At 42.6% G+C, this 270,743-nt stretch overlaps 2 protein-coding genes and 1 long non-coding RNA gene across 5 annotated transcripts; 2 read left to right on the top strand and 1 right to left on the bottom strand.

The window, feature by feature from the left end:
* Positions 1-88,281: 88,281 nt before the first annotated feature.
* B3GLCT (beta 3-glucosyltransferase) lies at positions 88,282-209,871 on the bottom strand. The gene is made up of 15 exons (XM_030308872.2): positions 209,778-209,871; positions 194,434-194,483; positions 184,266-184,305; positions 178,112-178,221; positions 162,347-162,423; positions 161,785-161,896; positions 154,959-155,095; positions 147,433-147,496; positions 142,037-142,156; positions 140,274-140,343; positions 133,569-133,682; positions 131,563-131,662; positions 111,393-111,512; positions 103,204-103,348; positions 88,282-90,409 (listed from the first exon to the last, which is right to left on the bottom strand). The coding sequence occupies exons 1-15, from the start codon at positions 209,851-209,853 to the stop codon at positions 90,242-90,244; spliced, it is 1,503 nt and encodes a 500-aa protein (XP_030164732.1). The 5' UTR covers positions 209,854-209,871; the 3' UTR covers positions 88,282-90,241.
* Positions 209,872-210,089: 218 nt separating this feature from the next.
* LOC115509425 lies at positions 210,090-216,329 on the top strand. Of its 2 annotated transcripts, XR_003967333.1 has the most exons (4): positions 210,090-210,271; positions 210,877-211,096; positions 211,465-211,680; positions 216,044-216,329. It is a non-coding gene; the product is annotated as an uncharacterized LOC115509425 (long non-coding RNA). The 2 variants fall into 2 exon arrangements; XR_003967332.1 differs by lacking the exon at positions 210,090-210,271 and having other exon boundaries at positions 210,278-211,096.
* A 22,756-nt stretch (positions 216,330-239,085) lies between these two features.
* Positions 239,086-263,404, top strand: HSPH1 (heat shock protein family H (Hsp110) member 1). Of its 2 annotated transcripts, XM_030308851.1 has the most exons (18): positions 239,086-239,608; positions 242,112-242,169; positions 244,011-244,151; positions 244,856-244,978; positions 246,708-246,807; positions 247,926-248,059; positions 248,494-248,738; positions 249,541-249,769; positions 251,218-251,324; positions 251,573-251,706; positions 253,517-253,725; positions 255,349-255,480; positions 258,016-258,153; positions 259,030-259,155; positions 260,858-260,965; positions 261,045-261,164; positions 261,383-261,544; positions 262,503-263,404. In XM_030308851.1, the coding sequence occupies exons 1-18, from the start codon at positions 239,502-239,504 to the stop codon at positions 262,707-262,709; spliced, it is 2,580 nt and encodes an 859-aa protein (XP_030164711.1). In that variant the 5' UTR covers positions 239,086-239,501; the 3' UTR covers positions 262,710-263,404. The 2 variants fall into 2 exon arrangements, with proteins under 2 accessions (XP_030164711.1, XP_030164721.1); XM_030308861.1 differs by lacking the exon at positions 255,349-255,480.
* Positions 263,405-270,743: the final 7,339 nt, after the last annotated feature.

Raw genomic sequence — 270,743 nt, 5'->3', positions numbered from 1 at the left:
ATTCCCGTCCCTGTGTCCCACCTCCTTGCTCAGTACTACGTGTCCAGCCATCAGAGTACAATAATGGTGAGGGACTCAAACACCACTGTTAGAGGATCCTCAAATGGTAAGAAAGACATCTTCACTTTATTAAATTGAAGTCCAGTAAAGATAGAGCCAGCAGCATTGATTTCTGCTGGTCACTCTTCAGAGTCTGCTGGGATTCTACTCCTTCTATTTCCTCAGCTTCAAGTGGCTGGCCTCTCAAATAAGTGATGCAAGAATCCAGGATCATTAGAGATCCCTTTAAGCTCAAAGTGGAAACTGGAGATGATGCAAGTCAAATCAAGGGTGGAAACGGAACCTGAGAACCTAGTGCTTTGGCAATGGAACATAAGGATCCTGGTCTTCTGTGAGCATTGCTTTATCTATCTATGAAATGTCACCTGTTTCTCAAGGATGAATCATTGGAAATAATATATTTACAGGATAAAGATAGGGAATATCTGAAAATCATTAGAGTTCATTTCCTAATATTAACTGAGACAAAATCAAGTACTCCATTTAATGAAGTACATGACAACACTAATAATAATAATTATTATTATTAATAAATATTAATATATTATTATTATAAAATTATATTATATAATATATTAATATAAAATTATATTATAAAATATTATTATTATTATTTGAAATGCTCTATGAAGGAGGAAGTTACTCAATTTTCTTCCATCAAGTGGCCCGCTTCCTAGGACTCTAAGGAGAAGGTCTCTGTATGAAGAGAAGAAAAAATAGAAGATAGCTCAGTGGAAGACTGAAGAAAGAAAGATTGGGCCAGCCCTGGCCATATACAGAAGAGCCTCTCGACCAGAAGGTCGGTGATTACCTCAGAATACGGCACTGTCCTCAGAGCATGTTAACTCTTGGTCCTATTAGTTTCCTACTGTAGAGAGGCACAGGGCATCGTGTTCATTCTTTCTACCTCAGCGACCTCTGACAGCCTGGAATACTCCACTGGTGCTTGCTTGGATTTCTTTTCCCACCACCGTGGCACTTCTCTTCAGAGCAAAGATTTCAGGCACATCTATCTGGTGGACCAGCCTGAGACACCCATGGACACCTATGGCAGAAAAAGAAATTACAAAGCTGTGTAAAAATATTTCTGCCATTTTTAACTTTAGAACATTAGAAGTAGACTTTTAAAATTGAAAGTAACCCAGGGGCTTTAAATATCTAGCTCTTAGGTTTTGTTTTGTTTTTTTTTTTAATAAACTGCCTAATGAAACTGAGCCCTTTATTCCTCAAAAAAAAAAAAAAAAAAAGAGTGGATAGAACTGTGTCATTTCACAAGGTGACTTTTTTTCAAAGCCTTTTTGACTCTCAACTTTATAAAGGATAACATTCAATGATAACTAAAAGCCTCACATTATTCGTTCCTCTTTGAGCTTCTCTTGAATGTGGTCTCTGATCCTGGTGTTTTTGGATAGACTCCCTTTATAACAGCTGCCCAATGATCCATTGAAATGACAAGCGAAGGGCCACATGGTGGGCTGAGTGCACTTAGTGCAACTGTGACCAGAGAGATGACAAAAAGGTTTCTTCTAGTCAGTTGCAGAAATGCCTCTACACCCGTGGATGACAGAGAACTCCAGGTAACCTCCCTGGGGGTTATTTTTAGCCAACAACCATTAATACTCATGAGCTTACTACTGCAGAGATCAAATTCCATAGCACCAGCTTTGAGAAACACAAATGTGGAACGCTTTGCTTTTTTGACACAGGTTTTTTTAAGGGACTCCATTTCTAGTTAACGTGAGCAACAATGAGTTGGATTAAGAGATGAGTGCTACATGATTTCTATCTGTTTGACATAAATGAGTAAATAAAAAAAAATAAATGTCATTCATAAGAGGCCCATGTATTTTCTTTTTAACTTTCTATTTTAAAATAATTTTAGATTTACAAAAAGTTGCAAAAGAGAATGGAATAGAATCCCATGCTCATTTACCCATCTTTCCCCAAGGGTGGCACCTTTTATAGCTGTAGGTCAATATCAAAATCGGTAAATTGACATTGGCAGATTACTATCAACTAGATTACGGACATTATTCAATTTCATCAGTTTTTACACAAACTCATTGTGTGTATGTGTGTGTGTGTAACTTACATGGTTTTATGGGCAAGTTCTGCCAAACTTTCAAGAAACAGATTATTCCCAATGTATATTAGAGGAGTACCCCATGAAATGTCAACATTCGGTCAGTTGAAAATCAACTCTGAGTTGTAAATTTGATACATAAATATGATTCCATTTGTGCTATTGAAAGTTTGCAACAATACTATGCTCTTCAATTGTGTTTTCTTACTGAGTTTATTTTTATTATTTTGATTTTTTCCCTAAGCATCGACTTCACCTCAGGTCATGATCTCACACCTCATGAGTTTGAGCCCCACGTAGGGCTCTGTGCTGACAGCTCAGAGCCTGGAGCCTATTTCAGATTCTGTGTCTCCCTCTCTCTCTGCCACTCCCCTGCTCACAGTCTGTCTCTCTTTCTCTCAAAAATAAATAAACCTTAAAAAAATTTTTTTTCAAGAAATGTACGTAGTTTTTTCTGTCCATTTAAACAAACATTTTATAGCTGAGGCAAAGATTGTTTTGGGTTTTCTATGTAGACAATCTGATGTGAATAATGACAATTTTATTTCCTTCCTAATCCTTGCATTCTTTATTTCTTTTTCTTGATTTATGACTCTATCGAGGACCACCAGAATAATGTAGAAAGGGCATGGTAGTAGTGAGTTCTTGATTTTCTAATGAGATGATTCTAATGTCTGTTGTAGGTTTTGGGTGGTTAACTGTAGTCATATTAAGGAAGTTCTCTTCTGTTTCTTACCATGTCTTTACCAAGAGCTTTTTTTTTTTTAAATAATGAAAGAGTATAGAATTTTACCAAATTCTCTCTGTGCCCCTATTGAAGTATTTGTAGGTTTTTCTTCCATATTTATATGATCAACTACATTTAGAGATCCTCTAATGGTAACCACTTTTCCATATCTAGGATAAGCCCAACTTGGTCAGAATGTAGTTTCTGTTCTTTATATTGCTGAATTTAGTATGCTTTTTATCATACCTAGCATTTTTTATGCAGATAAATGAGTGATGTTGTCTTATAATTTTTTTTTTGTTACACAGTCCTTGTCTGATTTCGGTGTCACCGTTGTGCTGGCCTCAAAGATGGGTTGGGAAATACGCACTTCTCTATTCTCTAGAAAAGTTTGTGCTATGTGACATTTCTGTTCTTACAGATCATGGAATTCTGGAGTTTGGAGGAAAACAAGTTTTAATCAACACGCGTGTACCATTACCACTAATAGTTTTTTTATACGGGCATATTAAATATCATGGTCAAGTCTCTAAAACGTGGTGGTTTTAGATAGCATAAATTGTTCCAGTCTTCCCATTTACTAATTCTTGACTGGGGAAGGTTTTGTTTTTCAGAGCTCCAATAGGCGAATATAGTGGTGCGATCCACTGGAGAAAGTTTTGCTGAGTGTGGCAAATACCATACGACTCTACCAGTAGTTGTTTCACTGAGGTTGAACAAATCACAACACAGTCACCAGGTTTACAAGCTTATCTTGCTAGTACTTGGTGGAACATGGATCCGAATCCTGACAACCTGCCCTCAGAAAACTTAAAATCCTGAATTCCACACTGAAAAAGACGTAAATCTACACAATGCCTGACTCCCTCTATACTGAAAAATAAATAAATAAAATACACACACACACACACACACACACACACACACGTTAAGCCACAAGGAGCACTATCATAACTACTCTCTTGCATATATTCTCAACCCCTCAACTACTGCCTGGACTCACCATATTCCTTTGGCAGAATCACAACCCTAGTTAATACCAGCTGTTTGCCTATTTCATACCTGTCTTTGTACAGCTAATATGGCTGGAGGAAAACACACAATCACGCTGATTGATCCTACTTCAAATTTCTAATTTTAAGTCAAATGAACCCTTGTTTTATGACGCCCAACTTCCCTATTTCATTCACTCTCCTATTCTTTGAGACAAATGCGGTCAATTCTCTTTTTAAATTTTTTTAAAGTGTATTTATTTTTGAGAGAGAGAGAGACAGAGCATGAGTAGGGGAGGGGCAGAGAGAGAGGGAGACACAGAATCCAAAGCGGGCTCCAGGCTCTGAGCTGTCAGCACAGAGCCCGACATGGGGCTCGAGCACACAGACTGCGAGATCGTGACCTGAGCCGAAGTTGGACACTTAACCAACTGAGCCACCCAGGTGCTCCAATACGGTCAATTCTTGTTATTTGCTACAGTGACGTTCTTTGATGTCACCAGCAACAGTGAACTAATGCATACTGAACCAGTGCTCCTAGGAAAAATACAGAGTTAGGTTGCTACGAGCTTCTGGCCACATTTTCATCAACTGATCACATATGATCTTGTTCTTTGTGTGTTTTCATTTAAAGACATCTTACTGAATCTATATTATTGATTCATTAACATTTAACTCAGAGACAATAGCATTATAACTCATGCCTGAATTGTCCAATAGTCATATTTTCTCCATAAGGCACACCACAGCCTCCTTGCTCTTAGGAACACTAGACAGCATTTCAGCACTATGCTTGGAGGTGGGCATTTTAGACAGCAAAAGCACCATTTTGTGCTAAAAGTATGGCTCTACATAGGCAACGAAAAGGTCACTTTCTTATAGCACGAGGGCTAAAACAATAAAGCACAGTGTAACTTGGTCAGTCTCAGCTGGGAGCATACATGTTGGGTGACCACAATTTTTCATAGCTCTGAGTGTGCACATATCTGCAAATGAAAACGCTAAGACTGCATGTTTGAGGGTGACAAGTTAATTTTAACAAATGGGTGAATTTGTAAATGTTAAATCCACAAATAATGAGAATCAACTCTATTTTACCATCTTCTTCTCTCAAACCTTCATCATCTCCTCTCCCCTCACTCTAACTCATGACCTTGTTTTTCACTTCTCGAAGCAATCGGAACTTCTCTTTCCTACCCCCACTGTCAACCTTCCAGCATCTTCTCCCACATATTCTATCTTCCTGATCTCTACCAGAGGTAAGTTCTCCTTGCTTCTATTTAAAATCGCCTCCCCCCCAACACCCATCTGGGCACTAAGATCCCATATGCTCTCACCTCCTTAACGACACTACTCTCGCTATTCTGCCCTCTCTGCCAAGTATCAGTTTTTCTTTTTCCTAAGTCATTACCATCAGTGCAACAATATTGCTCTCTCTTCCTCGTTGATAACTTCTGGAAGTTATTGTGAAAAACGTTTTAAAATACGCAAACAGTTTGGAAAATTCCAGATTCCTGTCTTTAATACTAATGAAATAATCAGAAGTGAGACTAGTAATTGCAGCAGTATTCATAAAAGCAAACAATTAACTATGGGACAGAATGGGTGGATCTGGGAGGTATTATGCTAACCGAAATAAGTCACACAGATACAAACAAATACCATATGATTTCACTTATATGTAGAATCTAGAAAACAAAATAAACAAACAAACCAAAAAAGCAGACAGACCCATACATACAGAGAACAAACTGGTGGTTTCCTGAAGGGAGGCTGGGGGGGGTGGGCGGGGATGAATGAAGGGGACTGGGAGATACGAGCTTGCAGTTATGGAATGAATAACTCACAGAAATGAAAGGTACAGTGTAAGGATGATAGTCGGTGGTATTATAACAGTGTTGTATGGTCACAGATGGTAGTTACACTTGTGGTGAGCGTAGCATAATATAAACTTGTGGAATCACTATGTTGTACACCTGAAATATAACATTGTGTGTCAACTATACTCCAATTAAAGAAAAAAAAAAAGAATTGAAAGCAACCTAAATAAACAGTAGGAGGCTGGTTAAATATACACAGTAAAATACGATGTAGACATTATAAGCTACAGATTGCTATTAAGTGATATATTCATTTCTATTAATTAAGTTAAAAATATAAATTACTACACAAATTATATTGTCCTACTTTTATAAAAAGAAAAAATAAAGTCATTTTGCCTCTGTGGGTTTGCACCCTGAAAAGTAATTGGAAGGATATTTGCCAACATTGGGTTTCCCTGACACCCAAGCCCAGGGTCTTAGGCACTGCACTCAAATCTTACCAAAGTGGTGAGCAGGCATCATCCTTCCTTACTTGAAGGCAGAGACCATGAAATCCAATACCCCTGTGGAATAAGAACAAACAGCTCTTCAGTAGCAAAACCAATGAACAACTATCTCGAGACTGTGTTTAAAAAACAAACAAACAAAAACTGCAATGCCAAAGAGTAAGCAGAGCATTTTCTAGGGCAGGTGGAAGGTGTGTTTGTAGTGGGTTGACTAGTTCAAAGCCAGACTCCTCTCTTGCCAGCTGTTCTGATTCTCACAAATTGTCACCACAGTTACTCCTCCACGAATCCTCATCAGATATTTTGAGAGATCAAGAGTATTTCCCAAAACCCAACCCAATTCCCCGAAACAGGTAAGACCTATCATCAGATTCTAAAACTCACCTCATACACTATTAAACAGTGCATTACATAAGGAAAAGATAAGAATCAGCAGTAGAATTTCAATCGAATACTATTTTAGTTGTCAAAGGACTTAAGTACTCACCTCAAACTCTCACCACTATGCTTTTACCTGTCCCTTTCCCGTTTGCCCCGTACCCTCTCCCATCAGTCAACTTCAAGCACTAGATTCTGCCTTTATAGAAGACACATATCAAGAGGTGTTTGCTTGATGATTATTATTTAAATGATAGTTTTATGTATCCTTCTGCTTTATATCTCAAACAAAGTAAAAATAAATAGGTCTACGATGAAGAAAATGGTTCACTTTTAGGGGTTTTAAAAATTACGTCCTTTTCAGGGTCCCTGAGTGGCTCAACTGGTTAAGTGCCTGACTATTGACTTCAGCTCAGGTCATGATCTCACAATTGGTGGGATTGAGTCCTGCATCGGGCTCCTCATTGACAGCACAGAGCCTGCTTAGGATCCTCTCTCTCCCTCTTTCTGTGCCCCTCCCCTGCTTGTGCATTCTCTCTCTCTCTCTCTCTCTCTCTCTCTCTCTCTCTCAAAATAAATAAGGTTAAAAAAATTATGTCCTTTTCTTCCCCATATCTGTTAGCAGGTCAGGACAGAACTTTGACCCTTTCATGACCCCAGTTTTTGCCTAGGTTGCGTCAGCTTCCCAATCTGTTCCCATCCAGCCCAATGTCAATACTCTACCCCTGCAGAATTCAGCCTCCTTAGGGCAAGAGTGCTGCCCAATGGGCTCCTAAACTCCGGGAACCTCGTCTTCAGGTCTATCCAATCAATGTATGGACATAGAGAAATACCTAGAATTCTTTAAGTCAGGATTTTTTGTGAAAAGAGCAAAACGGTGTACTGAATATGACTGAACACATATTTCAAAATGAAAACCGTACAGTTTTTTATAGGCAGGTAAAAGGGCATTTTTATCCAGGAAACACCTGAGGAACCTCAGAGCTCATGACCTCTGACCCAGAAGTCAGCTGTTGATGCTCCAGGCAGACTGCTTCTTAACTGTCAGAGAACATTGGGAAAGTTCTTAACTGTCGCTGACGGCAATATCCAGACATATCTCTTGTTGCACCTGACAGAGCAGGAACCCTGTAGGGACCTTTGAAACCAACGGATATTTAGATACTTCTGCTGGACCGAGTGTCCCCAAAGGAAAGCAGACAGAAAGGAAGAAGTAGGGTCCTGGGACAAGATACCTGTGAATAAAGAAGTTTAGCCAATTGGCTCTGACAGGTCAGGGTGAAGCATATCACCCAGACACCAGGGACGTCCTGTGTATCCCTGAGCCAGCTTCCCTGCCCAGCTACCCACCGCCTCCTCCCCTTCCCCAGGGGAGAAGTGTGCTCCAGAAATGGGGGAGTGGGGGGCACCCTCTGGTCCAAAGGAACAAACCATGTCACCTGTGCTCTAATACCATTGGAGTGGTGATCCAGAGGAGAGGGGCAGCTGTTGAGGAAGCAGCCTATGTGGGAGGAGACCAGAGTATGGAGAGGAGGCCAGAGAGATTGCAAAGCCATGTGTGCTTTGTTTTTAGGAATATCAGTCATCATGCCTCCTAGGTGCTTCAGGAAAGAAAGTGAACTTACCTTCCTAGAAGGAGGGCCATTCAGATAACCAATGAAGACACACTTAGAAATCCTGAGGAATGTTTTGAAGAGGGATCGTGAAGGGGGGGGAAATGGGAATTTTTCTGAGAAGAGAAGTGGGAGTCCAGAGCAGGGAGAGTGGCAGGGGAACCACAAATGGGGAATGTTAATGTCCCCGGGGGCAGATAAAACTGGCTGCAAACTCAAGGCATATGCGGGGTGGGGGGTGGGGCCGATGATATGGATCTGGAATTCTTCCGCACTCAGGGGATCAATGATAACCCTTCAACCAGAGTGGATTAGGGAACCATTCTGGTCCAGTCTGGGTCCTCTTCCTCATGTCCCCATCCATGCTCATAGAACATATCTTCACTGGGTATCCCCTTCTTGGTTTGGTGCCCTTATTTCTGAGACCTGGACTTTTTGCTTCGGAAGTTGCTCCTAGAACAGCCTCCAGTTACATGGTCCTTCCCATTTATTTCATGGCAGGCTCCACTGCCCCACACTATGCTCTGTAAGACTTGCTGTGGCCACAGGGGCTGCCCTCCCTAGCCCAAGCCTGCTGTGCCTGTTTCTGTGTTCTCTTTGGCAACTGCATTCTTCTCTCTTTGGGACCCAGCTTCTTTTTACATGCTATGGTAATCAGTGAGGTGTTTTAAACCCAGCTCCACAGCTGAATATTACCTCAAAAGGATCCCCATTAGAAAAACAAGAATTGGGATGGGCTATAATTTTAACATAAAAGGCCAGCTTGAAATTAGAGGTGAAAAGTATTCCCCACGAGTCTAAACCATGACACCGATCCATCGCTTACGCAGGAGGCAATAAACTTCTTTCTCTAGCCTCCCACCCCCATCCTCTTGCCATAGTAGCTGATGGCAAAGTCTATTTTGCTAGTTTTGTGCCTGTAATGTAAGCCTCCATTGAGCAGGTCCTCAGACTTTGCTGCCCACCTCTGGTCATTTTGCTTCTTTGTTTCTTAACTTGCCGCCCGGTACCCTGATACCTAACCTCTAGGTAACCAGGTTACCTAGCTGGTGTAGACTCTTTCTGCCCCTCCCTGTTATCTCCTTCAGGGGGCCAGTAGGATCCAGGTAGCAGGGGTCTGGCTGCCTTCACAGGAAGAAGGGTCTGGAAGGTACAGTCAAGATGTTGAACTCCAGAAGTCAGTTGAAGTTAAGGGAAAATTAGATGCCCTGCATCCATATTGACATGTCCAGAGTTTGGAAATCGAGGTTTCCGAAGCACTAAGTCCCCTGGGGTGGAAGTTGACACCTTTGGCAAAAGGTCCCGTGATGTTAAGAGAAGCACATAGCTTCGGGTTCTTATTCTGCCAGGTTGGTTGGGTGAATTAGGGCAAGTTACTGAAATCTTTATCCAGACTTCAGGGAGGATGGGGAAAAGCTGGGGAGGGTAGTTAACCGGGAACATGGTGGATCTGGAGATCCAGACTGAGACCAGCAGGTGCTGAGATCAGGCCGAGGGCATTAGCTCTGTGTTGTTCTGTAAGACCTGCCCCAGCTATGTGGCCTGGGAACCCTCTTGATGCACATGTTTTCCTGTGTCTCCTGACTTCGGTAGCTCATTAAACAGCTTGCTTCTAAGACTCTCAGGACCCCTAAAACAATCCTGAGATACCTACTATACCCATATGTTTCTTCTATATCCTTTATATCTCCTAGCTTGTTGAACAGCCTCAAGTAGAGAACTCCCCAGCTGTAAAAAAGGCAGTAAGGTCTGACATGACAGCAGCCTCATTTTGTTCTCTTTCTCTCCCTTTTGAACATTTTTATGTTCAGTTTAAAAATTGATTTTAAATTTACAAATGTACCTTTTGTGAGGCGAATGGCACTGTCCTACTTGAAACCTTACATGATGCCTCATTGTCAACAAGTCCAGTCAAACTCCTTGGAATGAAATCCACAATTCTCTACAGTCTTGCCCAACCTTTCCTTTCCAATGTAATCTCCTGTCACTTTCTCCCACCCTAATTGCTCTGGTTCCTTCAGAAAGCCTAGACGATGCTAAATAGTGCCAGGCCTCTGCATTTTCCCTCATGTTGCCATTCTCTCTCTCCCCTGCCTCTAAACCATGCCTCTACCATATTCTCTTCAACATTACCTTGCTACCCCCACTTCTTTCCTCCTTGAAAGCCCCCTGTCTTCCCTGCACCACACCCCCAGAGTCTACTTAATTTGTTCTCATGTGTTCCTACAGTCTTAAATTATTTAACTCATATATGCATGCCATCTTCCCCACTGTTAGAAGTTTTAGGGCAACAGAGATGGTTCCTGCCTTTCTTTTAGACTCCTGATGTGGCCTGACCTAGAACACACATGCAGCTGTTCAATGTTGAACTAAAATACAGGAAAAGAAAGCATACCAACCACGCCCTTTGAAGACGTGCCAACCTTAAGTTTTCTTTCTAAACCTGCCACTTCTGTGTCTCGGTCAAGCAGTTTTCTATTCTTGCGTGTCCTTACTGCCTTTCGTGTTCAAGTCAGTTGATCGACATTGATAATACTGTTGTGTGTCCAGCTCATAGAGGGAAGCCAGGTTTCCAGGCATAAGCCAAGGAGAGCAGAAATCTTCCCACCATTGCTCTCGGGATGCCTGAACCTGTCATATTGAGGTTAGACTAAAATGTCAGGAAAGGAAAAAACAATGAGTGCCCGGAGGCTATGCCTACAGAGGATGAGGTCAAGAGTTAGAATCTATCTACTTACTTGTATTTTAAACAGGTAGAGCTTAAAATGGAGTTTTTGAGAAAATTGACAAAAGTATAGAACTATTTCAATAAAGTCCCCCCCCTCCCGGATGTCTTTTAAGCTACAAATTATGTCTTAGGAGTCTTGGTTTATCTACCTCCTCAAAAGAAATCCAACTGAGTTCACTCTCCAGTAATTTCCCTCAGGAAAAGGAGATGAGAAAGATTTATTACGGTAATTGAAGAACTGAAAGCAGAATGACTTTTAAAGTATTAAGGAGGCTAGGGGCGCCTGGGTGGCGCAGTCGGTTAAGCGTCCGACTTCAGCCAGGTCACGATCTTGCGGTCTGTGAGTTCGAGCCCCGCGTCAGGCTCTGGGCTGATGGCTCGGAGCCTGGAGCCTGTTTCCAATTCTGTGTCCCCCTCTCTCTCTCTGCCCCTCCCCCGTTCATGCTCTGTCTCTCTCTGTCCCAAAAATAAATGAACGTTGAAAAAAAAATTAAAAAAAAAATAATAAAGTATTAAGGAGGCTATTCATAGCATTTTAGATCTTCCTACCAACTATTTCCAGAATATTCTAGATATTTACTAGATATTTCTAGTAGTGTACACCAGAACATAAACACACAGTGTATTCCCTTAAATTGGAAAAAAATAGACTTGAAATGAATGCTGCACTTTCTTGACTGAAGAAAACCTTTAATCCCAAACTACAAAATTCTGCAGAATCATTAACACTGGGATGACCTTTGCTCCTATTCTCTCTTGGCATTCTTCAATCTTTCAAGATAGGACAAAAAGAAAAAAAAAAACTGTCCTAGATACGATAAGTTCATCCTGCTGAGAAGTGCAAATTTTTCCAAACCAAAAACAAGACATGGATTCAACCATCAATATTGGGAGATTGTGAAGATTCTTGGCTCTTGGGCTATTATTTCCCAGAAAAAAAAAAAAAAAGACATCAGTTTTCATTATCCTTAGCATGATTAAAACCATTCTGATTCAAAAACACTTTGAGAGGTAGTCACGCACATGATACTCAAGTCCTAAATCTCCTCTGTTCTGGGCAGACACTGGACAGCATTGCAGATATAGCCCGATAGAGGGTTTTTAATCGTGCGGTCAAGTTCCACTGGGTGAAATTTAGATCATCAAGAGGACTTCCAAATCTATTATTTCTATCTGATTTTTCATCTTCTGAGCATGTTTTGAAGGGGATAGCATGCATTGTATGTTGACCTGTAAAACTGGACTCACAGCCCTCTCAAATAACTCCATGCCTTTAGACTTCTAACCTGTTTTCCACTCACAAGCCAAAGTATCTCTAAAATGCAAACATGATCATGTCACTTTCCTATGTTAAATCCCTCAAAGGTCCTCCATTGCTCTTAGGATGAAGTCCAAATTCCTTATCTTGGCTTACAAGACCCTGTTGAGTCGGACCTGGTTTATCCCAACTCCCTCTCTTTCCATCCATATCCCCCACCATCAGCACACATCTCTGATTCCCAGCGATACTGAAAAGCCCCTTAATTCTGTGTGGTCTTTTGGTCTCCATGAATTCTGCATTTTTTTCCTGCTTACGTCTGCTCCTGCCCTCCACACTTCTTTACTTTAGACTTGACTCCTCAACGCACACGTTTGCACAAATACATGTAAGAATGAACGCAATGATATTGTGAAGAGTAAGATTTAATCGTTAACTGTTCCACACTACAAATTCTGTAGTGATTTTACAGAATTAACATGTAACTTACAATTTTCAATGCTGTCACATTTTTGTCTTGATTACCCCCCCCCCACCAAGTCGGTTTCAATGTTTGACATATTATGAAGTAAGTTCTGTTTCAAATTAAAAGCAACTCCAATATGTAGAGTGCTCTGGCCATCTCTCTTGAGGTCTGCAATTGTGCCCTGATGAGATTAGATGTAATCACTCTGGCTGTCTGTGTTTGATTTGGCCTGGTCTTGACTTTGTAAAGGAGTATCCAGTAACATTAATAAGACATTTAATTCACATAAGAGGTATTTAATTTTCCCATTTGCTAAATTAACAGTACAATAGATAATCTAGGAGAATGATGAAATACAGTTTACCTGCCCATTTTTTACTAAATTTTACAGTTCCTAGAGAGCCTTAGAAAAAGTATCATAGTACTTTCTGTAGTTGCACAGGAAAATAATGCATTTGGAAACATTCTTCCTCTCAACTTTTACTCTCGACTATTGAAATTCAGGATCATACATGGTAAGAATTCACAATTTTTGCTGGTTGTTGGTTACTGCCCAAATATCTGGCTAATGGTCTGAAGTCCTCAATTGTTTTAATGCCAAGAAACCCTAAACTTTCTATAACTTTAATCCAGGAAGCTTTTACTAAGCATTTACTGTATTTCAAGGCTTTCCTTCTTGAAAGAGCCCTTATTTAAATCGGCCTGCATGAGTGATTGTGTCCAGGATGTGAAGGAGTAAATGTCTAAACACTGACATTGACTCTAGGACTCTGAGTGATGAGGCTCTCTCAGGGGTGGGCTTTCCCAAATGAAACCTCCTGATGCTTTGTATGATGCTGGCACCCTTTCCTGCTGCTTGCCCCTCAGAAGCTGCATGGTTGTGCCCAGATAGGTGGGGTCCTGTGTCATACAGTGGTGTTATAGAATACCACCAGGATAGGTCTGGAAAATGAGGGACTTGTGATAGTAAGTTCTTAAAGAGTTCCCTAAATCAAGGTTTTTATAGCCAAGGTTCGTCTCTCCAGTCATGGTTTACCCATGATTCCCATTTCCAGCAACCCAAGCGTTCTTGTGGTGAGTTCTGCAAGACTTCTTAGGAGTCGTTGCTGGAGCTGTGCACGGGATCAGGGCTGAGGTTGGGGTGGGGTGGTCTTGAGAGGTCACCCACGGCCCTGTACCCTGGAAAATCTTACATCCAAAGGGCAGGGACTGGGCCTGTGCCTCCTACCCTGCCTTTGTAGCAGCACTCGACGCTGAATCCGAGAATGAAGCAGGAAGTTTTTCAAAACGGACGAGTTTATCCTCACCAAACTGGTCCTTTTTATTGCTTGAGAGCAAAGTCGAAAATGAGATGAGACCAAACTCAACAATTTATACATTTAAGGGACCAGAGCAAATGAGAGCGCGAAGATTTGGTAGAAAATAAGATCCCTCCCAGACATAGTATCAAAAACGTGGGCAATCCGCCCCAAAACAAGTCAGCAGCGCAGGTATGGTGCTGGGGCCCTGCAAAAAGAGTCTGGGGACATTGGGAGAAAAAGAATGGGCAGCACTTGGCTTCTGATGAGGAAAGATGGGTGGACGACGCGAAAATAAAAAACAGTTGGAGCGTGACTTCTTAGGTGTGCTCATTACCATCAGTGAGGCCAGCCGTCCCTCTGTACTAGAAAGGAGCAGTTGCTTGTAACTCACCTGTCTTCCATATGGGGGGTGGGGATGGGAGTGGAGAGGCTGTGCGTTGGATCCCTCAGACCCCTCCAAGCCCAAGCCCGGTATGCTGTGGTGCAGGGAGAGCTGTGAGCTACCGGAGGGGGTATCCCGCTCATCGAGCCACACCAGCTCTACATGGGAGCCATGTGACAGAGAGGCTGACCTCTGGGAGGAAGGGGAGGGCCGGGAAGGAAGGATGAAGGATGTACCCTACGGGATACTGGGGCATCCCTAACAGCCTTCCCTCGACCTCAGCAGTGCTTCTACGAGTATCGGTTTTATAAATACTCGTTAAACTGCATGTTATTTAGGCACTTTTCTGCAGGTTTTATTTTACAACATTAAAAATGTTCAAGAACGGGGTACAAGGACACAAAAGCAAGCCTCTTCCTGGCATCTTAGTAACTGTAGGACTTTGGGCAGTAAAAATAAGAATAAAAACTATTGAATGCTCGTTGTATCCTTGTACTAAACGTGCATTATGCAGCAGTCCCATAGGTTAGATACTATTGTGCCCATTCTACAGATGAAGCTACCTTAGCAAGGAAGGAGTCTGCCCAAAATTATACCCGCCTTGAGAGGCAGGGCCGGGTTTAGACACAAGGTCCTCTTACCGGTCTACCTAGAGCTCGCTGTCCTGCCGGGTCACAGGACTATATCCAGCTTGGTGCTGGCACGGCTACCCGAACGACACCGTGCGGTCATGCTATTCCTGGAGATAAATGTCGAGTCAGGTTATTTTATGAGATCGTAATTTGAAGACGCGGTATTTGACAGCCTACTTTAAAGAATGTGCTGGCGAGATACGCGTAATGTGATTATTTTCGTTGCTTTTAAGAGTGCGTTTCGATTCAACATGTTTCTGCTGGGGTGTACACGGAAAATGGCTGGAAGGGCTTAAATACTTCCAAGGAGTTTTACTTTTGTTAAATGGCAGATCACAATACGAGTACATGTTTGACTTTCTCTGTAGCTCCTGGTTTGATCTCTGGCTGTGCGTGATAGACCAGTCAACCCCTCAGGACCCTGTACAGTAGTCCTTCTGCCCCTAAGGAGCAGTAATTTGGACAGTCACTGGGTTCTGGTGACGCCGGAGAACCACACAGCTGGTGGAACACAGACCCATGCTCCCTGGAAAAATGACTGAGCACACGGGGACCAAGGAGTGTTGAACCATTTCTTCAACTGCTGGCTCCCACTCCACAGACCGGGGCAGTATACCTGGGCGTGGGGTTGAGGTCCAGGACTTTGGGGACATGGGTGAGTGTCACTGACTCTGTGTTTGAGCCAAGGCCATGGGTCCCGGTCTCTGTGGGTCCTGGAAATTGTTACTCCACAGTGTCCCATCTGGTTCCCCCAAACCCCTATGCTCATAACCCTGGTACTATAATGCCATCACCACGCTTCCCAAAAAAAGAGGGGTGCATAGGTCTGGGTATAAATGGCAGAAAGTTGAGGGATACACAAGCCGCTCAATAAAATGCGTGTTACGTGCCTGAAGTATTCAATTAAATATGATTAAAGTTGCAGGATCGTCCCCATAGCCTGATTCTAAGAGACCCCTGTGTATCTGAGCCTTGTTCAAGTTCACAGCTCTAAGATCAGGAAAGGTTCAGGCTGTGTTGGCCTGAAGAGGCTGAGGGTGATATGTCAGGAGAGTGTTCATGCCCAAATGTGCTGCGCTGGCCCCTCATATTGTCCCTGGTGTGGCAGGAGAGCAGTGGTGTGCACCTTGCGGAAGGACAGGCTCGCAGTCTACAAGGCCCGGCCTGAGGGGAACAGTGTTCAAAGGGCTGTGTATCTGCTTCCGCGGGCCAACCTGGGACCTGGACGCTCAGACCTCCCATCTGTCACTGGGGGGTGTAGCTCTTCTCTCTGCTGTCTACCCTGTTTGCCCAGACTAATTTATCCTTTAGAGAAGCAGATCTTGTTTGGTAGGCCTACGCCCGGTCTATCCACCTGGACCTATTATTGCCATTTGTCAATATGGCGGGGGGTGGGGGCGGGGAATACAGATATAAACATGAGTATAGCGAGTAGCAAGGACAAAATTGCCTGAACTTTCCGACGAAACTGCAACATTTCAGAAACCGACGGAATCAATGCCTTGGGGCGGCTTTGGGCTGGCCTAGCGTAAGATCTGGGCAGGTGTGATCGCTACCAGGGGAGGTGGGATAATATAAATTCATTCTCCTCTGCCCTTAGCAACGTTTGTTGGCTTGCAGAGCCGATTCCCAGAGGCTGGCTCCCAGGAGTGAATGACCGGGACAAGCTCTCTGTGGGCTCCAGGGCGGCACACGACTGAGAGTTGTGGGTATAGTGTTGTCACGGAGCTCAGGCTAGGAACCGTGCCCTCTCTGGCAAATCACATCTCAGCGCCTCCTTTTCCTCCTCGGAGGAAACGACGACGGCAGGGAGAGGACCTACCTCTCAGAGTTGTTGTGAAGATTCAACGGGTTAACTTGCGCGAGGCTCTTAGGAAGTGGCAGGGAGCGAGCACTCAGTAAACGTAAGCTGACAGCAGTGGCAGGAGGCCCGGGAGCAGCAGAAGGAGGAGGAGGACTGTCGGGGAAAAGCAGCCATCCTTCCCAGAGATCTCAGCCTGGTGCTCAAGGAAGCCAGCTACTTTGGCGAGAGGTTCCCCTCCGACGTCGATCCTCCATTGGCCCATCGGTGGTTTGTAGCCTTATCGGCCACGCTCTTAAATCCTTGAACAGTTGCAGGCACTTGTTGAGAAGAACCCCCGTCGGCTCCCGTGGGCCACATGATATTCTCTTCCTACCTCTCCTTTCGCCTCTTCGGGGAAGCACGTGATTTCCATACTCAAGATTTCCAGGGGGACAGACAGCCAAGTTCACACCGCAAGGGGAAAAACCTGGCCTCTGGATGCCACGTGATCTCATTTTCCGTTATGTCCCCTTTCATCCGGATCCGTACCTCGCGGGCTTTTTCAGTGCTAACCCGGAGAGAGAGAGGGGGAAGGAGGGGGAGAGAGAAGAAACTCAGCTTTTCGATTGGCTCCTGAACTGTTTTCCTTAGATGCTGGACAGAGGCGACCTTGTTCTGGTTCAACAGTGTAACTAAGCAGTGATGGGTAAAGGAAAATACATTCCTCCCCAGATGTGATTGCACATATGCTTTGCAAGCACACTCCTCATTCAAGATGTTAGTGTAAACCATCAGCAGCAGGAAAGGACTGGGGTGCAGGACAACACTGGCCCACTCAGGCTTCTGGTTTTCAGCGCTGGGACCCTCCCTCACCTCAGGAGTCAGGCCATCGCCTCAGCAGTGAGACTGGGTGTGACCCAAAGCACTTCACAAAGACAAGTGACCTCAGAGAGCTGAGGGGAAAAGATTGTCTTCCTGCCTTTTGAGTTTCAAAAGCCTAGACCTTTATGGGAATAAAAAGGCCTTTGGCTTTAAAAGATTTGGGAGGCCGTTGGGTGGGTGACAGCAAGACTCCTCCTCCTCCTCCACAGCCCACTGATGGAAGACTCCTCCCACTGGGGTGGAAGAGAGAGGGACGATGCAAAGGCTGATATTTGCGGGTCTCTGGAAGAGATCCTGCTCTCCAGGTGGAGTCCTGGGAGGTCTGTGCCATAGTTTCCAGGAAAATCCCTAGAAAAAAATAGCCAGACTCCTAAAAATGGATGAATAAGGGAGGGGTATCTAGGAAGATGAGGCCTTAGATGGCCTCTAGAAACTTCAGTGCAGTTAGCCTAGCTGAAAACCTGAAGCTGGTCCCTTTGTGTTGGAGACATGGTATATCACTCAGAAGATGGGAACATTCCTGCAGTGTCCTGTGTGGTCCAACAACTGTGGGCCTAGTGCAACAATGGACATCACAGTGGGCAATGTGTAGACAAGTGACCCTTTTGTAAAGCCCTGGAATTAGGACCCCGAGCCCAAAGTGTGAGGACCCCTAATTGGGCCACGATTATTTTTCCCACTTCCCCACCAGTTTGACAGCTTCAGAGATATGTTTCTGAGGACATTTAGATAGTGATGCATCCTAAAAGAATACAAAATCGTGTGTACATCATTGAGTCTGTGTTATCACCGCTGATGGCGTCTCTTCAGATGAAGTATCTGTAAACCTATAGAATATAAGTACAATCGGTTGAGGGTCGATTATCCTGAGGGCTTATCCCACGTTCGGGGTGGCACTGCCCATACGGTGGTGAGACAGTGAGTAGACACAACCACCGCCAAGCTGAGGAACCTCTTAGGCCCTCTGCTTCCCCGTGGGGTGAGGAGAAAGTCAACTAACGTTCCCAGATGTTCAAGGAGATGTTGAAATTCCGAGAGAGGAGAGTGACCAAAAGGGGCCCGGGTCTAGAGAGGAAATTACAGAGGACAATGGTAAGGTTGTCAGCAGGTGTCAAGAGAGCCATAACCTGACGGGTCCCAGGATAGGACGTCTGACACCCAGGTCACTGGCATGTCCAACAGAAACTGCAGGGGCAGCCAGCCATGCTCGCTGGGGATAAGATACCCCTTTCCTAATGCCAGAGAGTACATTATTCCCCTTCCCCTCAGTCACTTAATGTCGCCTCCAAAAAGAAAGGCGGGGGGAAGTGGAGAGAAAAGAAACCCTGGGAAACAGAACATTTACCTCACCACGGAAAGCTCTGAACTTGACGGTGGTTGAGAAAGCAGCATTTGAGTATATATGAAAAAAAAAAAATGCCTGGATTCGACCGAATGCCAAAATGGGAAAGAATGAGTTAGCTGTTCTCAAGACCAAAGTTGAATTCCGCTTTTGAAAGAATTGTCACATTTGCTCGCATTCCAGTTCACAGTGGCCCGGTGTAGACTTGCATTACGTGTCCCAGGAGAGTACAAGAAAAGTAGTATTACAAGAGTATCCTAGAAGAACAAAGTGGGAAAGCAGCAAGAAGTTCTAGTCATGGCCCGGCATGGCCCGGCATGTACTGCGAGAGGGGTTATGGCAGAGAAACATTGCTCTTAAGCTAGAAAGCCACCTTTTGAGATTCATTTCACTTTAGAAAATTCACAAAGGCAGCGATGCAGGAAGAGCAGAAGTGTGACGTTAGGGGTAGGAAGCCAGAAGGGTAGCTTGACATTTACCAGTCCAGGAGATAGAAGGGCAAAGTTGAGAAGAAGGGATGGATTTCAAGGAGATTTTGGAGGTAAAAAGTAAGAGAACTTGGTGTTTGATGCTTGGCTGAGGGAGGAGAGGGTGAAGGAGGGTGCAGGATCCAGGGTCGCTTGTAGCCAGCTCCTTTGGACAATTAATGTGCCTGAGAGTAGCATTTGCTAGTTTTACCAGGGAAGGCAGGGGCTGAGAGGATAGCAGTTTTGGTGGTGAGGAGAAATAAGGAAGGTATTGAACTTGAAGCACCTGTGAAACATTCACTGGGCTAGGTCTGCTAGTCGGGAAGTGTCCACAGAGATCTAGAAAGGAGTAAGTATTTGGGAGTCTCCAACATACAGATGGTAGCTGAAGTCACGCTATGTGTGAGATTGCCCAGAGGCCAGGCAGAGAGTGAAAAGAGAAAAAGGGCCCAGAGGCAGAGGATAGGGAGGATGGGTGTTGGTCACAGTAAGAGGAGCCCCTGGTGAGCTCTGGCCATGAGCAGCCAGAGGGCTGGGAAGTGAGCCGAGAGAGAATAGGTTCAGGGAAATGAACGGAGGAGTGGCCAGTTGGGTCAGATTCCCAGAGGAGTCTGGTAAACTGGCAGCTTTAGAGTCAAAAGTCTCTGAGTTCCAAGGTTTCTGCATTTCCTCTCTCTTCTAACGTTGCATGATTCTAGATGAGCTCAGGGTTGTTGTAGACTGCCTTACTGAACCGCCAGCCAAGTTGGGATTTTGTTTTTGTTTTTCTCCTACCGTTTCCCTGATTTTGATACGAACAGATAAATAAACCTGACAGTGACTGTAGAATGGCAAGAACTATGTGGGGGGCAACTCCAGCCTTCTGGGCAGACCCCAGCCCTGCTGTTCCTGTGAGACTTTCACTTTTTCAGCATCTCCTTTGAACTCTAGGTGCTGTAATCTCCCAAGAGTCACTTAAACATTTTACAGGACTATGGCCAACGTACAAAATTGTCTAAGTAGCCTGAGAATTATTCCAGGGCTACAGTGTACCCTTTTCTTATAGTGGACCCCAGACAGGATAGATCCACACTTTGGATTGTTTCCAAACCTTCTCCATGGCCATTCCTCTCCATAGGAGTTGGATAGCACTCAGTGATAATCTTACTCTGGTTTCTAGACTTGTATAAATCCCTGTCCCCTTTTTATCCTACTGCATGGGTCACTTGAAGTATGCCCAATCACTTTGGGTTTTTTTGCTCACAAATGGAAATAAAATGGATTAATGAAACTCCCCCCCCCCCCCATGCATTTCTCCTCTGAGATAGGTATTTGGAAAGGTCTCCAAGGTTTCCATCCTCCCTGCTGGTCTCCTCCAGTCCTACTCAGATGTAGACAGGAGACCCCCAAGCTGTGAGTTCAGCTCCATACCACTCCTGATCACTTCAGCTCCCTAAACATGATATTTGATGTGTGTCCAGTGCATTCTGGGATACCCAATTGGTCCACTAAGTCTTACTTTAATCCCAGCACGGTGACCTGTCTACATCTTATTTTCCTGCTGTGCTATAATTAGCTATACACTAGGATGGGAATTTGTGCCAACCAAATTTGCACTCCCCTTGTCCCATGGCCTCACCTATTCATAGCCACCTCCTTTTTATTCTCAAGGGACTCTCAAGAGGTATCGAGCCCAGCACGCCTCTCCTATATATCATCTAATGGTTTATCCATTCAACAAACGTTTTTGTGCCAGATCCTGGACTATAATGAATTAAAACTCAGTCTTTGCCCTCATGGGACTTGCAGCCTCCCCAGGTGTACAGACAAGAGAATTGATATGACAATGCCATGATAAATGCTAGGTTGTGGTGGAAAAGGTGCATAACCTGGCAGTCAAAGTCGAGAAGTTTTCTCTTGAAGGTATCTATGTTGAATAGCGAAGAATTGTAAGGTCAACGGGGAAGAGAAAGCAGGGAATGGCGTTCCAAGAGGAATAGACACCAGGTTGAGGAAGTCCGCATGATCCAAGAGAAGAACCCAGGTTTTAGGCTGTGTGATAACCTGGGGTTAGAGCAGAGGTCAGGGGCACATGGTGAAAGCCTGGGCCTGTCAGAAGAATCTTGGACTTTATCCAGTAGGCAATGAGGAACGGTGAAAGAGATTTATCAGTGGAATAACAGGATGAGGCTATCTTCTAGAAGATCTTTGGAAGGCCCTGACGTACTTTAATCAACGGGCATGGGCAGGGAAGTGCATGCTGTGGAGAGGACCGTCAAATCATCTCTCTGGAATGTCGCGACATGGACATCATTTTTTTCCAAAAAGAAATGTACCTGCACGTGTGGAAGAGATTAGATTTTGGATGCTTAGACTTGAAAATGAAGTAGCTGGTTTTCATTCTCCTAGTTGGAAATGGCGTGTGTTCTGGTTTGTTTTTGCTAGTCACTGGTGCTCACTGTCCTTCATCTCGAAATTTTTTTTTTAATTTTTTTTTCAACGTTTATTTATTTTTGGGACAGAGAGAGACAGAGCATGAACGGGGGAGGGGCAGAGAGAGAGGGAGACACAGAATCGGAAGCAGGCTCCAGGCTCTAAGCCAGCAGCCCAGAGCCCGACGCGGGGCTCGAACTCACGGACCGCGAGATCGTGACCTGGCTGAAGTTGGACGCTTAACCGACTGCGCCACCCAGGCGCCCCTCGAAATATTTATATGCATCCCTTGATAAGCCTTCTGCAAATCCTCATTACGGAAATCTAATGGTCACTGATTTCTTACTTTGAAATTTTCCAGTTTTTGACGCTGACTCGGGCCTCGGATGGATTGGAACAAATCCGTCTTACACTGCCGTAGGGGCAGTACCCAGGAAAAGAATACCAGAAATCTCAATCCACCTTGAACCCCAGCTTTGTGCATTTGGTAGAGGGTTGTGAGGATGTTTACGGTGGCTTGAGCGAACCCTTATTTAGTAATGGGACTGCTTTCCTCAGCTGCCCATGCCATATCCTTCATCAGGAAACACTTCTCCCCACAACATGGTAGAGATCAGTGCTGAACCTATGATGCACAGGGTCTTGTAGGACATGCTAGGTACAGGTACCAGCATGTAAGGAGCTACTGTCAAAGAAGCAGCCCTTGTCAGAGCATCAGAGGGGGGAATGTCCCTGAATGTTAAAACACACATTTGGTTGGTCTCCCAAATAAACCTGTTCTGTGAGGTGGAAGAACCACTTCAACTGGAGGAGATGATACAGAAAGCCCCAAGCTCAAGCTCAAGTGGTTTGTGAAAAAGAAATACGTCCATATTCGCACCTCCTGGCAGAAGATGTTAAAGACCGTTTCTTTAAAAGTGATACTTCAAACGTCTATCGTTTTTAAGCACTGAAGCCTTAACCCTTGAAGGTGGTGTGGAACAAGAAAGTATCCAATAAGATGAAAATAAATGAAGCACAACAAAGCATTTCAGCCTTCAGTGATAACCTTGGGCAAATCCAGACCACTCAGTTCTGACATTCCTCTCCCGCTAAACCATGTGGAATCGACAGTAAAGAGTTCTCTCGCGAAAGTCCAGGAATGCCATTGGGCAAACCAATTGCAAAAGAAGTTTTTATCTAAATCTGAAAGAGGTGAAACAAATGGAAGAAACCAATGATTCTCTTTTGTTTGATGAAAATGAACACCCTTTACGGATATTCATGAAACTATTAGATGTGACAGTACGGTCCTTTGGACTACAGCGAAGGCGTGGAAAGACTTTAGCAGCCCGAGGTTAGCCAACTAGGACAACAATTCCGCTTGTGTGCTCCCGGGGACGATCACTAGAACCTGTGATGGCACTAGCCAGAAGATTTCACATGCCATTAACAAAGAGTTAAGAAGCACGCCTGACAGGGGAGGAAGGCACTGAGTGGCACTGACTCGCCACCTGAGGAAATGCCCGCATGCTGGATAGTGGTGGTACCGCTGGGGGACATGGTGAGAAGGAAAGGAGGTGGTTCAGGAGCGGGGGAGAGGTGGAGGAGAGTGAAGGGAAAGGATGGGATTTGCAAAGACGAGGGAAGGGTGTGGCAGAAGGAGAGCTTCTGAGGGTAGCGGAGTGGAGGCCATGGTGGAAGTGAGGACTATTGAGGTGCATATGGAGAAGGTGGAGGTGATGGCGAATATATAATCGTTTGAAAAAGAACTTCACAAACTAGATGCTTATTCTTGAGAGACACTTCAGGCATAATATCCTAAATAACAGGCATGAATGTCATCTTTGAAGTAACCACTTCTTATTCTTGAGTCTGATTAATAGGTAAGGGTGCTGTTTTGTACTAAAAATTGTTCTTTTAGGAGAAGCGATGTTTTCTCCCTCCTACTTCACGTATCCTGAGCATGACAGGTCTTTTTAACCCAAAAAAAAAAAAAAAAAACCCAAAAAACAAAAAACAAAACAAAACCCACTAATATTTTAAACAAAAACAACTTTTAAATAAAACATATATCACCAGCAAACATAAGAAATGGAAAGTATGGTGTCACAATTGAATGTAGACTATAATCTATATTCAGTTTGAATACGTAACTCTGAATCAATTACTCCACTTACAATGCAAAGAAATATCAACTAGCAGCCTCATTCAAAATCGGTAGCCTGATCAGTGCAATATTTTTTGAAAGTGGTTAAGTAGATTAAAAATTCTTAATCCTCTCAACCTGTACGCAGGTTGATTAAGGTTTCCTCGGGAACTGAGGTCAGGTTACAGGGGGCAGATGTTCCCCTGTAGCTAACAGCTTCTAAATAAAGCCTCCCTGGGCAGCAAGAGAAAGGAAATATTTCTTAGATGCTGCTGGCTTAGCCCCGGGGAAAGTTAGGATGTCAAAAGAGGCAACAGCTGGTCTCTCTCCCTGTTTTCCACCACGTAGGGACCTCCAGCCCCCAGAACACTGCCTAGCCTGTAGCCTTACTCAAATCTGATACGAGTGCGTGCAAGGAAGGAAGGAATGAAGTGAATGGCGAAGTTGGTGAGCATTACCAAGCTCCCAGAGCCCATGGGCCAGCAGCGGAGACAGAATAGCATAGAAAACAATGGATAATAGAACAGATGATTAGAATAGAAAATAAAACACCGAAGGAAAGTGTTTGGCAGGAAGGACAGCATGCTGGAGGCACCTCAGGGCTCTTGCCCACATTTCCCCTTTTCTGTGTTTTCCTTTTTTTCCCATCCTACCTGTATCTGTATTTCATTCATTCAACAAGAATTCTTTGGACACCTGTAACACACACACCAGTAGTGAATGAAATATGCCAGCTTCGACCCTCAGAGAGCTTACATTCCAGTAGAGAGACTGGAAATACATGGCTGTCAAAGATAATAAATGCTATTAAGGCCATAACCTAAGATAACATGGCAGTGATGGGAATTGGAGGACCAATTCATATAGGATGGTCAAGGAAAGCGTCTCCGAGGAAGTGACACTGGCCTTCTGCCCACTACCAGAATGGAAATTGACCTTTCCCCAGGCAGTACTATCACAGAGAGTGACTTTCAAACTGAAAATATCCCCAAGAAAGCAGAAAAAAGACGTCTCACTATAGAAGTAGTAAGACAACTCCTAGCAGCTAATTATTTTAAATCCCTGCTCAGAAGGGCTAAAAACATGAGGAAAATTGTACACATAATCCTGGAAACTGAGTAATCTTTGAGGAATTATGGAGAGTAAGAGGGGAGCCAAAAAAGTGCTGATTATTCACAGAAGGAAAGAAAATGAGGCTTTGGGCCCAGATCGTTCAGCTTAATGTGAATTCTCAGCAAAATGCAAGAGTGGCTTTGAAAAAACTGGTGCACACATCCTCAAGGGCTCCCTCTGTTCACTCAGCATGGCCATGGCTTTGACGTCGCGCTGCATTTCCCAAATATACCCTGCTGGATGCTATTCGCCTGGATGTTCGGAGCAAGTCATGCCCGCATCGAAACCTGAGTTCATCGTACCCACACCCATATGTCCCTCTTTCTCTCCTTTTAACTTCATTTACTCACATTCATTCATTGGCCCATTCGTTTCACAAACACTTCGTGAGCACTAGAATGGCAGTCAAGTTGCTACATGCTCTTGATGCAAAGAAGAGTGCACAGTACGGTGTGGCCCCCACCAACTTCAGAGTTAGGCAGTGGGAACACCAGCCAACCTAGGGACTTCCAGTGAACTGACCGTGCGCATGTGGACAAACCGCTTGCCCGTGCTGTGCCTCCATTTCCTCATCTGTAAAAATAGGGGTGATGGCATAGGCTTGGCAGTAGAACACGTGCGGAAGGAGGGAAGGGCAAAGGGAGGAAAGGAAGAAGGGAGGTGGGGGAGAGGGGAGAGTGGGAAGACGGAGGAAGGGAGGGAGGGAGGGAGGAAGAATTGGCACTGACCTCATTTGTGAGGATTAAATGGAACGCAAGCACTTCACACAGTGTCTGACACGTGGCAATATCTATAAATACCAGCCCTCATTTCGAGGATCTCACCATCTAGGGAGAAAATAGGAACACGGTTCAGACAGTATCAATAGTAAACACTTATTGAGTGCTTATAATGTGCCTGGCACTGTTCTAAACACTTGCGGCATCCTCAGCACTGTGAGTTGGGGGTCCTGTTAGTAGTACTTAGTATCCTGACTCCATATTTGAGAACCACAAGCGTGAAACGATTAAGCAACTGGCCCAACGTGGCACAAGGAGTGAGTGGGGAGCAGAGCTGGTATTCAAACTCAGGCACTTTGGCTCCAGTCTCTACAATCTGTCGCCTCACGCGAGTATGAGCTAATGCAGTAACCGCGATGTGCACATGGTATTTATGGGGGACTTGCAGCGCAGTAACGGGGCAGGGTGGCTGAGGAGCTGGTCTGGGGCAGAAGGACTCCTGCATTTGGGGATTCCAGGATGCCCTTGAGGAGTCAGCCCCGGGACGAGGAGGCAGAGAGCACCACATAGAAGACAACACGAGTAGGGTTCCGTGTCGCTGGGGCAAGAATGGCAGTGCAGGTGGTGCCACATTGCACACCATGCTAGGGGCTTGGACTTTATCCTCTAAGCAATGGGGAGTCACAGAGAAGAAGGGCGATGGGACTCGCGCTGCAGAAAGATCGCTCTGGAGGCTGAACGGATGCAAGGAATATGACTGTGGAGGAGGGAGGTCAGTGAGAGGCTGCTGCCGGGGTCTCTGAGATAGTGGACAGAGGTAGGGGCAGATTCATGACCTATGTAGAAGATACCATTGGAAAAACGTGCTTGTTGAATGAAAAGGCTGAAGGAGGAAGAGGGGACGAGGAGGGCTTTAAGACTTTTGACTTGGGAGCTGGACGGACGGCGTATCATCTGTTGGGCAGGAAATGTAGAGAGGAACATCAGCGTAAAGATCTCAGGAGCACGAAGTTTCCTGTGTCCCAAAGTCAGGGAGTTCCCCTTCCCCTTTTATAAAACTTCCTTTTATAATAATAATAAACTTAAAATATATGGAAAAGAAGTACAATAAAGACCCATCACCTAGATACAATAATTCTTCACAAATTGAGTTTGCCACATCTGCTTCATATGCACGTTATATATATTTGTATAGTTCTACACCAATCTATTTTGAATTTTATTACTGCCAAATCATTTTAAATAAACTACAGACATTACATTTACTCTTAAACACTTTTGCCTATATCACCAAAAAATATTTAGCTGAATGATGACAGTACCATTGTCACACCTCAAAAAATTAATTACCTAATATCACCATCTCATAATGAATCTACATGAAAATTTCCCTAATAATTTCTGGAATTATTTTATAGATTATTTTTTTCAAAACAGGATTAAAGTAATGACCCCATATGGCTTTTGCTATGTCTTTTAAGTCTCTTCAAATCTGGAACCATCCTCCTCACATTTTTCATGACATTGACTTGTTAATAGGACAAAAGCCAGGTGTTTGATAGGATGCCTCACACTCTGGACTTGTCTGCTGGTTTCATCACTCTGTCTTTTAATTTGTTCCTCTACTCCCTACATTTCCAGTGAACCGAGTTTAACGTTTTGATGAGCACGCCATTGCTGGTGCCATATCCCTTCACATGCCATTTCACATCCCATCAGTGTCAAGATTTGGTTTCAAAATACCATCCTTAACATGCTACTAAACAAAACTTGACTGATTCCAAGTCTGGGATGGGGAACAAAGAAGGTGAGCCTTGTTCTGGAAGGCACAGAAGCACCCAGATACTAATGGGTCATGTCCGAAAAAATAAATAAATAACCAATCTAATGGGTCCCACTTGTCAGAGGGGCCTTATTTGATACTTTGAGCATCAGAAAGAATGACTGGGATTGATTAAAATCCATTGAATGTATAAATCTGTGTAGTCCTCAATAATCAATGATAATACTCTAAAAAATAACAAATCCTGGGTCACTTGAAGATTCAGTTTCTCTGGCTGGTATCACAATTGGATCCACACGTCTGTGTCTTGAGTCTACACTATGCCAGCCTTCACCTAAATTTGGACCGTGACCTCACCTGTCCCTTACGTGTGCCTGGAACAATTGGTAAAGGTCATGGGCACTGAAACTAGATCCCCCCCGCCAGCCCCAGGAATTACTTAAGTCTCATCAAAAAAGATAACCTACCAAGCATCACATTCTCATTTTAAAGTAAAACTGACATCGTATCCCCAAACTCACCTAGTGCTGCACAATTCTTGTCACTATTAAAACCCAAAAACAACAACAAAGAATTAATAAATGTGCCTTGCTAGTAAATATTCTTCTTCTGGCTCTGGCCCCCCACTCTAGGTATTTTTCTAAAGTTGACTTCTGTACAATAACAATAAGTAGCAGTTTTTCTTTAATATTTATGAGAACTGGATTAATTTCCTTCATGTGAATAGCCGCCAAAAACACCAAACCAAATTCTACTAAAGAACTTAAATAAAGTATACATTTGTTCATTAAAGGTCACCTACTTCAGACAATTTTTTTCTTTTTACACATTAACATAGTAAACTAACATCTAATCTGTGGTACCAAACGAAACAGAAATAGTAAAACATCACAAGGATGAAGGAAACAATCTTTGTAAAAATATATGCAAGAAGATAGAGTTCAAAAAGGAACATTCAATATCTTTTTTGTTTTTAATGCAGAAAATATGTCAGATAAGGACTTCTCCAACAAGTTCTGTTTGGATCTTAGTAGAGTCTTAATTCTCCCCTCTGTTTACCAACAATTGGAAGGCCTTATTTTGGGCCCTTCTTGCCTCCTTTTCATCATACAGACATTTGTTCAAAGGCCTGCCCAGTCATTCCTGTAGATTCTATAGGAATGGTATCTTACATCATATTCTAGAACACAATTTTAGTCATGTTTTAGAAAGCCACCCTCATACCTTCTCCCCTAACTCTTGTGCTCGCTCTCTCTCTCTCTTTCTCTCTCTCTCTTTGTCTTATACTAGAATAGATTTTTAGCTGGGAAACAATTTTTAAAGTTGATCCCATTAGCCATGATGTTGAGGCAGGGGTTTTTCAAACACGCTTCAGAAAAGCACAGTTTGTATTCATCTCCAGGGCTGAGATTAAGAAACCATTCGCTGGCGTATACCTCATTTCAGCATTGGCTTAAAGTTAGAATAGTTTTACTGTGCAGACATCAAGTATTATATTCAAATATTAAGCACTAGAAGTTTTCCTGGCTGCAGATAGAAACAGAGAGCAGGGGCATTGGGCAAGCCACAAAACCAGCCAAACAGGCTTGTACCTCACCTACATCATCTGCCACAGGGAAAGTGATTTCAGCTTGGGTTTCAAAAAGGCCTAGGAGATGCTTTCTAAAAATTCGTCTCTACTTGGCATAAACCTTTTTTTTTTTTTCTGCACAAATATTCGACTCTCATGAAGGGGAAGACATAGAACCAAAAAAATGGGGATGGTCTTCTGTTGTGTGCACTCTCAGAGTTGTAATGGGATCCTGTAACAGCAAAGGAATTGTCATTTCACTTCGGCTACAGTTCCTTCCACACGGAAGAGCTCTTCCTGAGAAGTGAAAAACTTCACCCCTGTGTATCCCCAAAAGACACCTTAGAGTCTGGTGTAGAAGTCCATGATGAGTCCCTGCTGGCAGGAAACTACTTTCCACTAACGTTTAGAATTACTGCACAATATTTTAAGCACCAGGCAAATGGACTGTCGGTCTCAATCTTGGTCTCCGTGCCACTTGCCAATGCATTCCCAGTTAAGAATCATTCATCATTTTTTAAATGAACCCTCAATAAAAAGTCAACTTGCTAATAGGGGTGTAACTTGTTAACTCTGTAAGTTGTTAATGCTGCATTTGGCTGAGTTGGCGCTTCCTCGAGAATTAACTGGGCTGCTCTCCCATAGTTAATCTGTACCTGATGTGCCTCCCGGTCTTGGTACTGACCACTCAACATTAACTTGAATAGCTGGGCTTGTCAATTAGTCAAGGAAAACCAAGGGACGACACCAACATACAGTAAACATTGCGGTGGAAGGAGAGGAGACTTTGTCTTTGTACCACATTTTCAGAGGCAGAGAGGTGAGCCATGATTCTACCGGCTATTTAATCAACAGAGCTGTATTAATTGACAATTGATATAAAAGCTCCGGGGCCTCCATTGTATTTCTTATCAGGAGAATTAAGCTCTTGATTTCTTCTCACCTCCTCACCAACTGTATTGATAGGCACGGCTGTAAACAGAGCCCCTGACTATGAACTAAGCTGTGATTCAGCCACCAGGAGACCCTTAGGACAAGCCTTCTTTCTCAAGGCGTCTCTTTCATCACAATGAGAACATTCTGAATGAATCGTAGTGGCTTAGACAGTGTGACAAGTAGTTGACAAGTAATTGAAGTTGTCCTTACATACAGCTTCTACAGTTGCTACTGCAAAGTAAGGCCCCTAAAAAATGGATTTGCTTCTGAGACAAACTTTCTTGGCAAGAAATTGAATTCAGTAAATTGGCTACCCAAAATGAGATTCCCACCCAAATCACAGGCAAAGGTAGTATTATCCCCATTTAATAAACGAGTTCCTCTATCGAGCTAGTAGGTTCATGGCCACAGAAACCTTCTAAAATCTGACACCATTACTTTGGAAACTAGTCTCTTGAGTTCCATCTCTTCTGTGCAAGCAGTTCTCTCCAAACCACTGTGAAGGCATCCTTCCTTGCTGAGGTTCCAGCAGCCGTGGGTTCGCTGTAGTCTCTCCTGTGGAATTTTTTCTTATCACTAGGTGATGGCTTTGGCTTACCAGAAGTTTGGGGAAAAGTTGCCAGAATACAAGCGACCTTGGAAGAACAGCTCACAGACTCAATTACTTTCTTTGTAGAGACTTGGTCATATTCCCTCTTCAAATCTGCTTTAGGATAAGACTGGGGGTATTAATATTTCTGCCGGCTTCAACTTTTTCATCTTCATCAGTTACTGTGTCTTCAGTATCCAGCAACCTCCCATGGCAACTCTCCAGTTGCCTGACCTATTGCTTCACAAAGTTCTCTCATGCCAGACGAGAAAGGCCCTCACGTTCTCCTGACCATCAAGATCACTGTCACTGGGAGCCAGCAAAGAGTATTGCCCCAGTCAGGCTTTGCTTTCTTACTGGACAATCTCCATCATCATTACGCTTTTGCCTGTGTTTCTTTCCTCAGTGAACTGAAACTCCTCAAGCCTCTAGAATCTAGCCAGGGAAGCTCAGGGCAGCCTGACCCACAGCTGGAAGGACACCTCAACCCGTGTGCCTCAGGGGGCGCTCAGACAAATGTGGAGTGCACCCATCTCAGACCTGCTCATCCTCCAGTCCGTGAGCTGCAGCCGCTCTGACTGTCCAGTCCCGATCCCAAAACATGTGTTTTTATTTGACTATAATCACCCTGTTCGTGTTCTCTCGCAGATGGGGTTTCTACCAATTGCATAAGAATGGTAAATAAGAAAATTTCTTAACTTTTATAATAGAATGTCAACCCTATCTCTGCCTCTTCTAGCTTAAAAACACAAATGCATGTTTAGCCATATGGAGTAGCCTACACACCAGATCCTTATATAGGAGGATTATTACTATTTGCTACCCACCACCATCAAATGCTCCACTCGGAAAACTGACATTCAATGTAAAGAAGCTAGCATAAGACAACAACTCTTGATTTGGCTATACATAAGAACCACTTGAGAGAATTTTAATTAAAAATACAAATTCCCTGTACCCCGCCCTAGAAGTTTCTGATTTGGTAGGCAGAGAGTTTGGGAACAGCTGGCTTTTAGAACCAGAAGTATATCTCTATCTACATCTTTAGCTATGCCCTCCTATGGTGGGATCATTATTAAAGTGCTATGTTTGTTTTCCGTTAGTTTTTCTCCCATGCTAAGCTCTCCAACTCCAAAAAGGTAAAGTGTTGTACTGGTTTGCCCCGCTAAGTTTTTTACTGGGGTTGAAAGCAGAAATGGCCTGAAGTCAAACCCTATCTTTTGTGAAAGCCTAAATCCACTGAAGAAATGTCATTAGCTACTCCAGAGGAAGATGATGAAGCAAAGTCATACAGACTAAAAATGATCCTACCGTGGTAGAGAACTATGCTGAACCGCACAGGACATCTCTGGGAGGGAGAGTGACAGGGTCTCAGTAAGGAGAGGCTGTAGGCATATATGTAGGCAGCACCTAACCTAGACCATGGGATTCCAGCATTGACAAAGGTTTGCATCCTCAGTGAGCAGCGTGGAAGTGTACTAGTCAGTGTTCACACAGAGAAGCAGAAACAGTAGGAGATTAAAATATATGGACTTATTAAAGGGAATTGGCTTAAGCACTCATGGGAGTTTACTAAGCAGTCCCGGCAAAGTTGTCTCCACATCTAATGCTGGAACCCAGAACCCACAGGCTGGCAGTTAGGAAGAAAGGTCGCGAACAGGCCGGAACCCTAGAAGCATGAGCTGGAATGCCAAGAGGCTAGGCTAATGCTCATCAGTTCTTGTTGCCTCTGACCTTCGTAACAAGAGTATCTTGTAGAGGCCAAGATCCTTTGTTGAGGACCTAGCCACACATACACCTGAGTAGGAGTCAGAAAAACTGAAAGAAGATCCAGTCGGGGAAGAGACAATGGCTGGCCAAGTTGCTGCTTCATGCCAGTAAAATGAATCAAAAGATCAACAATGGCGTGTACCGCAAAATGGCCGCTGCCTTCCTTACATCCTCCAACTGTCAAGAGAATCTCTCCGGTAGCCCATGCTAACAGGAAACACAGAGGAAAGGGAATTCTGGGAAATGCAGTTCAGCTTAGCCAAGTGGGCACATGGCAAAACCATCACAGAAAGCAACAGAGGCTCTGGCTATGGCAAGGGATCAGTGTGGATAAAAAGACACAATGGCTACCCTGAACATTCTGTTTTGTGTAAGGGGGTAAGAGAACCCTTGCACGATCCTGCAGGGAACCCCAATAATTATGAGCATTAAGTTTTCTGCCTTATAGGAGAGGGCTAAGTTAGAATTATTTTAGTTTAAAGGAGATAAAGTAATGTGATGAAAGTGATGAAATGTAATCCAGTGAGGCCTTCAGAAATTTATGTGTTTGGACCATCTTAGATTAGCTCCCTCCCGAAACTGTCTTCATTATGAATTCATTTAATATAACATTTTATTATCAGTCATTAGAAGAAACACAGTATGAATACCACTGCTATATTTGTTATTGAATGTATACATCACTAATATCAAGGGCATTATTTAGTTTGCTGTCTCCTATATAAGATCTATGTAGAAAATCAAAATTGCAGTGTCCCAAAGTTGCCATAAACTGACATAGGCAAGCAGTGCGCGGGCCATTTTTGTTCAGAAACCTATTCCAGAGGATTTCTGAGCTGTCTCCTGATATTTAAGTTGAAACAGTGTGGTGTTCTAACATCATTAGGACATCTTGGAGACCCTGATTTCCTTTCCCACAATAATAGCTACTCATAACAATCTTTGTAATGCCTTAAATGTGGCAAAGTTTCTTCCCTAGCCAAGACCTGCATAATTGTCTTATCAATGGCTGGGACCCTTGGCCCATCCTGCCCCAGAGTCTGTAACTGCGTTCTTGACCTCACCCAGAGAGCTTCCGCATAAACCACTCAAAACGTTAAAAGTCAACTGACTTTTTTCAAGAATATCATGGGCCCAGGTTCTCTTGAAAATGCTTTCATTTTGTCAAATTCTATAAAAATCCCTACCTCTAATCCCAAAAGAACTAGCAAGTATATATTTTCTGCCTCTAATAGCAACTGCTTTATCGCATCACTGTCAACTGATCCTTCCTATCATCTGACGATGTAGTTTCCCCCGTAATTGTCCGGGGATAAAGCAGAGACTCAGCCCATAAAACCTCTGGGTTTTGTAAAGACTCAGCCTAAACTGTGCTTGGTAAAGACCATCTTCTGTCTCAGAGCCTTTGATCTCTTCGGGGTTGAGAACATAAGAGTTGGAAGTGTAAGAACTTGGGACCTGACAGACCAGAGGCTGGATTTGCACTCTGTCCTTAACTAATACAATAGTGTGACCTTGAGCAAGTCACTAAGTTTGCCGAAGAAGCTTCTTCACCTGTAAAAGGGAAATTTTGTTATGTGTTTCATAGGCAGAGTATCCCAATTACATAAAATACCTACCTACCTCGTGGGCACTCATTTCATCACAGCTGTGTTGATGATGACTGGATTTGACACAGGACCACCTGTGCATGTGCACAAGGTGACAGGTAGATTTCTTTAAGAGCATTACGTAGACACACTGTGTTATATGAAGTCAGTTATACATAAATAATGTTTATTACATAGTACATATATATCCTTTCATTGCAGTGATGTCTAAAGTAGTCATCAAATATGATACTTTAAGGAAAGCAATGAATAAATAATCTCCCAAGAAATTCTACCAAGAACGTAAAAAAGAGAAACAGAACCTATTTTCTCAGGAAAGGAAGGAAGGAAGGAAGGAAGGAAGGAAGGAAGGAAGGAAGGAAGGAAGGAAGGAAGGAAAAGAAAGAAAAAGAAAACAAAACAAAAAGAAACTATGAAACTTTTTAGTGCCTGAAAGTAGAGATACCATGTGAGTGGTTAATATTTTATATAGCCTATTCAGTAGCCTCTTTACTTCTTCAGTATTTGATGAGTACTGATGAATTTTTTTTTTTTTTTGTATTTGGTCATTGTTGATTGCGATTTTGGGGGTAGGGATGGCAAGGAGGGGGCTGACAGAAAATAGAGATTATACTAAATTTCCTTGCTTAAAGATTCTTCCCACTTTAGTAACTGGCACTCCAATGTAGAAATGGCCACTACCCCCCGAAAAGAATTACTGCCCTGACAGTCAGAAATGGGTGAAGCTTGGGCTGTGCGGATGACTAGGGCCCAGAAACCGCTGGAAGATGACTCCTCATTTGAACCCCAAGTGCGGTGGCCAAAGCTATCGTAGGGCCCTAAATTGTGCTCATCACTGGATTCTGCAGAGCCAGGCTTTCGGAAGCACCCTGGGCTAGCTTCAGGTTCTAGTAGCAAAGCCATAAAACTCTTCCTGCAGGAAGAGAAAGGTGGGGCATGAAGCTTCTACATTGGGAGGAGAGAGATAAATTTGAATGTTACCCAACTTCTGTGATTGAGTTTATTTCTGTCCAAGCACCATGTCCTCACATGTGGGGTAGGTAGGGCAGAAGGAGAGGGTAAGACTAAAAGATCGCTTTCGCTAAAAACCTTACAGGCTTTGAGGACTCAGGGGTGTCTCTTATGCAGCTTATGAACAGAGAGAATGAAATAGACAAGGGTGGAAGACCCCTCCTTTTCTCATTCGGACCAAGAAAGACATAGTAACCCGAGGAATGTCATTTTTTCTGCATGAACCCAGGCTTCAGAGAGAACAGTAGGAAAAAGCATATATGAATTGGCAACCCAGCTAAATCTTGACCGCATTCAATTTTTTTTTTTTTAATGTAGGAAGTACAGCTGTGATACTTACATTTTACTGGGTCCTGTTAGAAACCCTTTACAAATATTCCTTTAACTGTTCTAATGACTCTGTGAAGTACATATTAATCTCCTCTTCAAATGGGGCTTTTCGGCCATTTCATAATACTCATAATACTCGTTTCATTGCGTATTAGTAGCCGCTATAGCACTGGGCCCTATCAGTCAGAACAAAAATGAGGGGAACAGTGAATGCAGTAAGTCATACAAACGTGAGACACATCCCCAACGGTATCCCAAATATATCTGGGGAGAACTTGAAGGAGTGAGATTAGCCTATTCATTTGTGTTATGGGTCCTTGGGATTTAAGAAACCCAGATTTCATCATGTTGCCCGAAAACACGATTAAACTTAATATCTTACCGTCAATTCCAACAATGCTTTAGAGCAAAGGTCACCAAGTCAGATCTCTTCAAGGACCAGACAGGTGACGTAGGTGAATGAGTCTACTGTGGTGTAGAAATGCAGCGTCTGCTCCATAGAAGTGAGGAATCAGCTTCTCAGATCCAACCAGTTTACTCAAATTTTCACTTTTTTCAAGAGACGCTAGAAATCCATATTTTATGCTCAGTCTCCCCATGTTGAAATGCTTGCAACTAATTCATTTTTTCCTAACATTGTGTAGCTTAACAAAGCACGTCTGCTGGTCTCTCCCACATCTTGGGCGTCCACAGCCACAGAGGGAGTGTCCTTTTAAGAAACTGAGATTCCTCTCACGGGCTCCGATGTACAAGTCCTGCTCCCTCTGCTGAGCTGCAGTGGGCACAGAGATCTCTTTTTTCCTCTCTGGAATTTCTTTCAAAACATTTTGAAAGGACTTCTTTACAAGTGCCAGCCTTATTTTTTCCTGTGGAGTCTGAGTGAGAGGAAATAAACAGTACATTGCATAACTGTTTCCCAGTCACTCCCTTGAACCAATTGAATCAAAAGGCAAGATTGCTCTGAAGTCTACCCAATGTGCCTGGTTCTTTGGTCGTCACCTATTTCTCCGACATCCTTTTTCTGCTTTGGAAACTATCATTAAAGGCCCAGAACAACCTAATTTCATGCTAGCTTCTGTTCCATGATGCTGCATTTCTGGAGCTCTGAGGACTACTCAACTCAGTTCAGTGGCTCACCTCAATCTTAGCTGCCGCACCAGTCGTCATCATCACAAGAGCTGGAACACGTCTGTCTTGTTCCCTGCTACTAACCTAACCTTGGTCAGGCATCCAACACAAACCCCTAGGTAGGCGCTAGTGATCCAAAAATTTATTTTAGAATGACTCAATGTAGGAGTGAACAAATTCTTTGACATTTTGTTATTTTATGTAGTTGACCACACCATCTTTTTTTAATCTCTCTGACGCCTTGACTTCTGGAACACAGTGCATATCTCCTTGCTTCTCACAGTGCTGGCTCTTCCCTCTCTGGCCTATTTGCCCTCAGTTACCCTTTAGAAAGTAGCCATTAGGCAATTGGGGCTCTTAGAACTTTCTGTGTCCCTGCTGAGCCCACTTGCACAGCTGAAGGACCCCCACAAACTAGACTGAACCCAAAGAGCAATGTCAGTAGGGCTCTGGGTAAATAAACGTCCAAGATGCTAGCCTGACTTAAGTTTCGTCTTTCTTTAGAGCAGGGCTTCCTATGATTTTTAATATACTAACATGCTCTGAGAATTTCTAACAGGGTTTTTAAAAATTACTTAACTCTGAAAGTCTCCTTCTGAATATGTTAAAGGTCAAATTTTCTGTGGATCACATCCTGGAAGACCACCTTAAAGAAAAATAAACCAACTGAATAATCCTAGATTGGGCTGTATTTAGGACAGAAGACTAAGGGACGCGGGGGTAGTTCAGTTGGTTGAGCATCTGACTCTTGATTTCAGCTCAGGTCACGATCTCATGGTTCATGGGATCTTGCCTTGTGTCGGGCTCCATGCTGAACATGAAGCCTGCTTGGGATTCTCTCTCTCTCCCTCTCTCTCTGCCCCTCCCCCCATCCACACGCACACTCTCTCTCTCTTGCTCTCTCTCTAACAGTAAAAAACTTTAAGACACTAGAAGGACCATGAGTGAAGGATCTTACTTCTTGAACTTTAAAGGCCTTTATAAGACCTCAGGAGTGAGTGTGATCCCTTCAAGAAATCTCTGAGTCACTGAGATGTGCCGTGGCTTAGTCACTTGGTTCTAGTAAGCACAACACCTGACGTAATTCACGTCCTTGAGGAATGCTTCCTTTTTGATGCTGTGTGACTGGGTCTACCACAAAACCCCACAGGAAAGAGCTCAGTCGGTCTAGCCTTACGTATATATGATTGCTTTGATGATATGGGAGGGAAGAGGTATAGAGGGTGCAAAGCCTGATAGAATGTTCCGAACTTGACAGGTTTGCCAAGTCACGGAGGAAGAATGAGATGTGAACAGTCCCCAGACAATAACCTTTGGAAAAACCAACAATGAGCAGCAGAGAAAGAAGAGCCAAAAATATACTATAGAGAAGCCAGAGGAGAAAGAAGAAAATCAAGACACTGAATTAGCAATAGCAGTAACAGTGGCTAACATTCAGTGAGCTTCTGTATGTATGCACGGCAATCATTCAGTGACCTTGACATAATGTTACCGACTCCTCACAAGAGCCCCTGAGTGAGCTCACCGAAGTTAAGGAATTGCCCGAAGTCACACAGCTAGTAAGTGGTGGTAGAGTAGAATAAGAAACAGTTTATCCCTAGAGCCCACATGTAGAGATGGGGAAGTTACCCCCCCCCCACCCCTGCCCGCAAGGTGGAGGAAGAAAGAGTTTTAGGAAGAAGAGTATGGTTAACAGGACGAAGTGGATTTCTTGCTGTCGTCACGGTCCAGTGAAGTTTGCGCGGGAAGAGCACCGTGCTCTACGTAGTCATTCAGGGACCTAGGCTCCTAGCGTGGGGGCGGTCCATCTTTTAAGACCTCAGAGTCCTCTACCCAATCCCTGACTCTTTAGACCAGGAAAGGGCTTCTGAGTGAAAGATGGGGAAGGAAGACATAAGTAATGAATAGGCTAGGAGTGATATACATCACATACAGCCACGTGTGTTCAGCTATCACATGTTCACACGACCCCGTTCTGACGAGAGGGGCATTATGGGAAATGGGGTAGAGATGTGGTCCCAGCAAGAAAAGCAAGAGCACACCTTTAGCCTCTCTCTCTGAGCTCCTCTGCTACCATTCTGTTCTTCCTCTGCTTACTAGCTACATGGTAGAATAAAGAGGTTTGGATGCTTAGAGACCCTTGTTTCTTTTCCACTTTTACTTAAAAAATGACCTTGACGTCCAATTCTGGTATAGGTTGCCATCCTCTCCTGCCTCATGTCGCCTGACTGGCCCAGAGTTGGCCTCTACCTACAGTGCTGGACTGCCTACTTCCAAGGAGACCGGTGGCCCTACGCTGTCCCTGAAATAAGAGAAGTGATTATAGGATCAAAGCAAATACAGAGCAACAGAAAATCCCTTGCACTATGCTGACAGTTCCGGGGAAGGCTATCACATAGTAAATGTCAATGAGTAGGGCAGGCAGGGAACGGTGGGTCCCCTGGAGAATACTTGCCCCTCCTAAACTCCTAGCTGAGTGTCAGTGTTTCGGAATAGGGACCCCTTGTTGCCCGATCTTTACATTTTTCAAGAAAAGTCAGAAATCTGGATTTTTACTTGAAAAGTCAGAATTGAAAATAAAATGGTCAAACAAAATATCCGTGGGCCAGATTCAGCCAACAAGCTAACCATTTTCTGTCTCGGGATTCCGCAGGGCAACTCTAGGGACTCATAACCTCCTCACCCTTATACCGCTCATCGAGATCTGAGGAGCTCAGTCTCTGGCACTCTTGAATCACCAGCATTCTAAGGAAGAAGGGAATGGGGGCAGGGGGGAAGTGCATTCAGAAGAAGCAGTTTTGACAAACCTGCCTTTGAAACAAAGGCAGGTGCTGGTACGCTGACGATGTCCAAAATGCCAGAAAGAGGATGCCCCTTCTAGGTGCATGCAGGCTAGAACATTCCAAGGTTAAGCGAGAGATTGGGCATAAAGAATCTCTTCCTCGGGGGTACCTCTGCCTCTCATTATACTTTGGATCCTGGCATGCTGTTGCCAATCTCTGTCTTATGTCAACATTCTAGCATACCCCGCTTTATTCTGCACAACAGTGCGACTCTTGAGTCACTATGATCTCACCCAAGTACTAAGAGACGGTGATCCGGACATAAATAAGTTACAGAAAGCCAATAACGATTTATTGCCATGTGGTATTTACTGCAGCTATGATATCCAGGTTTGCAATCTGGACTTTTCTTCCTCCAGCTTAAATCCCAGTTGAGAAAAACCTTCTGATTAGGTCTGAGGAGGAATTCGCCAGCACGGCAAAGGGAAAGGCTCGAAATAATTCTAGTACTGAATTAGAATTAGATGCATTGGGGGCCCCTGGGTGGCTCAGTCGGTTAAGCGTCCGCCTTCGGCTCAGGTCATGATCTCGCGGCCCATGGGTTCGAGCCCCGCGTCAGGCTCTGTGCTGACAGCTCAGAGCCTGGAGCCTGTTTCAGATTCTGTGTCTCCCTCTTTCTCTGACCCTCCCCCGTTCATGCTCTGTCTCTCTCTGTCTCAAAAATAAATAAATGTTAAAAAAGAAAAAAAAGAATTAGATGCATTGGTACTAATGTGGGAATTTTTAATACATACGCACACAGACATGGGAATAACAATAGAGGTTGTATATGTGTGTATATTAATATATATGTACGTATACGTGTATACATGCATACAGGTTCAGCTTCGTGTGCTGAAGAGGCCAGGGGGCAATGACAGCCCAGTAGAAATGAGCAAATTGAGTGCTCAAATCAAACTTAGTTGCTAAATGTCACTTTTCACTACAAGGAACCAGAGCTCCTTAGTGAAACAGCTGATTCCCTATCTGGTTTAGAAAGAACGCACCCCCTTTGTTATTTCTTTCCAGAATATACAAACCTATTCGAAAGATCTTCCAGAACAAGAGGAAGAGCCAGCTTGAAGGGGCCCCCACGGACCAAATCCAGAAAAATTTTAGCCTTTAAATACGTGATGGACTGTCCATAGCAACTGTGGAGGCCCCGCATGGTTCTGCCAGTGCCTGATAGAGAATTTGAGGCCAACATTCAATTTGAAATATGTGACGTAGGTGCCCAAACACTTTGGCAACATAGATAGTTGTATTGTCAGTGAAAGAGGTTTTGGTAAGTACAGGTCACCTGACAGCCTATCCAACAAGCAGATTCCCAGCCAAATATATAGCAGCCATGGCTGACAGTTGTGCAGGCAGTTAGGGTGGAGAGAGAGAGCCATACGCTCTCGACCTTTTTGATACTCTGGTGCAAGACGATGATGACAAAGTATGATCTGTCACCAGTCCGCAACAGATGCATCCCTAGCCTGTTGTTCAGTGCTCTCTCTGTCCTCATTTGAAACTATGGAAGAGGGGCACCCGGGTGGCTCAGTCAGTTAAGTGTCTGACTTTGGCTCAGGGCGTGATCTCCCGCTTTGGGAGTTCGAGCCCCGCATCAGGCTCAGAGCCTGGAGCCTGCTTCCGATTCTGCGTCTCCCTCTCTCTCGGTCCCTCCCCTGCTCGCACTCTGTCTCTCCCTCTCTCTCCAAAATAAACAAACATTTAAAACATTCTTTAAAACAGAAGAAAATATGAAAGAAAAGTGGGTACTTGAGACACCACTGTCCAATGTCTCCTTTCTTTCTCGTCGTCGGGACCGGCATTAACTTCAAATGGTCCGTCTACTGAGACACTTGCCGGGAACAAACCAAAGCCGATGACCCTGGAGGCTGCTGAAAAGCAGGCCGAAGGCCTGAAGGCTCCAAGTGTGTGGAGCGTTTTGCCCTCAGATGGAAAGGCCAAAAGAGTGCATTTGACAAAACGCTATTTATTAGTTGCCCTACAGCTTCCGGGAGAGAAAAACCGTAGGTGTGAGCGGCAGCAAGCCTCCCTCTGGAGCCCTTTCTGCACCAGTGGCGTCCACATGCTACCAAAAGCAATGTGTAAATTGCACTAAATATTAAAAATTAAAATATGCTTTTTCAATAATGAGAAATATCCTACATCCGCCCATACGTACTCTTGCGAGACAAGGCCCGTAGGTATGGTCTGACTCAATTTAAATACTAGGTAACGTAAAATGCTATGCGTTGTAAGAAGACTGACCAGTACCATTTTTTGGCCTTTGTTTATTTCAAACAATTGTGTCCGTTGAAAAGGAAGGCATGCTTGTAATAACTCTGTGATAAATTCTTGGCTCAGACTATTGAAACTGCTTCCTGGTTACATTCTGGAGAGGAATTTGGTACATCTTAGTGAACTCTTTTGTTTTTCGTTTTTTTCTTTTTCCTTTGAGGGGATGTATGGAGCAGGTGTTCTTTGGTCTCGTTTTTCATTAACCGGCGGACAGCCCTTGAGCAGAGGAGTATGGATGCATTGCTTATTCCACTTCCCAGACCTCATTTGGAAACCATGATCCCCATGTGGTGCCATTAGGAAATAATGGAGTAAATGTGTCACTTAATAACACCTATTCCTTTTTTTGAAAATTGCCTTTTCTCTCCGTGAGGGGGCCCAGTATTTTACGAAACTTATTGTGACGTACGAAAACGGATGGAACTTCGAGGCACCGTCGATGGGACTGTGGCTGTCAAGGAACTTTGTCTGCCCTGTGCTGTTCTTGAAGTTGTTTTCTGGCCTCTTTCACTGATAAATGGAGAAAAGGATTGTGCCAGTTGAAGTAATTCAAATGGATTTCATAACCGGGGAGTCCATGTTAATCTCAACAAGTTAATAAATGCAAAGGGGAGAAGAGAAAGCTCTTCCTTGAAACAGAATGCCACCCGACATGCGCAGAAGGAATGGCGAAAATGAAAGAATCCCCACTTGATATTCAAATCATCACAGCAGCAACCGATGTCACCAGGAGTTGTCAATGGTTGGGAGGGTTGGTGGACGGAGGTTTGAGGAATAGGGTAATTTCAGAACATCTCTTCACAAAAGATTGGGGGTCAAATACAAAGGAGGAGATGGCAGCTTAACCTGAGGAAGCCTGGCAGACACCAGCTTGCTCGGGTGATGGCTACCAACATCTTAGTGGCACCAGAAGATACCGTGTGGCCACTGACACGATACACTGTGAGGAGTCGAGCATCATTTCTGTGCTATTTCTGCCAAGAATATGTGGCTCACATCTGGTCAGTAGGAAACATAAGACCAACTCCCAAGTGGTGGCCATTCTACAGGCCACCTGTATTCTTGAAGCTTTGCGAAGACTTGAGGGCAAGAAGAGACTGAGGAACCGTTCCAGACTGAAGGGAGTTAATGTGACTAAATACAACACACGCTCCTAGGTAGGATGCTGGGAAATAAGACATTTGGTGGGACAGTTGCTAAAATTTGAATGGGGTTTATGGATGAGATGGTAATGTGCCTGTGTTGATTTCCTGATTTTCAGAGGTTTGCAGAGTGGCAACGTAGGGGAATATTCTTGTTTGGGAGAAGTGTGTCCCAGAATATTTAGTGGTAAGGGGAAATCTGGGCTTAAGGGAGGAGGAAGTTCTTTGTTTTGTTCTTGCAAGTTTTTGGTACATGTGAAACCTTATTAAAAACAAAAGGCTGGAAGAAAAGCAAAATGGTAAGAGTAGTTGCCCTCTGAATACCAAGATTATTCCTGGTTTTTTTTAAGGTTTTGTCAAATTTTTGCTATACTTTCCAGGTATTCTATAATAAACGTGAATATTTTAGTTGAGGGACATCGTAATAAGGTACGTAAAGTCTACCACTTGATTTCTTGTGTGTATACACTGGACAACACAGTGAACATTTCTAGCACCATCGAAGTTGTCCCTAGGTGACTTCCCAGTTTCTACGCCACCACTGAAAGTTTCCACTATTCCAACTTCTTTCAGCGATTTTTACCGGTTCTTGAATTTCACGTAAATGGAACCACACAGTTATGTTCTCTTTTGTGTCTGGTGTCTTTTGCTCAAGATACCTGTGAGAATCATTCATGTTATATCTACCAATAATTTACTCCTTTGAAGTGCTGTGAAGTATTCCACTGTATGCATATATTACAATGTCTCCATTCTCTTCTTGGTGAGAATTGTTTTTAACAGTTTGGAGCTACTATAATAAAACATATATGAACTCTCTCAAACATTTCATTCTGTGGAACTTAGGAAAGCAATTGCTTATAGTGCAGACCAGTTGTCAGCAAACTTTTTCTGTAAAGAACCAGCTAATAAATATTTTAGGTTTTGCAAGCCAAACATTCTGTCATAGCTAGTCAACCCTGCCATAGACAATACCCATCTTCCAAGCCTTCTCAGAAACTCATAGTTGCCCCTGGACACAGTTCTGATTCTCTGTGTGTGGCAGTCCGTCTTGATCATGGGGACAGGCATGAGAACAAAGGCAACATACTACGGATGAGAGGCCAAAAAAAATATGTAAAGAAAATAAGTCTCTGATGGCATTTTTGAGCAGCTAAACCAAAGCCAGAAACTACCTACTTCAAAAGTGACTTATATGTGAGAAAAACAAACCCCTATTAAGATTCTGCGAGGTTTTTTTTGTTGTTGTTACTTGTAACTCGATGCATGGCTGACAGATATTTTCGTTCCACTTCAGTTATTCAATAAACTAACATAGATTTGTTGAATACTTGTTGTATATGCTATGGTTCTGTTATGCTTTTGTTTCATAAAGTATTACAAGGAGTTCACAACATGACTCCTACTTGAAGAATTATACTGTCTTTCAAAGTAAATACAGAACTAGATCAGTAAATATTTAAAAATGAACACATGATACATAACCATCCCATTTCAAATAAATGAGATGATGATGACCAACTGATATTTGTAAATATAATGATTTTCTCTATTCCAGTGGGAAAATAAATATTCCTTGCCTGGATATTGAAAGGTAGAGGACTGCTTCAGTCTAAGGTTTGAAGTTGATAGCATTCACAAGTGAAAGGCAGCCGCTCTCATGGAGAGATTTAAGGGTTCCTAAACATCTGCGTAAGCAAAGTTCGATTCCTTAGCCTGCATGTTTTTAAAAAAAAGCCCATTGTTAAAATTATTCTTTGGAGTTAGAGAATTATCCCAGAGTGGTCCTGGGATACACGTTAGCCAGAAGGTGTAACATTAATAATCGTCATTGTAGGTTTGTGTGTCAGGGTGCTGCTAGCTGAAAGTAAGCCTCTGAAGGATTGAGGTGACAAAAGAGGTAGCATTTGAAAGAGGTTTGCGAAGAGAAGTGTGGAAGGTAGTTTGGTAAGGGCTTCCCTGGGGAGCCAAGTGTACTTGCCTACACTGGCTGCCATAACAAAATACCACACACTGGGTGGCTTAAATGACAGAGATTTATTTGCTTCCAGTTGCGGAGGTTGGAAGTCCATGATCAAGGTACCAGAAAATTCAGTTTCTAGTGAGACCTCTCTTCCTGGCTTGTAGATGGCCACCCTGTCACTGTGTCCTCACATGGTCTTTCCTTGGTGTCTGTGCTTTGGGGGAGACAGAGAGCAGGCTCTCTGGTGTCTCTTCTTATAAGGACACTAATCCTCTTGGATCAGGGCCCCACCTTTATGACCTCATTTAACCTTAACTGCTTCGTTAGAGGCCCCATCTCCAAAAACAGCCATGCTGGGTGTTAGAGCTTCAACGTATGAATATTGGGGCGGGCACAAACATTCAGTCCATGATATCAAGGAGCAGAATGAAATATCTAATGTTGAAGGGAAGGAGCAAGAAAAAAACATGCAGAAGCCACGTGGCATGAAGGCATGGTCAGTGGCTTGGGGCCAAGGGTTCTGGTCCAGGCCTCACCCCCAACTTGCTTGCCACGAGCTGTGGTTCAACCATTTTGCGTATCTTCAGTTAAAATGAAAAGAGCAAATGGGAGATCTCTACAGTCAAATATATAATGAGGTAAACGTGGAAAGAGGCAGTATGGCTCTTAGATTAGGGAAGCAGAGCCATACCACTGGTCCCATGCCTCAGGACACAGTGCTCTGGAGTGACTTCCTTGAAGAAGATCCCCCCTCTGAAGCCTGACGCTTGGGGCTAGCCATGCCACCTGCACTCGGTGTGCAGATTATGACTTTATATTGGTCCCAGCCCTCATTTTCTTTTCCCAGGAGCACTTCCCGGCCCTCTACCTCACATGTTGGGTAAACCAGAAGCCCTATGGAGCTCTGGAACTCCTGCTTAGAGCCAGCCTGGGGCCTCATAGAGGCACCAAGTCCCAGAAGGGCAGTGTGAAGAGCAACAGGTTACTACCACTGGCCACCAAGTGATTCTTTTACAGGATCACATGGGATTGGGCCACCAGAATAGTGCTGAGACACTGAATTTGTGGTGACTCTCCTTCACATAGGACAAAAGACGAAGACTCTTCGCATGCACTGATTGGAAGATAAACAAGTACCTCTTCTCTACCTATAATTTTAAGTCTCCGTCAATAAATATGACTCACATGGGTCCATGAATGTTGTAATTTCTAATTTGAATTAAACTGCTTATATCGACAGGCAACTTATGAAAAATTTTTCCATACCTCATGCACCCTGGGGTAACCCTAGAAAGAGGCATATCTAGGTTACGTTTTGTCTGAAACTATATCTGGCTAAGATATAGTTGGAGGAGTCAAAGTAGATAAGAATTCATAGTGAGGAGGTCTCCAGAAGGGGGAATCCTGGCAGCTAAAATATTAATCTTAGGAAAAGGGAAGAGCAATTCAGAACCTTCCCATATCTTTGTTTCTTGTAGGTAACACTAAGGGCAGTACATGAAATTGAATCTGAAGCCTTAAAGTTAATTACTCTTCAGCACTGATCACCTGTCAGGTGTTTTTTGTTACTTACTCATTCATTGCTCTATAAATAGCCCCCTAACCTTGATCTGGATGGTTCAACGGTAGAGTAGGCTGCTAAGGCCTGCTTTTCAGTTTCTCATCTTGTAAGACAGATGCAACTGAAAAAGCAGCCAGACAGTTCTTAGTGAGTCATTTGTAGGCCTTAACTGGACTGGTGCAATCAGTGTTTCTGGTGTCCAAAAGTTTTTGGATACAGTGCCAGTTATCAGTTGATTACCTTTAAGCTCCTGTCTATCCTCTGTTACCTGCTCTGCCATATTGGAGCGGAACCATCGGAATATTTCTCCTTTGTAGCAAGCATGATGTTAAGCTTTGTCAGTCAATTACTGTGGAGGGACATTGCAGAAGGAAGGGGCTTCTCTTCCCGGTGCCAGTGTGTTCATCTCATGAGACAATTGCATGCTTATGATCTTTTCTGCTGTACTCAATGGGCCAGCAACATGTGGCACCTTTCAGTGGGCATCTCCCCCGCCCCCGACCTACCTCAGAAAGCTATGCATCAGAATGCCTCTGGTGGGACACTTTCCTACTACAGGCTTCCCCTAGCTCATTCTCCTTTGTCAGAGTTCACTTTCCCAAAAAAATGCCAGGAAATGCTCATTTTCTAATGCCAATCTTAACCGCACTCATTGTGAACATTTTCATTCTGCAAACAGTTTAAGAAGTGAACATCAGAAATGAGCCTTAGGGGCGCCTGGGTGGCGCAGTCGGTTAAGCGTCCGACTTCAGCCAGGTCACGATCTCGCGGTCCGTGAGTTCGAGCCCCGCGTCGGGCTCTGGGCTGATGGCTCAGAGCCTGGAGCCTGTTTCCCATTCTGTGTCTCCCTCTCTCTCTGCCCCTCCCCCGTTCATGCTCTGTCTCTCTCTGTCCCAAAAATAAAAAATAAAAAACGTTGAAAAAAAAATTTAAAAAAAAAAAAAAAGAAATGAGCCTTAGGGCTCATAGGGCTTATGTTTCTAAACATGTTTCTAAATATTTTTATTCCCCAGAGGAAGAAAGACTGGGAGAAATGAAGGTAGGGTGGCACATGTTGCCAAGGCAGAGCTTGGCAAATGGGATATGAATCTGGCTCGTCAGATACCTGAAGATTCGGGCCTATATCTAGATGCCAAGGTCAGTTAGGGACACTTTCTGTGTACAAGATACTGTTTTAAAGATGGCTAGAGTAGCCATTCAGTTATCACCACAACCAGGTGAGAAAAGTCCCAACTATTAGCCTTGTTCTAAATGAGGTTAAAAAACTTGCTTGGGGTCTAGAAGAGGCAGAGCTTAGATTTCAACCAGGACATTCTGTCTCCAGAACTCTTAACTCTTAACCACTCTGCTAACTAAAGTAACGTACTTGGTGGTCAAGCTTAGAGTGTCTTTGGAGGGAATCCCTCAAGACAGCCCTTAAAAAATATATAAAAAAACATAAGAGCATAACTACTCTGTTTTTCATTACACTATCCCCCAAACCTGTTTGAACCCACTTTCTTCACTTGCCATCCAAACAGTAGAGGTTGCTAGAGAGGTCACAAAGCCAGACTGTCTTACAGAATTTAAACTCATGATCATTAGTCTCAAAGGGACACTGAACCATCTGCTGATTCTGTTTCCCTCATCATAACCTCATGTTCCCAACATTCTGAGGCGCTCCAACTTTATCCCTGAAAATCTCCCACATTCTTCTCAACAGGCCTCTTCCTCCCTACCTTGCCTCATATTTAACTGGAAAGTAGAAGTCATCAGATAAAAGCCTCATCTTCCCACAATGGAATCCACAAGCCCTCCTGCATTTGCAGACACCTTTTCTTCCTATTGCAGGGGGAGAAAGGCCTTCTAACAATGGCAGATACTTTCACTGTACTCGGGTCGTTTTCTCTCTCTGCTATGCCAGTTCATTCCTTCCACCTTCCTTCTCTTTTCCTGTGCTCCTGTTACAATGCTCCCTTTCTACTTAGTTGGTCCCATAGTATATTCATGTGCTCTTGCATTTCCTGTCTTTATAAGGAGACTATTTTTTGACAGCCCATTCCCTCTGTCCTCTCATTGCTCTGTTCCTTTTTTTTTTTTTTTTAAGTTTATTTATTTTGAGAGAGAGTGCACAAGGCAGGGAGGGGCAGAGAGAGAATCCTAAGCAGGCTCCACACTGTCAGCTCAGAGCCCAACACAGGGCTCGAACTCACGAACCGTGAGATCACAACCAGAGCCAAAATCAAGAGTCAGACACTTCACCCACTGAGCCACTCAGGCGTCCCCTCGTTGCTCTGTTCTCATCCACAGCAAACCTTCTGGAACAGGTTGTGTTCATTTTGTCACTTGACATGCTCACCCACGCTGGTTCGCTTTTGTCCCCGACTCTCCAAATGAAACTGAACTAGTCAAGTCCCCAGGAACTTCTACATTTTCAAATCCAGTGGCTTATTATCAGAAACTTACCTTGTTCACTTAATTTGGTAGCTTTAATTTGGCTACTTTTTCAAACACTTTTCCTGTCTTAGTTTCCCTTATAGTATATTTTCTTGGTTTTCCTTCATATCAGCCAAACTGGCTACATACACCATGGATTGGGAAATATTTTCTAGTTTCCAAATAGTAAAAATTTTAGGCTTTGAAGGCCACATAGGATTCTGCCCCATGTTCTTTTCTGCTTATTTGGGACTTTTTTTTAAACAACACTTAAGAATGTTAAAAATCATTCTTAGTTCATGGGTAAACATAGGCAAGGTTTGGCCTATGGGCTATAGTTCGCCAATCCCTGACTTAAACAACAAAGGTTTAATTCTTGCTTATGTTCCTCTTAATCATGGATCTGCTGAGGGTTCTGCTCATTTTAGTGACTCCAGACTCAGTCTGGTTGAACAACCAACATCTCTCTCAAACAAGACAGCCACTATGCCAGAGTGAGTGAAACAAGGGTTCTGGAATGTTCTACATCAGCAGTGGTGGCTCACAACTCATTGGCTGGAAGTAGTCACATGGCCCACCCAACCATAAGAGAGCTCTGAAATTTAGCCCCACTGATGAACATCACTAATCAGAATCCCATTTTTAGAAGGCATTTCTCCACAGGTCTCTCCTGTTTTTGCTTATCCTACAAGTAGAGGTATTGAAAGCTTTTGTTCCAGACCACCTTTACAAGGGTATCTGTATAGCAAAAAGCCATAAAGGATAAAAGTTGTGCCTCATTGTGAATCATGTTTTGTTTACTGTTCCATATGATAATGTGTTTCTGAGGCTATAGATAAGCACGTTTGCTTGGAACCTATTAAAAAGATGAGGTTCCCAAAGCTCAGAGTCCTTCATCTGCAATCTGTATATCATCCCCATTGGATTTGGGGGCAGGAGGAACTGAGTGAACATTCCTGTGGCTTTCTGTGTCATGAGAAATAAAGTGCTTTGTCCCTGACCCGGCATCTTGTGTCTTCTGTCAGTACCCATGAAACCATAGCAGGCTAAGTCAAGAAGACAAAGAAGTTTCCCATTCTCACGGGAAGAGTGGGGCCACTTTTATTCTTGTCACTTCACCATAAAGGTCTTTCCTGAACTTCCCTATAAGTTATTCTCTACCACATCATCTTATTTCCTTCACAGGTAATATAAATATCTGAAACATAAATTTTGTCTTCATTTTCTTTTTCCCTTCTCTTAGGTGTATACTCTTTAAAAGTTGACAACACCATCTTCAGTGCCAAGAACAGTGGTCTGGCATATATTGGAGACTCAGAACAGCTATATTGAAGGAAGAGGGGATAGAATAGAGGAATAAAATTAGTGTGAGTGCCCCCAATTCACAACAGGTCTGAGTATTCCTCTCCAGCTCCAGAGTTGAAATGTATTCAGCAAGGTGAGCCAAAGAGACAGCTAAGCCTTCAGGAAAGGTTTGCCAGTGGGAGTAAGTTCAGATTTAGAGACCTTTTTCCATCAGAACAAGAATACAGGACCTATTTCCATGCCAATCTGTATCCCTGAATGGAGCTAAAAGTTTCTCCCTTGAATGAACAGGTATGGGTATAGATCGTGGCTAGCCCTGAGTAGTAGGAATGTTGGAGCCCCTCAACTTCCACTGCAAAGCCAACACTGGAAGTACAAGAAAAAGGCCTGGGTATCAGCTTTATGATGGTGATGCAGTCAGGAGGATGTTTTTAATTTGCATCTCTCCCTTAACATGAATTTATAAGCTTCCCTCAATCTACACTTCCTGTGGATTTGATTCTCAATGTAGTGACTCTTAACAATTTTTAGATTCAAAACCATGTACCTACCTTTCCTTGCCCTGACAAATTTGGAGGGGAGACCAAAAAGGCCATTCTTATAAAAAAAAAATGTTTTTTTCTAATTATCATTATCTCTGTCCAAAACTCAGTGTCTCTTGTTTATTTTTGTTCTCTTCTGCTCTCTTAGTATTCTTCCCATCCTTTTCTCCTTTTGCTTTTCACTTTGCAGGCTTTCTTTGGGATTTTGCCTGAAGTCCACAGCATTATCCTGACTATTGACATTTGCAATAATTCTTTTCTTAGCTGAATTTTAGATACTGCAAACCAGCCTGAAGAGAACGACAGCAATTTTTACTTATTTACTTTAAATTGCAGCAATAGTTTAAAGGCCTTGAATTTCTAGAGTAAGGTGAAGTATTGTTTTATTAATTCACCATTTAATACAGACAGAAGGATTTGCTGGCTTTTGAATCAACATGACAAATCGAGGACTCAGTTCCTTTTTTTTCTAAATGAGCTAAGCAAATATTTACTTCCGTAATGAAGGGAAAATGTGCGTTACACTCTTCTGATGCCTTGGAATTGCTTTCTGTTTGGCTAAAACAGTGAATCTCAAAAAGGTACTCCTACAGAATACTTTCCCAATGAGATGGGCTAATGTATTCTAGTGCTCAAATTTTAACAATAGTATTTTCCCAATTACCTGGGGGGGGGGGGAGAAATACATGAACTAAACTATTCTTGATCTTAAGATTTCTCTGCCATAGTGTTCATGCATGTGAAGCTATTGTTGCTTATCTGTTAACAAAGAGCAGCAGATGACCAAATTTAGTGGGTCAATATCAAACAGGTGTTTACAGAAAATTCAGAATCTGGTTATCTTGCTAAATCTTTCACAGGTTTTTTTCCCCCAAATACATCATTTCACATATCTGAAATGGTTCCTAGCTTCATGAGGCAATAAACTCAATATTTGTGGATCTCTAAAATGAATTCTTTGATTTTGAGTGGTTCTACTATCTAAACAAAGTTGTCACTTTCTGTTCCAGAAAATGACACAGATCAGTTGTCCTCATACTTGCAGTTATGAAGTGTTTAAAATTCAGTCTTAGAGAACCCTCCTACTGTCTAGTTTACATTCTTCAGAATTCATTGGCTAACCTGTTCAGCCCAAGGGAGACTCCTAAATGAGCTCTAAAGAAGGTCAAGTTCTATAACAAGATTGTACCTCCCACTGTCTCTTCCATGGACTTCCACATCTGGTTTTGCCACTTAAAACTGCAGAGTCGGGATATTTCTTTCTTTCTGTATATGTTGATTTGGAAAGAAATAGTTCATTCTCGGAAAATTTGGCTTAGTTAAATGCCGATGAACATCTACTAGTGTACTTTCTTTGTTGATGGTCATGCTGGCTATGGATTCTCATATCGCCATTCTTCTTACAAGTTTCTCTCCCTCCCTCCCTCCCTCCCTCCCTCCCTTCCTCTCTCCCCCCTTGTGTGTGTGTGTGTGTGCATATGTATGTGTGTTGACTGAATGACCTATCATTCAACCTCAGGTCAACAAAATGATTTAAATTACTATCTCTGTGGACCCATTTAAGACGAAAACATATAAGTCAAATGCTATGAAATAATAAAAGAAACATCATTCATCACACTGTTAGTCTGTAGTAATGAGGCTGGATGCTGAGTCTGGGTTAAGAGAAATAGAGCCATCTTATAACATATGCGACATATGGAAGCCGTGTGCCCAAGTGTTTGTGGTATAGATCATCTTGCAGGAGACGTCATGCCTCCACTGAGAGAACACACTTGATATTTATGACCCATCTGTCAACTCAAGAGTTTACTTTGGTTTTTATGTTCCCAGTTCTCCCAATCTTGGTGGCCATGAGAAAGGAAAGCATAATTGGTTTCCATGGAGATATTATACTCTTGGCATGTTGTAGTACAGCTGTATACATTAATTCTACTTGTTTTCATGTTTAAATATCAATAAATTGTTCAGATTATCTTTTCCCAGGTGGATTTCATGCCAGACTGATATTACTTTTTCCAAATACCTAGTTGCTGTTTTTTAATGTTGATTTTTGAGGGAGAGAGACAAAGACTGAGTGCAAGTGGGGGAGGAGCAGAGAGAGAGGGAGACACAGAATCAAATCAGGCTCCAGGCTCCGAGCCGTCAGCACCGGGCCCAACATGGGGCTTGAACCCACAAATCGTAAGATCACAACCTGGGCCAAAGTCTGACGCTTAACTGACTGAGCCACCCAGGCACCAGCTACCGCCCCCACACCCCGCGGTTGCTTTCAATGTTAGAAAAGGAAAGGAGGTAACTTGCCTGTACTGAAATAGACAACCAAGAGAGTATAGCCCAACACTACATGAAAAATAAGTACCAGTAAATGTGCTGACTGAAAGCCAACTGCTCTTATGCAACTAAAATTGTATGCTACATAACAAGTGAAAAGATGAAAAGTTCATTCGGCTTTCTGGTTATTTTCTACAGCCTGGATATTATGTTTGTCACTAAATGACTGCCGGGTTTTTGCCATGTAACAAGACAATTGTGATAGAGAATGTGAAAATCAAGTGCGTTTCAAGCAGTGACTACCCCCAGGAGTTCTGAAATAAAGAGTAAATCTGAACCTTGACAGTGGTGCTTAGGCTGAGATGTGTCCTAATCAGGATGGGCCAGATGTCCTCTGAGGCACCCCGTCCCCGGGACGCTCCTGTTCCTCTGCCTACCGCGTTAACTTTCATGTTTTTTGCAATGCTTTCCTGGCCCGTGGCTCCTCCTTCTGTAATCTGGGAGTGCTTTAGCCCACAATCATGGCTTCTATGGATAGTAGGTAGGTTTGTGTTTTTGCCCCAAACATCCGTGGAGAGCTGCCCACCCATGTTCCTAACTGGTTCAGTGGCCTTCCAGAGACCACTTTAGGTACTTCCAATGCAATATGACCAAATCTAAACTCTTACCTTCCTCCTCCCTAAATCAGCGTGGCTTCCTCTCTCCTTCACCTCTGGGAATGGCTCCACCACATACCCATTCCCAAGCCAACCTTCTTCCTCACCTCCTATTCCCACCCCTCTGGCTCAGGCCCTCATCACCTCTTACTTGATCTAGTGCAATGGTACCCTTACTATTACCTGTCTCTCTTCTTATATACCACATAATCAACCCCACAAAATCTTTCTCTAGTAGGCAAATTGTTGTAAACTTTTCCCCTGATAAAAATTCTTCAAGGGCACATGGGTGGCTCGGTTGGTTAAGCATCTGACCTCGGCTAAGGTCATGATCTCACAGTTCCTGAGTTCAAGTCCCGCGTCGGGCTCTGTGCAGACAGCTCAGTCTGGAGCCTGCTTCGGATTCTGTGTCTCCCTCTTTCTCTGTTCCTCCCCTGCTCATGCTCTGTCTCTGTCTCTCAAAAATAACATTTAAGAAAGCTTAAAAAAAAAATTCTTCAAGATCTTACCATCACCTAGAACAAAATCTAACTTCTATTTACAATCCATCAAATTCTTCATAAAAATGAACCCAAGTTCTCAAATCAGCACCATCTTCTTAATTGCACTGCTTTTGAGTTGTTTGTTCCTTCACATTCGATCAAAATAACACATACAGTTTTAAAAAGTAGTACCGAAGGTCTATAACTAAAAGCAAATGTTCCTTCCCCGATCCTGTCCTCCCCCAGTCCAGATCCCCAGGGAAAGCACTTTTCAGCACTTGTTTCTAATTCTTCTGGTGTTCATCAGTGTATGTTTGGAAAATAGACTTTATGGGGCACCTGGGTAACTCAGTCAGTTAAGCATCTGACTTTGGCTTAGGTCATGATCTCACAGTCCCTGAGTTCAAGCCCCGCGTCGGGCTCTGTGCTGACGGCTGAGAGCCTGTAGCCTGCTTTAGATTCTGTGTCTCTGTCTCTCTCTGCCCCTCCCCCACTCACTCTCTGTCTCTCTCTATCAAAAAGAAATAAACATTTAAAAACTTTTTTAAAAAGAAAGAAAATACACTTTTACTATCATTTTTTCCTTAGCAGCTTTAGGGATCCCGTTACCCACATTCCCTACCTCCTAATACATTTATATCACCTATGTATCTCTCTACCTTTTTAAACTTCCAATAATATAGTTAAACTTCTATTTCTTATAGCATCAATTCTATATATTGCCTTTCCGCCCTTCAGATTGTAATATAAGGATAATAGCTTTCCTACCCTTTCCTTCACCTCTTCTTCCCACTCCACACCCCTTCCTAAATTTTGTCAACTGTGCTTTTACTTTCACAGTTTGTACATGCTGTTCTGTAACAATTTTCTGTTCTTTTTCTGTAGGTGGATTTTTCAAGTTTTAAATATCGATGACATACTGACATTATCATGCCCGTTAAATAGTGTTCACTGCAGAACTTGTGTGTTTTGATGATGTTTCTTGCCTTTACAGCTTTTACTTTCTGGAACACTAATTGCCTTCCCAGAATTTCCTCCCATTATATTCTTAAGTTCATCCAGCATCTCTATGGTACTGTGGTCTATGTATTGTCTTTTTCTCTACAAGATCTCCCTCCTGGGCTGTCCACCTTCCCGCTGCCATCTGGACTGATTGTTCTCTAGGCCTGCTGCATTCTGTCACTCTGGGACGTTTACTGTTCAACAGAGTAGGAGCCATTGTTTTCTGGACCCCTTCCTTTGTTTACTCATTTGGCTGGAACATGAATAATTTCCTAAAAGGTAGTGCATAGTGCATGAGAAATAAAATTTCTGCATCTTGGCATATTTAATAATGTATTTACTGGCTCATCACACTTGACTGATAGTGTGGCTTATATACCACCCCAAGTTCTAAATCACTTTCTCTCAGCACATTGAAGACGTTGATCTATCTGATTCAGACATTTAGAATTGCTTGATGCTCTGTCTCTTATTCTCCCTTTCATGTAAGAGTCCTATGGTTTCCTTCATGGATCTTTTAGATTGTCCTTTTATCCTTAGTTCTCTTAAATCTCACTTTGTTGTGTGTAAGTGTGGGAGGTTTTTATGTTTTGCTTTGTTGCTGATTTGAGAACTAAGGTTCAGATTTATGAAGAATTTGGTGGATTGTAAATAGAAGTTAGATTTTGTCCTAGGTGATGGTAAGGTCTTGAAGAATTTTTTTTAACTTTTTATGTTTATTTATTTTTGAGAGACAGAGATTGTGCTAGACATAGAATAGAATCTTTTAATTAGAAGATTGGAGAAAAATATTTCTTGGACAATTTCTGCTCTCCAATTTCTCTATTATCTATGGAAACCCCATTCATTGGATGCTGTACGTAATGATTTCATTTATATGAAATTCTAGAAAAAGCAAAACTATGATGACAAAAAAGGAGATCACTGACCACCCGGGGCCTCTGACCGGTGGATGGGATTGACAACAGGGGAATATGAGGGAACGGTTTAAGAGATGAAAATGTTTTATAAAATGGTGATTGTAGGTTCACAAATGCATATATTTGTCAAAGTTCTTCCAGTTTTACACTCATTATTGGAAGATTTTGTGCCTCAAGGTGACTTGAGGCACATTAAACCTCAAGGAAAATAACTTTTAAGAAAGGAACTGAGTCAAAACAGAGTGAGAAGCATAATATCTACAGCATGATACGGGTGTGTAAATTAAAAGTTACTACAGCACATTCATAAATTGACTACCATTCATCCATAAACAGAAAAGCAGTACTGACCGATGCTACAACATGGATGAGCCTTGTTTTCAATTATGCAAAGTGAAATAAGCCAGACACAAAAAGCCACATATCATATAATTCAATTCATATGAAATGTTCAGAACAGGCAAATTCATAGACACAGAAAGATTTGCCATTTCCAAGGCCTAGAGGAGAGGGAATCAGAGTGACTGATTAATGGATATCGGGTTTCTGTTATATATTCTGGTATATATTCTGGATATACGGTGATGAAAATGTTCTAGAATTAGGTAGCAACGATGGTTGCACAACCACCTGAATGCACTGACTGCTGCTACTGGATTGCATATAACATAACATGGTTAAAATGGTAAATCTTGTGTTGTCTGTATCTTCCCATAATAAAAAAAAAGTACCTGCATATTGTTTTTCCACTTGTAGCATTGATGGGATAACTTACATTAGACCAAACTTTCCTTTTTTGAAAATTTTATTTAAATCTAAGTTAGTAAATATAGTGTAATAACGGCTTCAGAAGTAGAATTTAGTGAGTCATCTTACATACATATAACATCCAGTGCTCATCTCAACAAGTGCTCTCCTTAATCCCCATCACCCATTTAGCCCATCTCCCCACCCAAAACCCCTCCAGCAACCCTCAGTTTGTTCTCTGTATTTAAGTCTCTTATTATTCGCCTCCCTCTCTGTTTTCATCTTATTTTTCCTTCCCTCCCACTATGTTCATCTGTTTTGTTTCTTAAATTCCACATATGAGTGAAATCATATGATATTTATCTTTCTCTGACTCATTTCATTTAGCATAATACCTTCCAGTTCCATCCACATTGTTGCAAATGGCAAGATGCCATTCTTTTTCATCGCCAAATGGTGTTCCATTGCATATATATACCACTTCTTCTTTATCCATTTGTCAGTCAATGGACATTTGAGCTCTTTCCATAATTTGGCTCTTGTTGATAGTGCTGCTATCATTGGCATGCATGTGCCCCTTCGAATCAGTATTTTTGTATCCTTTGGATAAATACCTAGTAGTGCAATTGCTGGGTTGTAGGGTAGCTCTATTTTTAATTTTTTGAGGAACCTCCATACTGTTTTCCAGAGTGGCTGCACCAGTTTGCATTCCCACCAGCAGTACAACAGTGTCCCCCTTACTCCTCATTCTCGCCAATACCTGTTGTTTCCTGTGTTGTTAATTTTAGCTATTCTGACAGGTGTGAGGTGGTATCTCATTGTGGTTTTGATTTGTTTTTTTTTTTTTAATTTTTTTTTTCAACGTTTTCAACGTTTTTATTTATTTTTGGGACAGAGAGAGACAGAGCATGAACGGGGGAGGGGCAGAGAGAGAGGGAGACACAGAATCGGAAACAGGCTCCAGGCTCCGAGCCATCAGCCCAGAGCCTGATGCGGGGCTCGAACTCACGGACCGCGAGATCGTGACCTGGCTGAAGTTGGACGCTTAACCGACTGCGCCACCCAGGCGCCCCTGTATTTTCTTGATGATGAGTGGTGTTGAGCATCCTTTCATGTGTCAGTCATCTAGACGTCTTCTTTGGAAAAGTGTCTATTCATGTCTTTTGCCCATTTCTTCACTGGATTATTTGTTTTTTGGGTGTTGAGTTTGATAAGTTCTTTTTTTATTATTCTCAAGTTAGCTAACATGCAATATAGTGTTTGCTTCAGGAGTAGAACCCAGTGATTCATTGTTTATGTATAATACCCAGTGCTCCTCCCAAGTGCCCTCCTTAATGCCCATCACCCATTTAACCCTCTCCCCAACCTCCCACCTCCACCAACCCTCAGTTTGTCCTGTTTTACCAACGCCATGTGCTGGATACTATCTTTTTTCCATTGGATATTCTTTCCTGATTTGTCGAAGATTAGTTCGCCATACATTTTTGTGTCCATTTCTGGGTTCTCTATTCTGTTCCATTGATCTATGTGTCTGTTTTTGCACCCAGTACTATACTGTCTTGATGATTCCATCTTTGTATTACAGCTTAAAGTCCAGAATTATGATGCCTCCAGCTTTGGTTTTCTTTTTCAGGGTTGCTTTGGCTACTCGGGGTCTTTTCTGTTTCCATACAAATTTCAGAATTGTTTGTTCTAGGTCTATGAAGAATGCTGGTGTTATTTTGATAGGGGTTGCATTGAATGTGTAAGTTGCTTTGGGTAGTATCAACATTTTAACAATATTTGTTCTCCTGATCCATGAGCATGGAATGTTTTTCTGTTTCTTTGTGTCTTCTTCAATTTCTTTCATAAGCTTTCTATAGCTTTCAGTGTACAGATCTTTTGCCTCTTTGGTTAGTTTACTCCTAGGTATTTTATGGTTTTTAGTGCAATTGTAAATGGGATTGATTCCTTGGTATCTCCTTCTGCTGCTTCATTATTGGTGTATAGAAATGCATCTGATTTCTGTACCTGTGACTTTGCTGAATTCATGTATCAGTTCTAGCAGTTTTTTGGTGGAACAGGTAAATTTCTATTCTAATAAATATATTTAAAGGCTGCTGTGAACACCAACCCTAATTAATTATTAAATTAATTCCTAATGTGGGTAAATTTTCTTTTAAATTAGCACTGGGAAATGAACATGTGAAATGATACTGGGGATGAAAGTACAATAAACAAAATGTTGCTGAGGAGGGGGGAAAAAGACCAAACTTTCCACTGAGAAAAACTATAAAAACAGTATAAAATTTAGGGGGTGTGGGGAGAAAGCTTTTGAATCTAGTTGTCAAAAACTGGCCAAGGCAGACAGAACATGAGGGAGGTTATGATACTCAGACTTTCAGATGGACCCCAATGATCCTTGTCTCATGGTATTCATGAGTCTGAGTAATCCTCTTCTCCTGGGTGTAGGTGTGACTTGTGATTTGCCTCTAACAAGTATATTGCAAAGGCAATGGGCTGTCACTTCTGGATTCCAACACATAGAACTGTAACCTCCTGTCGTAGACTCTGGATCTAAAGTTGTCTCTTGTCTAGCCAGACAGCAGGATGTAGGATGAAAAGCGAGAGATGGCTAATGTCTGGGAGAAGACAAGAGTCCCGAATAAGGGTCCTTGCCCCATATTTATTAAGATCAGAAGGCTTACAAACATGATGGGCATGCACAAAGAGACAAAGAAACTGTGAACATTAACTTGCGGACATGAGGGAAAAGGGGGATATTGAAGATATACAGTGTTTGGGGTCTGGGTCAATATAAAACAAAATCCGGTCACCAGGCAGATGGGTAGATGGTTGTTAACAGCAGACAGGAGGCGCTGTGCCTGTTTATCTTTGCCAGCCTAGGGGGATGAGACAGATAGGGGGAGTAACCTCAGGATTGACATGGCACCTTTTCTTTTGTTAACCATCTCCACTTTGGGCTGCTTTGCCTGCGGTGCAGCGGTCCATAGTCCCATTCACACATTTACTTAACCTGGCCCTATCCTCTGTGAAAGCTGCTATAATACTAAATTGGGGGTGCTTCTACCCTGAACATCTAATCTTGTTTATTTCATATACCTATGTATTGGGTACCTTTGTGCCATTCCTACATTAGGACTTTGCCTCTCCCTCACTATTCTGGGGTCTCTGCACCCCCTCTCTCTTTTGGGATGCCTTTGCACCTCCCTATTTCTGGCACCTTTGTGCCTCCCTATTCTCGGGGTGCCTTTGCACCCCCCTATTCTTGGAGTGCCAATCTGGTTTACCCAAACTCGGATGTGAGCATTTTATGGCTTTGTATTTCTTTATGCCTTGTTAACCATTGGTGTAAACCCGGGGGATTCCTGAGCTTATCCCCCACAACCTCCATCTTGCTAACTGACTCTACTGAGCTCTCAGCTAGTATACTTTGATGAAGAAAGCATGCATGTTGGAATAGCCTGTATGGTAAGGAACTGAGGACAGCCTATGGCCAAAAGCTAGTCAGGAAATGAAACCCTCAGTCTAACAGCCTGGAACTGAAGGAACTGAAACCTGCTAACAACCACTGAGTGAGCTTGGAAGTAGATTGTTTCCTGGTCTAACCTTAAAATGAAATCTTAGTTCTAGCTGACACCTTAGTGGCAGCCTCATAAGAGAACTGGAAGAAGAAGACTCAGCTAAGCTGTGTCTGGAATCCTGACCCTAATAACTGTGAAATAATAATTTGTGTTGTTTTGAGTCTCTAAGTTTATGATAGTTTGTTAAAATCAATAAATAATATAAAGAGGTAAGAGCACAGAATAAAGGACATTATATTAGATGAGCTGGACCATCTTTGTCCCCTTTCCTCTGAAGGAATTGCTTGCTTTTAGTGCAAAAGATTGAGGCTAAGCAGAATATAGCTGCCTAGAGATTTTTCTACTTGGGATTTTTCTACTGAATGTAGGGTGCCAGACTTGAAGTACTAAAGAAAACCACAGAAAAGTGAGTCCAACATTCTGCATCATTCTATACTGCATTTATCCTCAAAGAGTTTGCTGTATCATAAACTATTCTGGGTCAAGAGGCCAAGAAGTCAAGCAGAAAATAGTTACTAAATGGCTACATGATGAAACAGAGTTTACACACTCTACCAGACCTGGGGGAAGTAAAATTGCAGATCAGGATAAGAGAAGGAGGAAGGACCTTTGTAAATATTTCAGATTTTCAGCTGAGATCCCTAAAGTGCCAAGGCCTAGATGAAAGGACAAAGTGGAACAACAAGATCTTAGAAAGCCTGAAGTCCGACTTGAATCATGTCAAACCCTGATTTGATCAAATTTTTTGCCACTAGTTTAACTATTTCCTAAAGGGAAATTAAATAGTCTCTCAGAGAGATAAAATCACCCACAGCTGATATATTTCATACAAAGTGTCCAGCATTCAATAAAAAATACCAGGGGTGCCTGGGTGGCTCAGTCGGTAAAGCATCTGAGTTGGGCTCAAGTCATGATCTCGCAGTTTGTGAGTTTGAGCCCTGCGTCGGGCTCTGTGCTGACAACTCAGAGCCTGGAACCTGCTTCTGATTCTGTGTCTCCCTCTCTCTCTGCCCCTCCCATGCTCATGCTCTGTCTCTCTCTGTCAATAATAAATAAAAATGTTAAAAAATGTTTTAAATAAAAAAATACCAGGCATGGCATGAGACAAGAAAAATAACTTATTATCAAAAGATAAAACAAGCAACAGAAATAGATAATCTGGAAGATAGATGAAATGATAGAGAATTTTGCCATAATACTGGAATCTACTTAAAGTCAAATGGAAATTCTAGATGTTAAAATTCCTATTACTGACTTTAAGAACAAAATAAATTTAAGAGAAAATTCACAGCAGAAAAAATAGTGAATGGGGACATCAAGTCATTTGAAACAATTCAGACAAACCACAAAAAGAAGAAAGAGGATGGAAAATACAAAAATAGGGGCACCTGGGTAGCTCAGTCAGTTAAGCATTGGACTCTTGGTTTCAGCTCAGAGCACGATCTCACAGTTCGTGAGTTCAAGCCCCACATCAGGCTTCACACTGACAGTTCAGAGCCTACTTGGGATACTCTCTCTCCCCCTCTCTCTGCCCCTACCCTGCTTATTCTCTCTTTTCTCTCTCAAACCTACAAAAATAAAAAAATAGAAACTAAGTGGTGGAGTGAATGCTATATGTGTCTCAGAAGGAGAGAAAAGAGAGAACAGAATAGAAATATATCTGAAGGGACGAATAACTGATAATTTTCTAAAACTGATGAAAGATATTAGCCACAGATTCAAGACTCTCTATGAACACAAGACCTTATAAAAATTAGTAAAACCACAACTAGACACACTATAATAACATTGCTGAAAACCAAGGATAAAGGTAAATTTTAAAAACAAAAAAATATGTATTAATTTCCAGGAAGAAAAAAAAAGAAATATTCACTTACCGACAGAAATTATGAAGCCAGAAGACAATGAAATGCATCTTAAGGAGTGATGAAATAAAAATAGCTGGAAATTATATAAGAAAAAAATCAAAGTCTTTCAAAAGGAGAGGTGAAATATAGACCATTTCTAATTTTAAATGTAAAGAAACATTCATTTATGGTAAAAACTCTGAGCAAAGTGGGTATAGTGTAGAATGTACCTCGACATAATAAATGATAAGCTCACACCTAACATTATACCCAATGGTGAAAAGCTAAAAGCTTTTCCTCCACGCTCAGGAATAAGACAAGAATGTCCATCTGTGCCACTTTTATTCGACATAGTACTGGAAGTCCTAGCAAGACCGATGAGGCAAGAAAAAGAAAAGTCATCCAAACTGGAAAGGAAGAAATAAAACTGTCACTATTTGCAGATGACATGATACTATATATAGAAAACCCTAAAAATTATTTTAATGAAAGAATTCAATAAAATAGCAAGATACAAAATAAGTACACAAAAATCTGTTGTTTATATACACTAACAATAAACTATCAGAGAAATTAAGAAAAACAATCCTGTTTACAATGGGCTCAAAAAGAAAAAAAATATCTAGGAATAAACTAAATTAAGGAGGTAAAAGAACTATACTCTGCAAGCTACATTAATGAAAGAAATTGAAGATGACACAAAAAAACTGGGAAAATGTCCCATGTTCACAGATTAGAAGAATTAATATTGTTAAAATGTCCATACTCCCCAAAGGAATCTACAGATCAGTGTAATCCTTATCAAAATTCCAATGGCATTTTTCACAGAAATAGAACAAACAATCCTAAAATTTGTATGGAACCACAAAAGACCCTGAAAAGCCAAAGAAATCTTAAGAAATAAGAACAAAGCTGAAGGCATCATGATCCTTGATTTCAAACAATATTATAAATCTACAATAGTCAAAACAGTATGATATTGACATAAAAACAGACACATAGATCAATTGAATAGAATAAAGAACCCAGAAATAAACTCACATATATATGGTTAATTAAACCACAACAAAAAAGCCAAGAATATACAACGGGGAAAGGACAGTCTCTTCAGTAAATGGTGTTTGGGAAACTGGACAAGTACATACAAAAGAATGAAACTGGACCACTGTCTTTCACCATACACAAAAATTTATTCAAAATGGATTAAAGACTCAAATGTAAAACCTGAAACCTTAAAACTAGAAGAAAACACAGGTGGCAAAGCACCAAAACTTGACCTGGGTCTTGGTGATGATTTTTTCAATCTGACAGTAAAAGCAACAAGAATAAAAATAAATGGAGGGAGAGTGCATCAAACTAAAAAGATTCATAGCAAGGAAAACCATCAAAATGACAAAGCAACCTACTGATTGGGAGAAGATATTTGCAAACCATATATCTGGTAAAGGATTAGTATCCAAAATATATAAAGAACTCACACAACTCAATAACAACAAATCCATTTAAAAAATGGGCCTAAGACCCAAATCAGCATTTTCCCAAATAAAAAATATAGATAGACGACAGGTACATGGAAAAGTGCTCTAACTTCAGTAAGCATCAGGGAAATGCAAATCAAAACTACAGTGATGTATCACCTCACATCTGCTGGAATGACTGTTATCAAAAAGACAAGAGAGGGCACTTGGGTGGCTCAGTTGGTTGAGCATCTGACTTCTGCTCAGGTCATTGATCTCAAGGTCCGTGAGTTTGAGCCCTGTGTCTGGCTCTGTGATGACAGCTCAGAGCCTGGAGCCTGCTTCGGATTGTGTCTCCCTCTCTCTCTGCCCCTCCCCCACTTACACTCTGTCTCTCTCAAAAATAAATAAACATTAACAATTTTTTTTAAAACAGACAAGAGATAATAAGTGTCGGTGAGGACATGGAGAAAAGGGAACCCTTGTGCACTGGTAGTGAAGATGTAAATTGGTGTAGCCACTATGTAAAATAGTATGAAGGTTCCTCAAAATTTTAAATAGAACCACTATATTATCCAGCAATTCAACCTTTTGGTAATTATTTAAGGGAAATGAAAACAGTAATTTGCAAACATTTCTGCATCCTCACATTCCTTACAGCATTATTTACAACAGCCAAAACATGGAAACAACCTAAGTATTCATTAATGGATGAGTGGATAAAGAAATTGTGGCATATATACAATGGAGCATTGTTCAACCACAACAAAGATGGACCTTGAGGGCATTACGCTAAGTGAAATAAGTCAGAAAAAAAAATCAATACAGTATGGTCTCACTGATATGTAGAAATTAAAAAAAACCAAACTCATAGATACAGAGGACAGGCTGGTGGTTGCCAGAGGTGGGGGATGGGGTGGGTGAAATGAGTGAAAGGATACAGAAAGTAAAAACTTCTAGTTATAAAATAAATAAGTCATGGGGATGTAATGTACAGCATGGTGATTATAGTTAATAATACCATATTATATATACCTTTGGTAGTCACTAATAGAGTAGATCTTAAAATTTGTCATCCTAAGAAAAAATTCGTAATTCTGTATGTTGATGGATGTTAACTAGACATATTGTGGTAATAATTTCACAATATATACATATATTGAACCATTATATTGTGTACCTGAAACTAATATAATGTCATATGTCAATTATATCTCAAAAAAAGTGAAGGAGGAGAATTTGTCGCCAGATAACCCATGCTAAAAAAAAATCAAAATTGTATAGATGGTAAATGGAAAAGTAAAAGGAAATTATCCCAGTGGAATCACAATCATGTAGAAAGGAGTAAAAAACTTTGAAACCTTGAAATTTTAACAGATTTCTAAATAATCCATAGATAAAAGGATAAATTGCAATGGAAGCTTTGAAATAGTTTGAACTAAATAATAATAAATTCCATATACGAAGGCTTGTGGGACGCGATTAAAATTGTGCCCTATAGGGAATTTAAAATGCATATGTATATATTAGAAAGTATATATTAGAAAAATAAGAAAGGCTAAAAATTAAGATCTGATCTAAGCATTCACTTTTGAGGAAAAAAACAAAATAGCAAAATAAATCCCAAGAAAATAAGAGAAGGGAATCATTAAGAACAGGGAAGGAAATAATTAAATAGGAAATAAAGGTACAATAGAGAAAAACCATGAAATCAAAGCTGGTTCTTTGAAAAGCCGAGGCAAGACTTATAATGAAAAAAGAGAAAAGACCTGACTATTATCAGGATTGAGAAAGTGGTGTTAACGACAGATTTTATAGACTTTGAAAGGATAAGACATTGAAAAGATGATAAGCACAATGCTATGTCAATAAATTTAAATTTGGGGATAAAATGAGGAAATCTCTTGAACAAGTACAGTTTACCAAAACTGACCCAGGAATAGAAATATCCGAATATATCAAAGAAATTGAATCCATAATTTAAAACCGCCTCATAAAGAGAATGCCAGGCCAGATTGCTTCACCAGTGACTTCTTCCAAACATTTAAGGAAGGAATAATGCCAATTTTAAACGAATTGCTGTCTTAAAATAGAAAAGTTGGAAACACACCTCAAGTTGTTTTATAAAACCAGTATAACCTTAACACCAGAACCTGACAAGAACATTCCATAAAAAGAAAGATTATAAATTAGAAAAAGAAAAGAATATTATAAATTAATCTCTCATGAACATGATTTGAAAAATGCTAAACAAAATACTGATACACTGAATCCAGTGATGGAAAGAAATGATAGTACATCTCAACCATTTGGGTTTATTTTAAAAATTCAAGGCTGTTTAACATTCAAGAAGAATCAATGTAATTTATCACTATACAAAAGGAGAAAAAAGCAGTGATCTCAAAAGATGCAGAAAATTCATTTGATAAAATTCAGTGTCAGTTTATACTAATAAAAATAACTCCCAGCAAACTAAGAATGGAAGGGGAATCTCTTAATCTAATAGAGGGCTCATGTGCACACACACATACCCCCACCCCCACACACACACACTATAGCAAACATCATCTGTATAATTATAAAACTGTGAGGGGCGCCTGGGTGGCTCAGTTAGGCATCCGACTTCAGCTCAGGTCATGATCTCACGGTCTGTGAGTTCGAACCCCACACCAGGCTCTGTGCTGACAGCTTGGAGCCTGCTTCAGATTTTGTGTCTCCCTCTCTCTGACCCTCCCCTGTTCATGCTCTCTCTCTGTCTCAAAAATAAATAAATGTTTTAAAAAAAATTTTTTAATTATAAAACTGTGAAAGCTTTTTTTGCCCCTGAAATCAGGAAAGAGGCAAGCCTATGTACTGTTATTCCTTCTGTTCAATATTGGGTTGGAGGTCTTAGCCCATACAGTAAGGCAACAAAAGGAAAAGTATTTGAAGAAATAATACTCAAGTGAAAATGACATGATTATCGATGTGGCAGATTTAAAAAAAAATCTTTGGTAATAATTTTAGAATTAATACGTGGATTTAACAAGGTGAATAGACACAAGGTTAATGATGAGTCGACAAGGACTCATATGCAGAACACATTACAAACTCCTACAAACCAATAAGAAGAAAATAGATCAATCAATTTTTTTAAAATGGGTGAAAGATTTAACCAGGCACTTCACCAAAGAGCCAATAAATGTTTTCAACCTCGTTAATATGCATGGAAACGCAAGTTTAAACCACATTGAGATAGTCCCACACCCCCATCAGAATTACTGCAATACAGGAGACTGAAAATTGCAGAGGGATGTGGAGGGGGCGTGGCCGAGAGAACAGAGGATGGTTGAAAGCTAAGAGATACCTACCTGACTATGTAAATGAACTGATAAAAGTGGGAGGAGGATAATGTAAGGAAATAGGTGAGTACTTTTATGTTCTAGGGTAAGTATGGGCTCTTCAAAAATAAAGCAAAGTTGGAGCTACAGGGAAAAAAATATTCGTAGGTCCAACTATAAACAAAATTTCTTCATGGCAAAATAAAGCCAAATGGATCCCGTAAAGTTAAACATTGAGCTAATAAAAAAAAATGCTTGTAACATATATACAGACCAAATGAATTTATACCCAGAATATACAAAGGGTATTATTAATCACAAATTAATAAGGATATATGCTCCAATAGGAAATGGCAAAGGACATGAAAAGATAATTCACAAACAAGAAATGTAAGTAATCAGTAAATAAGCCATCACTGATTTCATTGATCAGAATATGTACCCCATATAAAAAAGTGTTACAATACTCAAATCATGAGATCTCTGGGTAAATGGGTACACCCATAAAATGCTACTGGGAGTCCAAATTGGTATTCTCTCTGGAGAGCAATTTAGCCGTATGTATCACAAGCCATCCTAACAACTATGAATTTACTCTGAGAAAATAATCAGACAGCTGTGCAAAACTATGTGCAATCATTAGAAATAATCAAAATATGGGGTGCCTGGGTGGCTCAGTCGGTTAAGCAAACAACTTTGGCTCAGGTCATGATCTCACAGTTCGTGGGTTCGAGCCCCGCGTTGGGCTCTGGGCTGACAGCTCGGAGCCTGGAGCCTGCTTCGGATTCTGTGTCTCCCTCTCTCTCTGCCCCTCCCTCATTCATGCTCTGTCTCTCTCTGTCTCTCAAAAATAAGTAAAAGTTAAAAAAAATTAAGAAATAATCAAAATATCCAACAGGATATAGGTTGAATAAATTGTAGTATATCCCCACTATGGAATATTACATTGTCACTAAACATACACACATACACACTTGTGAGTATATGTGCATTTGTTGACCTTCAGCATATTCCTGATATCTTGTTGAAATACATAAAAGAATATTGAAATAGGTTAAAGAATCAAATAATAAGCCAGTTTGTACCATATAATCCCAATATTGTGATCAGACAGAAAATAATACCTTGCTTGCATTATGTACGTGAACTGTAGTTTCTCCAGGTACAGATATTACATGTGATTTTTACCTTCTTTATATTTTTTCTTCTTTATATAGTCTTCATTCCTTGAATTTTTAACAATGAACATGCACTTTTATAGTCAGAAGAAATAAATACAAGATGCTTCTAATTTATAAAAACAAAAGCAAAATATTTCCTAAGTTATGACCTTAGAAGCAATAATTACTATTCCTGGCATAACAGGGAGCTACTCCAGAAGAGGAGGAGAAAGGTTTTCTTACTATTAAGTTTAACAGAATCCCACCAAAATAAATCATACAGCCCATATGATGTCAGGGCACCAACCCACTTTCCCAGGAGTGGACCAGAGGTATTTGCACCTGTCATCCAAGCCATATCTGGGAGAGTACGAAAGGGACTTGGCATTTCTATCTGCCTTGCTATGCTAGGGGCAATCTTTTTTGTAATAGTGCCCCCAACCCCATCTCATTACTATTGTCTTAGAGCTCCAGGGACAGAGCTTGGGCATCTGTATAATTTCAAAGCCATCCAGGAAATCCTTATGATCATTGAGAGCTGGGGAGTCAAAGCTCTCATTTGAAGAAGCATGAAAAGAATCTTTTAACTAAACCGAGGAGGGTATTCTTCAAGTTGAAGTTGTATCCTCGGCCAACTGCTTCTGTTCTTTTCATATAACCTCTTCTACGATCCTTCTGAGTCATCAGATTCAGAATGCTAGATGAAACGAACAAAACAAGTATTTGGGGGGAGAAAAGAAACCTTCTCTTTCCTCACTTGAGCCCTTCTCTTAAACACTGAATTTCCAAAGCATTTGGGAAAATGTTTTGGGGGCAAATTGTTTGGTTGTGATTTTCTTTTTTTAGCCTCCATTCTCTTCCCCAGGCTAAGCCATTTGCTTCCTTAGAAGAATAAAAGCTTGTATATAATGAACGATTTCCCTTACTAGTCTCTTCTGAAAGTGGTAAAAGACAAGAGTTACAAGAACAAGCTGTCTTCTTCTTCCCCTGAACCCGTTTCTACAGACTTGAGAAGTTAAACCTAGGCTCCCTACTTGCTTGCTCCCTGGGTCAGAGGTAAGGATGAGTGGAGTGTTTCAACATGGACTCCCAGCCATGGTGATAGTTCTGCCTCACCCCTGCCAAGAGCACCAGAAGCCATCATTAGGCCCCCTGCACCTTCACTGCTCATCAGTCCCCAGCAAAGAGGCCACAGGGGGGTCATTGCCTCATTTCTGTCTCCACTGGGCTGAAGTACCACCCAGGGAATCATAAAATAAGAGAAGGAAGTGAGAGTATATTGACCATTAACCCCTCATAGATGAAGACTGCTGTATGTGATTGGCAGTAAACCCTGTTCCAGGCTGGGGGAACCTCATAATCATCTTGCATTAAAATAAACCTGATAAAGTCAATGGGCAAGTAAATCTTATAATCTGAAATACTGCAATATATATATATTACCTCATTAGCAAGGACTAGTCTACAAGTTAACATAGCACGCTTTAGAATGAATTTAGAGAGCTTTATATGTTTTTTGTATATATTTGCATTTTTTTCCCCAATTAATTAGCCCTGACTTCTAAGTGAGGATACAGAATGAAATGATTTGGAAATGATTTGGGAAAGCCTGTGTTTTTACATTTTTGAAGAAGGGGTTACAAACTGATCACTTGCTGAAATTTAAGTATAAATTCCTTGAAGGCTTATTGGGATAAGGGGAAAATATGTTTTTCCCCTTGTGTGTTGTTTGAACTGATTTGTCAGCAAATAACGATATCTCTGATTAGACTACTTAAACTTTCTGTGGTTGATCTGCCTTTCTTCATATCACTGGGGGCATAAAAGAATATTTCTCCATCTCAATTCCAGGCAAGTGAGTCAGTGCAACTTTCTGTGTTAATATGGCAGAATAAAATATCACTGTTGGCTTCTGATGACAGGGGGTATTGTTCATCTTTCTTAAATTGATTTTCCCTGGAAAAAAATGTGTCAAATTCTGATACAAATAATTTCTAGGTTGTATTTTCTTCAGTTTGTGAATTTCTCTTTGCAATTATATTGGCAGGTATGATTGGGTTAATTACACAACCAATATGGTGGGTTCAGTGCCCCTGTACGGGGAAGTCATTTAAACCCAATGAAAGGTTGGTGTTGGTGCCTGAGGGAGTCCTACTTTGTGGCATCACAGAGAGTCATGAGCCAAATTATCTAGAGTAGCAGCCTTCAAACTATATCAAGTTGTTATGATGTTTAACAGAATCATTTTCCGGATCTGCACTTGCATATGAACTCTGAACGTGGTACAGCAGATTCAGCTTCTCCTTGCCCATCTTCCCTTCCACTCTATAAGAGGAAGGCCTATCACTGTCCCATCCCTAATTTCACTATCATATGTTGCTCTGGGTAAGCAAATCTCCAAGTGCAAAACGAAGGATCCACCCAAAATCTTGGTGTCAGCAATGGGAAATGACTAAGTAAAAGTCCTTATGCAAGTGAGGTGATTTCTAGTACTTTGCTCTCAACAAAATTTTAAGATCACATAATGGAATTATTGGGTGGTAAATCCCTAAACATTATTTTGGAAGAATCAATTACTATGTAATTTTTGGCATGTAACTCAGAATTTCAAAGAATTAAATGATAATGCCATAATAATATTCCCTCCATTTCCAAATACTTATTGATCAATGAAAATTAAAATGGCAATGAGTAATATTAATTCATGAATATATAAAAGTCATATAAACCTCCACCAATCTCACTAAAAGCTTCATTTCCAATCAAATAGTTTCTTATACCTAATACTTACTTAAAAATCTATGTAACCGTTGTTTTGATCACTTGTGTCTTTATAGTGATTATAATACCAAACCAACTCAGATTGTTTTTAATTTAAAGCCTCAGAGTCAGAGGAAACATTTTTTAAACAATAATTTATACACACACACACACACACACACACACACACACACACACACACCTTTTTTGCCAAGGAATGTGATTATTAATAAATGACTTTCAAGAATTCTGGACAGGAGTTTGAGGAGGAAAAGCAGTGATTTAAAGCTTCTGATTGTTGAAGAAGAGCTCATTCCTGTGTTTTTTAAATGACTGATGGTAGATATTCAATTTCCATGGTATTTGGATTCATCTGCTAGATCCAAAGAGGAATGTATCGGTTTTACTTTAATTTTTTTACAATATACTATAATTACATATTTTCCAACTACTTGAACCATCAAAGTATAACTCACAAAATGTTAAAAATATAATTGTACAATTAGAAGTTGAAAATCATACAAATACGCGAGTCAAAGTTTTAGGTAACCCATTACAGAAGGAACCAGCAAGAGACAAGTCTGTTTTAAACAGGAAATAAGATTTTATGTGGTCAGTGAAAGAAGGAACACTTAAACAGTGTAGGTAAATTAGAAATAAAATTGGCTAACGTGCTGTGGGGCAATAAGCTTGCCCTCGAGTTTATCTGCTCTAGCAGACAGACTAGAAAAATCAGCACACCTTATCATTTTTCTACCAGCTAACCTGTAACTTGACAGAATTACAAAATGACTGGGCCCTAATCAAACACAAACCTAAGTCAAACTTCTATTCCCTGAGTCAGATTAGCCTGCTACTGGACTGTTAGAAAATGCTCTTAGCAGGACATTAAAAGCCCCCATAATCATCTTTTCATCTTATTTATCAGCTTTGGATAATGCTTCTCAGTAAAACTTATGATGAAGCATTTTAAATGTCAGCTTTAAAAGGTAAGAAAAAACACATAACTTTTCCCAAAAAATGAGGAGCTACATAAATGTTGATGTTATGATTGAAGCAGGAGAATGAAATTCACCATTGGCTGTGGGCTATTTTGGCCCAGATTTGAATGTGTTTGCTAACAAGAACACAAATAATTGTAGCACAAAGGTCCAATTCAGAAAATTTAACATAGAATTCTGAGAGCTAATCCACAATTCACACTCACATGTGATCAACTCTCCCAGCATAATCCTTTATAAACCTATTTTTTTTGTCTTACCTGGAGTCCAAAATGTGAGGAGGTGTGATACTTAGCAAAAGGACTGTGTGATCTTTCTAATTTACATAGGTAGAAAGTGGGAGTATGGGAGGGAATGGAGCTTAAGGGTGTGGGATGAAGTTGGAAGGAATATAAAGTTGGATGAGGCTAAAATTATTACATGGGATCACTAAGCAGAATTCTGAATTCAGTGCTTGAGCTTGAGGGGTTAGGAGGAGCTCTTTGGTTGATGGACCGAACTGTGGACCAAAGTAGCCAAATACCAGATCTGCCTTGATATGTTGTAGAGGAAGGTACTCAAAGATTTAGGGACATTAACATGTTAATGTGGGCTTATCAGATAAATCCTGCTCGCCCACCTTGGAAGGGACCAGAGAACACTTTTTTTTACCATGATTGTGAGAAATAGATTTGGGAGGGGAGCCCCAGCAACCTTGAAGAGTTCTATGGTTGACCTTCTCTGTAGCTCAGAAATTACGGGGGGAACTGCTACCTCCAAGCCGAGGTCTCTAAATGCAATGTAAATTATGGTATCCCTGGTTGGCAGGGGCTAAGAAGTGGCACTTAACTACCAAAACTAATGTGGGCATGGTTACTGTAATAGGCACTGGGACCAAAACAGTAAACGAGATTGTCTAACTGGCCAAGAGCTATGGCATTGGCTAGTTCATCTCAGTGTCTCTAGAAAAGAAATAGATGGAAAACCTACTAAATTCTTACCTGATCTGAGTAAGTGAAATCATTCTGGGCCTGGCAAATAGAAGTCTGATTGGAATCACCAAAATAGTCACTCACTTAATTCCAGTCTTCAGACCCAGACCTTGGATGAAGGGGGGGGGGCGGGGGGGTGACTCCCTTTAAGAAAGCAACCCAACTTTTGAAAGCAACTGCCTAAAATTTGTACTTTCTCTTAGTCTTCCCCGAAGGGACCTATGGTAACTGTGAACTGGAGAAAGGGAAATTATTAAATTTCTCAGGGATTACTTGACACTGGCTTTGAACTGATGCTAATTCCTAGGGAGCCGAGATGCCATTGTGGTCCACCAATCAAAACAGGGGCTTTTGGAGGTCCTCAAACCCACCCAGTTCCACAACACATAATTGGAGTAGACCTACTTAGGAACTGGCAAAATCAACCTCCTGGCTAACCTGGCCCACAGAGTAAGCATTGTTAAGATAGGAAAGGCCAACAGAAGTCCCTAGAACTGCTTCCGTTTACGAAAAGAGTAAATCCAAAACAGTACCGCATTTCTGAAGGGACTGCAGATATTAATGCCATATATGCAAAGATGCAGGGGTGGTGATTTCCGCCACATCCATATTCAACTTGCCTGTTTGGCCTGCGTTGTAGACACATGGATCTTGAAGAAGGACAGTGGTTTCTCAGGTGGTCACTCCAACTATAACTGCGGTTCCACATGTGAATTTATTGCTTGAGCAACTTAACACATACCCTGGTACCTAGTGTGCAACTATTGCTCCGGCAGGTGTCTTATCTCTGTTCCTGTCATTAAAGACCACCAGAAGCAGTTTGCTTTTAGCCGTCAAGGCCAATTCAATTGCACTGTCCTATCCCAGGGATTTATCCCAGGGAAAGGGATCCACCTTTCCCTTCCACAAGATATCGTGCTGGCCCATTACATTGATGACATTATGCTGATTGTGCCTGGCAATCAGGAAGTAGCAACTATCCTAGATATATTGGTAAGACACTTGCATGTCAGACGGAAGGTGGAAAATAAATCTTACAAATTTTTGGAGACCTTCCACCTCCACGATATTTCTAGGGGGTCCAGTGATGGGTACCATGTCAGGATATCCCTTGAAGGTAAGGAATACATTGTTGGAATCTGGCTCCTCCTATGACCCAAACTAGACGCACTTGGTGTGCAACACCAGCCTATTTAGTGATCAAAAATTATTTTTTCTGTGAGGCGGTTCTCGAATCTTACATTCCTAAACATGTAGGCGTTAAGAGGCAATTTGCTTGAAGCAATCTTCGCAAGAATATTTGTATAAACAAAGATCCTTGGAAAGAGACAGTGACTCCTTCTAGAGCAGATTTATTTATATTCCTTACATACCTTACTATTACAGTATAGTAAAGATAGAGATGTCTCCCTCTCCCTCTTCTCCAGAAAGCGATTTGCTTACAATCCAGGGTAACAAGAAAATGTCTGTCTGTGGAGGAGAGGATGAGCAAGTTTTCCAGTAGCCCCTCTGTAAGACCACAAGAAGTTTCCTAACCTCTGTGTTCTACTCCCGGAATGCCTCTATGTGCAGGAAACACCTGACTTTGGGCACATGGGCTTGTGAGAGTTGAGGCTTGTGGAACAGAGACAAAATGTTACTCTGGCTACAACTATTGCTAAAAGTAATAAATCTTTTTTTTTCTGACCCAGATGCCTCATGTTTTTCTGCCAGTATCCATGGAACTGTGACAGGCTCAGCTTGCACAGAGAATAAAATCAGAGCTTTCACAGTCCCTGACTTGAGAGTTTAACACTGATTACTAATTACATTGAGCATCTTTTTATGTGCTTATTGGCTATTTATATATATTCTTTGGGAAATGTCTGTTCATACGTCTGTTCATGTCTTTTGTCCATTTACAAATTGTCTTCTTCTTATTGATTTATAGGAGTTTTCACATATTGTAGATAGAGGTCATTTGTCAGATACATGTATTGTGAATATTTTCTCCCCATCTGGCTTGGAAAAATAATGACAAAATATGAAGAGGGCCAGTACTCGATAGGATATACAGAAATCATTTCCTCTAACTACATATCAAAAAGAGTGGCTGAAATCTGAGTGCAGACTATGGAATTTTATCTACCCAAACCAAGAGATAAAAAAGTTGAAAGAGGTTACAGTAAAACTGAATGAGGTTGAAACTCGCAAAAGCAGGATACACGAGGGGCAAAACTTATCCAAGAAGAAAGACATTTATTTGCCTGTTTGGGGTTCATCATTGACACAGGAGGCATGACTAACTCGGAATGTTCACCTGACGCTCATATAATTCTTGTGTCCCAATCTTGAACCCGGGAGAGTTAAGTAATCAGCTATCAGTCCTTAACCTCCGATAGAGTAAGTTCAGTGAGCCCATGATGGCAATCTGCTTCCCTCGGTTCTATAAATGTCATTGTCCCACCAAGAAGCTATGCTAATAATTGTAAAACTACGAAGTAAATTAAAGCCACAATATACCTTCTTTTTACATTTTAGAACCATTCTGCAAATCATTTTGTGTTTATTACTGAAGGTCTTTGAAATATTTCAGAAAATCAGGTTTTCTGTTTTCAGAAGTGTGGTGGACTGGTTGATATCAACCCTATTGCTGAAAACAACTAAAAAAGACTGGATCAAATATTTTAAAATAGCCTTAAACAGAAAGCTGAACTGGAAATAAGAACGCATAAGGGGAAAACAAAATTGAGATGGGAACCAAAGAAGTAGATGGAATGGTGAAGTCTTGTTTCACGTTGAAGGTGTTGGCCAAATTGGTCTAAGTTGAAGCTAGCTGTCATGGCGTCCTTGGTGAAGGGCCCAGGAGACAAATGCCAGGGCCCAGACTGGGAGATCTAATAAGAGCCCTTCCCAAATAAAGCGGGGGCCACAGGGCACCTGAGTGGCTCAGTTGGTGAAGCACCTGACTTGGGATCGGGTCATGATCTCACAGTTCGTGGGTTCCAGCCCCACATTGGGCTCTGTGCTCACAGCTTGGAGCCTGGAACCTGCTTCGGATTCTGTGTCTCCCTCTTTCTCTGCCCCTCCCCTGCTCGCACTCTGTCCCTCTGTCCCTCTGTCTCTCTCTTAAAAAAAAAAAAAAAGCTGGGATCACAAAGAGCTATACCCTCCGTGTAAGTGTAAAGCAAAAGTCCCACCACCCTACCCCAGAGACCATAAGGAAGCCTGCCTATCTCATACTTTGGCATAGAGTAGAAGTGGAAGACATTTAACACGATCTCGGTAAAAAGACAGAAAAATGTTTTTAGTTCCCCAGCAGTCAGTACTTAGATATACCAGGCCTTGGTCCTTCTTAGTGTTTGCCACTTGAGACTCCCTCTTTCAGGGGTGATTGTGTTTGTGTTCCACTATAATTAGCCGTCCTGATCCCCTCCCTTCTTTCCGCCTAGTTATCGTGAGATCACAGGTCCCCAATTTTATACAGAACTGGTACCTCCAAGGAATGGTTCTTTGTTGTTTTCAGTGTTTTCTGACCTGTACCTCCCCCCCGCCCCCAACTGTCCATTGTTCTGGACCACACCTTCCTTGCTGTCTGCAGTCTTGTTTGATGTGATGCGGAGTGCCACATTGCCCACGTAAGCTTGTCAGTTTCTTTACAATGTCTTCGGTTCTCTGCTCTCTCACGGTGCAAACGATACAACTTAACACAGGATCATTTGAGATCTTCCTCTTCAGAGGCCGCAGGGTTTCCTTCCAGGGAAATGTACTAATTGGTCCTGGACGCAGGGCGTGTGTCCTGAATGACACGAGCTGTAAAAGCAGAACTGGATCCGTTTGCTCTTTGCGGAACACTCCTGTTCAACTCATAATCCACCTTTCGCGCTCTGAGGCAAATAAATGGAGTTGGATTCATTTCTTGGAATACGACTGCTCTCGAAAGCAGCGACGAACTCAAGTTTCCACAGGCCTCGAAAACCGTTGGTCGACACTTCACTTAAATTGGCTGCACCTTCACCCATGAGGTTATTTTCCCTTGCCTTTGCTTTCTCAAGAACCCCTGTGGACATCCTCTAAATTGGCAGATGCTGAGTATTTTCAGGGTCAACGCAGCGATCTTATCATTTGAAAGTAGGAAAAAGCACTAGCACGATGAAAAGGGCTGGCTTCCAGCTCCATCACCAAGAACTACCTACTTCAGATGGTTGCGCGACGTTTCCCTGAGTTGCTCATTTCCCCAGGTTGTGCTCTGCTTCCCGTGATGGGGTGTGAGAACACCACGGACTGATAATCTCATCCGTATGTCAATGGGCCTCTAGTCTGTAGATTTTAAATCTTCTATGTGATGACAGGGAGGAATGCGTACAGCTGTCAGTTTCAGGACGATGCCAGTTACATTCAAGGTGTACATAAATGCGTGTGGAATTGATTTGGCAGAGAAAGTCCCGATCACACATTTAGTGTACTCACACATGTAGCCCAAAGTAGTACTCAGTGGAAGCACACCCAGGCGAATTTGACTTCCAGCCAGGTAAAATAGAGCCGAGGGTGGTATGGTAGGCAGAGTAATGGTCCCCAGAGATGTCTGTGTCCTACTCCTCAGAACCTGTGACTACGTTTACCTTGCATGGCAAAAGGCACGCAGATACGATTAAAGATTTTGAGATGGGGAGATTATCCTGGATTATTCCGGTTGGTCCAATGTAATCACAAGGGTCCTTATAAGAGGGAGGCAGGAGGGCAGAGTCAGAGTGAGATTTGAAGATCACTTGCTGCTGTCTCTGAAGCTGACAACAGGACCCAGGACCAAAGAAAGCAGCAAGCCTCCAGAAGCTGCCAGGGAATAGATTTTTCTAGAGACTCCGCCACTACTGACTCCTTAGCTATTAACCTGGTGAGGTCCACTGCAGATCTCTAACCTCCAGAACTATGAGAGAATAAATCTGTGTTGTGTAAAGCCACTAGATTGTGGTAATTTGTTTACAACGACCAAAGGAAACTATTCCAGAAGGCATATGGAAATCCCTGCCCAGGTGGAAAGCTTCCATATTCTGTCTCATGTTCCTCCCTATCAGAAATTGGGCGCATACCAGGTGCCCAAAAGGTCTAAGCATTAATCTTTAAATGTTATGCTTTCAGAGAGTTTCATGATTCTGTTGCCTAATATGAAAAGAAATCTAAACTGTTGTTAATTTATCCTTTGGGTCCTTGGGAAACTCATCAGTTAAACAATGCCCAAGGCACCTCATCCATACCTAAGGAACGTGCACTTGTGGAAGGGAATAATTTATGCCTTTGTAAAGAATCAGCAGCCCAAGCTGAATCTTGCCCAGAATATCTCCTACTGCCTTTTTTTTTTTTTCAGGATTTCTTATTATTTTGGGATTTCTTAGTGGCAATATTACTAAGTCCCCTTTGCTTAGGAATTTTAAAATGGCCTATGTCCTTTATTTCTGCTTAAAAGTTTTTCAATAATAAGAGCTATTTACTCATAGCACACAAAGGTTATGAGCCAGATACATGGCTCTATCAGTAATTTTTTGTTTGGCCATGAAATTTTATCAAAATTAGGAAGCTTAGGATCAAAATGCCATGAATAATTTTAAAACACAAGACACGGCTTGAATGTAGGCTCATATGTACAGTGCTAGATATTTTGATGCATTATGTTATCTAACTCATTTATTCCTCACAACAACCATAAAAGGTAGGAAATAATATCACACTCACTTTACAGGAGAGAAAAATGAAGTATAGAGTGGCTAATTGTCTAACATCACACGGTAAATTGTAGAGCCAGGATTAAAATTCAGGTATCGTGACTCCAGCACTCTCCTGTTTTAACTGCAAAGCCCTGTTCATTGAATTTGAAGAACATAAAACCCCTTTTCCAGGTAACATTGCTCTCGGAATCTGGCCATCAGCTTCATAATGTTGTCTAAGCGTGTACAAACATAAAACTGATGGTACGTTTCTGTGTTAGTCTGTGCCGGCTACCGCGACAAAATGCCACCGTCTGGGTGGCTAAGAGGACGGAATTTGTTTTTTCGTCACAGTTCTGGAAGCTGGGTGTCCATGATCAAGGTGCCAGCAAATTCAGTTTCTGGTGGTGGCCTCTCTCCCTGGCTTGTAAACAGCCACCTTCTCACTGCCTCTCCACGTAGCCTTTCCTCCACGAATGTGGAGAGTGAAAGAGATCTTTTGTGTCCCTTCTCTTGTAAGGATACCTGTCCTATCAGATTAAGGGCTAACCCTAATGACCTCATTTAAGCTTACTTACCTCCCTGGAGGCCCTGTCCCCAAATACAGTCACATGGAGGGTTAGGGCTTTACATATGAATTTGGTGGGGACACTATTCAGTCCATAACAATTTCTTCTTATAGCTCTTATACAAACATAAAAGCAAAGTAAATACAATGTTCCCAAGCCAGGAAAACTCATTAATTTAGTGTGATGTCTTTTTGTTCCCTAAAAACTAAATCGCTGGTATTAGGTTCAATACTAGACAAATGGAACCTGAGGTCTGGTTCTATTTTGACTCTACCTGTATTCTGACTTCAGTAACCCTATTGCCTAAGATTCTTGCTCACAGAGACACCAATGACTGTCCCAACGTGCTGGCTGGAAATCACAGGCAGGGTTGTAGGCCCATACGTCCTTCTCTACTCTCCTGGCGCACGTGGGACATGCGCTTGGGCAGGACACAAGTGGATGCTTTACCACTGTGAGCCTGTGCTCCAGTTGGCCAACCCAGACTGGAAGCCAGAGGGCCAGTGAACCTCCCGCATCCCGCAGAAGGGTGGAGAGCAGATCTGAGAGACAAAGGGAAAACATCCAGTGTACTTGTCCACAACCTGGACAGAGCCTCTGAGGTCGTGCTGACGATCCCATCTGTCTATCCACAAACACTTGGCTGGTTCATGATAATGAAATCAATTAGGTGACCAAAGCAATGCTAATAGTATAATATGGCAACACTTATATCAGTGTGGTCTTTTGGGTGTTTTTTTTTTTAATGTTTTTATTTTTGAGAGAGAGAGAGAGAGAGAGAGAGAGACCGAGTGCTAGTGAGGGAGGAACAGAGAGCGAGGGAGACACAGAATCCGAAGCAGGCTCCAGGCCCTGAGCTGCCAGCATAGAACCCAATGCGGGGCTTGAACTCGTGAACCATGCGATCATGACCTGAGCTGAAGTCGGACGCTCAACAGACGGAACCACCCAGACGCCCCTCGGTGTGGTCTTTTGAAGGCAAGTTTAATATTATGGCATTATTGAAATCTACTTTAAATGGACATCTAATCCAATTATGGCTGGAATTAGAACCTGAAACTATCTGAAAGTCATTTGCAAGCCGGCACATAAAGACGTTCAGACTCTGAAAGGGAAAACAGTCATAAGGGAAACAGCTTATTCACTCCATTTTGACGAATAAATCAAGGTTATTGTCACTGCTTCCACTCTGCCTTCAATGCGGGTTACATAAACACATACAAAGTTTATTTTCCTAGTGTGCCATGACGTTGTTTGGCCTTTGCTAGGCACGAAGGCGCCACCTGTGAACCAGCTGTCTCCAGTCTTTCCTGACTCAGTGATAAAGTAGCACGTCATCTGCCCCAAACTGTTGTCTTCACATCAGATCAAAGCTTTAATTTATTAAGTTGTTGTGAAAGTGGCTTTCACTGGTTGATCTTCTCCGAAAAAGGAAAGTTTGACTTTGATGGCTGGTCTGAGAATATGATGATGGTTGTCACTTTGACATGGGTGACTCCTTGGTGCCAACACGATCGTAGACACAAAGGTGACAGCTGGTCGCCAAAATGCTGAGATTACTTTCTGTCATATTATCTAAAAGAACACTCAAAAACTTACCACAGAGAACTCCCAAGCTGCCAAAACGATGACCGGGGATCTGTACGCTAGGATGTGGCGTGTTATGGAAGGTTCCTGACTGCCACGGGCATTAAAGATACTCGGAAGCGTGGGAGGACATGGAAACCAATCAAGTTGCTCCTCCGTGTGGTTTGTTCTGTGCGGGGAAGGATGTGCCCCCTCCTCGGTGAAGCCCACAGACGGCGGGAGGGTTTCTTTGCTCCTTCTACCTGGGTCTGTGCTGCAACCACACTGCCTTGGTCTGCGGCGACGCCAAAAGTGTGTTTGATGGTACAGGACTCGAGGCTCTCTTTGTCTCTCTTTTTGCTAAGGTGAAATGTGAAGTAGGAGCCCCAGAGACTCAGTCCCTCATTTTATACCCTCCTTAAAAGTATTCACTGAGCCCGAATTGCAGGCCAGGCTGTGTCGTCTGAGCTGGAACACCCCAACAAATGGTAGCAATGAAATGTGCAAGTTTTATCTAACCCGAGGCAGATAATGTTGCCGGGAGATTAGAGGCAGAATTCTTTCTTGATTAAGACAGGCAACTCTGTCTCCTGATGATCCAGGCATCCAGAGTGGGTAAGGACCAAAGGGGAAAGCTGTATGTAAACTACCCAGCATGCCTGGAGAGTCACAGAAAGAGGGAGCACAGCGCCCACAGGCGAAGAGAGACCAAAGCTGTCACAGTGGGCAACAGCCTTGAAGGTGATCAGTGGACAGCAGGCTATCTCCTCTGCCCTGTTTATCTCACCACACCTCAGGTTATAAAAACCTGAAAGGAGCCCAACAGTTGACGAAAGACAGAGAGCAGCTGGTCTGTCCAGAATAGGTAATGACAGCAGAGCGGAAGAGAACAGGATCCTCCCGTGCCCACCTTCCCGCTGTCACATTGGCCGTGGCCAATGAATCAGACCCACCGTGTGCCGGCACAAGGACCTTTCGTTACAAAGAACAATAAAAAACAAAATTCTTCTCTGCTTACTCTTAGAAAGTACTTGTATAAATTACCTTTTGAAATTCATAATGCCTTTAGGATCTGGAAATCAGAGAGTCTTCAGATCATACACTGCAGAAATACGTGATAAAAGACTAAAAGGTTAAAGCGCAGGGTGAGGAGAGCAGCCTCTTGAGCAGAAGAATCAGGATGGGCAATCCTGTGTCAACCTTTCTTGACTCAACCACAGGTTAATGCGATTCAACAAATATTTGTTGAGCATGAGCTCCGGCCGGGCTCTGTAAAGGGCACAAAGATGGAATGGGGGCTACAGATGTATATAGAATTAGAGAAACAGGAGAAAGAAGGGAGAAAAGAGGGAAGGAGGGATGGAGAGAGAGTTGGGAATTGCTTTAGAGATGGTTGTTAGTATTGTCCTTTCATTTCCATCAAAGTAACACTTTTAATTTAAAAAGTTAAAGTCCCGCAACCCACCCACCCGAGATGACCAATATAATAACTGATCTAACACAGAATCATTGTCTTAATGTCTAATCTGAGCCAATTCATCCTACTTCTCTTGCTTCATTTAATCTCCTCTAAAAACTAAGTGAAAGGGTGAAAACGGCAAGTAACCAAAATAACCAATACTAGAGAACTTTTTGGATAAGTTCAAGTGTAATTATGCAGTGAAATACTACGTGGGGATTTTGTTACCGAATATGAACAGTAGGCAAGATGTCTATGATATAGTACGTGAGGAAGGCAGGTTACAAAGGGTTGCCCTTTATGATGCTAGAGCATTCCAGCTTTTTCCAGTTTCTTAAAGAAGTCATAATGCCTCCACCACAGGGCCCTTGCATACACAGTTTCTTCTTCCTAAAATGCTCTCCTTTTGACCCCTTCATCTGGTTTTTCATTTTTATGTCTCAAATCAAAGACCACTCCCTCTCAGCATTTGTTAAAGCTTATGCATGTTGTTTCAGTAGTAATCTGTGCCCTAGATGATAAAATCTATAAAGATAGAATTTGTCAGCTTTTGCTCGCCATTGCATCTCCAGAATCTGAAACATAACAGAAATGTAATAAATATTTTTTGAATGAGCCAAAGTTAATTTTCACATCCAGAAAAAAAATATATTACCGTAAAACTGTCTTTTTGCAGAGTTTTCCTATGTTTCTGAATCCATGAATGAAAGCCAAGTATATTTCAAGTTGATTAAATTCAGTATGACAAAATTTTCCAGACTGATAGAGCAGATAATTCATTTTAATTAGAAAACCTTGAAGTCTTGAAATTAAGTTCTTTTCATAATGGAGCATAAATGTGGAAGTAGGACCTACTGGGAATATTTAGTAATGGAATGTTTAGTAATACAGGCCCTATATTTAGACAGTAGAATCGTAACATTTTCAAGTTCAAACTCCTTCATTTCATTGCAAAGCTGAAGCCCAGAGGCACCCAGTGAATCACCCAAGGTTGCATAGTGAAGGGTATTCCACCTAACCATAAAGGAGAATAACTCCCAGTTCCAGTTGTGAAATCAGAAGAAACTCAGAGGAACAAAACAGGAAGGTAAAATAACGAAAAGAAATTCTAGATACAGGGGAATGTCTGAAAATGTCCAGTAGACTAGTATACAGGTCTCCAGCTTAATTTCTTCTCCGTATAAAGAATGCCTTTTTGAAAAAGAAAAATCCGTGTGTGTGTGTGTGTGTGTGTGTGTGTGTGTGTTCATGTTTCCGGATGTGGGATGATCTAAGTGGCACCATCGAGAGCCCAGTGCCTTCTGGTATCTAGCAACAATGGCTGGCACAATATAGTTGCTCAAAATATTTTTCAAAGGAGTAATGAGAGAATGAATGAATGAGTGGGCATCTCGTCCTTAGACTCCCCCAGTTCCCCCACTTGCTTGCTCATGTCTGAAGATCGCGTATCGGTGAATGGTAGCACCCTGCAGTAGCCTGAATGATGCTCTCCCTCCAAAAGATATCCATGTCCTAATTCCTGGAACCTGTGAATGTTACCTGATATGGCAAGAATGGGATTTCGCAGATGTGACAAATCATGGGGAGATTATCCTGGATTATGTAGGTGGGCTCTCGATGCAATCACACGTACCCTTATGAGAGGGAGGCAGAGATATGGATATTTGAACTACAGGCAGAAGAGAAGTCAGTGTGACCAAAGAGGCGGAAATTGGAGTGGTGTGGTCACAAACCAAGGAATACAGCAGCCAGCAAAAGCTGGAAGAGGCAAAAAAATGGATTGCTCCCCTCTGGAGGAAGCATTGTCCTGCCAGCACCTTGATTTTCACCCAACGATATAGAGTTCAGCTTTCTGGCCTCCAGGACCGTGAGTGCATAAATTTCAGTTGCTTTATGCCACCGAGTTTGTGGTCATTTATTACAGCAACCACAAGTACACATTTTGGTCCTGGGAAGTGAGATGCTGCTGGAATACATAGCCAAAAATGTGGAAATGGCTTTGGACTGGGTAATGGATAGAAGCTGGAAGAATTTTGACACGCATCATAGAAAAAGCTTACATTATCTTAAAACGGTCTGTTGGTAGAAATGGATGTTAAAGGTGCTGCTGGTGAGGACTCAGGAGAAAGTAAGGAGCGTGAGAGAAAGACTATGTCATGTTAGAGAATACATACGTTATTGTAAACATAATGTTGGCAGAAACTTGAGCTTTAAAGGCCCCGCTGGTGAGGAGTCCGAAGGAAATGAAGAAAATATTTTTGGAAACGGAAGGAAAGAAGATCCTTGATCTGTAATGGCAGAAAGTCTGGCTGAATTATGTCCTGTAGTTTAGTTACATGGAAAGCAGAACTTAGTAAGCAATGAACTTGGATATTGGGCTGAAATTTCCAAGCAAAGTATTGAATACGCAACCTGGTTTCTTCTTGTAACTTGTAATAACATTTGAGAGGGAAGAGAAATTGAGAGGAAAACTGCTAAGCAAAACCAAAACTGGACTTGATGCATTTGGGAGATTTTTATCCAATCCAAACCGTAAAGGATGCCCAAATTAGGAGACTGAGGAAAGAAAGCCATGAAGAGAAAACCAAGGGTATAGCCAGAATAGTCTTTGGCTAGTGCCATGGAAGGATGGAAAGGTCAGAGTATTCTCTCGCACAAAGGGTCCCTTGAAGATATTAAGTGTATGACTCGTGGATCCCCTCAACCCTGGAGCAGAAACCAGGGGTAGAGATGAGATCATCAGGAAGGATCTATGGAGGAGCATCTTGTCCAACGGCGTGAGTCCCCTTGATATACAGCGGAGACTCAGAATTTTTAGATTACACAAGCAGAAATGATGCCTGTTTGACCCCAAGGGACAGAAGCAGGACACAATGGAAGAAGGCTGCTGGACTCCCCAAATTCCACAGGCAGGGTAATACAGTTTTCTTTTGTTAAGGCACCCCGTTTGTGATAAATTGTTGCAGCAGCCATAGGAAAGTAATACACATTAGGTGCTCAACGAGACATTTTTGGGTTTTTTTAATTAAGTTTAGCATTAATTACATCAAAATGAAATGTCAGATGGGGAGTATTTATAATATATGTATTTTATTATGATGTATCAGGCATAAAGACTACTTATGAAAGAAACACCCATGTACCCACCAACCAGTTTAGGAAGCAGAAATTGACATTACCTTTGAGTCCCCCGTGCATCTGAGAGCATCACCCCCTTACTTTCCCGCGGAGGTAATTACTCTGTTGAATTCAGTGTCAGTCATTCTCTTCTTCTTTATTTTTTTAGATGTGGGTGTAGCTCTGTGTTTGCTTTTTATTTTGTATGGTTTTAAATTGTACAAAGAAAATCCTCCTATAAGTTTTGTTCCGTGACTTTTTTTATTTGCTTAACATCAAGATGCTTCGTGCAGCTGTAGTCCATTCATACTGACTGCTGCATAATGTGATATTATAAAGATATACTAGCACTTGTTAATTCTTTAAGCGACAGGTATGTAGACTGCTTCCAGCTCCAGGCTCTCCTGAACTGTGTGTGCTGCTATGAACATTGTTGTACATGCTTCTTGGTACACGGGTGTAAGAGGTTGACTAGGGTATACGCCTCAGAGTAGATCTGAGTCATGGTGCACGAGTACCTCGCCCTTACCAGACGGATTGCTGTCCAAAGTGCTGGTACAAGAACTTGAAATTCATTCTCACGTAGCCGGCTTCTTCATCTTTTACCCTCCCAACATAGATTGCTTCTATAATTCTTCTGATACATAAGCATATTTGCCTTTAATCTCTCTGGTATAGGGGATACTTATGACTAACTCTTGGGTTCTTGGTCATCTTTATCTGTGCTGGTCTTCCATGCTCTTCTTGGTAGAGGTGAAAGAGCTCAGGTATTCAATGACTAGACTCTGGAACCAAAACGTCTGGGCTCAACGCCCAGCTGCGCCACTTACTAGCCGTGTGACTTTGAGAGGGTCACTTAATCTCTCTGTGCCTCAGTCACCCAAGTGTAAGCTGGGGAAAACAGCAGCACTCACTTCAAAGAGATGTTGTAAGGATGAAATAAGTCGATGTGTGAAACACTTAGAAGAGCGCCAAGCAGACTAAGCTCTACGTAGGTGGTTGGCAGGTTGCTGTTCACACCGCCGTTCTCCCAGAGAACAAACATACGCAAAAAGTCAAACACTCTCAGCAGGTTACTGCCTCCCACCGAACGGAAGTGGTCAGATTCAAGCACTCACGTTTTCATGTCAGCAAATCGAAAACTCTTTCCCTGTGCCTACCCTTCGCTCCCGTGTGACAGCAGATCCTCCTGTCAAATCAGACCCTTCCACGGAGCTCTGGATTCCATCCTGTTTCCCCAGAACTGCCAATGCAGTCATCTTACTAATCTCACTGTCCATGTGACCGTTCTCATCACACGTGGACATTCCCTGGAATCTTCTTCTCTTAAAATGCAAACTCCCTAGTCTCCACGTCCCCCCAACCTTAAGCTACTTCCCCTTGTCTTTAACTCATAAAAAGAATTAACTGTAGGCCAAAAAAAAAAATTGTTCATAATTGCTCTCTGCAATCTCTGTATCTTCCCCCATGCTGCAGCATTCACTGGGAGTGGTCTCATCAAGGTCACGTCTATGCTGTTGAATCCCACAGACATCTCCATCCTCTCCTAATGGCCCTCTTGGATGTGACACCTGCTTCTTGAAATGCTCTTTACTTGGCCTCCATTACACGTCATTGGCGTCCCTCCCACCTTATTGACTGTCCTGCTCAGGGTGACCCTGCTCTCTTCTCTTCCTACATTCTCTCCCTAGATGATTCTGTGTAGTCTTGTGTTTTTCAAAACTTTTCACATGCTGATGAGCCCCGGAATCTCCAGTCCTGACTCCTCTGTTGAGTTCCAGACTCGCTAACATCAACTATTTATCGGACGTCATCTGGATGTCTAATAACAATGACAGCCAAGCGACAGTCACGCAGGCTTGCTTTCTTTTTTTTAGACATGACAAACTTGCTCCCACCTTAGAGCCTTCACATTTTCTGTTCCCTTTGCCTAGAATACCTTATGAACACCCCTTGAATTCCTGACCTCTCCTAGTCTTTTGGATCTTTGCTCAAACATCGCCTTCTCATCAGGCCCTCTCTGATCACTCCCATCGATAGATCCCTCGATCTATCACAGTATCCTGTTCTTAGCGCCTTTAAACATGTCATTATTAGAAATCATCTCGTTTCTTCATTTGATTACTGCTTTAGGTTGATTCTCCTTGCACCCACCTCTACTCCCACTAGGAAAGTGCCTTTTAGGGGAAAGCATGTGCTGTGAGACAGCATGAGATACAAAGCCTTCACTTTCCACAGATGGGAGGAAGATACATTTTACAGGTGACAAGTTTATAATGCTTGGGAACATAAAACAATGTGCCAGGCATTCAAAGATCCCGGGGACAGAGTGGTGAGTAGGACAGATAAGGGGCATCCTGGAACATCTGGCACATAGTAGGTGTTTAATAAACAGCTGCTGAATGAATCGATTCATTTTTGTCCATAGAAATTACAGCTGATGAACGAAAGACAACAGAAACATTCTAAAGATTCTTCTAGCGTTCTTGTATTACCAATTTCTGAGAGAAAGTACACAATTAGTGGATATGGATGTGGACACACTAAAGGTATTCGGTAACCAGGAAACTGAGAGAGTACTGACACGTATATACCTGTGCATGTTGTCACTTTGTGCTATGGTTCTATGTTCCCAAACATTCCATAAAGGGTGTGTTTGCACCTGAATTTCTGATTTAGCTGTAAGATATAAAAATTCTACAGAGACAACTTGCTTTAGTTCTATCAGAAGTGACTTAATAGCAACAATAGCATTCCAGTTATCCCTTGATGTTGGCATCCCTAGGATGAAAAGAACTATCTGGAAGTGAATTCCTATGAAAAAGGCAGAAGAGATGTGAATAGGACAGTATCTGTCCTGGGAGGTTCAGATTCAAAATGTGTTTCTTAAGGTAGGAACTGTATGGGAATCCATCCCAAAATAACATCTCCATTTGTTATAGAAGATAGAAAATGGTTTCATAGACTTTGTATAAATAGATCTTCAATATCTGATGGCTTTCTCTTACAAGGATAGCTTTTTATTAACTTTGCTCCCTGAGAACTGTGTTTTCTGAGCCACCAACTTTTTCCCCGGGCTTCATTAATTCTTTCTCCCCTTACCCCTCCCACTTTAGGTCGGACTAATGGATACACTGGAGAAATGAGTAACTGAGGCAAACATCTTTTATTTGTGGTTAGGCTGACATAGTTCCAAAAAGTAAACACAATCAGTGAAACACCAACAAGTACCAGAGGAGGTACTCTGGCATCAGTAGAAGGCACTGAAAGCTTGACGTGGATCTTCATGTACAGACGCCTGTTCAATCCTGTCAAATGAATGTGCCATATTGGGAGTATGACAATTGGGAGGACAGAGCAGGAAGAACCAAAGCCTCTTTTCCACTGGGTCAGGCAGCCAGGCTCCCCGGGGGGGTACTGATCACAGATAACAGGAAGGTGACTGTGATGATAGCAAGGACAGCCATCCCAGCTCTGACAACGATGCTGATGTCACCACCAGTCTGACAGGATCTATAGACCCTTGGGGTGCTTCTCAAACATCTGCTCGTCCCCAATCCAGTCCTTGGACAGGCCACCACATCCACTTTCACAAAAATGAATCTAATGCATTCAGTCACCACCGAAAACACACCAGTTCTGGTTTTTGCTAATTTGGAAACCAGTAAAAAATACTATTGCATCATTTTGGAAATGAGTCCAAGCTAAGCTACAAAAAAATGTATTGTTAAAAAACACACATGGGTACTTTTAGTGGTATGGCTTTAAAACTCTGTGCTTGGCCATAAAAAGCTTTACAAGCAAAGTTAATGAATAGCAATTTTTTTTTTTTAAAAAGAGGAAAGTATTTTACTAGACCGAAATTAGTTTAAGACATATCAAAATCAAATTTTATGCAAACGCCCTCAGAAAAACTGAATTACATAATTAAAATGTTAACATACAGGGTACTTTTTACAAATTAATAATGAATGTGTTAAATTACTAGATACTAAAGATATGATTTGAAAACTAGAGCTGTTTCAAAATACTATATTCAAATCTCATTTTGTAAGAACCCAGGGAAATTACTAAATCACCATGCTGCCTTTCCACTAGGGTTTCACGGTACACTGGGGGGTCTATTATGAGCCAGGAGAGAGTCGTTAAGTAACATTCAAAGAAAAATAAGAGTAAAACATCAGGTACAAATTAATTTAATTCACTTCCTGAGACTTCCACAGAACTCACAGACTTGAATAAAGCCCGACAACATTGTTTTTAAATATTGAGAACACTATTTTCTGGCAGAATCCAGCACACTTTTGTGTTACAAGTAGGTCATAAAGATAGGGCTTCGGGGAGAAATAGAACAGAGATGAACCTCTAAAGAAAGAAATAGAAAGCTCTAGCAGAAGACTTCTTATTCTCTTTTTATGAGGCACCAACAGAAAAACAGATAAAACATAACAACCCTGATTATAGACTACGGGGGACTTCGTATCTCGACTTTTATGATGTTTGATGAATGTTTAATACAGCATTATTCCTACTGAATAACCAGAAAATAATTTTCATCATTAATAATATGGTTAAAAAGTTCACATCATGGTAATACCCATGTCAACGGATGTTGCCTCTTCTATATATATATATATATACACACTAGAATATATATATTCTATATATATATATATACACACACTGTAGAGTGGGTGTGTATATATATATATATACACACACAGTCATGTCTTGCCAGTCTCATGCCCATCTGACACTTTATAATGAAGAGAGAAAACAGGAAGGAGACTTCTGGTACCATTTATTTTTCTGTGACAGTAATAAAGCTGCTGTATCACAGCTTGAAAAATACACAGTAATCACTGTATATTACAATAACCGCATAATGCAAAAAGCAAGTGATTTTTCCCAGAAAAAAAAAATCTGTTTCCCCTACAACTCTGTTTCTTCCCCCCCCTTCAAAAAATACCATATACATAATTTCCACCTAAAGTCAGAGTCTCCCAATGCCATGTGGCACATGGAAGCAATGTGGTCACAGCTCGCAGGACGATGCCAGCCTCCACTCCGGTCTCGTAACCAAACTGTGCTCATAGGCCAGCACGCTTTACAACTCTTCCTTAAAGCCTTTCTGTGTCTCCTGCCTGGCTTTGTCTTCCTCACCGGGTGCCAACCACGTGAAATATACCTTTACCGGATCGATGTTCCAGTGTTTATGAAAAGATATGGGAATTTGGTGAGAAAGGTAGTCCCTAGGATAATCCACGGGCCGGGCCTGCGAGAAGAGGAACAGAGGTTTATGCTCCCTTAGCACCGAAAACAATTTTGCTTCAGAATAGCATTTGAATTCATGAAGTGACTGCTTTTCTTCAATATTTGATATTGGCTATGAGAATCTAAAAGCAAGCAAGAAAATCTTTTCCACCACCCTCCCTCTGACTCCAGGCTCCCTGCTTTTGTATCTCCGATTACTTAAATATTCCAAATGCACCACTTTTTGCTTCTGTGTTCCACAGACCTCTAGGAGATCCCTCAACCATGATAAATATAAAAAGCTTTCCTTGGTAAGTCATTTAAGTCACTATTATAACGTGCAAAAAAAAGGCAGAAAAACTGCTATTTCCCAGGCCTCTCGAAAGAAATTCTGGCCATATGTGGTGTGTGTGTGTGTGTGTGTGTGTGTGTGGTAGGACAGGGTGAAGAGTTCTCAGGGTTCCCCTGGCCTGTCCACTGACCTGATGTGTAATTAGGCGTAAGTCTCTTAGAGCAGGAAAATGTGGAGCTCATCAGGGAATCAGGGAGAAGGATAAAGTATCTCAATGCTCTCTTCCTATCTAGATGTCTCGTCTGACTGCAGAAATGTGAAGAGACACATTGAATAACTGGAAACAGTTTGCAAGAGAGCCAAAAAAACTTTTTGCATTGTCATCGTTACAATATCCTCTAGAACTTAACAAAATGATGTTTAAGCAGAATCAGACATAGCCTAGAATGACTGAGATTGAAGTAACCTAGCAGCTATGGAAGGAAACTGAAACCAGATACTAGTTCGTTTACTCTGAACAAAGTATCCACCTGCTCTCAAGGCTTGTTTACAGATTTATATCGCCCATCTGTGTTATACAGTCACTCACTGGGTTATCAATACTGAAACAGTCTTGGCTTTATTAAACCCACATAGGATACACTTTTAAAATGTTTCACTTTTGGGGCGCCTGGGTGGCGCAGTCGGTTAAGCGTCCGACTTCAGCCAGGTCACGATCTCGCGGTCCGTGGGTTCGAGCCCCGCGTCGGGCTCTGGGCTGATGGCTCGGAGCCTGGAGCCTGCTTCCGATTCTGTGTCTCCCTCTCTCTCTGCCCCTCCCCCGTTCATGCTCTGTCTCTCTCTGTCCCAAAAATAAATAAACGTTGAAAAAAAAAATTTAAAATGTTTCACTTTTTTATTTTAGAGAGAGCACAGCAAGAGGGGTGGGGTAGAGGCTGCGGGGGGTGCGGGGGGGGGGGGCGGGGGTGGGGGGCGGGGGTGGGGGGCGGGGGTGGGGGGCGGGCAGAGGATCTGAAGCAGGCTCTGCACTGACAGCAGAGAGTCTCATGCTGGGCTCCAGCTCAGGGACTGTGAGATCACGACCTGAGCCAAAGTCAGATACTCAACCAACTAAGCCACCTAGAGGTGCTCCTAAGATACATTTTAAAAACAAGCCTTCTCTAGGCTAAAATTTTATTATATTCTGCTTAAAATGCCTGATATGAATACTTAAACTCTCTTAAATGGTTTACAGAATACCCTCATTAAATTTTATCTCATTCATTCAACCCTTGAGACAATCTTGCGAGATGATCAGGGATTTGTCACCAATTTATAGATGAGAAAACAGAGCTCACAGAGATTGTAACTTTCTTAGGGTAACTTGACAAGCCAGGAATGGAACGGGGGTGAGAGCAGGTCCCCGGCTCAGATCCTAGTCCAGCGGCCTCCCAGGGCAGTGTGGCTGGTCCTCATTCCGTTGTGCCACAGGCTGGGCACAACAGTGCCTTTACTGCCCTGGCCTCCTTGGGAGGCTTTATCCAGGAATGGCACAAATATTCCACTCACATGAGGGTTCAAACAATAGTATCTGCAAAGAAGCCTTCAAAATAATGTGAAGGGGGAGGGGCGCCTGGGTGGCTAAGTCGGTTGAGCGTCTGACTTCAGCTCAGGTCACGATCTCGCGGTCCGTGAGTTCGAGCCCCGTGTCGGGCTCTGGGCTGATGACTCAGAGCCTGGAGCCTGTTTCCGATTCTGTGTCTCCCTCTCTCTCTGCCCCTCCCCCGTTCATGCTCTGTCTCTCTCTGTCTCAAAAATAAATAAACGTTAAAAAAAAAAAACAAAATAATGTAGGGGGAGAACTTCCATACCAGCCATTTATTGTGCTTTAAAAATTCTAAGTGCTCATGGGGTTAAAAATCTAAGAAGGAAATTTTAAAGGAAGAGGGAAAACAAAGACAAATATACATACTGGAATAAAGTCTAACAGAGGTGAGAAAGTTTTGAATATTAGCTGAGGGGATTCATATATGATGTTTACTTGCAAGGCCTTCTGAGAGTTTACTGGCATGGAAGAAAACTCAGGAAAAACATACTCTCAGTTCAATTCTCAGATAACTCCGCAGTTGTTGATGGTCCCAGAAGAAAGAAAGAAAAACAGTGGAAACAACTCTTGGCTCGTTTTTCACATTTAAAAATGAACTGTTAGAGACACAAATGCATCTCATAGGAAAAAAATTAATCCATAATATCTTTCCCTGTATTCATGCAGATTTCAGAAGTGATTGCATTTGTATCTTAGGGGCCATGGATACGAGTGAAGGGCTGGCTTACAAAGTTATTAGAATGGGCTAATCATTTCTGGAAAACGCAGTTATGAAAAACAACAAAACAAAACTAGAAAAGTGAAAAGAGGCATCTGTAACACCAAGAAGTCTAGATGGACTCTGAGAATCACATCTCGTTGCTCAAAATGCCAAAAGGAAGTACCAAACAGTCAGGGCCAGGAGTGTGGGAGGAGGCCTTAAGAACAGACGTGGAGCATGATGGGAAGCTGCGCACAGGGAGAGAGATGGCTTAAACTGCATGAGAAGGACAAACTTGGGGTGAAATCAAAATTTAATCTGTAAATATTAGAGCACACTGAACAGCAATAAATGGAGATTAAAATTGTATTTCTTCAGACAAACACATTTTTATGGCTACATTGACATATGATTTACATATCATACAATTCACGCACAGTAACAGTAGCTTGAAAATTTTTAGTAAACGTCCATATTTAGGCAACCACAAATCCAGTTTTAGAAGGCTACATTCTCCCAAATTCCCTGGCATTCATTTTAAGTCAATCCTCACCCCTACTGGCAGCCGCAAGAAACCACTGAGTTGCTTTTTCTTTATAGTACTGCCTTTTCTAGAAATTTCTTATCAGTGGAATCATATACCACGAATGTTTTGTGCCTGGCTTCCTTCACTTAGCACTGCTGCATGTATCATAGTTCATTACTTTTATTGTGAGCAACATTACATTGAGTGGATATACCACACAAACAACACACAGTGATTATCACACAGGTTTCATGGGTCAGGAGTCTGGGCACAGCTTAGCTGGGACCTCTGCTTCATGGTCTGTCACAAGATTGTAATCAGGATGTCAGCCCAGGCTCTATGATCTCATCAGAAGCCTCGACTGGAAGATCCACTTCCAAGCTCACTCTGGGGTTGCTAGTAACGTTCAGTTCCTTCTGGACTAGTGACCTGAGGGCCTCACTGCCACGCCCAGCCCCCTGCAGCTTGCTTCAACAAAACTTGCAAGCCAAGAAGGAAGTAGGGAGAGTCTACAAGAAAGTTGGAGGTCACAATCCCTTGTAACCGAATTACAGAAGAGACCCCCCATCACCTTTTCCATACCCAATGGGCCCACACGCCAGAGAGGGGAATACACGGCGTATGAATGCCAGCAGGAGGGGACCAGTGAGACTGTATGTCATAAATTGCCTACCACATATATGTTTGACTTTTTTTTTTTTTTTTTAATTTTTTTTTTCAACGTTTATTTATTTTTGGGACAGAGAGAGACAGAGCATGAATGGGCGAGGGGCAGAGAGAGAGGGAGACACAGAATCGGAAACAGGCTCCAGGCTCTGAGCCATCAGCCCAGAGCCCGACGCGGGGCTCGAACTCACGGACCGCGAGATCGTGACCTGGCTGAAGTCGGATGCTTAACCGACTGCGCCACCCAGGCGCCCCATATGTTTAACTTTTTAAAGACCACCAAAACGTTTCCAAAATGAGTGTATTTTATATTCCCAGTAGAGGTCCAGCTTTTCCACAGCCCCACCAACACCGGGAAGAGTCTGTCGTTCGGCTTAGGGCCATTCTAGGCGATGTGATTTTAGTCTGCATTTCCCTCATGACTAACAAGGTTGAGCATCTTTCCACGTGCTTATTAGCCATTCATGTATCTTCGTTAGTGAAATGTCTGTTCAATCACTGGCCCATCTTAAACTCAGCAGTTTATTTTCTTGTTGACTTGCAAAAGATGATTATATAATTCTGGATTCAAGTCCTTTACCAGATACGTAATTTAGAAACATTTCTCTCTGTTATGATTTTTTTTCTTTCTCTTCATGATATCTTTTAAAGAGGAAAGGTTGTTTTTTAAGTTTCATAAAGTCCAATTTATGAATTTTTCCTTCTGTGGAGTATGCTTTCGATGCCATATATCCTTGCCTAAATTAGGGTCACAAAGAATTACCCCTACGTTTTTTCCCAGCAGTTTACAGTTTTAGCGCTTATATTTTGTACTATGATACATTTTGAGTTAATTTTTGCGTGAGGTATGAGGGAAAGTTCCAAGTTCATTTTTCGTGGGTGGAAATATATAATTGGTCCAGCACGACTGGTTCCACGTCCCCACTGAAGTGCCTTGGCATCTTTGTGAAAAATTAGTTTACCATAAATGAGAGGGTTTATTTCTAGAATCTCTATCCTGTTCTTTGATATATTTTATATATATATACATATATATATTTCATTGATATTTATATATATATTTCATTGATATTTATATATATATTATATATAATTATATATAAAATATTTATACTACTTGCACCTTGTGTGGATTATCATAGCTTTATAGTGAGTTATGAAATCGTTGAAGGGTAAATTCTCCAATTTTGATCTCCTTAAGAATTGTTCTGTATTTCCATACACATTTTAGGATCAGCTTGTCAATTTTTTACAAAAGAAGACTGCTATGATTTTGATATGGATCACACTGAATTTATAGGTGAATTTGGGAAATGTGGGGCAATAAAATTTCCCTGAATTTCTGTGCTCCTGTAAAAAAACCCTTATTAACCCCCAAGAAACATCTCACAGTCCATTTGTCTAGTCAATTGCTCTGATCCCAAAGGAAAGTAAAACTTCCCTTATCTCTTTTTTTTTAATTTTTTTTACTGTTTATTTTTTATTTTTGAGACAGAGAGCATGAACAAGGGAGGGGCAGAGAGAGGAGACACAGAATCCGAAACGGGCTCCAGGCTCCGAGCTGTCAGCACAGAGCCCGACACGGGGCTCAAACCCACGAACTGTGAGATCATGACCTGAGTGGAAGTCGGAAGCTCAACCGACTGAGCCACCCAGGCGCCCCAAAACTTCCCTTATCTCTTGAGAAGGCCAACTGTTATATCCCTGAACTAGGTCTAGAGGGTAAGCCCCGAAGTGCCAGGAAAACCTGTACACTTTCACTCTGGGATACATTTACATTTCAACGACGAATGAGGTATTTGCACACCAAAATGCTGACGTAAAGGAAGCGTTCCTCTTTAGAAGCAGAGAAAACAATTTTTCTTTGTCACTTGCCCGTGGGGTATCGGGCCACTCCTGTGGGACAACTGAGCTGGCCCTTAGCGCAGTGCCCTGGAGGTAAAACTAGGTCGAAGAGGCAGTGGAGGTGGGGTGGGGGTGGACACAAGATAGGCTCTTATTTACTGTGACTTGTTTATTTTTTTTTAATTTTTTTTAACGTTTATTTATTTTTGAGACAGAGACAGAGCATGAACGGGGGAGGGGCAGAGAGAGAGGGAGACACAGAATGGGAAGCAGGCTCCAGGCTCTGAGCTGTCAGCCCAGAGCCCCATGCGGGGCTCGAACTCACGGACCGCGAGATGGTGACCTGAGTCGGAGTCGGACACTTAACCGACTGAGCCACCCAGGCGCCCCATACTGTGACTTGTTTAATCTAAAAATCTCTCTCTGATCCAGAACGCTTCATTTAGGCATTCAGAATAAGTTAATTTTAAGTAAGGTGAAATAATAAAATCTATTTTAAGTATTAAAACATCAGCAAATTGCCATCATGGTGGTATTGAGTCTTCCAATCCATAAATATGGTCTCTGTCTCTTCGCTTAACTAGATCTTAATTTTTCTCAGAATTTTGTTGTACAGTATGCAATGTAACTTCCTCGAAGGTTTATGCCTGAGTATTTTTATTCATTTGGATGTTATTGTGAATGGCATTGTTTTCTTCATTTTTGGACTTTTTGTTGCCAAAACGGTACAATTGCTTTTGTACATTGGCCTCGTAGCCTGCAACGTTGCTAAACTCATCTATTGGTTCTAGAAGTTTGGCCCCGCCTCCGCCCTCCACCGCCACCTTTGGTGGACAGGTGGATAGGGAGGATTTTCCACATACAAGATCATATGGTCTATGGATACAGACAGTTTTACTTCCTCCCTTCCAATTTGTATCCTTACATGTATATTTTGCACCTTATTGCACTGGTTAGAACCTCTGAGTATAGTGCTGAATAAAAGCGGTGAGACAGACATCCCTGCCTTGTTCCCAGTTTTGGTACGTTATAGATTCACTTTATCAGATTGAGGTTTTCTCTTCTAGTTTGTTGAGAGAGGCTTTCTCTTCTATTTGTTTTTCACTTTTCTATTTTTTTAATATGAAATTTATTATCAAATTGGTTTTCATACAACACCCAGTGCTCATCCCAACAGGTGCCCTCCTCAATGCCCTACACCCACTCTCCCCTCCCTCCCACCCCCCATCAACCCTCAGTCTATTCTCAGTTTTTAAGAGTCTCTTCTGGTTTGCCTCCCTCCCTCTCTAACTTTTTTTTCCCTTTCCCCTCTGCCATGGTCTTCTGTTAAGTTTCTCAGGATCCACATAAGAGTGAAAACATACGGTATCTTTCTCTGTATGACTTATTTCACTTAGCATAACACTCTCCAGTTCCATCCACGTTACTGCAAATGGCCAGATTTCATTCTTCTCATTGACAAGTAGTATTCCATTGTGTATATAAACCACAATTTCTTTATCCATTCGTCAGTTGATGGACATTTAGGCTCTTTCCATAATTTGCTATTGTTGAGAGTGCTGCTATAAACATTGGGGTACAAGTGCCCCTATGCATCAGCACTCCTGTATCCCTTGGGTCAATTCCTAACAGTGTTATTATTGGGTCATAGGGTAGATCTATTTTTAATTTTTTGAGGAACCCTCACACTGTTTTCCAGAGTGGCTGCACCAATTTGCATTCCCACCAACAGTGCAAGAGGGTTCCCGTTTCTCCACATCCTCTCCAGCATCTATAGTCTCCTGATTTGTTCATTTTGGCCACTCTGACTGGCGTGAGGTGATATCTGTGTGGTTTTGATTTGTATTTCCCTGATGAGGAGTGACATTGAGCATCTTTTCATGTGCCTGTTGGCCATCTGGATGTCTTTTTTGGAAAAGTGTCTATTCACGTCTTCTGCCCATTTCTTCACTGGATTATTTGTTTTTGGGGTGTGGATTTTGGTGAGTTCTTTATAGATTTTGGATACTAGCCCTTTGTCCGATATGTCATCTGCAAATATCTTTTCCCATTCCGTTGGCTGCCTTTTAGTTTTGTTGATTGTTTCCTTTGCAGTGGGGAGGCTTTTTATCTTCACGAGGTCCCAATAGTTCATTTTTGCTTTTAATTCCCTTGCCTTTGGAGATGTGTCAAGTAAGAAATTGCTGCGGCTGAGGTCAGAGAGGTTTTTTCCTGCTTTCTCCTCTAGGGTTTTGATGGTTTCCTGTCTCACATTCAGGTCCTTCATCCATTGAGTTTATTTTTGTGAATGGTGTAAGAAAGTGGTCTAGTTTTATTCTTCTGCATGTTGCTGTCCAGTTCTCTCAGCACCATTTGTTAAGGAGACTGTCTTTTTTCCATTGGGGATATTCTTTACTGCTTTGTCAAAGATTAGTTGGCCATACTTTTGTGGGTCCAGTTCTGGAGTCTCTATTCTATTCCATTGGTCTATGTGTCTGTTTTTGTGCCAATACCATGCTGTCTTGATGATTACAGCTTTGTAGTAGAGGCTACAGTCTGGGATTGTGATGCCTCCTGCTTTGGTCTTCTTCTTCAATATTACTTTGGCTATTTGGGGTCTTTTGTGGTTCCATACAAATTTTAGGATTGCTTGTTCTAGCTTCGAGAAGAATGCTGCTGCAATTTTGATTGGGATTGCATTTGAATGTGTAGATTGCTTTGGATATTATTGAGATTTTAACAATATTTATTCTTCCAATCCATGAGCATGGAATGTTTTTCCATTTCTTTGTATCTTCTTCAGTTTCCTTCATAAGCTTCCTATAGTTCTCAGCATACAGATCTTGTACATCTTTGGTTAGGTTTATTCCTAGGTATTTCATGATTCTTGGTGCATTTGTGAATGGGATCAGTTTCTTTATTTGTCTTTCTGTTGCTTCATTCTTAGTGTATAAGAATGCAGCTGATTTGTGTACATTAATTTTGTATCCTGTGACTTTGCTGAATTCATGTATCAGTTCTAGCAGACTTTTGGTGGAGTCTATCGGGTTTTCCATGTATCATATCATGTCATCTGCAAAAAGTGAAAGCTTGACTTCATCTTTGCCAATTTGGATGCCTTTGATTGCCTTTTGTTGTCTGATTGCTGATGCTGGCACTTCCAACACTATGGTAAACAACAGCAGTGAGAGTGGACACCCCTGTAGTGTTCCTGACCTCAGGGGGAAAGCTCTCAGTTTTTCCCCATTGAGGATGATATTAGCTGTGGGCTTTTCATAAATGGCTTTTATGATGTTTAAGTACATTCCTTCTATCCCGACTTTCTCGAGGGTTTTTCTTAAGAAAGGATGCTGAATTTTGTCAAATGCTTTTTCTGCATCGATTGACAGGATCATATGGTCGTTATCTTGTATTAATGTGATGTATCACATTGATCGCTTTACGAATATTGAACCAGCCCTACAGCCCAGGAATGAATCCCACTTGATCATGGTGAATAATTCTTTTTACATGCTGTTGAATTCGATTTGCTAGTATCTTGTTGAGAATTTTTGCATCCATATTCATCAGGGATATTGGCCTTAGTTCTCTTTCTTTGCTAGGTCTCTGTCTGGTTTGGGAATCAAAGTAATGCTGGCTTCATAGAATGAGTCTGGAAGTTTTCCTTCCCTTTCTATTTTTTGGAACAGCTTGAGAAGGATAGGTATTATCTCTGCTTTAAATGTCTGGTAGAATTCCCCAGGGAAGCCATCTGGTCCTGGACTCTTATTTGTTGGGAGATTTTTGATAACCGATTCAATTTCTTCGCTGGGTATGGGTCTGTTCAAATTTTCTATTTCTTCCTGTTTGAGGTTTGGAAGTGTGTGGGTGCTTAGGAATTTGTCCATTTCTTCCAGGTTGTCCAGTTTGTTGACATATAGTTTTTCATAGTATTCCCTAATAATTGCTTGTATTTATGAGGGATTCGTTGTAATAATTCCATTTTTATTCATGATTTTATCTATTTGAGTCATCTCCTTTTTCTTTTTGAGAAGCCTGGCTAGAGGTTTATCAATTTTGTTTATTTTTTCAAAAAACCAACTCTTGGTTTCATTGATCTGCTCTACAGTTTTTTTTAAATTTTTTTTTCAACGTTTATTTATTTTTGGGACAGAGAGAGACAGAGCATGAACGGGGGAGGGGCAGAGAGAGAGGGAGACACAGAATGGGAAACAGGCTCCAGGCTCTGAGCCATCAGCCCAGAGCCTGACGCGGGGCTCGAACCCACGGACCGCGAGATCGTGACCTGGCTGAAGTTGGACGCTTAACCGACTGCGCCACCCAGGCGCCCCTCTACAGTTTTTTTTTAGATTCTATATTGTTTATTTCTGCTCTGATCTTTATTATTTATCTTCTTCTGCTGGGTTTGGGATGTCTTTGTTGTTCTACTTCTATTTCCTTTAGGTGTCCTGTTAGATTTTGTATTCGGGATTTTTCTTGTTTTTTGAGATAGGCTTGGATTGCAATGTAGTTAATCATGAAGGGGTGTTAGATTTTGTCAAATATTTTTGAGTGTCTAATCAGAGGATCATGTGGCTTTTATTCATTATTCTATTCATATGGTATGTAAAAATAATTGATTTTGGATGGTAAACCAAGCTTGCATTCCTGTGGTAAATCCCACTGGGGCATGGCATATAATCCCATTTATATATTGCCGGATTCAGTTTGCTAATATTTTGTTAAGGATTTTTCTATCTATGCTCCGGAGTAATATTGGCTTGCCGTTTCTTTTTGTGATATACCATTTTAATCCCTTTATTTTTGGAGTGATCTTCTAAGTGCTTGCTCGAAGGATAACAATATGCATCTTTGACATACTAGGTTAATATTGGCCTCATAAAATGAATCAGAAAGTATTCTCACTCCTTTAATTCCATCAATGTATGTAGGTTCAAATACTTTCTCTGTTTCTTTTTAAGCCAGTTTGGCTAATGAGTGTGATTCTAGAAATTTCTCCCCTTTCACTCAAATTGTCTAACTTGTTGGCACAATTTTGGTAGGGCTTGTAATGATGTCCCCTCTTTAATTCCTTTTGGTAATCTCTGTCTTCTTTTTCTCTTGGGCAACCTAGCTAAAGGTTTACCAAATCAGCTGATCTTTCCAATATAACTAATTTTTTCTGCTGTTTTTCTGTTGATTTTGCTCTAACCTTTAATATCTCTCCCTCCCCAAACCAAGTCCACCCCCTCTGACAGCAAAGCTGCTGTTTTTTTCCAGCTAGTCCCATACTGGTCAAACTGTTCTTGCTCTCTCCAACCAAGGTGGGGTGCATGCGGAAGTGGAGGCTGAGGGGTCTTCAGGCAGAAAGGCCTCAGAAGGCCTCATATTCCGTTGGTCTTACTGAAACCATCGCAATTTTTCAGGAATGAGTGCTTCCCGCTGCTTTTGTTTGTTTGATTTCCAGAGTCCTGAAATGAGTATTTTGACAATTTTGCGCAGAGGTTTCACTGGCTGGCCACTGCATGCTGCCATCCCCATTGTTGGCATATAATTTTAGAAGAACAGAAAACCATATGCTCTAGACCCTTTGTTTTTAATAAAAGGATATACTACATATTCCTTGAAGCCCCCTTCTAAGCCTATGATTTCACAATAAACTGACTAAAAAGAGAAGGAGAGTGGCCCAGGCTACTTTGTCTCTGAGACTATTTTCCTAAAGCCCACTCTATCTCTAACTCATCAGGAATCTTAGATTTTTATCTCTATGCCTCATATGTGTTTCTCAGTATGAACCAATGCACTGTTTGGATCAGTATTCGAGCATTATAAACGTGAAATAATCTCCAAATCATAGCAAACTCTCTAAAAGAGGCTTAAGAATTAGAAGATACAGTGGTATCTGTTGGGGAGGATAGGCTTTAAGCATATTTTACAATTTTGGAAAGATTTACCATTTATTATGTGGATTAGAGAAATCAAGAGTCCTAAAGTCTGGGAAATGACAATTTTTTTTATTTTTAATTATCTTCAAAGGATTTTTTGCTTAAGGATTATTTTCCTTCTTTCTTTTCTCTTTATCATTTTCTTTACTAGCATATTCTTCCCTTGGTGCTATAAAACCCAAGACTGTCCTATTAACGGTGACAAATTATTCCCCTTAAACCAACAGTTTTAATTACCCTTCCTTTTCTAGAAGTGAAACACTATGACACGGGGTGAGAGAAAGAGCAAGAGAAAATAATTTGCTTCTCTAAGTCACCCCATAACACAATACATAGGCTTAAAATGGGTAAGGGCTCTCAAGGTTTTAAAAGATGGAGAAGTACTGACTGGTACCAAGAAAGAGATTTCTCATACATTTCTTATTACGAAAGGTCTATTTCTATTCTCCATTGCGGTCCTCAAGGATGCCAAAATGGATTCTGCCTTTCTTGATAATGCAAACATTTTCTTTGCCTTGTTCAAGTTATTTCCTATAGTGCTATTTCTGTCATGTTCAATTTTCTAAATTGGTATGATAGCATTTGCTACTGGTTACTAAACATGACAACATTTGTATTATTACACCATCAGAACATTCACTGAGCTGATTCCTGAAAAAAACAAAAAACAAAAAAAACTACCAAACATAATGCAGATTCCCTTCTCCCAACCCAAATTGCAGTATGGTGAAGCCACCAAAGCACCAACTATCCTTGGCAAACATCGTCGCAGACAACAAAAATATATACCCCCAGTATATATGCTTATTGAGATACTATGCTGAAGTGTAACAGAGTTTAGCCACTCAGCTTAATAGCAATGAAAGGAGAAAGCCCAATAAAAAAGCAGCCGGTGGACAGCGTAAAACCTGAGGACAGGACAGATTTACATTCACTTGGTGGCATACACACAGCAGAAATATTAGGTCGTTCGTGCGTATTTCTAGATAGCATTTAATAATTTTAAATGCCACCAATGTTTTAACTCAAAAACAGAGGGGGAAAAAAGAGTAGCTTTTCCCTCGTTCTATATTCAAGGACACTGGTCAAACACCATTCTGTTTTCCAGAGCTTTCTGTTTTCCATTTTCCTGCCGTAGATGGAACAGCATCAACCCTCTGGACAAAGAGATCCGGAGCCCATCCACAGTTCTTAAGACTGTCTCCAAAAGAATATAGGAAGGGAATGAAGTAGGATCCTTAAGTGAGAAGAAAATCCCCCTCTCTCCCTCTGAGGTAGAAATAAAAATGTTGTTCTCACCTGATGGAAGAGAGGGCTGTGTGTCACAGGGATTCCCAACCCACTAAAGCACATTCCCAGGACCATATCATCGGGGGCATCATTGCTGTAGCAGCGACACTTACTGGCGAGAAGTCTCCTGATTGCTTCTCTGCTGAAGACCATTCTAGTGGGAAGCCAGAGCAGACAAAGAAAGGGGTTAGAGCAGCTCCTGGAGACCGTTAATCTAAATAAAGAAATATAGTTGAGAGGCCACACTCTTAAAAAGACACAGACCTCAGCAGTGTTTTATATCTAATAGTTGTTCTGGGGGAAATGTTTGGTGCTTTCTACGAAAGGAAATTTTACTTTGAAGAGGTGTTTACCTATCTAATAGGCAACTGTATGTCTTCATAGATTTCTTGAAAACGAACTCTGTACAATGGTTTTTTCTTAATATGCCATTGGAAATTAGAGTAGTTCTTTAGTTGGAACACTCTCAGTGAGATCAGTAACAAAATCCACCAACATTCCCAGCAAGTAGATGGGCCCAAGCACCTTACTCGTACAGGTGCTGACTGACAATAGTATCAAATCTACCTGGAACAACCATGCATTGTCCAAGTGATTCCAAGTCTGCAGAAGTGTCCTTAAGGTGATTTTGAGAAAGAGAAAGAACAAAGAGAGAGAGAGAGAGAGAGAGAGAGAGAGAGAGAGATTTGCCTCAAATAGTGCTAGGATGCTACTTGACCTGGTACGTTGGGTGCTTTCCAGTGGAACTCATGCCCAGTCCTGCCTTTCTGTGCCCTCCTCAGATGTTGCGTAAGGCTAGAAACTGTAAAACAACATTTTCCAGTTTCCCTTGCCATCTAAGACCCGGCTCCAACCTGACAATGAGGGGCACAATCCTAAGGGGTGTGGGGGAGCCGGGGGCATCTGCTTCTGGCTCCGGCCAGCCCTGTGACAGACGCAGGTGTTGGTGGGCAGCTACATACAGGCTCCAGCAGAGCAGGCCCAGGGCAGCAGAGTGGTGATTGTGGTCCCACAGCAACAGCGGGGGGCCAGGCCCGGGACTGGCTCAGATGTAGTGTTGTGACCCAACAGCAGGACCAGCCACAGCACCCCTCAAGAACAGGTTCCAGAATACGGCCTTTGCTTTGTTCCTCTAGCCTTTGGGGCAGTAGCAGCTTTCTGTAGTTACCAAGCTCTAGGTAAGGCCACCTGCTCTGTTTTCTCCCTCCAGCCCTTTCCAGCACATCTGTAACAAGTTCCTGCAATAAATCCTCCTCTTTTTAAAATATAGATTGGTCCCCAAATATAGGACCACGTGGTCCTACAGTAGTAATGAATCTTCTCATATTATGAATAATCCAATAGCTGATAGGGCTGAAGGGTTCACAATATGGTTCACAAATTCATTCCCAATAGGCAATGACTTCCTTGAAGGCAAAACTATCTCAAACTTATCCATATATTCCCAGAGCCCAAATACAGGGCGTCGCACACAGTTAAGCATTCAGCAAAATTGGACGCGTCAAACAAGTGGGAATGAAGCTGCCTTTACAAAGACCTTTTTCCCAGGGAGGAGGGAGCTCTGTGGACCAGTCTAGTAGGAAGGAAAACAGGACAAAGACCTTGAATACAATCCCTGATGCGAAACTTAGCTGGGCTCAGTCCAATGTAGCTTAACACCAGTGACCATGTGCTGGCAATGCAGCGGCACACAGGACATTCTCTCTGCCCCGGCGAAGAGGCCAGAAGGCACAATGAGACACGACCAGACAAGAGGAAAAAGCAGCGCTTTAATGAAGACGATACAAGGAAATCGGACTACACAACTAGAAGAAACAGTTCTGGGGGCGCCTGCGGGGCTCAGTCGGTTAAATGTCCAACTAGGGCTCAGGTCACGATCTCATGGTTTGTGAGTTTGAGCCCCGCATCAGGCTCTGTGCTGACAGCTCAGAGCCTGGAACCTGCTTCGGATTCTGTGTCTGTCTGTCTGTCTGTCTCTCTCTCTCTCTCTCTCTCTCTCTCTCTCTGCCCCTCCCCTGCTCATGCTCTGTCTCTCCCTCTCAAAAATGATTAAACATTTAAAAAGAAGAAGAAACGCAGTTCTGGGGCTCAGTCAGGTAAGCGTCAGACTCTTGATTTCAGTTCGGGTCACGATCTCACAAGTTTGTGAGTCGGAGCCCCACATGGGGCTCTGTGCTGACAGTGCAGAGCCTGCTTGGGATTCTCTCTAGTTCCCTCCCTTTCTGCCCCTCCCCTGCTCTCTTTCTCTCAAAATAAATAAACTTAAGAAACAAAAAGAAGAAGAAACACAGTTCTTGTGAACTGTACCAAAAGGAAAACTGTACATATAAAAACTCACCAGAAGTCCTCTTTCTCTCAGAGTCCAGTGCCCCCCAGTGACTGGGGTAGCATCTACATGCTGAGTCAATCTCCCGCTCACCTACCTGACCCCAGGAAAAGGGTCTATGTGAGGGAACATGCATCAGCTATAAACAAACACTTCCCTTAAAACATCTATCTGATGCTATGTCAAAGGGAATTTCCTAAGTAAACTGCACTTGACTTTGAACAATGCAGTGTTTGGGGGCCAGTCCCACGTCCAGGTTAAACTCTGATGATAACTTTTGACTCCCCCCAAAAGTTACCTACTAATAGCCTAGTGTTGACCAGAAGCCTTACTGATAACATGAACAATAAACACAGTGTATGTTATATGTATTATACATTGTTTTCTTACAACAAAGTAAGCTATGAAAAAGAAAATGTCATTAAGAAAATCATAATGGGGTGCCTGGGTGGCTCAGTCGGTTGAGCCTCTGACTTCAACTCAGGTCACGATCTCACGGTTCGTGAGTTCAAGCCCCACGTCGGGCTCTGTGCTGACAGCTCAGAGGTGTCTCCCTCTCTCTCTGTGCCCCTCCCCTGCTCGTGCTCGGTCTCTCTCTGTCTCAAAAATAAATAAAACATTAAGAAAAAAAAATCATAAGGAAGAGAAAATACATTTATAGCACTGTACTGTATTGGGAAAAAAAATCACATACAAGTGAACATGCCCAATTCAAATCCATGTTGTTTAACAGCCAACTGTACTTGTATCCCAATCCTAGCTATAATCGTGTTTATCTTAAACCCAATTTAAGTCAAAACACTTTATTTTTTTCTTTTGCCAGCATCTAGTAGAACGAGAAAGAAAAGGGAAGCCCACTCTTTTCTCCTGGCCTACTCTCTGAAAAATCTGTATTAGTATTTTTTTTTCTATTTTTCCCTACTCACACAGAACAGTCTTACATTAATTAGTCACATAAACTAAGTACACAGGAGTCCTTAATTACACTTGTTTATTAGCATGCTGATGGGTTATTTCAAAAAGAAGTTGCCCCCCAAAATGGAAAACTACCAAACATATCATGGTATATCTGCTCTATCCTCCAACTTTTAAATATTAAAAAGATGTGATTTCTTTTCATATAGAGCATACTAATTTTAAGCATAAGGAAAACTGAAATGGGAGACAAGGGCTTGCAGAAGGCCATGCGCGCAAATCAAGAGCACATACAGAAGATAAAAGTGCATCAGAAACGTGCCCGCCCCTCCTGCTCTTCTAGCAGACGGACGGGTCTGGGCTATCTCTGGGTAACACTGGCCCTCAGCCCCTTTCCAGTATGGCTGCCAAAGAGAATGGTGACATCCTGATCACAGCTTCCTACCCAAACAGAGGTAAGTATTTCAGAAAAGAAAATGGTTGGTTATTGAATAAACTGTCTCCAGATACCTGAACGTTCAAGGAGTAAGCAACAAAGTGAAAACCAGACACTTGGATTCAAAGAGGGCAAAGGTCTCATTTTGCAAATACACAATACCTCCACACCAATCACTGGAGTCCACACTCCTGATTCAGCTCTGCTTTGTGGGGCTTAACAGAGACAGTTGAAGGCAAGGGTTTTCACAGACTGACTGACTGTAAACCAGTGAGAAAACAAGAAACGCTTTTCATACTACAACCATTTATATGTGTTGTGTGTGCACAAAACGAAAAACAAAATTTCACAAGACAATACCTGCCCTTACCACGTGTGATAGACTATGATATTTCAATTTTATTCTATTCCATTTTATATTACACTGTTTTTAAATGACGACTATGATCCATTCATTGGTGTTTTAAGCCCTTAACTGATCCTGACTTGCTATTTAAGAAAAATCATGTTGGTTCTTAAGCTCGATCATCAGAAAGTCTACTGAGAAATCATTTAACATTCTGTCTGCAGCTTTTTTTAAAGGTTGATACGAGACAGTCTTGTGATGAATGCTTCTGTATCTTTGTAAAAGTACCATTAGAAACAGAGTATTATACCAGTCGTTAGTTATATAAAGATCAAGGCTCAGTGTTCATGCATTTGTTTACTCATTTATTCACTGTACCTTGTAAAAAATGAGTCCCTCTGCTAGGAAGTAAAGATATAATGAGAAATGAGACACAGGTGCTGCCTTCAAATAATTCATCATTTAGGTGGAAAACAGAAAGGTAAATAGGCAATTAAATGATAATGGGTTGCATAATATGCTATGAAAGTACATTTGAAAGGCATCAAACCCAGATTTGAGAGGCCAGACTAGGCCAAAGGCTTCCAGGAATAAATTATAGCTATATCATGTCCAAAGAAATGAGAAGGATGAGCCGGGTGACAAAGACAGAAAGCTGGGGAGGGGAAACAGTGCTGTGTGGAGACCAGCAGACGCCAGTCTGGGGGAAGAGGAAAGAAAAAAGGCCTCTGAGGACTTGAAATAAGTCCAGGAATTCTTTAAGATGACAGTTCAGGTGAAGAAGCCTAGAACAGTAAAACAGCATCTGCCAAGATCATGAGAGGCCAGGTAAGTCTTGACCAGGAATTTCGACTTTATCCTAAACGTCACAGGAGGTTATAAAGGAGCGCAAAGACTTTCATTCTCATGGTAATGAAAAAAAAATCCAAATAAAATTAAAATCACAATAACCTATGGCATTGTTGCAGAGATGGGGGGTATGAAGCGCAGATGAACTCATTTCTAGAGAGAGGAATCCTTCCCAGACAGGTGGCAAGCTGGGGGGCAGGAGGCGGGGAGAAAAGACCAGCTAGAGACATTAGCCCCAAGTCAGTGGCCTCAGCAGCACCCACGGAGGCTGTGGACCCGGATAACTGAAGGTGATTAAAACGAGGCCTAATCCCAGACCAGCCTGACTCCTGTTGAAATCTGAACGACTGTCTCCTAGTCTTAGATGCCAAAGGTAGGGAAGGGCTTGCGCTCTTGGGGAAGAATAAAAGCCAGAGAAGCGCGTGAAGGCCTCTGAGCAGGAGGGCACCAGGATCAGCTGTGGTTGTAGAAAGGTCTCTGTGGCTACAGGGTGGTCGACAGCAAGGAGTGGAGGAGATGGGGAGCCATGGCAGCAGCACGCACATGAGAGATGGTGTGACCTAGATCAGAACTGGGGAGGTGGAGACAGAAGTGATATTTAGGAGACAGAACTGACACGACTTGGTGACCGGGTCGGCTGCAAAGTCCTAGGGAACGAGGAAGAGAAAGGGCAAAGCAGACTCAGAGGTCTCTGGGGCAGGAACTCATACATGCCATGTCTTCCCTGAGGGAACACCACTGGGAAAACACTAAAGCAGGGGCCAAGGTCAGAGGCAAGGTCAGGATGGCAGTGCTGGGTCTCATGTCCTGGGAATCACGCCAGTGGACAGGGCCTTCAGTGGGTGGATGTAGGAATCGGGAGGTCTGGGGAGAGTTGCAGGCTGGGGATAGAGCTTCGGGTGTTTTCAGCACAGCCACGGGGGTGGATAAGATCACCAAGGAGAATACAGAGTGAGAAGAGGACACAGAAAAGATGCCCGGAGAACACAGCCACTGAAGGAACAGGAAGAAGGAACTGAGAAGGAATGATCAGAAAGGCAGGAACACACAACGACAGGACACTGTTCTGGAAAGCAAGAGAAAGGAGCATTTCAAGGAGTAAGCAGTCACCTTTGTCAAAGTCGGCTAAGAGGTCAAACAAGAGGAAGATCGAGAGTCCGCCCCTGGATTTGGCTATGTGGATGCTGCCAGAAACCTCGGCAAGACAGCTGAGGTGGGAAGCCAAGCGTGGCGGTCACATGGAAGTGGGAGCTGGAGAACAGAGATCGTGAGTCCTGGGTTCTTACGATGACTTGAAGGGGAGAAGAGGGAGGGTGCGGTGGCAGGAAGGAGTTTTAAGATGGCAAAACTGGAGGTGGTAGGAAGTCCACAGTAAGAAGGTAGAAGCTGAACACGTAAGAGTTAACAGTGCCGTCTTGGTGGTGACAGTGCCCGCCATGGGCCTGGGAAGGGGAGCAGTGACACCCATGCAGTGTAGATGCCAGTCTGGCACTGCCCTGTCAGCTCCTGTAGGGAAGGAACTGTGGCTTCCGTTTGCATCCCCAGTGCCTATCCACCAGGCTTGTGGAGTGAATGAGCAACCAGCTGGAGCAACGAAAGGCCACACTGGCTAGGTGAGGTCAAGTGCCATTTCAGGCTTCAAGGGCCAGTCTCAGAGATAGCAGTGAAATCCAACAGGCAAAGAAGGAAACCAAATAGTGTTCTTGGCCATCACTTCTGTGTTAAAAGCATGTTAGCCCATAGGTGCCACAAAATATAGAAACCCATATGCAAATAATAAGACCCCGTTCAAAGGCAGAAAGTTCCGACTCAAGGGATACCATACCCTGATTCTTCATTGGCTTCACCACCTCACCCAGAAAACTAAATGCATTACTCTAAAGCTGCAAATAGCTTGAGCCTTTTTTTCTTTTTTAATTAAGAAGTCAATAGTCGTTGGCCTTTACCCTTTGGCGTCTTTTCCAAGGCCTACCTGGACCCCCATCTCCTGTTGCTAATGACCTCAGGTGGAAGCATGCCACTGCCCAACAAAGGTCAGTACTCCTGCCCAGGCCCAGTAGATGGTCTTTATCACAAGGCAGGTTGAGCAGTGGCTGGGGCCATTTTTTCCATCTTGAATCCATTCAACATAATACCATCTCCTCCAGTATTGCACAGTCCTAACACCCAAGCTGCCGCCCCTTATGCTCGTGACTCTCAGAGCTTTATAAACCAGTGCCAAGAATGTTGCCAAGCACATAGTGGACATTCAACAAATACCTGTTGAATGAATTTAAGTCACTGTATTTCATAACGAGTTCAGATTCTCCCGAAATCAATCGATAGCAAAAACTGTGGAAATAATAGACTAACTGCTCAAGTGACGTAGCCATATAAATCAAATCAGAATCGTCCCCTATAAGAGATCCGGCATAGGCAGATGCTTCATTTAAAAACACTGACTTTGGGGGCACCTGGGTGGCTCAGTCAGTTGAGCATCCGACTCTTGGTTTCGGCTCAGGTCATGACGTCACAGTTTGTGAATTCGAGCCCCACGTCAGTGCCTTGGGATTTCTCTCTCCCTGTCCCTGTCCCTCCCCGGCTTGCTCTCTCTCATTCTCTCTCTCAAAAAATAAATAAACATGAAAAATGTTAACTTTTCACTGTCATTTAAAATCTATAAATCTGGGGGCGCCTGGGTGGCGCAGTCGGTTAAACGTCCGACTTCAGCCAGGTCACGATCTCACGGTCCGTGGGTTCGAGCCCCGCGTCAGGCTCTGAGCTGATGGCTCAGAGCCTGGAGCCTGTTTCCGATTCTGTGTCTCCCTCTCTCTCTGCCCCTCCCCCGTTCATGCTCTGTCTCTCTGTCCCAAAAAAATAAATAAATAAACGTTGAAAAAAAAAATTAAAATCTATAAATCTGACACAAATATCACTTAACTGCTTAAGTGATATTCTATACTACTCTTTTCCTAAATGTGATTTATTAGCAATAGATCATTTAAAAGTCTGGTGACTTGTTTTCTGGAATAAAATCTATATCCAAATTGCTTTCTCATTAAAACAAGCAAAGCTAATTGTCTACCTAGAGGCAATCATTCCTCTAGGGAAATTTCTACCAAGTCCCTCGACATCCATTTATATTTCTCCAAGGGGTAAAATATTCTTTGTGGTGAACCGTTTTCGTATTTAGAAAATTTCATGTTTACTTTCCTATTACAGTCACAGCTACCATTTACAGAGCACTTATGTATCAGGATTGGTCCCGCTGCCACACGCCCAGCCCTGGATCACAGAAACAGAAGTGAGTGCTGAGAGTATTTGCAGAAAGCTCTGTTCATAGTTACCCTCCTCCTCCCGTGACGTAGCTGTAGCCTCCAGTGCCCAGGCCGTAGCCGTAACGCTCTCCCAGAAACAGCGGTTCGCTGGAGTCGTAACAGCTAAGCAAGTGCTGAAGCCTGGAGATGCTGATTCCAAAGAGAACATAAGCAATAATTACTTAACTCAAATGGGTTTCCACAGTAAAAAGTTGACGATTCTCACATCCCACCGGTCACGTTATATACTACTGTACGGAAATCGCTTAGATATGAAATTCAAGTGATTTACGGAAGAAATTCACTTAAAAAGAAGAAGAAAAAAATGGACACTGTAGATCCCTGGAAACAGAAGAGAAACTAAAAAACAAGGGGCTTACTCCCCGGTTTTAATAAGCCCCTGCCAGAACATGGCTGCCTCCACTGGGTGGGTAGGGTGGCAGGTTAACGAAGTTGAGGTGGCCAGTGTACTGTTTAGCTCATGTCTACCAGTCCTGTTTCCCGGTGAGCGTGAACTGTCACATCTCTTCAGATGTACTTGGCGTAGGAGCGCTGACAACACTGACTCCATCTTGGCCCTCCATCTTGTCCTCGCCTCTGGCGCACTGAATGAGCCACTTTAGATAATAGCAGAGAGCCTCTGCCCAGGTGGTGCCACTTTAGATGGCTACCCTGTGAGGGCACCCCCATGCCCCTAGCTCCATAAAACCTGGAGAGTGGCAGAGAATAGCTGCATATTACCGTCCTGGCTGATAGACTGACCATCAGTAAGTTTCCCTGAATAAAACCGTAAACAGCTTGGAGTGGCTTGCTTCCTTTTTCAGCATTAAAGTGCCTTCTCAGTCTGGAGGATACATTACTGACCCTCCTCCAGCTTCTAACACTTGGTGTAGCGGACAGGAGACTGAAAATGAAACAAGCCAGGGAGGGGTAAAGGGGGCGATGCCAGGAGAAGCCCACAGTCCACTCGGGGGAAGCCTGTGGTCCCTTGGGGGAAATTCCAAGCTTGCTAGCCAGGAGATTCGGCCAGGTCTTGTGAGCGTTTCAGACCAGCGTGTGAGTACAGAAATGCCCTAACCAACACGAGTCTGAAATGGTGGTGAAGCAAAAGGGCCAAGAAGGGGTGGCAGCTTGGGTCTTAGGACTGTGGAGGAGATGGTATTATGCTGAATGGATTCGAGATGAAAACGTGGCCTCAGCCACTGCTGAACCTGCCTGGTGCTGAAAGATTATATACGGCAGGCGTGGTCGAGAACTGCAGGCACTTGGCTAATCTGACTGATTGGATAAATGCTAGCATTAAGAAAACCTGGCCTAACAAGGAGGCTGTTCCCTCCCTTCTGTTGCAGCAGACCTCTGTGGAAGAACTAGGGATGAAGTGTGCTATTTACACGCAGCATTTTGGTGGCCCAAATGAAGCATGACTTTCCTCTTGTATGAATGACCGTATCTCAGCCCCAGGAGCATGGTATGGGACTTTAGAGGTTGTTCTTGCCCCTGTGGCTAAATGACCCATTGCTACGGTAGCTACTATGATGGCAGACTTAAGTGAAATTCAGAGAATCCCTTATGAGGGAAATAGATTGAAAAAGAGGGAAAAACGATCCCACTGACGAGAAAATGGCAGAAAGGGGGCCTATCAAGATTTGTAAACAACGGTAGCAATACCGAATATTATCTGGGACCCCAAGAGAAAATATAGACAAACAACCCAAGTTGGCCTTGCTGAACCTCCAGAAGGCATCGCCTGATGGAAAGCAGTTTACTTCCTTGAAGGCAGGCTAAAAAAGCTGGGTGTGTTGCCCAGTGCCCCTCTGCTAATGGAAAAATTTCGGGGTGGACACAGACTATTCCTAGAAACTAAGGGTTAGGCCAGCGTTTCCCTCTAGTGCATGCAAGAGTGGACAACTGGAGGCCCCATTATTAACTATTTGTCTTTCACTAACCATCAGACTGTGCTAGCTCTAATATTCACTGGCTAAACGCACATTTATCTATAGAAATGCCTCAAAATTTGGGGGGGGGGGGGGGAAATAAAGGCAAAAATGGTAGTAAAATAACTAGGCCTCGGGGGTATTAATGCCAGGTGTTAGTGGTGAATTGGATGTAACTTCACATCCAGAAGGGTTTGGCTGGGGCTTGTGGTAACAATAAAATGGGAAATCAATTACAGTTATTTGCATAAGTTCAATAACAATATGTTCTTACAACAGGACACCATTGGAAACCTTGATTACCAAGGCTTTGACTGGAATGTCACATTGGAAAGAGACACGTATAGACTCAAATATGGCCAAACAGCTCTAAGGAACTAAGGTTGACGTTATAGAGCCAAGGAAATTCCTTGGAAAAAAATGGCCTGCTACCTTGCTTACAGGTTCCTGAGAGCCCTACCGTGCAAGTCAGGAAGGTCACTTGGGGACCTCAAGAAGAGAGGAATTAATTCAAATTAAAGGTATTGCAGGTGGGTCTGATGGCAAGTATTTGACTTGGCTTCTGGCCTCCAAAGGCTGTAAAAGGCTCAAACTGAAATTCCCTATGAGAAGTTCCAGAAAAGCAGACTTAAAAGAACCCAAATGGCCCATCACCATTCTTGTTGCACGCATGTAAATATTTAGGCCAAGTTTGTTAAAATTGGGCTTGTTTTACAAACAACTTAGTCTTAATTTGACTACCTTTGATAGAAATGAGGGTGATTTTAGAAAAAAATCTTTCAGTAACACACTTTTATGGGTGTTAAGATTCTATTTCTGGTTGAATGTTTATTGTTTACCTATAAAACCAGGGGCTAGATCCCGAATTCTTCTGGCTTCCGTGCATATATGGCTCACTTACTACCTGACTGCTTGCGCTCTACAAACCTGACTTTGAAATCACATTGGCAGGACCACCTCCTGAAAAGAGACCACTGTTTAACTGAATGGACCTAACTGACCTTGTTATAAAATGTAGAATGAGATGCTAAGACTATATACAAGACTTCCAAAACAGTGGTTACAAAGGATGGGAGCTCAGCTGAGCTCTAGGGAATATCTGCAGTGGGATGCAATGGCAACTTAATTCGTGAAATCCTGCTCTACACCCTTTTCCAGCAGGAAGCAGCTAGAGGGGTCGTTACCCCTACCCCTCAAGAATGGGGAATGGTTCAGGGCGCCTGGGTGCCCCAGTGGGTTAAGCATCTGACTCTTGACTTTGGCTCAGGCCATGATCTCATGGTTCACGGGATGGAGCCCTGAGTCAGGCTCTGCGCTGACAGCATAGAGCCTGCTTAGGAGTCTTTCTGTCTCTCTCTGCCCCCTCTCCCCCCCCTTGCATGTGCACTCTCTCTCTCTCTTAAATACACATTAAAAAAAACAAAAAAAAAAGAATGAGGAATGGTGAAAAACCAGGGGTGGTACTGGTTCAACTCACGTTGCTATTTATACTGCTGCTGTGACAGGGGGTACAAGTCCCTTCCTGACATCTGGCTCTAAGGCCATTGTCAAAGAATGGCGGGCAAAGATGGCACGGGCTAAAAAGATGCCAGAGGTGGAATGTGGGGGTGCTAACAACATTGACTCCATCTGTGGGACGCCATCTTGCACAGGTGGCACCACTTTGGATAACTGGCGGCTATCGGGTGCACAGATGGTGCCACTTGAGATAACTACCCATGACCTCCCCACCACGCCCCTCACTCCATAAGAGCTGGGGGAAGGTCCAGAGAAAGGCTGGGAGTAGGGGCGGAGATTAGGAGCATATTACCGCCTGGATCTTCTGTCCGTTGGCCCACCCGACTGCCTGTCGGTAAGTTACCCTGAAGAAAACAGTACGAACGGTATAGAACAGCTTTGCTTCATGTTTCGGTATTAATGTACCTTCCTGGTTTGGAGGATACATTATAAACCTCCGCCCCTTTCTAACACTTAGTACTTTTTAAATTTCAATGGCCCCCAAACAGAATTTTCGAGATACAAATGAGGTCCATGTCAGGCGCGTGGCTGGCAGGTGGGCAAATGGATTTTGTTAGACGTTCCAGGAAACCTTTCAATTACGGTGCACAACCACGCATCTGTTTCCCCCGAGTAAGGCCACATAAGTTGTCTTTTTACGTCTACTTATGTATATACCTTCTGGCACCTCTATTTCTTTGTCCTGTGTCAACAAGATAGCTTTAAAAGGGCAGTGAGAATATCCAGGAGCTGGTCAGAGAAATGCCTGTAGCTAGAGCTGCCATGAGGGTGAAGAAAAAGATTTCATAGGAAAATAAAACCTAGAAGTAACCTTTCAAAGGTGAGACAAAGGCTAATATTAAGAAGGGCTAGGGGTGCCTGGGTGGCGCAGTCAGTTAAGCGTCCGACTTCAGCCAGGTCACGATCTCGCGGTCCGTGAGTTCGAGCCCCGCGTCAGGCTCTGGGCTGATGGCTCAGAGCCTGGAGCCTGTTTCCGATTCTGTGTCTCCCTCTCTCTCTGCCCCTCCCCCGTTCATGCTCTGTCTCTCTCTGTCCCAAAAATAAATAAACGTTGAAAAAAAAAATTTAAAAAAAAAAAAAAAAGAAGGGCTAGTTTTCCCATGTTTTAAGAACTTATACCGTTTACAAACGCCTTGTAAAGTCCTTCCACTATTTGTTCTAAACTAGAGCTTTCTGGGTCACACACCACCAAATCCTAGGTTCTCTAGCGATATTCATCAGTGTTCCCCCAAAAAAAGATGTTCCGTGATCAGTTTTGGATTAAAATTTTTTAATTAGCTAAGTAAATTCCAATGTTTCTCAAGCCTGATGAGCATCGCGTATCTCCAAGAGGGAGATAGGATATCAAGTACTTCTCTACGTTATTAATCATAAATTCTTACAAAGAAGTATTAACATCTAGAACACTAGTGTTCTAGGATTTCACTTTTCTTCTTTTGGGGGACAGGTGGGGTCTTAAGAAACCCAAATGGAGATGCACAAAGTGGAAAGAAGGACATCGCTTCAATCCACACTCGTGCATCTTACACAAATACCCCAGCCAATAAACCTAAAGCTGAAAGCGAAAAAAAACAATTCAATGTATGAAAAAATTGCCTTAAAATGTGGTGCTAAGAGTTGACCAGTTTGCTGATCATGTTTATATGTGTCTGCAGGTCAAGGTCTCTGACAATACTGACGGCTTCTGAGTGGCCAGAAAATGTTATCCTTAAAACTATCCTGTTTGGGGCACACAAGGTAAACATTCTGGGCACCCAGTTTAGAATCCATCCTTAGGAAATCAGCGAATAACTCTGCGGAGAAAGGTAAGTAAATATGCAGATACCTAGTAAGACGCCATTTGGTTATAGAGAATTTCTTCTTATAGCTCTCTAAGGAAACTGTGGCCTTTGGCTGGTAAAAGTTTGTGTTTAAAAAAAACAAAACACCAACAAAAAAAAACACAAAACTTCAAAGACCTCTAGGGCAAATTTATATCTACTTCTTGACCTAAGAAGAAATGTATTTCTCTTTCTCCTGCATATCATAAAAATACCAACTCAGTCCACAACTTGTAATTTCTTTGGTTAAAATAACTGGGATTTAACATCTCATCTGGGTTTCTTATTACCTCAACCCTTTCCCTACTCACAATATCATTCTAAAGCTGAAGAATCATAAACGGAGTCTGACAACCCTCATATACTTTATTTTGCTAAAAACTGTAAATGTGGATCAAACAGACAGATATCTAATTCTATCCAAATGGATTGGCTATTAATCCAGGAAAGGAACTTTATTCACAATCTGTTACCATTTCAGGCAATTCTGAGGCACAGAAATGAAGAAAAATAGTACAGCAACACTTTAGATTACGTGCTATCAAATTTATATGAACACAGTGCTGCATATAGACTTTAACAGCATAATACTGATTCTGCATATACTGGACACACAATACTACCAAAGTTTCAGGTGTACAACTTAGTGATTTGACAAGTTTATACATCACGTTATGCTCACCCCAAGTATAGCTACCATCTGTCCCATTACATTGCTGTTAACATTTACTGTATTCCTCATGCTCTGTTTTTCATTCCCATGACTGACTCATTCCATAACTGGAGGTCTGTATCTCCCCTACCCTTCACACATTTTGCCCAGCGCCCCACTCCCCTCCTCTCTGGAAACCATCAGTTCTCTGTATTTATAGTTCTGATTCTACTTTTTATTTTTTTGCATTATGCTTATTAGTGGAATCATAAGTCAGCCTGAGAAAGACGAATACCTTATTTCACTTAATACCCTCTAGGTCCACCCATGTTGTCCAAATTGCAAGATAGATCTTTGAGTAATATTCCACTATAGATATATACACCATATATTTATCCATTTACCTATCGATGGACACTTGGGTTGCTTCCATGTCGGGGCTTTTGTAAATAATACTGTAATAAACATAGGGGTGCATATATCTTTTCAAATTAGCGTTTTCCTTTTCCCCGCATAAATACCCAATAATAGAATTATCAGATCATATGGTATTACTATTTTTAACTTTGTGAGGAACCTCCATACTGTTTTCCACAGTGGCTGTACCAGTTTGCATTTGCACCAGCAGGGCAAAAGGGTTCCTTTTTCTCTACATCTTTGTCAACACTTGTTTCTTGTTTGATTTTAGCCATTCTGACAGTTGTGCAATGATATCTCATTGTGGTTTTTATTTGAAGTGCCTTCAAAATTATTGATATTGAGCATCTTTTCATGTGTCTGTTGGCCACCTGTAGGTCGTCTTTGGAGAAATATCTATTCAGGTCCTCTGCCCATTTTTTTTTTAATTTTTTAATGTTTTTATTTATATTTGAGAGAGAGAGAGAGAGAGCAAGTAAGGGAGGGACAGAGAGAGCTGGAGACAGAATCCGAAGCAGGCTCCAGGCTCCGAGCTGTCAGCACAGAGCCCAACACAGGGCTAGGACACACAAGCTGTGAGATCATGACCTGAGCTGAAGTCGGATGCTTAACCGACTGAGCCACCCAGGCACTCCTCCTCTGCCCATTTTTTAACTGGATTTTTTTTTTTTTTTTTTTTTTTTTTTGGTGTTGAGCTGTAGGAGTTCTTTATATATTTTGGATATTAACCCCTTATTCGATATCATTTCCAAATATCTTCTCCTCCCATTAAATAGGTTGTTTTTTTTCACCTCTTTAGTTAAGTTTATTCGTGGGTGTTTTATTTTTTTTGGTACAATTGTAAACGCTATGTTCTTAATTTCTGTGACTTTGTTGTTAGTGTATAGAAACACTACCGATTTCTGGGCATAAATTTTGAATCTTGCAACTTTAGTGAATTAATTTATTACCTCTAGTAGTTTTTTGGTGGAATCTTTAAGATTTTCAAGTATAGTATCATGTCATCTACAAATAGTGACAGTTAAACTTCTTCTTTACCAGTATGAATGCCTCTTATTTCTTGTTAGACTACCACGGCTAGGACTTCTAGTACTATGTTGAATATAGTGGTGAGAGAAGACCTCATTTTTTTTTAGTAGACTCCACGCCCAGTGTGGAACCCAATGCAGAGTTTGAACTCATGACTTGAGATCAAGAGTCAAATGCTTAGCTGACTGAGCCACCCAGACACCCCATCTTTTTTCCAATCATAGGGGAAAAGCTCCGTTCTTCATCGAGGATGATCTTGGCTATCAGTTTTTCACATACGGACTTTATTATGTTTGATTTAGTGGGAACACAACACTTTTGTTGAGAGTTTTTATCCTAAATGGACGTTGAATCTTGTCAAGTGCTTTTTACACATCTATTGAGATGATCATATGATTTTTTTATGCTTCATTTTGTTAGCTGCTATCCGATTTTTTGGAAGCCAGATAATATTCCACTCAAACCTATTATGGCTTTTATTTTTTAACATTTTATTTGGAAAAACTTCAAGATTACAGAAGAATTCCAAGGGTAGTACAGTGGAAAGAACTCTTTTATATATCCTTTACCTAAATTAGCCAGTTGTTAGCTCTACCCCATTTGCTTTATCGTTCTCTCTCAATCTTTGTAGACAGATATTCATCTGTGTATATATACATGTATGCATGTGTGTATACATGTGCATTATGTGTGTACGTGTGTGTGTATAGATAGATTTTCTCTTTTCTATGAGGGGAGTAAACCTCATACATTATGTCCCTTTCCGCCTCAGAACATGAAATACATCATTGTGTATTTCCTTAAAATGGAAAAAAATAAGAGTTCAAAAACTTTAACATTCATTCAGTAAATTTCTTAAAAAGTTAAAACATATAGCTACTATATGTCCCAGGCATTCCACTCATCGGTATTTAGCCAAGATAAATAAACAGGTATCTATACAAAGATATGTACACAAAGGTTCACAGCTGCCTTAATTAGAATTCCAAACCTGAAAACAAATGCTTTCATCTAAGCTACCACCCATATTCCAAGGTTATCACTCGACCCGATGTTCATTGTGGCTCATTTTCCCTCCAGTACAGGATGAACCCCAGGATCCCTTATTGCATTTATCATATCCCTTTATTCCCCCTTCATCTATAAGTTATTCAGCTTCTCTTTGTCTTTCATGACACTGGTATTTTTAATAATAAATGCACCTCCCCTGTTTTTAACAGAATGATCCTCATATTGGGTTTGTCTGGTGTTCCCTCATGACAAAGTCTAGCATATATGTTCCCAGTCACGGTATTATGTATGTGTGACACTGTGTCTGGCCCTTCTGTTCTTCACTGGTGATATTCCAGTCAAGTTGTTATCTCACTTCTCCACTGGACAGTTCCTTTTCCATTGCTATTTTTTTAACCCCAGTATAATTAATGTACAGTGTCCTATTAGTTTTAGGCATATGATATAGTGATGCAACAATCCTATACATTACTCGGTGCTTATCATCTGTTTCATCCATTCCCCCTCCCAATCCCACCAGTTTAGTTCTACCCAAACCACCAGTTTATATTCTAGATTTAAGAGTCTGGGGGTTTTGTCTATTTTTCTTTGTTCATTCTGTCTCTTAAATTCCACACAGGAGTGAAAGTATATGGTATCTGTCATTCTCTGATTTATTTCACTTCGCATTTTACCCTTTAGATCCATGCATGTTATTGCACATGGCAAGATTTCATTCTTTTTTATGGTTAATATTCCTGTGTGTGTGTGTGTGTGTGTGTGTGTGTGTGTGTACATACTACCTCTTTATCCATTCATTTATCAGTGGACACAATGGATACTGAGGTTGCTTTCATATTTGGGCTCTTGTAAATACTTTAAAGAAACACAGGAGTGCACATATGTATTTGAAACAATGTTTTCATATTCTTTGGGTAAAAAACCCAGTAGTGGAATTACTCGATCATATAGCAATTCTATTTTTAATTTTTTAAGGAACCTCCACTGTGTTATCCACAAAAGCTGCACCAGTTTGCACTCCCACCAACAGTGTATGATTGTTCCTTTTTTTCTAAATCATCACCAATACTTGTTGCTTCTTGTATGTTGGATTCTAGCCATTCTGACACATATAAGGTAATAACTCACTGTGGTTTTGATTTGCATGTCTCTGATTAGTGACATTGAACACCTTTTCAACGTGTCTGCTGGCCATCTGTCTTCTTTGGAGAAATGCCTGTTCATGTCTTCTGCCCAGTTATTAACTGGATTATTTGTGGTTTTGGTTTTAAGTTGTAAAACTTCTCTATATATTTTGGATACTACGCCTTTTTAGATACGTCATTTGCACATACCTTCCCCCATTCAGTAGGTTGTCTTTTCATTTTGTTGATTGTTCCTTTGCTAGGCAGAAGCTTTTAATTTTGATACAAAGTCGCCAAGAGTTTATTTTTGCTTTCCTCTCCCTTGCCTCAGGAGACCTATCTAGAAAAATGTTGCAATAGCCAATGTCATAAAAGTTACTACCTATGCTCTCTTCTAGGATTTTTATGGTTTCAGGTCTTACACTTAGGCCTTTAATTTAGAGTTTATTTTTGTGTATGGTGTAAGACAGTGGTTCAGCTTATTTTTGCATTACTTCATTATTAGCATTATTTTAGCTGTCCAGTTTTCCTAGCATCGTTTTTTGAAGAGACTTTTTCCCATTGCATATTCTTGCCTTTGTTGTAGATTAATGGACCGTATAATTGTGGGTTTCTTTCTGGGCTCTCTTGTCTATTGATCTTTGTGTCTATTTTTGTGCCAGTACCTTACAGGTTTTAATTGTTATGGCTTTGCAGTATATCTTAATCTGGGATTGTGATATCTCTAGTCTCCTCTTAGGATTGCTTTGGCTATTAGGGGTATTTTGTGGTTCCATACAAATTTTAGGATTATTTGTTCTAGTTCTGTGAAAACTGCTGTTGGTAGTTTGATAGGGATTGCACTGAATCGATAAATTGCTTTGAGTAGTATGGACCTTTAAATAATATTTCTTCCCCCAATCCCTGAGCATGTAATATCTTTCTATGTGTTTGTGTCCTCAATTTCTTTCATCAGTGGTTTATGGTTTTCAGAGTTCAGGTCTTTCACCTCTTTGGTTAAGTTCATTCCAAGGTGTTTGTTTTTTTTCTTTTTTTTTTTTTGGTGCAATTATAAACAGCATTAATTTCTACTTCATCATTAATGTATAGAAATGCAACTGATTTCTGTACATTGATTTTTGCAACCTGTGACCTCACTGAATTCATTTATCAGTTCTAGTAGTTTTTTCTTGGGAATCTTAGGGTTTTCTATATAGGGTATTATGTCCTCTACATATAGTGGAAGTTCTACTTCTTCCTCACTGATATGAATGACTTTTATTTCTTGTCTGATTTCTGTGGTTAGAACTTCCAGTACTATGTTAAATAAAAGTGGCAAGAGTGGACATCCTTGTCTTATTTCTGATCCTATAGGAAAAGCTGTTTTGCATCATTGAGTATGATGTTGTGGATTTTTCGTATATGGCCTTTATTATGCTGAGGTATGGTCCCTCTAAACCTATGTTGTTGAGGGTTTTTATTGTGAGTGGATGTTGTACTTTGTCAAATGGTTTTTCTGCATCCATTGAAATGATCATATGGTTTTTATCCTTTCCCTTAATGTGATCTATCCTACTGATTTGCAAATACAAACCACTCTTGCATCCTGGGAATAAATCCCACTTGATCGTGGTGAATGATTTTAATGTATTGTTGGATTCAGTCTGCTAATATTTTATTGACGATTTTGGCATCTATGTTCATCAGGATATTGGCTTGTAGTTCTCCTTTTTTCTAGCATGTTTATCTGTTTTTGTATCAGGGTAATGCTTGCCTCATAGAATGAATTTGGAAGCTTTTCTTCCTCTTCTATTTTTTTGGAATAGTTTGAGAAGAATAGGTGTTAACTTTTCTTTAAATGTTTGGTAGAATTCAACATTTGGGTCTGGACTTTTGTTTGTTGGGATTCAATTTCCTTGCCGGTAATCACTTTGTTCAAATTTTCGATTTCTTTCCAATTCAGTTCTGGGAGGTTGTATGTTTCTAGGAATTTATTTCTTCTAGGTTGTTCAGCATGGCATATGGTTTTTCATAATACTCTCTTATAATACTTTGTATTTCTATAGTCTGTTATTTCTCCTCTTTCATTTTTGAGTCTGATTTTTTGTTTGTTCCCATGTGTCTGGCTAAAGGTTTATCAATTTTATTCTTTTCAAAGAACCATCTCCTGGGTTCCATTGATAATCTGCTCTATGTTTTTAGTTTCTATTTTGTTAATTTCTGATCTAATTTTTATTATTTCCTTCTACCAATTTGGGGTTTAATTTTGCTTTTTCTTGCCCCTTTAGCTATAAGGTTAGATTGTTTGAGATTCTTCTTCTTGAGTTAGGCCAATTTAGCTATAAATTTCCCTCTTAGAACAGCTTTTGTATGCATCCCAAAGATTTTGGACCACGATTTTCTTTTCTTTTTTTTTTTTTTTAAATGTTTGTTTATTTTTGAGAGAGACAGAGAGAGAGACAGAGCACGAGCAGGGGAGGCACACAGAAAAAGAGAGAGACAGAATCCGAAGCAGGCTCCAGGCTCTGAGCTGTCAGCACAGAGCCTGACACAGGGCTTGAACTCATGGACTGTGAGATCATGACCTGAGCCAAAGTCGGGTGCTTAACCAACCAAGCCACCCAGGTACCCCAACCATTTTCATTTTCAATGGTCTCCATGTATATTTTTACTTTTTTTTTTTGTTAACCTGTTTATTGTTTAGTAGCATGTTATTTGACCTCCATGTATTTGTGTTCTTTCCAGATTTTGTTTTCTTGTGGTTGATTTCTAGTTTCATAGTGTTATGATTGGAAAAGATGAATATGATTAGAATCTTTGTGAACTTGCTGAGGCTTATTTTCTGGCCTAACATGTGAGCTATCCTGGAGAATGTTCCATCTGCACTTGGAGAATGCATATTCCACTGGTTTAGGATAGTATGTTGTAAATATATCAGTTAGATCCATCTGGTCCATGTGTCATTCAAAGCCACTGATTACTTACTGACTTTCTGTTGGGATGGTCTACCCACCGATGTAAGTGGGGTGTCTAAGTCCTTATTATCATTGTATTGCTATCAATTACTTCCTTTGTAACTAGGTGTTTTATATATTTGAGTGCTCCCATGTTAGATGCATAACTATTGACAACTGTTACATCTTCTTGTTGGATTGTTCCCTTTATGATCATGTAGTATCCTTCTTGGTCTCTTGTTACAGTCCTTGTTTCAAAGTCTTTTTTTCTGACATAAATATTGCTACCATGGCTTTCTTTTCACTTCCATTTTCATGATAAATGCTTTTCCAGCCCTTCCCTATGAATCTGCATGTATCTTTAGGTCTGAAATGAGTCTCCTGTAGGCAGCAGATCGATGGGTGTTGTTTTTTTATCCATTCTGTCACCCTGTGTCTTTTGATCGGAGCATTTAGTCCATTTACATTCAAAGTAATTATTGATATATACTTCCTGCCATTTTGTTTTATAGTTGTTTTTGTAGTTCTTCTCTGTTCCTTTCTTTTCTTGTACTCTTCTATCATTTTGCTAGCTTTCTTTAGTGATACACCTGGATTTCTTTTATTTTTTGCATATCTATTACTAATTTATTTGATTAGGTTTATGTATAACATTTTATGCATATAACAGTCTATATTGAGGGTCACTTAAGTTTGAACACATTCTAGAAGCACTAAATCTTTACTCCCCCCCCCCATTTCAGTTTTTGTTGTTGTTGTTAATCTCTTGACTTTTTCTTTTTAATATACACACTTGATTTTACTACTTTTGTGTTTCCTACTTTTCTTACTCCTGCTTATGGTCTTTGCTTCCTACTCAGAATGCCCTTTAACATTTCTTATAGGGCTGGTTTAATGGTGATGAATTCATTTAACTTTTATCTGGGAAACTCTTTATCTGTCCTTCTATTCTGAAAGATAGCCATGCTGGATAGAGTATTCTTGGCTGAAGGTTTGTTGTTGTTGTTTTCTTGTAACACTTTGCAGACCAGAAGGGAGTGGCATGATATAGTCACTCTTTTCTCTTGCTCTTAAAATTCTCTTTTTTGCCATTTTAGTTTCTATGTATCTTGGTGTGGACCTCTTTGGGCTGACTTTGGGGGGGCTCTCTGTACCTCTGGATTTGTTTCCTAGATTACGGAAGTTTTCAGCTATTCTCTCTTCAAATAAATTTTCTGCCCTCTTTACTCTCTTCTCCCTCTGGGATCCCTATAATGTGAATATTACACTTGATGGTGTCACTGAGCTACCTTCATTTATTTTATTATTTTTTCCTCTCTCCTGTTCAACTTGTTGGTTTCCGTTACTCTGTCCTCCAGGTTGCTGATCCGTTCTTCTGCTTCCTCTAGTCTACTATTCCATTTAGTGTATTGTCACTTTGTTATTGAATTCTTCATCTCTGGTTCTTTGTTTTCTTTCTGTGGAGGGTCTTGGTGGGCTCCTCCATTCTTTCCTCTAGTCCGGTGGATATATTTATGGCCATTACTTTAAATTCTCTAGGCATATTACTTATCTCCATTTTATTTAGCTCTCTTGCTAGGATTTTGTTCTTTGATTTGGGAGATATTCCTGTGTCATTTTGTCTAACTCCCTGTGTCGATCTCTGTGTACTAGGAAATACAGTTATATCTCCTGATCTTGAAAGTAGTTGCCTTATGAAGACTAGGTCCTGTGGCACCCTGTAGTGCAGTGCCCCTATTCAGCAGAACCTTGAACTTCAGGGCTGTCTCTTCTGTGTGTTGTATGCCCCGTACTGTTGTGGCTGAGCTGCTTTTGCCTTCAGCCCAGGTGTCTGTCTGTTGTGGGCAGGGTTTGGTCCCTCAGTTGTTAATGGGCTAGTCTGGGGCTGCCTTAGGCATGAGTTGGGTCAGACCAGGGATTTGCCAGAGATGCAGTAGCACTGAGCTACAGGGCTCTCTCCCTGTATCGTCCCCTGGGAAGCTGTTGGTGGGTGGGGCCCACAGTCAGACCATTTGTCTGTCCCCAGGCCACTGCTGGGACCACAGTAGAACTGGTGTGTTTTTATCTGACCCTCTCCCAGGGGCAGGAGTCACCTTGGAGTGGTGCCGGCCCCCACTGGGGCTGCTCGCACACTTCCAGGCTTGTGGCACCACTCTGGATGGGCTTGCCGTGGGCTGGGTGGAGGGGGTGCGTCTACACTGCTAGCAAGGTCTACTCCAGTTTGCTATGGGAGGAGACCTGGTGCTGTTTTGGAGAACTCCTGCCAAGGCCTGGTTGGAGGGACAGTCTGCAGAAAAGCACAGGGCTGGCAGATGGTTAGCAAACTACACAGTGTTAGCACTGTGCTGGTTTCTGCACACGTCCATGGGTCTAGGCTGGTGGGGTGGGGGGCGGGGAGGGATAGGGTGGCTGCCAACTCTTTTGTTCTTAGAGAAGTCTCCTAAAGATCCCTGCCCCTCCAGCACACATCCTGAGATTAATAAATCTCTCTCTCCCAGGTGTTTTTCACACTGCTGCTTCTATGCTGTATCTCAGTGGGGCTGCTATGCTGTCTCTTAAGGGTGGGGACTCGGTGTCCTATGAATAGCCCTCCAGCCCTCCCAGGGCTGAGCCTCTGAAATTTAAAGGTCCAGGTGTTAAGCCCCATTGACTGTAAAGACAGGCGATGTTGATCCCTTCTAGTCTTCAAAGCTAAGTGTTCTGGGGATTCATCTTCCCAGTGCAGCTAGTTTCATACTGGGGTGCCCAGGGTGGGGTCTGTTCCTCTCCCTTCTCCATGCTTGCAGTGGCCCTCCCATGGACAGCCCCATTGGTCAGCTTGGGTCCTGACTGCATCTCTGCCCTTCCTACCATTTTTGTTGTGGCCTCTCTATGTTTAGCTGTGAAGATTCTGTTCTGTCAGCCGTTGGGTCCTTTTCTGGGTTATTTACATTGACGTGGGTGGTATCTAGGTGTATCCATGCGACAAGGTGAGCTGAGGGTCCTATGTCATCCGCACATCTTACGCTTTTTCATTGCTATTTCCAAGAGTCTCCGGGCAGACGCTTTAACACCAGCAAATATCCTGGTCCTCATTAAAATGTACCCATAGTTCAGCGTCAATTAATGATTATTACTTTAATCTTTACTATGATGGTTACAAAGTGATGGCTTTTCCCACCCCATCACGACCTCCACATTTACCAGTCACAACTCTTCATTATCCTGCAAGCAACAGCCCACCTGCTAGGGATGGAATTGTGCCCACACCAAATTTGTATGTTGAAGCCAGAGCCCCCAGTGTGGTTATATTTGGAAATGGGGCCTCTAAGGAGGTAAAGTGAAATAAAGTCCTAAGGGTAGGGCTCTGATCCAATAGAATTAATGTCCTTGTAAGAAGAGACGCTGGAGAGCTCTCTCTCCGTGGAGCACAAAGAAGAGGTCATGTGAGGACACAGAGACCCAAGAGAAGAGGCCTCAGACACCTACCTTGCCAGTATCTCGATCTTGAACCCTCCCCGCATCCACAACTGTGAGAAATAGATTTCTATTGTTTTAAGCTACCCAGCCTATGGTATTCTGTTATGGTGCCCACTCTAAGATACCACCTTTCTCCCCCATTTATTTTTACCTATTTACCTATTTTCTATTTCTTATAGGCATGAACTCATGGATTCCTAATTTTAATGGTTCATAATTTTTTATTGTCCTTAATTATATGATGCTTATCCAAAATTTGGCCAATGGGAAACCACTCTAGCCTGCTTCTTTGTCCTCCTAAAACGCACTTTTCTTTTTATACCAGAAAGTAAGGGCGGGGGGTGAAGAATGTTCCAAATGTTCTTGCCCCAGCATTAGAATCCACACTTTCTCTGGGAAGGCCTGGTTCCTTTCAGTGGGGCAGCCGGCACCACAGTGCTCCCTAGTTGGTCAGTGCTACTGGGATATCTGCTTCTAGTCTTCTTTTCTAGAAAGAACTAGGAAGCTCACATGTACACATACACATACTTTAGAAATCATGGGTCTGACAAAACTTATGAGTTGTGAGAAATGTCTCCACTTCCAATCTCCTCTCATAGACCTCCTGACCTGCCTGATTCCATATCCATATTTTCTTTCTTGCACAATTTCCTTCTTGCACAACCCTAGGTTCCAACACCATTTGCTCAATCCTCCAGTGTACCTAAAATAACTGCAGAATTGCTTTACCACACCACCACAAAAATCAGACTAACTGCAAATTCAGGATTTGTCTGCCATTCCTCACCTCTTCCCACACGTGAGTAAGGTACACTTATAAATATGGTCTTCCACTGTTACTTGCATCAGTTATAGTTTTCCTTCAGTGGGATTATGTTTTCATTCGAAACACAGTCGGGTCCATTTGTTTCAGCTTGCTCTCCGTCCTTACTGACTTTAATCCTGTCCTTACTGATTTATTTTCAAATTAGTAAAATATGAGCATGCTTTCCCAGTCAACTAAATTAAAAGATAAATTCAGTAGGGTCATACCCTCCCCCACTCCATCTATCCTCTTCTTCCACCCAGTCCTTTTAGAAACCAACCTCATGGTTCAACCGTCCCTCATTTTGTTTATGGAAAGATAAGGGGACACAGGCATGTTTATTTCCCCTTTGTTCCTAAATATATTCTTGTGCACTTTGATTTCCAGGTGATAGATACCATTAAATGAGAAAAGCATTCAATACAATTTTTTCAAAGAAACAAAATTCTCATTCATTAATTTGGTCTTTTTCTCTACCTCATCATTTCCACATGTATCTTTCTTATTTCCCTCCATATGCTTTTTTGGGTTGGCTTTTTTATTTTCTAGTTTTTTTTTGAGTTGGGAATTGAATTTTTTTAATTCTCATTGGCTTGGCAATTCTTTATCCATCCCTTTTAGACTTTTGAAGGACTGTTTTATGTATGTCTTTTCTATAAAAGTATAGAGTTGGGGTTTGTTTTATGAACCAATCTGAAAGTTCTTAGGCGAGTTAAACCCATTCACATTTAGTGACACAACTCATAATATTTGGTCTCTACACTGAAATTACTTTGGGTTTGAATTATACATATACTATTTACTGTGTTTTACTTTTTGCTTTAAAAAATATTCTTGGTGTTGGAAGTTTTCCCCCCATTATCTTGTGTTTAACTTTTTATGCCTATTGTGTTTTTCCTATTTAATAGTATTAAGATCTGTCAGTTTTACACGGTATCCTTTGAATCCCATCTACTAGCTATACAATAAGCCATGATCTTATCCTACCTTCCTTTTTCTTTCCATTTTTTTAAAGTTACATACTTTCTACTTTGTCAAAACATACTATATTTATATACCATTCCCCTACCTATATACCTATTCCCCAACCCTGTTTTAACTTTACAGTTATATATATGAAATATTCACCATCAGTCCTCTTGCCCAAATTTCATCTCTCTTGTCTGCATGAAGTTCTTTCTCTAATACATTCCCCACGAAGGATGCATGTGCACACTACTCATTTAGTTGGTGGACATTAAGAAATTTCCTACTGATACTGAAGAGCATCTTAGCTGCATATAAAACTTATGATTCACCATTTTTTTGAGTTTAACATGTTCCTCTACTGTTTCTGATGCCAGTCTTACTTTCTTGCTCTTTCATCATTTTGTCACAAGACTCAGAGGACGTTATCAAAATCTACTGGATTTGTCCAGCTATGGGAAGAGGTTGATGATCCCAGGTCAATTTTCCGTGGCACCTACCAGGTAGGCCCTTTTAATATATACATTAAGGTCCGCTTTTATTTCTGGTAATTTAAGTGTTATTTCTAGGTTTTATTTTCTTCAATCAGGAACTCCAATTATACAGGTGTTGGACTTCAGTACGTGTTCATTTTAACCACTTTTTTTCTCACCCTTTTAACTAACAGACCCCATTTTCATTTTCTAGAATGCTTTCCTAGTTTTTATCCATGTCTCTTGTTAAATTCTCATTTGAATTTGTTTACTTCTGGAAGTTTTGGTCATAACTTCAGAGATGAATTTGCCTTTTTCTTTCTTTCCTGAGTCTAAAATTCTAGTTTTGCTTTTTCCCTTTCTTGTCCTCTTCTTTTTTTTTTTTTTTTTTTTTTTTTTTAGTTTTTGAATTTTTGACCTCTCAGTCTTATAATTATTCAGCTTCATGACTTAGGAGAAGCCAGAAGAGTTCATGCAACTGAGGATGATTTGAGAGTCTCGCAAGGAAAAGGTGACAAGCTCAAACTAAAACACGTTTAAGACCTCACTAGGCAATTAGATATTATTGCTGGTAAAGATGAACAAAAAAAGAAACTCTAAATGAACATGTGGCAAAACGTGACTGTACTGAGGACCGATGACACAAGTGAAGTAGAGATTTAACAAATGCTACACACGACGTTACTGAAAGAGTCCATTCTTGGAGGTGATTGTGCTCCATTTGGACACTCACAGTAGTGTCTGGGGTTCACTGATCTGGAATCAGTGTCTGGATCAGTTGGTTTATAGTTTTCATCAAATTTGAAAATCTTTCTTTAAATATTTGTCAGATGCCCCTACTGGGGACTCCAAATTGCATACATACAAAGCCACCTGAAATTGTCCCACACTGCAGTGATGTTCTGTTCACTGGTTTTAAATTACTTCTCTTTGTGTTTCCTTTGGACAGTTACTATCACAATATTCACAAGTTCACCGATACGTTCTTCTCCAAGTTCTAATTTGCTGTTAATCTTATCCAATGGATTTTTCACCTCAGACAAAGTAGTTTTCACCTCTAGAAGTTCAGTTTGGTTATACCTTCCATGTCCCTTTTTGAATAAATGTAAGAGTTACTAAGCTGCAACTAACAGAACTTGTAGTTATAAATAACTAGTTAATGCTGTCATTTCTGGGGTAATTTCAATCAACTGATTTTTCTCATCATGGGTACGTTTTCCTGCTGCTTTCCGTGTCTGGAAACTTTTGATTGAATGCCAAGCATTGTGATTCCTTGTTGGGTGATGGATATTTTGGTACTTCTCTAAATCTTGAGCTTTGTTCTTGGATGCAGACTAGTCACCTGGAAACAGTTTGGTCTTTTAAGATCTCTTAGGCAGGACTGAAGCAGTACTTAGCTATTTCCCACTATTAAAGCAAGATACTTCTATATCTAGCTACTCTACCCAACACCCTATGAGTCCAGGTTCTCCCAGTCTGGCTGGTAGAAATAGGTACCCTACTCAGCCCTGTGTGAGTGTTGGGCACCATCCCCTCTCATCATCTTGGCTGGTTCTCTCCCCAGCGTCCAGTAGTTTCCTCACATGTATGCACTGATCAATACTCAACTGAATATCTGAGGGGAGCCCCCACAGATCTCCAGTGTTCTTTCTGTGCAGCTCTCCCTCTCCAGTACCCTGTCCTGCAAGCTAATGGGTCTCGGTCACCCCAGGCTCTCAGCATCATCTCTTTAACTCAAGGAGTTGGCTACGTTCCAACGGGGTTCCCTTCCCTCAGCAGCTATTTACATTCTCTTAAGGCAGTTAGCTGGGGCTGTCATAGAACTTACTTCATACATTTCATATGGCTCATGGGTTACTGTCCTTTGTTGCCTAATGTCCAGGGTCTTAAAAACCCTCGTTTCATATATTTTGTCCTTTTTGGGGCATTGTTTCAAACGTGAGGGTAAATCTAGTCCCTGTTACTCCATCTTGGCCAGAAGCAGAAGTACCCATCCTAGCTTCTGAATATGAATATATGTAGAATATAAAGCCACCCTAGGCTGATGAGGGCTCCTTACCTTATTAACGTGTCATCATCCACAATGACTAACCATGCTATTTTGTCATGGCTGTGATTCAAAAATCTTTCCAAAATGGCAAATGTCTTTCCACAATGACCTAGGAAAGGCAAAGAGAGAACTTACAATGTAATATTTTCTTTAAAATACACATAGAACTCATTTTAAACATGGTTATAGTTTCAAGGTTTTAAAAGTAAAAGCTTAACTGCTGACATACACAGGAATAATCAGAAACTTAAAAAACTAGCTTTCTGTAATTTGCATAGGCCTCGTGAACCAATGTGGGAGCTTTAGAGATCATGAAGTCTAAGCCATGTACTTCACACACGGGAAATCAGGGGACCCAGAGACGGGAATAACACAAGGTCACTGAGCTGGTTGGAGGCGGGGCCAGTTATCTCCACTCCAGACAAAGTTGTAAGCCTCATGGAAAGTATAAAGCTTGGCACCTTTCCTTAGATGTCCTTATTCTGAAGGAACTTTGAGAACTCCAAGCGTTGCAACTAAAGGGAAACAATGATACAAAAGCAGGCTATTACACCTTCAATCGTTGGCTTTATAAATATTTGCCATATGCTAGATACTGTGGCAGGTTCTGCCCTAAAAGTACAGTGTGGACTAAGTTACAGTTCTTCAGATGCCAACAGACAAACGTCACTGCTTTAATGGAAAATGCTGGGGCCCAAGCTAAGAATAAAATGCTTGGGAAGAGAACTCAAATCAGTAAACAGCCATCTACCCCGGATCGCAACAAAATATTTGGTGACACAAGAGAGAACAAGCTAATGTTAACTAACAGTACACCACTCAATGTGACCTTTGTTTTCATTTTTCTTAGTCGCTTAAGGTATTTTTAACCATTATTTGAAGGCCATCTCTAATTCCTTTTGGAGCAAGGCAAAATAGGAATAGCAATAATAATGTCAGACTAAACACAAAAGAAGAAATCGAATAAGAAATACACGAGTAAGTGAATATTAAAGGCAACCTAAATTGCAATCTAAAAAGCAAGCTTAACCAAAAAAACCTCAGTCTAAAATCATTTTTCCGAAACAAAGCAACAGACAGACTCAGTAATATATGTAACCTTGTCAGAAGAATTGATAACTACAGGAATGGCTTATCTGATTCTACTTTGTGCATTATCAATCAAGGCATTATGAGAGACATGACCATGAAATAATCCAGATAAATTACTCTTTAGAACAAGAAAATCAACTTACTACTTCTTTTTCTACTCCTAAAAGGGTATGGGGGAACCAGAAACTGAAGAAAAGAGTGTGACAGGAACACTAGATAAAAAGTGAGATGAACAAAGAGCATCTGCAGGTAAGGTGGTCAGCTTTCTACTTGCATTTTTTTGAAATAAACAATGTTTTTAATTTGAAGCCAGAATCTGAAGAGAAAAACCGGTGCACTACCAATCATCACTAATTAACATATTAACAAAATACATGAATATCACAGAGCTTACGCCACACATAACCAGTGCAAAACGTGGGTGAACACTACGTGACAATTACACACAAAATGTGAGCTAGACCATAAGCTTCATGAGGACAGAAACCATCGGCTTCGTTCCTATTTTCCCAGCTTCTGGGGCTGGCAAATAGCAGGCATAGAACAATCCTGGCGGGTTAAGCTGCTAAAATCCAACGGGAGAAGCTTTGTGTGGAAAGATGATAAATTAACTGGGGACACTCCATTATGGTCACAATGAATTATGAAGGTATAAAAAAAAATCTGTTAAATAATCCTAATTGTCATGTGCTCCGTCCTATTGATATGGCCCAACAACTTCCAACCTTTCTTAGTGCTTATAAAGCAGCTCTTAATCTGAGAGAACTGGTCCATATCCCTGGGCAAAGACGTTGGGAGGGAAGGAAGTGAAACTTACGTAAGGCAAAAATCATAGTAATTCTAAGATATTTCATTTTCATCCTAATTTACTCTCTTTCCAGAATGGACATTCTGAATAAGAGTAGTGAGAATTAAGGACTCACCTCTATCTGTATTAGGAATCCCCAGATCTACCGTAGGAATAGAACTTTCTGCGTGATCACTGTAGTATTCAATGAGACTTGCCTGTCCTGCCCAGGTCTGCTTTACAATGGGGACTGAAATGAGAGGAGTGACAGTCACTGGCACAGTTACATAAGGAAGCTTAGAATCTCAGAAGGGAAGCATTACCACCTATAAAGGAAGAGAACCATTATTTGTTGTTCTTCAGGTATTCTAACGTGCTTGCTTTTCCCACCCTGAGAAATATCAGGTTGTTTGTCAAGGGCAGCAGGTGGATAGAACCCTCTTCTTGAGACATTTTTAGTGTACCTTAGAGCCCAATACTTCTCACTCCTGGTGACTCCACATTTCTCATGTCCATGTAATGATACATTTTCTAGTCTGATAATACTGTTGTGTTTAATTTTCCTCTTTTCCCCATAGGCTATTTCATTTACTATTCACAACTGGATTTTTAAAATGCTTCTCAGAGGGGTGAGGAATAAAATTACCTCTACGGGACGGGAATATTCTTTGTTTCTGGCTGAGATGCAAAGCTCTCTCCCTTACAATGAGGGTAGGGGGCTTCTCAAACTACACCCTAAGAGAACCACGCAATCCTATGGAGGGCACGGCCCTACCACTGAGAGTCACTGCACTGAATAGCCAACAGGCTTGTGTTGCACTTTTGAAAAGTGCGGAAGAAGTAATATTGAGAACCACTACTGTATTTTTGACCTCTATCATTAACAGATGAATTTCTAATAAAATTTGAAAAAGAACACAGAAAACTTTCCAGGTTGTCTGTAATTCAGAGCTAACTTTAATCATCTCCTGTCTCCACCCTTGATGGAATTCTGCCTAATTATGTGACATTAATTCACTTGGCCCAATATGTAAGTATTTTCTTAGATACTTGTTTTTTAGTTACTGGCTGTGCATCTTTAAATTTTGAGAAGAGGTTTCTGTTTTTTAATAGAAAAAAAATCATCATATCTAGATTTTAAACCCTGGTAATTTATTAAGACTCTCCACCGCAAAGAATTTAAATCTTCAGGTCAGCATTTTGAGACTTTTATCAGATCATTTCTCTTTTTCCTTTTTCCCAGCCCAAATAAAAATGTACGCAAAAACTCCCAACGCACTGCCAAATCTAAGTGTCTGGCTGTGCGTGTCAACAAACTCAAAGTCAGACAGCCGTTGTATATAAAATACCAAAGCACGCCATTTTATTCATTATTCGCCAGCTTTTAAGAAAGACCTATGAATTCTGGACATTTGTTATAATCTCTAAATTACCTATTGCAACCCACTAAATAACTTTTAGATCTTAAAATGTAATTCTTCTGCAATCAGAAAGGCAGAGATTTGCTCCTGTCAAAACAGACAACGATGCATAAATAATAGATAACATAATAATAGAGAAGATGCATCATAATAGATGCGGCTGCTTGGGTGGAGGGGGGCGGGTAGAAAACAATCCTCTTCCGTTCTACTTTCAAGTTCCAGCACAATAAGAATCTTCACCTTGGCACTGCAGTGGCAGTTTGCTTTGCATGTCACAAGCAGAGGACTTACCCCGGAAAAGGGCTCCCTGCAGCTTGCAGCCGCTAAATGTTCACGCTTGGGTAAAATGTCCTCCCTTGCATGACTCTGGAAGAAGCTGTGAGGAGAGGTCAAGAATGTTCCTCAGTCCCCAGCACTCAGTGCTGCAAGCTGTGCAAAGTCTGCGTTCACGGTCCTCAGCCTTTAGCCCTCAGCTCCTGTCTGCTCGAGTAGCTTTATTAAACAGCACAGGTCTTTCTTCTTGGCTGATTTAAATGCTACTCAAATCAAGAGCGAGTCCTTTGCTGCACCTAACTACCTGCTTTCAGGTTTTGTTAGAAACTGCTGAAACAGAAATTTCACTGAAGGTAAGAATTACCTCACTCTCCAACACCTAGCACGGTGGCCGGGATGTAGCAGGTGCTCGATAAATAGTTGAATGAGGACTGAATTTTGTAGAAGTTCCAACAAAAGGCTTGGGGCCACTTGCGGAACTAGTGTTAAAGGAAGGCTGCACTCAAAAAGGCAAGCCATCATTTGGCTCGAGACTGTTGCCACCATTTTAACATAGTAAGGTGTTACGGTTCTGTTATCCCTAAAGCATTCAACAATTGTTATCGCCTGTCCCCTGATCATTATAACTCCTGAGGCATTTGTCGTATCTGGCAGCTGTAAAGAATTTAAAACTAAGGCTAAGTCTCCTGCAACCGCAGGTAAAGCCTTTATTTTCAACTGGGGGTGATTCCAAATTACCTAAAACTTCTAAAATACTGCTCTATTCTAAAATATTGGGCATTGTTTGAATTCTAAGTTGAATTTGTTCTATTTATAAGATATTCTATTTTGAGGTGCTATATCCCTAAAGATACTGAACTTAGAGAAAATAGTTGAATATAGTCACGTGATCCATCATCTCGTTTTCGATACAGAGAAGCCTGCTTTCTACCACCTAATAAAACGCTAGTGAATGCCTCTTTCAAGAAGGTTTGCCACAAGATAACTTAAAATTGGAGCAAAGTAAAACTTTACTATTAAAAAAAAACCCCACTGCACAGATGGCATAAATCTTCCACATGGCTTTACAGACTCGAAGCAGGAGGAGATGTGTCTCGCTACGAGGCACAGAACACACATTTTTACCCCCGGTGAATTTACTTGCAAAACTCCGATTCCAAGTGAAAAATGAACGAGACCCTGAAACCCCGTGCGAAAACTACCACACAATCAAACGTGAAGGACTCCTGATTTTAGGAAATCTGCTAGTTTCAACGGACAAATGGACCTTTCTTCTCTGTATGCACGTCCATGACAAGACCCTGACTGCTCCTCTCTCCTCAGGGGAGGGCTAGAGACACACACCCCAAGGGTGTGTTATCATTCTTGCTTTGAAAGATGAGGTATACGCAGAACTGAGAAGCAAGCCTCGCGGCTGCTCTCAAACAACAACATCTAAAACAGCCCGGAACCTCGCTATCTGTTCAACAGCCAGGGGGAGAGCCGGGGGAGGGCAGCACCTGACTCCCGTCCTCTCTTTAATAATTAATCGAATCACACCATTCGGCTTGGCGTAGCCTTCTGTCTGGCTGCATTTTAATTCAAGCCTCGTGTTTTAAACGAGCAGAGCCTACCGCAGTACCCGGAAGCCTCTCTACTCGAAACGGCCAGCTACCATACGCTCCTTTCGATAAGTTTGTTCAGACTCGCCTCTTCTAGACAAGATGACTGCAGTAAAGATAATAGGGTGGGTGGCTGTTTTGTGTTTCCCGGTCTGAAAGGAAAAAAGTTTATTTTGAGGTGCTCACGAAGCTGTGAAAAGGAACTAAAGGCTGAGCAAACAGCAATTTTACCTCTTTAATCAGAGGAGGCTGCAGGAGGAGAGCATCTCACGACCCGCCACCTGATGAACAAACCAGTGGCTGCCACGAGACACTCAAGACACGCAGAGGAACGGCAGGGCCAAATGGTGCAAAGAAAGTTCTTTGCGTTTTCTGACAGCTCACGTCACCCAGTGGAAACACACATAACCCAAGAGGAAGTGAACAAGCAGAATATTAAAACTCCAGAGACCTTTTCCTTGCTTAAACATAATTTTACAGGCTATGCCTAATTTGCTTTATATAATACTTTTAAAGTTTCTTTCAAACCCCACTAACTGCGTGCGTCTCAAGAGTGTGTTGCTATTTCGATGGTGTCAATATGTATTTCTTTCTTAAGCCAAAAGATAGGATATATTTTTTGCTGTGTCCTAAGAATGCTTTATTTCATTTAAATCAAAATCCAGGCACAAAGCAGTTACATAAACGTTGGTTTCACTGTTAGGCCAAAAAGGTACAAGATGTAAAATAATTTCTTTTTAATTTTGGGACTTGCCTTTATTATCCATTCTCCATTGAGAATATAAAAAATGAGTTCAGTGTATATTTCCCTTGCCTTGACTGCAGCCTTGAAGAGAAAGTTCCATCCCTCATCCTGGATGTGGCCAACATTATAAGGAGCTGGGGTGGGGGGCATCGCTAGGGTCTGCTGCATCCAGGGGCAGGGCACCCACGTCACTAACAGTATAGCCGACTCTCGGTTTTCCAAAGATAAATATACAGTCTTATCTTTGTTTTTCTTCCCCTTGTCGTTTGGCCTTTGTAACTTCACTGTTCCTACCACAAAGTGCACAGGGAAAGAAAAAAGAAAAAACCCACCCCAGTCTCTATATTCTGCTTTACTGTAGACTCTCATTCCTGTCCAAGCAGCTTGGTTTATCTTTTAGATCATCTGTGGATTTCAGTTCCTGGCTATCCCCATTGCTCCTGAAAATAAAAAGCCTACTTTCCCACCTTCTGGCCAAGTCAAAAATGACCTTGAGCCTAGCAGAATGTCAAAATGAATATCAAATACTATTTATCAAGTGTTAAGACTGTAATACATCCAAGGAGATTACACTATAGCTGTGCTGTGGCAGAAAGAATTTGGGATTTGGAGCCAGAAAACCCGAGTCCCAGCTCTCCTACTCAATAGTCTACGAGAACGTGGGCCAGTTGCGTCTTGTCCCACACTCTGATTTCTCTACGGTATCAAAGGAATAACAACATTAATTACCACATCATGTGGAATTGTCAGTATGAACGCAGACGATAGAATGTACGTAAAAAACGTCAGAAAATGCAGAAGAGGTCAGCAGAAGCAGTTACTATGGTGTTCTCAATGTAACTAATACGATTACTGCATAATTCTCTGGACCCACTGGTGGCTAGACTAGCCGCCCAAAAGGAGGAAAGGAGCCCCGTGGCCTAGCAGGCTCGCTTCCATCAAGCAATATGGACATCAAAGTCCCTAGCATCTTGCTGCCTTAGACCACCTTTTCAAACAAACATCCAAGTTTAAAGATGGCTTGCCACGGAAAGCCAACTGTGAAAGCCTCGTGCTACCTTTTAAGTCTCAGGCTGCAGTGTCCTCGGATCCAAATTCATAGCAGCCAATCAACGCATCCAGCTTTAGGAGGTTTGGTTTCAACGCTCCTAACAGGCTTTGAAGACTTGTCATTTTTAAAGACCTTTGACTTAAATTCAAACATAAAAGCGTTTGACGGAGATCTGAAAAGATGACCTCAAGCTTATGCCAACAAGAAGGCAATAAACTAGATCATTCAAAACTATTAAGTTAGCAAACTTTTTTTTTTTTCATTTCTGTAGAATATGAAAACTACAACAGGGATGGTCCCTAATTTTACTGCTTTACTGTCCGTTGAAAAATGTCTCAAAAGAGACTATGCCACCGTCCTTAACATCAATATTATGAAAGCAGTCACTACTCCCAAGTGCAGCTTCAAGATCAAATAATATCAATTTGAACATTTCTGCTGGCTTAAAAAAAATAAACAAAGCAGTCGCCTCATTCATTTCCTTTGATAATTTTTTGTAAGATATGTCAAAAATTGTCCCCAAAAGCCCTTCCTGATTTTCAAAAAGGAAAAAGGGTATTAAATCTAGGTTAAATTTGTGAATCATGAAAATGTTGACACTATGTTGATTTTTAATAGCCTTTAGGACTCCTTGCATAATGAGTGCATATATTAGGCTGATTTAATAGGACCTGGCACTTTATGTGGCTATTTTAGGTAAAGATGAATGTTTATAGTTGTGTACTTTTAAGAAACTGTTCATCATAACCAGATTTTAATTAATGTCAATATCTTAAACAATACTTGAATTCCAAATAATAATATTCTTCTATTTGGGAAATGTTCCCCTTTAAAACATAATTTGTAAGAATCATATTATCAAATAAATTATATAAATGAACTTCCCCCATAGCTCTAATCCCATGAAAACGACAGCTGGTTTAGAAATCTCTTCTACATAAATATCACACTCTTCATGAAATCGACAGTCTTTTCATGGAAAAAAAATTAAAATATATGCTAAAATTAGAAAATGCAAAAGACTGTCTAATTTTCAATTTCAGAAAAGTGCAGCTTGAAATAAGGCGAAAAAAGAAAAAAATTATGTCTACTTATATTTAGGGTGGGCTTTTTCTTTTACATTATCACCATAACTTAGTAGAATTCTGTAATGACACCAAAAACTTGAATAAAAACAACATTCGTCTGCATGCCAAGATTTCCTTAAGAAGGGACCACTGTGTATAAGCCACCTGCTGTCTTTTCCGTAACATAATCTTCTCGTGAGCACATACGTATCTTACTTTGAAAGTTCCAATGTGTGCATCCAACAGAAATGTAAAAAGAAGGATTAGTCTCCAAGAAAACATCCTTCACTGGCATTCTCTCACCTTGAAGTCCCCTCTAACATTCTTCGTACAGTTCAGAGACGGAGCATGGACAAAATAGGACGTTATTCTGCAAAATGGATTGTTATTCACACATTGTGTCCGAGATTACCACAGCTGAGATTTCCCATTTCCAATTTAAAACACTGCTCTGAGCAGTATTCAGAAGGGCTAGGGACACTCATGTTTCAATACAAAACTATCCTTTCTAATTGATCTTGGTGACTGAAATGGTATGATGAGGAGTACTAATTAAATAACTGCTTTTCACTTCAATATATGTGTTCATTCTCCCTTTCTTGAGTTTGTATCTGGTCTGTACTTTTTTTTAAAGGCAGCTTGGATTTTAAAAGTTCAATAAAAATGAATGACACAAAACCTACTTCTATCACCATGAAATTTCTTGCATGTTTTTACTGCGAAAAATATATCCTCTTTCTTCACTGGATGTCCCTAAAAGACAAGAAAACATATATGCACATATGAGTCTATGTTATATGAACATCCACATTCACACCCATGTCAGATATCACATGCTATGGAGGTGAAATTCACCGACGTCAAGGGTATCAAACCTGTTTCCAGGGTTCAGTTTTAGGGAAAAACAGGAACTGTAGTTGAGCTGACAAGGCCTCTGACGTCAGCCAGACCTGGGCCCAAATCCCAGACTGCCCTATACACACTGTGTCACCCAGACAACAGTCTTCAGCTCTCAACTCAGTCGGCTCATTTAGAAAATGGTCAGAATAGCTACCAGTCAAGCTGCTTTTATTACTCCATTTATTAAGCACATTATAGCTGCCCAATAAATGTTAGTCACCTTCCCTTTCCTCTTCCCAGCTGGTGAAGATTTTGACAAAGGGAGAGAAGCAGGAGGATGTGTTAGTGTAAAATAGGAGCTGACTCCCTTCTGTGGGCTGGTCTTACTTTGATGTTGGAAGTATTTTTATGGGCCCTGTATTATCCACCCAAGTCTAGGCTACAGCAACATCCTGTCCTCTGCCAAAGGCAGGACTACTTCAAACACTTGCGGGGGGGGGGGGGGGCGGGGAGGGCAATAACAGAGCCCTGAGCTGGCCCAGCCCAAGCTGACCACTCAAATGAAAGGGAGCACACAGGCAGACTGTGGCCAGCCTACACTCAAGGCCAGGGACGGCTTCGTGGGGGTCTTCTGAGCCCTTTATTAGCTCTCTTAGGCCTTTAATAATATTCAGTCATGACTCAAACATCATTTGAGGGTTTAGAGTGACATCTAAGCACAGCTTTGGCATGTCACTCAAGGCACTAGGAGGCTGACCCCACCAAATTACCTAAAAGAGCATTAAAGAACAAGCAAACATCATGTCTACAAAGATAGGCTTTCCCCCTCAGGGACTGAACAAACATTACAGATTCTTCCCCATTACTGCGGAGTGTGTGTGTGTGTGTGTATGTGTGTGTGTATACCTATAAGTCATCTTTGAAAATGTAACACACAGACTTCCATATGACTGACTTGGGAAGAACAGACAACAATGGAGGATGATGCATATATTTTCCTTTATGAGGAAGAATTCAACAACCTAGTGAATTTCAGGGGTCTTCAGGCTCATCCTGGGGACTGAACCAAGGGTATGTCCATAACAAGTCAGTTCATTCTGAAAGTTCTCAACAGTCTCAGGTGAGATCAAATCAAGGTCTCCAGCCGAGAGGAGATGGGCTTGAGGAAAAGGCTTAGGTATTAACAGGAAATGTTTGAAATCACCCTTCTAGGAATATTCTAGTAGATATTCCAGTAGACACATGCTGTATCATCAAGAGAAATGACTCCAGGCGCACTAACTCTAAAGAGCTGTGGCAGGCAGTTCTGCACAAAGGCTCCGGAATGAGTCTGTGCAGTCACAGTTCCCACTCCCGCTCCCCAAGACGCCCTGTGTGACCTTGAACAAGTACTTCTCAGTACGTTTCTCTTCTCGTGCGTAAAACAGGGTAACAACAGTGCTTACCTTATAGGGCTGTTATTAGTAGAAACATGATATGTAGTTTTTACCTGGCACATGACAAATGTTGGGGTTTTTTCAATATACAGGTAAAGTGCTAGACAACATCACGCACAGCATGTAGATTTTCCTTTGATATGCAAGAAAGTCTTTCTTCTATTACTTACGCAAAGTGGTAGGAAAGAATGGAACGTGGTAGCACAGTAGGCATTCACAGCATCTGTACAAAACTCGGGCACCGAAGTAAGGGGACGCCCATCCCCTTTGTCCCAGATGTAGAGGGCAATCTGTCAGGACAGGAGACAGCAATGAATGAAGGAACTCAGCCAACACCACGACTGTTAGCACGAAATCTCTCAAGGGAAAGCAGACCACCTCTTCTACAGAGCATTCAGACTGAACCATATCAATCTGTCAATATTCAACAGATTTATTTTTTTTACTTATAAAAATAGTAATCTCAGGTGGGCCAATCTAATCTTTTTTTTTTTTTTAACATTTATTTATTTTTGAGACAGAGACAGAGCTTGAACGGGGGAGGGGCAGAGAGAGAGGGAGACACAGAATCGGAAGCAGGCTCCAGGCTCTGAGCCATCAGCCCAGAGCCCGACGCGGGGCTCGAACTCACGGACCATGAGATCGTGACCTGGGCTGAAGTCGGACGCTTAACCAACTGAGCCACCCAGGTGCCCCCAATCTAATCTTTTATTGACAGGAATCCATACTCTGACCACCAAACAATTCCAAAGTCGTCATAAGCAACTGCAGGGAAGTTATTTTAGGGTCTGTCAAATACTGCCGTGAAAGATGAAAGAAAATATAACTGGGAGTCTGTTTTTCTACAGTGTGGTAATTATATACCTTGACTAACCAACTTGTTGAAAACATCTAAAACTGTTGGATAAGATATCTTCAAAATGATTTTAAATGGATTGCTAAATTGCCACCAAAGTATGGAACTTGTGAGGACAAACATGCAAAAGGAAGAGCCTGGGGATAAGGACAAGAAGGGTAATTTTCCTCAGTAGGTAGAGGACTCTGGTGATGCTGTTTCTGGTAGGAGTTAAAAAAATAAAGACTATGATGCAGCTAAGGTGGGAGGTATCTGAGAGCAAACCCCACTAGAAAGCTAGATGGAGGGGAAAAACCATTTCCAGATCTCCTTTGAGATCCTGTCAGTGTGGGCCAAAACACTTCAAACAGTAATTTACAGCGGTCAGTAGAACCCTCTAGCAGCAGGAAAAGCAAATGCAAATCATTCCCGGGGAACCCACACCCTTAATGTAGGACTCCAAGGATTACCACAGATACGGTTCCAAGCAAGACTGCTCAGAGGAAAATCATAAAAAGCACAAAGACATGAGCTGATGACCCAGAGCCAGGAGACAAACCTTAATCAGACCAAAAAGACTGCAGGTCTTGGAATTATCAAACATAGATTACAAAATTACTGTGTTGAATATATTTTCATAAAGAAGTAAAAACTTTCACACGTCAGCAAAAAGTGTATTTAACGATCATATAAAATAAGCAAATTTGAAAAAGAAAGGACTAAAACTTTTAAAAATAAAAAAACAATTGAAATGAAAAATGTAATGGTTAGGATAAGTAGTATATTAAACACAGGTGAATAAAAAAATTAGGGAATTAGGGGCACCTGGGTGGCTCAGTAAGTTAAGCATAGGCCTTTGGCTCAGGTCATGACCTCGCGGCTCGTGGGTTCGAACTTGGCATCTGGCTCTGTGCTGACGGTGCAGAGCCTGCTTGGGATTCTCTGTTTCTCTCCTCTCTGCCCCTACCCTGCTTGTGCTCTCTCTCTCTCAAAATAAATTTAAACAAATTAAGGAACTAAAAGATGAAGGTCCCCAAATTATCTGAAATAGCACAGCAGAAACAGGGCGGGGGGGGGGGGGGGAACATAAGACAAAAGTTCAGAGAGCTAGCCCAGATCCAGGAGGCGATAGCAGACAGAATGGGGATAAGAACATACTTGAAAAGACAATGGCTATGAATCTCCAAAATTACGTAAGGGTCAAAGAATCCCAAGCGAGATTTTTTTTTTTTTAAGTCTACATCTAGACATCTCATAGTGAAACTGCAGAACGTCAAAGACAAAGAAACAATCTTAAAAGCAGGCAGAGACAAAGGCAGATTACCTACAAAGAAGCCACATGAGACTGATGTTTATTTCCCACATCAATTGCCAAGGCAATAACAGAAAAGCCAGAACACAGTGCAGTGACCCCACTGTGATGAGAGAAAACGACAGACAACCTACGAGGGTAAACACAAGGTAACTATGTTTCAAGAACAAAGCTGACATAAATGTTTCGTTCATTTGTTGTTAAGTAGGCTTCAAACCCAGCGTGGAGCCCAACGCAGGGCTTGAACACACAACCCTGGGATCAAGACCTGAGCTGAGATCAAGAGTCAGATGCCAACTGAACCGCCCAGGTGCCCCAATGGAAGTGTTTTTAAGGGAAAAAAATGAGAATTTATGACCTCACTATTAGAAATTCTGAAGGACATGCCTCAGCAAGAATAAAAATGATCCCAGCAAATACATAATTAAGCTCATACAAATGTTAACTATGCAAAGATAATATTTGAGGGGTTAAAAAGATGCTAAGCAACAAAAAGTATATAAATCGTGAGGGGGATAATCAGAGTTCAATTATTCTAAGTCCCCTGAATTTTTTTTTAGGTGATCAACTAGCCATTATTAAGAATGCATGTTAAAATATTTAAATGAAGGTACAGTAAGGCAAGGTAAGTACCAGTAAGGTACAGATACAGAGACTGAACTTCCAAAATAGCAGAGAAGGACAAAATGGGAAAAGAAACAACAAAAAAAAGACATTTTAATTTTTTTAATGTTTATTTTTGAGAGAGAGAGCGAGCGAGAGCACAAGCAAGTGAAGGGCAGGGAGCGGGGGGGGCACAGAGGATCTGAAGCAGGCTCTGTGCTGACAGCATTGAGCCTGATGCGGGGTTCGAACTCATGAACTGTGAGAACGTGACCTGAAGTCGGAAACAACTGACTGAGCCAGCCAGGTGCCCCAGAAAGTAAGGAAGTTTTTAAAATGAGCCAGATAAAATGAGGGGCAAGGGATAAAACGAAGTGTTGGGAATCAATTCAAATATAATGGTAATCATGTTCACTGTAAAGGTAAATTTGCTACCTGATTTAAAGACAAAGACTGGCAAACTGGAAGAGAGAAAAAAAAAAGATATGTCCTTTTTAAGAAAAAGACCTCTATGCTGAGCATAGAGCCTGCTTGACATTCTCTCTCTCTCCCTCTGCCCCTTTTCAGCTCACATGTGCACATGCTCTGTCTCTGTCAATCAATCAATAAGGACATAAAGGGGCTGTAAGAAAAAGATGAGAGAATTATGAACCACACACCAAAAGAAAGCTGGTAAGGAAATATTCATAACATTAAATACACATTTAATTCACATTAGGGCAAAGAGCATCACAAGAGATAAAGGTAAATTCGTAAGAAGACATAATGATTGTAAGCCTGTATGCATTCAGTTAACAGACTCTCAGAGTATAAAAGGCAAAAGCTGGCAGTTACAAGAGGAGACACTGGCGAATCCACCATTATTATGGAAGATTTTCTCATTCCGCCCTTAATAAATGACAGATCAAGCAGAGAAAAGTAGAAAGAAGGAAAGGAGGAAGGAAGATTAAACCTACTTCTCCTTTAATCTAATAAAGAGAATATTACACCCCCCCAAATTATAGCATATACACCATTTACTTCACTTATGAAAAGGAAACATGAACTAGGCCATAAAGCAAACCTAAAAATATTTCTATAGACCACAACAATACCACGTTAGAGATCAGTAACAAGACGCAATAACAACACACACTGATATGTTGGGTCACAATGAACAATGTATTTTTTAAAGTGGGTCACAGTCAAAAAAAAAAATAGTTAAAGGGCTTCTGCCCTAGAGAAACACCTGCAGAGGACTGTCCTAACACACATCCAAAATGCTCATAGAAGTAATGATTATAGTAGCAGAAAAGTCATGGCAATCCAGAAGCCCACCACCAGGAGAATGGATAAGTAAACTGATACAGTCACAGGAGAGACTACTGCAGGCAGTGAAAATAAGTTCAGTAGGGCTGCACGCAGCAACACGGATGAGTTTCAAGTCAGAACAATACTCACGGTGCAATTCTGTTTACATGAAGTCCAGAAGGATACAAAACTGCATGATATGGGGGCACCTGGGTGGCTCAGTCAGTTAAGCGCCCGACTTCGGCTCAGGTCATGACCTCCCAGTTCTTGAGTTCAAGCCCCGCATCGGGTTCTGTGCTGACGGCTCAGAGCCTGGAGCCTGCTTTGGATTCTGGGTCTCCCTCTCTCTCTGCCCCTCCCTCTCTCACACTCCATGCCCCTCTCTCTCTCTCTCTTTCAAAAATAAACAAACATTAAAAAAACTGCGTAATATGTTATTCAGAGATACAGTCATATGATGAAAACTATGAAGAAAAGGAAGAGAGAATTCAAGAAAGTGTCTAGTGAGAAGGAAGGGGACACAGGAAAGCAGCACTCAGGTAGTCTCACAGCGACTGATGACGGACTAGCTCTTAAGCCAGGAGGTGGGCTTTTAGATATTGTGACTGATCTTCACACCTTTCACATGGGTTAGAAATATTTTCTGTGTGTGCTTAATTTTTAATAGATTCCTGAACCTGGGTATCTATACCAAAGTTGACTTTTCATTAAAAATATCTAGGCAGGCCTGCACTTTCAATTAATCGTTCTTTCCTTTCTATGGGAGAGAAGAATGATTTTTTTTTACATGTATGTTTCTCCTCAAATAGGCTATTTCATCACATTCCAACACCTGAGAAGGTAAGGTGCTGCGAGTGCCCTTATTTGCTCCTGGCAGCTTGCCAGGAGCACATGTCAAGGTTGACCCCACCGCCCCAAGTACAGATTCCTGCAGAGGGAAAGGTGGGGCCGTTTTAGGCAGTGAGATGCGCCTGTGAATGAAACCCACAAAGAAACCTTAACAATGATTCAGGAATGATTCATGATGGGACCCCTGCATCTAGGACGACGGGTCACAGATGTCCACTAGATGCCAGGGGTGCTGGGGTCCATCCAGGCTGGCATGCCGCAGCTGCCTGCTTAGGGCCAACTGCCTCAGTTCTGCCCCAGAGGGCCAAGGACAGGGACACGACCGAGGCATATGTACGACCAAAGCACCGAATAAGACCAAAGGTACTTTTGCGACATTTGTGCATGTTTTTAGAAATCCGCCTCTGCACTCATCCACCTAGCTTTAAAAAAAAAAAAAAAAAAAAAAAATCAAGAATCACAGATGCAACCTTTTCCACTGTTCCTTCTCCACCTACGTGATGAAAGTGAGTTTAAAGAGAAAGACCTAATTTGCTGGAGAAGAATTACCTTGGTGGGGAGAAAATGTATAAATGCATTGGGAAGGGATGCGCTGGTAGGGAATCAAAAACACCTTTTATAGCAAAACACGTGAATTCTCAGTTGCTACAACTTTTAAAAAAGAAAACAAGACGTACCTCATGTTTTAAATCTATTGTGAAGTCGGATTTCAGGGATTCACTCCTTAACCTCTTGGTAAGCCTAGAAAACAGATACAATTTGAGGCCGTTTTCTTTTTTGTAATCAGAAGAAGCATCGAACAAGAATAACACATTCTCCAGACCTTCTAATATTTGAAAACAGATACAAGTACGCACTGTAACATAAAATTAAGAGTTTCACATTCCCTTGAGGCAAAGCACTTGTGGAAATGGAATTATTTGTTGACCAGGAACCGAACACAAGCCTTTGTGCAAATGGAACATTCATTGTTTCAACATCTGGCAAATAACGTAAAATACACTATAATAAACTAAATGCCTTAAAAACAAAGCCACAAAGTTTGGTGACTCCTGATAATCTTCACACCAAATACTGACAGAGAAAGAGAACAAAAAAGACAAAAAAAAAAACAAAAAACTTGCATGACAGAGAAACAAAAGTTGCTACTTTTCAGTCTCCTTCTTTTAATAACCCAAAGGAACTACAGTTTGTGGAGTTTTTAGGGGGGAGAGAGAATGTGGTTTCAGGAAAGGAGAAAAAAAAAAAAAAAAACATTTCCAGTCCCTTTCTTGGTTAAAAAAATCTTCAGCAGTCCTTTCGGTGCCAGTGAGAGCACCGCCGGTGCCCAGCTTCCCAGTACCGACCCAGCACTGTACCCACCCCCCCGCCCCAAGTGCACACCTGCCCACGCCTCTCCTGCTGAACATCTGCCTAGCACACCCACACCCAAACCTTACCTGGCAAACCCTTCTTCCAGATCAAACTCAAGGGCACTTTCTCTGCAGAACTTTGCCAGACTTGCCCACCAGCATAAGTGGAAACTTCCTTTGCTCCCAGAATAGGAAGGAAGCTCCATTACTTTGATCACATGTGCGACATCCTGTTGTGTATAAGTCCCCTTCTGTGCCACAGCTTCTTTGTATGGCCAGCACCGCCCGCCCACCATGCCTGGCCAAAAGGAGCACTCGGGGAGCTGCCTGAATGAATGAGGGCAAGATATGCTTTGATTCCAAGCTGGTGGGACGGAATTCCGTACGTAACCAGGCCGCTGAAATACATACGGTTCTGTATTTGTGACGGGGCTAGAGACTAGACCATCGGTCTCAATTACAACCCCCCTAACACATATTTTAACTGGAGAGAAATCACAGTGATTTTTAAAGGAAAAGTAGTAATAAGTGTCAAAACTCTTTACTGAGTTTTCAGCCTCATTGAGCCACAAAGATTTCTTTAAAAATTTACTTCTAACTCGAGGAAAGATAAAGAAGGACACGGGTTATAATTTATGTTTAGTATTAAAGCATTTGTCTCAGGGTGGATACTAATGCAGCTCGGCAGCAGATAGCTCCAAAAGCAGCCCGCGGAATCTCGGCCACATTCCTGTGCAATTCCTGCCCACAGACTTGTCAATAGGAGTGGGTGAGGACACGTACAGAGACAACGTTCTCAGATACACTCCCGATAGACAGTGAGAGAGAAAATTCTGCCCTGGCAAGGGATCTTGTCCAGTCTGATTTCTGCTCAGTTCGAGCCAGTTTTTAACTTTGGAATCTGGACTCCTGCTAAGTGCCTCCAAACTCTGAGCAGATCACCTTCATACCTGGGCTTACTGCCACAGGCAAGGGACACAGAATTGTGATAGGAACCAAATGGCATGTGACATCCATTGTTAGATGGCCATGCATGACAAGCCCCTTCTTACTAGACAATAAGTACCTCCGACTTGTTACCCTCAACATGCTCTCTACTTTTTTGACTTTTCAAGTTTCTTTCTCATTCCATTCTTGAAAATCTGTATTTGGGGGAAATCTCAGAGAGGCAAAACTTGAAGACCACTGATAGAATTTCTTTAAGATGAACACTGACTAATCTGAGGGTAAACAGATATATACACATTTTTTTTAAGTTTGTTTGTTTGCTTGTTTGTTTATTTATTTAGAGAGAAAGAGCACGAGCAGGGGAGGCACAGAGAGAGAGGGCGAAGAGAGAATCCCCAGCAGGCTCCACAATGACAAGATTGTGACCTGAGCCAAAACCAAGAGCCGGACGCTCAACCTACTAAGCCACCCAGGCCCCCTGTATACTGACATTCTGTGGCTACGTCTAGCAGCCCGTGGAGTCTACCATAACCTTAAGTGATGGTTACCTCAACATCACCAACTTCATGTCAATGAGTCGGTCTCGTGAGCCTAAGTCGGTCACCTTGAAAATATGGTCAAGTCCTAAAAGTGTGCAAGGCATTCACCTAACTTAAAAGGCAAGTCCTAAAATGGGAACTAGGTTTCACTTTTCTATACAAGACAGCACAAGGGTTTTCCAAACGCTAAGTGCAGTGACCAACAATACCAGGGAAAAAAAACAATTAAGGGCAGAAATTCCAATTACTTTGATAAAATATTTCCTCATTAAATATTCAGTTCCTGGAAAATAGGACATTTGATATTCAGCTTGCCTATTTTTAGAAGGCATTAAGTCATGTCCCAATAATACAGCTCTAAAGACACAACCACCTAGACTGGAAATTTGCAACAGACAGAGGGCCTCTTCAACTTCAAGTTCCTAGCTGACTTTTACAGTCCCATTCGTGAGCTAGTCAAAAGAGCAAACTATTGAAGGAAATCTAGGTAAGTTTTACTGGTGGAAAAACAACAGAAAAAAACAGTAACAGTGTTCTGTAAAAACACCTATTTGAAAAGATCGTCTTATTGTAAATGTCTCCAAAACTGCAAGTACTTTTTTAAAATTTTTTTTTTCAACATTTATTTATTTTTTGGGACAGAGAGAGACAGAGCATGAATGGGGGAGGGGCAGAGAGAGAGAGAGAGACACAGAATCGGAAACAGGCTCCAGGCTCTGAGCCATCAGCCCAGAGCCTGACGCGGGGCTCGAACTCACGGACCGCAAGATCGTGACCTGGCTGAAGTCGGACGCTTAACCGACTGCGCCACCCAGGCGCCCCTGCAAGTACTTTTTTATCGATGCTATTGTTAGAAGATCACACAGACGGATTACCAGGAAATGTTAGGCAGTGTTAATCCAAAACTCACTAATGTGGGATTACTAGGGCAAATGTTTTTGGTGGGAAATAGTCTATAAAAGTGTGTGTTGTAAAATGTTTTTAAGTAACCAGTTTTTCTGATGACTGGAGCAGGAGAAATACTTAAGCAACGGTTAACAGTTGCCCTACCTGAGTGGGCCATAAAGTCAAGAAAAGGAGACAAAAGGTGGGGGGAAGGGTGACTTCAGTTAAGCGTCTGACTTCAGCTCAGACCATGATCTCATGGTTTGTGGGTTTGAGCCCCGTGTCAGGGTCTGTGCTGACAGCTCAGAGCCTAGAGCCTACTTCAGATTGTGCATCTCCTTCTCCCTCTGCCTCTCTCCTGCTCTCTCTCTCTTTCTCTCTCAAAAATAAACAAACCTTAAAAATTAAAATTTTTAAAAAAGGAGACTCCTGTAGCGGGCACTGTTGATTGCCTACACAATATAGGAGCTTCCTCTTCCTTCTTCCTAAGAGACTTCTCATTTTGATTAAATTATTGAGCCCTATAAATGGGCTCCAGGGTCAGAATTCGTTTGATCCCAACCAAAGCACTGAAATTCCCTGCAGCCATTAATGGTCCAGGAGTTGGTACATGCCTAAAGTTGACCCCACCAACTGCGAGCAGACAAGATCCAACTAGAGACTGAAGATAAGCACTTACATTCCATGATTAGAGAGCTTCTTCACTGCTGAACATAAGATATATATACAGAAAGCCCTTTTTGCCTTGAAAATCAACAAAGGGAACCAGATTCAGGATGAATTGATGATGTATGTGGTTGCAGGATGCTGTGTACTAAGCATGAGAGAGACAGAACCAGCGTCCTCAATAACAGGGCAGAACCCCTACATCGGCCAACATAGACCTCACCTTCCAGTTACAGTAACGATATCTTCTTAATCCAGCATGCTAACTAATACAGTTTCTAATAACAGGGAGAAACAGCACATTAGCTTTGGAACTGGGAGAAAACAACTGGGAAGATCCAATTCTGCAGCCAGTGGGGCTCGTGGATACTTTATGCCTCTTTTAGTTCTAAGAATAATACCAGGTTCTTAAAGAATGTATAGAATCTCCTATGAGAAAACCATTTCTAAATAGATCTTGGCCACAGGACAGTTGCTATGCTAGATGGGTTACATTATATTTTCTTTGATTACTTGCCTGCATCCCAAGAGAAAGGAAGTATGGTAGAAGACACCACTATGGTAGAGCCCACATTTTTGTTTTGTTTTTGTTGGCAGGGGAAAGGGAGGGGAGGCACACCAAAGACCATGGATGTTAATTAACTACAAACATTGTGCAGCTTGTTGGCAACCGTTCAGCGTTGTAAAAGCAGACGACACGGAATGCAGAAGGCTGACTGGTGCCTTACTCCTCTATCATGCCAGAGTTACGGGGGAAGGGCTGGACATTTCCTGAACTTGAACAAAAGACCAGCCTTTTGGCCCCAATTCCCTTAGCCGCAGTTCCTTACATACCCCGCTGCAGTGGGGCCCTCGGTACTCAGAGTAAGCTGCCGCTTGCCCATAGATGTTTTCAGCACCTCGTAAAGAGGACGAGAGAAGCACGTGCCCGTGGGACCACCTCCACAGAACACCAGGTCATCCATAACATAGTCTCCCCTTAATAAGACCAGTATCTTGGCTAGTGCAGAACCTGGAGCACCGGTTCGCAAAGGCCCTGGCAGTGAGTCAGTGGTGAGCATGAGGTAGTTATGAGCGTAAGCCAGAGCCAGCAGAACCCGCCAGGGCTTTGGCTGCCTCTACATCTTATAAGCAGTGAAGCCGGACGGCAGAATTCATAGACCCAAGAGGTTTTGAAGAACAGGTTATGCTTTATTGCCTGCAAGGCAAGCAAGGAGTTGGGCTAAACGGTCCTTTAAGAGGATTCTAGGAGTCAAAGATGGTGCAAAACACAGACTACTTTCACTCACGTGGTTTAAAAGTAAGTCAAAAGGAAAGCGATACTTGGGGCGCCTGGGTGGCTCAGTCGGTTAAGCGTCCGACTTTGGCTCGGCTCATGATCTCGCAGGTTGCGGGTTCAGGCCCCGCGTCGGGCTCTGTGCTGACAGCTCAGAGCCTGGAGCCTGCTTCAGATTCCATGTCTGCCCCTTCCACGCTCATGCTCTCTCTCTCTCAGTAATAAATAAACGTTAAAAGAAATTTAAAAATTTAAGAAAAAAAAAAGGAAAGCAGTACTTAACAGTTATTGATTACATCTAACTCAGGAAAAGGTGAAGTGCATTCCGTATCAAGGCACCACCAAGGTCCTTGCTAGATGGGGGAGGGAAAGAAAGTGAAACTATAAACTACCGGATTTGTTTCCCAGATGAGTGGCTTCCTGGATCGGAAGGGAGATATGAGGAGAGGGTTATACGGGCTTCAGAGAGATGGTTACAGCCCAGGCTTGCTGCCCAGGGTCACGGGTCTCTGGGTTTCTCTCCAGCCCTGGGAGAAGAGTGTGGCGTCTGCGCTCGGAACAGTGCACCGCACAGGACAGGGTCAGCTGTACTTGTCCCTCTCTCGGGGGACTTGGTCCTCCGGGAAACAGAAGATGACAGACTGACGAAGGGCTTCTGAGTCACAAGTCAGAGAAACCACAGCCACCAGAACTTCTGGAGAGAAGGCAGCCCCCGTAGTTCCAGGCTCTGAAGCCACAGGGTGAGGACAGACCCAGAGGAAGGCGACCGCCGGGGCGAAGAGTCCCGAAGGCCCAAGGAATGGCCGAGGGGCTGCGGTGTGCCACTCGTGGCTCCGGAGAGTCCAGACAGAACACAGGGAGCTGAACTGGGCCCAAACACAGGGCTGCAGGACATACTGGGAGAAGAGTGTCCTGGGGGCTCCCACTCTTCGAGCGGCAGCAAACCCAAGCTAAATGAATTTGAGAATCAAGATGACCCTGGGCCGCTGAAACGCAGTATTTTCCCCTCACCCCTGCAGAGAGCAGAGAGCAGAGCCAGGCCAACCAGTGCAGGGTGAGAAGGAAATGACAACTCTCTCTTCTCGTTGCCCCTCCCCTCCTGCCCAGCCCCTCCAAGAATGGGGCCGGGAAAATGTATGAGCCCTCCTAGGCATGCCTGGCACAGGCTGGGGGCAGGGCATCCTTGCCCGGGAGTCTCAGGATGGGTCTATGGGTCACACGTTTTAGTCGGAGATAACAGAATCCACTCTGGCCAGTTTGGGCACAAAGTGCACTTATTAATGCATATAGTTGGCTGACAGAATTACTGGACAGTCTGAATAGACAGGCTCTAGGCTGAGATCCCCAGAACAACCTCCAGATTTATACTCCAGAGATGGGTCGTCAAGGAGCTGGGGCCTCTGCCACCGTCAGGAAGTACCGTCTCGGCTGCCAGCCCCCAAAGGACTCCTCCTCTGTCATGACCTCTCAAGCCAAATGGACCACCAGGCACCGTCTCCTTCCCCATATGACTGAGAGCATCTGCCTAATGGAGGCCGTCTCACTTGGCTGCTCTCTAGCAGCAAGAAAGGCTACACAACATGGAAGTTTCGTTGTTACTGTCCCTTTGCGGATTCTACATTGGGAAGGAGGGTCTTACATCGTTAAAAAAAAAAACAAAAAAACAAAAAAAACCACTTTCCAATGTCAAGGGAGTAGTCACCAAGTGTTGGCCAGCCACAAATGAGAAGGTAGGACTACCGTGCCTACCCAGCCCACATCCACCACGGGCTCAAAGGGTTTCTGAGACTCTGAACCCTAGAAACAACACGCCCAATGTAAGAAATAACAGAAACCCTCCATCTTTGAAGATACAAAGGCCACAACCGCTTTACCAACTTTCTCTTCCCTAAAGAACAAAAAACACATAATAATCTGAAGCATTCAAATTAAAAGCCTGTCAACAGTCATGGTTCTCCTGAATTACAACTTAATTATCTTTCCTTTTCACCTTGAAAAAAAGCATTATTGTGATTATACACACAAATATCTGGGCCCGAATAGCTATGGAGCCTCTGATTAAGTGTCCCTCTTGCCTGGCCCATGTTTAAACGTGTGTACCCACGCACATAATCTGTCATCAGCTCCCACCCCCGGGCAATGTCACTGATTCATCTTCTTCCTGACAATCAAAATCACATCTGTAGCTAACCAGATCCATTAATAATAGTAATAACCCCTCTGGGTGTAGAGTTCTCAGAGTACTTATGTGCCCTCCCTTGGTCCCACAATTTATTATTCACCTTATTTTGCAGGTGAGGAAGAGGAAATAAGGAAGGGGTGAGTCATCAGTCTGAGGGCACTAGTAAGTGACAGAGCAGAAGCAAGAACCTCAAGGTTCCTCAGGCCCCTGTTCCAGGTCCTCCGGCCCCACCACACACTGCCTCGGGCTGCAAAACTCACTTGGGATCCATCAGTTACAGGACTCAGTGAAACAGAAGTTGAATCGCACATACACACACACACACACACACACACAAAGTCTAGTAAATCCTTACTTGTTTACAAGTGGAATACTTAGAGCCCAGCCAGCAGCGAAGTCTGGATATTTAAAAACAGTAGGATTTTCAGAAAAGGCATAATGGTGAATTATTGTAGATTCTTCATCATGTAATGCTTTTCCTAAAAACCATTCCTGTCAAATAAAGATATAAAATGTCATTTTCTTAAAAAGCCATTTCGTATAGGACCAAAAACAAAGTCACGTCATTAATTTTAGTTAATTAAATCCTCTGGGCGATAGAGAATTAGCACAGATTATTACTTTCTAAAGCATTTTAACAAAAATGCAATACTCTATGATAAGCAAGACGGTATAATCTTTACAAAGAGAGTAGCTTAGTATATTAACAGGATCAACGAAATGGCATCTTTATACCATAAACATGTAGAAGTGGCATTTTATAGAAAATTCCACATCAAAATACTATTAAGGCAAAGAAAACAGTGTTCCTTTATGCCATACTGAGGTCTGCAAAGGAGAATCTGAAAAATCCCTTCCAGAATCAGTGCCTATTTTATTCATTTATTCATTCAGTTAACATTTTTTTTATATATGAAATTTATTGACAAATTGGTTTCTATACAACACCCAGTGCTCATCCCAAAAGGTGCCCTCCTCAATACCCATCACCCACCCTCCCCTCCCTCCCACCCCCCATCAACCCTCAGTTTGTTCTCAGTTTTTAACAGTCTCTTATGTTTTGGCTCTCTCCCACTCTAACCTCTTTTTTTTTTTTTCCTTCCCCTCCCCCATGGGTTCCTGTTAAGTTTCTCAGGATCCACATAAGAGTGAAACCATATGGTATCTGTCTTTCTCTGTGGAGAAACGGGAACCCTCTTGCACTGTTGGTGGGAATGCAAATTGGTGCAGCCGCTCTGGAAAGCAGTGTGGAGGTTCCTCAGAAAATTAAAAATAGACCTACCCTATGACCCAGCAATAGCACTGCTAGGAATTTATCCAAGGGATACAGGAGTACTGATGCATAGGGGCACTTGTACCCCAATGTTCATAGCAGCACTCTCAACAATAGCCAAATTATGGAAAGAGCCTAAATGTCCATCAACTGATGAATGGATAAAGAAATTGTGGTATATATACACAATGGAATACTATGTGGCAATGAGAAAACATTCAGTTAACATTTAACATTTATTCCACATCACGTGAGAACGCAGCTTATGCAATAGTGGGAGACACAGAAAATAAGTAAATAAAGCAGGTTCATTTGGTGACTGCGATGTGCTGTGATGAAAACACATTACCCAGGGACTTCCCAGCAAAGAAAGGGAAACCTCTCATGAGCTAACATCTGAACTGAGAGTAAATAATATCAAAGGGCTAGCTATGCACAAATCCAGGGAAGAGCCATCAAGGCAGTTAATACACAGTCCCAAGGTGAGAAAAGCTTGATACCTTAGATAAAAAAGGAAGTCCAATGTGGCTGGAATACAGTGGGTATGGGGAAATATGGTATGAAAGACACAGTCAGGGGACAGCCGAGGGTGCGTTTTAGACGCCCGTGAAAAGCAACACAGACTTTACTCAAAGTGCGGTAGAAGACTTACACTTCTGGCCACAACAGAATAACCTGGATCGGACCCGCTCTCCCACTGAGAGCAAGTATTAAAGCTGGAGAAAATACTTAAACCAAATAATCACGGGCATCGGAAAACAAAGACAGAGAGTAGATGAAGAAAAATATCCGAGAAAGAAGGGAAGCCCATGCATGGGAACCCCATAGTCACTCCCCCCATGGAATTTGCTGGTTCCCATAGCAGCCAATGGCACACAACAGAAGGCAGCAGCTGGGACCGTGCAGCCTGCTGGACTGAGACAGCGGTTGGGGCTGGAGGCTGCCAACAAGGTAGAGATTTAAGTGGATCCGGAGAAAGGAGTCCCAAATTCTGCATATGATTTCCCTTCAACTCCTAGGCTAAAAAAAAAAAAAAAAAAAAAAAAAAAAAAAAAAAAGAAAAACAAAAAAATAAACAAATAAACAAACAAAAACCAAGAGAAGAACCAAGTGGAAAGCAACAGTAGAGGGCCTAATTGCTGACCAAAAGCTCATGTGCAGGATCTGCTGGAAGAAAGGGATCTAGGAGTAAGGGCAATCTGTATAATAGACCTACCTAAACACAGTCTACAACCCGGAAAAATATTGCTCGTATGGAAAGGAATATCATCCACAGCCTCTTCAATTTTTCACATACGGTATCTAGCATTTAGGGAAAAACTACCACATGTGCCAAAAAAACAGCACCAGAACAAAAACAGAGAGAAATGAGATGCACAGATAAATCAAATTCTTCCGTTATCAAAAAATAAGTAGTATTCACATATTTAAGGAAATAGATGAAAAGATAAAGAATTTTACCAAAGAGCTAGAATAAGAAACAAAAGTCAAATGGAAATTCTAAAACTGAACACTGCAACTGAAATTAGGAATTCAGAGGATATTGGACATAAGAGAAGGTAGGATTAGTGACCTGGAAGATAAGTCAGTAAAAAATATCCAGATTGGTGTATAAAAAAGAAAAAGAAAGGAGGACAATACAGAAAAGAGCATAAAAGCAATATGGGACAGAGTAAGAAAGTCTAAAACCCATGAAAAATTGGAAGACCAGAATAGGAGGAGAAATAGAATGAAACTGAGTCAACATTTGAAGGAATACAGCCTTAGAATCTTCTAAAACTAACAAGAGTCATCAAGCTGTAGATTCAAGAAGCTCCCTAAACACCAATAAAGATAAGAACAGAGGAGGCCACAGAAGCAGGTGGTCAAAAAAACCAAAGATAGAGAAAAATCTTAAAAGTAGCTTGAGGGGAAAAGGGTGGACACATTTCTTTTAAAGGAACTAAAACAAGGCATATGGTTGAATTTGTAAGAGAAACAACAGAATGTGAAGGACAATAGAACAACATCTTTACAGTGACAGAGGAAAATCACTGCCACCCTAAAATGCTGTATCAAGTGAAACTATCTTAGCTGGAGGTGGAGGAGGCTTTTGAACAGGTGCGTGGTATGATCTGAATGAGAGGCGAGATTATCAGGATTATTAGGCTAGATTATGGAGATGCTAGCTTATTAGGATGGCAAGAGTAGAAACCAAGAGGCCAGTGAGGAGACCCTAATAATTGTCGAGGCAAGAGAGGATGGTAGCCTGGACCAGAGCAGTAGTATTAAATATGGAGAGAGGAGGAAAGAAAGTGTATTTTGGAGGTAGACCCAATGGAATATGCCAACATGGGGTTGAGGGAAAAAGAGGAATCGATCACGAGTCCTAGGTTTTTTTTTTACAGGAGCCACCTGGATGGACCATGATGTCATTTCTGAGGTGAGGGAGACTGAAGGTGGGAGAGGTTTAAAAAGGGCATTAGAGTTCAGTTTTGCACATGTTGGATTTGAGATTCCGATGAGACAAGCGGAGGTATGAAGCAGGCAGTCTGACCCAGGAGCAGGCCACGCATGGCTCACTCCCTTGGTTCCTTCGTATGCTGTTCAAAAGTGACCCGATCAGCAAGGTATTCCCTGAACATCCCATACGGAATAGTCAGCCCAACCCCATTCTATCCCACATCGCTCTCATTCTGCTTTCTTCTTCTCCGCAGTTCTTATTACCACCTGACACGCTGTTTGCGCTTTCGCTCCTTGCCTATCTCCCCTGTCACAAGATCATTCCCCTCCTTGTGGACACGGAAGCTGTCCATTTTGCTCACTGCTGTATCCCCACCAGCATACCTAACGCGTAATAAGTGCTCACCGGTTTTTGTTAAATGAATGGAGCAAGCCCAAGAAAGCTTCAAAAGGCAACTACCCTATTAAAGAAGCGAAAGTAATTAAACCAAACACCCTAAGTCCTAAATGCTTTGCATATTTTCTCTATTTCAACCATCACCACCTCACTCTCGGCTCCTTATCAGAAAAACGAGAGCAGGAGGGACACGGTGTTGTTTCTTCTGCTTATGGGTGTGTCCCCAGTACCTCCCAGGCTCTTGGTTTCAGTCAATTCAGCAACAGGTCCTAACTGAACACATGTAAGCCATCAACAAAACTGTGTGTGAAGGTTACAGAACTACATCATGAGCTTCTTCCCGATGCTTTATGGAGATTTTAAGTCATCACTGGGCAAGAGGGATAATTATAAGGCAAGTGGCTTTGGCTTAAGATAGAAAATTCGTGATCCTTTTTAAAAAAAATCAATACTATAGCACTTTATCAAACTGGTAAATGTTACCCAATGTGAAAATCATCACATTTAACCTACCCTGTCGATATAGCTTGTTTAAAGAAAATAAAACACTCCAGGAGATTTTCAGCACCTTTCTCACAAACCCTTCACTGTTACAATCTCCTGTTGCAAATACAATTCTATGCAGAACATGTTTCTATGTTTTAACTCCTAATGGCAGTGTCCAGCTATTATCTAGTATATAAGATTGTTTTCCAATATTTGGAAAGGGAGGAGATACTGTAAACTAATTTAAGGGAGAAATTAATATGGAATCTGTTGGAAAGGGCACTTCCCCTATCCTTCTTAATGATTTTCTTAATAGCTTCATAATAAAGACAATTATAATCAAGATAAACTGTAAAGGAATAACTCAGAGAATGTTCTATAAGTATCAGAGAAATACTCTTTACCAACACCCTGGTTTCACCTCTATTAAAAAAAATGTCAAGACATTTCAGCAAATGCATGCTCACATTAAAAGCATATGGCAGGGAAAAAAAGAAAGAATCCAGCAAGACACAGAAATTTATAGAAATCACCTGGAAAGGCAGTTTAACAAAGATTAATTACTTTAATAAAGATCAAAATTTCTCATTTAAAATATTGTATAACAGCATAAATTTGCATAAGAATGACAAAGATATGAAAGGGGAAAAGACATCAGAATCCAAAAAAAAAAAAAAAAAGGCTGATGCTCTAACATACGACATAATTATTATTTTAATAGAGTTTATTTGTGTCACTAGCAAAGCCGGGTTGGCTTTATAGCTTTGTTTCTAAAATTTCAAATGGTAGGGGGAAAAAGCACACTGGTTTGAGCTAACTTAAACATTATGTAATCTTTATTTCCTAATGCTAGTTTCAAAAGAAATAAAGCATCCTAGATTTCTTTTTTAAAGGCTGAGTTCAGAAGAGAGGAGGAAAGCATCTCATTTTACCTCTGTTCTGTACTTGCTTTTCATGAACTTGCTTTGAACTTTTAAATTTATCCTTCCAATTTTCATTAAAAAGCACAGTGAGTCACCATCTTCTGCACAGAATTAGAGCTATGGATAATGGAAAAATAATCTCCAGGTGAAACGAACACTAGGAGGAGATTAAAACTCCTATATCCTAAAAAACATTTGGGAGTTTTTCTCGAGTCAGAAGGAAACACAGCAGCCTAACAAATGTTTTACACGCAACATGGCCAAAGTACATGGATGCTGGTTAGCATCATCTGAAAAGATGGGATGAGACGCATTCGTAATTCTCTTCTCCTTCGAAGGATTTTTCTTTTTAACCCGACAACCTGCTCATTCAATTATGTCTGTATCTTCCCAGAAAGCAAAAGCACAAAAAGGAACCATAATGGACCCTTGCGGCTTTTAAAGAACAGCGAAACCAGTGGTTCTGTTAAGGTAACAAACTTTCCGGTGTTTGAGAATGGTCACTGGTGCCCAACATCATTCGTCTACATCAACAAACCAAGCAGACACCCAAGAAGCCACTTTTCCTTCCCCACACTCTCATTAAGCCTGATTTAGTTCGGGAGTGGGCACCAGAAGAGGGGTGGGGCAGGCATCCAGTGGTACCCCAAGGGCCCACTTCTGTTTATTCCAAGTTTAAAGATTCCACGTGGTGATCAGGGTATAACCCGGGCTTCTCCAAGAGAACTGCAGACCTGATGACTCTCACCATGTCTCCAAGACATCCTCCTGAGACGCAACGTGGGCCATCAGGAAGGCGGCCATCACGGGGTTATTCAGCCATTCGCAAATACTCACTGACCACCCATTACCTGTCAAATGCTCTGCTCAGTGCTAGCGACTTAGAAATAAACAAGATCCAATTGCTACGTCGTATCTGCCCAGAATAAAACAAAACCTGACAATATGAAAGATACGGATATGGAAAGTCGCACTGAACTACTAACACAAGATGCCCCCGTTACCTCCAGACCTTCGCAACTTTTGTTCCCTCTGCTTAAAACACTCTCTTTCTCTCCTGTTAACTCTTACTGGTCCTACAGGACTCAGATTAAAGTTCACCTCCTGTCGTGACCCTTCCAGATTAGGCTGGATGCCCTGCTATATGCCTCTAACAGCACCCTAGGCTTCCCTGACTATAAGCCATCTCCCTTTTTATTGCTTCTTTAATGGCTTGTTTTCTCCCTGTCATTCTGTACCAGCCATGTCATCAGGATGTGCATCTGTCCTAGCCCCTGCTGTCATGGTGCTTGACACACAGTTGGCAACCAAGAAATACTCCCATCTAAAATAATACGTGGTCATCATTGACAAAGAGAAATAAGCAATTTAAACTTATTTCTTAACTCTGGGTTATAGCTTTTTAACTCTCTGAAATTGCCACCACCTATAAATAGATTGGTTTCATTTAAAAACGGTTCCTTATAAGTTCTATCCCTCTGAAAGCGACAGAAACCTCAAAGAGAAATGATTCAACACTGCTTCGAGACAGTCAACTGTTATTTCATTCTTTCTCATTTTAAACTAGGTGGTTTTATTAGATTGGCAAACCTCTTAAAATTAAATCTTCTCTTAAGCATTTCTTCCAATAGATAAATACTGGTATTGAAACTGTATTCACCTTGGATGGGTCATATCTTCTGAGTGTTTCTAAGAGTTCTGGAATTTGTATTCTTGTCTCTTCTTCACAGAAGAAAATCCATGATGAATTTCTGCTATACGTTACAGAAAAGCTGACAAAGAGAAATAGGTTATGGTAATCACTTCTATAAAATGAGTTTATAATAAAGTTTAAAACTGACAAGCAGGATGAAAGACATAAAATGGCAAGAAATCTAGATTTTTCCCCTGTATTTTCCTTCAATGTACAGTTTCAAAAGCCAGATACTAATAGTTTACCAAACAGCTAGAATTCTTAAATTCTCTCTGTAACACCACCAGTCCAGAAGGGAGACAATTTTCAAATGTAACTATCAAATACATCAACATTTTATCTTTTAAGAAAGCAATATATTTAAAAATAGAAGCCATTCATGGTTAAAAGAATCAAGAAATCTGGGTAACGTAGTAGTCATAAAAAACAGAGTTCAAATTTTCTTGACTCTGAGGAAAAACACACTCAATAAGAGGAGTCAGTGTTCAGGTGGAAACGTCAAACTTCACACATTTCAAATTAAACATACTGTGGTAACAACGGAAGTATGGTCCATGCACCCTCCTGCTTAGACATCTGATGAAGAAGGAGGACTCTTGGGAGTTCCTGAAGAAACATTATCAAAGAGAAGAAATAAATAAAAGTACGATATGATCACTCTGATTAAAAAAAGAAAACACTCAATTTCTAAATGCAGGTATTTTTAGAGACCTGACATTTTACTCTCCCAACTACTTTCTTTTTTCTTCTCTTCACGAGCTACTAGAAATGAAGGACGTTGGCTGGATCCACACAATCTCTTGGTCATCCAGGCATAAAACAGTGCAGAGGGCCTCGAAGAAGGGTCTCCACTGGTACCGGAGCTGACCTGAAATTTGCAGACTCGCAAAGGCGACCGGGAGGGAAGAGCCCAGAAGCAACCAGGCATAACTCAGAGGCACAGAAACAGATTTCACTGTGTAGACATCACAGGTAGCAGATGGAAAATAAAACCCTTCAGCTGAACAAAAGAGTATATATAATATCCCATTTATCTCATGTAAAAAAAAAAAAAATTTAAGTGCACTAAAAAAAGCTAAAACACCATGGTAAGGAAGAGTATTTCTAAATACTAGAAATATAATCCTTAAGTACTCAGTCAATGATAGTAACAATAGAATTTTAAAACTTACAAACATAGGAGGAACTAAGATTCAGAAATAAGACACAACTATGGTTAAATAAATATGATAAACACCAAGAGAGATTAATACGATTCAGGCTATGAATGTCAGTTTTGAAGTAAAGCACTATTCGATATATTTCACGTTATCACAAGCCCAAAGTCAGCTATATGATACGCTTGAACACCACCCTCCCAACAAACTTTAGTATATTCTGTGTTTTATTCTATTTCCTGGTAACTGTTGCAGACAAAAGACTTATGTAGAAAAGAATTATTAAGAATAAATGCCTAAATATTGGCACTATTACAACGCTAATGTAGATTCCACACCAGCCTTTAAGTTCATATAAGGAATGGTTTTCAATATAAATACTTGGAATTATCAAATAAAGCTTCATTTATTTTATGTAGTATTTATTTTAACTTTCATGTACAAATATGAAATGCAAGAACAGTAATGAAAGGTTAAGTCAGACTAACAATATGGCATGTCAGAGAGAAAAAAACACCCGAAAGGCTGAATTAGCAGTTAATTACTCAGTAAAATTCAGGGCTTTCCTGCTGTTGATTATGAATTATGCAGTAGTTTCCAGTGACTTTTAAGAAATGGCTATATATGTATTATATATATTTATACCACATGTATATTCATGAGGGATTATATAAGAACAGAAATCATGTGTGAAGAGAACTAATATTATTAATAGTTGCATAAAACTTTCAAATAACTATGGCAGCATGTTAATACGAACCAGCCAGAAAAGAAACATAGCAAATACTTTAAAAGGCTTTATAAGAAAATAAGTAGCGAATGAGCTATTGTGTAACAACTGAAAGTGTAATAATAAAGACTTCGAAACAATGGAAACGTCTTTATGTTAAATGGAAAAACAGACATGATTCTAAATACATAAAATAAATTCACAAATGAACAGAGACTAGGAAGGAACCAGAAAAATGAAAACATTTGTGTCAAGATGACCGAAGTATTACATCGATGCTTTTAAAATCCTTTAATGTAGTTAAAACACAGTTTAGTTTTAAAAATTTCTTGAGGAAAAATGAATACACCTCCAAATTCTTCCATACAAGTCCTATCCTTCCCGGTTATGGGAAATACGTAGGTGATGTCACCGGGTATCACAAAAAGGCTGTAAAAGGGCACCTTCCCGGCAAGGATGCAAAGACAGACTTATGAATAACCTCTGTCACAACAATAAAAGTGAAAAGGCAAAGTCTTAGCACAAAGGAGCTAAATTCTACTCTAAAATGAACTCTATGGATTACTAGTGGATTACACTAGCGAATTAATAATCATCCCTGTCTCCATTCTTTTTTGTTTACTGAATCGTATGCCTGGGTTTCAGCTCTGTTTCAGTCAGTGAACACAAAAACGGCAATCCAGCTTTCTGTACCCATCCCACCTCCAAATAGAAACATTCCAAAACCTAGTGGGCTATGTCGATACCTGTCTCCAAAGGTGTGTGAATGCCCTTGTCTCAAAAATATGTCTACCATGACATTCAGAAACCTGGTCTCAGCCACATGCAGAAGGATGAAACTAGACCACTTTCTCACACCACTCACAAAAATAAACTCAAAATGGATGAAGGACCTGAATGTGAGACAGGAAACCATCAAAACCCGAGAGGAGAAAGCCCGCAACAACTTCTTTGACCTCAGCCGCAGCAATTTCTTACTTGACACATCTCCAAAGGCAAGGGAATTAAAAGCAAAAATGAACTATTGGGACCTCATGAAGATAAAAAGCTTCTGCACTGCAAAGGAAACAATCAACAAAACTAAAAGACCACCAATGGAATGGGAAAAGATGTTTGCAGATGACATATCGGACAAAGGGCTAGTATCCAAAATCTATAAAGAACTCACCAAACTCCACACCCAAAAAAAACAAATAATCCAGTGAAGAAATGAGCAGAAGACGTGAACAGACACTTTTCCAAAAAAGACATCCAGATGGCCAACAGGCACATGAAAAGATGCTCAATGTCACTCCTCATCAGGGAAATACAAATCAAAACCACACTCAGATATCACCTCACGCCAGTCAGAGTGGCCAAAATGAACAAATCAGGAGACTATAGATGCTGGAGAGGATGTGGAGAAACGGGAACCCTCTTGCACTGTTGGTGGAAATGCAAACCGGTGCAGCTGCTCTGGAAAACAGTGTGGAGGCTCCTCGAAAAATTAAAAATAGACCTACCCTATGACCCAGAAGTAGCACTGCTAGGAATTTACCCAAGGGATACAGGAGTGCTGATGCATAGGGGCACATGTATCCCAATGTTTATAGCAGCACTTTCAACAATAGCCAAATTATGGAAAGAGCCTAAATGTCCATCAACTGACGAATGGATAAAGAGATTGTGGTTTATATACACAATGGAATACTACTTGGCAATGAGAAAGAATGAAATCTGGCCATTTGCAGCAACGTGGATGGAACTGGAGGGTATTATGCTAAATGAAATAAGTCATACAGAGAAAGACAGATACCATATATTTTCACTCATAGGTGGATCTTGAGAAACTTAACAGAAGACCATGGGGGAAGGGAAGGGGGAAAAAAGTTACAGAGAGGAAGGGAGGCAAACCATAAGAGACTCTTGGATACTGAGAACAAACTGAGGGTTGATGGGGGGTGGGGAAGGGGAAAGTAGGTGATGGGCAATGAGAAGGGCACTTGTTGGAATGAGCACTAGGTGTTGTATGGAAACCAATTTGTCAATAAATTATATTAAAAAAAAGAAACCTGGTCTTACCTCTCAATTAACCCAAGGCCATTTCAATTATAAATAAATCTTCATCCACTAACCCCCCAAAAGGCCCAAGAGCTTTTATTCTTGTTTATACACACACAAATGTGTATACGTGTGTATTTATATACAATGTACATGCATATGTGTGTGTGTATATATATATATATATATATATACATATATCCTGTGTGTGAATACAGATGCACACATGTTCACATGTGTTAGCACTAAGAAAAAATAATTTTTTTAAGAAAAAATAATTTAAAAGGTCACAATAAAATTTTCCACCAAATGATCTTCTCTCAGTTTTGACTACTTGGAATTGTAATAATTTATGCTCTATTTGTCTGTTACAAATAACACCACCACCAGATTTAGACCTCCTTACAGGTGCCGTATCACCAGCTTACAGCACTTTTATACGCAATGCAAGTTTTTTAATATGTAACTGGGTGGATGACTAAGAGAGTTTTCAAGTGAAATATCAAGGGGAAAGAAAATAAGAAAATGCTGCATCAGCAGAGCCATTTGGAATAAAAGCTACAGAAAAGGCGCCCATGCGTGCAGCACTGCCTGCCGTCAACCTAAATGATGCCTATTCACCAAACAATGCTACTATTTCAAACCTAAAAGGTAAGGCAAAATTGTGTCAATAATGAGATAATGAGGGGTGCCTGGCTGGCTCAGTCAGTGGAGCGTGCGACTCTTGATCTCAGGGCTGTAGGTTCAAGCCCCACATTGGGTGTAGAGATTACTTAAAAATAACCTCTTTCATTAAAAAAAAAAAAAAAAATGAGATAATGCCCTAAGAGAGGCAGGCATAAATGGGCTACAAACAGGGCCTACTGTGGGCAAATGACAGGAAAGGGAAAGAAAATGAAAAAACTGACCACAGTTCGCCTAAATTGCTTATATCAACTCTACTCGTGTCATCGAACCCGTCTGCCATTGCTTCCAGCATCTACCGGTCCCCTAACAAGTGCTTTGAGGTCAGAAAGCCCACTGGACATGCCGTCAGTGCTTCCTTTGAACGCATTTTGGATCAAGGCATATGTCCGCACTTAAGGCCCCTAACATTTAAGAAGAGCAAACAAACACCTTCAAAACCAATGCTCCCGTTCGTTCCCTGGCTCTGACACAAACCCATTGCCTTCGTTTGGCAAAGGGGTTTGATTCCACAGCTGAGCATCCTGACAGTGCTCTGCGAATGGAGACAGCCCTTCGTTCTTTTTTTTTTTTTTTAATTTTTTTTTCAACGTTTTTATTTATTTTTGGGACAGAGAGAGACAGAGCATGAATTGGGGAGGGGCACAGAGAGAGGGAGACACAGAATCGGAAACAGGCTCCAGGCTCCGAGCCGTCAGCCCAGAGCCCGACGCGGGGCTCGAACTCACGGACCGCGAGATCGTGACCTGGCTGAAGTCGGACGCTTAACCGACTGCGCCACCCAGGCGCCCCTTTTTTTTTTTTTCCTTCATTCTTGATATAGAAGCAAAATCACGAAAATTTATGTCTAGAAACACGAATAGTATGAAAGAACCAACATTTAAACATGGACGAAAACAGCTCAGTACTTTATCATAAATAACTTCACTAGGCGAAGTTGGTTTTGAATCACTTTACTCTTCGAGCCTGTGTCTGGAAAGAACTCAACAAATTTAAGTTCATGCCACCAGCCTTTTCCCTTCTCTACGGACTGTTTCCCGATATTTGTAACTTGCCCCTACCTTAATTCAGAGTATAAACCTAGCAGAACAGGAGTTCATGGTCCAATTCGGTCTCAACATTCAGACCAAGTACTAAATTTGAAAGCAAAAGCCAAGGCTTTTGTTCAGTATTAGGCAATCGTTCTGAAAGACTGAATCCTGTTTTAAGACTGATTCCAGTTCAACCGCACTTCCAAATTCCAACTATTATATAGCCCTTAGGCACTGAACTGAGCTTTTAGACAAACACATGAATTATGATGAAAATTAACATCTGTTTATTGTTATGAGAAGGAGGTATATCTTATAGGATGCTGATAAAGGTGTATGATATGCTGGTTGGAACACATATCAGACAGATTTACTAGTCTTTAAAAATCCGGTATTCATTTATGAACCAGTAGATTATATGTGATGCTGTAATAACGTGTCTTCCAGGAACCTGAGCCTATATTTAAAAAAACATATATATTTTTTTCCAGGTACCTGTCTTAATCGCTATCTTTTCCTCACAAGAGAAAAATATTACCTCGTTATTTATAAAATTTATTTTTATTAACTCTTTACTTTGAAATACATTACTAAATGCATTTTTATAGCTCAAATAAATCTGTGTTAACTAATCATTCATTCACGAAAGGCAGTACAGCTGAGTATTTAAGGACCTGATTTCTAGAGCCAAGGTACTTGCATCAGAGTTCTTGCTCTGGCTCCTCTGAGACGTGCAACCTTGAGCAACTTGCTTGCCCTGTCTGTGACTCTGTTATCTCATCGTTCGTGTGGGGACAGCCACGGTCCTGGGCACCAAGGAAGTTAATACATGCCACACATTTGGCACGTGCTGTGCACGTGATGGTGATGAATATAAGCATTGACTTTACAATATTTGTTGCACAACTACTATGTGCCAAGCACTGTTCTTTTTCTTTAAGTTTATTTATTTATTTTGAGAGAGAGAGAGTGCGCTCAGGGAAAGTTGGCTGTGCTCACTGCTGCGCTGCCCAACTCTTGTCTCCATCTGGTACCCAGACCCCGGCCCCACGCATCGGAGATCTCACCAGTCCCTGCAACCCCACCTCTCTAACTCACGTGTTAGCTCCCAGAGGGGCTCCCTTTTCCTTTTATTCCCTCTTTCCCGGATACCCGGTGAGACCCACGATTACCGGCCACCCTCAACGGGGGTCCCCCCCGTTGCTGCAGGCAGGAGTCTAGCAAACTCTTCACTGTTTGTTCGAGGCTCAGTTCAAATGCCTCGACAACAAAGCCTTCACTGACATTTCCAGGCAGGGCCGGGGGGCCTCCTTGCCGGTGTTCTGGGAGTGTGGTACCGTTGCTGCTTCACAGGGCCACATGCAGCGTCTCCCCTACTAGAATGAGCCTCCAGGAAGTGGGGGGGGGGGGGGCACAGGCCTGCAGTCTACACTGACTCACCCACAAGAGGCCACCCTGCTCGGCATCGCCCCCCTCTAGCACCCCGTCCCCAAGCAGCACTTACCTTCTCTGCACACTTGCAGGTGCTGGCCCTTAACTTGGTCCCCACCGTACAGCTCTAGCCACTGTATACCAACGTCACTACCAAGTCAGTGAGCTCTAAAGCTCACCGACTGTGGGCCCCTGGCTCCAGACTCAGTCCCGCGTGGCCACATCTGACTGGCCACACTCCATCACGGGCTGCCCTCCCCTGAGCTGGGGAGACCCAGCATCTGGCCTCTGATGTTCTTGCTGGGCCAAGCCCCCAGCTCCCACCGGATACACACGGGACAGTGTTCTCCAAGACAGGGAAGGGGTTCAGATGCTACGCAGCCAAAAGGAGACAGATGCTCCCAACATGGCCTCCTCCACAGTGCGATGAATTCATGGCTGCTCAGGAACTGCCCCTGAGGCAATGTGAGTCTCACTGTCCTATTTTCTCCTGGGGCGTCTTGCCCAGGTCCCGGCTTAAAGTAAGTTTTCAATGAGGATTCAGTAAATGAACGGATGAATAAATTCTTACTCGACGGCAACGTCATGAAGTCTCCAGTTTAATAATTAATGTGATGTCTTACCACCTATCAGTTAGTACAAGAAATGAACCTTTAGTAGGTAATTAAGCATCCAACCGCTCTCTCCTCAAAAGAGAACTTTAGTGGTAGCCAGTGACACTCCCAAAGCCAGCCTTTCAATGAAGGGCCTCATGCTGTCTCCTGGGCAATAAAAACATTTCTAAAAGCAGGAAACACAAAACCATTGTACTCAAACTTCCTCACACTGATCTATGAGAGGTTTTGCTCTGGCTTTCCTGCCTTACCTCACGGAAATGAGGTTTTTCTAAACTAATGAACCAAAGAGACTAACTCTCCTCAAGAAAATAGTGACCTACGGGGCACCTAGGTGGCTCAGTCGGTTGAGCATCCAACTTCAGCTCAGGTCATGATCTCACGGTTTGTGGGTTCGAGCCCCGCGTCAGGCTCTGTGCTGACAGCGCAGAGCCTGGAGCCTGCTTCAGATTCTGTCTGTCTGTCTGTCTCTCTCTCTGTGCCCCTCCTCCACTCACGCTCTGTCTCTCTCTCCTTCGGAAATAAACATTAAAAAAATTATTAAAAAAAAAAAAAGAAAATAGTGACTTACAAAACTTTCCACGAACAAGGAAAAGATATCATGTATTCATTCAGGTTGAGATTCATCCAGGTTTTAAATAAAGTTTGTACGGTAAAAGAAGGCAATAAAATTAGAAGGGTCTGTTCTTTTCGAAAGCTATTTAGTTAGGGGTGGGGAGAGCAGAGAGGTTTCTAAGCAGCTGCTTCGGCTCCATTTGTCCCAAAGAAGAAAATATAACCCAGCATCTGCCAAATGTAACGTATACAGCTTCAACATTCCCCCACCCCACCCCCAGAAAAAACTCATAAGCGTGTCCCACCTCTGAACTTTCTTTTCTGTATTTGCAGGTTGCCTTAAAAACAGAAAAATAATGTATCTGTACTTCTGCCCATATTTGTCTCAGCGAGAACTCGGGACTCCCCTGTCTCCTGCACTCACCCCTACAGGGGCTGACTTCCCCACTCCCCACTCAAAGTGGTTCCCCAACCAAGCACGACCCTTGCCCTGTGCTATGTGTGGCTGAGCTCACACTTGACAGTCTTCAAAGCAGTGTCTGCATCTTCGTTTTACTAGAACCTACTAAAAACGCCATGATGATGCTTTGTATTCTGTCCTTTATTGTTTCCAATCTAATCTTATTTTGAAAATTCCTTTGGAGAACAATACTGGTTTCTGTAACTTTAGGCAAGTGTTAACACATAAGGCCTCTGAAGCTACTGTAAAAATGATCATGGTCCAGGATCCCCTGGGTTTCCTGGGTCCCAGTTCCCAGAAGGGAAAAGACGACTTTCAGAGGACCGCCTCTCCACCAAAACATAAACACAAGATACTCCCAGAGTGTCTTCATCAGAAGCTAGGATATGTTCCCACGTGTGTGTGCGCGCGCGCGCGTATTTTCACACAAATGTCCATTCAAAAAGGAAGTTTCTTAGGTTTAAAAAACAGAAGTCAAATCATAACACACACAACACAGATGCTATGCACATAGTAGGCATTTAACAGGAAATACTGGTTTCATTTCCTGATTAAGAGATTTCCTGATTAATTAACTTCCTGATTAACAGACTGTTGCACAGACTCTCCGTATGGGTTTCTGTCAGCCTCCCCTCCACGTGGCTTTTTGACTGTGCACCTCTTTAAAGAGCCAATCTTTGGGTAACTTCACATTATCCTTCCGTCTGTAATGCAGGGAGGAAAAAAAAAATCTAAGGAAAGAAAATAGCACTTCTTCAAAGTCTGTACCCTCATATCTACAGATCTGCATTTAGGAACCCTCTATTCAACCACATCCCCCCTCTCACGGACTTTTATTTCCAATCTCGCTACACATCTCCCTGTGAAGACATCTTTACACATCACCCAAACTGCTCCAAAAATCCCAGCTGCCACCTGGCATCTTAAAAGTAAGCCTTCCTGGGGCGCCAGCGAGGCTCAGTGGGTAAAGCGTCCGACGTTGGCTCAGGTCATGATCTCGTGGTGCGGGGGGAGGGAGCCTCACATCGGGCTCTGCGCTGACAGTGAGAAGCCTGCTTCAGAGTCTCTCTTTCTCCCTCTCTCTCTGCCCCTCCCCCACTCACGCTTTTTTTTCCTCTCTCTCTCTCTCTCAAAATAAATACACTTTAAAAATAATAATACTAAAAGTAAGCCTTCCTGACAAGTTGTCTTTGTCTTCCAGTTCCAGCTTCCATGCTCTGAACTGACATCCCTCCGGCTCACTTTCCCCTTCACTCTCACATGAGTTGACACACCTTCCATCTTTGTCCTCTCAGGCTTCACGTGTACAAGGAAAACTATATTAACGTGTGCTTTTTACATACTGCTCTACAGCTTTGATGGCCTCAAACAGGCACCATGGTTCTAAAGGGCCCTGCGTATTGTCTAGAGATGTCCTGTTACATTCGTAAGTACCCGATACAACCACAGATGTCCAATTAATAGTTGTCAGATATTTTTAAACGCTTATCTTGGACTTCTCTTACCTACTTAATGATACAGTCGTTTCTACCACGAAACAGGTACCATCGACCTCGTAAGTGCCGCAAAGAGCTGGCGTACCTTTTCGAACCCTTCACTCCACGGCAATCAAGAACGGCACTCTGCTCAGAGACGAGCACTTGGTGAAGTCTGCAGTCTCAGCGATTAGGAGAAACACATAACTATAAACCACAGAGCCATGATAAGCTGCATCGTAAGCGTCAACACTGGAGACGGGAATGATAACCCACGACGACTCGAATTATTTTAGCCACAACCCCCGGTACAGCACTAAGTTTCAGACGGAAAGTCAGTTTAGGCTCCTGGTTTTATATTCACATTTAGATGAATGAAAAATGTTTGTGTTTTTAATAAGACCTCATTTTAGCCCCTTGAGGCAAAACAGGCGCAGGTAATGACTTGCCAAAGCAAAGAGAACAGCTAGAAGCAGATGCATAATCACAGAAACCATTAAATTTTTGCACCTTAATTTTTGGCAGATTTTGTAGTCAAGTGCAACCTGACAAGAGTAATGAATAAACAGCAGTTCTAGACATCTGGTAGTGTGGGAGGAATAGATATTTTGGGCTATCAGATAAATATTCAAATGATAAAACTTACTGTTGATCCCTCCCTCGGCAAGCAACTTTTGTGAATGCTCATGGTGGGCAAATCTCTGGGGAACCTGAACACTGCACGGTCCAGATCCCAAGTGACACGAGGGCCCCAGACATGCTGTTCAGTTAGAGGCACGGCGCACGCCTGCCAAACCGTGGGACTGACCCCTCCACGAAGGAGCGAGCAAGCTCCCCATCACAGTGCTGGGGAGGTCCTGACAACCTCTGCCTTAGACTCTCCTTTTCTCCCCTTCCATGGCTGATGAATTAGCTGTCAATTCTTTCTCAAGAATATGTCAATTTCGGAGAACAAGTCCCAGCTCAATTTTAAGCAGGGAACCATACCTACCTCTTAAAGGGGCTTTGCCCCACCACCCATGTTTTGTGCATCTCAACATTTAATTCTCTGAATTTAACCTTATTGCTCGGTGTTTGTGTAGTTCTAGATCAGGCAAGCTCGCCATTGCCCCAAGTATTGTCTGTAGACCCTATGTTAGCTGTCAACAAGTCTTTGGATCTTTAAAATTCAGCTTTTAATCACATACGTGGCATAAAAAAAAAAAAACCCTATAAGGAGAAAAAATGAACCAGTATCAGGTCCAGTTGCAGACTCTAAAATCTTTCTGGCCATTTCAACTACGAAAAGGCTGGATCTTAGGAGCAAACTAAATCCAAGTGTTAAAAGTTTTGTCAAAACTACCTCAGTATTCGTGGCTGACTTCCATCCCAGGAAAGAGTTTCAGAATAAGAAAAATAGACTACCTTACAATTAAAGGGAAGCTTCTTTATTGCTTTAGTCTAGACTCCATTTATTATCACAGAAATTAAATGCTGGAAAAGAAGGGTTTGCTTAATGATGTTGCTTAATTACGGGTCTTTAAACGTAAAACCAACATTGCCACCTAGTGGCAATCGAAGGCACCTACTAAACATGTCTAAACTGCAAATTGTAAACGTAAAGGACAATAAAAATCAAGTATAAGCAAACTGAAAACACAAGCATAAATTAAAGTGCTAGAAGAGGTATATACTTCCGTGAAATGGAACTGCTTTCTAAGCCTTAAAAGCTGAGAAAAAAGTATCCGTGAAAATAACAGTTCCTAACACTGTCGGTGTGTGGAATTATGCTAGGTGCCACAGGGGGAGACAAGAAGAGGTACAGAGGTCTTGCCTCCCTCCAGATTCTGAGGGCAGGACAGATGCCCGAGAGGAGAAAGGGCACTGCGGGGGAGCCCATGCGGAATACCAAAAGAGCACCCCAGAAAGTAGTGCCTGTGGATGAAAACAGCCGTCATGGTAGACCAAGGTTACCAGAGAAGACACGGAGGAGAGGCTGTCAAAGTAACAATAATAATATTCCGCCTTAAAAAGGAGGCAGGGGCACCGGGGGGGGGGGGGGGGGGGGGCTCAGTCGGTCGAGCACCTGACTCCTGATTTTGGCTCAGTTCGTGATCTCACAGTCGTGAGGTCAAGGCCCAAGTCGGGCTCCGCACGGAGCATGGAGCCTGCAATTTAAAAGGGAGGAGGCCCTGTCACAGGCTACATACAACATGGATGAACCTCTTGACAACATTACCACACTAAGTACAATAAGCCGGTAAAAAAAAAAAAAAAAAAAAAAAAAAAAAAAAAAATACTGTAAGATGCCACTTATATGAGGTACATAGAGCAGTCAGATTCACAGAGACAAAGCGGAAGTAGGTGGTTGCCAAGAGGTGAGGGAAAAGGAAATGTACAATTGTTGTTTAACGGGTATGAAGTTTCCGTTGGACAGACAAAAGTTCTGGAAGTTGGTTACACAACGTGAATGTACTTTACAGTACTTAAAAGCGTTCGCGGGCAAATTTTATGTTTTTTTTTTTTCTTACCACAATGAAGAATAACAATAACAACAGCGTCTGCGACAGCAAAGCACTCTGGCTGTGGATGCCTCCCGAGGTAAGTGCGCAGGCAGGACAGGCGCACAAGACGAACCCAGTGAAATGGACATTTTGAGACCCTCTCTTACAAGCTCTGTCTTGGGAACAGGGTAGTATTGATCGCTGTTTGAAAGGCTATTCCTTCGGGTTCCCTGACATCAGACAACGCACCTTCTCTGTGTTTCACGCACTCCTTCTGTCTCCCCAGAAACTGCTCCCACTCTGCCAGGCCCCCAGATCCTGGTTTTTCCCAGGCTCCCACTGCTCCCCTGAAAGCAGCACCTTCAGGCTTTCAGCTACTACCTGGGTACGTTCCCGATTCCAAATCCACCACCTTCGGGTCAAAGGTTTCTCCTGAGTTTAAAGCGAACAAAATCCAGGCTCGGGCAGCTGACACCTCCACCTGAGACTTCATCTATAGCGACCGGAAGTCATCTGCACCCTGCAAACCTGCCAATCCCATCCTCCACCTCAGATGGTAGCCCCATCCCTCCGCACCAGACCTAGCGGGGCACTGGTCCTGAGGCCTCCTGAGGCCTTCGCCCAAACTCCCCGGGTGTGGCTTCAAATCACCCCCTACTGCCCCCACTCCCACCAGCTCCACTCCTCACCCCCGGCCTGGCACTTCCCAAACTGCCTGTGACAAAGCACCAGCAGCGGTCTACACCCCCATTTCGGGCCACGTTAGCTTGGATGGGTCCAAGGACCTTAGATTAGGCTCCTTGCCCCGGTCTTGGGTCTGTTCAGCTGCCTTCCTCACAACCACCAGAGTGACAGCTTTAAACGCAGACCCAACGGGTTGAGCCTAATGGCTCTCCCTACCAGTCATGTTTGCCCCGGGGGGGGGGGTGCTTTCAGTAACAGTGACTGCGGGCTCCTCCTGCATGTACTGCCATGTCTTGGATCTCTAAGAAACACTTCTCAAATGCCCAGAGGGCATCCTGAGAGGTCCTGAGAAAGGTCTGGGTCCTTAACAGGACACACAGCTCCTCTGTGGTCAGGTCCCTACCTGACCTTCCAGGTTGGCACCCACACTGCCCACCTCCTGCACAACACGCTGCTGCCTTGAGCTGGCTGTCGACAGAGAAAGCCTCCCGGCTCCCTCTCCCCCTCCTTAACCACACTAGTACCTAATTTTTCATTTACTTGTTTTTATCATGCTGTGTGGAAAGAACACTTAACACGGGCTCTGGGCTCTTACAACTTTTAAGCGTAGGACAGAGTACTGCCAGCTGTAGGCACGATGCTGGAACACGAGTCCTTGATGTGTAAGCAAAATCCTGACTTTAGCGGAGATGTCACTTTGTCTCTTCTTCCTTTTAGTGATTAGAGCTCCTTGAGTTTTGAGTGGATCCAAAGGCCACCAACTAGATATTACCCCTTCCAGCCTCAGTGTGCCATGTGATTATGTCCTGGACAATGGTATGTAGGGGAAATGATGTGTACAACTTCAAGGTCACATCCCTAAAAGGAAACTGGTTGTCCTCCACACCCTGGAATGTGAATGTAGTGGGGGTAAATCAGTTCCAACCATGCCAGGGAGGACAAGACACCCCAGCCCCATGGGAAAATAAGAAAACAGAAGGAATCTGGAGCTGAGCTTCCCACCCCCAGCCCACCCACTAACTCAACCATTCGTGAGGGGAAGTGCATCTCCACCTTCCTTAAGTCATGGCCATGTTGTCTGTGTTAAAGCAGTCCAGGGAATTTTCTTCTTCTTTTCCACATGGTCCCTCAAAGACTCACTCACCCATGAGATCACATTTCCCTAGCCCCAACTCAGACTCCATTTCTTTACTCACTTCCCTACACTCTAGTTTCACTGGGAGAGGTCAAATAGCTATTCTAGTTAATAGGAGAGGGGGTTTGACCACTATCAATTTAAGAATTAACAAAAAAATGTTCAAATGGGTAACATCATCTACTTAAAGTAAGTTTTAATCTTAATTTGTTCAATTTCCTCTGGATTCGATTCAACTGCCCTATGTTGACCTGCCCTCTAGGTTTAAGGTGCGACGGAGGACGCAAAAGCCAAATCACCTGGAGTAAATGGGGGAGACACAGAATCTAAACCACATGACTCTGCCTCTGTAAGAGGGAAGGTATTTCTGAGAGCAAGGACACCTACGGGCACGTAGGGATACAGATGCTCTTAATTCATATATGAGTAAGCCACACATAACTCTGTCCTGATGTCATCACTGCTTCCACGATTTGGGGTAACTGCCAAGGCCCGACTGAGCAAAATTCCATTAACGCCTGCCTGGACCCAAGTGAGGGATTATTCAGGCTACCGATTCCCCATCCTCCCCGCCACGGCCTTGGCTTAGCAGCTCCACTCTGCCTTTACCAGAGCGAACGGAAGACCAGTCGAGGTTGCCGCACGTCTGCCTCTCTGATGAAATCAGACAAGGTTTAGTAGAAGAAAATCTCCAAAAGTTGGGTTTCCAGACAAGGAAGAATTTTAAACGCATCAAGCTGCTCCTAGAGCCAGCTACCAAAAAAAAAAAAACAATCTGCTTTTGGCACGTAAGTCTTTGTCTCCCTCGAGAAGGTACAATGCTCCAAGTAGGGAAACAAAGGACCCGTCCCCACGAGGATGCTGGGAGGTTGAATTGTATATGTAAAGCATTTAAAGATTAAGCACAACTAAACCTTATTCTCAGCAGCGTCTCTGCCTTGAATCCCATTAAGGCTGCTAATTTTTCCATTGATATTTCCAATCCTTTATTTATCCCAGCACCCACCAACAGAAAGCAAGCATATTTCCCGTCAAAGCGATGCTGAGAGAGCTGAGGGATGGCATTTATTTACAGACAAGCACTTCTGTCTTGAAGGCCATGGTAATGCAGTGTGGCGAGTAGGCTTGGAGGAATTTTTTTTTCTTTTTTTTTCTTTTTTTTTTTGCTCGGCTAAAGAAGAAAGCACCTCTGTGGGAAGAGAAGGTAGGTCTTCCTTTACTCAACCTGCCAACATTACTCGTAACAGCTTTAGATTCAGTCCATGCCTATTTTAAATATTATTAAAATGTACCTGCATGGGTCGATCTTTCTCTTCTTAATCCTTCTTGGATATTACACTACAAATCAACTCAAAGGCTCAATTAATGATATCCAATTAAAAAAAGAGATTAAGAGACTCACGGAGGAAACATCACACTAAGGTTAATGAAAATGTTACTTCAACATGAAAATTGCCTTAGAACCTGGTACGAAAATTTTGAACATTAATTATCTCTGCTATTTTAAGCCCTGCTTTTAAAATGTTACTCCTTCCACTTCTTTTTCTCATACTTTATGGCAAAACCACAACAGTCCTACACAATTACATAAGTCTCTTAAATTTAACAAAACCAGAAAAATTTAGAAGATGATGCTAGGAGCATTAGGAATTAACTAGGGCATTTTAAACACCAGTCAATATTAAATAGGCAAAACAAGTCAGACGAGTTATTTTCATCTGAATGAAACTAATTCTCTATAGATGGAGTACTTTGGAAAACACAAATGTATCAACAAAGAAGTAAGGAGCAGACATCCCAGCCATCACTACCTACCTGTGTAAGATTTGCCGCTTGCTTTAAGATGCTTTGTTTTAACTGTTCTGCTCTCTTTGCATGAAAAGAATTACTTTGACTCTGGATGACAAATACAATTCCTTTTAAATCTAGAACCAAAGGGAAAAAAAAATTTTTTTCAGGTATTTATTTTTCAGCAACTGAAATAAACTTAAAAACAAGGCAAGCCTTCAGGCTATAAACTCTTAGGGGGGGAAAAATCGATTTAAATGTAATCACAGTGACAAAATCTCTTTTTACACTGATCTCTGAAACATCCTCCCTTAGAAGTGAGCAGGTTAAAAAAAAAAAAAAAAAAGTGAGCAGGTAAATGAGTTCGCTGTCCTAGATCAAACCCGTGGTAACAAACCGTGAGTCCGCGCCTGCATCTGTCCAAAGAATGACTATGAACGTGAGAAAGTATGAGAATGTCTAGAACACTAGCCTCCCCAGCAGCTGAGAATCTTGTCTGCCACGAGCCTTCCAAAAATTTCCACATTATCCTCCATTGTACTGTTGTTGCTGTTATGGGTTGAAGCATGTCTCCCAAACTGCATATGCTGGAGTCCTGATACCCAGGACCTCAGAATGTGACCTTATTTGGACCCAGGTCTTCACAAAGGTAATCGAGGTAAAGTGAGGTCGTTAGTGGAGGTGCTCACCTGATCATATTTGGTGAAAAGAGAAAATGTGGACACAGACGCACGGAAGGAAGATGATACAAAGCCACAGGGAGAAGACAGCCATCTACAAGCCGAGGAGAAAGTTCTTCAGAACAAAGCAACCCCTGCCCGCCCCTTGATCGGAGACTTCTATGCCTCGGAACTGTGAGGCAGATTTCTGCTGTTTAAGCCACACAACTGGTGGTACCTCGATTCAGCAGCCCTCGCAGACGTACGCACTACCTCAAGAATATTCTGGATGACTCTTCAAGGTGACATTCACCAGTGGCTGCTTCTGTCCCATGAGCTCACAAGAGCTTGCAAATAAATACCTCAATAATCTCTACCCTGCTTCACGAGGCACCTAGCCCGAATGAAGTGTCATCTCCAGGAAAACAGCCACGATTCCACAGCAGCAGGGCGTTAGGAAGAAGCGTGGCATAAAAGTCCATCTCCAACAACACTGGAAATATTTGCCAGCCGTCTAGAGACTCACCTCAGGGCGGCCAACTTTCTTGCAACGGCTAGCAAAGTAGGAAACCTCGCACGCTAGGCCCACCTGACCGGGGACGACTATCGGAGGTCTTGCCAGTGAAGAGGGTTGCTCAGTCCCCACGGCGGAGAAGCACATGAGGTTCTGAGCTTGCAATAAAGCAACACATAGAAACGGCCATCGTGTGTTGGCAGAAGGCAGACTTCACGTAAACTGCTGCCTCCAGCCAGGTTTACAGCAACGAACGTGGTGACCTGACCCCCGCCATGTGCCTTTCCCTTTAACAGCTCGACTCAGGGACATAATCTGGTTTTAATTTAATTCCATTATATTTTATTGCTCTTCTGTTCAGTTCTATAGTTCCACTCATTTATTCACTCACTCCGATATTCATACAACAAATAGCTCCACAATGAGCCATCTAGATCCTAAAAATAAGCCAAAATGCTCTTTGGTTAAGACTCAATAAAAAATTTAAAAGGAAATGCTCAACAACCTACTGAATATGACCTAATTCTTTTCCTTTAGGAATTTATATACATATGAACATTCCACATACCTACCTCTATTTCAAATCAGCTTCTTGGCTCTATAAATAGGACACACAGATAAGCCTTAAACGGGTGTCTTATATTTCAACTGAAATGTAATTTTCAATCTACTACATCTGAAACATTAATGTAAGTGACATATCAAAAAAGGGGTGATAAAGACTTGCTTTTGTTACAAATGGAATAAACTTCAGAGAATGATTTTTGCAAAATTTAATAGGGCTGAAGATGCACATTCCCAATGACCCAGAAACTCCACTCCTACTAATCATCCTTGAGAAACTTGCATATGTGTAAAAACAAGGATATAGGACAGGAGAGCTCACAGCAGGACGGTGTAAAAGGAAAAAATTTGAGGCAACTCAACCCGCTAACAAGACACACAAATTAGAATACTATACAGCAATAAAAACTGCATCGATCCAGATGGATATTATAGATGAGTCGTATAGACTGAAAAAAAAAAAAAAGCCACAAAGGCACAACCATATAAATCAATGGTTTGTGAAAAGATACACACAAATATATAGAAGATGGATATATACTATATGGATGCATATATATCATGTATGATGTAAAAATATAAAATATTACATGAGAATGCTATAAACACCATATCGAGATAATAGTAAAAAAGCTTCAGCTGTGTTAGGAGTATTTTATTCCTTAAACTAGGCGGTAACTACCTGGATATCATTGTATTACTCTTTGTAGCTTCCTGTATGTTCACAATAATTCATAACAGAGGTTTTAAAAGAGCAAATCCATCTGCCAAAACGTTAATCCTGCAGTAATCAACTCCTGCCATTTCTTCTACCAGATCAGCAAAACTCCCACTGTTCCCACAAAGACAACAGTTCCTCCATGTGGAGAAGAGGCTTTGCAAGAAGAAGAAAAGTGAGTTATTCCCCTCTGCTTATGCCCGAGTCGTGTGCTATGAGCTGTATTTGTTTTTTCTGCATCTAAGAAATCATCACCTTCCTTTTGCTCATGCCTTGATCACGCACGCTAGGTACACTCACCCAGCAAACATCTCGAAGCCTGTACTGAGTGCGAGGCTCTGGCACACAGAGGTGAGCAAGCACAGCCCCATCACATCAGGGCCTGAGTCTAGTGCAGAAGGCAGAAGGCAGCCATTCCAATACGGAGCCAAGTGCAAAACTGAGGGAGCACAGAGGGGGGACATGTGCAAGCAGAGCTCCTGGAAAGGGGCCTTTCCTGAGTTCCCTTTAAAATGCAGCAGTTTTCAGAGCACCTGGGTGGCTCAGTCGGTTAACCATCCAACTTCAGCTCAAGTCATGATCTGACGGTTTCACGGGTTCAAGCCCCGTGTCAGGCTCTGTGCACTGACCGTGTGGAAACTGCTTGGGATTCTCTCTCTCTTTCTCTCTCTCTCTCTCTCTCTCTCTCTCTCTCTCTCTCTCCCCACCCCCCTCCCGCCCCCACTTGCACTCTTTCTCAAAATAAGAAAATAATTTTAAAAACTGTTTTTAAATTTAAAATAAATGAATAAAACGCAGCAATTTTCTGCAGACTCGGGCACAGAGGGTAGCAGACCAGTGGCAGAGAAGAAGTGGGGTTATCACAGAGCCCACGGCCCGCCTTATCTCTGCAGCATCAGGAGTAGGTGGATCTGTCAAGCATTTCTGAGAAAAAGATGCGGGGAACAGTCCACGATAAAGTTACAGAGGGAAGCTGGGTCTAGAGAGGGAGGCTGACTCAGCCAGCTCTCAAGCGCCACACTAAGAGGGTGGAGCTAGAGATGAACAGCTTTCAAACTGGGGAAGGGCCACAGAGCCATCCGGGACCCCAGAGAGTGGGGCCTGCCCAGAAGAAGGCACAGGGACACTGTGTCCTGGGGATGCCCCAAGAAGGGATGGGAGGACCTTCCCGACAGAGGGAACAGTGAAGGTTGGGGACAGCAAGGGGAATTATGGCCCCGAACACAGTAACAGGTATGGCTAGGAAGTCGGATGCACATGGGGCAGTTACTAGTGAGGAGACAGAAAAGTAAGGGTCTACCCAACCAGTTCCTAAAGCCCTATTAATAATGAATGACAGAAAATCAATGACATGCCATTCAGCCCCACCTCCATTCCAGGAAAAACAAACAAACAAACAGGCTAGCACAGTTAGGTGCTGAAAATCACTTGTACACTTAATTGACTGATGTTCTTTACAGCAGCTGCAAGAAATGTTTTGTTGACAGAGATCCTAAGCCCCCCAAACTGGGTCACATTCTGGCTGAGTCCAGACCCCAGGGCCCACCTTGGCCGCGGTCTTCTCTGCCTGTGCTGCCCCCACTCTCTGACTCCTGAGCTCCCACTGCCCAGTCAGTGGAGCTAAATAAGACAATCCTACTAGTTCCTTATCACTTCCCTTGAACCTCTCTGAAGTCACTGCCATCAGCAAACACCGTCACAACTCAAGACGATTGCCTTGCTCTCCTCCAGGAAGGTAGAAGAAATGGGTTGTCCACTAAGTGCCTGACAATAATGAGGGGCATAGTGGTCTAGAAAGGAAGAAAAGGAAGTCAGTCAAGGCTAGGAAAGGACCATTGCGGTTCTGAGACCAAGGGTGAGCTGCAGAGCATTAAGGAAAGGTGACAGAACCAAGGAGGTGATCAGAGAAGATCCCTGAGGGAGAAACATTCTTCAAAGAAAAAGCAAACAAAGGTTCTCTTTCTTCAGCTGCTGAGCACCTATCATGTGCCAACCGCTCTACTAAGCGCCAGTCTTTCCTGGTCAGATGTCATCTAGAAACACGGATTTCATGGTGACAGAAATAGCGTGGGATTCTTCTGATAAAAGCGAAAGCGCTAGAGACCTTAAATACGCACGCACGCACACACACACACACACACACACACATGTGCAGAGCCACTCCAATTGTGTTTTACTTGGTGAGAATGACGTTCGCCCATGAATCTACTGACGAGGCAGTGAGCCCAAACAGAAAGCAGGCCTCCTTGCCCTGGGAGGAGGCCCTGGGAGTCTGCCGCGACTCTGATCCTTCTGGGAGGGCTGCTTTTGTAGGCCCCCCACCGGGGCCTGCAGACCCATGTTAACCCTGTGGGCAAATAAGCCTCCTGGGTCTTGTTCGGACATGCTGATACCAAGGTACGTATCACTAGATTTGACCACTTGTCATAGCAAGGATGTTGACTTACTTATCCAGGCAACTTCCCCTTGGCACTTTCAAGCCCATGTTCCAGACTAGCATCATTAGTTCATTTAATAACCATTTTCTATAAGGAGCCCTATCAGCTCCCATAGCTCCCACAAGGGTTGACAGCTGACAGAACATCTCCACGTGGGGAGGAGTGGCTGAGCCATACAGGGTGTCGTAATACAAAGAAGAAAAGGCAATGACCCAATGTCGCTCCTTAAATACGCAGTCTCAGAGCTGAAGTCTCCGACCCATGCCCCCGTGGTCCCCTGCATGCCCGGGCCCCAGTACAGGCCATCCTGCCCCTTCCACCCGGGGAGCCTCTCCTGCCACCTAGACCCTGCAGAGCCCAGCCCCACACAAGGCAGGCCTAGAGAGGAAAGTGTACCCTTCCCCTCCTGTCCAAGGCCCACCTTGTAGGTCTCCATGGCCTACCCTGGGATGACTGACGTTGACAAAGTTCACACCCTTTGGGAAGAGACCCAACATGCAGACATCAGTCTTATGCTCTCATCAACACACTGAGGCATATTTCTCACAGCCGAAGAAGAAGAAGAAGAAGAAGAAGAAGAAGAAGAAGAAGAAGAAGAAGAAGGAGGAGGAGGAGGAGGAGGAGGAGGAGGAGAAGGAGGAGGAGGAGGAGGAGGAGGAGGAGGAGGAGGACGAGGAGGACGAGGAGGAGGAGGAGGAGGAGGAGGAGGAGGAGGAACAACTGATGTCGTGGTTACATTTTTGAAGATGCTTACAATATCCTGAAAGGGAGGACAAAATAGGGTGAGCACAGGCCGGGATGGAAGTGCAGGGGTGTCCACAAAGTCACAAGTCGCTGCTTCTGCGCCAGGGTTCTCGGGATGGGTTTGACAGAAGTGATTGGCAAGCTAACCTGTAGGGGAAACAGTGCCTGCACGTCAACAAGTGACTGGCTCCAGGCCGAGGTCAGCGGGCCTCTCACATCAGACACGGCGCCCTGCTCACCTCTGCGGCCCCCACAGCCGCCACCACGCATAGCCGTCTGCCCTCATTGGAAACTCACCAAATGGTGGCCAAGGACATCAAATCTAACATACGAGCTGTCGTTTCCAATACAAATCACGAGCCACTATGTCAATCTGAAAAGTGTTCTCCCCGTGTCTTCGGGAGAGACCAGAACATTTGCACAGCAATCTTCACCTCATAAATAAAATCAGAAGGAGAAATTCACTTCACTGAAATAGAATTTATAAGAAATGTACCTGGGCACATACTCATAAGTTAAAAAAAAAAAAAAAATCATTACTTACCTACGTCACTCTTCCTTGAGATACCACCTTTCTCCAAATTCTGTATTTTAGACAAAAGAGAAGAAGGTAAGTCAGGTAAGTCTCATCGTATACCATAGCTAGCAAAACACCAAATACATATGAATGGCACGCAGCAACATTTGGGGACGACGCGGACGAGGAGAGCTTGACAATGCTCCCTAACGAAACAGACGAAAACTTAGGAGGGAGGGAACAGCAACGACGTACTTCTGCATCCTGGTGGGAGCCTCCTACGGGGCTACCCCTTTCCTACGTGATTTTGGGCAAGTTACTGGGCCTCTTGCCTCCTGTGTAAAATGGAGCTAACACTTAACTGGTTCCCACTGGTCTTGGGAGAGTTCATTTAAAACCCCGTAAATTCAAAAGCATGGCAAACCAAACAGAGACCGTATCGATGCCGCCAGTGTGTGTTTCCCATGAAGAGGACCTCCACTAATTATGGTATTTATCATCTCGTGGGCTCAGACGTACTGTCATCCAGAACATCACCGCCATGTTCTCTCCCACCTGAGGAGCAGCACTGGGGGCCTAAGCAAGGCCCCAGGGGGCACTCAGCCTTTGGTTCATGAGACTTCAGGAGCATGGAAGGGGCTTCTTAGAGCAGAGCTCTGGACATAGAAATCTGGACGTGAACAAAGAAATACCTGTTCCTGATCCCGGGTAGATCAGGGGAGGGGTTCCTGAAAGATTTCTCTGATGGGGCTCCTGGGTGGCTCAGTCGGTTAAGTGTCGGACTCTTGATTTCAACTCAGGTCATGATCTCATGGCTCATGAAATGGAGCCCCACATCAGGCTCCGCGCTGACAGCGGGGAACGTGCTTGGGATTCTTTCTCCCACTCTCTCTGCCCCTCCCCTGCTCCCCCAACACACACACACACACACACACACACACACACTCTCTCTCTCTCTCTCTCTCAAATAAACATTAAAAAAAATATTTCTCTGACAAAGTGCAAAGCGTAAGCAGCTAAATCTGCCATTTTCCTTGTCTTCTCCAGCAGACAGGAAGGAATTTTCTCTCTAATTGCCCTTTTCTGCTTTCGACTGCCATTTGCTATAATTATAACAATTGGACAGCGGCAGACATCCTTCAATTTTCTTCACAGACTGCAACGAGAAACGTACTTGTAAGCCTTTGCCAACAAAACTGGGAACAGTTTAAAAGCCAAGATACAGCCACACAGAGATGTATCCTCTCAAAACGCCAACGGGACCATGACAAGACACAGGGAGGAGAGAGAGCAAAACACAGGAGAGTGTCTACCTTTGGCAGCATTTCCTGAAATGATCTTTGTCTCAAGAATAGAAATACCACTGAGTGGAGAAGAACCCCATAGTTATTATGGACTCATTTGTTGTGCCTCGGGATCCAGTGACACATCACTTAATCTTGATAAAATACAGACGTTTTGGGGGGAAAAAACCCTAAAAAGCGCTGGAACACTTAAGCCATTTCTCTACCTGTGCTGAACCAAAGCCGGGTTATCATAAGCCAGCAGGTATAGACTCACTGCATCTTCCACACACTCTCAATGCCACCGTTGGCCAGGACAACAGCCCGCCCTTGGAGAAGCAGCACCCGCCTGAGAACCAGACATGCTACCCGGCTTTCACCCTTAACCTGCTGCCCACCCCTCGGCCACACTGCCCGCTCCACAGCTTTGGCTGGCAGCTGAGGATCACCGAAAATTCGAAAGTTTCGATCTGAAAGTAGCACTGGAGTGGGTAAAGAAAATATGGCGTAGACGCACCACGGAATATGATCCAGCTTCAGAAAGGAAGGGAGTTCCGTCACATGCTACAACACCAATGTGCCTTGAGGACATCATGCTACGTGACATAAGCCAGACACAAAAAAGCCAAGTACTGTACGATTCCACTTACGGCGTAGTCCGATTCACAGAAACGGACAGTAGAAGGGTGGTTGCCAGGGGCCGGGGGAGGAGAACAGAGAGCTGTTTAATGGGGACGGTTTCAGTTTCGTGAGGTGAAAAGAGACCTGAAGGGCGTTTGCACGAACACTATGAATACACTTCACGATACTCAGCTGTACACTTAGAAATGGTTAAGATCGTAAATTTTACGTTAGATGTATTTTGCCATAATTTTTAATGTTTATTTACTTTTGAGAGAGAAAGCAAGGGAGGGACAGAGAAAGGAGGAGAGAGAGAGAATTCCAAGCAGGCCCCACACTGTCAGTGCCGGGCCCAACTTGGGGCTCAATCGCACGAACCGTGAGAACAGGACCTGAACTGAAACCAAGAGTCAGACGCTTAACCGACTGAGCCACCCATGCCCCTACCATAATTTTTTAAAAAAGAGAGCATTAGAGATGATCCAATCCAATGCTCCCCTTTTAGAAATGAGACAGCAGAGCCACAGAACCAGGATGAAAACCCAGGTCGGTCTTCTGAGTTCTTTCCAACGTTCATTTCTTACACCCACGTGATGATGCACACCCTGTCTTCCTCCAGAGGTGTTTCTTCAAGAAACATGCACCAGGAAGCCACTCTGGAAAACAGTGTGGAGGTTCCTCAAAAAATTAAAAATAGACCTACCCTATGACCCAGCAATAGCACTGCTAGGAATTGACCCAAGGGATACAGGAGTGCTGATGCATAGGGGCACTTGTACCCCAATGTTTATAGCAGCACTCTCAACAATAGCCAAATTGTGGAAAGAGCCTAAATGTCCATCAACTGATGAATGGATAAAGAAACTGTGGTTTATATACACAATGGAGTACTACGTGGCAATGAGAAAGAATGAAATCTGGCCCTTTGTAGCAACGTGGATGGAACTGGAGAGTGTTACGCTAAGTGAAATAAGCCATACAGAGAAAGACAGATACCATATGTTTTCACTCATATGTGGATCCTGAGAAACTCAACAGAAGACTAGGGAGGAGGGAAAGGGGGGGGGGGAAGTTATAGAGAGGGAAGGAGGCAAACCATAAGAGACTCTTAAACACTGAGAACAAACTGAGGGTTGATGGGGGGTGGGGAGAGGGGAAAGTGGGTGATGGGCATTGAGGAGGGCACCTTTTGGGATGAGCATTGGCTGTTGTATGGACACCAATTTGACAATAAACTTCATATATTGAAAAAAAAAAACACGCACCAGGTGAAAGCACCACGACACTCATGACAAGAGTCACCTTTAACAATAAACCGAAAGATTAAAAAACAAAACAAAAAAACCCTGAACTCCGTATTTCCCGAACGAATAACTTAACGCTGGAAACCAACTGGACATCCCACCACATCTCTTTATGAAACCAAAGAAAATCGACCAAAATGACACATCTTTCCATTTGCTATTAAACACCGCAGCTCCAACTGGCTGAAAACAACAGATCGGACACGATTAACCATTTCGAATGGCTCAATTTGTAAACTGTAAGAAGAAAACATCCAAGAACGGTCGAATTAAGTGAACTGAATGGATCCAAAACGGTCTTGAGCAATTTCCCCTCTGAGAAAGAAAATTAGACTAAATGAACGAACTGACAGGACATTTAGAATTCTGTCTCCAGTTTCCCCTCCTGAAAAGCCTCAGCTCTTCCTAGGAAGAAACACATGGTTCGTTTTAGTATCTCTGCTGCCACACATTTCTTACACGATCAATATCAGTCAAAATGGGTTCACTGTCAAAGTTTTAGAAGTCAACTGAATTGCTATTCAGATAGGAAAGAGATTTGTTACTAATGCATCTACCCCACAGACAGCTCCTACCCTAGCCGGGAAAAGACAAGTCCAAGTCACCCTCTGACACAGGTTTTATTTGTTAAGTCACAATACGTTAGAACACTTGCAATCCACGCCCGTAATGCCTAGTTTATAAATCCTTCATGAAAAGACGATAAAACCTCCTCAAAATCCTTCACATCTATCGAATCTTTTCGGAAGAAAGGGAAGTAAAATGGCATCCTGTACCTGGTCACCACCAACCACCACCCCCCTGGTCTTTTGAATAAATGAACTGATCAGGATGTGCCCGTCAGTGGACTCGGCCAGAAGCCGGTCCTGTGTTTGAATTCTGCCCCCACCACTTACTAGCTCAGGCCTCAGTTTCTCATCTGTAAAACAGGAATGGTAATTACAAGACCTGCAGCACAGGGTTGTTGTGGGAGTTTCATTAGGTAATATACTGCTGAGCATGGCATCTGCCTGAAGAAAATGCTCAATAGTTGTCACCTACTACTCTCTTCATCATCACCTTCATCTATTTCACGCGAAGTCAACTTACACCATAAAAGAAATCTCACTGATAAAAGCAGTAAGCCCTATGGTTCCTCTTCTTACTTTGATTTGTTTAGGTTCAGCTCAAAAGGCTGCCTAAAATATTTCTTGCTGTCACATCAGGTAGGGTCTGGCACTGTTTTAAGTGGTGGACACACACACACACACCATCCTCCTCCTCCTCCTCCTCCAAACAGCTTTTTGATACAGGTCTTAACTACCCCATCTTATGGATGAGGAAGCTGAGACACAGAGAGGGTCTCCACTGGGTATTAGTGTTGGAGAAGGGATGTGAACCACAGTGCTCAACTCTAGCCCTACATCATACAGGACACAACATCACAACCACCACAGGGTATAAGTGGGAGAAACTGTGGGTTGAAGCCGGAACAAGGCCGTGGTTGAGGCGGTACCGTGGCCTGGAGCACAAGTCTGGGTGGGCAGGCTCCCCTGAAAGCTGAGGGAGGTCAGAATCTGGGTCAATGCCAGGGACCAGGAATCCAAAAGAGGAGCCTGGGCCCAGAGGTCAGCTCCCGGGAGGTGCAGCAGGGCACCGGCAGTACCCAGAATTTGGATGACAAGCCACCTGACGCCAACCAGTGAGTCTGAACATTGTGTGGGTCAGGCCCCCGGCCCTGAGTGGGGCTGCCTGCATTCTAGAGAGCCCCGTCTGGGGCCCTGACGAAAGCAAGCCGTGCGGTGAGGGGGGATGGAAGGCGGCCGCCTCTGAGCAGCATGGCAGGGCAGGTCCCTGTCAATTCTGCAGATGGTGATAGACTCATGATCCCAAATGAATGTGGCTGTTGTGAAGAGCCTTCACTCCTATCTCCAGGTTCATCTACAGACTTTGGGTGACCTTGGACAAATTAATTCTTCTCTCCCAGTCTCGGGTATGGTCTACAGTAGACATTTTATCACTGCCTCTCCTCAGGGGATTAATGGCTTTTTTGGCTTCACAGCCTAAGCACAGATGGGGTTAATGACATTTTTCAAGGGCTTTAATACCTTTGGATGAAAAATGACACTACGATGTAAGAGTCACCTTATTTTCTACCTATATTTATATACGTATTTAAGAAGAGGGATACATACATTTCCTCATTTGCAAAGAGGAGTTAAAAACCTATATTTGAAAGTATATGCTAGAATTCTAAATTCATTACACAAAATTTTAATTCCCTAGTAATATTCCTTAGGTAGCACTTTAAGTTCATTACAAATGAGCTTGATTATTGCCACATACACACACACACGTTCTAATGCACACAGCTGTGTGCAGTGTGCAAGGATTCAAGGATTCAGGAAAATTAGATTCTGACTTCACCTTTGAATTACCACGTGACCTCAGTTAAATCACGTAATTTCTTTGAGGGTAAGTTTTCTCTGCTATACAGCATTCTGCGGTTTATTAGGCTTTCCTCTATCATGCTTTGCAGACACTGTGTTGTTTTTTTTTTTTTTTTTACAAATTGAAGGTCTGTAGCAACCCTGCGTTGAGCATGTCTATTGGTACCATTTCTCCAAGAGTATTTGCTCACTTTGTGTCTCTGTGTCACATCTTGGTGATCCTCACGATATTTCCATTTTTTTTTCATTATTATTACACTTCTTAGGATGATCTGTGATCAGTCATCTTTGGAGTTCCTATTGTAATGGTTTTGGGATGCCAGGAACACCATGTAAGATGGTGAACTTCAAGGATGAAAGTTGTGCGTGTTCTGTTTCCCATCTCTCTCCCTCTTCTCTGGGCTCCCTGTTCCCTGAGACGCAACAATATTGAAATTAGGCCAGCTGAGTCACCCTACAGCGGCCTCTAAGTGCTCGAGTGAAAGGAAGAGCTTCATGCCTCTCACTTTTAAGTCAAAAGCTAGGAATGATGAAGCTTCGTGAGAAATGCATGTTGAAAGCCGAGACAGGCTGAAAGCGAGGTCTCTTGTGCCGACCATTCGCCGTGCTGTGAGTGTGAAGGAAAAGTTCTTGAAGGGCATTAAAAGTGTAACTCCAGTGAACACACAGATGGTAAGAAAGAGAAACAGCCTCGCTGATGTGGAGAAAGTCTAAGTGATCTGGTTAGAAGATCACACCCGCCACAGCATTCCCTTAAACCAAAGCCTAAACCAGAGCAAGGCCCTAACTCTCTTCAATTCTGTGAGGGCTGAGAGAGGTGAGGAAGCCGCAGAGGAAAAGTGTGAGGCTAACAGAAGTGGGTTCATGAGGTTTGTGGAAAGAAGCCGTCTCCATAACATAAAAGTTCAAGGTGAAGCAGCAAGTGTTGGTGTAGAGGCTGCAGCAAGTTACCCAGAAGGTCTGGCTAAGATAATTCAGGAAGGTGGCTACACTGCCAACAGGTTTTCAGTGTAGACAAAAGAGCCTTCTATTGGCAGAAGATGCCATCGAGGACTTTCAGAGCTAGAGAGGGGCAGTCAATGCCTGGCTACAAAGCTTCAAAGGACAGGCTGACTCTCTTGTTAGGAGCCAGTGCATCTGATACTTAAAGTTGAAGTCAGTGCACATCGACCATTGCAAAAATCCTAGGGCCCTTAAGAATTATGCTAACCCTACTCTGTCTGTGCTCTATAAACGGAACAACAAAGCCCAGAGGACAGCACATCATTTACAGTAAGGTTTATTAAATATTCGAAGACCACTTTTGAGACCTACTGCTCAGAAAAAAAAAAATTACTTTGGAAATATTACTGTTCGATGATAAGGCACCTGGTCACCCAAGAGCTCTGAGGTGACATACAATGAGATGAATGTTGCTTTCATGCCTGCTGACACAGCATTCATTCATTTGGCAGCCTATGAATCAGGGAGTCACTTTGACTCTCAAGTCTTCTTATTTAAGAAACACACATCATGGCTAAAATATTCAAGAAACAACAGGTGTTGGTGAGGATGTGGCGAAAGGGGAACCCTCGTGTACTGTTGGTGGGAATGCAAACTGGTACAGCCACTGTGTAAAACAGTGTGGAGGTTCTTAAAAAAAAATTGCCTTGTGATCCAACAATCACACTACGGGGTATTTATCCAAAGAATACAAAAACACTAATTCAAAAGGATATGTGCACCCCTAAGTTTCTTGCAATATTGTTTACAAGAGCCAAATTATGGAAGCTGCCCAAGTGTCTAACATTAGATGAATGGATAAAGAAGATACACACACACACACACACACACACACACACACACACACACTGGAATATTATTCAGTCATAAAAATAATGATATCTTGTCATTTGCAACAACATGGATGGAGCTAGAAAGTATAATGCTAAGCAAAATAAGCTAGTCAGAGAAAGACAAATACTGTATGATTACACTCATATGTGGAATTTAAGAAATAAATGAACAAAGGAAAAAAGAGACAAAGCAAGACTCTTAACTATAGAGAATAGAGGGTTGCCATAGGGGGCGGGGGAGGTGGGTAAAACAGGCTAAGGGAATTAAGAGCACACTTATCCTGATGAACTCTAATACATGGAATTGTTGAATTGCCACACTATACACTTGAAACTAATACAACACTGTATATTAACTACACTAGAATTAAAATGTTTTCATTAAAAACAAAAAAAGAAAAAGAAAAAGAAACACATTCATAAGCCTACGGTTCTCACAGTGATTCTCTGATGGATCTGAGAAAAGCAAATTGAAAACCTTCTGGAAAGGATTCAGCATTCTAGAGGCCATTCAGGACATTCATGATTCATGGGAAGAGGCCAAAATATCAACATGCACAGGCATTTGGAAGAAGTTGATTCCCACCCTCGGGATGACTTTGGGGGGTTCAGGACGTCAGTGGAGGCAGTCGCTGCGGATGTGGTGGAAACAGCGAGAGAACCAGAACTAGAAGCGGGGCCTGAACGTGGACGGCGTTGCCGCGATCTCGTGATGGGACGTGATCGGGCGAGGACTGCTTCTCGAGGCTGAGCAAGAATCGTGGTTTCTCGAGATGGACTCTGCCTCTGCTGAAGATGCTGTGAAGCTTGTTGAAGCGACAAGGGATTTAGAATATTACACAAACTTAGTAGATAAAGCAGCAGCAGGATTTGAGAGGACTAACTCCAGTTTTGAAAGAAGATCTACTGTAGGTGAAATGCTATCAAACAGCATCACAGGCTACAGAGCAGTCGTTCGTGAAAGGAAGAGTCCATCAAGGAGGCAAAATTCACTGTCGTCTTAAGAAACTGCCACGGCCACCCCAGCCTCCAGGAAGCCCACCCTGATCGGTCAGCAGCTATCAACATTGAGGCAAGACCCTCCACCAGCTCAAAGATCGCAAGTCACTGAAAGCACGGATGATGGTTAGCATTTTGTAGCAATAAAGTACTTTGCAACTGAGGTATGTATATTTTTTAGACATAATGCTATCGCACACTTAACAGACAACAATATAGTTTAAATACGTCTTTTATTATGCACTGAAAACCAAAAAAATGCATTTAACTCTCTTTACTGCGGTGGAACCAAACCCACATCCTCCCTGAGGTGTGCCTGGACATGGGAATATCTCTTTTGCTTGGCAATAACAAGATCATTGAGAAGATCAAGTTTTAAGTGAAATGTCTGAAAATGTTTTATTAACCATAAAGGATCTTAAAACCAAAGGAAAGTATTATTATTGTTCCTGTGTAGGAAACCCACAGTATAGTTAGAAAAGACAACGCTGTGTTGACAAAAGAAACATTCCATTTAAAAAAAAAAATGTTTTGGGGCGCCTGGGTGGCTCAGTCGGTTAAGCATCCGACTTTGGCTCAGGTCATGATCTCACAATTCATGGGTTTGAGCCCCGTGTCGGGCTCCGTGCTGACAGCTCAGACCCTGGAGCCTGCTTCAGATTCTGTGTCTCCCTCTCTCTCTGCCCCTCCCCTGCTCATGCTCTGTCTCAAGAATAAACAAACATTACAAAAAATAAAAATCAAAAACACTGTTACGCTAATAGTGAGATTAAAAAAAAATGAAGTGGACCGAACCTTAGCGAATATGATAAAGACAACTCACATTCTTCAAATATGGTTTCTCTTTCTCATCTGCTAAACTCATCTAGCGCAAAGCCGAAATGGTAAGCTTTAGATGAGTTTCTTGAACACAAACAATTGTGGGAAAGCAGCCGCTCTGAGATTTTTGGCTGAGTTTTATCCCGTCTCCATCAAGTCCCGGGGTCTCGGTTCCTGGTCCCAACCGTGCAAAAAGCCTGGCAGTCATCTTCAGTACTGCCACACGGTGCCACCTACAAAGTGAGGGAGACTCAGGCTCTTGTGACCCCAGGGACACAGCATACTACTTCTCTCTCTCAGACTGGGAAAATGCAGCCCAAGTTTAGATGTGGTCAGACTAGAGAAAACTAAGGCATCCCAGCAAGACTTCTATGATGTCTAAATCCATATCAAAATACTTTTTTTGAAACCTACTTGGTCTGCTGTAACTACTAAGGGATTTTTTTTTTAAAGCAAGCTTATCTAAAAAATAAGATAAAAAAAACAGAGAGGGAACAAACCATAAGAGACTCTTAACTGCAGAGAACAAACCGAGGGCTGCTGGAGGGATGTGGGGTGGGCGGATGGGCTAAATGGATGATGGGCATTAAGGAAGGCACTTGTTGGGATGAGCTCTGGGTGTTACATGTAAGTGATGAATCACTAAATTCTATTCCTGAAATTATTGTTACACTGTATGTTAACTAACTTGGATTTAAATTCAAAAAAATAAAATAAAAAATAAATAAAGCAAGTTTATCTGCAGGTTGCCACGAGAGATTAAAAATCTGCATGGACCAACATTTCATTAATTCGTGAAAAGAAACCTGAGAACTATTGTAAGATGAAATCATTACAGCTGCCATTAAAGAAAATATAAGTGAATCTCAGACAGGAAGAATAGATTTGATCATTAGAATTAGTACCTTAGATTGCTTGACCTCTTTCTTTGTATCTTCAGAAACCAAAGCAAAAGCTGGAAAAAAGAAAACATTTTTACATTAAGATCACCAGTTAAGATTCATTCTCATATTTAACAGTCTGGCTTAAAACGGGGGGGGGGGGGGGGGAAAGGGGGCTTGAAGAAGACATATTTTTTTTGCTCATTTTTAAAACCAGCTGCATTTGCTGCAAACTAGTACCACTGGCCGCGTTCATCTCCGGACCTGAAATTATTCATCGGTGCACAGCCAACGTGCTTAGGCTACCAAGCTGAAGGAATAAACCTCAAAGGAATTGGAACCTGTGCACATACCACGTGTGTCTGCGGATATAAACTATGAAATTGATGTGTACAAAATACAACTTCTTAGCAACTCGACGGTGCCTTCCAAAGCAAAGGGGGGATCCCTGAGAATCCAGCGGGAAGCAGTTCAACTCCCTCCTCGCACGATCACTGCCAGAGCCTGGCAGGCAACAGAGCTGAATCTGGGGCAAGCTTTCCGTCTCAGAGGCTCCCGGGCTGGAAGTGTGGTGCAGATAATGCTGCCTCACGCAGGGCCGTTCACAGAACCCACTAATGCAGTGGGGCCAAGACAGCGAGAGGAGCGAAGATCATTCCCTATTTAGAACGATTTAAGGTTTCAAGTTGGAGCCCACAGATAAAGGCATCCCTGTACCCTAGAGACACATCTAGGCTCCACATTTAGAACAACAACAACAACAACATGACAGTAACACTTTGAAAATATAAAGCAAAATAATAAACCCAACAGGCAGGCAGGTTAACTAGACAAAAATAATATGCTTTAATGTTATCGTGTACTTCCCCTGAGGAGCTAAGAGGAAAGCGTCTCATAGCGTTTGCTGTCTCCAATTAGCATCCCCCGGAGAAAATGGGCAATGCCATAGAGCAGTAATGGACTCAAAGGGCCGGACGGCCGATTCCACGGAGCTGTAATGTGGTACAAGAAGCTTCAGTGGTAGGTCTCCTGGGGTAACAGAGGAGGCCCTCCTGAGAGGCGGGAGAACACCTTCCCCATTCGGATGCCTCTGACCCCTCCCTACCCCCCACCCGCAGACATGCACTGCCTCAAGTCCTCTCCCATCAACATTTGCTCCAAGGAAATAACCTAAAACGTATTCACACTAAGACGTAAAAATGAACGTGGTTTAATCACTTCCATTTCCAAGATGGCATCTCAAAAGGCAGGGTGAGCCTGAACCGTAAGGCAAATGAACCTCTACGTGTGAAATTTAGGTAACAGCAGATGTTACGGGAGGCCCCACTGAGACCACCTCATATAAATAATAAATCCCCAACACCACCCCTCCTTACGTTCCTCATTCTGCTTTATTCTTCTGCACAGCACTTACCACCACTGACGTAATACGTATTTATTTATTGCTCGCCTTACATATTAGTTTATTGTAAGCTCTGTGAAGGCAGGAAGGTGGTGCCCCACACCCAAAACACAGCCAGCACATAGGAGAAGGTCAACAAATACTGATCAAATGAATGAATGAGTGAATGCAAGTCTTTGTGATGGCCCTGGGACCACATCACTTACAGGCTGTCTACTCCTTATGCTAGGGAATATCCACTAGCAAAATGAAGGAATTTACTGTGTCCCCCCCCACAACCAATTTATTTTCACCAGGATCTGATCTACTTTTTCATTTTATACACACACACACACACACACACACACACACACACACACACACGCGGCAACCAAAAAGCCCCAATCATTCATGAACTTCTAAAAAGAAAAGATTTAAGCCCAAACACCATTTTAAATTCTGCTTCTGGGTATTTAATTCTTTGGTTTGGTCTTATTTTATTAACCTCCAAACTAGCATGCACAGTGAAAGCCCTCGAGAAGATATCAGAAATAGAATTATTAACGAACATCATATAAGGAAGTCACAACATGTTAATACCACTTAGCACCACAGAATTGCAGGAAATAGAACATTCCAACAACTTGCAGGATATAACAACCATGGTCAATCTAAGACTCGACTCTGAGTCCAAAATCCGACTCCATCAATTCTTAATTCCAAACACAGACAGTCAAAGCTCCCCGGGCTAGAATTCCCTCTTTTGTCAAGATTAAAAAAAAAAAAAAAAAAAAAACCTTCTCAGCTTAACACGTTCAGTGACTCATCATCTAATAAACAGGATTTAGTCTTACCTCACTTTTTTTGCAGGCCAGATGGCTATATGAAAAGGAAGAGTATGTCAACACAAAAGTCCTTTAGAATGCAGACTCTATATTGAAGAAAACATGCCTTTATTTGGTATTGGTTCTGAAAGGTACGAACACATCACCTTTCATAAGCCAGCAACTAATGTCATTTGAGTACGTTTAATGAAGGAATTACATGGGAGGGAGACATTCCCAATAAATCAAGTGAATTCTACAAATCCTCTTTGTTGTAATCAAGACAGCATACCTTTATTCAGGCGAGGCTTAACTGAAGTTAAGAGTAAACTAGATTTTAGTTCCCTCCAAAAATACAAAGGCCTGGAGTTAAGATATTCTTTAAAAAAAACACACACACACAAAACCATCATTTGTCCCTATGACATTCTGCTGTGAAATTTCCCCGATAGAAATAAATTATGTAATATTTAAAGCAGTAACATAAGGGCACGTGGCTGGCTCAGTCAGTAGAGCATGTGACTCCATCTTGGGGTTGTGAGTTCAAGTCCCACGCTGGGCACAGAGCTTACTTAAAAAAACTAAATAAATAAGTACAGCACTAACATAAGACATGCATCGGAGTCACTCTCAGGTATAAGAGCAAATCACAGGGCAAGATAATCCTCATTAAATGAATATAAGCAAATATCTTTTTGCCTTCTGCTTTTACCTTTATGTTTCCATAATCTAAACCAATCACCGGAGAACCAAATGCGTTTTGAAGGCACAGCATATGCTAGACCGCTAATAAATCCAATCTTAAAACAATGGATCCTTTCTAAAATTCCTGCCAACAAAATCCGAGCTTTCACACTTCAGGCACGTGAAAAAGGAGAAATGGTGAAATTTGAGGAGAAAAGTTAGAAAACCGGGCAAGTAAGGTAAGGATGTGCCTGTCACCTCCAACAACCCTAACAGGATACAGTCCCTACAGTGGGACTGTAACACTGGGAGCCAACGGAGGGGAGGGGGGAGCGGGGAGGGAGGAAGGGATCCCCGCTGCTCTGCCAAAGGGAGTGGCCGCGTGAGGCTGGATGTTGGCTGTTTGGTTTCATACTAATTTCCAGATTCAGCGGGGAAAAAATATTCTTGAAAGCTTGGCCTTAATGTGCAGTTGGAGAACTATTCCAAGGTAAATCATGCTCTTATATGCCAAACTGCTGTTTAAAAGTAATTTTCCCTTTTCTATTTTCAACATGAATTCCTGTGAATTGCTGCAGGGAACTATATTTAAAGTGCAAATCGGGACGGGCAATAGAAATAAGACCTTCCCGTGATAACTTTAAATAATTCAAGCCAACTAATGTGTTAGCACACCTATTCTGAGAGATAAATCAAGATTTTACAACTAACCTGGGACTAAGATTTATAGGCCAGCCTAAACCCTGGAGTGCCAGAAAACTGGAGAGGAATTCATTGCAAGGCATTTAAGCAACACTAATCAACTATCTTATCTTGTTCCTGGTTGGGAGTCAGGGACCCCACGCCCCTGCAGGAAAGATGACTGCACCTCCTAACTCCGTTTTGTTCCTGTTCCCTGGACTGTCCTCCCAGACTCTCCCAAGAACGGCAATCACAGAAAACCAGATTAAATACAAAAACGAAAACAGAAAACACGAAGACGCGGGATCGAGTGAGATACTGCGTAAAGCGTTTAGTGTGCGGTTCCACATGTTGCAAACTCAGCGGACGGGGCCATAAAGCTGCCGGTGGTACCACGCTTAGGGCCAGCCTGGGCGGCGTCTAGGCGGTGGGTGGTCGCGGCCCTACCCAGGAGCCTGGAGGGAGGGACTGAAACCGCGTGGCCCTCTCCGCCATCCGGCCGAAGCCACAGCACTCACGGGAAGCTTGCAGCTGGTGGCCCTGCGGGCTCAGGGTCTCACACGGGCTCTGCCCCACTTTTTCTTCCGCCAGGCTGTGGGAGGGAGCCGGCGGGGCTTCACTTTCTTTGCCGTGACCTACTTACAAAACGCTTCACCCAGTGCGGCTCCTCCCCCAGTGGCTCCGGCTTCCCGGAGCTTTCCAGGTTTAATTCCAGGTCCTCGAGAGGAGGCCTTAAGCTCCAGGGTACACAGCCCACAGCCAATTTACTTAGTTCCAATTACCTGCTTTGAAGATAATCCATGCCAGCTGAGGGGACAGAAAGGATCGCACCCCAACCCAGCAACAGGGGGCAGGGTCTGCCTTTTCAGACCAATCTGCTGTCCCTGGGGGTCGTGGCCACACTGGGCCGCAGCCATCCGCCCACCTGGAGGCACCAGCGCCCAGCCTGAGGATGAAGGGCTCCAGGCACTCCCCATGGGCAGAGGACAGAACCAGCCCAGGCATGTGGCCAAAGATCAACGGTTTAACAAGCGTTATGTTTCCGCAACGGGGCCTGGCACATGCCGAGTGCTTTGGGCCTTCGCAGCTCATTAGCAGTATGAATTTATATTTTCATTTGTTAAACAGAAAATCAGAGAGTGTATGACTGCCACGCAATATGCCAGGAGCTGGGAAAGACGAATAAGCAGCTGCCCAAGGAGCTCATGTGAGAGAGGAGTCCCTCGGTCAACAGCCAAGCATACAAGTGTCCACTCCAAGGGCTGTCGTTCTGACGGGAGTCCCCAAGGGAGCACCTGGGGTGGAGACAGAGGGCAGCTCACCCAAGGCAGGGCAGCAGAGGGAAGGGGAGGCTTAAAGGGAGGAAAGCACTGCTTAGGGCGAGCTCGACACAGTGCCTGAGGAAGTAAATTCCAGGCAGCAGAGATTTCAAATTACAAGAGCAAGGAGGCCTGGAAACAGGCTTCTGCATCAAAGCTTGGTTAACAAACAGTCCAATGTGCCCAGAGAATTGATATGTGAGGGGAGGGAGTGACTGGGGCATGGCCACCTGGGGGAGGGAAAGACTGGGGCATGGCCACCCTGGGGGGGGGGGGGGGCCAGGGCAGGACACCCTGGGAGAGGGGGGGTGACCGGGGCAGGGACACCCTGGGGGAGGGGGGGGTGACCGGAGCAGGGACACCCTGGGGGAGGGGGGGGTGACCGGGGCAGGGACACCCTGGGGGAGGGGGGGGTGACCGGGGCAGGGACACCCTGGGGGAGGGGGGGTGACCGGGGCAGGGACACCCTGGGGGAGGAGGGGTGACCGGGGCAGGGACACCCTGGGGGGGGGGGGTGACCGGGGCAGGGACACCCTGGGGGAGGAGGGGTGACCGGGGCAGGGACACCCTGGGGGAGGGGGATGACCGGGGCAGGGACACCCTGGGGGAGGGGGGGTGACCGGGGCAGGGACACCCTGGGGGAGGGGGGTGACCGGGGCAGGGACACCCTAGGGGAGGGGGGGTGACCGGGGCAGGGACACCCTGGGGGAGGGGGGGTGACCGGGGCAGGGACACCCTGGGGGAGGGGGGGTGACCGGGGCAGGGACACCCTGGGGGAGGGGGGGTGACCGGGGCAGGGACACCCTGGGGGAGGGGGTGACCGGGGCAGGGACACCCTGGGGGAGGGGGGTGACCGGGGCAGGGACACCCTGGGGGAGGGGGGTGACCGGGGCAGGGACACCCTGGGGGAGGGGGGGGGCCGGGGCAGGGACACCCTGGGGGAGGGGGGGTGACCGGGGCAGGGACACCCTGGGGGAGGGGGGGGACCGGGGCAGGGACACCCTGGGGGAGGGGGGGTGACCGGGGCAGGGACACCCTGGGGGAGGGGGGGTGACCGGGGCAGGGACACCCTGGGGGAGGGGGGGTGACCGGGGCAGGGACACCCTGGGGGAGGGGGCGTGACCGGGACAGGGACACCCTGGGGGGGGGGTGACTGGGGCAGGGACACCCTGGGGGAGGGGGGGTGACCGGGGCAGGGATATCTGGGAGGGGGAGGGGCCATATCATTAAAGGGGTCAGCGTTAGGGAGTCTGCTTCTATCCTATGTGCTATGAGAAGCTTCTAAGAAAGGGAGTGCCACATTGAAATGTGTGCCTTAGACAGGTTTCTGGAGGAGCCTATTGGGTGGGCTGTGGGGGGACCAAAAAAAGGCACAAACGTGCCAGCTAAGAAGCTAATGGAGCAGGCAATGAGAAATACGCTACGGGACAGAATTCAGACGAGGCAGCATCTGGGCACAGCAGGTTGTGAGCAAAAGCAGGTGTTGGAGACATCAAAGCAGAATGCACAGGCTGAGACAGATCCTACCAATGGAATGGGTGGGGAAGGGAGAGTCCGGAGGGGTTGGTGAGTGAGAGAAAGGAGTGGAGGTGAGTCCGGGATTCGGATGGAGTGGCCGAGTCCACTGGGGTGCCATTCACAAGCTAGAGAATAAGGCGGGGAAGCAGATGTGTGGGAAAACAGTGCGGTTCCCAATATCCTGAGGCGCCGAGGACACTCCGTGGATCTACCCAGCAGCGGCCCATAGCCAGGTGTGGAGCCGGGCACAGGGGTCAAGAGGAGAGGCACCGGCAGCGTCCCCCCTGTACAAAGGAACCAAAGCCACAAGCCTGGATGGGAAAGACGGGAGCGAGGCAACGCCAACATTTCAGGGACAAAACTAAAGACGACAAAAAGGAATGGCCAGGCACAGAGGAGAAGCTAGACAGAAGGCAGTAGTTCAAGGATTTACAAGGTGTTCTTTTAAACTGTTCTCGCCTTAAAGTTTCAAAGCACAAGGGAAAGAGCTTGCAGTGCAGGAGACCGGGACTCCGGGCCCGGCTCCACTGTAAAGAATAGCACGGCACGCTGGTCAGAGATACACAGAATCTAGACTCGCACCTCGTGGCATCCAGGCTCTGCCGCTTAGTAGCTAAGCAACACGGGGCCAGAGACTTGGCCTCTCGGAGCCCCTGCCTCCGTCCCTGTAAAAGGGAGGAAACTAAACAAGAATGAAAATAAGTCGGTGCATGTACAGGTTCAGGATATTACCTGACCTATGGGAAGAGCTATGGAGCCTTTTGCTCAGATGCCAAGTAGCAAACTCAGGAAAGGAGACACACAGCACTGGAGGCTGCCAAGCACAATTCTGCAAGCAGACAGGTGGACAACACTCAGGGGCAGGGAACCCCTGTGCCCCATTCCATGGGTTCTGCACCACTTACAAGGTGATCAGCCAGTTGAGAGAAGTGACGGAGGAGGGGGCCTGGCTCCCCCCCGAGCGTGGCAGTGAGCACAGAGGCGCGACAGTCCTCTTTTGAGCCACCACCTACCCCCATTCGACGTTGCTCCATCTGAAACCCATCTTCTGTTTTATCAAAGAAGTCAATGGGAAAATGGAGTTTGGAATACAAATTTTTCTTCCCTTGGCACCAAAGTTGGCCAAGGGCCAATACACTCTCTGTGCCAAAGGGTAAACATATTTATAGGAAGGACAGTTAAACAGAAGGGAAGAAAAGAGGAAATAACTGTATATTTTAGGAAAGAAAAGATCATTTGCTTCTTTGATTCATATCTCATTTAAACAAGTAATGCGAAAACCCATATGCCACTCAGGATGTGAAAATAAGAAAATTCCAATTCAGACAGAGTTTTGGGAGAGAGACTCAAAACACCACCCTCAAAAAGCATGTTTCACGGGCTGAGTCACAGGTAAGGGGCAGAAGGATCTCTGGTCATACCACCCACTCCAGAATAAACTCAACCACCAAAAAATCAGCACCTCGTGTGATTCCTTCACATTGTAAGAGCAGTGGTGAACGGTTAACCGTGTGGCTAACTTATAGAAACACAACGTAAGCTGAAACGTGGGGTATCTTATTTTCGTAACACAAACAGTGGTTTCAGAAGCCCTTCCTGTCCGTACTACTGAATCCATGGCACCTACAGTCTGAGAGGTTCTAACACCTTAGAAACCTGTCAATTGTCCAAAAACCTTTGTTCTCACAATGCACTGCTCTAGTTTTTGACACTCACGCTCCCCACACTACAGCCCCCCCCCCAGTAGCCCTTGGAAACCTGCCAAATGATGGTGGAACCAGAGAAAGACAGCTCAGTTTGAATTCTGGGGTTTCTGGTTCCTTTCCCAAGGAGAAGAAATACCTGACCAGGACATACGGGCCTCGATTCCACGCTGCACTTTCTCCAAAGCAGCTCCTTGTTTCATTTTAAAGACAAAGCAACTAGCCATCAACTTTACATTCTGCAGATACGCAAGAAAGCCACCCAGTAAGAGTCCCCAGTTTGTACCTGGTCCTGGGGTGGGCCAGGCAGGGTTCCTGCACCCGCCAACACATACAACTTATCTGGGGCCTGGATAAAACTGCAAATCCAGAGGCCTCACCTCAGATCTTCTGATATCAGAAAAATCTGGAGCCAGGACCCCATAAGCTGCGTTTTAACAAAAAAGCCCTTCACAAAGGGAACTCTTCAAGACCCTGAGGTGATTCTCCTGTGTGAAGTCTGACACACTGGGGTGCACAGGTGGACAGACACCAAGGAATGGAAAGGGGCAATTCTTCCAACAGGCCTTGGCCACGTACCTTCCTTCACTCCCTTCACCTCATCAACGAAGCACAAGCTCCAGCATATCCGCCCTCAAGGATTTGGAGAAGATAAATTCAGCATGACATGTAAAGAGCCTTGGGCTTCTTACGGCAAGCAATGATGTAAACTAAAACATATCACCTTTTCAGATCATAAAATATTCTTTTAGGAGTGAAAAGAAGTCCTATCCCTAGGAGAAAAAGGCACTGCTGTAATTGAGATACATTCAAATCTTATTTGATGATGCTTTCACTCATTTTCTTTTTCTTTTTTTTGGATAAGCCTGCAGCTTTACATCACACAGATAAAGACTATTTTCTTCCCCAGCTTCTACCAAATCTTGGATATCCACACATTTTGAGTAAAAGCTTACATGGATTTATTTTACCAATTAAGACTCTCCTCTTTAAAAAAAAAAAATGTGTGTGTATGTATATGTATATTATATATATTATATGTATATATTACATATATATTATATGTACATATATATTATATGTACATATTATATACATTATATGTATATACACATATACATATGTACATATTATATACATTATATGTATATATACATATGTACATATTTTATACAATATATGTATATTATATCATATTATATCATATATATCATATATCATATATATCATTTATATTATATATATATTCCAACTGCTGCCATATCTCTCCACAGCCAAGCTCTCCTATGAGCTCCAGACCCACAAATCTAACTGCCCACCTGACATGGAACCTGACTATCTCACACGCACCCCAAACTCAACTTGTCCAAACTAAACTTGTCATCCTCACCTCCCTCTAAAATTAAATTTTAGAAAAACGTCTGGGTACTTAATGCCACAGAACTGTACACTTATAAATGGTTAAGAGAAATTTCATGTTATTTAGCTACAATAAAAAGAAAAAAACCTGTTTAAATCTGGTCCTTCTCCATTAGCGCCTGTATCAGTAAACAGCACCAGGAGCCGCCCACAGCTCGTGACAGAAACCTGATTCATGCGTGACCCCCGCCTTCCTCTCAGCCCACTGTACCCATCAATCGCCGTGTCTTAGAGAGTGTTAATCATCCCTCCCGTGGTTGATTCCAACAGCCTCCTCACTGGTCCCACACGTCCCCGCTGGCCGCCTCTTAATTCCTGTTCCATAGGAAAACCAGAGTGAATTTCTCAAACTGCAAAGTTAAATCATGTCACTCTCCTAGGACAGCCCTTCCGCCACTTCCCACTGCTCTAAGGACAAAGTCCCAAGTCCTTACCCTCATCTGCAAGAGCCTGCATTGTGTGACCCCCTACTGATCTTCCCAGCCCCTCTCCCGATCTCTCCAGGCCCAGTCCTTTCTGCACTGTGTTTCTCTGGGCACCAAGCTCTTTCCCCTGCCACACGTAACCCCATCCTTCATTTAACGGATTTCTGCTTCCCCTTCCAGTCTGAGCTCTGATGTCCCCTCCTCCAGGAAGCTCTCCTTGAGCCCCAGCTCCAAGGTTCCCCAACCTGGCACCTGGCACCGTTGACACTAGACCGATCGCTGATTCTGGGCAGGGGGAGGTGGTCCCGGGCACTAGGATTGCTCAGCCACGCCGCGAGCTCAGAGGCCAGTGACCCTAACCCTTCCTGCCAAATCATCCCTGTGACCACCAGAAAGTCTCTAGCCCTTGACAAGTGTTCTCCCAGGGGCAAGATCGCCCTCTGTTGAGAAACAGGACTCCAAACTCCAGGCTAAAGACCCTCCTGAGACACGCGTTCCCACAGCACCCCGAACTCCTCTGCCACACTGAGCACAGTGCAATTTGTTTCCGCATGTTCCTTCCCCTCGAGACTGCAAGTTCCACGGGGGGAAAGCCAGACCAGATCTGTCTCCTTCCTGCGATATCCTCAGTGCGTGACATATGGAGATACTCGACAGTTTTTGAATAAACGAACAAAAATTTCGAGGACAGGTCTTTCTTTCAATACTACTGTTGACATTCTCTAGTAGTGCAAATCAGCGTCTACACCGAATCGGGTTTCTCTGGGAGTGGCCTTGTGAAGAGAGCTTTGAAATACGGAATCAAGGACGACTCTCAATCAGTAATAGATCTGATGAACCTCTGACACTCCCTAGAATTTTTCCTTTGTGTTGGGAAAGATGGAATTAATGCTCCTGTACACTGTTCTTAAGCAAGAATCTGGCAACACCAAAGATGAATCACCCATATGTTACAAAGGGGCAAAATCTAGAACATTTGCAAATTCCCCATAAATAATCCCTTTGTGCCTAGAAATTATGCCTGATTTATAATGTTTCTAATGAAAAGAAAAACAAACCACCTGGCCCTTCGTCGTCCAAATGAGGTCAATTACCAGGACTTGCTCAAGTACTGGGCCTACGATGCTTGCCTCAGAGCAAGTTAACAAAAGTTGACAGAAGGGTCAGGACAGCTCTTCCCCACCCTGGCCATCCCACCTGAAACAGTTGCTCTTCCCCCCCCCCTTATATGCCCCCAGTTAAAGAGCTTGACTATTGGCTCTGGGCAAATGCCCTTGGGTCAAGTCTGTGACCAAGGGGGCTGCATCAACTTGAGGCCCAGACTACCCATCCAGATGGGTAAAACCTGTATCAGTCATATCTGTTATAAGAAATAAGGGGGTTTAAAAATATATAAAAATAAAAATAACAATAAAAACACCTGGGATCAGGTCTGATTCTTGGTGTCCCAAAATGTCTAATTCACTGCAGTGAAAAGAATCTGAGCAAGAACTGGACCAGAATGAAAAATCATCCCTAACTTTGGCAGATGCTAAGAAATACAATCCTGAATCATAAAGAGGAGAAACAGGGATAAGAAAGATAAAAGTTAGGGGCGCCTGGGTGGCTCAGTCGGTTGAGTGTCCAACTTCGGCTCAGGTCATGATCGCGCGGTCTGTGAATTCGAGCCCCACGTGGGGGCTCTGTGCTGACAGCTCAGAGCCTGGAGCCTGTTCTCTGTCTCCCTCTCTGCCCCTCCCCTGCTCATGCTCTGTCTGTCTGTCTGTCTGTCTCTCTCTCTCTGTCAAAAATAAACAAACATTTAAAAAAAAAAAGAAAGGGGCGCCTGGGTGGCGCAGTCGGTTAGGCGTCCGACTTCAGCCAGGTCACGATCTCGCGGTCCGTGAGTTCGAGCCCCGCGTCAGGCTCTGGGCTGATGGCTCAGAGCCTGGAGCCTGTTTCCGATTCTGTGTCTCCCTCTCTCTCTCCGCCCCTCCCCCGTTCATGCTCTGTCTCTCTCTGTCCCAAAAATAAAAACGTTAAAAAAAAAAAATTAAAAAAAAAAAAAAGAAAGAAAGATAAAAGTATCTTATTTTACCATTGGTTCAAATGAGCTTCTTCACAGATGTTATCGATTAGGATTAGGCTGGCTGCGTGTAATCGAAAACCCAAACAACTGAGGCTTAAAGAAGACAGGGGCTTATTTTTAATATCATGCCCAACAAGTCCGGAAATAAGTGACCCAGGACTGGCATGGTGTCCCACATCCATCTAGCACCCAGGTGGTGTTATCCTTTCTGCTATACTGTCCTTACTACTTGCTTCTGTCTTCAAGGTCACCTCATGGTCACAAGATGGCCACCACGGCTCCAGCCATCAGATTCACAGACAATGGGAAGGAAGATGAAACAAAGGCCAAAAAAAAATGCAATTTAAAAAAAGCCAGCATCCGAGCTGCATCAGCCGCCATTACCAAGAGACCCACCCAAAAATCTCAATAGATAACTCAGTGGCTAACCCTGCTTTGCAAGGGCCACTGAGAAATGTGTTTTCGCCACACTGCCACTGCCGCCCCCGACACCACATTCCTCCACCCTTTCCCTCACTCCCTGTATTATTAGTCAGCTAGAGCTGCCATGACAGAAACCACAGACTGGGTGGTTCGAACGGCAGAAATTTACTCCTCACAGTTCTGGAAGCTAGAAGTCCCAAATCAAGGTGCCAACGGGGTTGGTTTCTGCGGAGACCCCTTTCCCTGGCTTGTAGGTAGCAGTCTTCTTACGGTGTCCTCACATGGCCTTTTCTCTGTATGCATCCCTGGTGTCCCTTCCTCTTCCAAGAAGGATAAGGATGATAAGGACACAGGCCCTGTTGGATTTGGGCCCCACCCTTATGACATCATTTAACCTTAATTATACTCCTTGAAGACCCTATCTCCACATGCAGTCAGGTGACACTCCTGATTATCTAACGGGCTTTCTTAGTCTGGAAAAGAAGGAACCAAGGGTTACTGGGCAAGCAGAGAGCAGTCTCTGCCACAATAGATCAGTCTGTTAAAACTGTAAGAAATGGCAAAGTTCTGGTATTTTATCTAGTCTATGCCTCCTGTTTTCTAGGAGAAAATGGAGCTCAAACTCACTAGAAGCCACACAGCGGCTGGCGCAGAGGTGTGAATAAATCTGATTCTAGAACTGGCACTGGACTTTAGAATTGAAGTTTACAGTGAATTTGATCTGTATAATCATATGGATTTAAAATAAATTTTCCATATTGACTCTTCTCTGAAAACTCAAACGAATATGCTACAGTTTGTGGGAAAACTAAACTATATATACCCAGGCCAAACTTCTAAGGGGATATTTAGAGTATTTTTCACCCATCAGGATTGTTCACATGCGTCAGAACTCCTGTCATAATCTCTCGTTTTAGCAAGATTCCAAGATTCCTGATTTCAAGATTTACAGAGCGGGCACCGCATCTTTTTACGTCTTGGTGCTCCCCCAACACCACCAAAGCAGAGCTCAATAAACTGAACCCGTGATTTACTTCAGACCTCGAAGAACACAGCTTCCTGTATTCTTGAAATCCATGAAAGCCAGTTCACAGAGCCAAATGTCTCCCAGGGACCTTTTAATAGGTTTTACGTCTTATTTATTGTGCTTATCTGACAACTTCACAATGTTAATAGACATCTCTAAAAATGTGTTGACATTCTGGTTCATTCTGACTGTCCTTTAACGTACTATCAAGTTTGGGCAGTGCAGCTATTCCCTTAAGTGCAGTGCAAAATAGATACGTGTAGCAATACATTTAAATGTGTTTCAGCCCATATATTGAATATATTATATACAAATATTATATCCCCAGTACAGCATTATAAAGTGCAGTGCTATAAATAGAATGCCAATTTCGGCTACCACCCACCCCATTTGCTTAGGTGCAAAACTCCCAGGCAGCAAGCCAAGTGATGCAGCCAAGAGTCACCTAGTCAACCTCCCACCCCTCCAACCTCCCCTTCCCCCAGGGCTGCCCTGGCCAGCGATGCATTCTTCCACTGAAGCAGATCTCCAAGTTTAGTTGCTCACCACCGTCAATTACAGCTTTCTCTGCCCAAGGTGCCCGAATGCTTTTAATTGCATTGTTGCTTACTTAATCATGCATGTGAACAATTAATTAACAATTAATCTCACTAGATTTTCCCACACGTAGTGAGCACCTATAGAAATGCCGGGGGCGGGGACGCAAATAAGGCCCCTATTCGAAGAGTTTAAATCCAAATTAAAAAAACGTGCTGTAAAGGTTCCGGTGGGCTACCAAAAATCAATGTGCAACAACGCTACGTCTTTTCCTAAGTTGCACCATTCTGCCATTTCTAAAAATCTGAAATTACTGCCTTTTAACCGACTGGAAACCCAAAAGTCCGGGTTAGAGGACAATAACCCTGAGAACACTGAAAAGGGAGCAATTCTTCCCCCAAGCTTTCAACCTTGAACAAGTCTCATCATACACGTCCATTACGGTGATTTTTTTTTTTTTTTAACTTCTGCCCCATCCTTTTACGATACGGTGGAGAAAATACTCCTGCGAGGAGACCGGGAGGGAAAAAAGGGAAGGGGCATTACCGCAGCAGCAGACCCGACAAGCATTGTCTCCAGAAGTGTTCTCTGATTTTCCCCCATAGCGACCCAAGATTGGGAAGCGTCCGCACCGCCTCCCCCACGCCACGACCGCACACACTGAGGGCCCAGCCGGGCACCCCGATCCTCCCTTGCTGGCCCAGGACTCCGTAGAAGGGGCTGGTGCCAAGTTGGCGTCTCGGCCCGGGAGACCAGGGCACGGCCGGAAGACCCCGCGGACGTGGGGGGGGGGGGACACCGTCCCTCGCCCCCGCCCGCGGGGCGCGGGGGTGCGGGACGAGCGAGCGGCCCGGACGCCGGGCCACCCGCTCGCCTCCAGCCGGCGGCGCCCGCGCGGGGCGAGCGGGGCGCGCGGGGCAGGCGGGACGCGGGCGGAAGGCAGGGGGGCGGGACCGCGGCCGCCGCTTCCCTCCTCTCAAAGTTTCTCGCAGTTGCACATTTACTCAGCGCTTCCTGTGGGGGTGAGCGCCTCGCCCTCCCGGCTCGGCCGGCCGCCAGCTCCCGGCGGAAGGAGGCGGGCAGACGCGAGCGGGGCCGGGGCGGCGGCGGGACCCAGCGAGCCGAAAGGGGCCGGGCGCGGCGCGCCCCGGGGTCCCGGAGAGCCGGGTCCCCCCCGCCCGGACGCCGCGAGGGGGCGCTGCCGCCGGCGCGGCGGGGACGGGACGGCGGGACGCGGGCGCCCGCGGGGCAGGGCTGGGCCGCCCGCCGCCTCCTCCCGCGCGCGGACGCGGGGCGCGGGCGGCAGCGCCCGGGAAGCCCACGCCTCTCCCGTGCGCGCCCGGGCCGCCCGCTACTTACCCAGGGAGCAGGTGAGGAGCGAGAGCAGCGCCGGGAGTGCGAGGCGGCGGCGGCCGCGGCCGGCGGGCGGCAGCATCCCGGCGGCGGGGACCGTGCGCCCTGCTGGAGCGCGGGGACGGGAGACGCGCGGGGAGCGGAGCTGCGCCGCTACCGCTGCCGCCCCTGCCGCCGCGGCTGACCCTTCTCCGCCGGCTCCCCTCCTCCCTCCTCGGGCTCCGCCGCGCCGGCTCCGGTCGCGCCCTCTGGCGGCCGGCTTGGGGAGCGTCCCCGTGCCCGTTCCAGCGCCTGCCTGGCCCGCGGCTGTGCCCGGGGTCCCGCGACGCGGTGTGGGTAGAGGTGGCTGCACCTCCGCAGCGACCCTAGCCTCTGCTCCTTCCGGCCGTTAGTCTCCACTCCTTTTCTCCCTCTTCTCCCTTACCTGGACCCCATCTTCTGCCTTCCCGTCCCCCCCCCCACTTCTCCGTCACCTCCCTTTCCGGGATCTCCAGGAGTAGGTCAGTAGTTACCCTTCTCGCTCCCAAAGTGGGGGACGGGAGAAGTGGGGGGGGGGACAGGAAGGAAAGGAGAAGGACTTTTTCCTCCCTGCTAACGTATCATCGGCCATTAAAAAAAAAATCAATAATTCAACTCTTAATATTGTTGGCACCAGTGTTCTACTTTGATGAAGGTGTTTTTAATCAGCTCAACTAATTTACTTAATATCCCCCTTTAATGGGCTTTGGCCAAGAGCTTAGGCCTGGAATTTGGCTTTCGACAGAAGTTTGTGTAAATGTAATTTCGTGTAAATGTAATTTTAAGCGGTTCACCGTAATGGAAGAGGGAGGGTGTAGTTTTTTTCAAAACGTATGATAAAAATTGATATACAGAGAAGTGGAGTGACGCGTGTAAGCCTCATGTGGAGAGACCCTCTTGTCCCCATGGGACTGTTCAGGGGCTTCCCTCCCCAGCCAGGAGACGTGGAAGCCCTGGCGAGGTCTGGCCCCCTTGTGCTGTGTGGTGGGCAGAGGAGGAAAGCAATAACCGAGAACTCTGAATCCCCTCTAATGGTTCTTCACTGCTTTGTGCCTCCCCCAAGCCTTGACTCCTTTCTCTCTCCTAGAAAGCATACAGGACCAAGTGCCCATCACCCACCTGAGATTAGACCATGACCTCCTGAAGCCTGTGTGGGTGTTTTCATTCATACCTCATCGTATTTGTTGGATGCCTACTCTGTGCCTGCAACGGTGCTAAGCTCACCGGCACCTTCCACACGGACGGGCCACTGTTCACCCACTCGCTAAACGTTAAAAGGAGACCGGTGCCAGGTGGTGGGAATACAAGTAAGGTGTTAGGATGATAGCGAAGCAGGTGCTGAATAAATGCTTGTTGTGTTGAGCCTTATAAAAGTGGAGACCATCGTGGGGCTTAGCCTTGAATGCGTTAGGATAATATTGTTGTTTGCCCAACGTGCAACACCTGCTGCCAGTGCTTTAACAAGGACGTCTAGAGACTGTGGGTTTTCTCTCTGGTTCGTACGGACTTCTTGAAACTGGAAACTGAATACCTTGTGTGTCGTCCATTTTGCGTGAATGCAAATGGCGCGATCTTGTTATTCAGCCGGGGTTTGTGGCTACCTGTCAATAACTATTTTTACAAAAAGAGACATGAAAGAATCCTTTCTTTCTTTCTTTTTTTTTTTTTTTTTTAGTGAAGCTTCTTTTCAAACTCATGGTTGACTGCCTCGATCCCTTTTATCTTCTAAAACCTGCCTGCCTGGTTAAAAGTTCTAGAAGGTTTCCAGCGTCCAAAGCTGTTCAGCGTTCTTCCGAGAAAACATCCCGCCACATGTATTTGATTTTGAGTATCAAAACAAGATGTGTTTAAAAAGAACAGAAGCCTAATAATTAAGCAGCTTACTTACCAGGTATGTGTTCAAATACCTACTCCACATTTCGTAACAGGCAACTCTTAAGTGCTCAATCAACGTTCTTGTCAAAATGCACCACGTTGAGAGTATTTTGTGTGCTGGAACAAAGTGTGGGAAATGGAGCCCCAAAGACAACAGGGAGCACACTGTTTAAGTAACAAATCTGCCCCAGCGTTCTTCCGTTCCACAGTAGACATAGATAAATGGCACGTTACAAAGCTCCATAACTCACATTTTAAAAAGGATTACCTTTCACTTACTCTGGTCATATGATAAATGGACTTCCTGGGAGTTCCCTCTCCCAAAAACAAGTTGAAAGTTAACTGAAACAAAATGTGCTCATGAGGACACTAACAGATACGTGGTTAGGCACCCCGTGCCTCAGTGCCTCTTCTGCTATTTGAAACACCAACTGTAAGGGACCACTCTCCATGCAAACGCGTAAATCTCGTAAACTCTAAGATTGTGATATGAAAAAAGAGCATGCCTTATCTCTGTCTTCCTGGGGGTCACGCATCTTAATTCCAGATGCCACCCCCATACTGACCCCTGAAAGTATGCCCCTCCCCTGTGCGGGAATGAAGCAAGGAGTCCCCTCTTTCTGGGGAGGAGGGCCTGTTACAACATAATTAAAACAGTCTGGTAGTTTTTAAAAGAATTTTCTAAATTCCACAGAAGAATATAAAGACCTATGCATAAAACCATAGATAGCCAAATAATCTAATAAGCAAGCTCCAAACAGATGGTTTCTGAGCTTATACTAACTATAGACCCAGATGCCAGAATCCGTTCATTTAACTGATAGTGAATGGTTTCTAGCCCACGTCCATTGCTAAGGCTTTGGATGCAAAGCATAAAACATGGCATTGAGCACAAACTCACAGTCCAGTTAGGGAGATAAAAATGTTCCTAAGTAATTTTTTTGCCCTGTGATAAGTGCTACAGTACAGGTGGATGGAAACACTTTGGAACATACAGAGGGGAAAACAAAATGGTGGCCATGGGAATCCATCAGTAAGGCCAAAGTGACTTGTGCGGGGTCTTAAAGGAGACCTAGGATCCTGGGCTGAGAAAAGGAGGAAAGGCGTCCCAGGCAGAGACACAACACGCACAAAGCAGATCAGTCTAAAGAAGTTTGGTGGGCTGTGAAGCGGCCATAGGGTGGCCCAGGCTTCGTGCCCAGCCCTCTCCCCGTCTGCTACCTCTCTCCCACGGCTTGCAAGTTCCCATAGCAGCAAAGACCAAGGGACAGATTCCAACTCTCTGCTCTAGGGCCCTCTCACCTTCAGGAGAGCCGTTTTCTTCACACACAGAGAAGTGGCTTTAGGGATTCTTTTAAAATACCTAAAATCAAGCCTAGGGTCTGACAGTGGACGAGAATGTCCAAAACTGGATCTCTAGGACATAAGGTCATTGTAAATCAGACCCATGATGTAACCACCTGGCCAGTCATGCCAGTCGTCCCCAGAATCCGTGCACACCTGGTAACAGGAGAGCAACGCGTCACTTCACCTGATGCTTTAAGCTTTAGGGAAGCAAGAGAATCTTTATTCCCTGTGGGAGAAGTGTAAGACAGGAAGAAGAGACACACAGCAAGAAACTTCGTGGTTCAGAGTAGATCCAGTGCCCACAACCTCCCCCTGCAGCAGGTGCTCAAGAGGAACACCCTGATAACACAAATAAGGGGGCCTCTCCAAAGCCCGAGAGGAGCCGGTCTCACTTTGCTTCCAAAGCTATTCAAAAGCCATAGGTGAAACCTATCAAGCCAGACTTCCAAACAAGACTTTTAGCCCAAGAGGCTTATCCGCAGGATTCTTAACAAACCAACAGCCCTGAACCAAGATCCAGGAAATAAAAGTTACGGTCTCAGCAGGCCCCCAGGACAAGCCCACCAATCCAAGGCTATTACCATTGGATTTTCTGTTCTTTTGAAGATACCGTGCGGTACAAACACTTCTCTGAAGGAAAAAAAAAAAAAAGCTACCTCCTAGAAACTTCTGAACAGAAGTAGATCATCTGCTTTTGTTCTTCTTTCTGGAATCACATATCCTTCAGTTTTCAGTAAGATTAGGGATTGCTCCTGATAGCTGTATCAACACGAGCAACGGGAAGTGTCTGCGTTTGAGTTTTTTTGAAGCAATTTAAGTATATTTTATCTCCTCTGTGATCCATTCTTTTTTTTTTTCCTTGAAAGAGAGAGAGAGAGACAGAGTACGAGTGGGGGAGGGGCAGAGAGAGAGGGAGACAGAATCCACAAAGCAGGCTCCAGGTTCTGGGCTGTCTGCACAGAGCCCAACTTGGGGCTCGAACCCGTGAACCACAAGATCATGACCTGAGCCAAAGTCGGACACTTAACCGACTGAGCCACCCAGGCGCCCCTCTAGGATCCATTCTTAATAGTCAATTTATTTAAACTATAATAATAATAATAATAATAATTCACCCATGTCTCCTATCCCCCACCCATTACCTCTGGAAACCGATCTATTCTCTGCATCTATGAGCTTGTTTATTTTTTTTATATATACATATATTTTTTAGTCTCTGCATATAAAAGAGATCATGCAGTATTTGTCTGACTTATTTACTCAAAGTCCATCCATGTTGTTGCAAATGGCAAGATGTTATTCCTTTGTGTGGCTGAATAATATTCTTTATTCTTTTCTCATTACCCATTCATCTATCAGTGGACACAGGTTTTTTCCATAGCTTGGCTATTGTAAATAATGCTGCAATGAACATTGGGGTGCAGATACCTTTTCCAATTGGTTTTCGTTTCCTTTGGATAAATACCCAGAAGTAGAGTTGCTGAATCCTATGGTAGTTGTATTTTTACTTTTTTGAGGAACCCTTATACTGTTTTCCATAGTGGCTGTGCCAGCTTACATTCCCACCAACAGTGGGATCCCCACTATTTCCAGACGACCGGATATTAAATGTAGAAAACGCTGAAGACTCCATCAGAAAGCTTAGAACTAATAAAAGAAATTCAGTAAAGTTGCAGGATATAAAATAAGTATACAAAAATCTGTTGGGTTTCTATATACTAATAATTCACCATCAGAAAGAGAAACAATCCCGTTTACAATTGCATCAAAAAGAATAAAATACCTAGTAATAAACGTAACCAAGGAGATACAACCCTATTTGTTAGAAACTACCAGAAATTAATGAAAGAAAATGAAGAAAACATAAATAAATAAATAATAGCTATGTGGTGCTTTTATTAAGACTTTTATTAAGAACAGAAGGTGTGGGTCATAAATGCACAGCAGCTTACATGAAATGTGTTGGTGTTTTGGGTTTTTGGGTGCTGTTGCCAATAAATAGTCATTTCTTTTACAACAGCTGCTTTCAGGTGTAGGATCCTGGTTAATAAACTCAACAAAACGAACACAATTCTTCTTCACTTATCCATCAATAAACATGTCAGAGAGTAACGGCAGGTAGGAGGCCCCCACAGGACCTGCTGAGGTTGGGAAGAGAAACGCGTTTCCTGGGGAGATCACAGTCTGGTGGAGAGGACCGAGATGCACATAAGTAGCCATGAGCTTGTGTAGAATATGGAAAGCACTCTAAGAAGCATCTGAACAGAGTATGACAGAAATGCAGGGAGAAGGTTAGCACATCCACCTGCGGGGCGGAAGAAGGTCTCGCACACGGGGAGTTGAACTGCGGGTTAAGGGTCAAAGGGGCTGTCTGCAGCGAGAGAAGGTGAGAAGGGCATTGCAACAGAGAGAACAGGGCGGCCAGTAACATGGAAGCTGGGAGCTACGAGTTCAAAGACTGAGGAGTTCAGTTTGGCCGGCACATAGGGAATATGAAGGAGAAGCCAGTTCGGGCTGCCTTGAGGAGGACGTTAAATGCCATGCTAAGGAGATTGACCTTCCGTTGAGTGTCGCAGGAAGGGCAGTGGAGAGATGGGAAAGGTGTTTCAGTGGTAATGACAAAACCCTCCACCGTGACACCGTAGCTCCTAAGGCCTGTCTTGTGTCCTAAGTCTGCAACCGCTGTCAGAAAACCCGGTACGTAATGTTCCCTGTTCATGTGTGTTGTGTCCTGATTTCCTGAAAGGGCTATGCTGTGAAAAAATTAATTCACCGGTAACACTTTGGATGAATTGGAGAGAGGAAGGAAAAGCAGAAAGAATCGTTAAAAAAAAAAAAAAAAAGCACACCCGAAACTAATATAATTACTTTCAACTATGTGACTTCATTTAACCCTCCCAAAAAGTATACATAAAAGGGCCATTCTCCTCGCTCTGCAGAGCGGTAAAGTGAATCTCAGGCAGGTCAAACCCCAACAGCCTGAACTGCCTTTGGTGGCACTTTCTTTCCACAAAGTTGTGCTCTTTAACCAGGGTGGCAGCAGCAGGAAGAGAAGGGATCACTGTGAAGACGTGACAGAGGGCAGATCAACCATCCAGTTCTCGTGGGTGAACGGCTATTGGCTGGAGCGAAGAGACCGCAGAAGGAGATGGACGGAGCAACGAACTAAAACAGAGATCGGCCAGAGGAGCGAATTGGTAGAGAAACAAATGGCAGTTCATCATTACTACCATTATTACTGAGAGCTACACCCTCACAGAATCAACGGCCTAATAGTCATAGCTAATATTTAATAAACACGTATACACCACGTATTCAGCCAAGGGCTCTACAGGCATTACTTCTCGTTAAATAACGTTTTGTTCAATTCTCAAGACGATCATTTCACGCAGCTCTCAAAACTTTCTGTGACAACACTAACATGTTATTTGCTTTTTAATCTGTGTTGAATTTCCACCAATGGTGAAAAGCAGCACGGGTCAAAGTGCTGTTGTATTGGCTCAGCGCTAATCAAGGCAGTGGTAACGGCAACACAAAAGCCAAGTTACCGCTTAACGGAACAGTACGAATTACTAATCTTATTAAATGACGCCCTGAGTACATGCCTTTTTGATATTTTGTGTGGCGAAACTGAGGTGTGGCGTCAAAGGACTTCTATATATCAAACTCTGACATCCTCTCAAGAAAACGCACTCGTGTGATCACTGAACCGGATGCTTGTTTTTTTCCCCCTGCACAACACCATTGTTAGTTGATAGACTGACAAACCATGGCTCTTCAACCTCGGGGACCGGGCACACACTTTCTCAAAAAGAAACAAAGTGAGCCTGTCACTTCCAGGAAAAAATAACGGATGGCATTCGCTGCCAACGATAAAATTCAGGCTTTGACATGAAACTTGAATTTTGGAAAACTCGTGTCTGCTACCATGAGCCTAGTAGCCTCCCAATCCTTAAAGACTTTTCCATGAGATCAAAGGTGGTATTAAGAAATGTAATTTTCTTTCTGATATCCTATACTGACGCATGTCAACGTTGGGAAGACGCGCCTACTTCCGTGAGACAGTATTTTCCAAATGACTTGTGTATGATGTTACAAAATCATGAATGGGTTTTAGAAAGTGCTATTCAAAGTAAAAGACCAATGAGTTTTAACGTAACACAGTCCAAAATTCACTGATATGGCTTCAGATTCCATGCTGCAACTAATGTTTGAGAAACTCCCAATTATCTCGAGTTTTGGTGTTTGAATGTCTGGGGCACCTGGGTGGCCCAGTCGGTTAAGCATGTGACTTCAGCTCAGGTCATGATTTCATGGTTCATGAGTTCGAGCCCCGCATCAGGCTCCAGGCCGTGGAGCTGCTTCGGATTCTCTCTCTCTCTCTCTCTCTCTCTCTCTCTCTCTCTCTCTCTCATTCTCTGCCCCTCCCTCATGTGTACACATGCTCTCTCTGTCTCTCAAAAAATAAATCAGTAAATAAATAAGCATTTTAAGAAGAATGCAATTAAATGGAAAGATTATTGGGGCACCCGGGTGGCTCAGTCAGTTAAGCGCTCAATTCTTGATTTCAGCTCAAGTCAGGAACTCACGTTTGGTGAGTTTGATTCCTGCCGGGCTTTGCACTGACAGCATGGAGGATGCTTGGGATTCTCTCACTCTCCCTCTCACTGCCCCTCCCCTGCTTGTTCTCTCTCTCTCTTTCTCAAAATAAATAAATAAATTTTAAAATAAATAAATCACTGAAAATCCCTTCGTTTTTCAACTATGTATCTGTGAAGCTGGGTTTTCTTCACTTACTTCATCCAAAACAATGTGTCCCACCAGATAAAATAAAGAAGCAAATATGAAAATAATCCACTCATCTTCAGACATCAAAGAATGTACAAAAATGGGAAATAATGACATTCTTCTTTTTATTTTTTTTCTTTTGGAAAATATAGTTATTTATCACAAAAAATGTATATGAACAGATGACGGGTTAAGTGTTGTTATTTTTTACCTATTAATATGTTTCACTTCCTTGCTCTTATATCTAAAATAGTACTTATAGATATGACCCACGTAAACAAAGTTTCTTCAGGGTTATTAATAATTTTTAAGTCTACACAGGGGTCGTGAGACCAAAAAGGTTGCAAACTGCCAGGTCAGGACATACAACTTGTAAACGGGGCGCCAGTACCCAAACCAGGGGGTGACTCTAAAACCCTCTCTCTTACCCTGAATTGCTCGCTATTTGGTTTTAGATTTATTGCATTTGAAGTCCCAAATTTCCAAGGATCCCATTTTGGCTTTCAGTTACCTAATTAAGCCTCTAATCATCAGGGACTTAAAATAAGCATCAGCTAGATGGGCCAAATTACGTCGTGGTACCAAACAACCCGAAAACCTCACTGGCTTACAATTACAAAGGTCCTGCCAAGTCCGCTACTGGCCCAGGTGACCCTCCAGGCCAGCTGTGCTCCATTGTCAGTGATCTCAGGCTGCCTGCCATCTCAACTCAAGTTCTCCTTCAGGGTCATTGTTGCAGTACAGGCGCCTGCCGGAAAGCCACCCCCCCCCCACACACACACACCCCAAGTCAAAGGCTTCCAGCAACAGTGAACAGACATCTCGGCTCAGGTTTCCCTGCAGGGTGGGGCAGGTGCTGTCCTCATGGCCGGAATAGAGTAGAGCTGGATGCTGTTGATTACTGTCCAGCATCAACACCCTGGGTGCCCCCCATCCTCCAGCACCCCAGTGTCTGCTCTGAGGAGATGCTAGGGGGCATGAGCAAGGGTCGGTTTTCAGAATTTAGCCTCTGCCCTTCAGAAACTCACAATTTACTCTAGAAAGGAAAGCTGAAGACCACACGCATGTCTCCGTAGCTGACCTGTGTACTGTTCTTGAGTTTTTATCGAGTAACCATGAAAATAATCGCTGAACAAGGCAGCTGGAGGAGGAGTCCAGATGAATCGAACAGTTTTGAGTGCTCTCGGGGGAAAAAAGAAAGCTCTGGCTCGGGTGATCAAGGATAATTGCAGGGAGAAGGTAGGATTTGAACAGAGGTCATGAAATGAGGGAAGGATCCAAACCGATAGAACTGGAAAAGGGGTGGGGGAGAAAAAGACATAAAGTTCAGTGAAATCAGAGACGTATTTGCAAGAGGGCCAATAGACTAATGTGGTGGCAACGGTGGATAATGTCCGAAGATGTATTGGTAATATACAAAGATGGTACCAGCGGTGAGCGGACAGGAAGCTGTAGCAAGCCCAGGAGGGGGGCACTGGCCCCAGTGAGGGCTCAAGTCCCTGGGAAGAGAGGATAAAGCTGCCAAGGACCCAAGGAGGGAGGTCACAGGGCCCCGAGGACTTCTCATCCATCAACAAGGAAAACGTTAGGCTTAAAGATACAGACAATATTTATTTTAATCAAAAAAGCTAGAACCAAAATAGAATCAAATATTTGTCTCTCTTTTTGCTAAAGATGTACTTCCTTTGTAATTGCCCAACTTCTAGAATGATAAAATAGCTGTGGCATGATAATGCCGTCCACAAATGAAAATACAACTTTCAGAAATAGCATTTCAGCAGCTTTAAGTCAAGCGGATGTTGGAATATCTTGCTGAAATTCAATTGTCAGGGCTTTCAGAGGTAGGCAGGTCCTCTGTTTTTGTGTTTTCCCGCTTTGTAACATCTACTGGCATCTACTTTTAGAGGGATATAAAATGGAAGAGAAGAAAGAAGGAAACGCCAGATCTTGAGGTGCGTGCGATGTCTGCTCAGGGGAGCTGTCCGGACTCACCGAGGCTCTCGGGGGTGAGCTGAGAGCAGGAAGAAACTCAAGAGGTACAGTAGTAATGGAAGAGAAGGGATTACGAGGAGACACATTGCAGGCATCAAATTTAAAGGACCTCTGAAAGATTGAAGTCAACACATTCTCCTTTCCGTGCTCCCTGCATGATAACATTTCTTAGTTCATTTAAATGTTTGAGGTAAAATCATAGACTGTATAACGCTAGAACAGAGTGATGAAGTTGAAGCAAGATGGTTGAGGCCTTGAATGGCAGGCTTGCAAAAGTGTCCTTTCTCCAGTAGTCAAGAGGAAACCATGGCGTTGTGGAGAGGCTGACGCTCATGGAGGTGGCCCATGAAGAAGTCTCTGGTGGCAGATTCTAGGATACACCGGAGAGAGTACAGACAGATGGCAGTGAGGTAGGTTGAAGGCCATGGCAACAGTCCATGCATAAGTCAATAAAGAGCTGAACTAGAACCGGGACTGCAGAATTCGAATGGAACGTGAACGCGAGAGTTATCGTGAAGGATAAGTCAGAAAGATTGAGGATTAGCCAGAAGGAACGAGACATGATTCCGAAGTTTGGAAACCTCGAAGCTAAGTACCATGGTGAGATAAACGAGGGAAAAGAATGCATCGATGTAAAAGATTTCAGTTTTCTGGCAAGTTGTATTTGAGGCGAGGGTGGGCCGTCTAAACAGAAATGTTCTGTAAGCAGATAGACGGGTGGACGGGAACTCGGAGAAGGGGGAGTGGCTGAAACACAGATTTGAAAGGATCCACAAAAGAATTGGAAGAAAAGGACAATCTCAGGAGCCAATAAGAAAAGAGAGAGAGTGGCAAACGGTAGGACCCCGAGCTAGGGACACCACCCTGCGGGCTGTTTTTTCCCATCTTGAGAGCAAACGGTGGGTGTCTTTTGCGACACCACCTTCCAGCTCTCTGACAACAGCTGGGTGTCCAACGGTCCCATTCCATTCTGACACCACCCGCCATCCACCTGTAGATTAAAAGCCTCCCACAGACTGCCCCCACTTCAGATGCCAGTTGCAAGTACAGGGTCACCCTATTTCTGGCGGATAGGCCACAAATCTGGGGTTCCTACAGTCTCCTCCTCCCTTTCAATAATTTGATAGAACTCACAGAACCCAGAAAGGCACTTCACTTAGGTTTACCGGTCTCTTGTAAAGGATACAAATGAACAACCAGATGAAGAGGTGAGGTACAAAAGGATGCCAAGCACGGAGCTTCTGTCCTCGTGGAGATGGGGCGCCCTGCCCCCCCCCCAGCACATGGATGTATTCACTCACTCGGAAGCGCTCCAAATACCATCATTCGGGGGCTTAACGGGGGTTTCATCTCGAGGGCATGATTGATTAAATCACTGGCCATTTGGTCATTAACTCGATCTCCAGCCTCTAGCCTCAATCTCTTTTCTCCCCAGAGGTTGGGCTGAGAGGTAGGGGGGAGAGGCAGTGAGGATTGGGGCTTCTAATCAAGGCTTGATCTTTCTGGCAACCAGACTTCTGTCCTGAAGCTGTCTAGGGGATCCCTAAGAAACACCTCAACAAAAGAAACTGCTGTCATTCTTATCACTCAGGAAATCCCAAGGGTTTTAGGAGCTCTGTGCCGGGAACCAAGGAAAACCGAGTCGCTTTGCTACATTTGGGAAATTCCTCGTCTTACTGTAGGCAGAGCCTGATCAGTCTCCCAGCCTTCATTGCTTCTAGGAAGCAGGGGCCACACCTAGACTCCGCCCATCAGACACCCCAGGCTGCAGGGGTGCTCTGCGGTGAACCGTGGCATTGGCGACAGGTCCCGCCGGTGTTGGTGCCACCAACAGTGTGAGCAGCAGCATCTGGGGCTGGCGGCACATTTGATGGGTCAATCTCCGGCACGACCGGCGAGGGGGGGGGGGTGCTTATTCTTGGCTTCCTGGCCTCCAAGCCTGGTCCCCTGCCCCTCCCTCATGTTCATCCGCCAACCCTTCAGATTATTTGAGCTAGCCAATAACCTCTCTGTCCCCTTTCTTCTTAAGTCAGCCAGAGTGACTTCTGTAGCTTGCGGTTATGACCCATGACTAATACAAAACGTGGCGAACAATGTCAAGCATGGTAGGTTATTGCATTTAATTTCATGATTTGGTTATTTGAGATTTTCAGACAGATATCTAGTCATGGGAATAGAGTCGCGTTAAGAGGAGAAAAAAGAGTGAGTTCAAAGATCATACTTAACCTGACCACACGTCTAAGATCGATGTTGTGCTAACCAACAATATCAACTTGGTTATAAAATTCTGGAGAACTCATTACCGTCCAGGTGTTGAAAGTCTGAGACCTCGTCTTGCGTTTTAGGTGTCAGGTGAGGCCGGAGACGGTTTCGATTCTTATTCCTTCTCCCACCAACAGGGGGAGACCCACTGTTAGCATCAGAGCCAAGAAGAGAATTCCACAGATTGATAGAATGGGGCAGTAGAATGGTGGGAGTATCCTTCTCTTCCCTCCCTACCTCTCCTTCCTGTGGGGTAAAACAGGCATCACAAACTTGGCATCCTCAGTCCTTCACACTCTAGCCTCGGCCTTTCTACCATCAGCTCTATAGCTGTCTTCCCTCACGTGTCCCACCATAGATGCAGGACTCTCTAGGACCACACTGCGTTCGTAAAAGTGACACGTTCTTTCACACATAGGAGAAAACACCGCAATATTTTCCTTCTGACTAAGATGGTTCCCCCCCACGTTCCTGCCTGGCAAAATCACAGGCTTTTCCTGTATGATTCAGATCGAATATTGCTTCTTCGGTGAAGTTGTCCCGCCACACCTCAGATCAAATGGTTTCTGTTTCTGTTCTCCTTTAGCACTGCTCTCTAAACAATTGATTATGCCCTGTGTCGACCTGTATCTATAAATTACAAGGGTGCCACTATACCAATTATATATATCTAAAAGCACATGAAAACAGAAAAATTTAAAGTATGAGATAAAAAACCATCAAATCAAATTTGACTCTTTTTTCTTGTCCCTACCCCCACCCCCAGCACAGGGTGCCCCTCCTTTGTACATAACTCTATCATGTTGATAGCATTTATTGCATTCTATTGTAATTCTGTGTCAATACCCCGTTGAATTAGCCTTTGTATCTGCACATAAACTAGGTGCTTATATACAGCTGTTGAATTAGCCTAATAACATTAGCGATCATTTTTTATAAGTAGTTTCAAGTTCCCATAATTTCTCAGTGACGACAGATTGAAGAAATTGCTATGTTGACTGAGTTATCCCAACGACGGCAGTTTAAAGTCAGGTGAATCGCTTTCCTTCATTTAAACTGCCCTGATCTTGTGCTCAGTTAGATTTTCTTGCTGTCAGTCCTGGATTTATGCTTTAGAGCCCCAATAAATGACAATCCGATCCCAGATCTGGAGCTGTTAAAAATTCCAGATCTGGGTTTGTTTTCGAAATGAAGTATTTGGACACTGCCGTCGCAGCTAGGACTGGGTCATTAATCTGCAAATATGAAAGTCTCCCCAAACAAGCCAAAAGCCCATTATTCATGCAACACTTGAGGCAAAGAAAAAAGTCAAATAGGAATATACTTTAAATAGCCACAATTCCCATTTCTGAAAATTCTATTCATTTTGGGCATTCAAGGCTCAGTGCTTTTTCTTATGAGAATTATCTGACTGTGAAATACTTGCTAAAAAAATAGAGTCTTTAAAGAATACTATTATGTTGTGGTCCTCTACAACGTTCATTCTACTTGCTTAAATTACATGCTGATGGCTGAGCTATGTAGGCAACATACTAATGTGTTAATAATTAAATGAGTGCTATGAGGAAAGCCAGCAAACTCCTGCCTGATAGGAAGGTGGCTCAGTGAGTGCATGTTGACTCCACATGATGTTCTATGGTTTCATTTCCCAGCATCCTTCCAATAAACATCTCTGTTCCAAAATAGCCCTTTAAAAAAACAAAACTCATTTGAAATAGGTCTATACAGTGTCTTGACTGAGCACTTACTCTTTATTTTGTTTCTGTGTACATCCCCCTCAAGACAACATTAAATTTCTGCTAAGGGCTATTTGGAAACAATAATATGGCAATAAGCTGTTGGCAATACTGCTTTTATTTGGGACACCCTACAGATAAGAGATTGAGAGTTGGTTTAAAGTTAAGGGAGTTGTTTGGTGTTTGAGTTGGTGTTTGGGATAATAAACCACGCACTCCTCCTTTCCTCTGGGGATTTATTCCTAACTGTCCCACCCTGGAGAAATAGTAGCCAAAGTACTGCTTAAACAAGAATCCCCTTGTGGGGCTATCATGAAGCTGGATGCATGTGGCCCAGGCAATCAAATGGGAAGGATTGATATACCCCCTCGGGAGCAAAGTTCTGTGGAGGCAAAACGTCAAAGAGGAAGTTCCTTTTGTCCATCCTGACCTTAAGACCAGTAACACAGCTCACTTGCAAAGCATAGGCCGGAGGATACCTTGAATTCCAGTCAACCAGATCAACACGTCCTCATTCTTTTGAAGTTCGAATAAAGTAGAGTTGGGGGACACCTGGGTGGCTCAGTCGGTTAAGCATCTGACTCTTGACTTCGGCTCAGGTCATGATCTCATGGTCGTGAGGTCAAGCCCCACATTGGGCTCTGCCCTGGCAGTGCAGAAGCTGCTTGGATTCTCTCTATTTCCCTCTCTCTCTGCCCTCCTCTCCCCCTCTCTCATGCTCTCTTTCTCTCTCTCTCAAACAAAAAATAAAAAAAAATAGAGTTGAGTATAAGAATAAATGTGGGTTACCATCCGCTATGGGGAAGGAGGCCTAGTATGATGAGAAGGTCTGAAAATTCCTCTTCTCCAATAATGATAATATTCAGTTCTATGATTTGCTGGTGTTTTCTAAATTTCATGGGTTTGAAGTTAAGTATCTGTTGAGTTATGCCATATTATGCTGCAGTAACAAATGACCCCAAACTCTCAGAGGCTTACATAATAAAGATTTATTTTTCCCTCATTCTACATGCCTATCAAAGGTCAGCTGTACCTCTGCTCTATGTCATTTTGACCCTGGGACCCAAGGTGATAGAAGAGCTTTTGCCTGGGACATTGGCAGTTGCTGTAGCAGAAGAGGAAAAAATATGGCAAACTATACGTCACTTACGCTCACATTTCATTGGGCAAAGTAAGTTGCACAGCCACATATGAGGGAGGGGATGTGTCATCCTTCCGAGGAAAGGTCACCACAAGTGGGCCACTGAATATGATTAAACTATATTACAATTAATGTGTGTTGTTACAGTCCTATGTTTTATATTGACCCCAGGGAACTTTAGAAAAGTGAGACACAAAGGAGACCTAGAAATGGAGAAATACAACTATGGACTCATTCCAGCCCCAGTTACGGTTTATCGTCAAATACTCTAAAAAAAAAAAAAAAAAAAAAAAAAAAAAAGGCTTATTTTTGCTTACAATATTTGTCTATGTCAGGGGCCTCTTATCTGTGGTGTTCTACGGTGTCCACACCCACAGACACGGGCCTCCGCCCCTTCATCTGCAACATGGTGGACCCACGGCAGGGAAAGAGAACATAATAATTTGCACACTTTGTCTTAAAGACTTTCACCAAGAGGTAACACATGACACTTCTACTCCCATTCTGTTGACCAAAGTAGATCACATGGCCATGCCCAAATGTAAAGGGAAAACACTATCCCATGATGTGTTTGGAGGGAGGAGAACCAAACCACAGTGGAACCACCCAACGACTACCACAGAATATATTGAAGATGGCCTAGGCTGAAAAATTGAGTAAGAATCCAGAATCCACCAACCCTCTGTGACTGCTCTGGCCGGATTGCACAGAATAGAGGGGAATGAAAAAAAGTACATCTTCTGTCTGTCTCTTCAACTTTAATTTCTTCATGGGGAGAAATAAAAGAGTTAAAGTTTCATACGTTGATGCAAATGTTGAGTTATTTTATATACTAGCATTGTATTATCTGGGCTGGGTTCCTATCTGAGCTCACTATATAAACCTGCCAGACAAACTTAGTTGGCCATGGAAATAAATCATGGATGGCTCTCAACCTATTATAGAGTATGACCCTGGATAGAACAACATCACACCTTGATCCAGTTTAGAGGAAAGTGGAAGCCACCTCATAAAGGCCTGAGGGGCTCAAATACTCACATTTGGGGGGATTTTCAGAAAAGATAGGATAATTTCAGGAAGGAGCCAGAGTAAAGTTCTCCATTAGGCACAGCAGGCATAGGGTCTGGGGCCACAAATCTTTCAGCATATTCTTTTAAAATCAGAAGAAAAAAAGAACTTTCATGTTGAAGAAAATGTTTTCACATTTTTATAGTCATCTTTTTACCAATGCTTTAGTAAACTATACTTTTTATTTTATTATGGGGAAAGGGGCTTATGAAGACAAAAGTGCCTAAGACCCATGAACTCCGGATTCTCCCCTAACCTTCTCTCTGGAGAACAAGAGAAATATGGTCGACTCAGCCTGATCATTGAATACGTTGGGATTAATAAGCCAAGAACTCAAATGAGGAACTTCTGGCCTCGAGGGGAAAATATGGCCTCCCCTGCTCCCCATCCCAGGGCACATCATATAGAAGAGTGCTAAAAAGGATGTTCAAGGTCTACATAATAATTTGGGGATCAAGACATGGTGGAGATTTGCTGGATGACAGAGTGTGATGTGGAAAGTATTACAATGCTAAGCCAGAGAATAAAGTCTACTTCTGGATTCTTCTCTTTCAAAGTCTTGTCACATGTCTGGCCTGGGGTTGTGCCCCAATGCGGTTCTTCATTCTCTCTACAGGGGGTGGGAGTGAGCTATTCCACAAGTTCTAGCCTATGCCTTGAGGACAAGTTATTATTTCTCAGAATTGCTCATCCTTGGTGCACTTTTGTCCTTAGTATCAGCCACCTCACCATTATCTCCCATCTGCACCATAAGGACGTCCAAACTGGAGGCCATGTCTCCACCCTTGCCCTCTATAGTGTAGACCTGTGTTACACATAGTGGTAACCACAAGCCATGTATTCAATGGCTACTAAGTCCTTGAAATGTGACTCTGCTGAATTAAGAGGTGCTGTAAGAGTAAAATATATACCAGATCTCAAAGATTTAATATTTTTTAAAAGACGTACATACTATCTTAATAATAATTTTATATTGATTATACGTTATACTAGTAATAATTTAGACATTAGGTTAAGTTAAATATACTAAAATTATTTTCACTTGTTTCTTTTTACTTTTTAATGTGGCAGCGAGAAAATTTTTAAAAATCATTTATGACTCATTTTTGCAACTCATATTGTATTTCTATCAGACAACGTTGCTCTAGAATGTTGCAGCACCTAGAGTGATCCTTTGGGAATCATGAATATCATGTTTCTCCTCTACTCAAAACCCTCCAAAGCTTTTTGCATTTCACTCAGAGGCAAACAACAGATCTCACTGTAAGCGATAAGGTCTTATGTCATCATAGATGATCCCAGTGACCTCTCTGACCCCCTCTCCTACCACTTTTGCCTTTGCTACTCCGTTTAGGACACACCGGTCTTCTTGCTACTTGGTACACATGCTAACCATGCTTCTATCCCAGGGCCTTTGCATATGTTTTTCCCTCTGCTTAGAATCCCTTTCCCCAGATATTTGTATGTCATTCCCTCACTTCCTTCAGGTCTGTGCTTTTATCACCCTGTTTTAAGGAGAAATGTGCATGCACACACACACACATACACACACACACACACAGTCCCCTGAACCACCTGTTCCCTCCTTATTCTGTTTAAGTTTTCCTCACTGCTTACCATAAGCCATCATTTTGTCTTTTTTTTTTTTTCTGTTAGAAAGTAAGATCCACGAGGGCAAGGCTTTTTGTGTGTTATTTACTGCTAAAGACCAAGTGCCTAGAACAGTGCCTGGCACGTAGTAGATACTTAAAGAATCAATGTTGAATGGATGAATATCAAGCAGTAAATGTGTGGGGATCCGTGGGGGAAAGCTCAGGATGACCATGAAGTTTGCCACCAGCCACGTAAAAGGATCTCCTTCACCACCGATAGATTTCTACAACAGGGTTTGAAGCAAAAATCTAACAATAACGGTATCGTCTCTGCCTGACTTTGTTCTCTGTAGAAACTCAAGGACAGGACAGGACCTGGGGATACTAGGTGCCATCCAAATGTCATCAACCCTAACACAGCCACAAAAAAATCTCTCTTACGTGTGGGTGTGTGTCCTTTTTTCTTTTTCTTTCCTTTTCCTTTAAACACAACTAAAAGAGAATACAGTGATTTTTTTAAGGTTTATCTATTTTTCAGAGAGAGAGCGCAAGCAGGGAGGGGCAGAGAGAGAGGGGGACAGAGGATCTGAAGCAGGCTCCTTGCCGACATCAGTGAGCCTGATACGGACCTCGAACTCCCGAACTGTGAAATCATGACCTGAGCAGAAGTCAGACACTCAACCAACCGAGCCACCCAGGCGCCCCCATAATACGGTATTTTAAAATTATTAGATAAAATGAAAAGAAAGCTAAGAAATCCAAATAGCATAAAACCAATTACTGTAGGGCTTGGGCTATGATCCTACAATAACTACAGTCAAGTCACAGACTGATTAAATTTTCAAGGGCAAGGCCTGGCTTCCTCTGGTTTCAGCTTTCATCTGTCTCCAGATCATATGTGCTCTGGGTGTTACCTCATGTCCCCATTACCTAGTACACTCCTGAACATTGCCCTCAATTCAGGGAGGCCCTGGAACACGGACTTCGTGCCATAAATCCTTGTTTGCCAGAGACCTCACTTCATAGTTTATGCTTTCTCTAAAACACAGTTAATCCCCAGTTCTTCCAGTCAGCCCCCTCCCCTGCCCTCACTGGCTCTGAGATACACTTCTCTGGGCTGACCTCACTCCTACTGGACTCCAGGGAACCTTCCTGGCAAGATTTAGCCACTTGGTCTCAATTAACAGGGACCCTCTGTGCCCCTTCCCCAGGGGAGGTTAGGATCTGCTCTGTGTGAGATCAGACGGGAGTACAGCCCCGCCTACACTCCAGAAGCTTCACCCCATCCCATCCCCACAAATTGCTCGGCACCAGCGATATTAACCTGTGCCTCTAACAGGATGAACATGGTTCCTTTCTCTGGGACTCGCCTGGTAGGGATTTTGTGCCTTACGCGGCGCTTGAAGAGAAGGGAAGGAATTACTCAGGAGCCCTTTGGTCTATTTCCTCGTGTTGCCTGCACCCACGCCCACTACCTCTCTATCACCCAAGCCTGCCAGCCAGTGCTGGCCCCACACCCCGCGCCTCCTCCCCCTGCACTTTCCCACCCCTTTGTACCAAGCAAGGACTTCCGTATTTAACACCTGGCTCCACCAGTTACCAGCTGTCCTTTGGGAAATCACTGAATCCAACAGAGTTGTACTTGCATTTGTAAAACGAGGACGAAATAGAAGGTACCTGTCTCAGAGGGGCCCTGGAAGCTTCTCTGGAAAACACATGTGCCCCCCTCACTGGCTCCCCTCTCCTGAGCTGTAAGTACCATGTCAACCCGGAGTTTCAGGGCCTGACTTCATCCCCATCACAGAAGAAAAGGAACACATAGCAGAGCTCAGCCGAGAGACGGATGTACAAAGACAGAGCAAGTCCTGATAAGCTCACTGGAGGCCCTGGATATGGCCGAGCCTGAAGTGGAGATGGGGTGAGATATGCACCCCGAGACTTCCAAGTTATATGCATCACCAAATTCCCGTTTTTAGTTTCAGCTTGTTGGCTGGTTGGATTCGCGTTGCCCGCAAAAGCTCAAACTAAAATACTCCTTTTCTATGCCGTGGCTCTTAGGCAGCTTCGTGTAAGATTTTCATGAGCCTCTGGCTCCCCTGGGTGGCAAAGAGAATAAATTCACATTTCTAGGATTCCTACTTTCTACACGGGCATTTTCATTTCTACAATTTATTCACACTTTGACGCCCCTAGTCTCAGATGTATTGGGGTTTGCTCTTAGCCCACAGGTGCTTTGCCAGAGAATTCCTTTTCGTGATCCACCCACTCACCTCGCTGTGGTGGTGCTGTGTCTGAAGCGAGCCAGTCGAAGCCCCTCACTGGTCCTATTTGGGGTAGCCACTGGGGTTGGATCAGATGCGTAGTAAATGACCCCAGTCAGGGGAGCAGAGGGTCACCCTCCTCCAGAAGAAGTCGGGACCCAAAGCACCACTTTGGTATTATTACAGGTTTCACCAACCAATTGTGTGAACCAGCCCAGGTTCTAGCATGTTCTAAAAAGCCCCGGCCTTGTGAATTGGCCTCATCCAAATCACTCTGAATGAGGAAAGTGTAGAATTGAAAAAAGAACAAGCTGATAGCCATTTTCATCATGCAGTTTGTAAAGGCATATTTAAACACACAAAGGTCCGGCCATATGGATTTTATTTTATCACGATCAATTTCCTGGATAGCCATTGCGATTACAAACATCAACGAGGTCCTTGGAACCCTTCCTGACCTTTTAGTACCCACGCACCATCTGGAAACACATCTTTGGTACGTACCGCTCTGTTGTGCTTATGTTTTTTACATAATTGTCGCTCGTTCCTCACTGCGACCCTGGCAGTTCAGAAATACTAACCTGCTTGTCCCTACAGGTGTCATTCACCTTCTGTGTATTTGCATGCTCTGGGAGAGAAACAGAGTACCCTTCCCCCAGCCGCCTCACCTCGGCTCAGGTGTATCTACCTTATCGCCCCCTTCCATGCCCTTGGCCCAAGTCTGCTTCTGCTTCTATGCACAGTGCTGTCGTTACAGTGATTGCATCGGATAATTGAAGCGTGGTCTTTATCTTTTTTTTTTTTTCTTTAAAAAGTGCTTCCTAGCACAGGGCTTCGCCCAAAGTTTATTAAATGAATATATGAATTAGAAGGACAGGAGAAGACAAAATGGCGTTTGTTGAGGACCCACTGGCCAGAAGCCCTATGGCACTGGGGTAAGAAGGTAACAAGCGAGCATAGATAAATGGCCTGGAGACATACCCAGCACCCAGTGCACATGCATATTGAGTGATGGTAGATTCACATTCTGAAGAGGAAAGCTGAGGCTCCGAGAGCTTCAGCTACTTCCTGAAGTCACAGGGTTACACTGAGAGAGCTAAGATTTGAATAAAGCTCTGTCTGGTCCCCAAGCCCTGGCCTCCCTGTAGCCTTCCATGTAACACCTCGCCGCAGCAGGCGGGCAAATTTTTTTCTGTTGATCGTGATCTTTCAAATCAACGGTAACACTTTTACATAATGACTTTCCATGGGAAGAATTCCACAAATAGTTGGTGGTTGAATGGGTGAGTGAATAGGCTGGGGGAAACTTCCAGTGCGGAGCAAACACAGGTGGCTGACAGAAGTCCAATTAGTGGCTGGTATTAGACTCCTCCTTTAGAAGGCGTACAATATCACTATAGCGATCCATTAAGCAGAAACAAAATGCACGATAAAATAACCATGGGTAAAGGGCTCTAAGCACAATGTAACAAAAGTAAACGTAAAGAAAGTTAATCTTTCCAAGACAGTGACAAAGTTAAAATCGGTGATATTCAGAATGTTCTTAAGAATCTCTGACAGCGGAGAGGAGGCATTTTTAGCCTCCCTGCTAAAATCTGATTCTCTGGTTTTGAATTATCTGCAAAGATACGAACACAGATCTAACATTTTGAAATCTGTGGACGGTTACTTGTCTGAGCAGCCATGCGGTATGAGGAGTGCACTGTGACCGGTGAGGACAAGTAAAGAGTTTCAGGTTCTCTTACTGGGGAAGGGTTACGAGGGAAATGAAGCTAATTGGAAGCATCACGGGTGACCAGGAGATTAAATAATCAAAGCCGTAACAGCCATAGCTGCTGTCCGTTATGTTCCCTTTCTGTGGCAGGCACTTTGCTTATGTTACATTATTGAATTAACTGGCCCCCACGATACACGAAGCGGTAGGATCTCTTACCCACATTTCACAGGTAACGTTTTCGGAGAGGTGAGGTATAGCAGTTTGCCCAAGAGATGTTGCAGATGCAAAGATTGACACCCAGGTCCTTCTGACTCCAGACATGGATGCTGCTGGATTGTCTTGTGACTCTCACTGTAAAGGCAAACCCACGGCCCCGCTGCTGGGGCCCTGAACCCTACCACGCTCAGTTCCAAGAGCCGCAACCCCTTCAGTTTGCTAAGGACGTGGGCTGATCACCATCACGGCCTCCGTACAAAGCGAAGGCCTTGCACACTGAAGGTGCTCATCCACTGGTAGGTGAAGCCAAGGGCTGCTCTGTAATCAGCGAGGTGCAAAGTTGACCAGTTAGCAGAAAAAGCATTTCAAGCTGAAGGCTTAGAGGCATTTTAATTATGTAAACTGGAAGGACATATTTAAAGCACCAAGTTTTTGGCCATTTTGGTTTTATTTTATTATGATTAATTTCCTAGAGACCCACTCCTATTGAAAAAAGCCAACAAGGTCCTTGCTATCCGTTTTGGAAACAGCCCCGTGCTCCTCAATATTACAGTCTTTCTCCCACCATCCCTGCCAAGCATCCTCACACTCTCTTACTTATAAACTCTCCCTCAGGGAAGAGTTCTGTTCAAGGACAAATGTGATCCCCAAGGATAGGTCATAGATCACAGTAGTAAGGGTGGGGCTTCCTGTACTCCCAAGGAACAAAAATGTCCTTTGCTTTCATCTCTGTCCCCCAGGGGTAACAAGCATAGTTGGTTCTTCCTCTTCCTTAGGAGGTGTCCTGACCATTGGAAGATCAAACGCGGCCAGCGTGGGGCCGGACGAAATAAAGTTCTGTACTGGTTTGTTCTGGGAGAAAGAGGCCCTTTTCTGACTGCCTCGCAGGACTGAGGCTGCCTTCTGCTGGTAGGTCTCTCAGCGTTTGGAAGGCCAAAGAGAAATCAAGTAGGAAAAGAGCATACATATGTTAAGAACCTTAGCAGAGGCAGGTCAGGGACTTGCATTCGGCCACGTATGAGACACAACCAATAGTAAATGAGGAGGCTGGAGGCAGGTATGAAAAGGCAGGGTCAGGCACTACAGACATTCCCGACCTTTTGTTCTGGGCTAACCCTGTTCCTTCCCTTAGAGACCAAAGAGAAGAAACTGACCTGTCAAAAAATTAAAAACAGTTGAGAAAGGGTGAACTCCTCAGAAGGGAGACTTTGCAAGGGCAAAATAAAGCGCAGTAACAGACTCGTGGAGTGTCCTTTTTTTTTTAATGAGAAGAAAACGACACACAAACTTCCTCAGGAAAAACAGACTTAATATTTCACAATCTAAATAGCCGGTTTCAGGTTCCTACCAGTAATTGTGTTTTTTCTGTCTCTGGGAGGTTGGAGGGATACATCTTCTCCAATGCTTTACTCATACCTTAAACCTTATGTTTGTTGATATAGAAAGCAGTTGGAAGGCATGTGCTATTACTTTGGAGTGCCTCATCGTTCAGAATTGGCAGCATTTTTTGCTGCCTTTTTGCTATTTCTTCTTTTTGTTGGTGAATTTTAAGAAGCAACTTTAATTTGCATGACTCTCAGTTCTCATGTCTCTCTCTTTTCCAATTATTCCAGTTGTCCACCGCAAGACAACTGACCTTTTGTCATTATATCCATCTCTGCCGAGATCTGACTTTGTAATCAGGCAGCCGGTTCTCCTGAAGTCTCTAGAAAGGGGGATTTCATTTCACTGGGCACAAATGAAATAACGGTCTGACTTGCCCAGTGAAAACAACCCACCCTCCTGAGTGGATTATTAATTCATTCGGGAAACTGAATATACACGGGTTCCATAAACCTAAGGTGCCATCTAACAACAGCATCTGTAAAGATGCTAACATTTCTGGAACTCAGACACATCCTGGTCTCAGAATCTACGTGATGCATAAAATAAATAAATAAATAAATAAATAAATAAATAAATAAATAAATAAACAAACAGAAAAAACATAAACGACCACAGGAAAACACCAACACTTCGGTGATTGTTTCCCACTAAAATGAAGGCACTTCTTCCAACAGGGCAAATCCAAATAGTGGCAGGGAAATGACTCATCTTTATTTACAAGGACTTTGAATTTACCCCATTACAGTTCAGAAAAGAGAAGACATAGGGTACCAATTCTTCTTCCTTTCCTTTTTCTCACATGTGCTGAAGAAACAAAGAAAAGAAAAAAAAAAGAGGAATCTGTTTCTGGCTTACAAATTTAGATTTCAGGATGAAAAATCAGAATATTATGTAGGGCAGCAATGATCCCAGTTATCCAAATATGAAATCTCTTATTTCTACCACAGTAGAATGGTTAAGGTAACCATAGATATAAGAATTGCTTAATAATTTTCAGTAACAGTGCAGGAATTCTAATTATTAGGTCATAAGTAAGGAAACTAAGGCAAAGAAGAGTGGTGAGTCACATACATTTGTCTGAAATAATTTATAATCACAAAAAGACTTCTCAATCACAGGCAAAATCAACCACTCAGAATGGGCAGGGCCCCTTTTCACAACAGCAAGGCATGTCCTGTAGCAAAATGGGAGACACACGATCCCTCCTCGCCTACTGGATGGAACTGTCTGACTTATTCATAGTCTGACTTAGCCTCCGGGTTCAGAATCAAACGTTAGTCTATTTTCTCTCAAAAACATCTATGCATCTTTGTGCCAGGTAAGCTTAAGTGAAAATCTTATAGATATGATAGCAATGGTTCTCAATCAGGGACATTTATTTTCCTACTGCTGGTGGCTAGTGGGTAAAGACCTGTGGTACTGCGAAACACTCTAGGACAGCCCATACACAACAAAGAATCATCTGGCCTAAAATGTCAACGGCGCCAAGGTTGAGAAACCTGGTGTTAGAGGAAAGCTGACACATCTCTTTTTTCCCAGTAAGTTTGTGATGTATTTCTGTCTCCTGATAATTCACCAAATATTTATTGAGTATCCATTATGGCACTGTGAAGAAGAAAAACAAGGTCACTGCTTTCCTGAGCCACACAATTTGAAGAGAGGAAATAAGCAAATAAGCAAATAAATAAGTAAACAAACAATTTAATTTCAGAGTGTGGTACATATTGTTAAGGAAATAAATGGATAATAATGGAGAATAACTAGAAGATGTTTTCGATAGTATAGTCAAGGAAGACCTACCTTGCCGAGGAAATTAGGATGTTTTTAGCAGCAAATAACAGAAACTCCCAAGTCCAGCTGGCCTAAACAGTGAAGAAAAATATGGTTTCACCTAACTCCAGAGGTAGGATGGATCTCAGGATTGACTTAATGCCCAGGCTCCAATATCTATCCAAGTGTCTATTCCAACTTCCTTTCCAGCATGGCAGTAAGGTCCATCATAACAATTGTCGGTCTCATAACCTCACTTAAGGGCGCCTACGGGAAGGCAAGGGAGATGGAATGGGGCACCCATGGAACGCTCACATCCCAGTGTTCTAAGCAATAACACTGAGAATCACCTGAGTGGACTATGTAGGTCACGTGCCCATCCCTAAACCAATGACTGTGGCCAAGAAGAATGGAATGTGCTGATTGGCTTAAACCAAACAGTGACTACCCTTGGCTGCAAGGTCTGCCATCAGCTTCTCCTTAATAACTAAACAATCACTTGGGTGTTTCTTGGGGAAGAGTGATGTCCTAACTGGGGGGCACTCAGAAACTTTCTCTGTACATGAGATTCAAACTCAGTTTTGGAGACTGACAAGGAGCTGGCCTAGCCAAGAGCCCAAGGAAGAGCTTGGGGGTGGTGGGGTGCACAAAAGCTTTGAGGTGGCGAAAGGAGGTCATTGGCCCTCCAAGGAGAAAGTGGTTCACACTAAGCTTGGAGGGGCAGATATGAACTTTATCCTATAATTTGAGTTTTTGCTAACCACATTTGTTATACGGTGATTCTTTTTAAGTTGGAAGGGAAAAAAAAAAAACCCACCAGTCTTTATTTCCTTCAGGATTTTTCCATGCATTCCTACTTTTAGGTAATCATTCTTTCTAGTATCACTTAAAATTAAGACAGAATAGGTTTTATCAGAATTAATTGTCAAAGAACAATTTTCAAGTTAATATATGAGAAGGAAAAATCTTTTAGAAAGCAAATATTGGAAAAGACTCAAATGGACAAGATTTGAGGTGTTTGAGCATTCAGATGCACAGGGACTATAGAGAAGCTATGCAAAACTCCTGATTTGGAACAAATTTTCTTTGCTTCTGTAACCCCCCGCACCTGGCACAGGCTGAATACAGAGGCAGCCACAATAGCGACTCACACCAGAAGTTGAAGATCGTGGGCACTTTCGTGTCCATTATTCTACCTACATGACCATTGTTTTCCCCATCTCTTCCTTCCTTTTAAGGAAGCCCATCACAGCTTTTGTTTATATTTACTGCACATGATCTCTCGGAATGGCATTTTTGTTTGGGCTTTTCTTTCGTCTTTGCATTTTTGTTTTATTATTCTTTGGAAGCTGTTTCTGTTTCCAATGTTGATGACTCTCTTGTTCATCAAATATGGGGGGAAAAACCCTAGTAACTGCAAGGATACCTGCTAGCAGATTTAGGATAAAGTCACCTTAATTCCTTGTTTCCCTTTGGCTCCATAATTAGCAATGATGTGTTGGGATAATTTTTGTCTGTTCTTTATTTGATCCTAAAATTTCTGACACTATGACAGAAATAGTGTGAGAAGTTATGTGTATTAAAAATGTAATATATCGGGGCACCTGGGTGGCTCAGTCGGTTAAACGTCCGACTTTGGCTCAGGTCGTGATCTCACGGTTTGTGGGTTCGAGCCCCGCATCAGGCTCTGTGCTGACAGCTTGGAGCCTGGAGCCTGCTTCGGATTCTGTGTCTCCCTCTCTCTCTGCCCCTCCCCTGCTCATGCTCTGTCTCTCTGTGTCTCTCAAAAATAAATAAATGAGGGGCGCCTGGGTGGCGCAGTCGGTTAAGCGTCCGACTTCAGCCAGGTCACGATCTCAGGGTCCGTGAGTTCGAGCCCCGCGTCGGGCTCTGGGCTGATGGCTCAGAGCCTGGAGCCTGTTTCCGATTCTGTGTCTCCCTCTTTCTCTGCCCCTCCCCCGTTCATGCTCTGTCTCTCTCTGTCCCAAAAATAAATAAACGTTGAAAAAAAAAATTTTTTTTTTAAAAATAAATAAATGTAAAAAAAATAAAAATGTAATAAATCAAAATAAAATAGTAAAATAGGATAAAGTAATATAAACAAGGATTCTAATTGAATAATAAGCATAGTATCATCTAATTAGATAATAATGTGATAGTTCATATGGCCCCTACTCCCTCACCTGTCCCAATAATTAAAGTGAACTGATTAAATAAAAGGGGGCTACGAACATGTACAACTCAGCATTCGTGGAAGCGTGAGATGAGATAGCAGTTGTGGTGCTGGCTTTTCTTGAATAATATTACTACCACTGTAATTTGTTGAATGCCTACCACCATGTAGATGTTGTATTTATATGTAATCCTTCCAAACTCCCAACAAAGGTAGTTATCTCCATTTTTACAAATGAAATCAAAGCCCCAACAACAATTTGAAGATTACCCAGATATCACATAATAAGGACATACGTTTGGTGGTTTACATACCCCCCTCAATTATTACATACAACCTACGAGGTGGAACTCAAGAAGGTTTAGTAATTATCTCAAGGCCTCACAGCTGGCAAATTCATAAGTATCTAGAGCCAGAATCAAAGCCCATAAAGTCTAACTCTGGAAGGCTGGTACTCTTACAAGCTGTGCTATAAAGTATCTTAGTATAGCCCAGGATTTGAATCTGACTTGAAACTGTCTAGCTCTAAAGGCAAGAACTGTTCCCTTCTTTCTGTTCAAAGGTGCTACCATTCCGGTGATTTTAATACAAGGTTTTGTTATGCAAACAAAGTGGGGGTGAGAGAAGTTTTTGGAAGGCAAAACAAAAAATCAGTACAGCTAAACAATTTTCAAAGGTAAGAATACAATCACCTTTAGATAGCTACTGAAGCAATTAAAAGTTAAGTAGTTCGTCTAAATGCGGGGCCAACCATCGAAACGCACATGCAATTTACTTTGTATGTAATAAAAGCCGGCCTCCCAGGCTTCTATTATAACCTTCTAAGAATTGCCATACTCTTCAGGAAACATATTTTTGTATCTCCAGCTCACTACTACTACCTTATCCAGTTACACACATGTGAACTGTGCCTATATTTCTACATGCCCGGGGGGAGAGTGAGCAAGGAGTTATCAGGGCAACTTGAAAGACACAGAAGTGTGTAAAAGACGTAATAGCAGCAGAATTCCACCTTTTTTTTTTTTTTTTTTCCTTTTCGTCCTTGTCTCTTTACCGAAAACAAGCTGACAGCAACACCACTGTTCAGGGAAAGAAACAAGATCAAACAAGAAGCAAAACTTAATAATTTATGGCCAGGAGTGGCAGGGTAAAACGAGGTCTGCTCAAGTCAGACTTCAAAAATAAGCAGCAAGGGATACTACAGACAGCCTTCCAAATTACGCCACATTTAAAAGGGCTTCCTTTACAAAGAAAACAGTAACAACAACAACAACCTCTTATAGTTTATTCCACAAAAAGAATATCCTGCCGGCTGATGAATACAAGAACTTTTAACACACACCCTGTGCCTATTATTAGCCGCATCAACGGAAATTCCTTCTTCTAATTCATAATTCACTGTGGGGTGATCTGTACAACAATAGAGGCGAATACACACCAAACAGCAAACAAGATGCCACTGCTGGAGAAGGCGCGCAAACACAGTACGGGGAACCGGGCCTCTCCCGCGAACTCCCTAAAACAAAGCCGGGTCCCGGCACGCACTGCGGCCGGAACTACATATCCCAGCATACAAGGCGCACACCGGCTCCCGGCCGGACTACGGTTCCCGACATGCTCTGTTGACAGCTGGTCGGCCTCCTCAGGGTGTAGGGGTCTAGGGTCTCCGCAGAAGTGGGGTTTGTTTCCCCGCTCTCAGCCCCTCGGGGTCGCACACCATCACCCACTAGTAAACTGTGAAGATTACGATTTTGGGGGTCAGTCTTCATTGTCCGTTTTATTCGGAGAGCAAAGAGCTGTGGCTAGGGCGGGCGGGGACGTAGGTGGGTCAGTCTGGCCGGCTTGAGCCAATAGCGCCGGAGCGGCTCTTCTGCCACTATGGCAACCGCGGCCGACCCCAGAGGGACCAGGCACCCATTGGGTAGAATCTTTCGAGAAGGCTCGAGAAGAAGGAAGCGGAAGTGGCACGTGGAGGGGCCGGTGGAGGCGCCGGTGAGTAAATGCCGCAGATTCTGGAAAGTTCTGATCAGTGCGATACATAAGGCTGAGGAATTGGGACCTCCCCTTTTGGGTCGGTAGTTGAGCGCCGCGCCGGTGAGCAGCGGGTGCAGATCGAGACAGTCCTCCCGAGCTTGACGAGCGCCCCGCGGAGACCGAGCGCCGCTTTCTCCCGTGCTTAGTCCTCCGAGTGCTGCCACTGTGCCCGGGAAGCCGGAGGCGCCGGCAGGCGGGCCGTTCGCGTTTCCGTCCGAGTGACAGAGGAGCGGTCGGACCCCGCGGGAGCCGCGCGCGGCCGGGGCAGGAAGCGGCTGCCGAAGCAGCGGGAGGGCGGCAGGAGGACGCAGACCCAGAGCCGAGGCGGAGGCGGAGGCGGACCGCGACCCGGCCATGTCGGTGGTGGGGCTGGACGTGGGCTCGCAGAGCTGTTACATTGCGGTGGCCCGGGCTGGGGGCATCGAGACCATCGCCAACGAGTTCAGCGACCGCTGCACCCCGTAAGTGGGAGCCTGCGGGGGCGCCGGGGGAGGTTCTGGAGTGCGGAGAGAGCGCAGGGGCCGGGGCTGGGGACCGTGGGGACCCGGGGCTCGCGGGCGGGCTGCGGCGCGCCGGGCCGAACGGAGGGCGGTGTGGGTAGCGGTGCGCCCCTGGGGAAGGTTGGGAACCGGCGGCCCGGCCCGGCAGGACGCTTGCCCGACAGGGGTGGGGGCTTGCCGTCGGGACTGGAGGGGGGTCGTTTTGGCGATCCGGAGGCCAAGAATAGTCTCAGAGTGGAGAGTCCCAGGGTCGTCGCTTCTGGGGCGGGCTTCCTACTGATGGGAGAGCTAAGGCCAAGCCCGCGATTTCGTTCCCTTTTCTTGGCAAGCCTCGGTTCGCTGCTTCCGCGGCCGCCCCCGTTTCCCCACGCGGCTTCTGAGCTGACTGAGCCGCCCCCAGCTTGTCCCCCTCCTTCCGAGCATGCCTCTGCGCACCGCAGATGCGGGGCTGCTGAGCTTTTTCTTCCGCATTGAGTCTCCGAAATGAACTAGAAGCTTCCAGAGCCTGTATGCTGCTGCTTGTCCAGTGAGCGGGCGGATTGTTGTTAGCGACCGCAGAATCACTCCTTTGATAGATGCCTTTTCTTGCGCACTTTCCGTTGCTAACGCTGGTAGACTTCGTGCCTGGGATCGTTTGTGAAGATGTGAACGGCCTTTTGCTCGTTTTAGGAGAGCCATTCAGGAGGAATCCTAAATCATGTTCTAGTTTATTAATTTTGCACAGTTTAAATAAAGGAGATAAGATGAAAATTGCACACTTTTGTGCTAGAATTCGGGGATGGATGTGGTCAGAATTAGAATGTTCTATTCCACAGCAGCATGGGGTGGGCAAGGGCAACATTTTATTAAAGCAACTTTTTCAAGGGGCTTATTTTCTGAAGATCATCATGCAAACACGCCTGCATGTACATTGATGGAAACAACTGATTCCTTCTCAGGAAAATTAATGTAGGTAGTAATTTTTTCAACGTCTGAAACCCAAGATAAAAAGCCTAGAATGATACCTTGAGCTCACAGGTAGGATGACCGTGTTTGTATCGCTGTTTGAGTGCAGATGGCCATTTGTGAAGGTGAATGGAAACTCAGAAAATTAGCAAATGTTTGGCATTGATAGTACCATTGGAAAGACTTATTCCACGATTCTACCTCTTTGCAAATCTACAGTCTGTTCTTTAGATATGTAAAAGTCTGTATAATTGGAGTACGCTAAGAAAGACAGTATGTCAGGCTTTCCTGCTTAGGTACAATTCACATCTTTGTTCTCTTTGATCCAATAAAAAAGAAAAGCTGTTCAGATGAGACTAGGAAAATATTGTATATGTGACTGTGGTGACCACTGTAAACTGAAGACAGCAGGTATGTCCCTAGAAAAGGTAAACAGAGGGCAGCATTGGAGTTCCCTGTGATCTTGTTGATACAATAGATATTTGACTCACTTGCATTGGCCACTATTAATTTCCAAGTGGAAAATGAGTAAAGTCGTTCTGCAAGTGAATGGTTACTCTAGTCCTAGAATGTTACTTTGTTTTCAGAGGGTTCTAGCCTTCGCTTGAACACTTCTCCGGCTTTTAGGATGCTATTTAGAGCACCTGCACAGATAATTTGGGTCTAGGGTATCAGAGCAACCTTAAACTTGATGCAGCCCCGTGTTTAGTGCCCTCAGCATATTCCCACTTTGTTCACCTACCTGCGCCTTGATTTAAAATCTGATTTGCGTTCCTCCTGACAAGACTTGAGTTTATCTGTGCTCTGTGCTACCATTCCATTTCCATTGCTGAGAAGGCTGCCTCACAGAGGTCATTTTTCATCTCTTCAAAGCTGACTTAATTAATGGAACTAATTATTCATGCTTTTCCCTCAACAATTATACTCTGTTTGCTGTGGTACTTGCTCTGCATCATACTTACTTGGCCTCCTTAAGTAGAGTTCCCCGTAGGACCCCTTTGTGCTTTTAAACTGCAGAAACCTAACTTAGGCCAACTTGTTTGGATTCACATAAATCTGTTGATCCTGAAGGGGTGGAGGTATATCAGGACAGTAATCGGTATGACAGTGATACTTAGATTTGTACAGAGTTGCCAACTGAGAGTGGAATTCACTCCATATATTTTGCTGATCATGTGGCTAGGGCCAAATTAATAATTCCCTTTATTCAAAGTATTTTCAGAGTTAATGTCCATTTCCTAATAATTGGGGACCTCGAGAATTACACGGGTATTTGAAGTAATGGAAAATGCCCCCTGAGCCATGAGCAGACTTTTTTGGCTAACTGCCGGTTAGATTAGATTCTCAGAGTAACAATTAAGTGGGCTTCTACTAAGTATCTGACTAAAGCTTTAGACTACAACATTGTGCCCTACTTGTGCCGCCCACCAGCACCCCCGACGTGGGTAGGAAACTGGTGTATTATTTTCTCGTCTATGCTTTTCAACATTTTGAGACCTGTGGTTTGTATATTTTCTAGATCTGTCATATCATTTGGATCAAAAAACAGAACCATTGGAGTTGCAGCCAAAAATCAGGTATGTTCTTTAAGACCATTCTGGTCACGTTTTTAAGGGAGAGGTTATGAAATATCGTAGGCTGTTTATGTTTGAGTTTTAGAAATGTAATGTACGTATCTTATAAGAGCCCTTAGATGGTTATTTTTTCTTTGTTCCCTTCCTCTTTCAGTGAGTAAGATCTGTCTTAACTTTCTAATCTGCCAACCTTTTTAGTGATTTTGCTACCTTCTAATTTATCTAATTTTTAAAAATTATAAATGAGACACCTAAAGTTCTTTCATGTGGAATTGTGATACTCATTTAAGAATTAAGGAAGATTTCTTCTAGAAGTTCTATATTTTAAAAGCATTTTCAGGTTATTTAGTAAGGTAAGACTGGGAGAACTGTCTGTCTAGATGTGTGCCGTCTTCAGGGTAGCTGTTAGATACACTTGAATTTGCCTCCTCTGCATTGAAATGGGAAGTAAGTAGGACATACACATGAGCTTTTGAAGTCTTACAAGGAAGTAAAGTATCTCATCAATATTCAACATGAGTACATGTTGAATGACAGTATTTTGGATCTGTTAAACTAAGTCACTGAAATTAACTTCACTTGTTATTAATGTGACTAGAACATTTATGTATGCCCCTTCCATTTAGGGCTCACATTATAACCAGGAACCCTTAGGGTTGGGGAGGAAAAAAATAAAGGAAAAGAACGTGAAATTTGAAATCTGTTTGGAGAGGCTGTAAGAAAGAGATTGAAAAAATTCTTTTAAACACAGAAAATAGTACTGCTGAAAAAGAAGCAAAACTCTAAACCCTGGAATGCTATAATAAGGCAAGTTGGAAGAGATACAAGGCAAAGGAGAGAAAAATAGCTATGCACACTCAAAATGGTGTACTTAAAAGAAAAGGGACACATCAGTGGAGGAACTGTCTCCCTCAATATGGCTATTTAGAATATTGATATGCCAGACCTTAAAATGCTGTTGCAGTTTTTTTGTGGTTCTGTGAGGAGACTCAGTGGAGGCTCAGATGTAGCCTGTAGATTACTAGATACACTTCAACTCCATTTCAGAATCACAGGGAATTTTAGTACATAAACATGCTTAAATTCCATGTTTGAAAAACTGCCAGGCTGTATTCCTCCCTTTAAAAGAAGTAGACCAGAGAAAACAGTCAATAGGAAACTGTTCTGGTATTTTCATTACTTTAGAAGTCTGTTTTTAATCTTTTAATTGTTTCTGTATTTTAAATACAGTTTTCACTGTTGAGTGCCTTGAGTGAAATATACTATGAAGTGGGACTTTTTAATCCGGAGTCTAATCATCAAAAATAAGCAGTTAAAAGTCACTTAGAAATTTTGAATGATCCTCGCTGCTTCTGCTTTTTGGTACCGATAATTAACATTCCATGATTATAGCAGCCCGTGTATTTTATGGCACAAAATGTTTATCCTGACCAATTAACAATTTATTAGACTATAACAATTAACATTAACTTTTTTTAAAAAATGTAATTTGACTTGTAGTGCTTTTAGATCTCCTTATTCGTGTATTCGGTGGATATAAAACTTAGTAAGTTTAGTGGGGAAAAAGGAATGAAATAAAGGGATGCAGTTATTGATTTGTTCAGGGCTTTAGAGGTAGTTTCCCAATCTTTGATTTTATCTTGCAGGGTTTGAAATCTTTTTAAAAGTCTGTAGTGACAGCATTGCCTCCTGTTCCTTCTCATTTCCTACCTTTTGGCATTTCCCAGGGTTGCGGAGAAAGTTACTTATGTTATGGTTTGAGTCGTACAATTGACTTTTTATAAAATTATAATTACCGATGTTCCAGTTAGAAAAAAAAAACTAACTTCTCATTTCTTTTTCAGCAAATCACTCATGCAAACAACACAGTGTCTAACTTCAAAAGGTTTCATGGCCGAGCATTCAATGACCCCTTCATTCAAAAGGAGAAGGGAAACTTAAGTTACGATTTGGTTCCAATGAAAAATGGTGGAGTTGGAATAAAGGTAATCTAACTGACTAACTTTAATGTGCTTAATAGGAAATGAAATTCACCTATAGAAAAAACGCCTAGTTCTTAATAAATGTTTACCTCAAATTTCTTAATTAGATGATCTTTTTTTTGTCAAGTTCTTTTAAACTGTAGGTATATGTTTTAATGGCCAAAAAGTATTTAAGTGGCATATATTGCTATACCTTAATTAATATCTTATGACTTCTTTATAATTGTTAAAATTTAGGTTTACTTAGTGGTGCTTAAAAAGTTCTCCATTGTGTTACAAAAGTCTGTTCCATTACAGCCCAGTTGCAATTGTTTGAAGAGCACTCGTGTAATGCAACCAGAGATCTGTTCTTAAACTAGCGGAGGCATTCCTGTGTTATGACCTACACAAAATGATATTTGTCACAGTGATTCATCTCTTCAGTTAGAATGGAAATTTACTACTTTGTATATAATGTTTTCACTAGTACTTTGGGTAGGGGGAAAATTTACCCTAGATTTTTTTCCTCTTCATCTCTAGAGAAAAGTTCTTTGTTGTATTTTGGGTTTGGTTGGTTTGGTTTTTGGTGTCCTGTTCCTTTCTTCTTTAATGACAGCTGCAACAATAAAGATTTTCTAGAAGAGGATATGTAATAATATATGGAAGTTAGTATTAGCATGTAAACGTTAAGTACTACAATGTTTAAAATGTTTCTTTCCCTCATATAGGTAATGTACATGGACGAAGAACATCTGTTTAGTGTGGAGCAGATAACAGCCATGCTGTTGACGAAGTTAAAGGAAACTGCCGAAAACAACCTCAAGAAACCAGTAACAGATTGTGTTATTTCAGTAAGTAGAATTCAACAAGGCAGTGTGTTTTCTTTTAATTTGCCTTTCTTCCTACCCTTTAAGTGTTATTACTAGAGATCAAAATCCTACTGGACTGTATTAACAGAGTGTTCAGGAGCATTTCAGAGTATGTTTGAGTGGTATTTTTAGCAAGAAGTTGCAGGAATTCCTGACTGGAGGTGCAAATCAATCTCTTGCGGGACTCTTTGAAAAGACTGGTCGGTTGAATTGGAAGATGTTCTAATGCTGTCCGTTAACAACACTGTTAGACAACCTGTATGCTTAACGGGGATTTTCAGAATTCTGTCCATTGTGAACCAGTTCACTAGAAGTTTTATGATGTAACCTACCAGTAGTGACAAAACTTAAAAGATTTTTAGCACTGGAAAATCCACTATCAGTTGGCAGTTGGTAAGTTATCAAGGGGTATTTGAAAAGGATAGAAGTCAGTCTTTTATTTGGACGCCAAAAAGGCAGCTGTAAATTCTGCTTTCCCAAATGTGTAGGGTCACCTTTTGATCTGCTCTGGTTATGCTCCGCACTAAGACTGTCTATAACGGACTACATCACGCGTGGTCTTTGCATTACAACATGAGCAGGGTGGCCTGCCCAGACCAGTCAGAAGCTTTGGTGACTGTGTCCTAGGATGTGAAAGGATGAGGCAGAGAGCCCTGTCTTGCCCTTGCAAGACAGAATATGTTCTACTAAAAAGGAGTATTGGGCTGTTGCATAGAGAAATAATATTAATCTCTGGTAAAATTAAGAATTAAGTTACAAGTCAGTAATTTTTCCTTTTTTTTTTTTTTTTTTTTTTTGCTAAGTAAGCTAATATGGAAAAACTGCTGAAAGCAGTGTTCCTGATTTGAAAAGTGAGCAGAGACCCACTTTTGCTCTTGCCTCTCTTTCTGAAGCAGCTACAAATACTTTGGGGAAAAAAATGAAAGCCACTGTACTAAGTTTTCTCTTAGGTACTTTCTAGTTAAGTGATTCTATGAATGTATTGTTAGATTCTCCTGAAGAGTGTCCTAGTTAAAGTGCTGTCCTAGAAAGTGATCAAAAGAATTAACCTAGCTAAAGCACAGGTCAGCACCATAAGAAATTTCATCCCATCCCTTGAGCTGTTTTTGCTCTTCTTTTTAGGAATATCAACAGGCTTTGCCAAAAAATGTTTTTGTTATCTTAACAGGTCTACAGAATTAGGAGGTACCCCATCATCTATTAATGCTTGAATACAGTGAATAGCAAACTGCAGGGCGGTGGTGTATACAAGAATTAACTGTGCGTTACCTTTAGGTACCTGTAGTATTGTCTGTAGTTTAGTTACGTTTAACATTAAATGTTGACTTAGCATTGTGGTTTCCAAATAAGAAGTTTCAGACTAGCTTGGAAATGGTATTTCATACACTTAGATTTAAAGCTTTCTTTTATTAGGTAGAGGCAGTTGTCACTATGTCTTAGTGAAGACGCCTGATTAATTTTTATTTTGGGTTAAAATTTGGTTATAGTAAAGATTACTTTGATAATACGGTTTTGGGGCATTTTTTTTTTTAAACAGCTACTCTTCTGAAAGTTACGAAACTTGCTAGAAACTAAGTGTAATTGTCTATTTCTGTTTTATAACTTTGATAGGCACATATTTATCTGGACTGTTGTTAATGTGTTATAAGTGGTTGTGAGGAATTTGTGTGTGTTCTAGACAACTTAAGGTTCTTTGTTTTCTTGTTGGTAGGTCCCCTCTTTCTTCACAGATGCTGAGAGGCGATCTGTATTAGATGCTGCACAAATAGTTGGCCTAAACTGCCTACGACTTATGAATGACATGACAGCTGGTAAGAAAAAAAAGCTACTTTTGTGTAGAAGTGAATATACTATAAAAACTGAGTTAAGACAAGTCAGATATCCTAGCCAAACATTTTTTCATGTACCCGTAGAAACATAGCCTATTAAAAGACATGGGTTAGATTTGAAAGCAGGAATTCTGGTTTTTTTTCAGATGCTTATGTTTAATGAGAAATTGTCACTGTGTCAGTTTATGAATCTGTTGTCATTAGGAAGTACTTCTAGGTATATATTTCAGTCCTTTGTATTATGTGTGTTGGATTTAGTTTTTTATTTCCTCACATGGTTTTTATAGTTAAATTTTCCCCAAACTTAGGATTTTGGGTTTCACAGCTACCATGGCTACGAGTATTAATGAGGTTAAAAAAATTTTTCCCCCTTAGTCATTGATCACTCATTTTCTATCAAATATTGATTTAAGCTGTACCATTTGCCAGACATTGTGTTAGGTACAGATAGGGTGGTGAGCGGACCAGTCACTGTTCCTTCCTCCTAGACCCTTTACTAGTTTTTTATGATTACAGGTGAGCAAAAAGTCAGTTACAATTTAGTGTATTCAGACAAAGCAAGTAAGACTTTATTCCAGAATATTTCTAATATGTGTATTCTTTAAAACTCTTAATTCAAATATCAATAAAGGTGTATTCTTAGGCTATACATGTTTAGAAACATGGTGGCTTCAAAGTTCAGAAGAAGCTGACCCAGTCTCCTTAAGGTAGATCAGTTACTTGCCTTGGCTCTAAAAAGAAATTGGTAGGAACTGCCATTGCTATAGTTGTATATTAAATTCTTAATTTTTTTGGATAAGCATTCTCCTGGCAGGTTGTGGTTAAAATGTAAGTATGGCGTAATTAGCCTGCTAATGTTTGTGGTTACATTTCATTGTATTTGCACCTTGTACATTTTCTTTGTCACATCTCTTCATTGAAAAGTAATAGAGCATTGTTCTAAAATCAGAAAGGGAAAAAATTATGCCATGAAAATTAGTATGAAGTCAGGTGTGAAAGAAACGTGTTCACCAAGTTTCCTGCATGTATAATTCTTTCGGTAATGATGAAATTCCGAAGAAAATGTGAAACAAGAAATTGAAACAGTTATTTTTTTGTAGTTGCTTTGAATTACGGAATTTATAAGCAGGATCTCCCAAGCCTGGATGAGAAACCTCGGATAGTGGTTTTTGTTGATATGGGACACTCAGCTTTTCAAGTGTCTGCCTGTGCCTTTAACAAGGGAAAATTGAAGGTAAAGTCATAAATTTGAACCAAATGACGAAAACATATTAAATGTGTTGTAGTTGTCATTACTTTAAGCTACTGAGCCTTCTTGACTTTGTGCTTCTTAGGAAGCAGAATTTTGGGTACTATAGTAACAAGGACTTATTCCTAACACTGCTCCCCATAAAGATGACGTGATTATTTTAGGAGACCCTTAAGTGTTCTTGCTTAGGAAGGAGAAGCATTTTAAGATTATCTTCTATGTAATCATTAAAAGTAAATTAGAGATTCAGCATTTCATTTGGATTTGGTGGTAACATTTTTCTTAGATTTCATGTTACTATAATTTAAATAAAAGTTTTGATCTTATTAGTCTTTAGTTGTTTGTGTAGTAATATTTAAGATTCTGATTAAAAATATGATTGAAAATAACCAGATTATTTGTTGTTTTAACTAAATTAGGTACTGGGAACAGCTTTTGATCCTTTCTTAGGAGGGAAAAACTTTGATGAAAAGTTGGTGGAACATTTTTGTGCAGAATTTAAAACTAAGTACAAGTTGGATGCAAAATCCAAGATTCGAGCACTGCTTCGTCTGTATCAAGAATGTGAAAAATTGAAAAAGCTAATGAGCTCTAACAGCACAGACCTACCACTGAATATCGAGTGCTTTATGAATGACAAAGATGTTTCCGGAAAGATGAACAGGTGCGTCTTGAATTCTGCTAGATTAAACAGAAGAAACTTCTTGCTGAAACTATAGCCCAGGTGTCAGTCTAGCTGTGGTGTTGAGAGTCTTGGTCCACATTTTCAAGATTATATGCTATATACTAGGACTGTTCACACCATTAGAATTAGGGTCACTTGTGTGAAAAGATTTTTTATTTTTTTAAAGAATAGGTTTTGTTGGGGTTTTTTTTTAATGTTTGTTTATTTTTGAGAGAGAGAGTGGGGGTGGGGGGTGAGGACAGAGGATCTGAAGCAGGTTCTGTGCTGACATCAGGGAGCCTGACGCGGGACTTCAACTCATGAACCGCGAGATCATGACCTGAGCCGAAGTTGGACACTTAACCAGCTGAGCCACCCAGGTGCCCCTACAAAGAGGTTTTTTAAAAAGATCTTTGCTAAGTGTCCTCATGATGAAATCTTTTTAGTGTTTATCAACTCTCGGTGTTTCTGGGCTAGTAATTGAATAATGGTTTCACAAAAACCATTTAGGAGTAAAACGGCAGTCTATTGAATGGTGATTTTTTTCCATTAACGCTGGTAGAACTAATTTTTCCCCCATTTCTTTTCTGTACCTGTTCTGTATATATATATATATATATATATATATATATTTTAAAAGTTAACAAATTACAGTACAGTTAAATTTGGCCCATACGGAATGGAGGTTGTCTGAGGAAAAACAAATTCATTGGGTTAATATTATTTTCAAAAAAAATAGAACAAAGTATTGGCTTTCAGATGCTTTTTCTAAAAATTTATAGTGTTCCTCTTATTTGCCAAGGGCACAATTTGAAGAACTCTGTGCTGACCTCCTGCAAAAGATAGAAGCTCCCCTTCATTCCCTTCTGGAACAGACTCAGCTCAGAGTTGAAGATGTGAGTGCGGTTGAGATCGTTGGAGGCACTACACGAATTCCAGCCGTGAAAGAAAAAATTGCCCGATTCTTTGGAAAAGATATTAGCACGACACTCAATGCGGATGAAGCAGTAGCTAGAGGATGTGCACTGCAGGTATTACGTTCTCAGCCCTCCTTTCTCTTGCTGCTCGTTCCTTAAGCCATTTCTGCTTTGTTTCATTGTGGTGGGGTCATACAGTAAGCAGAGCCTTGTGTCTAATAGATACCACAAGGGAGCACGCTTCCAAAAACATCTGTTAAGGCTGTGGGGAGACCAGGATTTTCAGATCTGGAACATCTAGGAAATTTCTGATTAAAAGAAATTTGCAGCTGATGTTTCTTGAACTGTGGATTAGGAATAGGCATGATTCTGAGGAGACACGGGAAACACAACTGTAAAGCATGAATCAGTTGTGTGGTGTTGACAGTTGTTACAAAACACACAGGGGGATTAGAATAACAATGTGGTGCAATAAGGAATTGATTTGGGGGAAATTTCCTGGGCTAGGAGTATTAGTTAACAAGTGATTTTAGAAAATAGCTGACCCCCTTCCCCCTAATTGATTTTAACTTGCTTATCAAGTAAGAAGGTGGCTCAGAGGCTCAAGTGTGTTTGGCAGAGCAAAAGCACCAAAACTAGAAGTTGTTGATAAGAAAAGCAGCATCTATAGTTAGGATATCACAGTCTGATGTAAGTAGTTTTGACTAAGTTCCAAGTTAACAATCCTTAAATTTTATTCTAGTTCATACAGTTATTTTTGATATAAAGCAAAGCAAGAGATTCTATACACAAAGATATTTAGAAGGACTATACTTAATACTTAAAGAAGAACATATAGGTACTCATTATTGTTAATTATCTGTTGTATCATCATGATTCGTCATGGGGTTTTTGTTTTTGCTTTTTTCCTTGATAATGGAGTATGCCCCCTTCCCTAAGAAGTCTCCCAACTCCCCAGAACATCGGAAGTGTATCATTTCTTTAGAGGAAGAGCTCACTTTTGGTCTCTCTTTTGAAGGGTCCTATGCTAATCAGAAACTGACTTTTAGCGTAGTCACATATTTAGTCATTTTTATGTAACTACTCTAAATCCACCTGTCTGTTGGGTGTCATCTACCCCAAATGTGAATTTACCATCACCTCCTTCATAAAATTCCTTGCAAATATGAATATTTGGGGTTTTATCTTTTTTCAGTTTCTTAGACATTCGAAAGATGATGTGGACAGAGCTGTTTGTGGATATATACACAGGTTCAAAAGTGGTACAGCTTGTAATTGAAGTTGCTGTCAGGACATTTCTGGAAAGGTCCATGTTTTTTCCCAAGCTCCTATGAAACTTGCTGTTAGTTAACTGTTGCCATCCTAAGATTCATTGTATTATCTGTCTTTATATTTAGTGATTGGCATAGTATTTACATGATAAATCCTTTGCACTTAAGACAGTGTGTACCGTAAGCAATTTTGATTTTGAATTTAAACTTGATATCCGATTTTAATTAAAGGGTGAGTGCAATTATTTATTCATAGCCTCCTGATAATCCTTTTTCTTTTTTCCTTTTAAGTGTGCAATTCTTTCCCCAGCATTCAAAGTTAGAGAATTTTCCATCACGGATGCAGTTCCCTTTCCAATATCTCTGGTGTGGAACCATGATTCAGAAGATACTGAAGGGTAGGTAGCAGAAGATAACTATTCAAATACTGTATTTTAATATCAAGGAAAATTAACAAATGACTTTTACAGTTGAGAGTCTGATTATTGGGATCTTTGAACAACCAACCTGATCAAAATATTTCTCTCATTTTGGTGTTAATAAATGGTGGGCTAGAATTGGTAGAGATCTCAGAGTGTTTATTCAGTTTGTGTAGCACAGTAAGTTTACATGTTTGCAATACTGAATGCTTTTTCCTTTCCTCTAGTGTGCATGAAGTATTTAGTCGAAACCATGCTGCTCCTTTCTCCAAAGTTCTCACTTTCTTGAGAAGGGGACCTTTTGAGCTAGAAGCTTTCTATTCTGACCCTCAAGGAGTTCCATATCCAGAAGCAAAAATAGGTGAGCCATTAATTTTTTGTGTTTATGCTTTTAAAGACTTAGTGTACAAATGTAAAAATTTTTCTTGATGTCGAGTGGAGTAGAATTCCACGTAAAGACATTGTTGATTTAGAATAATGGTGATGGAGGAATCTTTTCCTTCTATGGATGAAGAAATTGGCCAGTAGAGATGAAATGACTTGCTGGTGCCACTGTTACTTCCACATATTTGTGTTTAGGGACTCTTCAGTGTTTTTTCTCTTCTGATGCAGTCTCTATTTGAAGCATCAGCACCTACTTTTACTGTTAACCTTTCTTCTGGATGGAACGTTACTTCCAACTTAAAACCTGCCTCAGAACCCAGTGAAAAAAGTACATCTTTTTTGGTACACTTTTCTTGGAGAGGTTTGGCACTGTCTGTTTTGACTCCTAGTTACTGGAAGTCTGTTGGAGAGCTACAGATACATCTTCCTGCGTGGCCATGTCTCTTTCCCGGGCTGAGGGCGAAATTCGCCAGCATCGCTAGATGTGTTCCGGACTCACCCTTGCCCCATACCTTTTTGTAATGAAGTTGTTTGAAGGAGTCTGACCTGACCAGTTGTGTCTTCTTTCTTATTATTTAAGACTAAAAGTGTACTGGCACAGATTGTTTGGTTTTGTTTTTAAACAGTTTTTACGAATTTATTGCTAAGAAATTGTTGAATAGAGACTGAACTTTGAATAGATAGGTTGGATTCTATGCATTAATTCCCCATCATGCAAAGGGTATAATCCAGGTTTTTTAGTATGTCATCAAGTTAACATGTTACCACCAAAACCAAAAAGCTTAGACATACTTAAAGAACGGTCTTGAATTTCTCTTTCTCCTGTGACTTGTCTTGGATGCCCCATAGTAAATGCTGTTTCTTTAATTAATTTCCTGACCTCTAGTGATCTGATAATTATTGAATGTCAATTCCAACATCTTTCACTGACCTGGTAATTAAATATGTAACTTTCTGTGTTTGTGTAGACAGCGCCTTAAATATAGGGCTGTTAAATCCCATATAGTGCTTTGCACATATGAGGTTCAAAATACTTAATTTTGGTTTAGTGATCTCTGGAATAAAGCTATTGGTGGAGATGATAGCTAACACTTAGCACTTGGTTCTGTAGTTTTACATGCTCACTGTAAACACTTGCCAACTCTGTCCGTGGAAACATAGGTTAAATAACTTGAATTAGGACACATAGCCTGGGTTCAAGCCCAGGCCAGAGTCCACACTCTTAACCCCCCCTGAGTAATGGCTCTGGAACTACTGTATTTTGCATAGTAATTTCAGACTTTGATAAACAGGGGTTATCAAAACCTCTCGTATTTAAGACCTAGGGAAATGTTTTGATTATTCAGTCAGAAAAACCGTATTCCCTGAAGACCCTGTGGGATTAAAATGCATCTGGTGCTTGATATCGCTTGAGATCCATCTACCTTACACTTGGTAACAGATTTTCCAGTCTAGTTTGTCCCTTAGCACCAATCTGGAGAAACAGGGTAGGAGGAGGCAGGGACTGCTTGTCAGCAGTGCAATATCTATGTTAAATACACCCAATCACAAGAGTGCCCTTGCTTTTGAAGGTTTTATGGCATATTAAGACTAATCTCAAAGCATTGAAGTTTACCATATAACTAAGTTTATTTTATGTTTGTAGTGAAAAAGATTCTTAATTCAGTTGGTAGAGAAAATTGGGGAGATTTAGGACTAGCATACTTTCAAGCTGTATTTTCGGGCCTTTGACTTCTTTACGGAGATTTAGATGCACTTCTAAAATTGCCAATTTCTTTTTGTTCCAGGCCGCTTCGTAGTTCAGAATGTTTCTGCGCAGAAAGATGGAGAAAAATCTAGAGTGAAAGTGAAAGTGCGAGTCAATACCCATGGCATTTTCACCATCTCTACAGCATCTATGGTGGAGAAAGTCCCAACTGAGGAGAATGAAGTATCTTCTGTTGAAACAGACATGGAGTGTCCAAATCAAAGACCAGCAGAAAACTCAGACACCGAGGTAAGTTTCTGGATCACCCTTTGTGTTTGAATATATAGTAGATTTAATTCTATAGGAGAAGGGTAGGGAAAGGTTAAAATACATGTTTCTTAATTTTGATTAGAATTTTGGGTAAGGGTGATAATAGCAATTGCTAGGTGATGATAATATACAGCCCAGAATTTGATGACTTATGATTAAATTCTATATAGCTTAATTTGAACTGGCACATTACAATATAACTAGAGTCATAAAGTTTCTCTGAATTATTTTTTTAAAGGCATCGACCACATATTGAGAAGGCGGTGTTGACTGATGATTAAGAAAAAAGACTTAAAAAAATTAATGTGGTGGAATATATACCAAATATTAAAGATTATTTTTAAAAATTGTGAAGTTGACTTTGGTATTTCAGGACTTGCTTTTATTTACATGGTTTGCACTTTTGTTTACATGGCTTGCTGTATTGTGGGAGGAGGGAAGAGAAGTATCTACATAGAGAATAGAAAGTTGTTATTGTTCACGTTCTTAATTTAGACTTTTGTTAGCATGAGTGCAGAAGAATTTTAAGAAACTTCAAGATAGATTAACTGTTAGAGTTTACTTTTGGATAATAATCACAAATAGCTTACGTGAAGAGGCAGGTGGTGTAATGTTTTAGTTAACATGTGAGAAAGTATGGTATCCTGTGGCCACACAACTCTATTAACACTGTTACCATTTCTAGAACGTTTAAAGAACATTTACATCTGAGCCTTCATTTTCTCATTTAGAAAAATTTCAAAATAATGAGTTAAATGACCAGTGCCATATACTTTGCCATTTGGCGACAGATACCATTATTCTAATACCTGTTGTATCAATCTCTTAGTGCCTTTTGGGTATATTTACATCATGAGTGCCTTGTTTTTGAATACTTCAGTGTCTGCCTTAGAATCTTGAAGTTCTGAAAGAAAATTTTAAGAGGCTTCAGGGTGGATAGAAAGTAGTTAAATTAGAATGTTTTGGGCTTTTCCCGAAGATGGGAAAAGAGTATAGCAAGCACTGATTATTGGGGATTGAGTTCTACTAACATGTAGCGTGTATTCTTTATCCTGAGATCTTCTGAGGTGGAAATGGCTGGATCCCAAAAAGAAGGTGGGGACGGATGCGGTCTTGGGTATCTGTAAGCTGAAATGATGCATCCCTGAATGACTGATAGTTGGCTATTTTATGCAACTGTTCATTTCATTGAAATGGAGCTGTGTTGAGATGCTCACAGCTGCTGGTGAAATTTAAGTTTTGGAATCTTGTTTTTTGGGAGAGAGGCCTGGAGTCAACCTACTTTTTGTGCTTTTGAGAGCTTAAGAGCTGTACAAAGCTAGGTGAAAGTTTCTTAAAGGAGAGTTCTTGACTCATCACATCAATCAAAATGCCTACTTGGTTATTTAACTATATTAACTGCTATCGTTGAAAGAATTTCTTACAGGTTTAAGATTTGTAAGGAGTTTTCATGTGTTTATTTTGCTTTTATCCAGTCTCTTTTTTCCCCCACTTATTAAGACTTCAGAAATTGAGTGTACTGTCTTTGGTGCCCTATAACCTATTAAATTTATACAAGTACACCTGCTTTCTACATCCTTTGTGCCTGGGCTTTCATTTCAGAAAAATATCCAGCAAGACAACAGTGAAGCTGGAACACAGCCCCAGGTACAAACTGATGGTCAACAAACCTCACAGTCTCCCCCTTCACCTGAACTTACCTCAGAAGAAAACAAAATCCCAGATGCTGACAAAGTGAGTGACTCTTCTAGTTCATTCCTTTAGACAATGTTGCAACATGTGATCATTAATGATATCATTAAATCTGCAGTTTCAAGAGCAAGCACCAAGTTATCTTATTCTGGGTAGGATTTTTCTTCTGTTAATTTTTTATGTGTTTTTCAATTAAAATGAGTTAGAGGTACTCAAGCTCAACTCAGGAAACTGAATATCCTGCTTTAAACATGACAGCTTCTCTTGATGAACTGCTGCTCCGAGCAACAAGAGATGAATGCATGGCATTTCTTGTCTTCTCTGGTGCCAGACATATCTGCTAATGTGAGGAGCAGAAAGAGCTACATCCCAGTGCTGTGTGATGAGTTCTTACTTGCATTAGTCTGATGATAAATACACGGGCTATAGGAGTCTAGTAAACTTTTTTCTCCTCTCAAGTGACCTGTCAAATTAATTATGATCTGGTAACAACCAGATCGTACCTCAAAGTAATTTTGCTTTGCCATGCTTCCACAGTATGTACTGGAAGCTAGATGATTTGTGTGGTGTTCCTTGAATAAATGACAGCTTCTAATAAGCGAACCTTTAAAATTCATGGTCCGATAGATACCGCCAAGTTTCCATTGTGACTCCAGATCATTCTGTGCTTTGCAGAACTTCCACTTTTTGTGCAAGTTGCATGTAAATTATTAATCTTTCATTAGTGATTTGGTTCTCTCTTACCCTCCGATGAATTCTAGAATTGTTCATTGGCAAAAATACATTATACACTTGGTAAAAGCTTTCAGTTTTTAATCTCATGCCCTGATTGGTCCTGGCGGGGGGGGGGTCCTACTATGAGCTTTAGTTCCTGACTCTCTGAAAGCCGCCTTTTTCTTCTCTTCCAGAGTTGCGTGGTGGTGGAGGTGGTGGTGAAGCAGCTTTGCTTTCTTTGCCACAACAGCTCCCTGCCGTCCCCATCCTTCCCCTTCACGTAGCGTTGAGCATGAACTGACTTGTGCTGATGGTCTCAGTACCTGTCTGGAACATAACATGGGGCACCATCTCATATTCTTAGTTGTAGGTGGGACTGATAGCAGCAGACCCTCTGGAACACTGTCACATACTACTTTGGAGATTCTTCATCGTGCCTTGTCGAGTGCCATTTTGTGATGTATTGGTTTAGTCAGTAGTCGGTTTAATGTTGGACCGTCAGAGAGTCTTATGCTGACTTCACTGCCACACATGTGCTGTCATCCATTCGTTTCCCAAATATCTGTCGTACTCCTGTGTTTTGCTAGGTATAGATGTCATCTAACTCATTTTCCTTGTGGTTCGTGCCCCCGGAGCATGCATAGTCTGTTGGGGGGTCTGTGCGCTAGAGTGAAGAAGGCATGGGGACTGCGGGCTGATTGGCAAGATCATTGTGGGTGAGGCAGCTGGCCGCACTGAGACCTGTGACTCAGGAATACTGAAATAAGTCTGGGAAACAGGAGTTCTAGTCCCGTCTCTGTCTTCATCATTTTAGGCAAGCCGCTGAACCTTTGTCAAGTCCCAGTTTCTTCTATGACATGCCTAGAGCTTCAACCTTTTTTTTTTTTTTTTTAACTCCCCAGAATTATCCACCGGTGGTGTTTGCCGTATCGATGGGCTATTCTTTCCTATTTGGCCATCCCAGCCAGTCAGGGTATATGTTTTATACCCCTTGGTTTTTCTAATCTGTTCTACAGCTGAGTTTCCTAAATTGTGTTCTTTACCATCTCAGCTAGTAGGAGCCTATAGAAATGGAAACACAGAAAAGTCCTGGAAAATTAAAGGCAATAGGAGAGATACTTACTTCTTTAGCCCTGTATTTACATATTTTTAAAAACTGCAGTAAATTGTTAGTGTTTGCTGCATCATTTCACTTTCTATATTAAGGCTCTTTGTCTCTTTTTACCTTACAGAGTTGCTTGTGAAAAGTGGGATCACTCAAAGACAGATAATAGGAATAAGGATACTTATACATATGCTTACATATATGTATGGGTGTGTGTGTATATATATAATCCCCGCATTCAGCAGGAAACTTTAAAAGGCACTCATCAGTATAGTGCTAATTATAATTGCAACAGGTATAATAGTGGGATACAGGGATTTAAGTATGTATTACAGGAGTAGATTGGTCCTAACATGCTTAGCATTGGTCATAATCTATCTTGTTACTATTAAAGTTCTAGACTATTATTTAAAGATGTGGCAATTTAATAATATTTTTGACTTTTGGAGTCTGAAATATTGTTGAAGGGGGTTAAAAATTAGAGAACTATGAGGAAAAGCTTTAGCAGGAGAGATTAACTTTACCATGCAAAGAGAAAAATATCCTGAATTCTTGAAGGAAAGTGTGACATGTTTAACTTGTAACTGCAGCCCAGTGTAAAATGTGTGGTGGGAATTAGACAGTCTTCGACATTCTTCTAAAGTTTAGGGACTTTATTTTTGCCTAAGTCATCAGTAAGTATGATAGGGAGATACTGTTGTCATTGTTTCAAGGATTATGTAAGAATTTTTCCACTTCTTTTTTACCCCTTCCCTAAGGTAAATGAAAAGAAAGTTGACCAGCCTCCAGAAGCTAAAAAACCCAAAATAAAGGTGGTGAATGTTGAGCTGCCTATTGAAGCCAACTTGGTCTGGCAGTTAGGGAAAGACCTTCTTAACATGTATATTGAGACAGAGGTAAGTGCTTCAGGTAAATATTTTTCATTCTGCTGTGTATTTAGTTGTTTGGCCCTGTTACCCATATTTCTAATAGATAAATACGTACACTTCTTTCCCATACTCCCAAGTTCTATACAGTTTTAGGAATAGGATGAGTCCATAACTAATGGTTTTCCAATTTAATGTTTTTAACAAGCTTTATTTATAGTTTTGCATCCTTTTGAAAGAAAGCTGTACCGTAGATCATTCTGCCAGGTATATAATTGATTGCCCAAGTTCTTGGAAGAAATCGGATGCCAGTATGTCCTAGCACAGAGCACAATGCAATTGGTATTTCAGGCCGCACTACATATTTCTGTTACAGTACGTTGTGCTTCTTTGTAGTCTAGAATATGTGAACATAATTGAGATTCCGTTTTATTTTGCTGAGATGGCAACGTTGTGCTTAGAAATTTAATAATTATACCTCACTTATATTTCATAAGTGGGTAAATAAATTTATAGTCCTTAATTTCAAATATGGTGGCGGAATGGTGTGACCATTATACGCTTGCCGATATTAATCCTAATAGGAGACGATCGTATAACTACCTAAAAAAAATAATAAATTACAGCGGATTGGGTTTTTCCCCCCTTGGTATTAAACCTGAGATGCGGAAGCTATGTAATTTATTACCTAATTTTTTTTTTTTTTTTTTTAAACACAACCTACTATGTGTATATAGTAAATGAAGAACTTTGTAAGATTTATTGGAAGATTCATGAGTGTATGTTAGAACTGTTAACACTTTTGGGGGCAGGGGTATATAATTGTTGATTTTAACACCAGAGTCTAGTTAAAATTTAGTTACAGATAACAGAAGACTGGAATTGACCTTTTCTGTTTTCTGATAGGGTAAGATGATAATGCAAGATAAATTGGAAAAGGAAAGAAACGATGCTAAAAATGCGGTGGAGGAATATGTGTATGAGTTCAGGGACAAGTTGTGTGGACCATATGAAAAATTTATATGTGAGCAGGTATGTGTAGAGCATTGTTGTTTTCTTTTTTTTTTTTTTTAATTTTTTTTTCAACGTTTTTTATTTATTTTTTGGGACAGAGAGAGACAGAGCATGAACGGGGAGGGGCAGAGAGAGGGAGACACAGAATCGGAAACAGGCTCCAGGCTCCGAGCCATCAGCCCAGAGCCTGGCGCGGGGCTCGAACTCACGGACCGCGAGATCGTGACCTGGCTGAAGTCGGACGCTTAACCGACTGCGCCACCCAGGCGCCCGAGCATTGTTGTTTTCTTTTTCTGAGTTTATTTTGAGAGAAAGCGCACATGCACGCTCACAAGATGGGGAGGAGCGGAGGGAGAGAGAGAATCCCAAGCAGGCTCCGTGCTGTCCGCACAGAGCCTGATGCTGGGCTCAGTCTCACAAACCGTGAGATCATGACCTGAGCTGAAATCAAGACTTGGATGCTTAACTAACCGAGCCACCCAGGTGCCCCACGCTCTGTTTTTATTCGGATAATCTCATAAAGTGTTTCATCTCAAGTCTGACATTTAAATCTCTACTAGATTATGTAACGAGCTTTTTGAAAACGGAAAACTTGAAATAGAAATTGTATAAACAAAGTCTCAGAAAGAGGCCCGTTAGTGATGTGCAATTTTACATTCTAACTTATCCCAGTGACCCTTTAGTTGTTATCATCCACAAGAAAGAACCTATCAGACATTTACTCAGAGTCTGTGACACTAAAGGTATGGGGGCTAGAGGGATAAATAAGAGGAAAAAACCTTGCTTTTAAAAGACCTCAGACCTTTTTTTTTTTTTTTTTTTTTTAATGACTGGTTCCCTTGTCTGCTCTGTGGTCATTGTTTTATCCCATAAGACTTGTTCATGCAGTTGTTCCAAAGTTTATTGAGCACATTATTCCCCTTAGCCCTTTTCTAAGCTCCCAAAGTCAGTGTGGCTCTGAGTAAATCCCAGAAGACCAACTATGAAAGATGGGACTTGGAAAAAAATTGGCTAGATAGAAATTTGGGATGGTTTAGGGATTAATCCTGAAATTACAAGAATTTAAACTTGGAAGAGTCTGTTTTGTTCTAAGATCCTTGAGCTACCTTGTAATAAACTTTTGGTTTTTGGCTCTGCCCCGACACTTCCTGAATTTCTTAGATGGTTTGGATTCTGAAGGAGAGATGACCCAAAATAGGGTAGACCTCCTCAGGCTAGAGTAGAAATAATTACATGAATTGGTTCGGAAATGATTTAGGTTCAGTGATTGAATTGTTGTCAACTTGTCTGACATCTCCCTTTCAGTATTCGGTAGTTGTGGGAGTGAATAGAAAGTTACTTAGTCAAGGCCCAGTTGCTTTGGAGAACGGGAAGAGAACTGCTCTTCCATAACCACATTTCAGTGTATAGATTGTCCAACACTGGACTTCTGAGATACATCATTAAGTCAGTAAGCAGCTTACCAAAAACTCTCAGATGTCCCTGTGTAAAAGAGAAGCCAAAGAATTACAGTTCATCCCTCATGTAAAATGTATGGCACGGGTAGTGTTTATTGCTCCTTGATAACTTTTCAGTAAAGAGAATCCAGTTAATCAGAGTGCCTTCCTAGAAGTAAGATTGGTTACTTAGCGTTTAACACTTCTGAGGATGACTGTTTGGCTGTGAACATTTTTGCAGTAAAGTTGCAACTGATACGGATTCTCTTCTGTGTCCTATACAGGATCACCAAAATTTTTTGAGATTGCTCACGGAGACCGAAAACTGGCTCTATGAAGAGGGAGAGGACCAAGCTAAACAAGCATATGTTGACAAGTTGGAAGAATTAATGGTAAGCCCTTCTCTCCCCCTAGACTACAGACTTCTGAGATGCAGTTAGACAAATGCTAATTTATTACATTTTGTTTTAGAAAATTGGCACTCCAGTTAAAGTTCGGTTTCAAGAAGCTGAGGAACGACCAAAAATGTTTGAAGAACTGGGACAGAGACTGCAGCACTATGCCAAGATAGCCGCGGACTTCAGAAATAATGTAAGTCTTTTTATACGTCGCAAGGAAGTTAACCTAGATTTTAATAAACTAACACTGAGTTGAGGAGCCTTCGTTGTGAACACATCTTCCTACGTGAGACCTTTGTTTTTGTGTTTGAGACCAGAGGTAGGTTTGAACTTCATGGAAAATTGGGTCAGGCGAGATGTTATTGTTAAATACTTCGTTTCACAGGATAACTGTGCTTTTTTTCCATTCAGGATGAGAAATACAATCATATTGATGAGTCTGAGATGAAAAAGGTTGAGAAGTCTGTTAATGAAGTGATGGAGTGGATGAACAACCTCATGAATGCTCAGGCTAAAAAGAGTCTTGACCAGGATCCAGTTGTACGTGCTCAGGAAATTAAAGCAAAAATAAAGGTAAGCATTAATGTCTAATGTTTACTCCTGTGTTCTCTTTGGGACTCCAGTTGTAATCCTGTGAACTTGAGACAATTCTTTCTTTGATCAGTCTTTACCTCGTTCTGACTGAAACCAGATTTCTTACTAGTTCACTGTTGATACTTCAAAATACAGAAGACCTTATGTTTCTGTAAAATTCCCTTTTCTTCATTATTCATTTACTTCAATAAATAAATACATTTGTTGAGCGCCTACCATGTGGCAGCCATTGGTCACAGGTTAAACTGAGTGTACAGAGGCAGTCCCCGCCCCTGTCACAGTCCACCTGCTGGTTCGAGGAAGGCTTCGCAGCTTACAAGTGCGGAAGGAAGTGTATCAGATGGTGTCAGGTGCTGCGGCACAAATGAAAGTAGAGTGTTAGGATTCCGGGCACTGGAGAAGGACCCAGATTGGTATTGTATCAAGGAAGGTATTGCCAAGTGTGTGAGGCTTTAAAGAAAGCTAAGAAGAAAACCAAAGAATGCTTTTCATCTGCAAGAATGTTTAAACACAGTGAAGGTTAAAGAATCGTGAGCCTTTGAAGTCAGGGGGCTGTAAACTTAAATCCCAGCTCTTCACTCACTGGTTTTCCTGATCGTGAGGTTAAATTATCCAGCCTCTCTGAACCATCTTCTCTCTCCTACATAGATGGGGATCATAATTCCTACTGTCTAATACTGTTGTGAGGATTAAGTGAGGTAATATAATCTAGGAGTACTTTTCAAGTTCCTGACACATCCTACAAGAATATTCTCTTCTCTCTTGATCAGGCCTCAAGCTATAGTTTTGGGCAAGTATAACGAGAAAATGAATTCCTTGAGCTGTATATAATTGGAGTTGGTAGAAATGTACCCGTTCACGTGTGTTATGAAAGTAATTGAAAATGACTGGATGGATCTGAGTTACCCTGATGACGAGTTTTGTTTTCCTTGCTTAGGAGTTGAATAACACCTGTGAACCCGTCGTAACACAACCCAAACCAAAGATCGAGTCACCCAAACTGGAAAGAACTCCAAATGGCCCAAATACTGATAAAAAGGAAGAAGATTTAGAAGGCACAGAAAATCTGGGTGCCGAGCCTCCACGTCAGAACGGGGAGTGTTACCCTCACGAGAAGAGGCCCGTTAACATGGACTTGGACTAGAGCACACTACGTCGGCTTCGTCCTTCAGTCAGTAGATGTTTCTGCCACAGTATGTGACTCTATATAACATACTGAGACTATTTATATTTTCTTTTTTAAGGATGTTTAGAAATTTTGTGTATTATATGGAAAGAGAAAAAAGCTTCAGTCTGTAGTCTTTATGATCCTAAAAGGGAAAATTGCCTTGGTAACTCTCAGATTCCTGTGGAATTGTGAATTCATACTAAGCTTCTGTGCAGTATTCCCATTTGCATCACTGAGGATGAATTTGACTTTTGTCTTTTGGAGAAAATAAACTGTACTGCTTGTTCAAGAGGGCTGTGATTAAAATCTTGAAGCATTTGTTCCTGCCAAGGTAGTTTTCTTGCATTTTGCTCTCCATTTCAGCACGTGTGTGGGTGTGGATGTTTATAAACAAGACTAAGTCTGATTTCATAAGGGCTTTCTAATATTAATTCTGTCCAATAGAATATGACTTTTTGCTTTGATATTAAAAAAATCCAATGAGTAAAGCAAAAGCTAGTGAAATGTGTTAGCAGCATGCAGAACAAAAACTTTCAACTCTATCTCTTGTTATACAGCACATTGTCATGTGAAGGCGTAAATTGGAAGAAATGTGGATTCTGTTTGTCACTGATATTGTGAAGCTTTTATGAGCTTTAAAATAAAGTTCATCTCATGGTGTCATTTCTAAACGGTTTTGTCACTAACTTACATGGGACTGAGGGAGAGGAAAAGCATGTAAACTGTAGCAGAAATGAAGTTCTTTCGTATGAAAAATCCCAATTTTCCCTTTTCTGATACCCCTTACATATGCTTTCTCCTGATAGAAAAGTAGCATATGTTTATTATATTAAACATGGTCTTTAATATCAAGTTGAATGTAACTCCCAACACCCAGAAGAAAACAACCTGTTGCGTATCTTTCGAGCCTTTTCCTCCTGATGACGGTGTGTGTGGGGACGGGTATACATGTTCCACTGTTGTGTAGGATGTTTTCTAAAACTGTGACCAAGGAGAGAAATACAGTTAGGTGTTGTAACTTTACTGCTCTACCGAGTTCCAATGTGAAGACATACATAAAACTGCTTTAGGGGCGCCTGGGTGGCGCAGTCGGTTAAGCGTCCGACTTCAGCCAGGTCACGATCTCGCGGTCCGTGAGTTCGAGCCCCGCGTCGGGCTCTGGGCTGATGGCTCAGAGCCTGGAGCCTGTTTCCGGTTCTGTGTCTCCCTCTCTCTATGCCCCTCCCCCATTCGTGCTCTGTCTCTCTCTGTCCCAAAAATAAATAAACGTTGAAAAAAAAAAATTAAAAAAAAAAAAAAAAAAAAAAAACTGCTTTAACCGGTCCCAGTGCCGGTGGAGAGCGGTTTGTCTGGGTCTTTTAATCTAAATCCCTCGGTGAATCCTGTCTCTATCTGCGTATTTTCTAAGGACAAGAAGTGTCAGGGGTGGGGTGGGGAAGACATGCTCATTTAGGATAGATGACAACCACGCTATACCCACTAAGGGCAGCAGTTTTATGCTCTTTTAATGAGGACCAATTTTCCCTTACCAAGGGGCGGAATTCATCTTTTATGTGCTGCCAGTCTGTTACAATAATCTGTTTAGCTACTGTGTGTCAGGCTTTTCAGAGTTTAGTCCTTAAAACAGCCCCGGCACTCCAGCTACTCCAATCTTAAATCCCACACTCAACAGTCATTCTGCACTAAGTAACTTGTCTTTGTTACGTGTGGCTTGTACTTCCGACATTATGAATTTGTTTGCCTACGTGTGTTTCATAAAGGTTTTATTCGTTCTTATTTGTAGTGTTTATTGATTTTCCATGTTACTATTGAGGATCTTAACCATTTGCCAACATTCAAACATTTTCCCACTTTGCAATTTCTTTTAACTTTGTTTTTCCATGTAGAGTTGACCTCGTGGTTTTTCTTCTGTTCTCTTAATGCACACTAATACATACTCATTGTACAGTTCCCCATTGACAGGTGAAGGTAGGTTAGTGTTCTGTGTACAATTGGGAAGCTCATAAAAGATGAAAGATTTTAAAGTACAAGAATGGGAAAACTTTTTTCTTCCATCCCCAAATAGTACCTGATGACAGAGGAACTATCAGCCTGTCCTAAATCAGTATTAAAGATGGGAAGTTTTCTGTAGTATCACTTTTCTGTAAAGATGAAGTCGTTTTTTGTTTTTTGTTTTTTTTTTTAATGGCTCAACTAGCTATAGTTTGCAGACCTCAAGATTGCATTTTTGGATGTTGGAAAACAACATTGTCAATGTTGACTACTTCATAATACATGTTAATATTCTAATATATGTCATAATATCACACAATTGTGATTTATCTAGCAATCACTTAGAATCCTCAAGGCATGGAGTAGTTTGGATAAATGCTCTATTTAACAAAACATGGAATTTTATATTTAATTTTAACTTAAATGGTCACTTTCTGACAATTATTCCTAAAAATATCTACTCACTGGAGAACATGGGCAGTAACCTGACATTGGCTGTGGCAACTTCTTACTATATATGTCTCCTGAGGCAAGAGAAACAAAGGCAAAAATAAACTATTGGGACTTTATCAAGATAAAAAGCTGCACAACAAAGGAAACAAAAGGCAAGCTACAGAATGGGAGAATATATTTGCTAATGATGTATCTGATAAAGGGTCAGTGTCCAAAATACCTAAAGGACTTACCAAACTCAACACCCCCGCCCCCCCCAAAAAGTAATCAGTTAAAAAATGGTCAGGAGACATGAATAGGCATTTTCCCAAAGAAGACCTACAGATGGCCAACAGACATGAAAAGACGTTCAACATCACTCATCATCAGGGAAACCTAAATCAAAACCACAATGAGATACCACCTCACACCAGTCAGAGTATCTAAAATTAACACAGGTAACAGATGTCGGTGAGGATGTGGAGAAAGAGGAACCCTTTTGCATTGCTGGTGGGAATGCAAACTGGTGCAGCCACTCTGGAAAACCGTATGGAGGATCCTCAAAAACGTAAAAATAGAACTACCCCATGATCCAGCAATTGCACTATAAATATTTATCCAAAGGACACAAAAATACTGATTCAAAGAGATACATGAACCTCAGTGTTTATAGCAGCATTATCAACAGTATCCAAATTATGGAGAGCCCAAATGTCCAGCAAGTGATGGATAAAGATGGGAGATATATATCTCACATGTGTATGTATATATGTAATAAATTTCACATTACACCTCCCATACATACATACATACAATGAAATATAAGCCATCAAAAAGAATGAAATCTTGCCACTTGCAATGATGTGTATGGAGCTATAGAGTATTATGCTAAGCAAAATAAGAGAAAGACAAACATCATGATTACACTCACATGTGGGATTTAAGAAACAAAACAGATGAACATGTGAAAAAGAGAAGCAAACTAGGAAACAGACTCTTTACCTATAGAGAATAAACTAGAGAGTTACTGGCAGGGAGGTGGGCCTGGGATGGGTTAAATGGGTAATGGGTTAAGGAGGGCACTAGTAATGATATACTGGGTATTGTATATAAGTGATGAATCGCTATATTGTACACCTAAAACTAATATCACACTATGTGTTAACCAACTGGGATTTAAATAAAAACTTGGAAAAAATGTCTACTCTTGTAGACCCCTGGAGTCTAGTTCATCATGAACATTGGTGAAGTCTGAGCAATGATTAGCTTTCTTGGGTCAAATCCCCAATGTTTACTTTTTATTGTCCTTGATTCCCCATCAAAGAAATGTAATATGCCTCGTTTCAAAAGCCTTTCAAGAGTTACTTTCAGAAAGTCCAAAAAATAAACTTTGGTTGTTGCCAATGACTCGCTTTTATCAGCAGCATTTGTGTATATATATATATATATTTTTTTTACATTACCACTTCCATCCAGACTTCTATCCAGACTATGGTATTTGCTGTGCAGGAATACATCACTCTCTCTATGTAATCCACACAAAACAACCCTGTCATGCTTTTCTGGGGAGATGGAGTCTTCTAATGATATTTGGAGAGAGAGATTCACTTTCCCAAAGTACTATGTACTGTGGGCGTGGTTACGCCCCTCCAGTGGGCAGGGTGAGGAGAAAGTTTCCCCCGTGCCATTCCAGCTAGCGGTGGCAAATGTGCTGTGGTTTTCTCTCCGTGGCCTAGCTTCGCTAGCATTGGGTACTTCCTAAAAGACAACCAGTCGAAATCGGTTATTTTTGAGTCTGTATTTGCATGTGTTTTGTAAATAATATGAGCATGTGTGACATATTTGAAAGCTTCAGAATAATTAGCTCCTCCAGTCTCTGGCGGTTTCATTTTCTCAGAACTGTAGTACAGCATGGGTCCCTTAACGATTCTTAATCTACTTAAGGCAGGTGGCACTGTGTTACGGGGACCGCCTGGCGCCTCATACAGTGTTCAACAGCATCCCTCATCTCTACCCACTAGGTGCCACTAGGTGCTCCTGTTGTGACAACCAGAGAGGACCCCTGCCCCTTGAGAGCCTCTCTAGGGAAAGCGACGACCTTCCAAATCGCACACAAAGAGAAGGGGGGATATTGGCACTTACCTGCCTCCGAGCGCCTCAGCCCTCTGCTAGGTGCTCCTACTCGGGCTTCACAATCCTCTGAGGGTATGTTTCCCGTTTTACCAGTGGGGAAATGGGGTGAAGGACAGTCCGACCAAGTTGAGAGGTTCATCAGAACTTAGATCTGACTGACTCCAAAGGTAGTGTTCTCCCTATGGCAGCAGAGGGATAAAAGTTAGCATGTACTCACCCAGGGGTAAAAGTTGGTCAGCGCGGTGAAAATACACTTTTATCATCATTGCAAACGCTCCGTGAGAGGCCTCCGAATCTGTTCTCTGCAATCACCCATTGAATGCAACCGTATTAAGATGTGTTATTTTCTCACCAGGCTGTAGAGAGCTTTCTAAGCCCATGCTTCTTTGACACACCAAAGCTTTTCACCACCAAATACAGTCTCTTAATCCAGTGTTTGCAACCCCGGTTGCGACCGAGACAGAAACAAAGAGGCAGAGAGAGAAAGGAAGAGAAGAGAGAGAAGGATTAAGCAAGATATCAGTGTATAAAAAGAATCAAGATGAGGACTGGTTCTGTTAGACCATTACAAGTGTTCATTAAAACAACAAGACAATTTAACAAAAACCGAAAAACGAGCTTGCCTCTCCATTAAACGCTGACCCAGAAACAGTGATTTGCAACGCAGGCTACAAATTAAAAGATGCCAGAAGTTTAAAAAAAAAAAAACAAAAAACAAAAAAACAAAAACCAAAAAACGAAAATACCCACAGAGATTCTGATTGGGATGGGGCCTGGGCATCAGGATTTGCAAGGCTTCCCAGGCGAGTGTAACCTGCAAACTCAAGAACCATTGAGCTATTGACTATACATAGGATGTATGTGATAGCTGATATTTCAGCCAAGGTATCTGAAGTTCCGTTTTCCGAGCAGTGACGCTATATTCTATAAACTGATATATGCCCATCCATTTACATATTTCTATACTTAGCCTTTTCTCCTTGGCTATGGATGTTCAATTCTCCCTTAAGCTACCCAACTTCCTCACTCCTCCTCTCCTGTCGCTTCCCCCTAGGGGGACTTGGGGATTGATGTGATACGGTTACCGGCACCTTTCCGTAGGTCTGTGTGTATCGTTTTAATGGTTTCTCTTTTCCTCACTTAAGGCTTGAGGCATATGGAGAATGAGCCCCCGTGCAGCCCACTGAATGAATGGTAGCAGTTATTTACTCTGGTCCTTGTAGGGGCTCCTCCCCTGCATCATCACCACCCCTCACCCCAACATCCTCTGCACACATACTGCAGCCCAGAGATTTCCAACAAATGTGCTCCCTTTTAAATGCTTTCGTCTTTTATTATTAAAAACAAAACAAATAAAGTGGAGAGAATCAGGAAACAACCCCCTACATCCCCCGTACTGGCTCCAGCTCAGTTGGGGATAGCACTGGGTGACAAATTAAGTGCTTCCATAGCTTTTAAGTCAAACATACTGGGGGTTCCATTCCGGCTCCACATTTTACAATCAGCATGGCTTTGACATTGACCTTCCCCAGCCAATTTCCTCCGTAAGCTCGGTTTCTCCCTCTACAAAGTGGCCGTCCTTGAGGACGAAAGGAGTTGGTCTACACGAGACGTGTTTGGGGATCTTGGCACAGAGCAGGTATGCGGTGAAGGCTGGCCGCACCAAGAGTAGGGAGGGGCTTCCTCTTTGCTAGGTTTCTTTTCCAACACCAGCATATACTGTTTACTCCTACCTGCTATCACTGCACACACGCGTGCACACACACACACACACACACACACACACACATACACACAATATTTTTTAATTTCTTCCCTTTCATGTTTTCTCTGAAAATCGTGGCTTTTGAAATAGACATGGGCAGTCAACGCATGCCTGTCTTCCTGCTCGGTGAACCAACCAGCCGCTGTGGGGTGAGTGGAAATTCAGTCTATTTATCATCGCTGGGTGCCCAGGGCTACCTCTTTGCTAACCACTTCCAGGTTTGGGAACGTTCTAGAAGCCAGATGGCACCAAAAAAAGGCTCTGAGGGACCATGACTTTATAATCCATAGGCCAAGGACACTATTTGCCCAGGGCCAGAGAAGGGGTGATTGTCAAAATTAGTGAATCGTCCTGTTTACTGGCACTAAAAACCTCTGAGAGAGTTGCCTTAATACTATCCCTTTCCCACAAAACGACAAACACCAGAGTAGCTTTTTTTTTTTTAACGCCCCTCCCTTTTTATTTAGAAAAATTGGCAGAACAGTGCCGTGAACCCTTGACCAGTCACAGCGACAGTCACCTCTCCCGCCCATACCTTCTCGGAACGGGGACCTCGTCCTCCCACCCCTCAAGTCCACTGTCACGCCCAAGGAACCCCTCCTCCTCACAGCAGCCCGACCAGGTACCTCGGTCCCCCAAACGTCCTTTACGGCTGTTGTTTGGATCCAGCGTCCGATCGAGGATGACGCGCCTCATCACTTCATCTGGTTGTCATAAGCAGCCCGACCCTCTCTAAACGATGTTAAGTGTTGTTTGAGGGTTCTGGACATTCTATAGCAACGCTATACATAAATGTTTTGCCTAAAGGAGAGCTTTCTCGAGGAATTTAGAAGGTGATTCTTTATTAGTCAAAGAATTCTCATGAGGTACTTGCATTCGCTGGTCCCAAGTGTGTCTTAGTAACAGCTACCTAATCTTGCGACGAGGGTCATAACATTCCTCCATGAGTAGGTAATTCGCACGCGAGGGTAAACGGCCCTACTGCTCCACAGCCACGAAGATAAAACCCAGAAGAGCAGGGGGGCGCGCAGAGCCGCGCCTCCGCGTGTCCAGGAGTGGGGGTGGGCACCCTCTCCGTGAGGAGTTTGGTGGGGACCGAACTGTGCCCACAAGGGAGCACTGACGTTCAAGCCAGGGGCGGAGTGGAGGGAGGAGCGCTGCTCCAGAAGGAATGGAAGGATGTGTGGCACCCCCGGCCCCGCGGGGGGCTGCCGGCTCCTACCTCCTCCCTGGGCTCTCCCCGCACCTCCGAGCGGATGCGTCACCCTGACGGGGCAGGGAGGGCCGTGGCCAGGGGGCTTCTTCAGCGCCTGGTGGGCCGGGGCCTGTGGGGTCCACCTGGCAGCGACGGTCCCCCGGTTGCCACACAGTGAGGCCGGCCCGGGGTGCCGACAGGGAAGCAGGCCGTGCTGGGAATCGTCACAAACGAGCTGAGCGATTCACGGATCCCCTTCTGCGGACTTGGCCCTTGCGCTTTGCCCCGGAAGGAGCACCTCCCCTGAGATCTCTGCGCGCTCAGCTCACGGGGCCGCTTCAGCGCCTCTGGGCCCTCGTGTGCCGTGCGCTCCCGACGAACGACGAACGGCAGGGACGGGGACAGGCCGACTCCCAGGTCTCTGATTTCCGTGTCAGAGTGAAAAAGGGTGCCATGCCTCAAAATGGAGCCCACAGGAGGAGGCCGGGCTAGA

Source organism: Lynx canadensis, chromosome A1, assembly GCF_007474595.2.
Source record: "Lynx canadensis isolate LIC74 chromosome A1, mLynCan4.pri.v2, whole genome shotgun sequence".
In the NCBI taxonomy this organism is placed as follows: Eukaryota; Metazoa; Chordata; class Mammalia; order Carnivora; family Felidae; genus Lynx; species Lynx canadensis.
Note: the sequence above shows the minus strand (reverse complement) of the source record. Positions and strands in the feature narration are given on the sequence as shown.

Excerpts from the sequence above, each read along its gene's own strand:
- B3GLCT (XM_030308872.2), bottom strand. The coding sequence starts at position 209,853 with ATGCTGCCGCCCGCCGGCCGCGGCCGCCGCCGCCTCGCACTCCCGGCG. Across the intron at positions 133,683-140,273 it reads GAAATTTCATGGTGATAGAA|TCCCCATTGTAAAGCAGACC; the intron begins GTAGGTTTTGTG and ends CTCTCATTTCAG. Across the intron at positions 131,663-133,568 it reads GATTCCTAATACAGATAGAG|GTCATTGTGGAAAGACATTT; the intron begins GTGAGTCCTTAA and ends TGCCTTTCCTAG.
- HSPH1 (XM_030308851.1), top strand. The coding sequence starts at position 239,502 with ATGTCGGTGGTGGGGCTGGACGTGGGCTCGCAGAGCTGTTACATTGCG. Across the intron at positions 239,609-242,111 it reads TTCAGCGACCGCTGCACCCC|ATCTGTCATATCATTTGGAT; the intron begins GTAAGTGGGAGC and ends TATATTTTCTAG. Across the intron at positions 246,808-247,925 it reads TATGAATGACATGACAGCTG|TTGCTTTGAATTACGGAATT; the intron begins GTAAGAAAAAAA and ends ATTTTTTTGTAG.